This window comes from Chaetodon auriga, chromosome 9 (genome assembly GCF_051107435.1).
Source record: "Chaetodon auriga isolate fChaAug3 chromosome 9, fChaAug3.hap1, whole genome shotgun sequence".
NCBI lineage: Eukaryota > Metazoa > Chordata > Actinopteri > Chaetodontiformes > Chaetodontidae > Chaetodon > Chaetodon auriga.
The window spans coordinates 12388602-12632459 of NC_135082.1; the positions used below are offsets into that span (position 1 = coordinate 12388602).

Here is a 243858-nt window from a genome sequence, read left to right on the forward strand (position 1 = left end):
CATGCATACATGTTAGTATTCCTGTGAGTGTCCTTTGGTCCACAGGTTATCTGCAACACACATTATTAGTGGTAAAAAGTAAAGCCCATTTACTTCAGTTACTGTGCTTACGTACTGTCTCCTGATATCTCCTGATGAAGAGCACGTGATATTGAAAGAATCAGAACAGCTACTAAATGGACCCTGTGGAGAATTTTCTAAAATACATAAATGTATTTTGTCAATGAATAATCGGTACGTTTTTGAATCACTCTCTAAAGATTAGGAAACTTCCTCCATCACTGGTATCTATGTAGTCATTAGATTTGTCTGTGGGTTGATGCTGGTGCACCGTTAATCCAATTAATCTTGAATCTGTTTTTCCAGGAACAAAGGGTACACTCTTCACTTAATCATAACAATATCATTTTAACAGCAGCCGAGAGACCCGTTTAATGTCTAAACAAAAGAGTTGAAGGTGGTTTGACATTAAAAGTCCCTCAACTATAACAAACCAGCGCCTATTTATTTCTCTGTATCTTGGGCTGTGATAACTGAGACTTACTACAACCTGTGGGCATCTTAACTGCCTCTTATCTGCCTCATAAAGAATCAAATTGGGCTGCTGATGCATGCACAGCTGATCCCTCACCCTCGGGGCTCGGACCAAAGAAAATGTTGCGATCATGAGCCATGGATTTAGTCTGGGAAGTGTTTATCCACCAATCTGTTTGGATTACTGAATAGCACAAAGGATAGTGTTCACATACGGTCCCCTGTTGTGTGGAGCGGTGCACAGAATAGGATATGTCTGTCTGTATGTATGCTCAGCCTATGTGTGCCATAGAGAAGAGGACAGGAATACAGATGTAATCCACCCACACAAGAAGCTGCAAGGAGACAGTTTCATCATGGAGTCATCACTGTCTGAGGGCATGAGAGTCATCCAATGTGACGGAAATGTGTTGAAGTGGGAGGAGTGGTACGGGATGAGATTTGTGCCACCTGGCAGTTGAATTAAAATGATGTGATCTAAATTGAGCTCAAGTCAGACATTGGCATCTGACTCCAGTTTTGAGAAATAACACAAAAATAGATTTGTTTACAAGTTTTCGGGGGCTTTTTTGGATTTGGACTCAAATAAAGTTTTTTTTTTTAAACAAAACTTTAAAAGCATTTTTAGATTAGAGAAACATTTTAGAATTGTATCCAGTTAATAAGCAGTTGCTTATTGACATAATCAGACAGAAGCCCCGAATGGCAAGATAGTTTCTTTAAAAAGTGGCCATTTATAACCAATTTCAAGCAATACAGACTTATTCAATTCAATTGCCGACACCCAGTATACTGATCTCATACAAATCAAAAATGAATGTCCAGTCTCTCAGCAGTAAAGGAGAGATGAACTTCTATTTTCACTCATGCACTTTAGCAAAGTGGGACTGCAGTGATGACATGATGGACAGATGTGTTTTAAGTCATTATGTAATATGAAAATGGAGCCTTTTTGCTTTCTCTTGCTTTATTCTTACTATCATTCGCTCACTGTTGCTTGTTTTATGATATAAATACATCTTATACATTGTATTAATTAGTGTCTGATATGAGACTCAATGTTCAATGACTGGATTTTTTCACAGATTCTAGATGTTGTTCACATTCACTTCACTCCATTATCAGTGTGTCTGCGTGCGTTTGAGCTTGCTGTATAAAGGACATCCCTACACACACAGATAAAGGAACAGCTACACTGGTTGTTATGCACCCACTCTCTCTCTCTCTCTCTCCCTCTCTCTCTCTCTCACACACACACACACACACTTACACACAGGGTCATATGCAGTTTTTTCCAAATTCCAGTTACAGAATTCAAACATGTTTCAGAGTATAATACAGTGTCAAAGCCTTATGGTGCATTTCTAAAATAAAATGTAATATGCCATTCAATATATCAATATTAAATGATTGGTTTTGTTTGCTTCAACCGCACTGATCCCTAACTGAAAGCAAAGTACTGTCGCTGGTTCATGAACCACCCAGACTGGAAAATGTTGTGACACCAGAAGAGGAAGCGTCCCGATCCCACCCTTCTGTCCTGTTCCCAGAGCGCACAGCACAGCTCTCTGCACCCCCCTTCATATTTTTCCCAGAATGTGTCCAGCCCGTCTGTATGGAAGCATAAAAATGTTTTCCTGTTTTCACTTTTCCTGTCTCCGCTCTTTCCTATTTATCCACGGCGTCTGAATGTGAGACGTTACATTGGCAGGAGTTGGCAGGTGTCGCCTGGAGATAGTAACAGGTGGGATTGCTATTGATTTTCTCCATGAGCTGGCGCACGTGCATAAAAGATTTAGGACGAAAGTGAAAAAGAGAGAATGGCCAGATGTGTTCATTGCAGCTCATTGGAGCAGAAGCTCTGGTCCTGGAGTTAATCAGTTCTCTGAGGCTGCTTCTCTAACCTCCAACCCTGTCTAACTATGCAGAGGCCTTCTTTCATTTCCTCTATTTCACCAAGTCTTTTGTCTTCTTGGACTCTAGATCAGTTTTTCTCTGCAGTGGGTGCTATTTCATCTGGTGCTCTCTAATTGTTTTCTTGCCTTTTTCAACCCCACTTTTATGATTCTAGTGGACTTTAGGTCACATTTTCTTCTGTTGGTTAACACACTCCTGGAAACTTGGACATTATTGTTGGCGGCTTGTATTTGTGTGTCTGTGGATTTTGGTGGTGTGACATAGAAAATTTGAACTGAATGCCTCTGTTCTTGCTGCTAATTTATGAATTACTGGCTAAAATCCTCCTGAAGAAATGTTTCCATTAAAAAAAAGCTATGCATCAAGGTCTCTCAGCAGCCTCTCCAGAATACAGAGAGCTAGTTAGCAGCCACCATAGCAGCAACAGCAGCGTGAAGGCTGTATGTGTTTGTGAGCACAGTTTGTGTGAATTGATTCAGCAATGCTGGCAGTGCAGTGTGGTTCAGTGATGAATCACTGTAATTTGCACAGCCTGCAGTGGAGGCGATGCTACAGACTATTAAAGACGGCAGTCCTGCATTGATTACCATAGCAGGTAATTGCTCGGTGAAGATAAAATCAGTGCTAATCCTGGGGTGTTGTCAGGTTTTGAAGCAAGAAAAACTTTTGATCTTCCCAGCGGGTATGTAAAAGCCTGGCCATGCCAAAGGAGATAAGCTGAAGTGGACCAAATCAATTCCCGCAGTGGGTTAATTGCTTTTCTGTGCATGTCTAGCACATTTTCAGAGTGAAGGAGGATTGTTTTTATATTGATTCACTGCACAGGGAAGATTTTAATTCCCCCAAACCTCTCTGGCAGTGCCAACAGTCTGAGGTTAGGAAATCCAATTATCTGGGCTTGTCCCACAACTAAACTAAAACCGCAGGAGAACCATGATATTGAAATGACTGACATGATTCAATGGGCCTTCTGAAATTTTGAATGACGTGAGATAAGGATCAGCAGATCAAGGTCACATTCACTGTGATAATAAAGAGGTTCAAGAAGGCTTGTATGCTGTGTCCTCCGGAAAAGACTTGGGGAAATAATGTGAAAGCCCGACACTTTCAGACACTGAGACATTCAGTGTTGCAACAGCATTGCGTGTACCTAGCCAGAATGTAATTTTAAGCATTTTTCTGAGTTTATACTGTGTTGACACTGAAAGGACAAAATGAAGAATGCTTAAAAAAAGCCAAACATGCGTAACAAGAGAGAGAGAGCAGTCCTTGTTGGACACTATTTTCCTGCAATTCCATGTAAAACAGATATAGAAGAGCAGCTCAAAGCCTGAGAAAGTGAAACCATATTGGACACCGGTGTGATGGCTCAGGCACCAGCTCAATATCTTGTCTCTGATGCATCTGCATCAGAAATACTGGATGTGCAAGTATTTTAGCAACTGCTCAAAAAGCAATTTGAAATTTGAAATTGTAATGTTGAACAGTTTGACTGTGGTCTGCTGGGGCAAGCCTGTCAACAGCAGCTACACATTGTATTTTATGTAACTGGGACGAAGAATAAAGTAAAAGCCATAAAATAAAGAAAACTGTACATTTCTTTTCTCATTATTCCATGCTGGTTCCATTAGTGTTGAATCTATAGTTTGACACAACATACAGCAGAAATGACCTGTAATTACGGCTGGATCGAGGAGCCCCAGGGCAAAGAATTTGCAGTCATGCCCTCTGTGACATCCCTAAGGCACAGTGACCTATGCCCTCTGTGAATTGTATATGGATCCTGTTATTTCATTACAGACAACTTTATTTAGGAATGTGATCCATGTGAGCGGAAAAGAAACTAAAACACTTGAGGTCCTCAGATTGGATTTTGACACAGCGCCCCTCTACTGGACAGGGCCACACATTCAAATACTGCAGGTGATTTTAGCGGTGTAAATTCACCAGCACATTTCTTTGTGTCTGTACACAGAGATGTGTACAAAAGATGCCTGAAACCCAGATTTTATACAACAGCAACCAGCAGTCTGCTTGTGACCATAATCTGGTTTGAACCCTCAAATTGTTCTTTTGTTCATTTTTGAGTAAAGTCAGGATTTGTCTGTTTAAATGCAGGCCAAAAAAGCTAAAGGCTAAATCTCAAATGCGTTCCCATTTAGAGGTTTACAACAATACAAAAGCTCTAAATGCAGTTCTGAGAATACTATGTGGGGGGTACCAGGCAGGAATTAGCATTTTGCTCTTTCAGCCCTCCATTAATGCATTAATTCTGCCTTCCATTAATTGGTTGCATTCCGCTGGAGTGTTTCTAGTGCGACAGACTCTGATTAAATCTCAATAACTCCAGCATGTTCTGTTAGTGGTGTTTTTTAATTGAATTATGTCTCTACATTGTAATAGCCACGGCTGCAGGGAGAGCGCTTCCTCTGCTCACCTTGACGGAGACACAGCCACAAGCCATAATAGAGACTTCACAAAACTCTGGCAGAAGAATACAGCAGTGTGATGATCACTTCAAAGCCGTCAGAAGGCCTATACATAATGGATGACACAAGAGCAAACCGCTCTGAAGTGCATTGTTCATCTCTCCCAATTAATTTAGAGGTAATAATTCCTTGGGCACCTTAATAAGATGAGAGGGCACTGTGGAGAGGCTGCTGTTGCTGCTGCTGCTGCTGGAATTAGTAAAGACATTCATAAGCAAAACTGTGATCACATGCCAGTCACTGTCAATCTTGTTATTATTATTTTAGTTATTTTTGCCTACACTGTAACCATTTATTTAGCAGATGTTTTTATCCAAAGCAGCTTAAAATATGTGCATGCATGAGGATACAACCCAAATCCTACAAGATGGGTGGACAATGTGTTCAGTGTCTGCTGTGGATGGGCTTGGGTGCATGGTTTGACCATGTCTGGGATGCAGGCTGGGCCAGAGCTCATTAATATTTGGCAGACCTCTCAGAGGAAAAAATACATCTCCTGATAGGGGTGTTTCAGCAATTTAGCAGTGCACTTGCACTGAGTTGAGGGGCCTAAGAAAGACAGGTCATCATCAGGGTTATTTTCCCAGACCTTGAAAAAATCTCTCCAGAGTCACAGAAGACATAGTGCATCTGTTTTTTGCAGTACTCCCTGTGCAGCCCAGTTTCATGCCAAAGTGTGGAACAGACGCCAATCCACCAGAGGATAGCATGTCAAAATGACATTTCTTTTCTGGCCTACACGTGAAAAATACACACATGTATGAGGGTGCAGTGCCAGCATGGGGCGATAATGACCAAGAAATGAAGAACCAATGTAGTTTAAAAGACAACAAAAGTCTCATTAGAAGCAGAGGCTCGGCCAGAGTGCAACTGTGTGTCCTATTTTTATTTTTGCCTTCTGAATGAGAAGGCGTTGTTCCCATGCCTAAGCAATGCAAAACGTGACTGGCTGTTGTATTGCATACTTTAGCGTGATGCTGGGATGCCCCATGACAAATTGGTGCAGAGTCCCTTTAAAGCAGCATTAATTAATTGACTTTTTGGCTACTCATGGGCTGCAAAAAGAAGCTGTAAACACAATATTATCTTCTAAATTAATAATGATAAAGCTGTTAGCAAACACCTGTCTATTTACACATTCAGCAGACACAAAGCAATGTTAGCGTTCATTTGAAGTCTGGTCTCCACCATCTCCTAAGGGAAATATCTGGTTTGTTCGCTGCTAATGCTCCACTATGTGGTGCTGAGCAGGAAGCATATGGTGTTTTGTTTTTTTTTTTAACGGCTGCCCGCTGTGGCTGCAAACACTGCTGATGAGAGCAGTGAGACTGAACCAAAACAGTAACTGTGTGCCAGAAAACCAAAACAATGAGCTGGAAGACGCTAAAACGCTCCATAGAGCTGAGAGGAGCTGCAGAGTCGGGGGATAATTCACCAGGGGTTCATCGCTGTGAGTGACCCCCTTTTCCATACAAGAAGCCATTTGATGGTTTGTTGATATAAAAATATTAATCATGGCCACTATAGAATTTCAACAAAGCCCTCAGTGAAGTCTATTTTTGTGAGCGGGAGTGTTTGTTTTTCCATGACATGCTTTGAGGTGTGAACTCATGGTGTAGTGTAGCGAGCGAGCAGCATCGCTCGCGCACATGGCCCATTTGGATACAAAGAGAAAGGAAGCCAGCAATGATCCTGGTTTATTTGGGAACAACGGGGAACTCAAGTGAGCTCTATTGCTGCCGCAGTGTGTTTGTTTGTTGCTCAGGAGTTTGCGGGGCCTCATGAGAGAGTCACTGACAAGACACACACATACACACACACACACACAAGGAGCACACAGGGACTGATGATGATGTACAGCCTCGGTCTGTTGAGGAGCCTCCTCAGCACTACACGATGCCAGCAGAGCGCAGTGACTCAGGCTGACACAGCGGGAGTGTAGTGCCAAGGAAACTGCTATCAGCTCCCAGAGCACCACAACTCCTCCTCTGCCAGAAACAGTGCCGCTTTGCAGCTTTTGGAGCCCAGCTCCCAAGGACTCCCGGGCCTCATTGTTAATGGTAATGTTGTTTAATGTTGTCTATCTGCTTGCCGAGTCTCTGAATGTTGAACATTTGAAATTCTGGTTTTATTTTATATTCACAGTGTTCCCCTACGAGGCAATGATCTCTTCATTTTTCCTGTGCTAAATAAGTCAAAAAGTACTTTTAGCACTGCAGACCTTTGTGGCAAAATAATTATTCAATTAATAATAACAAAAAAAGAGACTGAGGACATTGAATTATCGCCTCAGGGTGCAGGAGTGAAAAAATAAAACAAAGACTTGAGGTAATGACAGCAACAACAGTCCCTGCAGTGCACGTCATAGAGCTTCAAAGTCTCTGACATTTTGATGGGAATTCTTTTAATATATTTTTAATAATGTCAGTGTTGCACTGGGGATTTTCTTTAGACAATAAGATCAGTATCCACTGTGACTACTAGCTATAGGCAATGTTCTCTAGTCCTTGCTTTTATAGTTGTTTGGCTCTGAAATATTTGGGATGAACTGTCCAAGGCCGCATAAAAGATGCATGAATTCTGCCTTGCTTTGACTTAATGCTCACTTTTACACAATAACAATTGAACAGTATTTGCATATTTTAATGTTCCTCTCTTTTATTCTTCATGATCATAAAACGCTTCACAGCGTAGGAATGAGTAATTAATGAAGAACAGAAGATTATGGATGCAGCTGCAGTGTACGTGCAGGTGACAGCACGGCGTTTGATGTTACAGATGGATCTTATTGGTGAAGATCAGAAGGAAGCGCTTCATCTGAATTCGGCTTGAAGCTGCAAATGAAAACTTCTGGTAAGAATTTCGTTTTCAAAAAGCTCATTAAAGTTTCCTTTTCTAAATCGTCCTTTTTGCTCGACATAGTTTTATATACTTTGCACGAGTAGTCTTTAAATGTACAATGAAGGCGAGTGAAACTGCATAAGGAAAATCTACTTGTTTATTGTTTATGTTGTTGCTGAATGACAGATAAGACCACAGCTAACGAGGGACTTACAGGTGACGTTTAACGCTCTTAAAACTGTCATTAAAGGTGAAGTCATGTAAAATAGGATTAAGGGATAATTGGTGTTTAAAAGGCAGCTTTCTCTCTGCTTGTCAAGAATCTTTTCCCCTGCTATCACTCTGTGCAAGAGAGGTGTTTTAAACACAATTAACAACTCTAAAGTGGTCATGTCCACGTGTCATATCGCACCATTGGACGCACTGGATGCGTTTGTGGATTAACAGTCAACATTATGTTTTCTAACAAAACACACTTTATCCAGTGCAGCTATATTGTGTGACATTTTCCACAAATGTCTTTGTGCATAATCTACATCATCAGCAGAATCCCTACTGTTCTCAGCATCAGTGCGAGGCTTGCTTCTGTCTCCTACCGTCAGATATGCTTTTTATTCTTTAATACTGATTCATATTCACATCAAGAGGAGCTCTAGTGGAAGGATGCCTTGTCTCATTTGTGCACTCACAGTGCAGCAACAGCTCAGCAGCTCATAGTTCCCACCATGATTCCACTGAATTACCATCCTGTAGTTCAAAAAACTCTGAGAAACAGGACTAGTCAGAGGATAGCACAAACCCGACGCCTCTGATGCTGTAGATTAAACTCATGTCAAGCTGCATTCTCTCCCACTCCTCTTCACGTTGACAGCAGATGGCCTGCGGTGTAACGTGTCAGCAGGGCACTCAGTGCTGTGCATAGAAATGCAACTCTCTGCGCAGTGCGATGCAGTAACGAAAGCATCATGGGACGACTGTTGAAATGACATGGCCCAATTTGAATCACTTCAAGTGATCTACTGTGAGGGCCATTGCATCTGTACTGCTGTATTAGACTCCTTATAAATACATTACTCTCCTGCAGGAGGTGCAGCCTGCTTGATGTTTGTTTCTATATTTGGTTCGTTTTAATTCCCATGCAGAGCAGCAGAGGCTGTTCCAATCACCCAGCAGTCTATGCTGCAAACAGCAACAAGGCAATGCAGCTCACATTCAGACATGTCATATTTTCCATGCAGAAAAGTAGTGAGCCAGCTACTTGGCTCACAGATCGGGCTATCAGGCCATCTGCCGCACCATCCCACAAATTCACTCTTTTATGTGATGTCTGATGATCAAGTCATCTAATGTTTCCATTTACATTGTGATACTGCTCATCTCCACATGCCTGCCTCCCTGCCATTACACGGTGCGACCCATGATGCTGCTGTATATCCGCTTACATACCATTAATCACATTCAGGGGCTGACAAGGATCACGGGGATGGCAAGAGCACGAGGAGCGAGCATCTAAAACCTCTCCATGCACACTAACCACGCCGAGGCATGTTCATGGAAAGGATATAAAAGCAAGTAAAATGACTCTACTGAAATACTGGAAGTGTGTCTGTGTGTGTTTGTGGTGGAGGGGCTCTCAAAGCTTTCATTGTGAATCTGTGGGAACCCACGTTTTTAAATCAGTGAGGGAGACAGACAGAGAGTGGAGTATGCAGAGAGAAAAGGGTGCAGAATTAGGAGATTAAAGTAGCTGCAGGATTAGGCTCCAGGTTTTAATGATGGAAATGGAAAAGCTGTGAACAGAGTCTGACACATTCTCTCTGGCCCTCTTCTCCTCTTCACTGCCTCTCTGCAGAGCATGTGTCTCCTACTGATTGCGAGGAAGACCTCCGGGGAGAGACAGCTCTGCTCTCCATTAAATAGCATATATTTGTTTAAAGAGCATTTATGTGCAAGCGCATGTTTCCTAAAGCAACGCAGCCGCTCTGGTTAACAGATAATATGTGGACTGAATATTTTGCATGTGCAAGTTACATTTTCATCGCTTTTGCCCATGCACTTACACACACACACACACACACACACACACACACACACACACACACACACACATTCCAACATTTGCATTCAAACACTGTGAATAACAGGATTAAGGCAATAGTTTGGCTGAAGCACTTACATGATTTACAGTAATCAGACGCCCAGAGTCTACATAATCAGGTTAATGTCTGGAAGGATGTGTACTCGTTTACTGGAAACATTTTATTAATGCCAAAAATAAGCAACAGAGCACCTTAACATGCTTTATGTGGTTTGCTAGCCGTACATTGAAAGCCGTTTTGTTGTCAGCCAGACATTTCCCGCCAATCCTCGCCATGCTACATTTTTTAATTTAAAGAAGTGTGTGCCTTACCTGTGAGGAACAGCCATGAAATCAAATCAGACGCACTGATAATTCAGGTGTGTGAATTAGCATAATTTTACATATTTACATTGAACCTGAATAAAGTGTTTAATAACAGCTGCAGTAACTGGAGTGTTGCAATAATTGTTTGTAATAAAATCATTTGAGTGCCTGTACATGTAGTTTTTGATCATTTGGATAATAACAAAGAATAAGCAGAACAAAGTAGCTGATTAGGGTCACACCAAACCACTAACTGTATAATGAGAAAACTGCAAGCTGCTAAATATTTACACCAGTGTGAACCTGTGAGTGTGTTGGACAGCTTGACTGCCAGCTCTGCATTTCCAATTCAGAGTAATAATTAGGCCTCAGTTCTCTTATCTACCCTAAAGCCACATTTCATTACCGTATATGTACTGCTTGTGCACAAAGTTTATCTTCAAGTGTGAAACTCTTCCTGACTGCTGAAACACTGAAATATCCCAGGACCCTCACTGCAGCACTGCAGGATCACTTTCAGCTGCGCTTTAGTTGTCAGGAGGGCCGACTGTACCGAAGATAATTCATGCCCCGAAGAAATGAGATGCTAATATATTGCTGGCCATTCGAAATAAATCTACAAGGTGCTCTTTCATGCAAATACAGGGTGCCCTGTGTGTCAGCAGAAAGTCAAAAATAGACAGATTCGAGGAAAGACCGCGGAAGACTGTGTCCAGGATGTTTGTGGCTAATTTCCTTGGACATCCTGTTCTTGCCGAAGGCTGCTAGGGTATTGCCTGAAAACAAGGGAGGAATCGCAAAGTCAGTGCAGTATACGTATTTAATCAGACAGCGTTTCAATGGATGACATTTTAAAATTCAGACACTGGAAACAATTGTCTCTTGGATCCAGCACTGTCATCACAAAACCAGACGGGAAGGGCGTAAGACAGTTTTCATCCTGTGTGCCCTGGGTGCCAATCCAGTGAAAACTTTAGGAGGTGACTTTAAAGACAGATCGCATGTTTAGCTCTACCTCTGTCCAGTGCTAACCACCACAGCTACAACTCAAAGATTTGATCTCTCTTGCTTAAATATTCTGTCAAAGAATGTTTTTCTGTCAGTCCTGTTCCCACTTGACTGCTTTACCTCTTCATTTCAAAGGATAAGTATTCCCTTTGTTGCAAGGCTGAGCCTATCAACTTCAGAGATCAAATCCTCATAGTGCATCCATAATAAGTCCAAAGGCCAGCTTCAGAGCGTTATACCAAAAAAAGACAAAGGGTGAAAGAGAATTGAGAAGTGAACAGACTCCTATGGAGAGGCCCACATGCAAATCAAGGACTTTTGGATAGGGATGTCTGTTTTGTCTAACAGGACTCCAACACAGCAGACTGTGCAGCTTCTGCCACAGTAAACAGGAATTTTAAATCTGAAAGACTTGTTTCAATCCTCTGCATGCATCCTGACTCAGGCGTGCTCTGATGACACTCCTCCAAGCCCGGGAGTCCAGCCAGCATGCTGTCGCTGTCCAAACCAATGCTGAAAGATGAGAAATACGAGAAAAGGAGCTGATGAGGCAATACTCTCTAATGAGCTGCAAAGCAAAATCTTTTCTATGGATTTTTCAGCAATCAGCAGTCAGCTGGAGACGGCCTGAGTGTTAATGTTGTTGAGAAATGTTTCAGCAAAGACTGACTGGATGGTCGAAATCGTCGCCATCATGCAGCTTGTGTGCTGTTTTGAGGCTCTTCAGGACTGAGACGAACGCTAATCTGTTGTTAATCCTCTACTGTGAGCAAGAGGATATCCCTGTCGCTCCTCAGCGGTTACCAGCGTGCCTGACGAAACTATTCTATTTGTCTGATGTTTAATGAGATAAAACTCCCCTCTCAGCCAATGCATGAGGATTAATGTCTTAACCTCAGTATTAACTTGGGACAAACACGGAGCTGAACTGCATCAGGCTGGAGGTGTGCTTTTGCCAGAAAGCTCTGGAATAAGACCACACCATCCGGACTTCTAACCAGAGATGTTGTGGACAGCCAGCGAGCTCATTATGATCAAAGGCAGAGCAGCAGGTTAGACTTTGGTTCTGTACAGGTCGAATGAGACAGATAGAGGAAATAAAATGATCAAAATGAGGCAACAAAACATCTTCAATGCTGCATTCAATAAGTGGTTGAGGGTCTGTGTAATGTTTGTTGCTGTTCAATTTCCTATGAAGTCAAAATTACTCATGAGAAAACAGATATTTGATGGTCTCTTGTAGTGGAAAAATGATGCTGCTGGAAACACAAAGGGAAAGTGATCAAAAGGGTTCACAACTTCAAAGCTACTTTGTCTGGTATTTGATTTATCTCAAAAGTTTGAAGTTCAAACCGAAAGTAAGTAAGGAAAGAGCCACTGATGCAGGTAACTTTTAAGGGCAAGGTGAATGCAGCATTTGCAGGCTGAACACCAACAAGACTTTACATGTCGCTCTTCACTCTGAAATAGTGACAGATTGTTAATGGTTGGAGATGCCATGAACAAACTAGTGAAATTAAAAATACACTTTCCAGGTGAGAGTTGCATGAGAAAATGGACAGAGGTGTCTATCTAATTAGTAGCCTGTGGCACTAGAGCCAGGAGACAAATAAATTAGCCTAACATAATGACTACAAGCAAGGGGAGAAGATAGCCTGGCTCTCTCCAAAGTTTAAAAATACACGTACTAGCACCTGTAAGACTCATTAATTAACACAAACATTATCATTTGCACAAACAGAAATATTACAACCATACAAACACAACACACTATAAGTGAGTTTTAGATGTGCTGGTAGGCAGGTGTTTGAACCAGAGCCAGGCTAACTGATTCCTCCTTGTTTACAGTTTTTAAGCTAAGCTAAGCTAAGCTAAGCTAAGCTAATTGGCGCTAACCTACCTCCTGGGTTGAGCTCTGTACTTAACACACAGATGCGAGGACGGTGGTGATCCTTGCATCTAACCTTTTGTAAGAAAACGAATGAATGCATTTCTCAAAACGTCACACTATTGCTTTGAGTGGATGAATACTACGATGTTAAGAATTAGCTCGCAAGATGACATGAAAGATAAATAACAGGTGATCTATTTTATCAGGACTTATGCCATATATCCCAGAATGAGGTGCATACACACACACATGCACACAAATATGCACAAAGCTGCTAATTCATTCGTGAATCGGGGCGAACGCTTTATGCAGAGCAGATGGAGGGACAAACCGCGCTGTGCATTGATTCATGTAGTCGTTATTGTCATTATTTTTTCTCATTCTGGCCGTGAGTAATTATCCACTTTGCTTCCCGGTACATCACATTCTCATTCTGAATTCTTTCTATTGCTGGTTTGAAGATAATGTAATCACAAAATGAACCAAACTACAGAGCTTTTGATTCACAGGCAGAGGGGAGAAAAAAGGCTTTGAAGTCATATGGTTAATATTGATGAGGTGAGATATTTTAGATGATTAGCACCAGAGATTTCACTTCTTTCTTTTATTTTGCATCAGCAAGGTCAAATGCCTAAAAATTCACACTTAACTTACATTTTCCAGTTGCTTAATCAGTGGACACAGTACAGAGAGCAGGGCAGAAATCTTTAATGAACACCACCACATATATCCTTTGAGTGACCGAAAAGAAAATGACTCAAAGTATTTTGTATCGTCTCCAGATAGCTGTGTGGAAAAAGAAGTGTCACTAACAATCTCTATGGGGATGTTTTTTCTATGATAGGAAAAGACAAATCTCCATGTTTTAGTTGTGTGATTGCTAGACAAGCTCAGCCTAAACACTACACTTAATCAAACAGTTTAGTTCTGTTGACATGCAAAAGCTACGACATTAGAGGTTCAAGCAAGCTTGCTGAAAATCTCCAAACAGTTTGAATCTGAGCAATGTGACAATAAAGCTGGAGTCCACAACATGTTCTTGCCGTTGTTATAAAATCCTTCCTTGTTTGTCATGGTGCCACAGCAAAGCACTCTACGCATTGTACTTCTTAAGCAAGTCACTTTGCCAGTGCCTCTTGCGATCCGGAAACACTCTGGGCAAGCGGATCTTTTTGAAGTCCTCAATGCATTTCTTGAGATCCTCCTCCAGCATCTTCCTCTCCTCCTCATCCTCATCCGCCCCCTGCAGGGGGCCACCGTTCTCCTTGACGGTGGGCCGTGGCAGTGTCTGTAGGTTGAGTGTCGTAGGACGCTGGGGGCTCTCAGCAGGAGGTGGAGTTTGGGGAGGACTGGAGGTAGAAAAAGGTTTGGTTGATGGTAGAGGTGGAGGTAGGACTGGAGGGGACAGAGGTGGGAGGTCAGAGTAGTCTACAGCAGGAGGAGGTGGAGGAGGAAGAGGAGGTGTCAGAGGAGGAGGAGAGTCCAGGAGCATTGGGTTTCGTATGTCCAGTGTTGTGCTGCTGCTGGTTTCTGGAAGGCTTTGGGTTCGACCAGTGCTGCTGGGCTGGTCCGTGGCTGGTTCTGTATGTGCAGTTGCAGTTTCAGAGGTCACCACTTCAGTGACAGCAGGGAGGTCAGAGGTCGTTGCCTTGGAGATGACAGATGAACCACCTGCAGCAGACAGAAAGAATTGCAAAATTGAGCATGTGGAATTTGAAACATTTTCTGCTAAGATACAATTACTTAAAGGAATAGTTTGTCATTTTGGGAAATATGTGCATTCTTTTCTTAAACGTGAGCATCAATACCACCCTCATTGTAAATATGAAGCTAGAGCCAGCAGGTGATTAGCTGAGCCTGAACTGGAAGGAGTGGGAAAACTGTGAGCCTGGGTTTGTCAAAAGTTCACGATGGATCTGTTTCTTAGTCAAAGAGTTAGTCACGGTAACTTCCTGCAGCCTTGTCGTCACTGTGAGGTTGTGAGACAACCAGTAGAGACACTGCACGTAAGCCCTGGGCAGAGGGTTAAACTGTTGTTCATCAAGAAATGTTCCAGCACATAGAGCTTTTTTGATGGTATTCAAATTAAGATATAACATGCTAATTAGTTTAAAGGTGAGTGTAAGCAGACTAGCTGTTTCCAGTCTTTCTGCTATGCTAAGCTAAACACCTCCTGGCTTCAGCTACATATTTACTGTACATTAGAGAGCTGCATGGGTAGACCTCAACAGAAGGACCTGAGCCCCATACCTGTATGGGTTTGGATCCACCTTTTATACAATCAATTGTGTTGAGAAAGGGAAATAAGGTGAAAAAAGATTTTTCTTGGAGAGCACAGATGATGGCAAATTATGCTTATGTTGCTTACGTTAACATTAGCAGCCGTGGCAACAAACGAATAATCTGCTAAAACTGAACCTTGACTTTGTTGCCAGTCTGTGTGCTAAACTAAGATAACCAGCCACTAGCAGTAGCCTATCTTTATGTTTACCAGACAAATATAAGAAATTTAAGAATTGATGTGTGAGGATAGACAGAATATTCATTTTCAGGTGTCTTGTCTGTTTGAATGATGGTCTTAATTACCAGTGGAGCATCACGCGGAAATTTGATTGCATTTTGTTCTTTTAATTTGCCTTATCAAAGTGTTTCAGTAGTGTGTGGCTGGCACAGAAACAAGCACCTCAGCTTTGAGCTTTATAGTTTTTGTCTCCAAGAGTACAAAAGTATACACATGCTGGCGCAAGAGCCTGTAGGAGCATTATGGGAACAGAAATTAGCAGAGAAAGGCGCTCAGCAGGAGAGAAACGGGAATGAGAGATAAGGAGAACAGAGGACAGTCTCATTCAATTTCAGAATTCCCTTTGACTTTTGCTTGTATGTGTATTATCCTAGAAGGAAGTCTGTGACTGAACGGGTGGAGTGAGCCCTCCTGACTGAAGCTTGACAAACCATTTTTCACGGTATGTTGATTTTTCATCTCATCTCTGTGTGAAGACAGAGGAGGCTGCTGTGCTGCGACTTCTCAGAATAGTTGGCGTGGCACGTGCACATTCTGTTCCATTTGAAAGCCCATCAACCATTTTGAATTGCCTCCTCTCTCCGGACAAACAGCCTATTTTTTAGAAACCAGTGAGCGGGTAATCAGCCTCTCTTTTTCCTTTGATTTTCACTGTCTACGTGATGGTGCACAGTCCCAGGTTGGGTAAACAAGTCACAGCAAACTTCCAGCCCACGTCCTCACTAAAGCGCATAAATTTCCGAATGCCTCTTTTTTCTTCTCTGGGGCTTCCATTTCACACTAATCTTGGTTTTTATAACCATGGGGAACACACCACACTCATATTCAAAACGGGAAAAACAGAGCCTCAGCCCTCCTGTAGCACATGATTCATTCTCAGGCTCCTTTGTCACGTGATCCATTTTTGAGAACTTTGACATACTCTGTCCTTCATGCCTGCTCTGTAAACAATAAACAACATTTCAAGATGCCTCTGGAGGAAATAGTGCAAAGCTATACGCCTGCAAATGCCCAACGGAAGAGATCAGAGCCTTTTCGTGGTATTTCAATAAGGACGCTGAACTTTCAGAAAACAATCAGAAAAATTCTCTGTGGACAGAAAAAAACTCCAATACATAAACATTTTAAATCTATCCACATGAGTTTGGACGTGGCCTTGGACTAAGTTAAATGGCAGTGACAATCCCGTGTGCATGCTGCTCATGCGCTGCACCATCCAACACACACATGCACGCTGTCATTGTGCACATGCTGCCACAGTACATGAAAATACATACACCGTACAGTGAATGTCTCTCGCAGCCTCTCATACGTCATCATGCAGAAATAAGCAGGTACAATATGTCACACACACATGGCAGCAATCACACATGACCCAAACTCACACACATGTACAGACACACAAAGACACACAAGGCCCAGCACTCTTTCCTGCAATGGGGCTCATCGTCACGGTAACCCGTCTTATATAACAGGAAAAGCTGCTTGTGTCAAACGGAGGCGGCACAGAATATTCTCCCACTGCCTTGGCTTTCTGAATACCTGAATACGAGTGTGTGTGTGTGTGTGTGAACGTGTGACAGAAAGCGCCCAAGCCTGTTTGTGAGAGCGAGTGTTGTCTTGTGTGTTGGTGCATGCATGCATGTTGTAAGCATGTGTGTGTACTGTATGTGTAGGTGTGGGTGTTTGCATGTGTGTGTGTGTGTCGTTATATTCTGGGCATGTGCTGGCATTTGAAAGAAGGACAGATAAAGACAGAGAGAAAGAAAGAGGATGTTGGGGAAGGAGGGGTTGACAGAAACATGTTCTCCACTGTTTGTGTTTGCGTGTTTGATGCATTCAATGTCTCTCATAATGAATACATGTGCTTGAGGTCCGCCTGGACGTGGGAGTATGGGGGCTTAGCAGTGTCGGAGAAATAATCCACTGGGGGATGGGCTCCATGCTTTCCTCCACCACTAAGCCTTATGGAGGAGAACAGCAAAAGAGAGCACTCAACCCTTTTCCCCGGGCCACTTCTCCAGGGATATATGCAAAAGCCAAAGCACTTTCTCACACATCCTCTCCTCTCTCACTGCTTCTCTTTCTCCCATCTGTTCAGTGTGACACATCCCTCCGTTGCCATCATTACTGCTATTAGCAACTCTAGTGTGTCAGTGTTGCCAGGTTTAGCACATCCCTGTCACAAAACATCTTCTCCACGGTGTGTAACATTGTTTTTTCACCCCACCTGAATCTTTATTTACTCCAATCATGGCACAATCTGACACACTGACCGAATAAAAAGCAGAACAAGGTATTGAAATAGACCCTAAATTATTAATTATTTGGGGAAAGTTTGGATAGTATTATCATCCAAATCTAATGTAAACATATGGTGTTCAGGAGCTGATTTCAAATTGAAGTTATAATTAATAATTTGCTTAGAAAAATTCAATGTTCAAAAGAGATCTCAGGTTACTTATGCTTTTCTGGACTGGTCAACAAATTCAACATTGAAGAATATTTGTGGGGAAAAAAAATGGTTACAACCAGTTGACTAAATGGAACTTTTATTCTTCTTCTTCTGGGACCAGAGCTATTTCAAAGGCAAAAAATAATGTCTGAATTACACTGTTTTTATTTATGTTAAAGTAACATCTAGTGGGAATCAGTGCTTCAGTGAGCTTAGTTAGCTTTTACCTTCCAAGTGGATGCTAGGTAGCCTCACTTGCTAGCTTCTGATATGCAAGCAGAATACAAGCTTTAAAAAAAAAAAAAAATAGTTTGACATTCTGGGAAATATGCTTGTTCACTTTCTTGCTGAGAGTTAAATGAGAAGATTGACACCATGCTCATGTCTGTGCGGTAAATATAAAGCTAGCTAGTGCCAGCACCAGTTTAGCTTAGCATAAAGACTGAAAAAAGGGGGAGCTAGCAAGTTACCATAGGGCAGTTTCCTGTGGTTTCCAGTCATGCTAAGCTAAGTCAGTTGACAGCTCATATTTAGCTAACCTATAGACATGAGAGTGATAGGTTATCAACCTTCTCATCTAACTGTAATGAGTGTATTTCCAAAAACTGCTTTTTCAGCCTACAGCATGATGAGTCCTCTCAAATGTTCAGTTCAGATCATGTTCAGTTGTAGAGTGACAGATGTCTCACATGGCTAAAGGTAGCTTAAAAACCAAAGCTATGTGGAGCTCGTTGAAAAAGGGGAAAACTGTCTTGCGTCAGTGTTTGTAAGCTATGCAGGATGATGCTGAGATATTTCCACAAATATGCCCAGAAATGGTTTAATCATCTTTAAAAACAAACAAACAAAAAAAGCTACAGTATCATTGTGGTTTATATTTCATGACACAAACAACATAAGGAAAACAGTGTCATTGCAGTTCAACCTGACTACCCAACAATGAACGCATGTAGGATAAAGCTGTTTAAAAATGAATGCCTGGGCTGTCTCTGAATATGACCAGGTCAATCAGCCTGTGGGTACTTTTTAAAATTCAGTATGGCTGCTGATGGCTGTTGTGACCCGGGGATGGGGAGACTGGCAAACAAGGGGACAGCATCATCTCCATGGTAACGCCACAATGATGTGCAGGAGCCAGGGCTACACAAATGCATAGTGATGCGTATGAGACTGAGAGGAGCCTTTTATCCAGAGTGTGAAGTTGTGCATATGGCTCTATGCTGTTCTAATCGGAGCTCACGCTACATAATTTTGGCAATTACAGCATGTTTTATAGCTAATTGTCTCATACTCAGTTCAGATATCCAACATCTGCTTTGTGAAATGATCGGTATGGCGCCTAATGACAGAGTGGGTCTCACCACCTACGGTCTTTTCATTCATTGTCTTTTCTCTCTGATTGCTGTCAGAGGAAATACATACGGAGGCGTAATCAGACATGGTATTACTATATTCGTCAGACTAACTTTACATACCCAGGCATAAGCACAGATGCCCAGATACAAAATCACTGGAGTGTACTCACAAGTCTCTGAGCAATTACAAATCTGTCGATCCACATAATGTAGAGGAAATGCGTGACATAAACAGCTGGAGACAGGGGAGCTGCTGCCAAGCAAGGAAGGCGAAAAAGGGAGCAGAGGTGAGAGGAAAGAAAGGGCCAAAGACAAGACTAATATATGATTTTTGTTTTTGCAGACTTGCACAAATCTGCATCCACTCCAAGTGTTCTGCTGATTCACTGCGCCACTTGCTTTATCTTCCCCTGCTTTAAACACCCTGAGCTCCTGCCTGGCTACCACAGCCCGTAACCAGCCTGCCTAAACCCCCTAAAGCCCATCCTGGCACCCCTCTTCCCAGAGCCTGCAACCCCTGTGCCACCTGCCTCTCCTGTCCTGCCTGATTTCAGCCAGGGTCCAACCCTGCCCAGGACTGCAGCACCAAGGACAAGCCTGACTGTTCAGATTACTGATAATTAGAGGGACAGATTAGAGCCCAAGTCTCCAGATGGCCGAGGTGAATCCCATCCTAACAACGGCACTGACGGACACATTTGCAACTTACTGCTTAAGATCAGCAGAGGCATAGTGACTGCTCATGCTCCTTTCACACTGTTTTCACAAAGTCAATGTATGTGATACGACATTATTATAAGTCACTATAGAATAAAATACATACAGTGGGATGCTTTTGTTGCTTGTTATAACTGCACAATGCCAAAGGTTTCAAAAAAGTGACCTATTCCCATCTGTCAGTGATTGATAACATGCAATTAAAATTCATCACATTTAAGCAATTTGCCATTGTGAGACATTCATTTACAAAGAGAAGCTGAAAATTATGGAAAATGTCAACTGATGAGCATCAGCTCATAAAGGGATTTTGAGATGATGGTCACAGAAAAGACACCAAAGCACCAAGTTCCACAACGTAGGAAGTGAAATTAAAATTACTCAAGTAAACAAAATGTGTATCTATCAGCATCGCACAAGACTCTGTATGAGCAGGATTTCTACAAGCATCAGAGGCAAAAAAAAACAACAAAAAACATCATTAGTACATCCCTACTTTAAACTGAGCTCTTTGACTTTTAATGAGGAATGCTAATAACAGTCAATTCATATAGAGGCTGTGTCTCTATAGGCCCCTTCAGTCTATTGGACTCCGAGTATCCAGAAGGCCCTTTAATCCAACCATGGCATCAGCACATCCTCTAGTTGCAATATACTGCATTTGTAATGAGACAATTTACATCTTGCAACTGAATGTGCCAGGGGAAGTTCAACTGTCTTCCAACAGCTTCCTCAGTCAGTTATTGTCACAACTTCCACCTCACTTTGCCTAATCTGGTATTTCTCTTTCCTTTCAAACTGCTCCTGCCCCACTCTTCATGCCCTTCGTCACATTTTTTCAGTCTCTATGGCACCGTATATGAGAAACTTTGCCTCTTGAATTATCCTTTTTGTTGCTCTCATTTTCGATCCAACAACTAGCATCTGACACTCAGATGCACTCTCTATAACTAATTTCACGCTCCCTCTTCCCCATCCCACTCTTCCGTTATTCTTTCTGTATCTTGGAGCTTAAAAGAGAAAAGAAAAGATTGTGAAGTCAAAGAGAATCACAAAGAGACAACATGGAGAGATGAGAAGATACAGCACTGTACATCACTGGTGACCTGATCTGCTCCTTTTCAGCTGCTAGACCTTGTCCCATGTTGCCATCCCACTCTGTCTACCCCCTTGGGTATGACTACCCCCTGTGACTTTGCATGACGGAGTCCTTGTGGTGTTTAGGGGGCCAATATGCTTTGTGATATCTGCTGTCTGTTGGAGATGTGTGTGTGAAGAGGAGGAGGAGGGGCGGCGGAGCATATGTACCCATGCTGGAGGAGCAGTGGCGGTGCACATCTGACTCAATGCCTGGCTCACTATAAATAACCCAACACACAATGAGAGAAAGGTGCCTGGAGCCAGCGCTACTGTACTCTGTGCATAGGCCCTTACACGGCAGCGCAGGCGAACCGTGTTGTCGTCAAGGACAAACACAAACACAGCAGGGCTTGAGCTCACGTACATATACATGTGCAGATGAACAAAAGCATGCAAAGCTCTGGGCTGCCGTTCACACACAACATGCACACACTCCGTTCACGCACATATGTCACATACTGATGGAGAAAGCAGCGGAAGGCCGCAAGCTGCTGCACGCTCTCTCTAGTTCTGAGGTAATTAGCAGCAATAATGCTTCTCAGTATTAGAATGGACTTCTCCTGTTATTGCTGTCAAGAGAGGGTGAGGAAGGCAAATGGCTTGTTTGTCTGCTAATGCATTTTTAACTGATCACAAAGAAGAGTGAAAAGAAGGCAACCAATTATATCTCACACCTCACAGCTCTGAGACATTGGCCCAGTACCAGTGGGTTGTTGCACATCTTCTCTGAGCAATTTCCCTCCCTCTGTGCATCTGTGTTTGTGTCAGAGATGCCAACTGCCTGCTCAGCATATTTGCGAGACAGGGAGTGCGCCTAGTTCATTGCCCCCTCGTGGACCCCATACCAACCCAGCACTGACCCACCCAACACATAGGCCCAAAGCTCTCATCCAACCTGTCCTCCAAACCTCCACGAAAACACAAACATGAGGACAAAAACAAAACTAAAATACACTTGCACCCAGATCCAGAAGCAGTCAAGGCATTGAGGATGAGGCAATGTAAACAAGCGCAGAGCCACAGATGGTTGCAGCTGAATGAACAGAAGCAGCAGCATGCAGATGACATCTGATAGTACGCTCAGTTTAAGAAAATGACTCATTGTAGTGCTCTGTGTTGTCACTCTAACGCATGTGGTTTGTCTATTCATAAAAGAGGATACAGTCTGGCAAACTGGGCTGGTTGTAGTCAATTTAAAGGCAGGACACATGATTCACAAAAAGATGAGACAGAAAACAGCAGTTTTTCTGTTGGAAAATATCACTTTACAGGCTTTCTTCTGACGTAATCATACTATGAATCAATACTAATCCCAACCATCCTGTGGATCTACTATCTGTCTGGTGTAACTGAATCTCTCTGTGAGTGTTGACAGAGCAGACGGGCCACAGAGGAGCACATTACAGCACGGCTCAGTGGGGGCTTTGTTTGTCAGGGCGATCCAGCACCTCTTCGAATAACAGGACACTCCATGCTGGAGTTGCTCAGGAAGAGAGATAAGACGGGAACACCAAATCCTTCCCGCTTAAATACTCTCCCTGTCTCACTTCCACCAGGTTATCGGTCTCACTGTCTCTCTGCTTCCTTGCCCCATTTTCCAATCCCTTTTTTCCTCTGACGTACATCCGCTCCTGTTCTCCTTCTGCTCTCTGCCTTTCTTTTTTCCAAACGGGGGAAGCGATGACCCAGCTGGCTACAAGACAAGGGGATCATTCTAGGGGAGGAAAGCAGACCGAGCCAAGGCATGTTGCCACGTAGAGCCGCCTACAGTAACAATGGCATCACAGGAACACAACATGGGTCAGATCACAGCCTCGAGGTACAGAGAGCAGCCCTTGTCCTCTCAGGACACGTCTCTTTTTGCCTCGTGATTTTGTGTTTAATAATGAATTGCACCAGCTGACTGAGAAATTGTATCAACTTCAAACCTTGTGATAGGGAGATAAGAATAAAAATTAAAATGAAATATAGGATTTAATAAAGTTGAATGTGTGCGGTGTGATGAGAAAATAATACAAGCTGCTATTTTGGATTTTTCCAAAAGACAGAGAAGCAAAAATCTCATGGTAAAACATCTTTATTGTGACGCTCTTGATAGAACAGGCAGACCACGAAGGTGACACAACTAGAACCTGCCTCTCACATGGCACACGAGCAGGCGTGCTGCACTTTACAGGCACAAGTTTGACAACGGAGCACTAAAAAAAAAAGAGGGAAAAATAAACCCAAGCAGCATTTCATCACAGCCCGGCCCGTGGACCTCGCTGCTGCTCGATGGCAGAGTGTCAACACTTCTCACACGTTTTCTGTTGAATGTCGAGGCTCAAGGCTGTGAGAGAGGACACCGATGCCTGAAATTTCACGAGGCGCGTCTCTCCATGCTTTTGCTAATGACTGACCTTGGCGCTCCCGTGATGCAGTAGCGTGCCGGAGGACAGTGACGGAGGAATGCTGTCTGTGACTGTGTTTGTTTTGGGGTGAAGAGACTCTGCAGGCAGGGCATTGTCACACTCTCTGAAGGTTCGTCATGCATTCTAGACCGCAACAAAAATCATCTGTTTTCCAGGAAGGGAGCCACATAAATTTTTCAACAGTTTTTGTGAAGCTCATCAGCTATGCTTTTATCTAGGCCAGGCTGAGATCAGGTTTAGAGGTCTTATACTAAGGTAATTAGCATGGGATAATCTCTTGGTAAAAAACTTAGATGAGTCAGAGTTTCTAAAAAGTGACTGCCTCAGTCACATAAAAATAACCCTGGTTGTAGTTTGAGTTTACATTATGCCCACTTTTCTGTCTGTGGGCGTGTGCAATAAATAAATGTTTTGTACTGACTACAGACAAAAGCCATCTCTAATCTTGTGAAGCCTATAGAACTACAGTATTCCACAGTCCTGGATTTTAGGCCCAATCAAGATTTTTATTGTATGTAGTAATTAGGTCATTTGCTGGCAACAAAATAGACTCTGCTTTAAAAGGGCCTGTTATCTATGCATGTCCTCATTTCTATCCTGGCTCTATTTTCTGGTCAACTACTTAATACTCAAAAAAAAAAAGGGGGGGGGGGGATGTAGAGAAAAGGTGGAAAAGCAGATGAGAGGATGGGGGCGGTGGTGCCTGAGGGCAAAATGTTGAACACTTCGTATGAAGTAGATTTCATGACCACGGACATTTCCTTTAACAGGAAATAGTGAGAGGAAAATTTGAATAGGTTGACGTGTGATTGGGTTGTATTGTCAGTGAAAATTAAAAATGTCAGCTGCAGTAATCTGAGGGCATGCACCACTTTCCCCATAGTTTCTACTGAATGCCATTCAGTGCTGAGAATACATTTTTTTGTGAATGGAAAAATACAACTGGAAAAGAAAGAAAACATCTTTTTATTTGACAAATCAATTTGCTTTTTGCTGAACACTTTTAATTTCAGTGTCGTCTACGCCTGCAGCGGCACACTGCAGCAGGTCTAACATATTGACTCAGATATAAACAGCACTTCATCACACTGAAACACAACATTGCGGTTTCTAGACATTTCAGAATACATTTACTGTCACTGTCAGACATTCTGCCAAAACTACAACCTGACACCTTCAAGCTCAGGAGAAATCCTGCACTATGCTGCCTAAACTCAAAACTCATTTTGCAGTCAACCTCTTAGTCATCAGTCCTACTATGTCGTCTACATTTTGGATATTTTCCAAACCGTGTCTGCATTTTCACGCCATCAGCTGGATCTTTTGTTGGATTTAAGTGCCTTCAGTTTGTGATTTAGTCTGAGGTATATGATGTGCAGACCTGTCCTGAGGCTGTATCTGGAAACGACCCTCTTTCTTACCTCACTCCTTTATAACTTAAGTTATACCTGCTCGCTATGAACCGCCCTCACAATGCCCTTGCTACAGTGCTGAGAAAACATTGGGCTTTGGCTGGCTACAGCGTAATCTTACCCTTTCTTACGGGTATTCACTTACAGTAAGTGAGAGCTGTCATCAAATATGCAACAGCTTCAACGAATACTGATCTGAGTATTAAGAATAACATTATTGTTTACAGAACACTCAAAACGTGATCCGATAAGGTGACTACCACATGTTTTTTTTTTTTCTTTTGGAGACAACATATAGACATGGAGTAAGCCTGTCCCAAGAAGCGCTTCACTGGAGAAATGCTCTCGAATATCCGATCGAGCAAAGAAATGTCCAAGAAGCACAATGAGCGGAAAACTAAGAGCAGTGGGCTGTGAGTGATGTAACACCTTCCATCTCCTCTGCCCTCCCAGCGTGGGTGATTAAAATACTGAAAGCTCCCCTGGACAATCAATACACGCACTTCATCTGGCAACCTTTTTTTCTTTCTGTCTACGAGGTCTCTTGATATTTCGGCTTTCATCGTCTCTTTTTTTTTTTATCAAAGACTTTTGCTTGTTCATTTGCCACATAAACAGTGCCTTCTTGAAAAGGAATCTCCACACACACATACAATCTACTTTTCCCTTTCAAAATAAAAACTTCAAAGCATTTTTTTTTATCCCCTGTCCATGTGGCTGTATTATTGTAATCATCATTCATTCATAACAACAGCTTAACAGATAGACTACTGTATGTTACATTCCCAACCATGTGGACACACTTAATAAAAACTGAGGAAAATTAGATTTTGAAATTACACTTCTGTCTTGTGCTGGGGCTGCTCACGTCCCTCAAAGCTGATAAGATGTCCAATTATTTGGTAATTTAGTTCAGAGGAGCAGGAGAGGGTCCGATCTGCAGTACAGCACTGTACATCACGGCCACTCTTTGAAGCCCTTTCCCTTATGCCCTTATACCCTTATGACCGGTTCAGTAGTCATAGAGATACACCAGGGCGCTTATTTAACAAAATTAGCTCTTGGATACAGTATTGTGCTTCACCAAGGCAGATGCAATATACAGAGTACAAAAGGGAAACAGTACATAGAAGGTATCAGTCTCTGCAGGAAAAGCTGTGGGGCTGCTGTGGTAGAGAACTGGGAACTACAACTAAGCGAGAGAAAAAGCTGGACCTGAGGATGATGGATGGGTGGATCTAGGGTTGAGGGGGAGGGCTGCAGATTTGACCTGCAGAGAAGGTATGAAGAGTCAAAGCAGCTGCTGGGGACTGTTCATGGGACAAAAGCTGGAGGCTGCAGAGAGAGATGGAAGGGCACAACATCTACGGTACATCTACTGGTGCAGGAGCCATCAGAGAGAGAAGGACAGGATGGCTGGAGGCTGGAGGAGAGGGACACTTGGAGACAGGGTGGGGGACCGGGGAAACAAAGCCGATAGTCTCACTCACGGTAGAACACATATTCAGTGTAGCTGGTCCAGATCTTGTCGTCCGTCTGCTCATGGGCAAAGGCGCAGGTTCCTGTGGAATTACAGGCCACCATGTGAAAGCCTGCGTCAGCCAGCTTGTCAAAAGCCTGCTCCAGAAAGGTGAACTTGAGATAGTAGCGGGATGTGTAGCGCTCAGGGGGGCGGTCAGGGTCACGGCTCTCGTTCAGCGTCTCCCCAAACACCTCTTTGGCCAGTGAGGTCTTCCCACACACCATGATCCGTGCCACCCGGCGGAATTTGGCATCGGTGTGGCTGTCACGGCCCAGGGTGTATGAGCCTCGGTAGCCAATAGTGATGAACCCGGACCGTTTGCTGTCCATGGCGCTGGGCACCAGGCTGGCGCAGGCAGCAGCGGCAGCACCCAAGGAGCCGAGGTTACGGGCAGTGTCAATCCCAGGCGAGGAGTCCTCTGGGTCGCTCTGACATCCCTCGTCGCCAAGAGAGTTCTGCTTGCTGATTTTGGGCGCCAGCAGCTTGACAAGCTCAGGCAGGTTGAAGAACTCAGCCTCCCTCTGCAGACGCCCACGCTCGGGGAAGTGGTCTGGAAGAACCAGCTGCTGGTCCCGCATGTAGTCCAGGATGTAACGGAAAAGGAAACCATCACGGTCCACAAAGAAGCGACCCTTGGTGTCCCTGGCAAGTCCTTTGGCTGACTTTCTGCTGAACATCTCCCCTAGCAGGGAGTCTGGCACACTTGTGAGGGTAGAATAGCGGGTTATGTACACCTGCCCACCAACATTGAGCTCTATAATCTCCGGGAAGGGTACCTCCTCCCCAGATATGCCACTATCTGGTAAAGCCATGGCTTACTGCTGCCTCACAGGTGCACTTGTATGCAGCTCTGAAAACTCTGTTGGTTGTACTGAAAGTTCAAATCAATTACAGGACTTCAAAAAGGGTGTCCAGTGAGACCTTTCTCGGCGATTGGTGAGGCCTATTGCCTGTCAGAGATTGCAAGTCCTGCAGCGGTGGAAACCTCCGTGGCTGTGGTAACGGAGCGGCTCAACTGCAGCGCACAAATGGTATGCGCGCAATAAAAGCTGGCCGCTACTCTCACATCAAAGCCGGCAGAAGCAAAACAGTCACACAGGCACACCCTCTATTCTAACTACAGCGTTCCCCCATAATGACTAAAACATAGCGCGGGTGATTTCAGGCAGCGTTGGATGGAACCGTGATGTCCACGTCCTTTACGCGCAAACAGATGGAGTATCCTGAGGCTGAAATGCTGCTTTTGACACCAGTTCTCTGAGCAGGAAATGCGCGACTTGCACAACTGTCCATAACGACTTCTCTTACTCTAATTTTGGTCGGTTGTCCTGGCGCAAACAGGATCAGGTGGCCCAACTTCAATTAGGCAATCCATAGTTGGTGAGATCTGTGGGCGCCCCGCAGATGAAAAGCCACGAGACGAACAGGATGTTGAAGATGTAGTGCGAGACGAGGAAGATGTACAAGAACACCTCCGTGCATTCCATCACCAGTACCTCAAAGTTGCGCGAGGCGGTCAGCTGTTCTATCCCTCCGCTCCGCTCTCGTGCCAGAATGTCACACTGCTGCAACGTAACAGCGCATACGGCGTTATTCAGTCCGGTTAGCCACGCCCACGCGCGGTGACGCGCTCTGCTGTGATCCGAGTGGCCATATCCTGCCCTGCGAGGAGCGTGGCTCTTTACAGGCTGCATGTTTCACAAATATTTTATTGAAACATTCGTCCTAAAATTAATGCAAATGCCACCGAATCAGGTCAGAAGAGCGCCATTTTCCCCCTGCATTTACGATTCATACATGTCATAAATAGGCCTTCCATCAATGGCAACAGTAACCAGACCTCTGGTCCCAGCATCCATGCTTGCATTTTTTTTTGTCAATGTGCTCATCTGACTGAACAAACAGCGACCTCAGAACACAATAACAGCAGTCCACCACCAAATTCTTCTTTTGCTGGAGTGTCATTAAAGCCCAGCCACTGAGTTAGGGCATGCATTTCATTTTGATGCATTTATTCTGGGGGGTCATTCTCAGTGATCAGTGCACTCAGTGTCTCTCTGAAGGATGGCTTAACAGTGACATCTAGTGAATACTCAAGAGGAAATGTTTTTCTCTTACAGAACATTAATAACTATTGACTCTGATACACTGCATAGAGAGGTAGTTTGGCATTGGCATTCTACATTATGTGGTATTTTAGTTAGATTAAAGCCCCCCTCAAAATGTGTCACCTTTAAGTTTAAGACGTGCACATGTTATTATCACATATTAAAGTTCACTGCTGCGGTGGCATGCAAATGTCTGGGCACCCCTGGTCCAAATTGATATTGGTGAATATTAAAGTGAGTAGAAGGTGAACTGATTTCCAAAAGGCATCAAGTTACAGATCCATGTGAAATTTTAAATTTTTTTTAATTTTAAATTTTTTTTTTTATTTTTTTTTTACAATTTTAGATGGAAAAAATAAAGGAATTTGCACCATAGAAAAGTCTGGACACCCCAAGGTCTCAGACCTCAATCAGTTTGTTAGGTGTATGGCTTGATCACAATCATTGTTCAAAGCTTTATAAACACTTCTCCTCAGATCTTGTCCCAGCAATCTGCAGCCATGGGCTCCTTTAAGCAGCTGCCTAGCAGATGCCCACAAAGCAGCAGAACACTGTAAGAGCAAAGGTTTTCAGGTAGTCACTTCCTCAATTCGTAAAGTAACCAATAAACGGCAGTTAGCAGGAATGGTAAAGTCAAGTTGACCTTACTTTAATCCTCATCCTCATTATGAGCACTATAAAAACATGTAATAAATGGTTTATAACACACTTGGTATGCAGATACAAGCAGATGTATTTGTCCACAACTACAGTGTTAGCACCACTGTACAAACAGATAATGAAAGTCACATTTGATGCTTCTCCCAGAGCTTTCAACCATGTCTTCACCCTTGGATGATTTTGGCTCGGTTGCCATAGAGATGGATCAGTAGCTGCTATGATTTCATTCACAGCACTTTTCTGCGCTCAAAAGTTAAGCATGAACGCTCATTCTCAAAATAGCAGTTTGACAACACACTCCCGGCTCAAGATCCACTTTTCAGCTCTCGGAAATATTTTTTTTCAGATTGAAGTACACAAGATGACACATCCTATGGCCAAAGTGTCAACACACCAGTGTGAAGCACGGGTGAGTCAGAGAGACCTGCATAGTCAACAGGCTGAAGGCTATTTATGTTCTATGTCTCTCTCTTTTTCTTCTCATGTGGAGTCCAGCACACGGTCCTTTTTCCGACTAATCAGCAGGCCAATTTTCCCCTTTTCCAAGCATTCTGGCACTGATTTCCCTAAAGGCCCCGCCGTCTCCAGCTGGCTTGCAGCGCAGCAGCCTGGCCGTCGACAATCTGGATCGGACGACGCTGGTTATGTGGGCCACTGCAGGATCTGGAGGTAATATGGCAGTGATGTCTGCCAGTGAGATGAGTCGATGACACAGTCCCAGCTCAATTTGCCGCTCCCGTCACTGAAATATGCAAGAGCAATATGCTGTGCAACATCACAATCCTTTGCAGTCCAGAACAAAAAATCCACAGTGATAAGCTCTGATGCAGAACCCCATGTAAATACTTGGTAATATTATCAACTATTAACCCATGCTGGTGCTTGAAAAAGACTAAGTTTGTGACATATTTGTGCATGAACCATGATCTCTTCACTCACTGCACACCAGTCCATGTGACTCTGGATTAATACCAGCAGTTTCACCACTCTAATCACATCCAGACCATAACCCATTGATCCTCAGAAATATGGGCAAAACGACTACATCAAATAAATTAGTTTGACCTTCTGCAGCCGCTGGATTATATGTGTACCTTTGTCAATTCTCATCACGGTGATGGCCTTCAGAGGCGTGTGTGTGTGTGTGTGTGTGTGTGTGTGTGTGTGTGTGTGTGTGTGTGTGTGTGTGTGTGTGTGTGTGTTTGATGCTCCACTGATTCAGAATAGGCAGAGATGAGGCTTGCACCCATGGGAGAGAGATAGTGGTTCAGCACACTCAGACAGGAAATAGGAAAATGTATTCGCTGCTACTGCTGCTCCTAAATGTGCATTCACAGAAAAACAACCAGGACGTGCTGCTGAATTCTTGGAGCACGCAGGGAGCCAGAGAAGGGTTACTTAGGGAGGATTTTATGGATATGTCTGCATATTGATCTCAGCGGTTTCTGCTGACAGCTGCACCAGTAAGTGATTTATGAGATGCTGTGTGGGATCAACAAAAATGAAGAGGCTGTTGCATCTATTTTCTCAGGTGTTTGCGGTGTCCGTGTGAACCCATCTGCACAGCCTCATTTCCCACAGTATGAAGCATCATGCATCTTTCAAGACAGGTGACATGGAAGTGAAACAAGACAAGACTGGAGCCCCCCACCCTGGGTGTAGAGGCAAAAGATGCAGTTGTTCATTTAATAATGAGACAGTCAGTCAGAGCTGAGAGCAGTCACTCTGACAGGTGTACAATACTAAAATGAATGTGGACATTTAAGGAGGAAGGCCGGCAGCCCCCACACAGTTTTTAATCAAATCAGTTTATTCCACTTCTCCTGCTGACTCCTGTCACTTTTCCTCTTTTTCTATGGTTACACCCAAATAGTTTAATCAACTCGTTTGTTCTCTCCAAGGACTTCAATCCAACCATTCTTCCCTATAAAATAAATAATGTATACGACTTTGACAAATGTGGCTCCACACTCGTCTGCTCTCGGCGCCCTCTTGAGAGATCTCTCTTGGTGCCTTTCAGAAGTTTGTCTGAAAGTGAAGTAAGTATATTAAAAATGGTTAAAAATAAAATATATTGTCCACTGCTGGTTTGAGATTATGGTGCAGTTGTGTCAGCTGGTCTTATCGACCTGGAAGCATGCGCCCTCAAGGCTGCTGTTCTAGCTTTTTGCAAAGTAAGTGAGGCTCTGATGTCTCTTTGAAACACTTGAAAGATCTCAGCATGTACAGTGTGTATTGAATGTACTTCCTGAGATGGAGATGCTCTTAATGCTGCAGGATTACATCAAAGCCACTGAAAAAAAATGCTGTTCCAGAAAAACCAGCATACCAACAACGAGTTAAACTCAAAGCGCAAAACTTCAGAAGGTTTTAATGTCTCTGGATTACCTGTCTGAGCTTTAAGATTAATGAATCATTCACTCTTTACTCTTACACTCTTTAACTACAATGTGTACTGGTAAAGCACTCGCATGATTGGACAGAACAGCTCAGCCTCCTCATGCACTAAATCCTTCATTTATGCACAGGTGTGTTCAAGGATGAGCTGGTGATCAAGGGAAATTTTGAATTCCCTTTTACTAAGCGATAAGTGGCTTGTTGCTCACTGGAGCTGCAGTTACTGAGGCTTACTGGTCTATTTCATCACGTCTCAGCGGTTAACGATAGTTGTACAATCACAGCAAATGTTGATATTGTGCTCCAAGGATTGTTGTGTGGGCTGCAACTAAAAACAGACACTCATCAGAGGTTTTACAACAGTGAACAGCCTTCCTGAATCAAGCTATGGATGAAGCATGTTTCAAGATCCCACACAGGAGCATTTTTATCTGTGCTGAACAATTCTACTGATCCAGAGAGGAGGTAAGGAGCAGTCACAGGAGAAATATGTCATAACTACACTCCTGCCCGATGGCCTCCTTGAATCAGGTTGGCCCATGAATCTACAGCATGAAATAATGATGTATGGGGTCATTAAAACTGTACTCTGTCAATTCCTCCAGTAAATTTAATTGATGATCTGCAATACAGCCAGTCCTCTTTAATTATGTACTATATGTGCATAGAGCTGCGTTACATGGTGCTAAAACTGCTGACTGTCTTAACACTGTCATGTAAAGGTGATTCATTTTTGCAGGACAGAAAGACAAAAAGCGTAAAAAGATAATTGTTTATTTTGGTTCTTCCCCACCAGTAGTTTACCCACAATCAGACTGAAAGAAAATATAGACTAAGGTACACGAAATGCAGGGATTTTTAATATATACCACAATTAATTTCATGAAGACAGCATATGTGCATACTTTAAGGACTAATGCCAATATGATGACCACTGACTTCAGTTTGGGGTTGGGTTATTTACGACTGTAGGACGAGGGTCTGGGAAACTTGTTAGTGAGCACAAACAAAACACAAAACCCAATCACTTATCCATAGAACAAAACAATAAATGGTTTCCCCCACCACTGTCACTGACAACTCAGTTTTGATGCAGTAATGGATCGTGTCCACTTGCTAGCAATAACACTCAAAACAATCTTTACCATTACCGACTCACAAAGCTCTGTAATTGTTTATTATGTAGGGTTTGTTTACATGTAATTAAAATACAAAAAAAAAGAAAAGAAAAAGTTATTAAAGTGCTTTCTACTGACTCAAACACACAATCTCTGAGAGAATGGTATTGATACAGCATGTTTGAGAGTTAAAAATCACTTATTTTCTGATTAGCTGTGTTCATCAGTGCTTCAGGGATAAAGACCAACAGAGAGATGTAAGGCATGATTGCAATCAAATGGTTAGCTGAGAGAGCACATCTGTGTCATAGAAACATCACACGTTACAGTGGCAGTCCAATACAACAACTCCAGGGGTTATCACATGTGAAGCTAACCATCGGCGCCATCATCGCAGATTTCTGTCAGAAATGTGTTGTGTACACTAAAGGGATTTTCTACTAATATACCAACTGCGCCATTTCTCCTCGTTAGACACCACTGACCAGCCCAGAAGATTTCCCACTCAACTTTTAAGACATATTTAACGGAATATAGCCTATATTATACATGATTAATGTAATGGAAATTCAAAATCCAAAATGCTGGAAGTTCAGATGTTAGATTTATGGAGAAATCTTTTAAAGGTGCGTAATGAGTGTCAACATCACTCAAAAACCATTTCTGAATTTAAGAATGGCCCTGCCCCTTAAAGACCAGATGGCATTGAAAACAAATGTCAGCGTAAAAGCTGGTTAATAAGGAAAAGAGATACTAGTTGGTACGAAGGAGGCGAGCGTCTCCTGTACTCATTCCGCATCATCTGAAGAACTGGCATGACGTTCACAAAGCACCGCTTTCTGTTTTACAGGACACAGTCATCATCTTGCAGCATTTCAGCTGAGTGGGTATAAAAATATAGACATTTGAGACCCTGAATATATGTTCATATGTGATTTTCTGCAACAAAACAAAACACAATTTACAGCTGTCCCACTCAGTGTACACACTGTCTTTTTTAGACTTCACCCCCATCAAAAAACGTGTTCTTGCATTACCCCTGGGGGAGGAGGTTTACACCCATTACAACACAGAACACAGAACGGCAATTATAATGTTGTCGTCTTCATCAACAGCCTATATCCATCATTTCTTTGTTAATACACTAAAATTACCTCTGGGTGTGTGACACAGATTTACTCGGGAAAGAGGAGTGTGTTCGCGTGTGCAATGACGTTACATCAACATGTCTTTGTGATGTCTGGCTATGTGCTGGCTCTTTTCTGAAGGCCTCCTAAAGCCCTTGGTGCAGTAGTCGCAGCGGTGGGGGTAGTCCTTCGTGTGAATGGAGATAACGTGGCGTTTGAAGCCAGAAGCGTCCGTACTGTTATACTCACAATACTGGCACTGATAAACCTTTCTACCACTGTGTGTCTTCATGTGCTTCTTCAGCTCAGCGGGCTGCCGGAAGCCTCGCCGGCAGCGCTTGCACTTAAAGGGGAGATCCTTCGTATGCAAGGACAGGATATGGCGACTCAAAGTGAAGGTGTCGGGAGCGTTGAAGTTACAATGCCGGCACTGGTGCACCTTGTTGCCTTTGTGTGTCTCCGCGTGTTTCTTCAACTCCGAGGGCCTGTGAAAGCCTTTCTCGCACACGTCACACTGGTGGGGGAAGTCCTTGGTGTGAACAGAGATAATGTGTCGTTTCAGGTCACTGGAGTTGGTACTCTTGTGCTCACAGTGTGGGCACTGATGGGTCTTGTGGCCTTGCACCATCTCTATATGACGCTGGAGTTCTCGTGCGTCAGCGTAGGCTTGAGGACAGTGGCTGCACTTGAAAGGTAAATCTGCGCCATGCTTGCTCTTGATGTGAGTCTTTAGGTTGGACTGATCTGCACAGCGGAACTCACAGTGCGGGCAGTGGTAGGGCTTCTCGCCTGTGTGGGTCCGCATGTGTTTCTTCAGCTCTGATGGGTGACGGAAGCCTTTGGCACACTCGACACACACGTGTGCAAAGTTCTTACTGTGCACGGCCAGCAGGTGACGGTTGAGCAGGCCCTGTTCAGCCGTCTCATAATCGCAGTATTTGCAGTGATGCAGTTTGGGCTCCCGGTCTTTGACGATGAGCTTGTCAGAGCCCAGGGGGCTGGACTCATGGTAGCGCCGTGTGTACTCGGTGTATTCTGGAGAGCGCTCACTGTTGTGGCTCAGCAGCTTGTGACTCTCCAAGTGGTTGTGGAAACTGATCTTCTTATTGGTGGTAAAGTCACAGTCTGTACACTGGTACTTCTTCTTAAGCAGGTGGTCTGGGTGGTTCTTCATGTGGCATTTGAGGAAGCCTCGTGAGCGAAACTTCTTTCCACATATGTGGCAGGGGTAGACAGTCAAAGGCATACCGTCTGGTCCAATGATAACAGCTGGAAGAGAGGGTTGAAAAATAAGTCTGGAATTTGAAATACTGTTAACCTTTTAAAAATGTGAAATGATTATTGTCAAATCTGTTGTTCTGATATGACAGAAGTACCAAATAACGATCTCATTCATTTAATTGTACAGAATTTGATGGTGTTCATACCAGTCTGACACTGCCGGGTCTCTCCTTTCTTCTTTTTCTTGGCTTTGGGTTTGAGGGCTCGATTGGTGCCCAGCCCCTCTCGGATTTGCAGAAATGGTGCAGACGTACCATTCTTCACCTGATCAATGGTATTATCTGCAGAGACAATGCAGAAATAAATTATCAACACGATAGAAAACATTTTTGACTGTGAGACATGCTATATTATAATAGGGATATAATATATTAATTATTTTACACTGTGGCACTGTCATGTTATATGTCCAAGGTGTGACACTTGTGCAAACTGACCAGACATAAACTCTGTCAGCTTGTTGAGATCTTACTGATCTCTTGTCAACAGTCAAACACTTGAGTTTGACACAGCCACAAAACTTGTCTGACAAAAAAGTTTAAAAGCTGTGTCAGAAAGGAACATACTGATGTCGTCATCATCATCATCATCATCGCTGTCATCCTCATCATCCTCCTCTTCTTTTGGATGGTTCTTGACTGCCATGTAAACCATCTTGTCACGACCGACTCCCAGTCTCCCTGACGATGCGGCTTCCAGGTCAGGGTGGCCGTTCTGGTAATCATCCTCTGTTATCACCTCTGTTCCACCTAGACAGGGAAAAAAATACAAATTAAAAAGTCATGATCTACATTCAGTGTAACAGGGAAGAATTTACAGGTGATTTTTTTGTACAGTTGAAATGACTGATTTGGTTGTTTTTCAAGTGACTTGCCTAAATCGTCGTCTGCTTCAGCTTTGAAAATATAGACTTTGATGACCTCTGAGCCATCCTCCTCTTTAGATTCCTTGTCTTCCATAACCTCTGTACTGATCTCAAGTGGAGTGTCTCCTATGTCCAGCTTCTCTCCCACCTCATCCACTACAGTAACAAAAACAACTTTAGTTATCAAAAATTAGCAGTAATAACACATGGCGTTGCACAAGAACAGTGACTATTAATCAAAGTTGTGCGATCATATGGGAAGCTGTCTTACAGGAAATCATGAGATAATCTTCAGAGCTGCTTCTTGCATCATCCTCCTCATCGGTCTGCAGGGGAACAGCCTCTGTTGGCAGCTGTTCGTGGATTATGGTCTCAGAGTTGGCTTCTGTCACCATCAAGCCCTCTGACACAAGCTGGTGGTCCAGAGTGTTGTCCTGGTGCTCAGACAGCAGCTCTGCCACAAACACCTGGTCTGGCATGTCATCGTGGTGGTGGTTGGAGTCCTGGATGAGGTCTGAGGTTAGGACGTGGTGATGATGGGGGTCCAGCGCTTCCTCTATCGCAACTTCTGTCCCCAGAATATTCTCAGGCATGATCACACTGTGTTCTGATGACACCATGTCTTCACCGGATATTTCATGAGCCTCCACCCCTTGTGTTTGCAGACTTTCCACATCTACCTCGAGACCCTCAACAACTTCAGCTTCTAAACCCTCCACTTCCACCTCCTCCTCAAGGCCCTCAACAACATGAGCTTCCAGGCCCTCAACATCTACCTCAGTTTCCAGGCCCTCAACCACTTGCGCCTCAAGACCTTCCACTTCCACCTCACCCTCAAGGCCCTCGACTACCTGAGCCTCCAGCTCTACCACCTGTGTCTGTAGCTCCTCGACCACTTCTGCCTCCAAGCCCTCTACATCTGCATGTAAGCTCTCCACTACTTCTGTCTCCAGTCCTTCAACCACCTCGGTCTCCAGGCCTTGAACCACCTGAGTCTCCAGGCCTTCCACCTCAAGTCCATGCTCCAGGAGGATGCCCTCGTCCGTCATCACATCAGAAAGAAGCATGCCTTCAGGCACAGACACCACAATGTGCTCCCCATCAATGTGAGCCAGACCCCCCATGCCTGCAACTGTAAACACAAGACACAGAGAAGGACTCATGACACAGAGGTTCCAACAACAAAATGACAAAACGACAACACAGGTTTTTGCACACTAGTCAGAGTTTTCCCTACATCCTTGAAGGACTTAGGTGCTGTGGTTGCAGGATGTGTGTGTGTGTGATTACAATATTTATATATGTAAAAAAGAAAAAAAAGTTAAACAAATATGCTCACTGATGAAGTACGTGCAATGTCCTTAAGTAATCCTTCCCATGTTTGTGAGTGACTGTACTCTGTGCCATGGACTGTACGGCATTAGCTAAGTTTACAAGAACCTGACCCAGAAAGTGAAGGTTTATCCTTCTTGCTGTTGAGAGGCAGTGAAAATGTCATGATTTTAAGAAATCTCAGATTTTATCTTGAGACTTCTTTGATTTTACCTTGGATTATATGTTGCATGCTGAAATTTAATTACATTTTACAATATAGTGGTTGTCACCTTGTCCTACTTGATCACGTACCAAAGTCTTGCATGATCATAGCGTGGGGCATCTTCAGCTCCTGAGTGTGTAGCTCCAACACCCCTCCTCCTTGATCCATGTCTTCACCCAGAAAAGGCTGAAAATGACAGTATAAACCATGTTAATGGTTTTCTTTCACTTTGTTAGCATGTATTACTAATAGCGGAAAATTAATGCAAAAACTGAGAATACCACAGTGGCTAATACTCCATACATACCTTCACATTTGCTGACAAAACCCTCAGAATAAAACGAATAAGATCTCTGATGTGCTTCCTTCCATCAAGGTAACCAATTCCTCTGTTAATGAAAGGACAAGCAACTTGTACTCTTAGGTATTACACTGATAATAGACAAGGAACAGAAAAGAGGTACTGAGTTAGGAAATTGCAGTCCACGTATTGTAAAGACATTTAAAGACAACATTTCAACACGGGTTCAGGTTTATAATAAGGGCACTGCATACGCCACAAATAATGGCCACTGCATAAGGAAAATACACAAGGCAGAAAACTGTCTGGAGGAGGGAATCCGTGTTGTTGACCACTGGCTCCATCCTCTGCCTTTTAACAGTACTACAGGCGGCTTCAACCTGAGGACCAGTAGCTATAATACACCTGGAGCTGGTTGAGCCTGATGGCAGCAGCCCAGCTGAGACAAAGGGCTGTTCCGCTCAGTGTGCAGGAGGGCGAGCTCCCAGACAACGGCTCTGATAGATCCAAGAAGAGGAGTCCTGCTTGTTTTGTGGGAGGAAATGCCCTGTCGTCACATGACGGTTCAAAATAAGCCAAATATGCCATGTCTGCAATGGTCTGTAGTGACGTTATGGGTCCCTGATTTCCACGGAAATATCACAATGGGAAAATACTAACACTGTGCTGTCACAGTTATCGTTTTGAAAAAGTATAGTATTCTGGACTCGTTGCACAAAACTACACATGCTCAGAGTTTAAGGGCGCCAATGAAAGTACCGCAGACGTTATGCAATGCATAGCCTTCTAGGGCGGCTACCGCCCTCCACCCACCAAAGCTAACTAGCAAGCAAGCTAGGGCTGTTCCTTCGAGCGCCATTTTGTCTTAGCATAATGGCTAATTCAAGGAATGAAACAACCGATCTTATTTGACCAATTAAGTATCACCTTCTCACAACGCTACGCTATCAACAAAGTTATAAGCATAAGCAACAAACCAATGTGACACCTGAGAATATTTTTTGCACGTCGTCATAATGTGCGCGACGACGGTCGTCCCTTCGGCTAGCTAGCTTGCTAAGCTAGGTGAAGCAGCTTGTGCCGCATTATCTTCCATGTTGTTTTTCGAAAGGGTTGAAAGAGGCCCGCTACGGCCGACTGGGCCCTTGCGTCTTATTCCACATGCCTTTCTAACCGATTCAAAATAATTTTACCTGATAACGTCGTCTTCAGACTCTATCGGTGTTTCTCCCCCTTCTCAGTTTTGTCTGTTATTGTTTTGGTTTATTTTTGACGGTAAGCTAAGTGCGGCCTGCAGTTTTGGATCCCCGGGCACCCTTTGCTAGGCCTCGGCCAATCAGCTTGCTTCCTGACAAGCAGAGGGAGGGCGGGGGGCAGACAATGCGTGGCCTCGTTTACCGCTGATCCCTTACTATTTGCGTCATGCATAAGAGAGCAGAGTTACATTAACACGGACATTCTGTTAATGGGAAGACATTTACGCCAGGCTTTGAGACACAAAATTCAAACCTTATCACACCATGAATAAAAATTTTTATGTGATTGCAGACTGTGCTCTAACACTTTGTATGCGCAGATGAGGCCTGTAGGCCATTTTGTCACAAGGGGTGGGCAGCGTCGAGCACTCATTTGTGAAGCGTTTTGGTCATGCACTCAGGAAATATCCGGGAGATGATGACGGCCCTGCTGCTTCCCTTGCATTGCACTGTGTGACTTCATAAGCCTGTGATGCAAACACTGACTTGGCCTGACACGGATGGATTAAAATAACAAGAAATGCTACAATTAGTTTCAGGGTAGATTTTATTATTCATTTTCATTACAGCTCCTAATTTTCAGAGGCACTCTGCATGAGGGTGCATAGCTGTCTAAGGCACGCGGCCTTCGTGCATAAACATCTTCTTTATTACAGTGGTATCCAAAAGCAAACACTCAAAACCACCTCTGGATATGCAGTAAAAATGCCTGGAAAACACAGCACCGGAACAGTACCTTTAACGAATCAAGATTACTTTTAGTTTTAGAAAGTGTTGCAGCTGAAATGCACCTTGGCACAAACAATTTTGTTCCTTTTTTGTATTATTTATAAGGGCAGTGTGGTTTACAGGAGTTGCATTGCTGTGTACTCAAAGAGCTGAACACAAATACAACACAAATCTAATGATAATTTCACAATGAACCAATCATTCAGAAATTCACACAGATCATTGTGGGACACATGGAAGATTTGTCATATTGCAGTTACATAATGATAAAAAGGCTGTAGGGATAAGTAAAAACAAAACCAAGCATGCAACACTCGGCACCTTCATCTAGTAGGAAGTCACGCAGAAAATGAACAAACCAGCAATATCTTCATTTAAATCATCTTCATATCAATTACAACAGGAAAACAGCAATATAACCCTTAAGATTCCAGCAGTTTCTCACAATTACCATAGAAAAATAAGTAGAATTGACACAAACAAGTCTTCTGGAAGCTCTGAGTTGGTCCATATCACAAGTGGAGTGTGCACGTGTGCCTTCTTGTCTGCCTACACATCCTCTCTGTGTGGGTTGACAACGTTTCATGCGAGGGAAAGAGATGAGTCTTAACTATAAATCCAGTGCAGCCCAGAGCTCCGGCCTGAAATGGGGGACCGAGAGGTTGTACGACACAGTTGTGGACACAGTGGCCGTGTTGTTTGTACAATGAGAGGTTTTTGAGGGAAGGTCAGGTGAGGGTTGCAGCAGTGAACATCCTTCATCATTGGCCAGACTCAGTAACAGCCGTCCTTCCACGATTCATCTGAGATTTTAGTCATGCCAAAAGACCTGTCAATAAAATGGGAAGTGAGTCTTCATTCATAAAAGAGAAACTTTAATGATCTGAATGGCATAAAACACATTAACCATTATAAAAAAGGACACATTCCACTCACCTCCTGGGGGGCTGTGAAAATTTACTCCTGGTGGATGCCGTTGGCACAGCCTGTCCTCTGCCCACGGCGGGCCTCCCCGCCCCGGTGGACGCCCTCCCAGGTATGTAGGCTCCGCCATTGGCAGAACCTGGGGACTGGACCCTGCGGCCCGCTCCTGCAGCCGGTGCTTGGACAACAGGCAGACCTCTGGAAGGCTGACGACCAGGCACCATGGAGCCCACAGGAGTGACAGCTTTAACCGGAGCCCGCAGGGAGAGAGGTGACTGACCGTTGCTACGCAGCCGACTACAAGCCATACCTTGAGTAGAGGAAAGGCACAGAAGCATAACAGAATCTCAACCAGCTACTTCTTTCATACAAGTCTGGAAATTAAATAAATATTGTTAGTATATACAACTATATATATATTTGAAAACCAATCTCCACTTGTGGCACGTAGAGGTTTGAAGGCAAGCCTGGGATGATAATCATGAGCAGGTGAATCAAAGGAGGGTGACAAAGGAGGGAGTGGTCAGGGTAGAGGAAGGGCTTTAAGTACCTGTGACTCATGTATTATGAGGCACTGACGGCCTCCTTGGCAGAGTTCTGAGAGTATTTTCTCATTAAGAATCTAGTTACCATTATGGGTTTTTCTCATTTGTTAGCAGTCTGTACACACTGATATAAGTTCATAAAAATAACCTTCGATTTTCTAAGAAAGTGAAAATATTAAACAATAAGTCTCACAGTGTCTGCTTTGGACAAATGTAGTGGAGAACCCCTGTCACACCTTGTCTTAAGAATAGCCTGTAATATGAAATACATTGTTAGATATATTACAGTTTATTTGTTGGCAGTAGCCTTCGGGACACTTTACAATTTTTGGAAAACTTGTTTGAAAACCATGTTTGTTTACTAGCTGTCGTCTTCTCCTCTGTGCTTATTGGTGCATTGCTGCCATCAGTAGATCAGTGGAACAGAGTAAAACCATTGCTGAGACTGTGCATCTTGTCACACACATGCACATGCATGTGTGTTCTGGTGCAAGTGCACGATCTAAACAAAATGAGGACCAGTAGTTCCACTAGGACCAGTATTTGACCACGAGTAGTGATCAAATATTCTACAGGGCTCCTTTAAGAAGAATCTTCCTGAGTGGGGATCAAACCTTACCTGTGGTCACACAGAGGTTAGGAGGAGGTAGAGTGGGAGGATAAATGTGACACTACAAAGGGCTACAAAGGCAAATGCAGGTGTGACAGGAGTGGTGCGGACCAGGTGAGGAGGGTTGGGTTACCTGTGGAGGGGGAGTGAGTCAGGTGGGACATGCGGTTGCCAGAGCTCTGGAGGTTAGCCTCCATGCTGCGGCTGTTTCTGACTGCCTCCAGGGAACGTAGGCTGGTGCGGGGGGCCAGATTAGGCATGCTGTGCCTCAACTCCTCTGGAACCACACACACAGAACACGTTTATCTACAACACGAGATGTATCAAGACAGCTTTGGTAGAATCTTTGTGATGGTCACTCTGATCTTCTTGCTGAATTGTTACTGCCTACCCTCACTCTTGGCAAACTTAAGCAGCTCTGCACTGGGGCCCTGGAGAGACCGTCTGGGTGTTCTTGTGCGTGGGGCCCCGAGTCGGCTGCTGTATTCCTGACCGTGGTTGGAGGTGGAGGGAGACAGGCACCGGGGTGAGCCTAAGGGCGAGGGGGTGAAGCGATGTCGTCGCTGGGGCATGGAGCAGAACTCATCCTCCTCATCCTCCAGGCTGTAACTGTCAAATTCCTGATCGCTGTAGGTGCCACCCCGGCGCAGGGACTGCAGAGAGGCTGTGGAGCTGCGGCGTGATGCAGACGCCGAGCTGGAAGCATAATCCTGCCTCAGACCTGACACCAAAAAATAGAGTTAAAAAGGAGACCTCACACACAGGGAGCCATAAAAATACACTCGCATGCACACACAGATTCATGCACATATGAAAATCACAGAAAACCACTCAGAGCCTCAAAAGAGTTAAAATATCTAGAAAATGTTAGCACAGCTGTGCTGGAAGTCTTTCAGCAGCTTTCATAAACAGTAGCCGACTATTTAGAGCAATAACATGTGACTTCCAGCACACATGATGTGCGCGACCCCTCCACTCACTCTCTTCCTGTAGGCGAGCCATGATCTGGACATCAGTGAGATCCTGCAGCTTATAGCCCATAGAGATGGAGTCATCTGATGTGCTGAGCTCACTGTCTATGGAGGACTGTGAGCTCAGGGCTGACTGCATGCTCGAGACACCTGCAAATACAGCGGGATACCCGTTACAACAAGGCACATCTCATACATCAACAACAATATTAACCACAGTTTCTGCATACTGGGGAGAATTACCTTACATTCTCAAATAAAAGCCAGGACTGAAATAGTGGCCCTGTGGTCTGTCACATTTTTGACTGGTTGCACACACTGGTCTATAGGTAAATCTGCATCTTCACACACAGTGTGACGCACGCCCGTCCGAGGCCATCACCCAGCTGGTGTGCAGTATGATTGAGACCCATATGCTGCCCATCAGTGTGGTGGAGAATGAGGGATTCAAAGAGCTTGTCTGGTACCTTGAGCCAGAGTATGTTATACCATCGAGAGCCGCTGTGACTAAACGCATTGAAAAACTCTATGAGGAGAAGAAGGGTGAGGTAAAAGTCAAGCTAGGCAGGACCAGCGACTGCTTGACAGCTCTCACAAGTGAAAGCTACACAAAGCTATCTGTCACCTCATCAGTGCTGACTGGGAGCAGGGTTTCACTTATCTGGCAGTTACTGCTTTTCTCTAGGAAAATCTGTTGAAGTCAGACATATTAGAGTCTCTCTGGTCATAACGTCCACTGAAAATAATTCAAGAGTTAGCTGTGAAAATATTCTGGCTCTACACGCTGGTTCCCTGGCTGCCCCTCTGATGTCCGCCCTCTCTCTCGCTCCTCTCGAAATTCATTGAATTAGAGTTTATTTCAACCAGACCAGATTGGTTGTAACTGTTTAAAGTTTAATCTCCAACAGGTGGATGTGGATTTTATGTAAATTATCAGACTGATTCAGGCAGTATTTCTGAGTTTAAGGTTTGAATGCAGACGAATCTTGTTTGACAATCACATTTGTCACGTTTATATTAACACATCTCTCTCCAGACCGACTTCACTTCAGCCATGCCCAGCAGCATTAGTCTACAAAGGACTGTCTGCTGCTGATGCTCAGGAAAGCAGTATGCAAAGTTCCCCCGCCAGACGTGTCTGTCTGACAGAGGCCTAACTCGCAGACTGAGACAAATGGGAAATGACAACGTCATCCAGGGGCATTTGGTTATGTAAAGGTCTGGGATTAGATAAGGTCACCACCCACAAGCCAAGCATTTACAAGTTCATGCAAAGATTTGTTATTTAAAGGGTTTTCACAACATCGGCACCTTTGGTCTCAGCACAGTGAAGTGCCAGGTGAGGAATAACAAAAGTGCAGCTGTTACAGTCACCACAAAGTCCTGATCACCAGCATTATACACTTCACACAGGTTAGCAATGCCTAACACCTTCAGCATACCTTTGTATGAAGTATAAACTCATACACTGACCACCTTCCAGAATATACTCGTGTTACAGATGTGTTTTTTCCATCTGCCAGGCACACACAGTTCTCCACTCATTTCAATACAACATGAAGATCACAATCAATCATGGAGAATATTATGTGTGTTTATATTTGACAACCCCGATTCCAAACAACCTCATAAACTTCACTGATTTTTGGAAATATCTGATTATTCTCACGGCTTGTTTGCAAACTGCATTTTGTTTTTATCCACACAGCGTCCCTTTTTTTGGAATTGGCGTTGCAGAGTAATCTATGTGACTGTTGTGCAGTGATGTAATTGAAAGCTTGCAGCGACTGGAATGATCTGTGTGTGTGATGAGTTCCTGTGTTACGCTGAAATTTCAACATCTGCCACGCGAGCTGCAACCTCTGTCATGCAAGAAGCTACCAAATCCACACTCGTGACGTCTGTGTTCACTTCCTTGATCTTCTCTTAAACGCTAGGCCTAAATTTGTTCGACAGACAGCAGTTGAGCGGAGGAGATCAGACTTTTCCACAAAATGAAACCTTACATAATGTTGACTGTGATGGATTATTTCAATTCTTTGCTGATTTTAAACACATTGAATGGTGAACACGGTCTGCCTGGCAGAAGCAGAAAATGACTCCAGGAAACTGAAAAATGGTTAATAGCAATGTGCAGCGTACGTGACGCACAGTAAACTGGGTAAAACATGCAACGATGCCAGAACAGCATTTAAAAATGACCATTCAGATCCCAGAGAGGACACATCGTTGATGCCTTAATGCACACACGTATCAGCTGACCTACATTTTTACAATAACTGACGTCAATCCCACTGTTGTGTTGAGCGGAAACGGAGGAGCGGTGTGTTAATGTCATGCCATACCTGAAGTGCCACAGGTTAGTAGGGATTTGTTAGTTGATTTGTGGTACCCAGGAGAGATCAGGCCTGAGCCTGCCGAGCCTGCCTCCGCCGACGGACTGCTGTACATGTTCCTCCATCGAGACGCTGCAGGGGAGAGGAGAGATTAGACACTCTCAGAGAAGAATACACACTTTAACAGGGATGGCGCAAAGAAAGAGACGAGAGGAACAGCCACGTGTGGTTGGGGTCAATGTAAATGATGTTAAGGGCCCCATTTTAATGCATTCATGGAACCGCAACGACTGGTGTGAGCATTAGGTCTTGGACTGTGTGGGCGTCTCCAAACGCACCTGCTGCTTTGGTCCGTGGAGGTGAATCTAGGTAAGCATTTGCTTCCTGATTCATTTCAGTAATAAAATTTGAGAGGCTGAGTTTCTTGTTAAAAAGTCTGAAAGGAGGCTGCGGAGCACGGGATTAACGAGCTGCACTAATCCTCCGGCTCTCGCGTAAACGGGCACAGTTCCAAGTTGTAACAGACGAGTCCGAAGTGTGCGCCTCTCGTTCCACCTGTGCACTCTACGCCAGACACGTGAGAAGAAAACCAACACAATATTTGCATTCACAATGTAGCAAACAGAAAAAAAAAGGGTTCAATTAGACCGTACGCTTTTCTGTAAACCCCACGGTTTCTGCTGTTTGGCTGAAACACGCTGCATGGCACCAGGCAGTTTCATGGCCCGATGCTGCCGTTTAAAGGGAGAGATGACCCAGGGGTGTAACCCAACCCCGCCCGTGACTTCACGTCCTCATTCAGCCCATTGGTGTGAAAGGCTTTGTTGTTCAGGTTCTGCAGTGTGCGGGAAGTAGGTGCTCCGAGCAGGATAAATAATACATGGGGTCTGTTGGATCAGGCACAAACCTCTGTCCACACGCAGAGACATACACAGCATGTACACACCACTCGGGCTTTGTCATACAGACACAGACCTGTGCACATGCACAGCGGGGGCGAGCAGTAAATAAGACTGCAGCGCATTCACAGGAGGAGGTAAGACGGTCTCCCTCAGCTGAATTAGGTGCTTGATTTAGGCCAAGCAGCTCCAGGGCAGCGACATGTGACTCAAAGGGCATCAGATAAAAACATTTGTCTCTCATATAGTGCGACAGCTGCTGCTAAGACTGAATGAATAAAAACACAGATTAATACTTTGGTTCAGACTTTTCAAAGAGTTTGTTAAATGCTCACTCTGGTCCAAGCGGCTGATCAGGGTCCGACACGCCATTTCTGTCTCTGGGCTGCGGTGGTCAAGAGCCTGCCGACACCACTTCAATGGAGACTCGGTGCCTGGATCGGCAGCTTGCTTTTTTGGAGACACATACAACCTGTGGACAAGAGATAGACGAGGAGAAAAGTAATTATTAACAGGGAGATGAGAGCAATACCGAGGAGTGAAAGGGAGTGGAGGAGTAGCACGGAGATGGAAATGCTGAGGTAGGGAAAGGCAGTTCAGGGCTGAAAGACTAAGCCTAATCTGCCTCATATTAAACAGGCTTGTCAGAAATGGCAGTAACTGCAGAGCAGACGATTTGAATAAAAACAAGCTGCATATTAGTGTGAACTGCTGGCCTGTGAGGAATGCACTTAATCACGTTGAGCATGTACAGAAAGGAGGTTTTTCACACTGTGCATCACAGGCAGAATGAAAGGAGAGAAATCCAGTTATATTTGGAAAGTGTTGTACATTAACTTCCACTGGCAGGAATCCACAAACACATCTCTGAACAGCCGGCTGCCGTGGTTTTTATGCAGCCGCACAATGCCGCCATCTGAAATCAGCACTTGACTTGGTGTTTCCGGCGCCTCCTCTGAGATGCGTCCGGTGTTGCCCCACTGAAGGCAAACAGCCATTAGTTCGCCACAAGCTTTGAACTGGCAGTCACATGGGCCGATCCTTTCAGTCGGATACACAAAAGGCCCGGTCTGACTGGTTTTTGTACCAATCCGCTGCAAATCATCTTCCCATTGGGCAAACACAAAAGGACCCATTTCCCACTGGAATGAGCAACAATGCAGAGAGCAATATTCAGGACACACATCCTGCCTGTGTGGGGGGAGCGGAGCGTCGTTCATACATACATGAACACCGTGTTTGATGAGGAACAATGACCCGTGGTCTGCTGGTGTTTGATCTGTTCACCCCTGAGTTTTGGTCACAGGTTAACACCTGGCTGTTGAAACTCACGCAAGGCACAGGTCTGCAACTGTGGCTGACTAAGTTACCGTGAGCATGACATGCAAATATACCGGACCTCGTAGAAATCTATGTGACAGAGGAGGTTTCTGGGTTTGTTAACAGTTGTAAGTACAATGTTTACACTGATGATGGACAAACTGCTGCAATATATTTCTAGAATAATTAAAAATGCGACTATTAATCGATTCAATGTAATGCTCCTTAAATGTGAGGATTTGCTGCTTTTCTTTGTAATTCATGATGGAAAATGAAGAGTTTTGGACTGTTGGTTGGACGAAAGAACAATCTGACATTGTCCCTTTGGGCTCTGGGAAATTGGGATGAAGTTAGGAGGCCTGTGTGTGGAATCTAACAGGCCATCAGTTTGCTAAGCTTAAGAGTTTATGAAGTAAATCCTGGAGGAAAATGACCACAACTTGAGAACAAGACAGACATTCACAGGGCGATCCTTAGCTGACCTGGTAGCGCTGAAACGTGGCCTGTATCATCGAATTAGGGGAGGGAGCTACACTTTAGTTTGCCTGACTAATTTGTCTCGAGTACAGATTTTATCCTTTGAATCAGAGCCACACATGATGAGATCCCGCAGTCGCTCTCAGCTCCAGCGTTTCTGTCCTGGCTGCAGTCTGGTCACACGGGGGGGCCTCGGATCACATGCTGCGCAATCCCACCCAAAGCAGTTTAGCCATGTGGCAGCATCCAGCCCAGAGCAGATCAGATTATCTCGCTGTTAGGATTACTGGATGTTTTGGCTATGATAACCGCCCAAAGCACATATGGTATGGCTAATGATGTGAAACTGAAAATAAGTCATGAATGGTCTGGCTGTTAAGCTGCGGCTCAGCTGCTAAAGTAGCCATCAGAAGCACAATATGCTACCTGTTTTTGGGCAACGCAACATGCACAGCATAAACATCTCTAGCCTGATATCTAGCATAAAACAAACACAGAGTATTAGTAATTAAGCCTCTGTTACTGTTCTCTTTGGCTAATTATATTCCAGCAATTGAATTGGAGGAAATGAGCAAAGTTCATGTTGTTTTTTATGATCTGCATTCAGGAACGAACTCGTACAGATGAAGCTTTGTTGATCTTTAGCACGTTGTGTAACGCGGCTAATGGTATGCAGACGTATGCCGGGTCAAGTCACCAATAACAATAATCATTATAATAATAATTTCCTGAAACAGCCTTTGTCCTTGAAACACCTTCACAGAACACTTGATGCTGACAGCGTTTGCTTTGCTTTGTGTTGATGAGACCGAGTGGAAAAAATACTTTGCGCTCATCAAAACCTGCCAAACAGGTGGCAGACAGGTCGTGCCAGATGTTTAGCGAGCTCAGACTCAAGTTTAAGAGACAACCAACAGCTTCTCCCTTATGTATTCACGTGTCAGCTGCTTCTCAAATCATTCTGGCTGGCTGCCCTTCTTTTTTTTTTTGCTCCTGCTTCTTCGTCACTCCGCTGTCTCCCATCTCTCTCTCCTCTACATCACTGACATCCTAACATGTCCTCCTAATAACTGTGAATCTACAATTAGTGAACAAAACGTTTGCCACAGTTAAACAAAGCTTTGAGAAAAGCAACGCAGCTTGTGTCTCGGCCGCTCTCACTTTAAATTCCAGTAACCTACAGTACAGTCCTTTGTCACTGGCCCGCGGGGGAGTAATACACTTTAAAATCAGAGGTTAAAATGAAAAGGCAGAAGTGAGTCATCTGGCAGAAGGAGCTCCTCTACCTACAGGCGAACATAACATTTGGACTTAAAATGCGGCATCCTTGTAGTCTATATTGCCAGAATTCGACTTCTGCTGAAGGTGACTCACATGCCCTGCTGCACATTATGGATCCTGCAAATGTTTGCGATGTCATAAAACAGCCCAGACAAGTGGGACAATGCGAGGTGACCAAAGAGCAGAGATAAGCAGTGCAGATGAAACATACCAGCTGTCCTCATCCTCTACTTCTGCACACTCATCCTCCAAATCGAGGACATCCACTTCATCCAGTGCAGTTTGGTCCACCCCTGAGTCGCTCTCCGCAAGTGTCTCTGATTCATAACTTTCCTGCGAGGGGCTCTCTGGCGTCTGGCTTTGCCCCTCGGACTGTCCCCCTCCGTTGCTGTAGGTCAAGGTGAGAAAGTCCTCTTCCTCCAGCCTGCTGGCCATGGGCAGAGGGGACATCTCTTCGCCACTGCTGCTGCTGCTGTCCTGAGGGGGTGACAGCTCAAAGTCTGTGCTCCCCAGCTTGCCACTGTGCTCCAACCTGAGGCGGGAGTTGGTCACCCCTTCACAATCCAGCCTTTCATTGATATTGACCGCGGCTGTGAGGTTGCTGTTGCCGCCGGCTCCTCTGTGGACGACGGCCTTCTTGCTCCCCCTGTTGCGCAGACTCTCATTCTGTACCTCCAACCTGTGAACGAGCTCCTGCAGCTTTCGGACCTCCTCCAGCTCCACCCCTGCCAGGTCTTGACCCCCCTCCACTTCCTCCTCGCACCCGGGCTCGGAGCTCTCCGTGAGGCCAGTGGGACTGCCATTGCCAGGCTGGGGGACCACGCTGGCACTGTCCGGGACCACCATGCTCCTGCTCTGTCGGGAGGAAGAGGAACATTTACTTGATGACAGTACAAAGCAGAGCTATGTATCAACGCATGGATGCAACCTCGCGTTATTATGCTGGATACTCCATTAATCAACGAGCACCATCTTGTCACTTTTAACTACAGTAAAACATATGTTAGCAGTAAAATTTACTTGTAGCTAAAGTTACTTCAAACACATGCAAAGCTTTTGGTCGTAGTCACGTTATGCAGCACGAACATCAACGTGGCCTCTGGTGCATGAACTGGCTGACTTCACCTCTGTTTACATGTCGCCGATCACTTTTTTTCTCGTTGCAACGTTGCTAACTCCGCTACTGCAATCAACGCTGCAAGAAGCTAGCTACAAGCCGAGGCTGCACACCATCAAATCCACCTCTAAGCTGTGGACCCGCAGCAGATACACGGCGCAGTCCTACAAGCACATTTGAGCACTCTAGTTATTGTTAGCTCCGCTAGCATGCTACCAGCAAAACAATCGTACCGGTGAGTGAGCCGTGTTGTCCCACTTGTCCCAGCGAGCTGAAGACTGAGCTTGCCCGCCACTCGGAGCTCAAACCCCCCTCCGCATCAGCGACCGCATGAATGAAGCAGCTAATCACAACCACCTGAGACGGTCCTCGGCCTGATGGTGATTGTCAAGGCGCCGGGATAGATCTCAGTCAGCTAGTCCATGTCCCCTCGTCGCTGGAGCATCATCGTTGGCGTTCACCACATCGCTCACTGCTAACTAGCTTGTTGATGGACTTTATTCAACCCAGTGAGCAAACCTGCTGCGGCGCTCGCCCCTCCCCCTCCGGCTTTTCCCGGTTGTTTGGCGCCTCTCATGGGTTAGACGTGGTACTGCAGCAACATACGTCTGTAATTTCTATTTTTGCCACTTGATGTCGCTGTTTACACGATGAAGCAGCACACCACTGTATTAAAAGTGAGGAACCCAATAAATGTTTTATCTGCAGTGACTAATGGCAGTGAAGAATCGTGGTCATTTGTTAATAAATGGACAGATAGAAAGTTGCTGTTGCTGTCTGCGGTCGCATGCTTTGAGCTTCACTCTATTGTACTGGAGTAAAGACAGAAGTATCAGCAGCATATCTCAATCCCTTGGTAAATAAAACTGAAAACTAGATCCGAGATACAACTTTAACCAAGTGATAAAACCCTTTTATGTTGGAGTGAGTGAAAAGGAAAGGAAATGACAAAATGTACAATCTGTGTTATAACAACATAAAAAGATGCCTATTGTGCATACAAAAATGCAGCATAGTGAGTGTTCCTGGTGTTGAAACTTGGCTAATTCTGTTAGGTTATTACACACTGTAGTGTATGTCATGGGTGCTTTGTAAAGTGCTGTGCTCAAATTTGTTTTCACCTTTTTTTTTTTTTTTTTTTTTTTGGGACAAGGTGATCTCAAGGAAGTAATGGTGCTGCTAAAAGTACCTGCATTACTCGTTTAGCGAGAGGTAAGAATCACCTGCACTTGTGACACACAATGTTGACACAGGGATAACTCATGATCTGAACACAGCAGGCAATAAAAACACAGGTAGAACAGTCAATAAGCATCTGTGATATTGCAATCCTGCAGCATAAATCGCATGTATAAGTTTCAGGTTTTCAGTATGTGTCTCAAGAATGATTTCAAGGACCCAGAGTAAAACCATGACCTCCCATCATTTAGCTGTGTCTTCATGTGTTCTTTCTCTGTTAGTATTACATTCTCACTTCTGCTGTCACAGTGCATGGACAAACCTGATCCTGAAAGATCATTTGAAAAGAAAACAACATGTGCACCATCACTGGCTGTAGGTTCATGAAAGCTCTCACCCCCACGAAAAGTATTTAATTTTCACATGATCTCTGACAGGCTTCAACACAACACAAGGGAAATTCTAAATCAAAAAAAACTCTTCATGATTTTGGTAACTAAATTACAACCAAAGCCAATTAGATGCTATGAAGTACGTCTTTGCTCTCACTGACTTGCATGCTGCTGTGTGAGCATGTTCCAACAGGCTTGTTGTGGAAAAACACAGCCTGCATGATCTGAAGCAATCCACACAATGTCTGTGGGAAAAATCTAAGTCACTGATCCATGTGATACATTTCCTCAACATGTGCTTCCCAAAGCCTGTTCATACTGCAAGAGTACTCACAAGTAATGTGAATATTTCATACGTTATATGTATTTTAAAAACGCGCCTGTGAATAGAAACTAAATGAAAAACTAATTTTTTAATATTAACTATATTTCATTTTGGCAGCGTGGAATATGCGGCACCTGCAGCTGATCCACTCCTCTTTCTCCAGCAGGCTTAGACCTGTTGTAACTCTGGATGGAGGACGTTTTCACTGGGCGAGAAGAACTCAGTCAGCAGTTCAAAACTGAGGTCCAATATATGCAGCTCATGGGCAGCCAAGGCAAACTGAACATGCATGCTCACAAACATGGATCACAGTTTTGATTTTGACAAATGAAACTTGGACATGAAAGTAGGTATTAAGACCTTTTTCTTTGTTTTTGTACCTGCACTTAAGCAGGACAATTAGTGCACAACATATATGAATAGAATGACAATAAATTCTGCCTTCAATCTTGTGTCTTCTAGTATGGAAACGCTACTTCACAAATTATTTAATCTGTCTTTTTGCACGTTTTTCAGTTTTATGTTGCTGTGCAGTTTCCTAATTCCAGCATAAGGCTAAAATGATATATTAATGTGATTGTAGAGCTGCAAAAAACTGATCTAACTTTCCTGTCTATCCACTTTAGCAGCAATGTTACACCTGGCTTGAGGTCTTGGGAAGAAAAGCGAGGAAACATGCTGCAATAACTGAACTTGAAAGTGTACATGAGCTGTAAATGTAAGTATATTCATTCATTCATTGCCACTTGTGATTGACAATCACTTCCTCCAGCTTACATCAGAAACAATCTTGTTCAAACACACTTTAAATAAGAAGGTTTAGCTGCAAGACAGTTTGACAAAATACACACAAATGCAACTCAAGCAAATCATTTTTGATACATCCATTTTTATTAAAGCAAAAATATCATCTTATGATTTCTTTTTCCAGACATGACCTGAATGGCACCATTTGCAGGCATACATATGGTATCCTTAACAATGTGATATCATTGATGGACTTCCATTAATACATGTATTTCTGAGCTTCCTCCTTTTTGTATTTCAAAACCTTGACCCAGTCAAATTATTATCTTCAGCCCTTTCTAAACTAGAGAGCACACTAAAATGCATCCATTGCATGAAATTACAGACAGATCTTTCCCCGTAGCATCAGCCCAGACACCATTTCTTATCAAATGTGGTGGAACGGAAAACAGAGGCAGGGGTGGAGGTGATGGACAGGATTCCTAATTAGAGGAGGAGCAGGTAACAGGGCAGGACTGAAGGAGAGGAATCATGACAGGTGCATTTCAGTTAATTCCCTCTTTAATGGCTTTCTTCTCCTCTTCAATTTCTGTGGGAGAGCAGGAGAAACAGACAGACGGAGAGGTGAGCAAATGATATCAAACATCATCAATTTGAAGATGACACAGAGGACATTATATTGTTTTCACAGGCAGGGCCCCTTTAATGTGATGTCTAACTACGATGAAAACAAAAAAAGAATTACAATTTACTACAAAGATCATTCAGTTAAAATGAGCTTATGAAACCTTTGCTAAAAGTCAGTTAAACAGCAACATCTGTCCATCTGTACATATCAGCCACCATAAGCTGCTGGTCATACCAGACCAAGTACTGAACTGATCAAAGGTGTGTGTTTAAGTTACACAGTCTCACTTTAATGCTTGGAATTCAGCAAAAAAATGGACATTAAAAGCCACATTGTGCTAAACTCCCACGGTGACAAAGCCCGGCCCTCCTGAGAAAATTCAGGCTCATAAAAAGTCGACATGCAGCAGCAGCTCCGCCTGCTTCTGGTGCCTCCCCGCTGACATGCCAGTCAGAGCACACTGCAGCTTAAACTCTCCCCTTCCTGCTGCTGCATGTCACACCCCATCTGAGGAGAGTTCCCCCCCCACAGTGCCCGATAGCATGATGCTCCATTTGCTCCACACCACCTCCTCATACATCTTAGAGACAGAGATCTTATGATTAACAGATGGGGGTGGACAGGTTGGCATTAAGCTGAACGAGAAGGCGCTCTCAGGCAGTTGAGTGTGTGCCTGCAGTAATCAGGGGTGCAGTGTTTGCAGCTATCTTTCATACTGATACGCAGGGAGGAGTCGAAGAAGTCAGGAGCTGAAAAAAAGGTTAAACCTGGATCAGGATTTGTTGAAAGCACACTTCTCTTGAACACATACCCTCCTTTGTTGGAACATGGTTCTTCTCTGCTGTTTCAGTCTTCCTTAGTTTGCCCTTGTTAAACTGCTGCACCTCCTGGTTGACTGGGTTATCACTCATTTTGGCAGCTTTCTAATGGAGGAAAGAGGGAGAGGGAGAGAGAGAGAGATAGCAGGAAATGGTGTTTCAAAAAGCAGACAACCAACAGGGATGAGAAAATGTCAAAAGCATTCATGAGAAAGAAGGCGCACATTAACCTCTCATCACTCAAGATGTTGTCTGCAGGACATGCCCATACAGGTATACAAATGAAGCCCCGCCTCAATTATGTAAGCCAGTCACAAGAATCAACATGTAGCTGTTTTACCACCTACCAGCTCACAATGAACAAACGGCTCGAACCTGGAGTCATGTTACACTGTGCTGTTATTAACAGCACTGCTATTAGGAGGAAACATGCTGTATTTGTACACTGATTTTCATTTATGTGTGGTCATAAAGAGATTAGGAAAATATGAGATGCACACCAGGGTTAAAGTAGAGACCAGCAGGGAAGTGAGAGCAGAACATGAAGCGCTTCAGTTTTGCTTCTGTGAGGGGGAGAAAAAGTTTGACGAAGACGTAACAGTTTAGGAGAAGACAGAAGACTAAAGCAAGAGAGACACGTTTTCTGCACAGTTTCTGCTTGAAACAGTGAAGTGATAGAGACATTCAAGGTGGAGCTTGGTGGGCTGTAACATTATCAGGCCGCGCACGCCTGCAGACTGGACGTTTCAGTGAAGATGTGACAGGTGAACATACAAGTTCACCGTCAAATTCTGATGAAGCTACACTGAAACAGCGTGTGTGCAGAGGAATGCAGCGCTGCAGGGTACCTGCGCACCACGCACTGTGACGGAAAGGCTGCGTGGCCTACAGCGGAAATTTTTGTCTTTAAGGCTGTGATACATAGAAATTATTTCTTAACATTAATTCTGTTCGCATTACACTGCAACTATTAAATGTCTTTTTCAAGATCCACGAGCTAAATAAAGAGGCAAATCAGAATCGTTTTACCTGGAGCAGGGGCGCGCAGTGTCACTGTCCTTCACAGGTAAGATGTGTCTGCGTAATCTGTGCAAAGCCAATGGTTTAAATAGAGTCCACACGCCCTTCTGCACGCAAACATGGACACCGAGGCTCCGGCTCTCATTGGCTGCCGGAGCTCAGAGGAAGACTTTTAATTGGACGTGCTTGATGCCTGACTTCCCTGAATTATTACGGGCTACATTTTGAAACGTCTTTTGAAACATTGCTGTCCGTTCATGTTGAGATCATCTGAATCATTTTCCCCTCCCCGTACCTGCGAGGATGAACGTAGCCTGCAGCCGCTGTGCAGCTCATCAGCGCACCGACATCCCATTATAGTTGGCGCGGATGAGTCCCTTTTTTACTTTTGACAACAGCGCCATCTGGTGGACTGGTGAGTAAAACACAGGAATCACCGAAATGCACGAAAGATATGATTCATTTATTAATGCACTTTGAGGAAAAGTGTCTTTTACGATATAGTTTTATAATACCATTAAAATGTTATTATGAGTTAATTTCACAGTATATGTGAGGTTACAGACATTTCTCCTTCACAGTCAAACAGATACAGTTTATTTAATTGGCTACATTGTGAATAACTTATTTATTCCATCCATTGGCTCACTGTGATCGCAGGTAGGCTGGAGCCTGTCACACACACGGTGAGAGGCAAGCTTCACCATGGATGGGTTTACAGTGTATTACAGTGCTACATAACAAATTCGTTTCTGATTACCGTAACCTGCATGTCTTTGGATATCTGTGCAGACATGGAGAGAACATGCAATCTCCATGCAGATTCTCGCTCAGGACCTTCATTTGTTCCAGTCCAGATATTCATATGTAATATCTCCATTATACACAAAATGAATTAATATACTGGCCAAAATCGAGGTAGCAGAGGCTGAGATATTCCGACCTTTGGTGCCCTCATATGGGTCAAGCCCTGAAAAGCATGCCTGAAACAGTTTTGCTAGACCCTGCCTGCCTAGTAAATAATCATCTCCATGCCCCAATTTGTAACACAGGCTTTATGTTATAAGCTCTAGTGTCCAGTCTGAGAAAACCCTGACTGGATCATCCGTTTAGAAAGTTGTTGACCATGTTACACAACTTCCCTTGTTCAAGTCCAGCAGGATGTTTTTTTTTTCCCCATTTGCTCCCCATTATTTCCTGTGATTTCTACTTTCTACTGCTAATGAAGGCAAAAATTAATCAATTACCTGAAAAAAGCAAAGACCCCTCCGAACATCATAAACCTATTTTCACAGGCTGAGTAAATGGAGTAAAATTGGTGAAGTTCCCTTTAAGACAATCAAAATACAAGGCACCTATGACACACGAGCACCATATTTATGTTTCTAGTGCACAAACTTTGGTACATAATATGAACCAGGGGATGGATTATGATCTTGTGGCTGCACTAGTGACTCCCATTAAGAGACTGTTGACACTTACGATGTTTTGACATGTCACAGCTGGAAAGGCACAGGTGTAAATAATGAAAAGAACAATGGCTGAAATCCATTTAGTTACATCAGTTTCAGTGTCCTAATATTGTGCATGCTGGATCACTGTCACACTGTCATGGTTAATCAGGGCGCTTCAATAGAATGGCGCCATCGTTACTGCTCTTTGTAACACCTGTGCTTTTCCTACAATGACAATTTGTCTGCTGCGAAAAAGGCTTAACGGTGAGGGCGTCCGCATGAAGCCGGAGGTGGGATTTGATGAAAGTGTACAAAAAGAGCAACATGGCTGTTTGGTCCCCAGGAAAACGTTGAGTGTTAGCAGTGGAAAGGAACACAATAAAATACAAAAAAATAAAATAAAAAAATTAAATCTATAGAAAATAATAAAACCAGCTATTTTTAACCATGTGTCCTCAGCCTGAAGATTTCTGCTGCCTGTCATAGATGGCAGTGGTGATGCCCCAAGTAATGCATGATCTCAAAATAACCAGAGAACCTCCTCGGTACAGCAGAGCCACGCTCCGCTGACGGGACTTCCACAGCATCCTCCAGCAAGTCATGACCCCTTTCACCTCCCCTCCCACCTGTGCCTGCATGTTTGCCACTAGTACTGACAGAGGGTACAGGGCTAGGCTAATTGCCATGGAGGTCAGCGTGCCTGAGATGAAGGAGGAGACCAGTGGAGAGAGCCCCTGTCCTGCCACGACAGCACACATGGGCCCCTTCAGGCCAAAGTACAGGGAGCTGCCAAGAGCGTTGCGGGCAGCAATGGGCAGGAAGGCTCTGTAGTAGCCTAAGGCCCAGCGCTGTGCCTTCAGCCTGATGAGAACACTCTTCAGGGTGGGCAGACGGCTGTCATTTTGCCCATTTTGCAACACGTTCTGGACACGCTCAAAGGGGGTCAGAACCACAGCTTCCACCATGCCTGCACCAAACCCAGCCAGAGCGGGCAGGGCAGTGGGGGAGATGACACTTTGGGATGACAGGGAGAGCTGGTGGAGGAGGGTGTCCTGGAGCCCAAAGAGCAGCGTGCCATTCAGTGTCCTCATCAATAATGGTGGGGCCACACCCCTGTACAGCTTCACAGGGCCCTCTCTGTAGAGCTGTCCCACTGCCTGATGAACCGCACTGTTGTGGATTTGTTGACGGAAAACAGTTTTGTAGACAGGGAAGACGATGAGAGTGGGGAGGGTGGACAGCAAGCTGGAGGTCCCGCCATGGAAATAGCTGTGAAAACGAACCATTGGGTCCTCAGGGGCCTCTTTATCGTGTTTATGGTCAGGGCTTCCTGCCATCCTTGAGCTGAGTAAAAACTGAATAAAAAATTATTTCAGTGTCAGGACTGTCAATATTGAGAATGAAACAGAAATATCACAGACATCAGAGGAGAGAAACCCACAAGAAATGACACTGTGATCAGGAACATTTAAGACAAATCAGACATGAAATGTACTTACTCAGCCAGCTGTCACCGAGCAGCAAAAACGGATAATGTAAAGCGCAAAATATACATTAAATTCCGCGCATTGTTGGAATTGAAGGCAGCACAAGGTTCTGTTTGCTTTCCAACGCTGCACGTGGAGAGGGCTAATTTCTGGTTATTCGTCGAGTTACGAAGGCGACACGCTTTCTACCCGAATACAAGACAAATAAACTGTCACACGCCGGCAGAAGATGTACAACAGCGCCTACATAACAGACGCACTGACATTAATCTACCGGTGCTCGTGATTGGCTCACCACTTCTATTGGTCAAGACGGTCTACGTCATGTGGTCGGTGATTGGTTATTTCGCCTATCAATCAAAGTCTTGTCTCCGGAGGAAGGGCGTGTTCGGTGCCTGAACGTGTTATGACGTTTTAAACAGGCCTAATACATCCATGGCTCAATGTGAAAATGTACTTGTTATTTTAGGAATACACCGATGTTATAGAGGTCTCAACACAGCTAGGGATTACATTCAGGTGTAGAAATACTGTTTTTATTTTTTAATGACCAAAACAGTGTGTAAAAATACTGGAACAAGCCTTCAAAATATAGACTAGATAAAAAATATTAGCAACATAGGAAATGGATGGATGGGCCTTATCAGGGACTGCAGATGGTAATTAACTTCTGGCTATATCTGGAGCAATAAATGGATTATCTCTGTCAAATACACACTAAAACAATAAAAACAAGCATTTTCTCCAAACTGCTCCTGCTTGGTGCAACTTTAAGGCTTCTAAAGCCCGCAGATATAGTGCATTCATGACAGAAACAACAAAAACAAGTGGAAGGTTTTGCACATTTTTAATTTTATTAGGAATGCATCCTCATAAGTGGTGCATTCACCCTACTGAAAAAGTAAAACACAAAGGTTTGGATTATGAACATTTATGATAGATCCTTCCTCCAGACATACAAAAAGACAAAAAAAAAACGAAAAACAAACAAAAATAGCAGGTGAACATTTCTGACGGAAGCTCCAGCCTGCAGAGACCCCAAACTCAAAACCCGACAGCTTCTCTATAGAAAGACCTTCAATGCAGAAACTCAAAGGTAACACCTGGACACTGGGCAAACCCCACTCAATGAGGGCGCCTCAAGAGTTGAAAGAAACATCCCAAAACATCTTCTACAGCCTGATTAGACAGGAGTAACTTCTTCATCCAGCTGGAAAATAAACACAGCTAAACAGGGGTGGGGTGGGGTGGGGTGGGGTGGGGTGGGGTGGGGTGGAGTGGGGAGGGGCTAGAGGAAAAAAAGTAATTTCATTTCAGACTGTTGAGGCACTCTTGGTTGAGTGGAGCTTCAGTAGCACTGTAAACTAGTTCAATACACATTCACTTCATTTACTACCTTTCAAACAGCAGAGGATACAAGAGCAACATGAAAAACTGCACTCGTTCATTGTAACAAAAGCACTGTAACAGCTTTAAATGGCAGATGCTTCTCCTGACCACTGCAACCTGCCAGGATTAGTTATATAAGCTCTCTGATGACAGCCTGAAACGACTACTGGAGAGGCGAAATAGTCAGGAGAAGCTCTGTATCTATATGATATGAAACTGGGGACAAACTTCACAGTGGATAAACACTTATTTACCCAAGAACAATAAATATGCTGGCCTATTGATAGCTTGCGATTGCTTTGGTGCCCCTGACACGAAGGGGACACTGCTCAAGAGGGAAGGGACTCAAGGGTCCGGGGGGAAATCAGCATTAGTAACAGACATGACAGTTCATTTTTTTTCCCCATGGTTAGTTTGCAGGACATCGTTGCTAATGGTAGTGTTTGGGTTGGGGAATTCCCTCTTCTCTTATTTGGTGTAACAGCACACAGGAGATGGCAGACACTATTTGTTACAAGGGGACGTGGCTGAACAGGTACGACACAGACTCTCCATTGTGAGTTCTACGGATGGCCTCTGCGAGGATCATGGAGATGTCGATAACCTGGAGGGAGAGAAGATGGGATGTTGTGAATGTGTTTGGACTGGATGACTCGTTTACTGACAGAAAATGAATGACTGTTATTTACTTTGGGCTCTGGGAACTGGAATGATCAGTTGCAACCTTACACAAAACCAAGGTAACGGCTGGATCCTGACCTGTATTTTGGGACAATGCTTCATCTTCTCCTCCTGAGGGATTGTATTGGTGACTACCACAGCTTCAAAGCAGGCATTGTTAATGCGTGAGATAGCTGGGCCAGAGAAGATGCCATGGGTTAGGATGGCATACACCTTGGTGGCACCAGCAGAAATTAGTCTAAAGGGAGAGAAACAGGGTCATGCGTTACATATCTCAGGACCAGGAACCACAGTAGCCCACTTGTCTGCGGCTGTAAAGTTCCAAATCCATTTCCCACAAAAAGGTAAATAAAGGGGGCTTACTTGTCAGCAGCATGGCATATTGTACCACATGTGTCGGCCATGTCGTCAACTAGAATGGCAACGCGATCTGTCACATCTCCGACAAGAACCATGCGGTCCACCTCATTTGCTTTTTTCCTCTCCTTGTGGATAAGAGCAAAGTCCACATTCAATCTGTCTGCTATTGAGGTGACCCTGCAAAGCAGAACGCCCACGAGTTAGAGCCACTGTGCACGCCAAAGTGTAGAAAACTGCAAATGCACAGCTCAAATTAGAGCCTTGTCAGAGATAAGCAAAGCCAACAAAAGTTTAATCGAAAGTAAATTCCAGAGGAGATAGTGTGAGGGTAAGCTATGCTCAAGGGCAGAACACCTATGGCAAGCCGCTCTGGCATACCTCTTGGCTCCCCCTGCGTCAGGTGAGACGATGGTGCAGTTTTTCCATTCAGGAATGTTCTCTTTGATCCATTTCAGCACAGCTGGCTCTGCATACAAGTTATCAACAGGAATATCAAAGAATCCCTGGAACAAGATAACAGAGGTATATGGGCTGGGGTCACAGGAGCAGAACATGTACTACCTGCTGGAAAGACCATTAGAAAGCTCATATGTCTCTTTGTTCTTCATTGAGATCTATGTAAAACGTAAGGCTATGGGAGTCAGGTGTCAAACAAAAAGATTACACCAAGGACAGATTAATGGCAGGACAGTGAATAAGATGTACTTCTGTTTATGCCTGCTTTTGTGTTGCTCACCTGTATCTGTGAGGCATGCAAGTCCATGGTGATGATATGGTCAGCACCCGACACTGACAACATGTTGGCCACCAACTTGGCAGAGATAGGGGCGCGGCTCTGCAATGAAAACAGATCACTTCAGTCACATGGAATCAGTGAAATGGCAAGTGTGGCTTACTTCTAAAAATAACACTTGACAGAGAGCTTAGACATTTTGTAAAATTACACCGGACAAATATAACAATCTGTTAGACTAAAGATCTCAATAGTGGTAATATAAAAATATTTTCAGGTTGACAATTGATACTTTCATTATTTACTCTGTACTAAGATGGATGCTATGCAAAAATAACCAGTATGTAAATATGATGGCTAAGCACATAGACGCAGCATTCAGTTTTTTACTCAGCTGGAAGACTCAGATAATGAGTATGTTTGGCCCAACTGCAACATTGTTCAAAACATGAAAAAAAATCCAGCACTTACTGCTACATAACCAACTTATCATGACACATCCTGGACATCTACTCCTGCATCACAGTAGTCAAATGTGCAAAACAAACCATTCATGCAATATGCTCAAAATGCTGGAATGAGAATAAGCAGCAGGCAAACAGCTGCACAAGAAGGACTGAGGAGGAAACTGCATTTGACTCAGCAAAGCATACAGAATGAGGGAGAGGAAAACAAACTGAAAAAGAAAGCAAATATGCTCTGTGGAGTGTTTGTTGATGGACATGGCTGCAAGCTTCTTGTCATGATGTTGGATGGCAAATGGCATGACAGAAGTAATTAGACAGATATCCCTCACCCCCACCTTGTCCTTCTTGTCTTGCCGGGCGTACGGGAAGCAGGGGATGACAGCTGTGACCCTGGACGCAGAGGCGATCTTGCAGGCGTTGATCATGATCAACAGCTCCATCAAATTGTCATTGATCTCGCCACAGCCACTCTGCACGATGTAGACATCTTCCCCACGTACGCTCTCCCCTATCTCCACGCTGTCAAAAGAGGGAGGCGACAAGACAAACAACATTTAGTGCCACTGAGTTAACACAGCATGGCAAGGCGGGAGACAAATGAGACTGGGTAAACAATTGCTTGTGTCTACGTGCGATGTGATCGCAACAATGGTTAAAGTGGTGGATGAAAGGGCAGCACGCCGAGTCAGAAAATGATTTAGGATACGACATTATAATTTCATGTTATTGAGGCAGCTAACGTGGCTTTGCTGCGCGGGTGTTACCAGCAAGGTTGGCTAGTTAGTTAGCATGAGTTCTCAGCCATACGCGGACTACAAGTTCCTAACAACACTGCGCGGCAATCTCGCCGTGACACCACGTTTCTGGTCAAATTCATGTCGCCAGGCTACAACGTTTGCACACATAACAGCCACACGTCTTGTTATCAGCGTCTTTAAAGCAGCCACAGCAGCTAAGCACTCACCATGTTTCTTGGTTGCTAAATTTCTTCGTAACAACCTTCCCCAGCTCGAGACCCAGGCGGTCTGCTATCTTCTGAGACAGGTCCGGATGTGAGCTACCGCTGAATATTTTGATATTCGGCATTTTGTTGCGATCCAGGGTGTCGTTCAGTCCGAGCGGGCAGCGGCAGCGAGCAGCTGTCGAGTCAGAGGAAGCGAAGAGGCCAATACAACAAGTGAAGATTGATCAACAGTTGATGAGCTACTCTTACCGAGCTAAAGTGTGCTCCCTACCTATCCACCATTATGTCCCACACATCACGCGTGCGGCTCTCCCTCCCGGGGCCGCGCGCACGCTTTCACTGACGTTCTGCCGTGATTACGTCATTCCGGGCAGAGGTGCCAAGAGACAACAGAGGCACGTGAGGGAGCGAGGTGCAGCCATGTAAACTCTCCACACCTGTGGCCTCACACACAGGCTCCTCATGCAAATTAACAGCGCACATGAGCGCAAAGTAAGTTGGTATGTAGTTGTACAGATAAATCGAGGTTTTACTGCCTCTCGTCGTGGGATTTTACGTTTCATTGCGTCAATGAACAAGCTATTTAATAAATTATTTCATAAAAACCATGGATACTGGCGTTAAGGGACCTTAATGTGTGTTTTCCAAACCGCAATATTGATTGTGGATTCTTTGGAAATGTGGGCTCCTGGACTATTTACCACATTTCCTGTCTCGTGAAGGGCGCTGCAGTGCATTTGCAGGCCAACACACTGTCCATATTGGCTTTAGGAAGGTTTTTGGTGTTGGATATGGTTTATGCAAAATTATATTTAGCCTGTCCATACACTAGATTCAGAGGTAACAAAACTGCACATTCCCCTTGTGTTGTCATGAAAGCTAAATCTAATTTTCTCTTTTTCTAGAGATGTTTGGCATGTGCCTGGCACACCCCTCAGGACCCCAGAGACAACATGTCAACATGGACCGTAATGACAAATGTGCTTCACCAAAATGCAATCTGTAAAAGAGGTAAGTTTAAGCCTTTTTCACAGCAGACATTTTGACTTGTCATTGTTTGAAAAACACAGTCAATAACAACGACTCTGTCCTATTCAAGTGACCCAGTAAACTATGACCATGAGACTGAGAACCAAGCATGCACAATACAAGGACCCTGAAGCTAAATGGAATCCAGCCATCAATCATTTTGTTATTTACACATGTGCTTTTCCCGCTGTGACGTGTCAAAGTGTCAACTGTGAAAAAATAACTAAGACAACAGCATATTCCTGTATGTTTAGGTTTGACTGGTGTGTAAAATTACGTGTGTCACAGATCTCTAACAACCACAGGCAGTTGTGTTTTAACTGTATTTTTCTTGTACGTTTTGCAAATGCACATAACCTTATTGCATTGTTTTTGGCAAAGAGGCTCTGCTGGCTGGTGGTTGGCTCAGCTTTGATGTGCTCTTGAAATGCTAACTGTAATACAAATAACACAGAAAAACCCACTGTAAGGAAACTTATCTTAAATGTCAACAGCACAAAGCCATTTAGTGTTGTGTCAAGTCAGTGAGGTTTGCACTGTTGAGTCAACAGCAGAGGCAAATAAATGAAGCAACCGCAGCAGTAAGAACCTGCCGGCAGCAGCAGGAGAGACATTTCCTGATAAGTTATCATGACGTCACTCTAATGGACACCCTGTCTAGTTTACTGCATGCAATGTCATTTCCAAATTCTCTGAAAGAGTTTATACAATATACTTTATTGCTCTTAAAACATGAGATAACTTTGTACACAGACAGAAGACCACAGTGACGACAAGATCATTGACAGTAAATAAAGACAGGAATGAATAGGTGCACATAAAGAAACAATGGATTAAGCCATGGCAGGCTCATCGTGTGAATGAAACACAGACAAATCCACACAGTTTAGCAAAGCAACTGAACAATGACAACCACACAAAATGTTTATCATAATGTTAAAATGTTCAAGTGCTGATGAGAGAACATTGTCTGATATTTTTGTTTAGAAAAATAAACATGTCCCATGCTTTATACTCGTAATATACTCATTAAAATATATGTTTTGCTATTAGTCTCTATGTTACATTACTACTAGAAATAATTACCTTACAGACATGTTTTATCTTTTCCTTTTAACAAAATAGTGAAGAGTTTGGATAAATCTTAATGTTACAAGTAATGTTTTAAAAGTGTTTCTTATTCTCTCAAACATTTTATCATACTATTTACATTTACAGTTTAGAATAATACATTTCCATACTGAATATCATTTGCAAACCATTAGCATACTGCCACCATGGCCTTTCATTTTTGCCTGGTTTTCCACTTTAGAACTTGAAAATTATCTGTACAAACAGTATTATCACCTTCAATGGTCAAAGTATCTGCCCCTGAAAGTAGAATAGGTAAGGGAAAACATGCAGTACAGTGAAAGAGAAAACACTGCACATGGTTATGGAAAATGCCACAGTAACAGCAAAGGACAAACTGTTAAAAGGGAGCGTTTGCGAACACTACAAAAGTGTTCTGAAACCAAAGAAATAAGTGCAACAAATCTGATTTCCTGCTTCCTTTTTCATATTGAAGGTCAATATGACAAAGACATATAAAACATGTAAATGAAATTAGCCAAAAGAGGTATGTGGCTCAAATATACAGCAGTATTAAAACATAATGTGGCGATAAAGTATTTATTGCTTTTTTAATTGATTTATAATGTTTATCAAGTATTGAACATTTGCAAGTTTGTTTTACACTACAGCATGTCCACTGTATTACATTCAGTATCCTAACAGTTAAGTACCTTGACTCAGGGTGGAAACAGTATTTCAGTGTCAGGTTCAGTGGAATATCACGTTGTATCCCAAAGAACTGATCAACGCAAGAAACTGCAATGTCGCATTTCTTGTCTTTAGTCTTGTGGTGACCCAGTTGTTACTATTAATCTGGTTTCAAAGCACTTTCTTTTAACAGTATGTCCAGTATACATGTTAGGCCAGCACAACTATAAAGCCTCTGTGATTAATTTCCAAGAATAACAAGAGGATGAGACACAAAGAAGATTTCAGACAGGAAACAGATGTGTTAGTTTTATTAAAATACATAGAAAACTACTTTGTGTGTTTCTTATATATTTGCTAGATTGCACAATGTATAACAGCACATAGAAAGCAAATTTGTTTATACTGTATCTGAAAACCTGAATAAAAACAAAGGATCCTTTGAAACGGGTAAGCTTTAGCTTTGAGGGGATGGATTATGTAAAACTGGTGGTGTGGACTCAAGTGAGTTTTTCAGCAGCAGAGTGAATAAAAAACACTTAATCAAACATTAAAAGATACATTTCAACTTCAGAGCTAATTTCAGAGGTTGTGCAAAATTCTAGTGATAAGCGAACCCACTTGCAAGTAGATGGCTATATTTAAAACTATGATTCACGACAAGTGAGATGCAAGTGAGCCATGGATCAGTGATGGTGTAAAATACACTCTGTGCGTTATTAAGTACAGTGTGGGTATTCCTTCTCTACAGCCGAGTGAGGTAACGACACTCATTACTGTATAGTGGATAAGACGATGACTTGAGTCTCTGCTACATTGTCTGCCCTGAGCAGGTGCTTTTCATACCTGCGCTGTTATAGTGTGAGAATGGGCCTCTGCCAGTCAGTAACATTTAAAATGTCATCCCGGTCTTTCAGCGGTTTTCTTTTTCCAGCACTGTCACTTTCAATCTTGTATCAGTACGCCAGACATTGTCAACATAGCCAACAGAGATCTCCATTTTGCATCACAACAGTTAGAAGATTCAACAAACAAACACATCACCATCTAACCAACCAATGCTTTGGACGACGTGATTAACAGAAGTCGCTACTTGACGAGATCTCTGAAATATTTTTGTCCAGCTCATACATTTATTTCTGATGATTTAATATAATCTTTATAGTTCTCTTAACTCAATACACTTCAAATATATTCTTCACTTTTTTTCTTCACAAAACTTTATATTATTTGCTAAGTAGACACAACTCAAATATACATTACATATAAAATATTATATTATAATGACTTATGTATATTGTGAATAGTGATATGAGGTGATTAGCCCTGTATCACCCAGTCTGTTGAAGGGTTCTTATTCCATTGTGCATTAGTTTGGTGTATCTTTATATTTCAAAACAAGATCCACGAGGCTACCTCAGGGCCTGTAAACATGGGATGGAACAGCTGCATTGCAATTTTTACTGAAGATAATTCATTGCATGACTTGTAAAAAAATGTAAACAATAAACAAATAATGAATTTGGATAGAGTAGCCACCCACATTTTGGACTGTTTTGATTACATTCCTGCCAGATTTGTTCTTACTGGGCAGGCAGAGTTTTGATGGGTCGAGTGAGTGAGCTCATGTTATTGGTGTTGGTGGAAACTTGAGGACTCACTGTCTTTGTTGGCAAGCTGCTTGAGTGCCCCATTGATTCTTCTGCCGCGCGCAGAAGCAAAGTGTAGTTGATAGCTACTTCCTCAACTTTTCTCAACAGCTGCAGCCTTTGGGATTCTGAACGAACCCCTCTGACCAGTTTGATGAAGGTCTGAGTTAGTTCACACAACACTTGAAAGCTGGCTGTCACAACAGCGAGCATACGTGTTGGGCTTTTTTCAACACTTGCCACTCGCCGACAAGAAGCTCTGAATTCTTTGAAGCGCACCGCCAACTCCTGTTTGTACTCTGCAATCTGTGGGGGCTGGAGACGAGCCTCACCCTCAGCTTGTGGGCTGTTAGCACACTGACGCAGGATAGCTAGCAACTCGTTAGCATCCAACTGGGCATTTAGGAAACCATCAGGCAAGCTGAAACTTTTCCCCTGTAGAGCCTGTACACGTGCCAGGCTCCCCTCCAGTGTACTACAGGCTCTCAGGTCAATCTCCTGTGTCTGTGGCTCCTCTTCTTCCTCCTCCTCTTCTTCCCCACTGCAGTCCTCTGCATTAAGAACTTGGAGTGTTTTGCTTACTACAGGAAAGGTACGCGAGTCCAGCTCCATGCCTGGAAGGACCTGAAGAGGTATGGAATATGAGAGCTCATCCTTCTCACTACTTTCATCTGCTGCCTCACACTTCCTATAGCAGAAACAGAATGAGCAGCATTTATCTTTGTCATCACTGTCTTCACTGGGCAGGGTCAGGAGTACCTCGCCAGTCCCATCTTTACTTTCACGCAGTAGCTCTTCTCCCTGAATGAAAAACACACCCTTTTTCCCCTTTCCCTCTGCCTGGTGAGACTGAGTGTGGACAGGCTCAATTGGAGTGGGGAGCCTCAGTCCTGTGGCCCTCACTCTCTCCATCTCCTTCTCTAGACTTTTGGCTTTGGGCTTTACCTCAGCATACACAGGTGTGCTAGTGCTGTTATCCAGCTCTCCAATGCTGTAACGCCTCTGGAGCTTCTTATATTGTGGAGCTCCCATGCAATCTGTTTGAGAAGTACAGGTGGGCAAGCAGGAACCATGCTCTCCCCTTGGCTCTCTTGACTCAAGACTGGTAGATCGTATTCGTGTGGTTTTGATCTCTAAGGTCTGAGGTCTCCTTGTAGCACCTTGGGTGTGAGGGGCTTTGGAGACTGCTGGAGGCGTCTTCGAGATACTTCTGTCTCTGCCTCTGTGTTGTGTCTCTGTTGTGGAACCAACTGGTGTGTCAGGTAGTCTCATTCCCCTACACATTCGCTTACAGTCACAGCTGCGACGCTGCTCCCTGGAGATACCTGGTGCCTTTAGGACGGGGCTGGTGCGGAGCTGGCAGGCACAAGGAGTGCCTGAGGGCACAGGTGAGGATCCCTGGGGCAAAAATTCTCCCTGGGACGACTTGGGTTTCAGTAGCTCCTCTAAGAACTCGAGCTCATACTGGCGGACTTTCTGCAACTGAGCCCTTCGTTCGTCTGTCTCTCTTCGCATTCTTGCTGGGAACGTAGCTGAAAGAAGATTTCTAAAGCTCAAGAAAGGGGCACTTCGCTGGGACTTCCCCTTACCACTGCCTTGCTTTGTTGAATCTCTGGCTGGAAGGGTGGAGACCTTATCTACAGAGTGGCTAGGTGTTGGATCATCTAAAATAGGTAAGGATTTTATGGAGCATTTCTGTGGCTCAAGGTGGGATTTTCCCTGGGCACTCTCAGCCTTGCTTTCAGCTTCTTTTCTCTCAGCTTTTACAGGCAAACGAGGGGAATACTTGGTTTGTATTTGAGGGCTTGGTTTTGCCAAACTAGGATCTGCTCCTACTCTGACTGCATTGTCTTTGTTGTTGGCCAGTTGGAGGCCTTTGGCCCGAAGACGCTCATCATCTGTGGGGGAAGAGGACTGAAACACCACTACCTTCTGAACTTGTGGGTCTTTTAGTCTTAGTTGAGGCCCAGGCTCCTGTTGCACGGGACATGTACAGAAAAGGTCATCAACTGGCAGAAGTTCTGTAGAGCTTGAAGGCTTCATGGTCTCACTAGAGGCAGTCTTGGCATCTTGGCACATATTAGTGGGAGAAATCTTGGCAGAGGCAGTTCTTTCCACAGGCAGGAGGATAGGTAAGGCTTTGTTGCTAGGATCTGTATTAAGAGGTGCTATTGTCTTCCCCTTTATACCATCAGTGAGATTTTGGCTCAGTGTCTCCCCAGAAGAATTTGATAACTTCTGATCCTTACTGACTTGAGCTGTCATTGCAGCGTCAGACACTTTAAGTTCTTCAGGTGACTTAGAAGGGGGATCAGGGGTGTTTGCTTTGGTGGACTCAGAGTTTGCTTTCATTTCTGCTTTCTGTTCAGTCTGAGTAGTGTCTTGATTTCCCCCCTGCTCTGTCACAACACTGAGCACTGCAGAGTCTTGACTGGGACTTACTTTAAAGGGAACAGTCTTGCTGAGGATTACTTGCTTGGGTGGACAGCCGGCACGAATCTGACCCACAGAGAAGGCCCCAGTCCCTATAGTCTTTGCAGTGCAGCCAGGGATAGCCAGGGGAAAGTCTCGGCGGCAGAGGATACGTTCCTTGTTGATATGGTGAGCCAGCAGGTAGGCCTGGTTCTGGTTCTGCTTCATAGCCGACACCATCTCAGAGACATCTGTTAATTCAGAAGAGTTGGTCTCATGGCCCGAGTCCAATGATGACTCAGGTGTAATGGCAGCTAAGACAATCAGCCCTGAGGAGTAGAACACATCACACTGTTATGATAATTAAGAAACAACAAATATTAATAAGATAGACATATAAAAATGTCATATTTATGCTATGAAAGCAGGCATTTGCAGTTAATAGTTAAAAGTTTCATAGTCAGATTTAGAACCCCTTTCCAGCCTGCAAACTATTTAGCAGTGGGTTTATCTCACCCTACCTAAAAAATCTACAGCCTTTGCATGCAAAGGTGTGTGCTTGTGAAATGTGCAAATAGCAAATTTCCAACCCTGTGTTCATGAAATCTAAAATATTTTTGGCCAATTTTTCATTTAAAAAAGTTTCTTTTTAATAACAAACTTTTTTAAAAAAATGTTTTTAAACACAACATTGTGTAATAATCAGCTGTTGTTGTTGCTTCTTCATTTACGTATGTAAAACCATGGTCCATAATATTTTCAGCTTGACTTTAATATTATTGTAGTTAGGGTTATCGGTCAATTTGTTCAGCATCCTGTAGGCGTCCTGTAGTTCTGAACCCTCTATCTTAATTACTTGTTTTTGCCATCATTGTACATGCATTACTATGATAAAATTAAGAGTTTACAAGATTTTCTTGCAATTTCACAAGGAGAGTTTGGTTAGACTTTAGTAATATTAAAAAGACCAAATACTGCATATATGCTGTGTAATATTGATTGATGCAAAAGTAGCATTTAATTGAATCAGCATTATTATTAATTCTTTGTGTGAGATGTGGGCGTGACTGAGGCTGTTGACCTGCAGTCTGTGTTGGCTGTTGAGCGTGATGGGGATAGTCTTCGGAGGCTGCCAAAGCCTCTAGTGCCTGTAAGGTTGACACCAGAGCATCATCAAGCTCCTGGGCATGATCTCGGACTGTTCTTGTTGCAACATTATCAATCAGTGTGACAGGCACGTCTTCCTTGGCTTGGGCCAGCTTCCCAGAGGCAACCCCTGGGCTGGCACTGGTTCGTGCCTTCCTCCCTCTCTTTGTGTCATCCTCATCTGAACTGTTGTCCCTGAAGCCAGGCGGCGGGGCAGCGATAGCAGGTGGTGGTGGTTGCAGCTTCTCTCCTCCACCCTCTGCCTCGTCTTCTTCTTCATTCCCTGGGGGTGGTAGGGCCATTAGGTCAACAGCGCCTCCATCTCGGGAGGCACAAGCACTGGAGCAGTGTTTTCCAGAGCTCCCACTACTGTTTGCTGCTGTTGTAAGACCCTCTGCTCTGTGCCTCGCTTTGCAGGAGTCACAGAAGTATCGTGAGGTTTTCTGGGATTGACCCATTGTTTGGGCTCTGATTCTGAATCCTGTATTCTCCGCTACTGGGCTCTCTAAAACCCCAGCTATTTCCTCTGTACTTTGTTGGGTGGGGTCTGACTTGGTGCGTGGGCGCCCAGGGGGCTCCTGGGAAATAAAGTTCTCATTGATGTCGAGCTCAGCTTCAGTACGTGCTTGGAGCTCTTGAAATTGTTGTTGTTCCCGAAGGTGAACATGACAGAGGCCTAGATGCTGAGGCTCTGCTGGAACTAGGGCCCTTGCAGACCCTGACTCCCTGTGTGAGCTTTCCCTCTCGTCCCCTCGTCGCCCTCCACTTGGCAAGCCGGTTGCCCCAGAACGTGGGTGGGCATGGTGGGAGCTTCTGTAATCTGAGGATAAGAATTGTCAGAGCATTGGAGAGTTTGAGGTGTTAAGATCTAGTGGGGATAGAGATGATCCTGATGGGAAAGCAGAGGTGACAGCTGGTGGTCACATGGGGATTATTTGTTATTTCAGAGATGGATGTTGAAAGTTGAAGTTTGTTTGAGGTTGGAGGGTTAGATTCTGGTGGAATGTGATGGTATGATGATCCTTATTTTATGTGGCCTACAGGTTGAGTCAGCAGATGGCAGAGGATCTGTTCATGTTTGAACAGTAGATGTTTATGGTTACAGCAAATAGTCAAATTCGCTGTAAAACTCCACCATGTTATTTTAAGAAACATGGAATATTTCTTCAATGAGTCGAGATTGAGATGAGAGGAGAGACAGCAGAGGGCGCCATGGGATGGTAGTTCCAGGATGACCTGGTTACTACAGGTAATGATTTCAGCCAATGAAGAAGCGGCTCAATGTCCATGTAGACTGAACATACAATGAATATTGCCAAATATTGCCTGACATGCAGTGTGTTTATTATGATGCTGAAAGAAAGATTCTTTCACTTACACAACACTAAATATGTGATATGAATCTTTCATTTTAAGCTTTTAAGTAAAGAGAGCTGCTTTGTGTAATTTTTTTTACGCTTGATGTATTTTGCAGAGCTTTTGTTAAAAGTTAACCCCTACAAGTCAAGAAGACTTCTAACATACCTGCTTTGGTCAGCTGAGACTGACCAGCGGTCCGGAAATAGATGGTCCGTTTAGGGTCTACAAACAGCTTGTAGTAGCCAGAGATGAGGCATGCAAAGTTACTGGCATCAGGCCATTCCATGAGGAGGACCAGGGGCTGCAGAGGGTGGTAGGGAGGGGAATTAGGAGACTATTTAGGGCACAGGCAATAAGCATTGCCTGCTCGTTTTGTAATGACCTGATGAAATAAAATTTATGAAACTGTTGAGCAGTTTTGTACTCAATAATTTAATCAAACACAAACTTAAAATGAGAACTACCTCTCTAAAGAGATGGCATGCAAAATACTTTCTCTACTGCTAATTTGCGCCATGTTATTATCTAATGTAATTGTTTTGAGATTGTGTTGTAATACCTTGGCCTCATGGATTGTCATCTCCACACGAGCCACTCCTTGGCTCTCTCTGTAGAGCTGGATCTTTGCAACCCTACTGAACTCAGCCAGAACTGTTGTGAGGTTGTTTTTCAGGTCAATCACATGACTAATGCCATGCCGAGGACCCACCAGTAGTGTTGTAGCTGATTGTTTCTCATCCTGTAGAAGAACACAGGAGGGTTTATGATATAGGAATGTCACATTATTCCTTTCCATACCCACTGTTTCGACAATTTCTTGAAAATGTTAAATCAGTGCATTGAAAAGCAAGCTCCCTGTGCAACTATATGCACAGCTACAAAGACACATAAGGAAAATGAATGGAGCAACGAACTAAAAGAGATACACATTTATGTCTGCAGGCAAAGATTGAAAAATGTATTACCAGTCCAACAGTGTGAAACAGTATTCCACCAAAAGGTGGGAGGTCATTGAGCACACGCATGTACTGCAGCTTTCCTTGCAGAGGAGGAACCTGTTAACAGAATGATAAACGAGAAACGCTCATCTCTGAAAGAGGAATTCTCCTCTAGCACTTTATCCTCATGGGGGCACTGTTGAACCACAGATGTTGAGCCTAAAGTCTTATGCAACAGTTACATCGATAGCAATGAAGGGCTCGTCCTAAGATAAAGGACTAGTTATCAAGCAGACATAACCATAGAATACAATTAATTAAAATCTCCTCTAAAGAAGCAGCAGAGTGATGAGATTTAAATGTAAATAGTAATAAGAGCATGGCACTTTGGCAAGAGGTCTGCTTGTATTTGCAGTGCTTATGAATGTGTTTCATAGCAGTACAACCAGAGGCAGTAAAATCATCCACAAAGAATATTCTAGATAGTTCATTAATGGCAATGGTTGCAAGTGAATATTAGCATCAAAATGTTTGATATGGGGAAAACCTTGTTGCCCGATGGTGGCGGATGCTGGTAGGTCTTCAGCAACTGAGACAGGCTTTTACACACATTCTTCTCCTTGACTGTTGGGAGCAGAGTGAGGGGAAGGAAAGGCTCTAGTCCCCACTCTTTTCTGTGATCAAGAACAAAGGGAAAGATGGCAGAAGAAAACACATAAGAGAAAAACAACAGTGGAGTAGTTAATCAGAGTCTAGGGAAAGGAGTTTTCTCATCCCACGGGAAGACAAGGTGAGCCTAGCTTGTGTCCCTGACTCCTGTCTTGACATGGCCACCCTAAGTCTATTACAAGTGCAGAAGGGCTGTTCTGCTTCTGTGGTTGTGATGGCAGAAGCTAATTACTTGCTACGTTGAGGTTTTGAAGAATAAATGAGCAAATTGAGGGAGAGATGTAATTTCACAAAGCAATGGATTTCTTTGTCTCATAACAACCTAGGGAAAATGATCCTTGAGTAATTTGAGTTTTTAATACAGTTGGGATTAATTATTAATCATTTAGACATTACTGAATGAACAAACTTCCCCGTGGGACTCACTGGTAAGCTACACAGAATTGTCAATGAGGTAAAAGATGCAATACATCAATTTTGTCTGTAATTTTTCACAAGTTCATTTGAAAGCTAATTTAGTTTATAGACTCACTCGACATGCTTGAGAGAGATCTTCTGATTGGGCCGTGCAGAGGACACAGTGATGTAGATATGGAGAGCAGCCAATCGTAACGTGACGTCAGATTTCCAGTCCATGCCGAACCGCTCCTTGATGACGTCATTGCGACTCTGTTAGGAGACGATGAAATGTTTTGGGTACAGCTAGACAGCTTCCAGATTCATTGACTTAGATATCTGCAGTTAATGTAAAAGCATTTTTGGAGAGCTTGCAATAAGGTCATTGTGTCTAAAGCCTGATTCTGGCGTATGCTTCCTTCCTAACTCAAAAATCAGTCACAGAAGGTAAACATAATCTATTCAAAACAGTAAATGAAACTAGCTGCCTATAGGAACTTCTAATCGTTGGCTCCCCCTCTAAGCACCCCTGGCTCTTTGAGGAGACAGCTCTCCAACGGTGTCATGAGATTGAATGACATCCTTTTAAATCCAACTTGAATCCAGCACTTCACCTGTATATAGAGGTACTCAAATGCGGCAGGGTCCCTTCTCAGCAGGTCTGCAGGGTCCTTGGGGAAGAAGCAGATGCGGAACAGACACTTCATCCCTTGGAAATATGTTCTATGCACCACCTGAGGGAACACGACAGTATCAGCTATAACCAACTACATCTTTGGCATTATTCACACATTTCTTCCATCTTTCCTTAGGTGAACAGAGTAGTCTGCTAGTGCATTCTGGATGCAGCACCATGTGTGTTCACAGTGCTATGATGCGTGTGTATGGATTTAGTTTTGTCCAAGTGACCACAAGCCAACAACCTACAGTCCAATGTATGAATACAGAATAAGACAGTGCCAAAACTGATGAAACTGCTGTGATTTGCATCCAAAAATCAAAGTTTTAGTGGCCCGGATCATCTGACTCCTTGTGGAAACTATTTTAATTTGAACTTCAGGGAGTGGTTTTGATTGGATGCCCATAGTATCAGAGCTCTCGGCTTGCCTTCCAGTTTTACTGACAATATGACTGCCAGTTTATCTGACCAGTAACACCACACAGAATCCCTACTCCTGGAACATTTGTCAAACCAAACGCAAGCCAAACCAAAGGCAACAAATACTGAAACTGTGAGTTTGAATGTAAGTCACTTCTTTTCCATTCTCATTTCAACACTTTGTCTTACGCTGTGTTGACAATGGCTTGGGGTTGCTGTTATTGCTTTAATACTGCTAATCCTGCAAACATACCGTATCAACTGAACAACTCATTTAGCCAGTTTAGGTGTCTTACATGAGTTAGAGGCTGGTTGTCCTGCAGCAGATGCAACTTCTGATTCTGGTCCAGACCACCTGCCTCCAGCACCAATGCAAAATGCTCTATGTAGCGCAGTGAGAGGCGGTCCTGCAGGGAGGAGATCACATCCTGGAAGGGGAGCGATGGAAACAGATTAGAGATTGAAATACATTTCCACAGTAAGAACATTCTGTTGCAACAAAAATATATATCTGATCCACAGAGGCAATTTTCAACCTGAATTCACATTGTGTTTGTATAGGGTAGTTTCTCAAATTGATATCCTTGAGATCTGTTTAGGCTCTTTACTTTGATATCGTATTTGTCATTTGTGCAATGAGAGCTTCCATAGATATTCTTTATTCTGCACAGTGAGCGCATCCTATTTAAGAAAATAAAATGTCGGGGTATGCAGGGCAAGCTTCTGCTCTTGTGCAGATCAGTATCTTTGAATGATGCAGAGCTTTCCTTATCCTGTTTCTAAAAGGTACAGAGAACACTGTCTAAGGGGAAATTCACAGTTTTTACTGTGGGCTGTGCCTGAGGATAAGGTTTCAGCATCTCTTTGCCCTTAATGTATAATAGGCATGGACATTAAAAGGTATTCTCTTGTTGTGATATGTTACTGCTGTTTGCCCAAATCTGAGTTTGGAGGCTCATTAAGAGGCTGTTAAGTATATACACTAATGATCTGCCCTCCATAAATAATTTCATTGACATTTGTTGATGTAACCTTTGCAGCAGCTGTCTCTGAAAAACAGGGATAAGCAGTTTTAACAGTATTGACCTGTGCGATTTGCATTAAATGACGCCTGGGAAAGCCAAACAGTCAACTGAAGTACCCACAGAATACTATAGATTGTAGCCTAAAATACTGCAAGAGAGCTTCTTTATTTGACACACAGTCTAATGGGCATACAACCAGGCATCCTATAGTGTCATTGATTTCATCTGTGGTATTGTTTTATTGATTCAGGCCTTTTTATTATGCTGAAATTCCATTTAATTAGGCTGACAGTGGCGAGCTCCCTCCATTTCTCCTTTAAAGTGCTGCTGTGTTCCTCCTTTTCTCCCTCAGTCTCTCTCCATGAGATTTGTGAAATCTAATAGAGTCCATTTAATGAGTCTGCTCGGAGATGTCAGACTCATCTTAGAGGCTGACATAGAGACAGAAATGACCTCTGTCTGACTGAATTCATTTGTTGCTTTATGGCCTTAATCACATTACTGAGATTTTAAACTCTAAAACTGAAATCTTGAAGAAAGAAAATTAAGGCTGAGCAATTACTCCTAAGATACAAACTTGAAAGTAAGGCTTGAGCAAATCATGGTTTGAGTTCATGTGTCATGTGTGGTAGAAGATGATTTTGTGTGGGAAGATGTGGCTTGCATTGATAATTGCTCCATGTGTAGCTCCAAAACAATCATTATATTATACTATGTTAAAAATCCATCATAATTCAATGTTTTATCCTGGATATGCCAATAGACAATAGTCTGACCCCTTTTTTCATGTGTTTATGATATTGGTCTTTATGTTAAACCTATAGTAATTGATTTTTTTTTTTTTTTTTTTTTTTGCCAGCTGGGGGCAGCGCATCAGGCTGTAAACACAATTGTGACATATTATCTCTTTATTAAGTTGTGTGTTAGTGAACATGTGCTTAGTTACACACCCAGCAGACAAGGAGCAACATTATCATTCATTTGAAGTCATGTTTCTGGTCACCTGACAAAAATTCCCTCTCCTGTTAGCTCTGTTTTGGTTCTTAGCAGCTCCTGGGAAACATGTTTGGCTGTTTAGCTGCTAAATGCTCCACTGTATTCATAAGATAGTCACTAATTTTGTCTGTCTGCCAGCTGGTGCTGTGCTGGTACTGTACACTTAGTCTTTAGAGTTTTTTTTCCTGAAAACAGAGGCCGAAAAGCTGGAAAAGTCACTTGTGAGAGTCACTAAAATACTGCATAGAAGTGAGGGGAACTGCAGAGCTGGGTGGTAACTATCTGTGGGTTCATCACTACGAGCGACCATTACACATAGTCATTTGATCCAATGTTAATATGAAAATTGATTATAGCCGCTTTACGTGAAAACCACTATAATGTTCAAATTCAGTTATTTTCCTGTGTGCACAGCTGTAGTGAATACATACCCTTACAGTGGTACGGCTGTCAAATGTAAAGGACTTAATCTGTCCATTCTCCAAGAACACCTTCAGCACATTTGGTATGAGAAGCAACGAGTCGTCCTTGAGCATTGTCTGAAAGAGATTTAGAGGGAAAACAGCGTTGGTTTAGTGAAAAAAAAAAGATGTTACGTGAGAGAATGTGCCAAAGAGGTAATCAGGAATTATTTTTACAGCACAAACACAGTCAGCTGTAATGGTAGGCCCGTGCTTTGTTACTGACACCAGCAGCACCCAGGACACATCAGTGTAAAAGAGCAGAGCTGCATGAGAGACATTGAGCTGTTAGCCATTAGCATTCGGGCAGAAAATGACTTAACAAACTGGTCAGGAGAGCTGGCTCTGTCCTGGACCGCCCTCTGGACACCATCGAGCAGGTGGGAGAGAGGAGGGTGTTAGCCAAGCTGACATCAATCATGGACAACCCATCCCACCCCCTGCATGAGACAGTAGGGGGTTTAAGCAGCTCCTTCAGTAGCAGATTGCTGCACCCAGTGTTCATGCATCCATTCCTACAGCTGTCACATTGTTTAACGCCAGCATCATGTAATGTAGCACTGTGTTGATGTCCTTTCTATGCAACAGTATGCAATACTGCAATACAACATGTGACATTGGCAATTTTCTCATAAGAATATTGGCATTAGTATTTTTATGGCATTTAGAATGTTTATAATCTGTACATAATGTACATATGCATAGGTAATTTTCTATTCTATAGTCCTGTATAACTCTTTTATCTCCTGTATACTGCCACTGTTTTTTCTTTTTGTAATACTTGCTAGACATAATTTCCCTGGTGTGGGATCAATAAAGTCTTATCTTATAAAAAGTAGTGAAAAAAATGGAGGTCTTAAGGAGGAGTGTTAAAAATCAAAGATGCCTTATATGAACAATGGAGAGACACTTTAACTGAACTCTGGACAGTCAGTGAAGGAGTAAAACTCTGCCTTCGAATGCCCGACCTGTGCATTGTATCGGGATCAAAGAGGAGCTTATTCAATTCAGTATGTATGCCATGCAAAGAAAATTGGATGGTGGGATTGAAAGTATTCATCACTGAGTTTTGTGAGTGGAGGCATAAGAGGAGAGGCCTGATTCAAGGTTACTGCTTTTACTCAGAGCACTTGTTAGAAGAAAAGTTATGATATGCAGTAGTTCAGTTGATTCTTACTTGGATGTGATGTGACAGGCACCCTCCCTTACCCTTTTTTTTTTTTTTTTTTTTTTTTTTACTCAGGGCTTTTTAAGAAAATGACTCAGTTCTCATTATGTAGTTTCAAAGAACCAGAGTTGTGATCAGAGGGAAGGAAGATGTCTAATGTAATAAGATAAACTGAGGGCTTTTATTGTGACATGTGGCAAAGATGCAGAAGGAAACAGCCTTGTGGTCCAAATGAAATCTTCCATAATGGACCAAAACAAAATCAATTCTTATCAGTTTCCTGTTTCTTCCCTTTTTTTTTTTTTATCTGATGATGGGATTTGTATAAGAACAGCAAGCAGACATTACTCATGACAGTAAAGAGATGTGGATTTATTGCAACAATGTATCTCAGAAAATGCATTTAGTTGAAATGGAGAGCTGTGTCCACAGCAGATGCCCAGCAGTCTGTTTTTGGGAGAACTTAAGTATTCAGTAGGCTCAACAAGCTGTTCTTCTGTGCAGATTGGAAGCGGCTAAAGTCAGAGTTATGAGTGAACAGATCTTTCTCCATACTGCAGCATTAAAGCATGGGTGAACCAGTGAAGAGACGCCACAAACCCTTTGTAAGCCACCACCTTTGCCACCATCTCACCATCCGAGCTGCTGCGGATTTGTCACATGTAGGAGAAGTGTTATGAGGAGCAAATCACAGCTCCACGCTGGCGAGGTGGCCAACACTGATAAGCCTTCTGATGATCAATAGCAGCTTGCGGCTCCTGAAGGCAGAGATTTAGAAATGTCTTGCCTTTGGTTGAGGGGATGGTGGCTGAAACATGTGATCATTACCAATCATAGCACCCCCCTCCTATCTCTGCATCGACAGCGCCTTGTGTTCTGTTGTTGAGCTCTAATCAATTGAAGTCACAATTCTAAGAGAGAAAGGAGGAGGAAGATTAGTGGAACATTAATGGAACTGTTGGCCTTTGCTGGTTTATGGGAATATCTCTCACTACAACTAAAGTCTTAATTTAGGTCTAATAAGGCAAATCTGTGGGTTCACATGTTGTTGATGACTGGTACTACCAGGCCAGAATGGAGAGTAAAATCAGCTGTAACAAAAAGCGAGCAGTCTGCCTAACACTCTCGGTGGGTTTCATCCAAAGGTTATCAGAGACCTGGTGGTCCATGTGATGAGCAATCCTGTTCTTTGCCTTCTTCCATTAAGTTCAGGTGAATAGAAAATAGAATGATGTAATAGCCTTTCCTCCAACTTCTGATTCTTTATTGATTGTCTGTTGCTCGTCATTTTCGTGCTCCCACTTTATTCACAGTATAACCTCGTTTTCCCCTCATAGATCCTTGATTGACTGCCAGGCATTAGGGCGCGTAAGAAAGTTTTTGTGGTGGGGAGGTATATTTAATTTCATCATTATAAAGCTGCAAAATGCTCCATCCAATTTCTGAAACATAACGCTTTGTTGAAAACGAAACTGCTCAAGAAACTGTTTGACCTCTTTTTTTTTTTTTTTTAAATATAATTCCATCTCACAAATCTACAATTTGAGATAAAAAAGAAACATAAAAGTTAGACAACCCTATCTTTAGCAAAAAATACAAAAATCTCCTTTTTCTGACCTCAGTAATTAATTTGCATGCAGCCTCTCACCTCACACATATGCCACACAGCAGGTCTTAATTGCACAATGTGTAATAGCTTAACCCAAGCCACTTAAGTGTGACTTGTAGCTTGCAGATGTTGATGGATCAGGTAAGAAACTTGGGAGCCGAATAGCTCAGCCATATGCAACCAGGATATTGCAGCTGATTTCAAAATAAATGTTTGAGTGCCTGTGAACAGAGGTTCAGGTTGCCCCAGAGAGTGTTTGAATCAGTCAGGAAAGCAATTTATTCAACGTCAAACCACCGGACCAGAGGCTCACAAAACACAGTAGAGGAGCTCAGACTGAAATACAAGGACGCAGAGAGGATGATTGAAGGTTTGTGCCATTGCTGGTCAAACAAAAGAAACACGCATCGGGAGAAGGAGGGACAGGGTAACAGCTTGTCTTTGCATGCACATGACTAGTTGAACTTACTGAGTCTGGGTCGCTGATGGACACTTGCTCTGAAAAGCGCACTTTAGGCGGGTTGGTTCGCAGGCGGGCCTTTTTGGCTGCACTTATGAAGGCAGACTTAGGTGACTGAGGATGAGAAGAGAGAGAGGGAGAGAGAGAGAGAGAGAGAGAGAGAGAGAGAGAGAGAGAGAGGAACTCTTGAATCAGCTTCAAAGAAGAGACGTAAATGAGAGAAAAGCCTCTGTGACTGCCAGTGCTAAAGAAACGTGTGTTGGAGAGCTCGCTAATGCTGCTGCAATGCGACAACTGCAAACCTGCTTCCAACATGAAAGTTGCCTGTTAAAAGTTTAGTTTTAAACTGTTTTCCTTGTTGGTTTGAGCTCAATAAATAATGTCAGCTGCTTAGAGACAAGACATAGGCCAATCCCTGCAGAACTGTTGCATAACTCATGAAATAATATATACTGTAGGTCTGAGATTATGACGTGGAAAAAAAAATCTGATTTAAATTTATTTTCATCTTCTAAAAATATCCAGGATCAGTTAGACGGCTAAATAAACAGCATATCTCTATTTCCTCTATATGGGTGGATGCACACACACAGTCTAGTCAATAAGGTCTCATTTAGGTGTTTATGTGCCTACATGGAGCTGTTCTGAAAGAGGTTACCAGAAAAAGAAACTGTGTGTAATGTGTACTCATGGCCATGAATACTAATGTATGTCTGCACTGCATTAGTCTGCATGGTTGGAACAGGATACTGTATGTGTGTTTCTGTATGACTCAGAGTGACAAGAGAAGTGTTAAGACTGCTGAAGAGTGAGAGAAATCCTGAGGGAGAGGAACATGAAAGAGAGTGAGTGTCCCATTATACTACCTGATGGGGCTGCAGCACAGTGAGAACTATAGTGTCTTTGCAGCGTCTATGGAAAGACAACAGAGAGTGGAGTGGATTAGATAACGCCACGTACAGCATGGTATTTGGAGAGCTTCTCCGGGTTTATATCTGCCATTTCCTCGCTGTCCTCCAGCTGCAAAAGGACTGACTCATCCACAGGTTTGTGTTGATATAACGCATCACCAGCAGTAAGAAGCAGCTTGTTCCTTTTGATCCACCCTCTTTACCCGTGTCCTCTTTACCTCCAATCGCCCGTGTGGCTGGTCCCCTGTCCCTTACCCTCCTCCTCCCCTCCTCCCCTCCCCCTCCCGGGACAGTAAAGGATGTTACCTTACAAGGTCTATGACTCTCTCTCGGGGCGCGTCGCTCACCGTCTCCTCGTTAATGGCCAAGATCTGGTCTCCAGGGAGAAGCTTGCCAAAGGAGGGGCCGTCTGCAGATAAGATGGGACACGCAGCCAGCATACAAAGTCATATACATCCAGTAAAAAGGAAAGTTTAGTATGAGTTAGTGTAGGATGTGCTTAAAGTGCCATCACTCTCCCTGTATGCTTGCTTTCTTACATGCACACACACACTGACCAGCAGAGACGGAGCGTACAATGACAGGCCTTTGGCTGCCTGCAATGAAGCCGAAGCCTTGAATAGGGTGGCGCTGGATGGTGACCTGTCGAGCTGAGGCAGGACTTAGGGTACCACTGTCCATACCATCCTGGCTCTCCTCTAACATTTCAGAGCTGCAGAGCACACACATGAAGACTCATCAGTAAAAATAAATGTCCAAGTGCATTTTTAAAATGAGGAATGCTCTCAGCTCAGATCACGCGGAGCACCGTGTACCTGTCACATGCGTTCGTGTGTCCATCCTGGACCTTGGCCATCCCCTGAGAGGAGGGAGCAGCATGGGACAGGGTTGCACTGCAGAAGCCGTTTTCTGTTGCGCAATCATTCACCTGCACAGGAGAAGGAGACAAAGGGATGCCAGCATAGAAATAAGATACCCTCCTTTCTGCACGGCAAAAATACTCTTTTGTAGCATTTTGTTTGAAACCGCAGCTTGTCTGAGCACATCCCGAAATGCTGCTAAATATGTAGCTGAAAAAATGTAACATTCAAGATTACAGTCCCTGACATCTTGCACTGTCAACAAGCAGCATTTTGCTCCTCATAGGCTTCTGCATTGTAGTGGAAAAAAATGCTCAGGATGGAAGTAAAAATGTGGCCATTTTCTGTGCTAAAAGCAGCTGACATTTGAGGCCTGCCTTTAGAGAAACTGCAATTATCAGAGACCTACAAAAATAATGCACATAGAGTATGTAAGACATTAAGGTCTCCGAATCTGCCAGCCTCTTTCAGTGTGGACCAAGCTACTGCTGTGAACCACACATGCTCTTTTACAGATGCCTGTGTGGGAGGCAGTGAAAGCAAGATTACTGAAAGACTGCGTGCTACTTTGTGTGTGTGTTTGTGTACAGGACACGTGGGTTTCTGTGTTTGTGGCAGAAAAATGACTGAAAGAAAAATGGATGGAAATGATTGTGTGAGGGGAAAGAGAGCCAGATATTGATGCTCATATCTGTGATCTAGGACTCTGATGATTGCTGACTAAAGATGAGACACTGATTGTGATGTTAATGGCGCAGATGGGCTAAAACAGAGAGAGACAGATAAAGAGCACATCAGTACTGCTCGGGATTATTATGCAGGGATACGCTGTTGAGAGCAAATACCTTTCTGAGTGCCACAGGCAGAGAACAAACTGTCAGTAACGGGAGGCTGAGTCACATTAGTCAATAGTTCAGATTCATATTCTTGTCACTTGTTGTTTCTGATAACAGTGGCTTATGTGGGAGCACGGCTCATTTACAATTCCAGTGATGCATTACTGATCTCTACCTTGTGACATGGTATCAGATGAGGGCTGATGTATCGTAGATAGGTTTCATATTGAGCTCGGTCCATGGCTAAAAATCCATTACAATACATGCGCTTTGAATGTCAATTACACTAATCATTTAAAAAGATTACATTTGAATAAAAATTTCTGTATTCAGTATTCAGCTGACTGACAAAGGATCATCTGTCTGTATCAAAGGTGTGCAGCGGTGACAAATGATGCTGCACCAGCTGGTTCTGCTGCTAAAAAGGATTACATGTTTTTGATTGAGAATGATTATTTTCCCCTTTGATTCTCCCCGTGGATTCTGACAGTGCACTTCTCTCCCCATTTCATTCCCCTTCTTCTTCTGTCCCCCTAATGTCTTCTTCTTTCCACCATCTGTCTCCCTCTCCAGTTGCTGGGAGGACACCCATTCTGTTGGATCTGTGAGGAGGTGCCAGCCGTTCATCAGGTGTGTGTGATTGGTGTGTGTCATTACAAATGCCAGTAACTCCTCAGCACCTCTTCTTCGGTGCAGAGGAGCCAAGATTTGTGACCGCAGCAAAGAGACAATATAAATATCTTTGTTGTGAATAGCCTGCTCTTGCACATGGTCCATTATTCACAGAGCCTTTGTTGTAGTCTGATAGTCCCCAAGTCTTTTGTGCCCATCAGGATCAAAGCAGGAAACTGAAAGACACCTGAAATTGTGCAGTGCCACCAATATCATCATTGCATTGGCACATGCAACTGTTCTGTTCGTAAACAGAGGACTACATATGTGTTTTTGCAGCTTTAAATGCTTAACTTAATTCAGAGATGAGTTTTGGCATTCAAAGTAAGTGAACTGAACAGAAGGGAGAGCGATGAAGGTAGCCGGGGGACAGTGAAGCTTACGCGTCTGCAAAGATAAACAGCCATTCAGCAGAGGGGCCGACCTTTTACTGAGAGAGGACGCCAAGGAATTCTGTCAAGAAATGATCCCCAAGGGCATCGGCAGGCCTGCGTGTTGCTATGACGACAGCTCTCGGCAGCTTGTTGGAGCCGGGGTGGACGGAGGGATGGTGGGTGGATGAGAGTAGTGATGGGGCCACACGCTCTTCTATCACCCTGCAGCCACTGTGGCCAGATGCCATCATTTCCTCGGGCAGCAGAGGTCAGGGCATCACATACCTGCTCTGCTCCAGTGTCCCAGTCTGCACAGGCTCAGCAGGCCTCAGGGTCTGGGAAGAATGACCTTTCGCTTATTATCCTCCCAGACCTGCATTCTAACCGGTTTATCTGTATCTTGGTGGGACGCTGCATTTCATTCAGTAGCGTTGCTGAATAGTTGCAGTTCCAGTGTGATAAGCTGTTCAAGCCACAGGCTGAGGGATCTCTGAATCGCTCATTGAGTCTTTCAGTCAGTCAGTCGACCTTAATCAAATTTATCATGTAGTCAGAAGTGTTGATGCAACTCCTTGATCATGTTTAGTTTGTGATTATGTTGACCTGAATTGCACCATGTTGTATGGCGTTTCTGATATTTTAAAAAAACATTGAGAAATAAGTATGATAAGATTCATGAAGATTTTTGGCTCATTTATTGGTTTTCACTGGATGTACCTGAAGTGTACGCCCATTAATCTGACAATTCAGTGTATAGGATGACCGTAATTCATACAAAGAGAAAGAAGAGAAGTAAAACAAGAGGATGAATGTGCGGTATTAGTATATTTAAGACAAAACAAGACAGGAATAAAAAAAAAAGTACATGCAATTATTTTAGTTAATAATTGAATCAGATGAGATGAATATGCAGCTAAATGAACCAAACTGAAATATTTCTTTGTTTCTCTTCCCCTTTTTTTCTCTTGCATTTTGTAATTTATAAACGATAAGATTTTAAAATCAATTCCAGTAGTGGCAAAGAGAGACTAACGTGCGCTCCCTCTTGTTATTGTTAAAACACCTGTTGCTGAGTTGTACTTGACCTATGGCTGTTTCTCGGTTAGCTCAGAGACAGAATTCCAACAGAACGGGCAGGTTGTCACATTCAATGGAAAGTTAAGCCTGACATTAAATCCAGGTCTTCTATGACTAAAAAAGAGAAAATAACCAATGGCCAAATGTCCTTTGTTACACACAATTACATAAGTGCAGCCCATCCAAAAATCATTTTTAATGTTTCTGTAGGACTGAATTGCATTTTTGAGAGGAGAGTAAGAGCTCATAGTTGCTGAAGCTACTGTGGAAACTGGATGGGCTCTGCAGGAAATTTGCCGTGAAGGAAGGCAAATTAGTTTAGCAAAGATGAAGTACATCGCATTGTGAATGCTTACAGTAAAGGCTGAAAGCTGCAGTCCTGTTCAGGAAAATTAGATATACCACTGAGAACCCTTGAGCAGAGGGTAAATAAGTTGCCTCCCCTGTAGCTGTCCTATGTTTTGTGTGGTGGACTGCAGACACTTGCAGTCCTGCTGCCAGTCAAAGCGTTTGCTCAGCTGTTTTCCACTTTTAGCTTAGCTTTATTTATTATGTGCAACACGTTACAGGTCCATTGTTGTCTGAACTGCACTTCAGTCACTGTGTGGAAGTTGTCTCGTGTCTAAGAAACAAGCGTGATTCTTGGCTAAGAGGATGATGCTAAAGAGCACCTTATTTCACTCTGCATCTGTCTCAGACCATATTATAATATTAAAAATTCCAAAATTATATAAATCCTTAAATACAACACGCCTCTAGAAATCTTGCTGAGACCTTGAAGATACATGCTTAAATGTCTGGCAGTGATTAAATTGATTAAATGCGTTTGTAAGGAATGGTGTAGGAAAATATGAAGAACTGCTGATGTGGCCTATTTAATTATATGGCTAACTTGTCAATAGACATGCTCGTATGGAGGATGTTCAGCCTGACAACACTGATTTATGCATTTAGGCTAAATGAAAGCAACATTATTTATGCTCGTGCAACATTATTCAGACTTAATTAGTTTAGCCAATTCCCACATGGAGGGGCTGTGGCTTAGCCTTTTGGATGCTGTGTCTCAAATGTAGATTCTTAATTATGGTTTAATAGGAATTAAAGAGTCCATTCCAGTGACAATTAGCATGGCACTTCCACATGGCTCTCTGAATTATCTGGCTACTTACCCTGTTGATGCTTCAGGAATTTTCACTTATTTTACTGTTGCACTAATTGTTCATCTCTCTGATTAACTGCATCTGAATGCCTGAATTATAAATTATAATTTGAATCAGAGATGGAATCAACTGCAGAAACTTGGGAGTTGTGCTGCACTAATTGGAAAATGAGGAGAGTCATAAGTGACTGTATGTTATTGGATCATTGCCTTGAGAAGCCAGACAATCGGTGAGCACTATCTCAGTGATTATTTATTGACTGACAGACAGAAGAGCAGGCAGAGCTTATATCCTCTGACTGACTAAATAATTCATGAACATCAGAATGTGTCAGCATCAGCTCTGGCATTTTGTGAATTCAAATCCAGTATTTTCTATTGTAACATATTTGCACCATAGTTGTGTAATGCTCTGTTAATGATGACAGCCTACCATATTAGAAAACTGCTCTGAGTGGACTTAAAGTACTTTTCATCATCAAGTTGAACCTGTGCATGGCAGCAGTGATTAGAGGTACTCAGATGGCCTCCAGTGTTTTACCAACACAACCGACGTGGCTCTATGGATGGCATTCTGGTCAATCCACCACTGAAATCTCTCAAGAACTACTGGATGAAATTTTGTACAGGCAGTCATGGTCCCCAGTCAGCGAATCCTAATGACTTTGATGTTCCCTTGAGTTTAACTGAAGCACCATCATCTGTTCAGAAATGGACATTTTTCCAATAATTTGATTTATGACCAAATATCTACAAAATCTATAACATTCCCTTCAGCCTCAGCCTCACTTTATGTTTATCCTTATAAAGCATGCTAACACACTACATAAAGAAGGTGAACATGATAAACATACCTGCAGAACATCAGCATCGTCTTTCTGAGCATGTTAACATGCTAATGTTAGCATTTAGTTTTAAGCTCTGCTGGGCCTGTAAATACTGTCTCACAGAGCAGCTAGCATGGATAGACTTGCTGAAAAACATCTTTATTCTAGCACACTTGACAGGAGCTACTGTTTCATACTGGCTCAGTCTCTTACACACTCTTGCACACACACGCACACAAACACACACACACACACACACACACTCACGCACAGACACACACAAATAGTCAAACATTGAAACGTATAGTCTGTAGTCATAAAATAGATAACGTATAAAAAGATGTTTTTGTGCAAATTTCTTTATATCTTAAAAATATTGTGCTCAAAATCACTATTGGGTAACATATTAAGTGTAATTTGGAACTGCAATCAATCAGAGCAATACTATTTTCTTGGATGCTTGAGCAGGGTCAAGGCGACAGGGATGAATTACTTCGACTGGAACACAGCCAGACAGTAAAAGAGGACAGTATCTGTGATGACTTACACAGTCATACACACACAATGATGCACTCTCACACATGAACCCCCCCCCCCCGGAAATGTGTTTTTCAACTGTGGATGATCAAATGACTAACAAAAATGTGAAAAACGTGTTATTTTAGATGTTGGGTGGAATCACTGTTGTGTTACATCAGTGGTGACACAAGAGTGTTCAAAACAAACAATATTCATCTCTTTTAAAACTACACTAATTCGCTCACCACATGCACACTGTGTGCATTTAACTGCTGATTCAGACAAATCAAACAAATACACATAAGAAGACGAACAAGGTAATTGCAGTGTTAAATCGCTAGATGTGTATCAGTCAGTGTTTGCATGTGTCCAAGACAGATTTGCTGTCTTCTCTTGGGAACCTCTGAATAGGAGAAAACTGCAATGTGTGCAGCTTTGCTCTGCTTCGTGACAAGATACATCTTAACCAGAGCTTAAAATATTCTGGCCCACAAACACTAGAAAAGTTGATGCGGTATAAAGATGGTAGATCTTTCATTTTCAATCACTGCTGTATCTGATTTTACAGACATATGTATACAAAGTCTTGTTGCATACTCATATTTCCCATTCAATCCTCTGTCAGACTAGAGCGCAGGCTGCCAGCATTTCATATCAAATGTAACAAATCCTTGAATCTGCAAAAATCCTGTTAGGATTATGAAAGAGGCGACACAATAATCTCCGCAGTGTACTGTGAAATGAGCCTTCCTGGACAAAGATACTCTGCCTGTCACATGTCTGGCCTCTAGGAAGCTGCAAACATGAAAGTCATTCTGGCAGCATGGTCACCACTGTCTTCAATCTGTTTTCAATTGCTGGCTGTGATAAAAACCCTTGCTAAATATTTATGCTGTGTTTTTTGAAAGGATTTGTGGTGATAGACAGCCCTTTCCGCTGAGAGAGCCAATCAAATGAAGCCATCGGCACTGGGCCTAATCCTTTCTGTCACTGCAGGCTGCCCGGGCCAGTCCTGCAGAAATCCTGCAGGACAACACAACTGGGGAAATGTGGAAAGTGAAGGCTGATATATGAAAGTCAGTCCTGGACTTCCTTACTGATAAACCTTTCATTGTGTATTTTATCTACAGGATTAGATTATTTAAAACCTGAGGCAGTTTCTCGCCTGAAATTGGAAATAACTCGCGCCTTTTCCATCTATTTTTCGAATCCTTCCTCCTCTGTCGTTCAGCATTACGATGCTGCTTCATTCAGTCTCTAAATCACATGCAGTACCTCTGCATACCCATGCATACGCACAGACACATTTTTTGTTATAATTTACATTAACATTAACTTTCCTCACTGTATCTCCCATCTGATGTGTTTTCTCACTCTTGCAGGTAGATTCTCCATCAAACCCTTCTCATCACTGCTGCCAGGTAAACAATACAGACTCCATCTCTATAAGCCTCACTTGACACACTGGCTGCTTGTATGTCTGTCATATAAAATAAAGATGCGGACTCAAAGATTTGTACAGCTGCAGGACCCATCCCTCTGTCTGTCCCTGGCTGTGTTCACCTGCTGGCTTGCCTGCCAGCATGGCTGCATCCTTTCCTCTCTTCACACAATGACCTCCCTGGTACAGCCAGATGGCATCCATTTAGTGAGCGCTGCTGACTGCTTTCTCACTTGCACTTTCTGAACTTATTGCCCACATATACTGTTTCTCTGTTTTTTTCTCTGTTAATCTCTCATTCTCTGTCTATCCGTCTGTCACCAGCTAGTCTCTCTCCTCTAACAGCCAAAACTGACTGCATATTTGAAAATGGATTGTGGCCATGGGTGAAAGCAACAGCTTGAGTGGTGATTGATGCAGCAAGGAGAGACAGAGAGCACTGGCTCTTTGGTCTGCCGTTTATGTGGAAAATGTCCATTGAAGGTTTACAGACACACAGTTGACTGAGTTGTTGAGCTCTTTAACTTTCTTGTCTTGTCAAACAATTAGCTTCTGTCTTTATTTGCACTGTTCAGTGTTGGGCCTGAAGGGCTTGAGTAGTTAATTAGGTTATGACTCAGTGGAGAACGGTTGTTATGTCAGATGTTGCAAGTTGCAGTTTAGTTTAACAAAAATGTGTGTTTTCAACTAGACGGGTGTGTATGCGTGGCCATGCCTTCTTACAATGTGTGCTTATGAGTGTACAGTTGCACAGCTGTGAATATCTCTTAAGTGGTCTGCAGCAATAAAGGTTATAGAATTGTGCAGCTTATTTATTAAAATACCAGTAAAACCAATAAACAACCAGCTATGATAAGCAGTCTGGGCCTTCAACTACTCAGTCAGTTGAACACCTCATACTGGGATCAAGAGTGCATGAAAACTAGCTAGCAGGAGCACAAAAAAGGCAAAATAGCTAAAAGCATTAGATGAAATTAAATGTCAACAAGACATCAGCACAATTTGCTTGGTTGCATTCCTCTGAACTCGTATGCACCCATGAGGGCAGAAACCCCAATCAAGACCCCCTGAGTGCAAGTAGGCAAAAGATGATGCATCTTGGGAAAAGTGTTGGAAGAGAGCAAGCTTAGGGAAAGAAAATGCAATCACAAAATAGTGATATAGACTTTCTCTGCATGCGCTTTGTTTGTTATTGTCTCTGAGACGTAGATGGTAGGATGTTAAGAGGGATCTGAAAAAGTAAATGGGGTTTGGAGTGGATGTGACTTCTTCACAATAGAGTTCACAACCTTGTGAAGGAAAAGAGTCATAATTTTGTTTTCCCTCTCCAAAGTCCATTAAGCAACAAGTGCAAAGCGGGAAAATAACCCTCAAGAGTTGGCATCCAGCGGAAGCTGTAGTTTTGTTACCACACTGACTTCCTATCATTCATACGTGGACTGAACTCTCTGTACGTCTCTCTTCCTCTGAGTCATTCTGTTTTCGTCAGCACCTCGACCAAGACAAATGAAGATGAATGATAGTGGACAGGCTTTATCATTCTATCTCCTACAGTGTTATCTGAATAGTACAAACAGACGTATCTATGAATGTCACAGTGATTAATTCACATGTACCAGCTGAGTGTGCTTAAATTGTCCTCTATTCCTTTATGGTGGCAATTGCTAGAGGTCTTTGGTATTGGATGCTATGAATGAATGTCTGAGCTTCAGGTAGACCTGCAAGCACTGAATGGGCCTAAATACACGATCAGGCTATCCAGGGATTGGATGTCCTGATACGAAAACAGGATGAAAGAGAAACATCTGCTAGGCCACATGTTTGAAGACTTCCTTGGTTCCATTTGACCAGACTTGTCTGACTTGTTGGTCCTGGGCTTAGCAGCTCCTCTGACTCACATTATTAATGTGATCATGGCACCACATGACCTTCACCACAACATGGAAATTAATATCCCACCTTCCCATCTTAACCCCACAACCTCTCTGCTGAGGAGCAGCCATGTGCTGGCGCCGGTTAAGAGGTTCACAATGACAGGATCAAAGGTTATATTGTATCTCCATGTCCTGACTGCTGTCTGTGGAAGGCTGTAGACAATATGGGTGAATTTATTTTCTTATTATTCTATTGCGATTGCAAAATAATTATCAAGTGATTCTGACATGACTGAATATATTGATGTAAATTAATCAGTAATTATTTCAATAATCCTTTGATTGTTTCAGTCCTTTTTCAAGCACACAGTCAGATTTTGGCTTCTCCAATGTGAGGATTTGATGCTTTTATTTACCATATGTGATGTTAAACTCAATATCTCTTGGTTTTGGATGGTTGTTTGGCTTAAAAACTAATTACAAGATGTCATCTGGGCCCTGGAAAATTAGAATGGGCTTTTAAAAACCATTGTCTGACATTTCATGCACCAAAACGGCAAATTATTTTGAGAGAAATTAGTCAGCAATTTAATCACGAATGAAAATAATCATTAATTCCAGCTTTAATTCCTACCGATGTTTGGTGATCAGGAGGTAAAAATATGCTGCGTTCTGACTGATATATAATCATCAAGCACAGGGCAGTTGCTATTATGTCTTCTGCCAGGTAAATATTATAAATCGAGCTGTAACAGCTTGTTAGTTGATTAGTTGGTTGACAAAAATTTAATTGGCAGTAATGTAAGCAAGCAAAACACCCAAAACTCAAATGTGAATATCTGCTGGTATATTTGTATTTATACCAAACTGAATATCTTGAGATTTGGACTGTTGTTAGGACAAAATAAGACATTGAAATAGGTCAGCCTGGAAATTGTGACATTTTCACTGTTTTCTTGCCTTTTAGAGACTAAATGATTAGCAGATTAATTAATAATGACATTGCACTGCAGCCCTGTAAACTAATCTGTTGACTCCCACACTATCAGTCCCTATAGTAATACAATACTAATACAATGCCTTCTGCCTAGTTTGATCGCCACAGGCTCCTGTAACCCAGCTGCTGTTGATAGGCACACTCGCTGAGCATAGTGAAACAGCCAGTGTTGCATCAAGTGTAGTAAATTGGTTCCTTTTGGTGGCTTGGCTTTACATTCGAAACATAGAGTAATTGAGTTCTACCAAGCCATGCCATTAACACCAACAGTCGGCCCCCACAGGTCATCACAGACCTTGTCACTGTGTGCCAAAACTTTGTCTGACAGCACCTTTCTCCCTCAGCTAGAGTCAGTTAAAACATAGATTTGCTGTAAGGACCTTGGGTCTGCTTCAATGCGTTGAGATCAATAGCCTGGCCTTCTCTCTGGCATGTAGACGGACAGACAGAGGTGGGGAGGAGGGAGCGAGCTGTGATGGATCAGCATAGTAGTTAAGAGCCAGTCTGTCACGGAGGAGAGATGTGTGGAGGAGGTTAGCCAAACAGATGTTCAGCTCTGACGGTCTCTGCGGGTCACTGAGCAGGATCTTGGATGATAAAAGGCGGATGAGGTTAAGAAATGCAGCTCATCCATGTAATAGCTTGTTACGACTTTCCCTCACTTCCATGGCCATAAAGAATATATTTATAGAGGGCAAGGGGCAGATTTTAATGCTGTCCTGACACTGCGGGACGAGCGTAGAGGTCATAAATATTAAGGCAAACATGACAGTGCTGTCTGATGAAAGCCAAAACGTGTAGGCATTCTTCTCGCGCTGTTTACTACTCCAAAGTCAGGTTTTTCAGAAGCCATTTACCAATTTGACATGAAATCGAAAATGTTTTGCATACCTGCGATGCATTGCATAATGCCTGTCCAGTATGAGCTGCATGCCAGGAGCAAGAACAGGCTTTTAAACTGAGAGAGGCGGAAGCAGCAAAGTGAGCTGCATCTCCATAGCACTGGGGTTTGGAGAATACCACAGTGGCAATCCTCTTAACCTTCCATTAGGGTCCACTTTAACCACCAAAGAAACAGCACAGTCTTTTCTCTGCTGAAGGTAAAATAAATAAACAGTATATATGAGAGGCAGACCCGGAGAACCACGTACATGTTTGCTTGTTAGTCCAATGAGCATGAATTAAAATGAAATTAAAAGAAAAAAAAAAACATTAGACAAGTAATACTGAATAATTGAAAAACAACCCCAATTAAATAATATGTTTACCTGTTTTAACACAATACACTTAAATGTGTCTGCTTACTTTCAAAGTATAGTTTGATGGTGGTGAAAAAAAAGCAGCAATAGAGAGTTCTTTCAAAAACTTAATAAAGCCACACGCAGTAAAAGAGAAATATGTAAAATGAAATATGGAGGAGAGAAATAAGTGATAAGGAATATTTCCAAAGTCAAATAGCAGCACAGGAAAAAAACCCAACTGTCATCGTTCAGTAAGCTTCCTTAGATAGCGAGGAGATGCACTTTCCCTGCCTGCTTATTTTAAATCTATGTTCTCAGACTGGGGAGGTTCCACTTGACTACATTTGATTCATCAGTCAGGAGCTGAAAGGAGAAAGTCAGGCCTGCGTCGCATTATTCTCTGCACAAAGTCTACCAACCAGCCTGTGCTGAGACGGGACTCTGCACCGTGCAGACTGTGTGCCTGTTTCAGCTCTCATTCCTGATCTGTTTTGTCTTATTTACCCGACTTAACCTTTCAAGATGCATAAATATTGTAAATAAGACAAAATTTTAAGTGTTGGGAATGTGGCCAAGCTACCGCCAAAGGCTAATACACCTGACCTTTGCAAAATTAATTCCAACCCTCCTCCTTGTGGGGTTCTGTGAAAGACACCATTAACTAACAGCTGGCTTTGACTACAGCTTTCACACACGTAGTGAAAATGACATGATTAGCCGCTCAGGTCCAGCAGCCTGCGGCCAGTTGCACCAGCCAGTTGCCCACAGCTGAAAACTGAGAGGCAGAGTGGCCGTGACAGCAGCAGTGTGGCTCTGTCTCTTTGCTGTCACCCTTCAGTGAAGCACACAGCTCTCAGCAGCTCGCCTGACAGCGGAACGACACAAAGTGACACTCATTCTCTCCAAAATACAGCATAGCTGCTTCCCCCTCCTCTTGCTATTGCTGCCACCCATGAGATATCACCCGCACGGCCCTCCCAACTCCACCCTTTTGTGATTACCAATAAAGTGGTCTCCTTCCCGCAGTGTGCAGCTCATTTCCCACACCCTTCCCATTTTCTATATTTGTGCTTCTGACTAATATTCAGTTATGCAGTTCACACAGTGTAAACAAATTTTCTGACTCAGACACATTTCCTCAAACTCTCTTTGTGCAATATTAATTCATGCATTGTGCTTAACTGCACAAAAAGTGATGCACCCAGCTCTATTTTCCTCCTTTGCACATTTGCACAGAGCAACGTTAGAGGCTGTAGAATATTAATAAGCTGTGCTGTCACAACAGTTTGTGCAACAGTCCTGCCCATATCTCTCATTTACATGTAATAATGGAAATATGTGGACACACCAGTGCACACCTCATTAATCACAATATCCAGTCTGACCTCTCTGCCCTGCCCTCTTATTACATTAAGAATACATAAGGGTGCCCTACCAGTGGAGTCAACATGATGCAGTGCCATGTTATATAGGTTGACCTTCATGCTAGAAAACAGCCTCTTAATGGTTAAATAGTTTATAGTTCCCTGTGTGTTTTTATTACAGAGTAAAAAGTCCAGTAGTTATTATGAGTCTGAACCACATGCATAATATTAACCAGGGTTTGGAGCTGTTTCACCATAAATGCATCGTGACTTTCCACACTGCTGACCCACCATACTGAATGTAGCTGGGGCTCTTTTTTTTTGCCTGAGTCTACCACTGCATTCCTCACTGAAGTGCATCTTCTGTGTTTGTCATTGCTGCTTTTCCCCAGTAGATTCCTGGCCCACACAGTGCTCATGTTTATGAACATGACGAGGTGATTCCACTCATTCTCAAGGTTATATATTACTAAGTAAATTCTATGATTTGGTCCTTTGGCGTAGTGTGTTGGTTTTGTCTGCCGGAGGGCTCAGGTTCAGACCACGACAAGGGGTTGATTTGTAACCCAGCCTCCCTGCCGCCTGGGTCTGGCTGCTCTGGGAGCTTCTGTAGCAGCTCTCCCTCCCTTTCCCTCCCTCTGTCTCACTCTCTTACCACCGACTTATCTAGTGCTGGTATGTTTTAGTGGGTGTGCAGAGAATACCAAGTGGCTCCTCCATCAGGGTGTGTAATTATCTGGCCTGCTGGGCTGCCATGCTCCTGCTGGCTGCCTGCTTGGGTTCAGCCAGGCCCCGCTTGTCCCCTGCCTCAGCTTGGACCAAAGTCCCATCACTGTGCAGCAACTGTGTAGCTTTTGTTCTGTTTGAAGTTTTCTAATGTGTTGCCACAGTCCGTGTCAGTCCATTTGTCTATCCACATAACAGAAAAATGCTATTTTATCTCTATTTTATATTTATATCAGTAGCTGCATGGATGTCTTTTGGGTGTGTTATTCAGCATCCACTGTGGCTGCAGGGCTGGGAGCAGTGGTGCTGCATCATGTAGTATCATCATTCCACTTTATGTTAAGTAGATATTCTAATGCAGTTTTGGCATAAAGGATTCAAAATGTGTTGGTTGATGGTGCCAGCTGGTGAGGTCGGGGTGTGAAACCTCAGCTAAACAATGTGTGCAGCAGGTTTAACTTACTGTTTATCTGCATTGGCTTTTGTAGAAATAGTACACATTATTACACAGTGATGAATACCATATAGAAATCGATATACCTATATCTACAATATATGTCACTGTGACCCTGATTTGTTTTCCTTGTAGTATTTGCTCCTCATCAGTAAACATTGCTATGTTCTGTTTATGCATCTGGTTAATCAGTGAAAAGATTGTAGTCTTGGTTCAGTTTAAGAAAAGTCAATGTGTTTTAGGAGTCTAATGGGAGTTTCACACTAAAAGAACAAAAAGATCAACATGGCGAAGAGCAAGGCCGTTCTTTCCGATGAAGTGATCGACTGTGTTCTCTCCGGTGGCTATGCAAGAAATAGTAGCTCACATTTTGCTTATTTTTTGCCATGTTTTGATCTCAGATCTTGTCTCTGAGAAGAGTATGTTACGGTTGCAGAAATTTTACTTGATTGAGATTGAGATTGATTGAGAAGTTGATTTTGTCCAGCTGTGAGTCATATGTCCTCTCTGATCCTGCCAAGACTTGAGTCAATTATTTCAAGCATATACAGTATATTTGTATATATTTGCTTTGTCTGCTTCTTTTTATTTTGTGTTCTTCTGCACAGAAACTTTTCACTCTAACAGTAACTACACATTGGATACAGGATGCAAACCTGAATCTGTGGTATAAAAGTTAGAAGCTTTGCATGTCCAAGCATCCGTGGCAACTTTATTTTTGGTGTAAGAAATCACATATCCTGTGAGATAACATGAAGGAATATGGCAGGCAACATCAACATATCCTCCATTACATATCTGCCAATACAAATTTGTTGTATGCTAATGTATTGTTGTAGGAGATAGGGATGTACAGTGACCTCTAGTGGCAGTTAGGGAGTGGATCAAATCCTGCTCTGTCAGCATTATCTGCTCATTGCTCAAGTGATGCTCTCATACTTCTTGTCAGACTTAAAAATTAAAATATATAGCAGTGAGTAAATATAAAGATATTACGATAAGAAACAATCTAAGCATCAAGCAACTGAAGGCTAGCATCCTAACACTGCTTGTTATGTTAATAAGGCAGAGTCACATCAGTCAAGTTGCTTTAGTATCATTCTGCTCTCATGAAATGGTTATTCAGGCATTACACTAAATACTGACACAAATATCCTCAGTTTTGCAAATTTAATGTGATCAAGTGTGCAGAAAAACACTCAGCTATCACACTCAGATCCATGCGATGGACCCTGGAGAGACCTGATCTTTCTGCTTTCAACGCAGTTTCTACTTACTTTATACTTTATATCTTTTCTCTCATACGAATGTGATAGCTCCTGCTTACACTGAGCAAAAAGCAAGCAAACAGTGCAGCGTTATGGCTGCTTAATGAAGAAGATTGTATCCAGTTCAAAGATTTTAATCTTCCATCTTTTATTTGGTGAGATGGTCCGGGGTCTTTGTGACACTCCATAATATGCTGCCTGCTGCTCACACCCTCAGTGTGGAGGAAATGAATATATATGCTTGGCTGCTCTTAGTGCTTTAATCCATTTAATGCACCCTGGGCAAAGGAGAGGAGAGAGGAATATGTAGCATGCTGTGGTACACATATCCAAAAGAGCTTGACTATTGCATTGAAGCAGAACCGCTGACTGCTTACAATCCTTGTTGCAGTTGTCATTGTCATATGTAATTCGTTTGCCAGTATTAGTCAGGGTGTTCAATATTTAAAAAAAAACAAAACAACAAAACACTTCCTTGATATGATGAATTTCCCTTCGGGCTGAGCCACTGCTTTAAGCAGTAACACTGTCCCTCTGCCATCATGATATATTGACCATTTCACCAACAAATATTCTGCTGTTGTCTAGTGGGCGATGCAGAACGGCACAGGAAAATCTACACTTATTTCTAATTCTCTAGGTGTTCAGCTTGTGTGTTCAGCACAAGTAATGGAGAAAGTGGAGCATAAAGATTTTTTGAGGTTAAGATCTCACATCATTGCCTTTGTTTTTCGGCAAAAATTATATATCCCTCTCACACTTCAGCTCTGTCTGGGGAGAGTCTGGCAGTATTTCTGCTCTTTTATGCTGTAATAAACTCTCAGAAATCATTTTGGAGAAGGTACCCTGTGTTAAATGCACCTGTGGATGGATGTTTATTCCAGTTGCAAGTGTAGGTGGCCCACGGAGTGATGGCTCCACCATGAGTTGTGATGAATCAGGCAGCAACTGTGCACTTTTATCCCTGTTAATGGGCTGCGATCAATAATCTTGCTCCGTATCAGCAACCACAGAGTGATAGCTGAGTATGAGGGGGGAGGGAACCTCATGATAGTCGATGTGAATGTGGAGATAATCAACAAGATTGCAGGTAATGCTCTTGGTGGTCTGTCATATCGAACCTTTTGCAGGACCATTTGAAAGGATCAATCAGGAGAAACGTCTCTGTCAGAGTCTCTGCAGAGCACCCACAGTGCACTGGGGAACTTTTTTGTCATAAAGGTGAAAATAGAAGAAAGAAAAGTCTGTTTTATGAGTCTTTTATGAGTTTGATCCACAGATAATAAGCATAGGTCCCTTTTGTGTGAGCTTGTCTGTTTGTAGTAATTTCATCTATTGTTCTCCGACTCGGAAATCTAATCTTTCCCTTTCTTTGATGACAGACACTAAAACGTAGCCATCTTTTCATAATCAGGTGCAAAGGCTGTTATAAAATGGTGGAAAATGCTGCAAATGACTCATCTGACGTTTAATTTAAAATTTCACGTCTGGGTCACAGAGAGGAACGAGCCGAGGACTTGAAATGTCTCTAAGGTGTTTGGTGGCTTAGCGGTGCTCACTGGCTGCTCATTGCCTCTCTCCTTGAGGCCCTGTCTTAGGTAATCGTTGCCACTTGTCTCCTCTCCTCTTCAGTGTTGTGTGATAGTGTGTGCTCAGCCATGCGTGTGAAGTTTGAGAAAGCAAAGTTGATTGCAAAGTGGTGGTGTTGTGACAGCGGCAGTGTGAGGTTAGTGCAATACATGGAGAGGAAAGGAAGGAACAGCAGGGAAGTCGGGGATCGGGTGCATACATTTGATTCACTTTTTTATGGTGTGTGGGGAGAAACATAGGAAGTTATGCTTGGAATATAGTTTAAAGTTAATAAGGTAGGCAGTGTGGGTTGGTGTTAGTGGTGGCACTCGAGCATCAGGGCCAGAGACATGCAGACAGGCATGTGAGTGCACACTCAAGCCTTTTACTGTGAAGCTAGGGCAAACAAATGTCTGATTAAATGAAGATAATTAACAGCTGAGCTTTGTGATACTGTGCGCTAAATGACATTTCTAGCCTTCTCTCTGCTGCTCCACTGAGCTGCAGACACAAACCAAACCAAACAGAGCACAAACAGTGGCTAGATTTACAGATTACGTGCTTATGAACCAGTCAAGGTGATAAAGTCAGGAGCTACTGAAAAGACACAAGATAGGAAAGGAGCTGTATGTATTGGGAACACATGATCAGAGTTGGCAGGGCCATTATAGCACAGGTAGACCAAGCTGAAGGGCATATAAGTGTACTGACACAAGCTAACCTGTTAGCAAAATTACTGCAGCTTTTTGTTACATAGTGACAAATGTATTGAGGCTTATATGGTTCAGACAAAATTGTTTGCTTTTGAGGCTACGGGCTGTTTCATCTTCAAAGCCCCAACGTCACTGCTCTCATCTTTTCTCAGGATTGATCACATGTTGTAGTGAAATTTCTATTTCAAATATGTCTGATGTGGTTAAATTTTATGTCACGCAATTTTATGTCATGCATTCAATGGGGAAAAAAAGAGCCTTAAAGTCCGAACATTTTATTTCCTCGTCATAGTTTTTGGGATTTGTGCTGTGACAATGAGAGGGACTCCATATGCAATCGGCTTGTGTAGTCACACAGTAAGGAGGAAGGCAGGCAGGTGCTGAGCACCGATATGTTTCTTATCATTGAGTCGCCTCCTCTTGGCTCATCACAGTCCAGAGCACATCATGCACATGCACACACATACACACACATCACACATGGAAATATCACACATCTTTGGGTGTGATGTGGTGGCAGAGGAAGTAGAGGGAGGGGAGGAGAAGGAGAAAAGAGACTTGTTGACCTGTTTGGAAAAGAACCTCTTGTGAAAATGTTCTGTGTTTTGACAGTCAATACATTGCAGTGACTGTGTTTTTTCCCCACAGTGACAGCAAAATTACATTCTTGAGTTTATCTTTGGGATTACAAAATAATGAACGGCCCGCCGCTGTAGCTACAGAGCCCTTCACTCAGTGAATCTTATTAAGGGTACGGCCAAGTGCAGCATTACACAGACTGAGCCTCAGCATTTTGCTTAAGAGCCATAACCAAGAGGAAGGACTGGAACGGTAGCCAGAAGCTCTGAGGTGACATTTACGATTTTAAGATGAGAGTTGCGTGTACTTAATTAAGAAATAGCAGGGGACATCAGCTACTCTCTTCCTCACTGTTCCCTTGGAAAGCTTATTTCATGCTCCAGAAAGCCTTCACTTCACACACATGCACAAACGTGTGTGAGCCTGTGTGTCTGTGTGTGTGTGAAGTACACAGAATAATTGAATCCCAGATGTAAAGTCTTAAAGGAATGATGTGCACAATTTAGGGGGATTTGTGTTCAGAAATGAAATAAAATATTCAGAAGTATGTGTTCATTAGAGTATGATCACCTGAAAATAATGTTTGTTGCTGTTTTCGTTACATTAGAATGAGCCCTTTATATCTACGGAGGGAGCGGGTCCTCTTCCACTGAGCTGCCATGTTGCACTGCTGTTTCTACAGTAGCCCAGAATGGACAAACTAAACACAGGCTTTAGAGAGCGCCTTTCATGTTTTTCTCGAGTTTCACAACCACCATAGGTTTCGCTGGAAAGACGGGGGTGAATAAAGGGGTGTTTAGTTGGTTGCAATCTGCAATCTCACCACTAGAACAAATTAAATATGGAGGCTGCGGTACATCATTACATTAGTTGGAGTATGCACGGTGGCATTTTAGTGGTGGAATATTAGTGGAGTATTGCATTTCATTAGCCATTAAACATCTCAGTAGAAATTTTGTATTTTTTGAAATATGGGAAAAGAACTGAATATTATATGCGCGTCGACAAAGTCAGCGTTCTTGTAGATGCACACACACAAGCTCTGTCTGGTATCTACTTGTATTTGTAAAGCAGAGCCTTGATTCTGTATTAGCAACTAAGCATTGTTTTCAGTAAGAGTGAATCTGCAGATAGTTGTTCAAGTTCAGGAAAGATAATCCCCCTACAGCAGGGAAATTTGCAGTGTTCATGTATGATTAATGTGTGAGTGTTTGCAGTCTTTTGAATGAATTAATCGATTAAATATTTGTTTTCTAAGATGCCCAAAAATGGTGAACTCAAGGTTGCATCTTCAGATTGCTTGTTTGATGACTTGAGTACTCAAGTTAACAATGAAAACGTTTGACTCACCGCTTCTGATGGATGGAGGAGACACGCTGGTGCTTCGCAGGACTATCAGGTTTACGTGATCTGTTCCTTCATTATTTTACAAAAAATAATAGCCTCTCTTTTCTAAAGTACCTGTGGACCTGGCAGGTTGTGATTTGCATATTCTCAGGTCAGTGATCACCATAGCAACATGTGGAGCAAGGAGCAGAGTGTTGTCTCCACAGTGCAGCAGCTGTAAGCCTGAGGGCTGAGGAACGAAGAGAGGTTGTGAGTAAGACGATACACAGTACGAACCCCAGAGACTACATCTACATGAAGCTCTACATCCACATTATCCCCCCCCCCCCGTCTCTCTCTCTCTGTCTCTCTCTCTCTCTCTCTCTCTCTCTCTCTCTCTCTCTCTCTCTCTCTGTCTGTCTCTGTCTCGCTCTCTCTCTCTGTGTTCTGCTCATCCTTTATATCTTTTGCAAAGATGTTCAGTACAGAGGTACAGTGTGTCACTCTGACTGCACATACCTGGAGGCTTACATCATTCAGTTCAGTGTATGTCATTGAATTCACTGTCCAAACATAGAAATGCTAATGCCGTTTATTGTAGCGATTTCAGATGTGTGCAAAGCTCAGTATATTCATTCAGTTGCTCTCAACGCACAGAGACAAACATGCTGACGTCCACATGTATGCGCAGTGATTTAAATATGTATGATGCAGGTAGCATGTGTGTGGCTATTACTGCTCTGCTTGTCCCTACATGTCGCAGAGTATCCCTCAAATGATGTCATGATTGATTTAGAAGAAAGGAGGTATCAATGTGTGTTTGTGTGTCTAAGTCAGTTTAGCATCTGAGCATGTATGCAGCTCTTTCCCTAATCTTTAGCTTCTGCTACAAACTGTCTGTCTGGGATTCAGTTTTTGTTTGTTTCTCCTCTTGACTCTCTGTCTCTCTCTCCATCTTTGTGTTAATGTGCACGCACATTCATTTGAATGTGTTTGTGTTCTTGTGGGTGTCCCTGCCTGCTGTCAAGCTGCTTGTGTCAGAGGAGTTAAATAAAAATGTAGTCACAAATAGCATTTGGCAGGTCCGAGTGCCATGGGAACTGTGGATCAGCTCTCTAATGTAGTGTTTTATAAGGGCCGAGTCTCGCTGAATTTTGAGAGATATGAGTTCTGCTCAGAAAAGTGGGATTTACATTGAAAAAGTATGTCAATTTGCTGTGCTGGGTTAGGTTTACTAAATAACCAGTTGTATCAAGCTTGTTGAAGGTTGAACTTTGCTTCCACAAGGTCAAACTCTTCTTATTGGCCCACGGCCGCTGAACGATTAGGAGTGCCAACAGACTCTTAACAACTTTAAGTCTTCAGTTTCCAAAGATGCTGCATGCCAAATTCAGAGATTACTGGATCAACAGTCTTTGTTAAAACAGAGCTGCATTTCAGTCTGTGGCGTTCATGCATCAGCCTGTGCGTCAGAGCCTCTTCAGTTAATTTAGGTCTAAGAAACCAAAATGCAGTTGGAACAACTTAAGAAGTATCTGCACTGGGAATACAATATGTTTTTTTTTAATCTCGGAAATCCCAGACAAAAACAAACAAACAAAAAGACTCCTTTTGTTATTGCACCATAGAGATCACTTAAAGAGATTAAATATAATTGTATTTTAATTACTGGCCTTCAGTTGGGAATATGAATATTTTTCCTGTTTGTTTGGCAGAAATGTGGAACAAATTCGTTTCTAGATGTCTTTATGCATTGAGAAATGACCTGACAACACATTTTCTATAGACAGATCTATCTGAACTTGCATCTTAATCTCATTATCGTTATAGAATTTGTATTCGGTTTCTCTATAATATATCATTAAATCACATGTAATCCCTGCATTAAGGACCAGTTAAATCCAGTCCAGTCCAATCTCTAATTAAATCAGTGAATAAATGGCAGCTCCACCAATCTTACACATTCAGTTAACAGGTCTTGGGGGGTGCTGCTACATATGTGAAAGAAGTTACATAAAACCTGAGAGATGTGATGACACTTCAGTGTCGGTTGGGGCTGAAATCTACAAGTTTGTAAGTAGAGTTAGAAAGAACTGAGCTCTGTAACCTGCTCAGCATTTCTGCATGAGAGTAACAGCTTAAGGCTACATTAGCTACACAATCAACTCTCCAACCAGTGGTCACAATGCACTGTGGGTAATGTAGGCACCACATTTTGACAGAAGAATATGTGGAGCAATGCAGATATCTTTGGTTCTGCTGCATCGATTTTGATCCTTTTTAAAAAACTTACCATTGTGAGTCTGGCAATGTTACAGGAGTACAGCGCCGAATCTGTGGAGTCGGTCAAGGTCAATGTGTGAAAGGAAGACTCTCCAGCGTATGGAGGAAGTGGAGTATGAAAACTTAACAAATGCCCAGATTGAATCATATGAGGGATCATGACATAAAGTGACACCTACAGACTGGAGCCACATTATAGGATACTCTAAATCTCCACAGGTTTGTGCTTTGGAAGGCATTATGTGACTGGAGCAGAGCGCGGCCCTTTTTTTAACATTCATGGCAGACAAAGCAAAGAGAGAGCTCAGAAGTTGACATAATATACATGACCCGGAATTTATGGGAAATTCATTTTATTCTACATACATTTCTTCAAGAACTATGTACCTAAATGTGAAGTGAGTTGAAGGAGGAATGAGGTTCCTTCTCTCAAAATGTTAAGGTCTGGTACTTGTAGGCAGTACTTGCTGTCCATACAGTACATACATCCACACATACGTATACTGCAATCCTCCCATGTGTGTCTATGGGCTAACACAATATTTCAATACAACACAATCTAAGGTAGCAATTAACCCTGTAAACTTCACAAGTATTTTTATTTATGTCTTGTTGTGTTTTGTCTTGGATTTTGTTGAGGTGCCACATTTCAAGAGAATTGGGTCTACATGACAGCTTCAAGGGGTTACTGAAAATGAAATGGCTGTTGGCTGCCACTTAATCATGCTCAAAATTACCTTACAAAGGCAGTTTCTAATGTATGGCATCAACATACTACACAACAGAGTAAATCTGAGTGATGGGTGAAACCGTTTAGGAGTCAGTGGTCTAAAACTCAAAATGTTTGAGGATTCAACCTCACTATCTGACGATACCGTATGTGCAGAGTTTCAGGAGTTGCATTATTGTTACAGCTGCGACTTCTGACTGTCTGATGAGGATGTTGCATCACTAGTCTGAGAAACAAAGAAATGAGCACAAAGTACAGAGAATTTATTGTTTTAGCCTCCAGTCTGGCACAGTTTATGAGGATGTACATGTCCTCCTTTACAGCCAAACAACACTAAAACAAGCAAATGTCAGTCTCAGTCTCTGATTCTGAGCATAATAATGAGTACCTGACCTGTGGATACAGATCCTGCTCTAATTAAGGCGTACAGCAGTTTGCTTAAGGGGAAAGTAGGACTCCAGCACTTTGTTCTCGGAATCATTCAAATACACGGCAAGAAGAAAATTGTAATGATATTTAATAGGTGAGTCAAAGTTAAAAAAACTGGTAGCAAAAGAGGGGAAATTACATAAACACCTGCAGAGATGGACTAACACTTTCTATCAACCGAGAGTCCTCAGAGCTATATTTCACTTGTCAAACTCCATTTTTGCTAATCCATTACCGCTATGCCTTTAAGCCTTTAACGTGTATTTCTGTATCAGTCGTTTCTTTAGTGGGAAAAGTGGATGACAAGATGAAACTCTCAGAATACATAATGACTTCATTAGTGGTCCTTCTCTGTGATTAATTGGAGTGCCGTGTCACCCAGTGTGACAGAGCCGCTCATTGCCAGACAGTGTTGTGACAAGAGACGAGCACCATGTTGATGAGTCTGGAGATGATCGCACACACCCATGTACACTTGTAAGACACACACACACGCACGCATACACATGAGTAAATGGCGTCGTCACACACATCCCGCCTTGTCTCAGCATGATGATCCCACTGAGATCAAGAAAAGGAATGCAGAATAAGATGTGGCCTAATTTCAATCTGCTTCACGAAAGCGGACAGTCTACCTATGAACGACTGATTGCAATTTCACAGTTTTGCCGGCGGTGATTAGAAACAGCAGTCTCTGCTTCAATATTTGCTACGGTTGTTGATATCAACATGTTGGCACAAACTCAGCTGTGTTGGCACCCCAAAGAAGCTGGCATCTCTATATCTGAACGGGAGAAGAAAGACATCCGAGGGGCCTCAGAGCCTCTCAGCTCAAGGGGCCAGAGATAAGAAAATCCACTGCGTTTGATGGTTGCTGTAAGCTCGCCATCACAGAACATCTACAAGGAGCAGGAGAGAGAGAGAGAGAGAAAAAAAGTTGTATCTACTGTTTACAGAAAACTGAGGGAAAGAGAAGAAACGATGGAGTACTTGAAGTGAGTGTGAGTAAATGGTGAGTGCACGAGATGCACTGAGAGGGCAGGGATGAAGCGAGACAAGGGTCACGGTGTCAAGATAAGAGGAATCTACCGCCGGCTGAGGATCAGTCTGCTGGTGGGTTTGAGCTGGTAAATGCTCCCCACTAGGATATCCAGCCCGGCCTTTGATGGGTTTGTTCGATTGATGTCGGCTCTACGACTTTGAACAGGGTGTCTGGAGTCGGTACAACAGGGAAATGCATCGTGGTCCTGCAGCGGAGCTCAGCTTGTCAGACAGAGAGATCCCCATGTTGTAAAATCAAACTGTTATTTAATCAATTTGATCAATACAACCATTGAATCAGGCCAGCTCCTATATCAGAGTAAAAGAGACCTCTTAACAGCGGGGCATTGATGTTTGTGGCTGTGGTTCAATGTTAAACAGCAGCTTCACTTTATTAAAATGCATTTATCTCTGATGAAAAGGTTGGCTACAGCCTAAGAGCAGGTCTTTAACCTGCCTCTGGGTGCTTCAAATGCTTTGATGGCTCCATGGGGCATGATCAGCGTCCGGTAGCTTCTCACGATGCAAAATATTTTTTCCAGGTAAACCCCACATTTAGCCCAGTATCAGCCTATGAATCATTTAGGAGGCGATGAGACCCTGAAAGTGCGGAATGAGTCCAATAAATTCCAGCTTAGCTACATTTGCATATTATTAGGCGTCTGTGAAGTGTTTGCGGTGATGGAACAGTTGCTTATCTGTACCTCAGACTCAAACACTGCCTGATCTGCCACTCTGAGCGATTTCTTCCCACCAGCATGCGTTCACATGCATTCAGAGATCATTAAAGGCCCGGGCAACAGATCACATAGGAATTTTCCAGCAAAAGCATCACTATGCATACCACACACATAGAGATGCGGGTGAAAAACAAACTCCCTTCTCCCTGACTGTGATAGCAACACCTTCCATATGCTTGAGTAGCTGTTTATATTCCCCCTGGCAGATCACAGAGGATTTTTTTTTTTTTTTGTTTTGCTGCATCTGTGTTGTCTATCCCCGGCACGACAGGTCCTCTGTGGCCTTCTCCACTCAGCACAGTTTGCTCAAATCTCTGTGAAGTGTTGAAGGACGCTGCCCTCTCTCCTCCAGCAGTAATACTGACATATTTAGAGTGGCACTTTGTTTGTGGGATGCAGCAGTACGCAGCGGTGATGCGAGAAGAAAAAGTCGGTGGTGTTTGCTGCTTATTGTTTAAATGAAACTTTTTCAGGCATTGGTCAGTCATCCCACAAATTAAGCTAAGATGGCGAACGTGGGAAACATTATAGCAGCTAAACATCGGCTTGTTAGCTTTATCATATGAGCATGATGTTAGCGTTTAGCTCAAAGCAGCCTCACAGAACAGCTAGCATGGCTGTGGACTTAATTTTGCTGTGAGATAATTACAGAAGTCGCTCGGGCAGTCTGTGGGATGTATGATTAATTATACAGCATAGATAAACATTTTTACACATTAATCCCGCTAAGTTATTCTGGGAATGTGCATAGTCTGTTTCGTGACAGGTTCTGACAATAAATTTACAATCTTAGCATCTCCCGAGGATGTTGTAAATATCAGCTCAGCGTGCGAGCTGCTCTCAGCTGAGATGGGGGACACGCAGCAGGCTTTTTCATTTCACTTTTGCCTGACACTGGCCCGTATTAATTTGTTGAAAAGCAAGGTGATAAAATACATGGCAGCGTTTCAGCCTGCAGGAGGTCCTAACACGCATAAGTGGCCACCTCGCAGAGACAATAAGTGGGCCCATGAGTTGATTATCAAGCCGAAGTGCTGTGGGGATAAACAACGGGATTCTGATGTTTGTGAACATTGTGTTTCATATGCTAATTAAGGAGAGCTTCCAATTGTTTACGAGTATTTCCTTTTTGCGAAACACAGCGTTTAGTGCACTGTAGTGCGTTAATGCGATGAAGACAGAATGCTTGATGTTCGATAATTCTGAAACTGAAAAAACACTCATAATTATAATAGTATATAATACACTTCTACACAATTGCTTGTGACTGCAGCAAATTTGATTACTGTACTGACTGCAGTCATTTACTCTGCAGCATTATTTAACTCCCTCACACACATCCTGTTATGGCAGTAGCCACTGGCTGATGTACCTGGCTACAACAGAGAGCCCACTACTCCGCATCAGCTTTCTGCTCACTGGCATGGAATCAATGCAGAATTGCAGATGAGAGCAAAAGCTGCAGAGGACACAGACGCACATACGCACACACGCACACACAACCTTCACTGCAATATCATAACAACAGTAGCTTCCCACCAAGACAGAGTTCATGACCTCTAAGAGGATATAACTCGTGTTTCTCAAGAAAAATGGGGAGACTGAGAAGGGTAGAGGGTGAAGCACTGGGAATAATTATGCGTGACTCTTTCACTAGCCTATTAAAGGAGGATGATCAGTCAGCAAAAAAGAGGTTATGCATTTAAGCAAATTTAACTCTATAGCTTTTGCCTATGGCTCACATTGATAAAGGATTTAGCATTTAATCCCTGTAAGATTAAGTTTTATATCCTTTTGTCAGATCAGACTGAAACGGAAGGAGTTTGAAATCTTTCTTTAGATGATTCATGTTCTAATAGTCCTTTTAGCTTTGAATTAGGTTTAACTTTCTGACTATAGCAACGATGTCACAGTGTGATATTAACACGGGGATCTTTCAGGAACCAGGTACAGCTTTGGGCTGTTAAAAACCGAGGAGAACAGGGAAGGCAGAAAGTGTACTTACGATCTCTGAATGCTGACTGCTGGACAGGAGGCTCTTTTTTTAAGCTGGGATCTCCCACAAACACTGACACACACACGCACACACACAAGCGTCTGGTCGGTGGTGTGTGCGTTCCTGTTGCGAGACACAAAAGCACAAAAGAGTTTAATGCTTACACGCTATAGTAGATGCTGAGCCTCACGGGTCGTACATGAAACAATCCAGTGTGACAGATAAGAAAAGAAATTGAAAATGTCAAATAATACATAGCATGTGCTGTGAATGATACAGGTACAATAAGACATATTTCAATTACATTAGGAATAGTAGTGTGTGGGTGAGTGAAGTGTGCACATGGGCGTCATTGGCCTTTGATGTTGTCCACACTGTTTTCTAAGATCGGTGTTTAAATCCATCAGCTACAGAAGGATGTTTTCACTGGTTTTGTTGCTCATTTCGTGCGTGTGCTGTCGAGCTGAACATCATTTATCATCATTTCATTTCTCTCTCTGTGCAGCAGCACCGCAGAGTTCTGCTGGCAAGGTAGAAACAGTTCAAAAATAGAGCACAAATCTGTAATATTAAACATATTCAAGCTCACGTCTACCGAGCTGTTTTAAAATTCAGATTTGCAGGTCGATGTTTGTGCTGCTTCTCTTCATATTTTGGCACACTTGATAATGCAGCATCTTAAATACCATCTCATTTCACACTCTTTTAATTTGCTTGCTAATAACACCAAAACCCAGTGTTGTAGTTTCTAGTTTATTAAAACTAGAATGTAAATGGTGTTTGACTAGAAATGAAATGTTTTGCATGGAATAATAATAAACATAAATTATGTATGTGCCCAAATGCTGAATTTTCTATTTGGTGATGTAGTCTGTAATGATGGGCGGCTACTTTATTATTTTTTTAACACATAAGATTGCTTTAATCAGAAATGAGATTACAAGCACATTTTCTAATAAGGGTCCTAACCTCGCTTGGATAACTCACTTTCTGTTTATCAGGCTGCGTACTTTCATGGTTCCAAGTAATTTATTCAGGCACTCTTCTTTGTTATTACAAGACATGAAAAACCATAAACCTGCTTGACCCGTTAAAAGTTCACAAAGATTTTTACGCTCTGGGCACAGATTGGTGTCAGGACATCAATGCATAACATTAATACACAGGTGACTTTGACTCAACAGAATATACCCAGTCAACTGAATTAACAACATCAATAACCAGACTTACAAGTCCACCAATGAAAAGCAAACAATGACTGAACTTCACCAACTTCATTAACCAAGAAATGTGAGGTGCACTGGACCAACTTGATACGTGTCTGCACAAGTCAAGTCAAACATTGGGCATTCATCCCATCAATCCATCAATATATAAATGTTTTGCGTAAACACTAGATTATAATATTATCTGACCCCCAGCTTACCATAGGCTAGTATTTAATTAATTCAGGGAGTGATAATTTTTAACAAAACAAGACTATTTGACCAAATAAGGCTGTTTTTGTATCGTTTGAGTCTTGTGTTCTACTGGCAGAAGCACATCGTACACACAGAGGTGATGGAACACACTGTAAAAGGTAGCGATACACTCGGGTTCAAACAGTCACAATTACTTGGACAACTTTAAAGGTACTCCGAGGAGCTTTCTTGTAAACAAACACAGTTTCTGTTTGCATTCAGAGTTACTCGCCGACATTCCCTTTGTTGATCACTGAGGTCTAACAAACAGGTTGAATACATTTCCTTCCTCATCAAACCTTTCCAAAACCAATTTGTTTGAATATTCTGGAACTTGCATTGTTTCCATATTTATTAGCTTACAGCCTTATTCTGCCCTGCCTTAGCTGGCGCATTGCTGCATTTCTTGGCACGTTACCGCCACCTGTACAAAATTGGAACCATGTAAAACTATTGGCAGGATCAACATAGCATCAAGTGCATCCTTGTGAGCGTGGACAAGAGCAACGAAACAACAACCTACTCATGAAAACACTGCTCATGAAAACATCACCTTTAATCTTTGCTCAGTTACTAGAAGTGAGTCATTCTTTTCATATAGTATTGTTTAACTCTGCTTCAGATTCTTGCAGTTTCGGTTTGGGTATCCTTTTGTCCTGGTCTGTGCGACCCCGTTTATTCATGTTGCTGCATGTCTGCTTGTTTGCGTCGGAGGCAGCTAATAAGTTCGTCTATAGTGTGCACGGTTCTTCTTCCTGTCTCTCAGGTTGTGGCTGCAGCTGGGCCGTAACAGTGTCCTTTGAGGTTCAAGCATCTTGTTTCTTTATGCCTAAATGAAGAGCTGGTGTTCATGGCAACTGAAACATTACAGAATGTCAGCACGCTGGTGGTAATTCTTGCTATGACAGTCATGATGAACATGATGAAGGCTAGTTTATCTGAGACTCAGACGTTTCAAGTGCCCTCCTTGTTTGCATTCATTTTAATTAAACTGTCTTGTCCTTGTTTAGATTTTTGTTTACCCACTCTCAGCATTGCGGAAGCCCTCTCTATGATGCCTTTTCTAATTGGTTAATATTTTCTTTTCCTTTTTCTCATTATAGGTGTTTATGTGTTGTTTTGTGCATCTGCATAAACTCAGACTGAGCTCATTTAGAGTCGACAATTAGTTGAAACCAGCTCAAATTTAATATTTCATCACACTTTTGTACAGACAGGCAGACTGAAATACTTTGCTCTTGTCGAGCGCAGTGTTCCAGTTTTAATGGGCTCAAGTACATCCACATTCATTTCATAATTGCACAAATGATACGTTTCAGAGAAAGGCTGCCTGCAGCTTTGATCGCATCAGGCAGAAAGAGATGGAGACTCACTGGAACCTGGAGAACTCATACATAACAGTCTCCCACTGCTTCTTACAACTGACCCAGGAGGCTTTTCTGCACGTCCAATGTAGAATCCAAGATAAGAATCAAGTCTGACATAAAAGTAGTAGGATATTAATTAGCACCAACAAGGCCCAGTGGGGGTTCCTCTAAAGTAGGTAAATGTTTCATTAGATTGCACGTAGCAGGGACCGGCTGCTCATGCCATAGTTCCATATTAGGCTCTCTAACCACTCCGGACACCAAAGCCAATCTCTTTGCCCAGAGGCACTGAGGCTTTTTTTAGCTGCAAGTGTCAAAAGAGCACTTACACAATACAGAGCTGGACAAAACCGTGGAAAGGATGGTGTGTGGAAACGCTCTGCTAATCGAAGGTAACGATTCACAGATTTGTGGAAATTTGAATACGTTGTTGACCTCTCAGTGTTCACGTATTTACTCTGAGGCACATTCACTGATGCACAGATACTGACTCAAGCAGACGGTGAGACAGAGGAAAATAACATTTCAAGCTATTTTTTTTTTTTTTTTTCATCATGCCATGTATTGACATTGGAAAGAAATTCTGATCCACAAAACACTCCTGACTACTGAACTATACTTTCAGAGCTGCCAGACTGAGCTGGAATGGATGAAGCTTGATTGCATCATGTGGAAATAATGACATATTTCAGGTTTCAGCACCAATGGCATGCCCTTATATACTTTCTTTTTTAGTTTGCCAGTCCTCATTATAATATCAAGTCCATTTGCATTATGAATAGCATCACTGGTGGGGAACTGTGGAAAAAATGTCTATAAAATTATATTAGCTGGAGGATAATGTTGAATAGAGCACATGTTCACTATTGAAAAACAAACAATCAATTGTGTCTATTGATTTTTGCTCATAATTGCCCTGCAAATGTTGGAATCAGTGACCATTCTCCGCTACAATTGCATTTACATGTCTGTTGTACATACTCCATCTCTCAAGCATGCAGCCATAGGCTTTTATTGACAAGCAATTACTAAAAATCCATTTTACTGTGGGTTGTAGAATAATGTGCTAATATACACAAGATCAGCAACATTAGGCATAACAATAGGAATTGGCCAGTTTGGGTAACTTGGAGATATTTAAGTTTAAGTATCTGACTGGAGTGAAGTCAGTACATAGATGTAATATAATGTCCACTGAAAATCAAGACTAAATGATTTTGTATTCCTGCAAGAGATTCTTTATTAATAGCATGTTTGCATACTCCACGCAGATGTTCCAACTTCATTGTTTGGTCCTTTTCTTCAGCGGCCCTGACAGATCTCTTTGTGATGTGATGTTTTTGTCTTCTGAGAAGATATTTCCTTCAGTCAAGTGAACTGTAGTTTGTTTCAGGTTCAGCCAACTGATCGTTGAATGTCTTGCCAGGTTAGCTGGTGCTTTGCTCTGCTGAATTCTCAAAGAATAGTCAAGCCCTTTCACCACCTGGTGCCATGAATTAATCAATACCATAATGTTTTGAAGGCTCCTTACCTTCCTGTTTTTCATCTCATCCCTATTTCACTCCAACTTCTTTTACTCAAGTAAATGCTGCTTATTTCTTTCCTCTTTTATATACATTCATCTCCCCTCAGTTTAAATCTCATCTCTTTCTGCCCTCCATCCATCATCTGATCGCTATATTCAGCAAACAGAGGCTGACCCTTTGCACATTTCATCCAAACTATTCTTTTGCAGAACCCCCTCTGCATTCTCCAGCCTCTCAGCTTGTCCCTCTCCCTGGACACACTTTGTATTGCTTCTTATTTGTCGTGTGCAAACAGTGCCTGTGTGCACCTTCTCTTCTCTGCCTCCTTTTCCCTCCCACCACCCCACTGTGGTTATTTCTGTGACCAGGGCAAACACAGCCTGGTCTCAGTGCTCTCTTAAAACTTTGATCGTATCATACACACCTGGAGCTTTCTGTATCCACAAAAATACTCTGCTGTCCATTTTAACCTTTACACTCACACAAGGTTAACTAGGGTGTGGGTAGTGGCAGCAACAACAGCAAAAAAAAAAAAAAAGACAAGAAATGGAAAAGCCCAAAGCAAGGAGCATACCGCTATCTTTGAAAATCTGCATCTTTGTCACATATAATTAATTGGTAGCATATTGTACACAACATCCATACATCAACACTACTCCCACAAGGCTGGCACCTGCTGTGGTACTATGGTAACATCATGAGATGTCTCATGGCAGGTACAATTAGCCATCATCAGTAATTAGAGCTCACTAACCCATGAGCCTGAACCTCCATTTTTAAAAAGGAAAAAATCTTTCCGTGAATGAGTGCTGAAGTTGTTGTGAGCAGACTGCAATGCTTAGTCCTCGGAGGTCAATAGACAGACACGGTGGACACAGATGAGGCACATGATCACAGCCTCGACAAAGACTCAGCAGGACTCTGGCTTATAATTTCAGCATCCTGGAGAGGATTCAGCAGCATGAACAGCAGCTCTCTGGTGGAGCTATTTGTGCGACTTACGTGACTTGTATTTGTGGTGATTACCCAAGTGCCTGTCAAGATGCAAAAGTTTATCAGAGCTCACTGTGACACACTTGTATAATGAGGACATCCTGTCACTCATGCCAGTACAAGTACTGCGCATGTATTTGTTGTCAGTCGTGAGCTGAGAGGAGTATTGCAATTAAGAAAAGTGTTAAGTGAACTTATCTAGAGGCTTGTTGTTGTACTGTACTTGAGTAAATAAACATATTTAAGGATGGAGCATATTTCTCAAAATCCACTTAGCTCTAAATATCATTTCAGATGGGTATTAGAGGCATTATATCAGACATGGGACACACTTGCCTGCATCCTGGCTGTGTGTGAACTTGCCCTTCAAGACTGTTAGTGTGGGAATTGGGACAGACCCAAAATCTCCATGAACAGCATGATGTTTCAGTACCATGGACAGCAGCTGTCTCATGAAGATATGTCCATGGGCCTGTCTGAACCGGAGAGCTATACTGCACTTTTATCTCGAGGCTATCCCAGATGGGTGGGCACACTGCTACGGGGATAAGCCCTCTACAGGCAAGCTTAGAAACATGGGAGCGTGTCTGAATTCTTCTCTATTCCTAAAGCTGCGCTTACTTACAGAGGCAGATAGTTTGAGTGCAATTTAAAGACAAGCTGTCACCCATAAGGTTCGCTCTGAGGAGAAAAACAAGCATGCTGACTGTCCTCATTTAAAAGTGTTTCTCCATTTGAACCTTCTAGCCAAAAATTCAATATACCATTTGAGTGTTTATTTAACCAAGACATGCAGGCCATTACCTGTCACCAACCTCAGCCTGCTACTGAAACTTAACCCTCTGGAATTTGCCATGAGGTATAAAGGGGCATAAATAAATAGCCAAAGCTGTAATCTTTATTATTGATTTCCTTTCATGCAGTTCGACTGGAAAGAGAGCCCACTTTATGTCTACTAATTGTCATGTACTTGAAAGAATTTCAAACTGCCGTGCAGCCTGGTTTTCTTCAGAAGTTAGTACATTAGCTATTCTTCCCTCTGCATCCCCCAGTGTCCTTTCTTCAATTGTCATTCACTGCATCCATTCACTAATGGAAGCTTTAAAGGGACTATTAAGGAGCGAAATTATGGTTAAACATTTCAGATATATTTAACAAACCTCTTAGCCATTTCATTTTCTGCATTAGCAGTGATGATTCAATGGGGAAGGCTGAGGTAAGGTGTCAGCTAAAAGCCCATAATGAAGTGGACTGTTTGTCAGGCAGAAAGATAAGTCCTGTAATTGGCCAGGGTCCTGTGTTGTCAATATGCATCCTAATACCTTCAAAGGCTCTACGGTTATAAGGGCAGGTGCTTTGGCTTTATTCTTTTGCTAGATAACACATGACTGTGGCTGATGGAACTGTTGGATGCTGGGAACAGAAAAAAGCGAAAGCTATTTGGACGTCCGTAGCAAACCTGCTGAAGTGTCCAGACTTCGTGATATCTTAGTGGTCCAGCTGTTCCTGCATAAATGGTTCCTGTTTAGCACATGCCTGTGAGTTTGTACTGTATGTCTGCACGTGCACACTTGCACACTCATTCATACAGGATGTGTGTGCTGACACATGTACAGTACACATTGATTTGTGTGTTCTGTCTTTGATCGCCCCGCTGTTAGATGTGCTTGCTAGCTTGTAACCCGGTTAAGCTTTTAATGGAAAACTGCGGGTTGGCCTTTTCTCACTGTGCTCTCTGCTGTGGCGTGCTTCACTTTGGAAAAAGGAATACTTGCTAATTAAGATAGTTAATCCCCAGGGGTTGTTCTCTGCAGCCATTTTTTTTTGCTCACTGTGGGAGTGAGAGGTTGACAGGTCTGCAGGCACCACAAGTGTCTATGGAAATTGAAGGATGAGAGAGAGAGAGAGAGAGTGCTTCACTTGTGAATATGCATGCAGTAGAGCAGCACTCTGTGGACGAGCCAGTGGAAGCCACTGTGTCGGGAGTGTGAAACACACTGTAAAATAACAGAGGAGTGATGGAGAGAACAGAAAGCAGCTCATATCACTGAAATTCAGTTTGTCATTTTCAACATGTCATGGCCATTAGCATGGACGGATTTTGACTCAACAGGACTCTGGATACAGACAAGTAAAGGGCATCCGCCACCGCTGTATAGAAGCAAGACACAAACCATAAGACATGCAAAACTCTGGGTTTGCATCTCTTTCTTTCTGTCAGTGCTGTTTTGCATTTCTTTGGAGTCATTTTGAGTCTCTTTGCATCTCTTTTTACCCACTTTGCTTCTGTTTATGGTCACTCAAGGGGGTCCTGGGCCTGGGCTTGGTATGCCCATTCAGTCAATCATCCAGGGTCATGAGAGTCTGTACGTCGCCTCACGACTACACGATTTAAGATTTGTAAGTCCCTGTTTCACATGTTTTTGTGGTAAAGTATCAATATCAGTACAATACAATTATATTTGCTAATTACCACGAAGCACATTTTTGCAAAGGTGTTGATTGATTTATCTCATAACAAAGTCCAGGATTCAGAAGATCTAAGCCATAACACAAAGTGGTTTATAAACGGACAAATAGTAATGTTATTGTTTTTGTTATGCATTTGTTCCTTTGCTTAAGTCTATTTCACTGAAATCTGTTAAGGTAGTTTTTCGATATCCTGCTGAGTAACAGACAAGATAAGGTTGAAAACATGATGTTTCTGCCGGCCCCCCCTCTGTCACTGCTCTGCGAGGTGCTAAAGTCTCTCCTTGGGGATCACCAGCACTTTACGCAAGCTTCAAACAAAGTCAAAACAACATCAAGAATTCTAGAGGCGACGCCCCCTTTCTCTGGATGGAAATCCCAGTTACTAGTGTAAAAGAAATGTCAAAAATTCCCTCAGCTGGCATTTTTCTTTTTTCCCTCCTCCAGCACAAATCAGATGATGCCCACAGCAGCCTCTTTCATAAGCCATTCTGACAATTAAAGCCCCTACGGTATTATCTCTTCTTATCAAGAGCTCCATTAGCCTTTTAAACACCTACTGCTTAAGAATAACTTAAATCATATGAACACTAACCTACAGAAGATATACCGATTACGTTCCCCTGAGGGCCAGTTGCACAGATCTTACTCAGCTCATTATGATGGTTTAGTTTGCAGCTCGATGTTTACACCCCAGGACAATCATACATGATTACCTAATGAATGCAGCAGGAAAAATAGGCCTAAAGGAGAACAGTGAATAGGAAGGTGGGCAACTAATTAATGTAGTTTTTCTTCAGAATAATGAACCAATCTTGTGTGTGTGTGTGAGAGAGAGAGTGTGGTTGTGCTGATGGGGGGGCTGTTGGATGATTACTACTATAGTTTGTAATTCCTTGCACATCTCAGAGAAGGCAAAGTAGGCTGCCGACACCTGATGCTTGTTTGAATTTGAATTATCCGAATTGCCAAGATAATTTTTCGACTGGGACAGGTCGACAGTGCACCTAACTTCATAATGACATTATGTGATTGTTTTTTGTGAGCAAGCGTTTAATGTTTTGCTCAGTCAGGCTTGGTTTTGCAGCTGCACAGAGAATCAAATGAACACATCATTGTAATGTGGACCAAGGAGGATCCAAACAACCAATTTGACTCAGAAATGATATGATAGAAGTCTGCTTGTTGTATGTCTAATCAGCAGGATGTTCTTAGCATACATAAAGCTGAGCAGCCAGTGGCAGGTTGTTGGATTTGTGACCAAACAAAATGGAGATTTTAAGAAATACAAGTCTGGCTGAGTTGAAGTTGAATTAATTGATAATTCATTCAGTGATGTCCCCTGCAGGCCCTTGGGTTCATCTGAACACAGCAAAACAGCCCAAGGTTTAGGCGCGGGTTATTAAAAATGTGGATCTGAAAGAAAAATATCCCACATCCACTTTCATTATCCCGTCGGAAATTTTAAACTGTAAACAAAATGATCTCACGAGACAAAGAAGTGCGGTCTTAATTTCAGACTCCCTGTTTTTGAGGTCAGAACAAATAACCACTGTGCTAACATTTTCAACGTGACAGTTTTTAATGCTGCCTGAAATTTCTTCTGACCATGAAAAATCTGTATGTTTACTCCAGTGCTGTGTTCCATTAGCCATTTTACAGCTCTCAGCGTCAGCATTTCCATTTCTTTACATTCAAACTCACTTCAGTTCAGAGGGAGAAATTTAGCTTTTTACTCCACTTTATTCATCTGGCAGACCAGCTCTGTGTCTTGGCTCCATTGATGCATCTGTAGTAGTAATTCAGTGATGTGACACATAGTAATACTTTTCTGCATTTGATTGTTTTTGCGTGGTATTAGTACTTTTATTTAAGTAAAGGACCCGAATGCTTCTTCCCTTCCAGCGCTGCACACAGTACACAGTATACGTGAGATATGAGAATAATGTGGACATTTTTCTTTCTGCTTCTGTGAGTCACCTTCATTTGACAAACATCATTGAAAATCTCATTGCACGCAATGCTGAGGTGCAAGAGGGCCACAACATTAAAGAGTTCAGTTCCCACATCATGAGGAGTGGGACTCAGCCTGTAGTTGTATAATGTCTTTTGTCTCTCTGGAGGAGCTTTCCAATGTCTGAAAAATAACCCCGATGGTATCTTTAGGGTTATCTCAGCTCCGACATGAGACTCCAGTTTTTTTTTCTAACTGAGTTGCAAACTGGAGGTGTGGGGTTTTGAAGGAAGTGGGTATTTAGGAGGCAGGAAGGGTCTAATGAAAGACACTACTGAGTGGTGAATTGTAGGATCTGGGCTATTTAGAGCTTGACCCAAACTAGGGAGTAAAAATCAGGATATCTGGGCCTTTGCTGCCCCCTTAAATCTTGAGAAAGAAAGACTCTGCACGCTAAGTCCATGCATTTATTCAATGAAAAAGTCACACCTGTGGTTAAAAATGGCTTTTAACTTCTAAAATACGACACAGACTTGCACCATCCTGCTTATCACCTGATATCTGCTCGTGCTCTAGATCTCAAAATGCCTCCTGACTGTTCCAGAAAGAAAGAAGATGCCAGCAGCAGGTCTGACATCTTCTTTGAAATCATCTTCTTATCTACATTTGAGAGGTTGGCTCAGTCAAAAACAATTTCAAAACACATCTTTTCTCATCAGCCTTCAACCTCACATAGTCTGCCCAAAATACTACACTGCAGCAGCCCAACTTATACTGAGTCTATGCATGCATGGTTATGTACATGTACTTTATACTGTGCTTTTTTAATATATATCTATTGTGTGTGTGTGTGTGTGTGTGTGTACTGTGGACTCTATTGTTTCTCATTACTTGCTCACACTGAGAGAATATCAGGTAATTGCTTAGCGGACCAAACAAAGCCAACATTATAAAATATTTTTCATATATCTAATAGCACGTTATCAATCATGGTCCAGTAAGAAACGATTGTAAGGGTATTGCTTTTATTGATTTTGTTAGAAACAAGAAACTCTGGCTTTGCTTTGCTCTTAAAAGCAGTTTTTTTTTTTTTTCCCGTTGGCAGAGTTCTGTTAATTTCGTTTGTGAAGGTGTTTTACACCGAGCAGACTCTTCAGTAGTTATATGTAGAGGAGACAGACGGATCATTCTCCATGTTTATGGACACTGCTGAGAAGTCCGGAGGCTCTTTCTATGAAACGCTTTCTCTAAACATAACTGTTAATGTGTTCTCCCTTTTTTATTTCAATCCACTATTATCTAAGTGCATACATCATAGTATCTTTAACTGCCCACTCAGCTCTGGAATCTGTCCTTTATTACATGAACGCACCCCGTGACCTGCATAAGGAGTTTATGTCAGCAGCCAGAACACCTGTGACTAATCATGTCTTTCACTGCGCTCTCCCCTTTTCTCTTATAATGTCAAACAGTGACCAAAATACACCCCCGCACCACCACCACCGCTTAGATACTCTGTGCTGAGAAAACGACTATTATTCATGCTGTACTTTGCTGTGGTGTCGACAAAGCACCGCGGTGTGGAAGCCAGAAACTTCTGGCTGCTGGTGATTTGCAATTATGATTTAGAGTGATCAAACAACACTTTTGATTACAGATAATCGGCTGACTTTCAAAATACAGTCACTCGCTCATATGCTTACATTGAGTGTTGCCAACAGTAAAGTTTAGCTGAGTGTGACTGATATTGAGCAGCAGCCTGTTCACACAGTCTATCTCAAGCCACTTCAAAAGAGCTGCTGAAGAATTATTTTGTGCAATCGTACATGCAAATTCGCACACTGTTGCTTTCGTCTATATGGGTTCATGTTCATGAAAGATATTTAAGAAGGATAACGATGACGACCACAGTTTGTTTCCAATCCACAGTCAGTGTTGTTTTGCTTTTTCGTGGCCAGGAAAGTTTCCTAACCTGAACAAAGTGTTTGTTTGTTTGTTTGGTTTTTTTTATAACTATGGTGATGAATCTCCTCTGACCTTATCCAGATAGTAATTTTAACCCAAACCACAAAGTTTCCTTAACTTTAATTGCTAATTTTAACCCAAACGATGATCTGTCCACAAACCTAACCAAACCTTAACCACAGAGCTGTCACGCCATATAACACAAGTATTTTTCAATTGTAAGTGATATGCAGCAGATTAGGAAGGCACAGACAAACGTGATGTCATTCTGCTGATCAGATCAGAAAAATATGTATTGTTTGGACAAATGATGTATTTTGGCATTTAATTTTGAGGGACTTGATGCTCACAGGGTTTTGTGTCCACAACAGGGTAGCTGTTAGCTGTTAGAAAGAAGTACATATGCTAGCAGAGAGTGCAAACAGCCATGTGTGGAGAAAGAAGCAAAGATGTTTTCATGATTTGATGCCACACAGGTGCCAATAAGTCTGTGACAACGTTCAGTGAACACAAACATTGGAGCACCAGCAGAAGCTGAGCAGGATGAGATACACTTCACAACACTGTGTGTATGTGGGAGGGAGAGCTTACTCTTTTTTTTTTTTTTTTTTTACATCTGATTCCTGCCTGTCATGGAGCCTGTTCATTGTCCCCCTGAGTTAATGATTGATGGTTATTCAACCCATGCACGTCTCGCCATCTACTGTACCTGAACGCACCCCCGTATGTTTATAAATCATGCATTTGAAATCTAGAAACCTTTATGTGACCCACGGCACAGCGGGAACATGAGTCCGCTGACATACTGTACAGCACTGGAGTGTAATCTTGAGTAGCCAATTATGACTCTGTAACATAAACTAGGACTGAATACTTTATACTTCAAAGGCCACTGCTTTGAACTCTTTAAAAGTCAAGTCTCAAGGGAAAGTGGTAAAAGCATTGCATCATAACAGCTTTGGCCCACTGAAGAGCTTGAGGCCATCTCGTCTAGCAGTCATCCAGAGAAAGCTATTACACAGAGAGGGTCACAGAAACAGTCTGAGGACCTTTTCAAATATGGAGCAGTGAAATCTACAGATAGGAAGGAATTCTGGTTGACAGCATTTTGTGTTTTCTGTCAGAGAACATTGTTGTTCCGACTTGTAGAACCTGCCCTGAAGTCTGCGTTTGACCACCATGACTGTGAGCTTTTCTCAACCACGTCGTTGTGTTTGCCTCATCCCAACCTCAGCTTCAGAGAAGACGAAGCACGAAACATTTACTGATGCGTTGTGTGATAGTGTGCTTTTTTTTCACGCCCCCAGTCGTAAGGGACTGTACGAAAATGATTTGAGGGTCAGAAACAAATTTTTCTTTGTGCTAAATGTCTGTTAGTTAGTTAGTCTAGTTTTTTAAAAAGCGAAATATAAGATTCAGCAACTGTTTCCACCCCAGTTACTTTAGTACAGTCTCTAATGGCCCCACAGTCAGCTCATCTGATTGTCCAACTCAAGTAAAGACAAAAGTAAAATGACAAACTCTCTTCATTCTCATTTTAACCAAAGGTAATACAATAGAATACATCTGCATTTCTGAAAAATTGATTTCGTCTGAATGATGAAAATAAAGGCAACTTTTTTTCTTTCCATATGCTGATAATATCCAACGAAACAGAGTCAGAATAAGAAAAAATCTAATACATACCCAGACATAGCAGAGTTCCTATCTCTCTCCTGTCTTGACCGAATCCTGCACATGTTTATTTTTGTGGAAAAATAAGACGGAGTAGATGTAGAGCGATTTCTGTAAATTGGGTATGTTACAAGAACTGTCACAACAGTGTAATGAGAATGAGAAGCCTTTGCTTTCCATTTCAGGAAATTCAGTTCAACAAGATGATGTATCCTCGCTGATAACTCTGAAGAGATCTTCATATGCTGACGCACTGAGAGGACTTAATGGCTCAAAGAGTGCTGCTCTCCATTTAAAATGAAATGCTTTGCACTGAGAGAGCCTAACCATTAGGATAAGTGAAGAAAGAAGGCCGTCTTTAAAGCTACAGGAGAGGATAACTTGTAATCCCCACTTTGCTGTGGCTGTCTTTGTGTGCGGCGGTGGCGTAGGTTAAGAATGGATTAATTAAACACTGGGCTCTGTTTGTTTGTTTGTAATGAATGGCTGTTTCCGCACACACATTTCTCCTCATCAGACACAGTGTCTCTATGTAACGACGACAGAACATATTTTATTGGAAAGCCACGTTTGAGTGAAAGCAGCAGATGAGGCTAATGCTAAAGTGGAACACTATCATACTGGTGCAGTATGGTCAAAATGAGATTTTTCTTAGATTGTGTAATAACAAGGAACCCAAAATTGAACCCCTGAAACTCCAGATTATTAATTCATAGCAGGTTTATCTTGAAAACAGTCCTAGCTCTGCAATAATTTGGATAGAGAAAGAATTAGCTCTGTCTTCTTTTATTTTACCTGTATAGTTCATCCAGTTACAAACCATTGAGCAAATCTGTGATCTATAGCACTGTCCCTGGGGACTGATGGGTAATATGCAAAACAGCCCAGCTTGCATTCAGCAGAAGCCATAAATTTGCAGTGAAGAGCTGGGAGGAGCTCATGAGGGTTGTGAGGAGGGGAGGAGGTATTGCAGGGGTAAAGCTGTGCACCACATCCTTTCGCCTCCTCAGCATTCTTGTCACGCATCTTTAACGTCATGCTTTTCGTAGCACCATAAAACTACGACCATTAAAGGCACCTGCATCGGACCACTAAAGCTCACCTCTCGTTTGAATAGAAGAAAGCACAATCACAAATTTTAGCCTTCTTGACATCCAGAGAGTGGAGAGAGAGCGGAAAAGCAGTCAGATCACATTGGCACACGACGGATTCCTCCCTGCAGGAAACGCTGAAGGTTGAGGTGAACATTGATTTGTGACAGCGGAGCAGGTCATGCCCCCCCTCTTCATCAGTACGTCAAAGCTGGCCTTTTCCTCTGTACAGTCCCAGTTGTGACTGCAAATCTGCAGCTGTCAAATCTGTGCGTTTTCTGGGTTGAAGCACTTGACTTTAAGATGGACGACCAGTGGTTGAATGTCGTGAAGTCTCCTGAAGTACATTCCTTTCACTTATGGGAAAACCATTGATATCACATCATCACGTGTGAAGTATTAGTGTATACCAGAGGTTCTTAAACGTATTACTCAAAGGTCTGCATCTGTCTTTCACGGTCAGATGCCCGGAACGATTGGTGATAACAAAATAACATTTAATTAATTCATTAACGTCACCTCCCTTGTGATTGGCCAGCATGAAACCGAGGCAGATGAGGCTCAGACAGTTGGTCCATATTTATTTCTGCCTCAGACATATTCTCACAACTGCATTTACACTAGTTTGTAGAAATTGTGTACTCGAGAAAAGGAGACAAAATCTCTGGTGTAACGTTGATGTGTGAACTCGGCAGCAAAAACATTCTCGCCAGCTGTTAGCGTCGCCATGACAACAATGGGGAAGTAAGACAGATTAAAACCACATTCATTTGGGGATGGGATCGCTGTGAACAATCTCCATCTACACTGAATGTTCGACGTCGCAAGTTACTGATCAATAGAAAATGTATGGAAAAAAGAAAATATTTAACGTATTGTAGCTTTCACTTCCTTACAAAATGAATGTTAACGATCCCTGATGGGCTGGCTCTGCATTGACTTCATGTTGATTTCCCATTGGTCTGGATGCAGCCCGAGATCCTGAATTTGAGAAGCCGTGGAATAGACAGTACTCCCAACTAGACTACAAAAATCACACATGAAACAACGCTAACATAACTTCAAACAGCTTCAAATGAGTTGCTATTATAGGGTCTGAATAGATGACAATTACGAAACAGAAGCAGTGGTGAAGAAAGTGTGCATATAATTTTCTAAAAGTAGAAATACCACAATGTAAAAATACTCCATTAAGAGAAAAAATGGGAGCATCCCTCTGCCCCCACGCCACCAACCAACACACTCATGTGTACACCAGCCCACAGGACAGCTTACACCCAACATGAAGAGGAAAAAATCCATCTGTAGTCATGTCTCCCCTAAAATAGTTTGTTACAGAGGAGGTTTGGTCTGGAGGTGTATTTCCAGCACGGACACGACTGAATAATCACATAAATATAGAAATATAGTAGGAATACTACAGACGGCAGTATGTCTCTATTATCCTCTTGCTGCTCCGCAACTTCATGTTGCTTCCTGCTGCTCTGACCATGAAGGTGCACCTCTCTATAGAGTATAAAGGCTGTAATATAGTATAGAGCTGAATGTTTATAGTATGTAGTTTAGAGAACATTATAGATCCAAGATGAACCTGATAGAAGGATGGGACTGATAGAAAGATGTGCAATTAAAAGTCTGTCTGCTGCTTCAGCACCACGGACAGCTCCATGGATTTCTCAATACACAAAACCCTTGTTGGGCAAGATCTTATTTTGGATTGAGAGGTTTAAAGTTGAGATAAATGCAGCATGGATGACCTATTCTGAATTTTAAACACTGCCAAAAAGTTCAGATGTATCCTCAAATTAACATCAAGATTTACTGTAACGTAATGGACACGGACGGGGCTGGAGGTCCAACTCTCCCTGAACTAAATGAATTTCCATTAAAACAACATTATCTCACATGATGGATGACTTCCATCTTAGCATTAGAGATGAATAAATATGGGTGTTAGCTTGTAAACGAATCTCCATTTTCAATTTGCCTTCAGATATTAACTGTGTTACAATTTTAACACTACCTTGGTCAGCATTACTGCATGACACCAAGCACTGCTTGTATTTTGAAAGAACATTGTACAGCGTATTGTCGCTGAGAGAATGGCGTAGTTGTCGGGTACGCAGTACATTCTCAGATAAATAGATTTTCTCTCCGCAATGAGATTTTCTGTTCTCACTGCATTTCGATCACAGCTCCGCCTTGCAGCCTCCCCGAAGAGCCAAAATGTCAGGCACTTGGTCATGTTAAGGCTGCCTCCTCCATGCATCAGCGTGTACATGGCAGCCGGCTCATCAGCCTGAAGAGAAGTTAAAGCCCTCACCTTTTCCCCCTCGACTTATCAGAACAGGAGCTCTCAGTCGCAGACGCCCTGAAGCTGTCAGTCAGTGAACGATTGTTTGTGTGTGTGAGCGTGTTTACTCTTTTGAAACTGCTATCACTTCATTTAGATTTTGGGATAACTGGGCCTTGTCTCTTTTGTGTTTTGCCCCTGCCTTTGGTAATCACCTGCTCAGGTCCTCCTCTCCCAGCTGCTGGGGATGAATTAGGTACGAAGGTGGAGATTAAACGTGGCTCTGAAGTTACTCCTTTTCAAAAACAACCTCCACTCTGCCAGCTGCCATATCCCCCTCTCTCTTATCTCAGTGGGCTTTGAAAGTCACAGCAAAAACAAGGCAAATAAGTTGGTTAGTCTGCTCTTTTTTTTTTTTCCATCATCTTCAAACAGCCACTGTGGTAGATATAAAAATAGAAACTGTCATAAATACATTAATCATTTAACTCTGTGTGACTCCAATCAGCTGGGTCTCGACTGTACCGTGCACAAAGTATTCCCCAGGTTCGGGCTGTAGAGAGAGCATAATCACAGGAGGCAGCTTTGTTCTCGCAGCCATGTTCTACGCTGAGATCGCTATCTGAGGAGGAACATCTGTCTGTCTGAAGTCGTAAGCTTTTGTCATACCAGGCTCCCGCATCCGGCTCAGAAAGCAATCCACTTAGCACACACACACACGCACACACACACAAGCATGGGCACAAACTGATAACAAATACACCGGCAGAAACACAAGGAATGTGTGTCAGTTTCTCCCCGATGCTCTGACAAAAGACCAGAGGAGCTGCATTCAAAGTAATCACGCAGCCTTTTCAGAAAGGCTGAAAGTGTTCCCTGTTGGATGGAAGGTATGTGTGTTGCCTGTTCCTGCATCATAAATGATCAAAACGACGTTTTGGACTTTTTGCGATGTGCTGTGGGAAAAAAAAAAAAAAAAAACAATTTTAAAGAATATACCCAACTGTCTTCATCCACATACTTACACTCACAAAGCAAGCAAATCTCCGACAGAAGGGCAAGCCTGCAGGAAGGTTATTAGGTATAAAGTGCTGTCTGTGACGTGCAGCTCAGCTCCAGGGCTCCTGCAGGGGCACGGGCTGATTTACTGTCTGCCAGACTGATGAGCCTGAGAGGCAGGCTGTTATTGGCCTCGGCCACACCAGGCAGGTGTGAGAGAGATTACAGCCTTTAGCTGGGAGCAGCACCTTTGCCCAATGAGACATTTGGCAAAACAGAGACTGTTGGAGCCACAAACTGCCAGAAAGATATATGAAGTTATCAAATGCTCGGAGAATCTTTCTGAATAAAGAAGCACGTTTCTACATCTGAGTATTCTCAAAGCATAATGTGAATACATGCAGTGAATAATGGAAATTCAGCACATTACATGACATTTGGTAGTTTGCATACAGAAACTGCCAACACTATGCAATTAATAAGAAATGCCAGTTCCACATTTTGGAAGTAATGGATTCTTTCATGCTCTCTCATCTGCGTCTTTCACATGTTCACTTGATTCACGACTGCCTCTGAACTGAGACACGAAATGTACCCGTTTAAATCCCAGCCATTTTAAATAACTATTGCAAATATCACAACACCAGATGGGCAGTCAGAGCTATATTTGGGCAGTGGCCATTAATAGAGCCACCCACCCACCATTACAGCAAGAGAGTAGACAGGGTGAAATTATCTTTCCAGTTCCCAATCTCCCCGAACACCACTGGCCAACTAGTGTATCATCTTCAACTTCGTATTTTATTGTCCCCGAGGGGACGTTTGTCAAGCAGCCAAAATAAATAAAGAATATACTCTACACGGATTTGAACATAAAATATAATAACATACATAACAATATGGAAAACATACACTAAAACCCACCACACAGAGCTTGTGTGGTGGGTTTGTGCACCGGATGAGTGTTTAACAGTTTGATGGGATGACAGACATGAGGGAACAGTGATAGAAAAACACAGCGACTGCACAGAAGAAGGGACGCAGCAGAGGTGACTTGGTGTGGATGTCAACAACCAATGGTGCTTTTTTCCCTCCAAACAACAAGACTGCAGCTTCCATCAATGATATTTCATGGCCAGTTGACAAAACAATCTCAACACAAGCTGTACAATGGCTGCTGTGGAGCTTTCGACCGCTCTGCCTCACATGACCTTCATTGGCAGAATATTACCAGTTGTCATGGAACCGTCGCAACTGAACTGAGATGAGTAGAAAGCTCCAGAACAGCGGCTGAAAGGACCCTGTGGTGAGATCACTGCTGTTTTCAAGACACAAAAATGGAAACCTGAACACACCATTTCATGACAACTGGGCAAACTCCATCTGCTGATGAAGACCGTGTGATATGACTGAAAGCTCCAGAGCGACTGCTCGATGGAGCTTGTGGTGGGATTGAGCGGGACGGTAAAAGATCGGATTGTTTCATCCTGACGTCTGTGCAGTTTAGTATACACTGAGTTTAGATTGTGGTTTTGAAGGCGAGCATCTGATCAAATGAAATTTTCCTGTCCAAGAAATTTGAGTCCAAGTTTTTAGCAGCTCCTGCCAACAGAGAAACTGGGGTGAAGTTAACATATTTTCAAGTTCGCTGGCAGAGGCAATAAACAATATAATCAGATGCTGACTGAAGACTGTGACTAAGATGATAAACTAAAGCTGATGCAACACATAAGTCAGAAAGTCTTACTATATGTATCAGACTGCAGCATGTTCGGTGTGGAGGAGCTTACAGCTACAGACATTAGGGCAAAGACATTTTTCACCTTCAGCTGCATGTTCGTCTGGATTCAAGGCGTCAGTGATTTTCATTTGTAATCCTTTAAAAAAAAAAAAAAGACTTTACAGCAACACAATATGTTACTGACACTCACAGACTCTTTTTGGCTTCATTCCCTGGCAAAATTCATAATTAATCTCATTGTGTTTCCGGGAAACAAGACAAAAACCTGCAGATCAGCAGCTGTAATTGTGCCCCACTGCTGGATGAAACTCCTTTGGCCAAAATTAGATGGAGCATCCTTCTGTGTGTTGCTGCAGCAAACTCTAAAAACAGTTTTCTCATTCAGATCGAGGCTTGATGTGCACATATCCCAACAGGCTTTTGCATGAATATTGTTTTATTTTGACTTTTCTCTTTCATTAGTAAATGCATTATTCATGTTCTATATTTGTTGTGCTGTGTTGTCAGCATATTTGTCAGGAAGACATGTACTCTGAAATATAATTTACAGAGTCAATGTTTACTGTATTCCCAAGAGGAATGACAGGCTATTAGCAAAGGATTTGTCTGAATCCAGACTTTTCACCTTGGAGACGGTCGCTGGTTGAAAATGCGCTGGTCAAAGCACAATTTATCACTGTTGTGCAGAAAGATACTCCATCATCAGCACTGAGATTATATGCAAACATGTCTTTCGCTGTATTCCTCCGGTTTCCTCTGCTTGACTGCAGATGCAGACCTGTGGCATCACAGCAGCGCGTTTCAGTAACACGTCTGTGATGAGGAAACTCTTGGTGACTTTTAATCATGGCTGTGGTCTCGTGGCAGGTGGTCTAAGTGCCCTTCATTACAGGCCGATTCTTCTCCAGAGAATGTACTCCACTGGTGCTGGAGGCCGGGTCGCCCACATTACCTGCAGACCATTAATTAAGTAGACAAGAGCGTCGTCTCAGCAGTGGCCTCAGCTGCAAAAACCACTACCAGTTAGAGCCTGTGAAATTTCTGGAAGAGATCTATGGCGATTCTGTTTTTATATATCAACCCTAAAAGACATCCAGCTAGGCTGCTAATGTCAAGAGGGGGAAGACATGAAAAGAAAACGACCCTAATTTCTGCATGATTCACTCTTTGTCTCAGTGTGTGTGCATGTGTGTGTGTTGCAGGTCCATTTACTTTGCAGTAAGTGAGGCCAAATGTTCTCACAATTGTAAGATAATGAAAAAAATAAAAGGGAGGACAGTTTTGTTGAATGTCATCACTTTGACCATCTGTGGGTCATTTCTGGTTCTGTGGTTAGCCTTCGGATCACAGACGAGGTTAAAACAAAGGTATTTGAGCATGAGTAGTGCCATGGAGCAGTGCACCAGGAAAGGCAGGTAGGAGGACTGCTAAGGGATGCAAACAGATTTAAAGGACAGGTTCACAATTTTCTGTCGTTTTTCTCGCTGTCATCATTCCTCCTGTTGACACTGACCGTTAAGATATTCCTTCTTCATGCACATGTAAGTAAGGTTGCCAAAAGTATTGATGCTTGGATACTTTATCATCACCACGTGGTTAAAATCATATGATCTCCAAAGCTGAAGCAAACACTGAAAGGGTCTTCAAACTGTGGCTGTTCCAGCATTCTGTGCAGCATCCAAGCCACCACGTGACTGGAGGGGAGGCAGAGGCACAAGCAGGCAGCACTACGTGAGTGGATGTCAGAGCAGCCAGCGAACGACCCGTGGCTGTTATTCACTGCACTGCTTACAGGTGAAGCAACAATAGAGAAAAAAATGAAAAATACTAAAAGCAATAATAATGGCATAAAGAATGTGTAGGCCCCCAAGGTAGGAAAAACATTTAAGAATAGTAAAACTAATGTTAATTTCTGTTAATACGTTATGTTGGTGTGTGTTCAGTGAGGTTTCCGTACCAGCACTGTGTGCAGGTTGCTAATTTCAAAAAATCTTATTTTGTGTGCCTAAATCTTTTCTTCCCTTTTTACCAGGGTGTCAAAAGTTCAAAATTCTGGTATCGTGACATCTTTATTCCGAAGTTTATCTAAAGTTAAAGGGCATCTTAATGTCCTGTTTGCTTCTGGAAACACATTAAGAAGGGATCACTTCATGGTTAGTATGAACAGGAGGAATGAACAAGCAAAAACTGTTTCAGTGTACAATGTACACGAACACCTGACCGCTGTCGTAGAACTTGAAAAACATCTCAAACTGTGTCAAAACGTTCAAAAAAATTCTATTATCTACATTCTGTCCATCCATTATCTGCAACTGCTTATCCTTTGGAGGATGGTGGAGGGATGGCAAAATATTCCAAAAATTGTCTTTGCAAAGGTTTTGTGAGAAAGGAAACACATACACACAATGCATTTTTTGGTGAGGAACACTGAATAAAGATATAACAACATTTTCCAGGATTGAAAGAAATTAAATTATACAATTATAGGCTGGTGCTCTCTCTCTCTCTCTCTCTCTCTCTCTCTCTCTCTCTCTCTCTCTCTCTCTCTCTCTCTCTCTCTCTCTCTGTGTGTGTGTGTGTGTGTGTGCGCGCGCACATGTGCATGCATGTAAAGGCTGCTATAAGTTTTAGTAAAACATTTAACACTGTTAATTAATGTGTTCGGTAACACAGTAAGTCCCTGTGACTCTGCATAGATAACACTTTTGACATGAAGCTTCTCTTGCCCGGTCATCCCTCTGCAGGGTCCTTGCATTGCGCACAAGAAAATGCTTGTTACGCTCCGTTATAGTGGTCATGATTCATATCGATTTTTCTACAGCTTTCCACTCTGCAACTTAATAATCGCCATAATCAAACTAATAAGTGAGCAGCACTTAATCTGTTTATAGGAATCTAACTGTATCAGGTTGTTCTTCTGTGAAGTAGCTGAGGGAACTGACTGAGATCAATACTGTATCCCCTTACAGTAAACAGCGGTTTCATTTAGAATTTCCAGAGAATCCTTCGATGATAATCAAATGTTCATGTCTCCTCTGCACACATCAAATGATTATTATTATTAGATGCAGTAGATAGATACACTTAGGTTACTGTATATCCGTGCATTACCTAAGACATCCTGCATGACTGTGGTGCTGTATGTAATACTCTGCTCAAAGTTCGAGAGAAGAAATAAAGGGAACACTGGGGTTTCAGACTAAATTGGTCGTTCATGCGTGGCAGAGTGCTATTTACGTGAGGACATGTTCTGCATAATACCACATTTAGTGTGTCCAATTACATTAAATGTTCATATTGGCTGCATCCTTCCCTCAGGGTTAAATAAATTTAGAGGTGGGAGGGGTGGAGTGTTACAAGCGTTCGGTAAAGCCACTTCTCTATTTTCCTCAAAGAGTCTGAACCCATTAAAAATTTAAATTAGGCTTCTCTGAAGAGAATGAATGTACCCCCACACAATCACGGTGTCAGTGCTGCAGTCCACGGGTGTATGTGCGTGTGCATGAGAGGGGTTGGAAAGAATCTCTCTTACAGTAATAACTCCTCGTGAGCTGCTATAGCTGTGTGTACTCATGCATGAGTGCACACACACACACACACACACACACACACACACACACACACACACACACACACACACACACACACACACACACACACACACAGCATGCTAACAGACCTGTGGGCTGAAAGCTGCAACCCCAGAAACAGTCTACGGATGAATATAAACCCCGTCAGTGTGGTTTTCAAAACAATTCTGTTACACAAGCAATCACTGTGATTCAAACAGAATTTGATGTAGTTGCGTTGAGATGCTAATCTGAGCTTTTTGTCGACATCGTAGCTCATGTTTGTACATAGATGTGTTGTGTTGACAGCAGAATCTAGCAGGGCTTTATGCATCATCTGCAGGGGAATTACACGGTCTGTCTTGACTAAATTAGCAGAATATTGACTCCACTTTCTCATCTGTTCTGCACATGAATGTACTATACATACTGTATATGAATGTACAGTGGATACATGTGGCAAAGTGCTCAGGTCATATATGGAAGCTTATCATATTTTGTGTCTATTCAACAGCCGGAGGGCAATCAAAGAGAGTCAAACACGGGACTTTGCAATGATATGATGTAAGTCTAAGACTGCAGGGCTCACACGATACACTATAATCTGTTAAACTGCTGCACATGCTGGACATTACCTGCCAGTTACGCTTATGTATTCACTGTGAAATAGCAAGATTAAGCCCATTACACACAAACACAGTTCTGAATACGCATCAACTGCATGGAGTGTCTCAGTTTGTTTCCAGGTCTGCTTCTTTTCCTTTACAGAGATTAAACAACATAAGCATGAAACACACTTTATATTTTCAGTTAATGTAAAACACAACACACAAAATATCCGTACTGTAGATGTGTGTGCGTGTATGACACATGGTTAGGATTCATGCCACATCTCATGCGTGCACGTCTCCATCTTTTCTCATAAATATATGAGCCTGTGTCTGTGATTGTTCCCAATTACTCTCATGGCCAACCATCAAACCATCAGACCTTACACATCTGTGTGTAACTAACATTTTCAAATAATTGTGTTTAGGCAAAGTCAATTTTTTGGGCACACACACACACACACACACACACACACACACACACACACACACACACACACACACAGGCCTATGAACACTGACAATGTGTCAAAGTGTTGCATTCTTCTTACACCTTTGAAGTGAGGCCCTGTATTATAAGGAAAGGTTTTATCTTTGCTTTGCACTGCTTCAGGGAGGAAGCAGCACACACATCAAAGAGCACCCTCCCCCCCGCCGCCGCCCCAAAATCTCCACAGAAAGACAATAAGATTGAGATGAATCCTCAGACTTATTTACTCCAACAAATCACACGTACCAGGAGAGAGCTCCTCTCATTAGCTGCTTTCATTTGAGACAACAATGTTCTCTGTCAGTAGTAGAGTAGTGCTCTATTTACAGTGGTTTTATATTTTATTTATTCAAGATTGGAGTTGATATTTGGCCAATAATGCACTGAAAATGCTGCAGGCAAACATTTGAATGATTCTAGCAATTGTATGGCACTTTCATAAAGAGTGTAATTGTTTTGTCAGTTAGTAAAACTATAGACAGAACGCAGTGGTGTTGAATGAATCCTATTTCAATTATTTCATTCTGAAAGTAATAACAGCTAGTAGCGTAAATCTAATTACTGTAAATGCTGTTGCAATTATTTTGATGACATTTTATGAAAGTCAGGGTCACAGTGGGGACAGTTCAGTGAAACATTGCACGATGAAATCTGATTCACTATGATGTGTGTTGTTCTTCTGCGTCACCCACCTCTGGTTCAGTCCACCTTACTGTGTGTTGAATGTATTAACGCAGCCTGTAATGCTGTTCATCACTTCATGTCTGTACACAGAACAGGCTGAGAAATCCAGTCTGGTTTCTGTTAATTATTAGAGCACACGGGTGTTTAAACATACCAAGTGATTTTCATTAGTCAGTATGAAACAATTACTGTTAAAACACACACACACACACACACACACACACGATTCATCTTAAAGCATGAAATGTTTAAATCTGGCTGCAGTGTCAGTGAATAATACTCATACTTACAACTGTTACACAGTTTGCTTAAGCTCCCATTAATCAAGTGCAGTTTTGCAATATAATGCAAAATCATATGCTAACTTCCCTTAAGCTATTTAGAAAATTGATTTTGTTCCTTTCATATATATATATATTTTTTTTTCATTTTGTCCAGTGGGCAGCTCACCTGAATACTGAATACATGAATGGTATGTTTCTTTTTCTTTTTCTGTTTCTGTTTCTTTCCCTTTCCCTATCTAACCGTAAGCAGTGTTGGTCCTTTGCAAGCCGGCGTAGTTACTGCACCCTCCATTTTGTGACACCACAGTCATATTTCGTTTGTTGTTGGTGTAGAGGGGTGTGGAGGAAGGAGGCTTACAATGCTGATATGTTGCTCAATTGTTCTACACTAAAATCAATGAAAGGCTATCACAGGATGTAAAATTGGGTGAAAAATGTTGTCAATAAGCAGTGAGTTGTATTGTTAAAGGGAGATTTTGCCGATTTTCAAGCAGATTTGCATCATTACAATGTGGCCAGTATGGATCGAGTACTTTATTGATACCCTATGGGAAATTGCAGTTTTACAGCAGCACTTCACATATCAGAAAACACACATAACTTACACTAACCTGAGCTGACGCAGGGAGGAAAAGCACTGTTTTAAAAATATATACACATGTGCATAGAAAGTACTGCACTGAATTAAAAAAAAAAAGACAGAATGAAAAATAGATTAGAAACTGAATTCGCAAATGAACAATGTTTAACTTCCCTCCGTGCTGCTTGCACTCAGAGCTTCTGCTCTAGGGCAGTTGTTCAAACTACAGATTGTACTTCCACATTTTGTGTACGCCTGCCTGCACAGACCATGGATGTGTGAAAAGAGAGAGAGAGCCACAGACAGCGGGATCAAGAGAGGGGCGGCGCACCAAACTCAGATCAAACTGTCAAGCGATGCTTTGCTGATCACATATGAATCAGTGTTACTGCACTGCATTTTTGTTGTTGTCATGAATTTATTTTAGTGCTGCATTTAGCTTTAATATCAGAAAGTTCGTGACAAGGCGGCTGGCATTACTTCCTGCTTGAGAACGGACAACCCAAAACCAAGCACCGCCCAGCTCATGGTACACGATGCAGTGCATTCTGGTTGTTGTAGGTACCCTTTTTTCTTTCTCGTTCTCTGGACATAAAGCACCACTTTAAAAAATATTAACATCTCTCTTCTACACAGTTTTATGAAAAGATCGTCTTTCCAGCGGTGAAATACTCCTTAAATTCAGAACATTATCTGCTGTGCAGCTCCCCTGCTCATCTTCCTGCTTGTTGCTGTTTATATAACAGACGCTCTATCTGTTTGATCGTCTCAACATAGATCTCTATCTTATGAACAGCTCAAAGACGCGCAGTCTTGAGTTACAAAACCAGACAAAAAAATGACATATTTTTTCCAGACTTCGACAAATTTGTTAAAAGTGGGCCTTATGAGTCAAGCAGCAGGGCCACTGACTGCTGTGATTCAGAGAAATGTGAAAGAGCTGCACTCTGCTGCCGTGTGTGGTTTAAGACTGAAACAAGTCAGTTTGTTAGCAAAAGTCCCACATTCACTGCTGATCATTATTACCGGTGAGACAATTAAAATGTTATCAGCGGCTTCTTAAATCTCATGAGCCATGCCCGAAGTCAGGCAGCATTGTTGTTGTTGTGTGTGTGTGTGTGTGTGTGTGTGTGTGTGTGTGTGTGTGTGTGTGTGTGTGTGTGTGTGTGTGTATTCCATGACAGTGAAAAGCTATTCATGCGGTCATACTATTTTTCAAACCTCATCTCCAAATACTTGAAATGCACTGTCAAAATCTGCTATCTGACACTTCCAGCAGATTGTTTTCTCCTCTGCACGGGGAAAAAAGTAAAAATCATCAATCATCTTCAGCTCTACATCTTTATGTGCATCTCTTTTCTTGTCTCAGTCTGTTTCTCTTACTTGCATCAGACTCGAGGAATATATTGCTTCTTTTTTATCTTGATCAGACTCTTTTTCATTTTCTGCACATTATCTGAAGACAGATGGTTCGCATCTCTATCCAACTTATTCTGGATTTGTAATGGACATTGGGAAGATATGAGTCAAAGACAGACATGGGGAACGATTACAGTTTTTGCAGTCAATCTTAAGGCCCGATAAGATCTTGGCTGTGCCGTTGCTTTTGGGTGGAAACATTGCATCTCCAAAATGTAAACTGTACATGAACTGAGGAGAATTTATAAATAGATTCAGTTGATTTTATGAGTTGAAGAGCTTGGACATGATTCTCAATTAAAACAAAATTTACATTTCTAATATGACAATAGTGACATAAGCTAAAAAAAAGAAGCTGCTAAGAATAATATTGTTGTGCAGTGTCTGAATTATTTCAGCATTGTATGCACATATATGTCATGTAAACCAAAATTCAAGAAGAACAGGAAGGAACAACACAACAGGACCAGACAAGGAGAGAGGTGGAGGATCGGGGTGATGGAGAGTGAACGAGAGAGCGGGAGTAAGAGAAGTCCATTAAATTCTTTTGAAATATTAAGTAAATATATCTATCTGTTTTCAAATACTTTGCCCATTCCTTTGGTGAAAGACCTACTGTACTGAAAGATTTAGTTCATTCTGGATTTCCACATGTGGGCAAGGAGTGTGGAGTACGAGAGAGAGAGCGTCCTGATGGCTCTCCACTTTAGTCTACCTCACTGATCTCCTCATTTCTCCTGCAGTAGCACCATCTCTGCCCACCGCTCCTCCCTCCGTGTACAGCATCCCCCCTCTGGCTATTTTTCTAAAACTGTCCTCACCTGCAAAATGGAGTTTTTGTTACAGCACACAAATCTATAGCACATTTTAAAATCCATGTGTTTTTGCTGTTGACAAATGAAAAGTGTGATTTTGGGATGCAGGCTGAACCTGCAGAAAACACTGCAGTCATCTGTTTTCTATGTGGCTGCAGAAAGACTTGCGCGCGTACGCACACACACACACACGCACACAAACACACACACACACACACACACTCAGGTGGACTAGATGGGAGTTTTGTAATGCCCAACCATCAAATACTGTGTATATTTTGAAGCAGCCTTTGGAGTGCCACCGTGACAGAGAAGGGAACATGAAACCACAGTTAATTGTGTAATTAGCTCTATGGCCCTTGGCTGTGTTTGTACCCTGTGAAACAAACAAACAAACAAAAAAAAGTCATCAACACAATCCTTGCAGTAATGATGGTGCTTTTACTTTGTGGTTGTGTGTAAAGTATACATATTCATGTGCAAATCAGCAGGATTAGAATAGTGTTCAAGCGACTGAGAATGCAAATATTCTCCCCTCAGACTCCACATGTCTCGCAAATGATGCATGACCCCGAGCATTTTCAGCTATGGCTGTTGCTCGACTATGGACATGAAGCCTCCATTTTTGGCCTGAGATTTCATTCCTCGGGTGTTTATGTTAATTCATTCAACCATTGTGCTCTCCCTGTGTTCACCCTCAATGTGAAATCCTGCAGCATGTGTGTCTATCAGGGAAAGGTACATCATGTTCATCATGTTTTTTGTCTCATCAGTACCTGAAGCAACGTGTCTCCATCAACACAGCTCCTTGTAGTGTTCTGATACAGAGCTGTTTTCTATCTGAATGTGAACTCCAGTCCACAGCCATGCTGGCCTAGGCACAGTGTTGCTGGAAGCTGAATGCTAATGTTAGCATGCTCACAGCGACAATGCTTACAATGCTTTAGTAGGTATAATGTTCACCATGTGCACCATCTTAGTGTTGCATGCTAGCAATGCTAGCAATAGCTAATTTGCACCAAACACAGAGTACATTATAATTAGCAGAAATTTAACCTGATGGTGGAGGTAGATGAAAATCCACCAGACAAAGTTATTAAAATTCATCCTTAAGAGATGAGACATGATAAAGTGTTGAGCAAATTTTCACGGCAGCCTTTCCATTGCTTGTTGGACGACATTGCCATCCCAGTGGCACAGCTAAAAGGTGTACACTCATATCTGAAAAAGACTGGCTGCAGCCTGCCTCTGTCATTGAGGCTGAAAGCTGGTCCTAGCATGCACATGTCTAACCAAAGTGTGGTTTTGTTTTTGCATTTGCTGCGTTTTTGTCTTCTTTTTCCCAGTTGATAGTTTGGGATCTGGGCCAAGTTAAGAAATGACTTCACACTGCACCGCTCTGCTGCGGAGCACTAGCGTGATTCTCAGAAATGTGCTGGCACAAAAGACCAATTAATATGCATGTTGTTACTCAGATATTTATCGCCCCAGTAACACTGCCAGTTTATTACTGTGGTTGTTGTTTTTTTTTTTTTCTCTCTCTCTCTCTCTCTCTCTCTCTCTCTCATGTGTGAATCGGGCCTGGCCTACTGCTCGGCCAGATTGCCACTCAGATACAGCAGCAGAAACAGCTGTTTGTCAGGGGTGACCACAAGAGTGAGCGAACAAGCACGTGAGAGACAAAGAGAGATTTATTCGACAGTTTTTGGAGTAGTTACTCGTATTGCTCGTGGTGTGAGTGGTCCTGCTAAATGATCTATCTATCTATCTATCTATCTATCTATCTATCTATCTATCTATCTATCTATCTATCTATCTGTCTGTCTAATGATTCCTTTTTCTGTCTGTTCTTTAGAAATACAAAAGGTTTCCATGGGAACCAAACAGTATTGTTGGATGGGCCTTTGGTTGTGAGTGTTGATAAAAAAGGGATCCTCTCTGTAACATCGCACTTCAGCAACATGGTGCCTGTTGAAAAGGTAGTTTTGCCTGTCACGTAGACGTGTTGGATCCTTCAGATCACACTTAGTTGTATCTAAATGAAGATATTTACACTACCAAGGAGAAAAAGGGTTTTGCTAGACTAAACCAGACATATTAAAGTTCTTCTCTTCCACACATGAAACCCTTTGAAACTCATCTCTGTCCATCAAAATTTCATATCCAGATGTTTTTTCATGAGAAAAAAAAGGATCTCCTCATGCCTTAAAATGGCTTAGATGTAACTCTACACCTGTGCCTTCATTTAATATGTGTGGATCTGTGAACATACCAATAGGCCTCGCCTCTGTCTCCACCCACCCCTCCACCACTCACCTGAGTGCTTGAGTACACCTGATCAAACACAAACCTCTGCTTGTTTTCTGTTTTGCTCTGTGCTGTATGTTACACAAAGGCAAGTGGTAATATAGGAGTAATTCAGCCATACGTGTTCCAACCAGAAACCGATCCAGAAAAAGTTAATAGTAATAGATAACATGAGCCTCCAGCTTGACTCAGGATTGGTTCCTTATGTGACTTGTGAAACCCTGGCTGTTTGAATCCATGTTTCTGAGACTTTGGTCCACTGCAGTTCCAACGCAGAAATGCTCAGCCATGACATTCATTGCTTATTTTGCTCCTGAAACATCTTGTAGCATATGCAAAACACCATATGGACATGTTAACAAGGTTAAAAACATTTAAAAACAGCGCAATAAACACTATACATAATGACAGATTTACATGGTAGATTGTAGATATTGCTATATTGCCCATCCCCACTGTAGTTTTATAAAGAGACTTTATAAAAAAAAATGTCTTTTCAATATCATCAAAGACCAAAGCCAAATATAAATCTACTAAAAAGTAAATTCTACTAACAAGTATTATTGACTGTGTAGCAACAGCCTGTGGCTGCATGCCACTGTGCTCCATCAAAAACAAATGAAAGATACTATTGCATTGCATTGATTGACACATTTCTTCATTATGATAAACATAGCCAGAGCAGTTTATCCTGGCATGACTCCACGGCTGTATTTTTTTAATCTCTGGAGCACAGCTCTCTACTGGACAGACGTGGTTTAGCATGCACAAAGATGTACTTCCACTTCCACTGCTGCAAAGCATAAACTCTACTTCATGTCCTCACTGTAATCACAGTAAGCATGTGTCAATGGAGTTCAATTGTAAAGAGGCATTAGCCAGATAAGACTGTGGTTGCACAGATGGTACTCATTAGCGAGATCAATTCCTTGGTGGTTTTGGTCTTTTCATGAGATTTGTTGATAACAATAAAAATATTACACATTTAAGACGGTCTCATACTTAAACTCCACTCTGCATTCTGTGTTTTAGATCCTGCAGAGTTTTAAAAGCTGGACAGAAATCATTTAGCCTAACAAGACAGAAGATGGAGATCATTACTTCGATTTAAAATCAACTCCAGCGGGGGAAAACAGTAGGAGTGAATGTGTGAATTCATGCGTGCCTCTGAGAGTGTTCACGTGTCTTGCAACAGAGTTTTCCACTCGTGCTTAACAACCAGCGTAAAGTGTTTGTGAGACTGAAATAATGTGAGTTGTTTCCCCTCATTTAAATGCCCTCCACTGTAATTGGTGTAATCTGTAGGTTTTATCGAGTGCCAAGTCTGTTTTTATAATGTGCTTTTATGTGCCTCTGCAGAGCTGCCAGCCTGTGCCAACTGCCTCCCCTTACATGTGCATCAGACCTTGCTGCTTTGATGGCGATTGGATTTTGAAAGCATGTCCAGACTTGGTATTCCTCTGATAGTCGGGACGTCTCAGAGAGCCACGCTGTGAGAGTTTGTTATCTGTTTGTGCACTTGCGCAAAGACTGCACCACAAGTTCTATTAATTTGTTCGAGCCCACAACCTTGGAGCTATTCTGCTCTCTCTAATGACTAAGCAGAAGTTGACAGAGAAGATAAAATAGCAGCTGTGTGTGAGAGTACAATGTACAGCACGATCACAGAAACAATTTCAGAGCTGTAATGTGCTTTTGATCATATTTCACGTTTGGAAAAAAGAATATCAATAATTAAATGTCATTGCAGAAGAAAAAGTTTTTGCTAGCTGTTCTTGTAGTCCACTGATGCCTGTGTATATATTTACTGCCACAAAAATGCCCACAATCAACCTACACATGCATTTTACTGCAATCAACCTCAGACGCCCACTCCATCTCAAGCCAGCCTAACCAGTCGGGCTGAGTGACATCCCTGGCTTTTAAAATCAACCTCTAAATCAGCCACCATCCACTCTGAAACACGCTGTATAATGGAAAATATTGATATTTTTTGGCATATGCTGAATGTACCGCCTCTAGAATTACTCATGGCATTGTAGAGAGTGCCCTCTCCTTGTCTGACTGTCAGCCTGCCTCGGCGCTCCACCTGTCTCATTCCCTCCTTTTGCTCCTGCCTGGTGTCTCTATAACTTGCACAGCCACATGATCAGATCAGAGAATCCTGGTCATCTAAGTAATGGCTTTCCTTCTGTTGATTCCTCTTGGGTCCACATCCCTGTGCTCTGTGATGTATGCTCCATGCAACGGTACTGGACAGCTCATCTCTCTCAGCCACAGGCACCTCTGAATAAGCACATCCTCCCTGGGCCAATCTCTGAAATGCACTTTGGGGCTGCTGCTGCCCCTGTCATTGACATCCACAGAAGAAAAAAAGCACTCTAACCATTTTAGAGTCATATAATGAGGCTTAGTGGAGGGTTGAGTTGGGGAGAAATCCTTTATTGGCAGAGGTTGTAAACTGACCTTTTCCCTTGTATGCAGGTGCAGCCACAGAAAAGTCTCAAGGTATCAAGAGCAACATCACATCTTAAATAAAATGACTGTCAGGGCTCATTTTCACTCACGTCCTCTGTATGAGCCTCTCATAGCTCCAACATGTTTTCTCTCAGTGCGCAACTGTTCAGTCTAATTATGCAGGAAATCACAGTTTCCATCGTTGTCCCCGGGCTTCTCCCCCAACTTCCACCCTGCTTGGTTTGGTGTAACACCACACTCCACCCGTGGGCTCTCTTCTTGCTCTCCAGCTACGGTAAGCACCCTTTCTTCAAACTCCTCTATGGCATTTCAGCTGCTGTGAAATACAGCCTGTAGACTTTAATTGAAAAACTGGCCAAATGTGGTGTGTGGGATGAATATATGAATGACAAATGAAGCAGTGAGGAAAAGCAAAGCCAAATGGTCACCCCCTAAAAACAGCAGAAGCCCACAGGATATGGCACTCACATAAATTATATGAAATGCCATGGACTCTCAGTCTCTCTGTCCGGCTCTCTCTCTTTTTTTTCCTCTCTCTTGCTACCTCCCTGTTGTACCTTCTTCATTCCCACTGACATTCCCCAGACGTCTGATGGATATCGGACCATGTCCTCCAGGAGACATATTCCATTATCATGCTGCCACAGTGCTCATCCACAGACCCATCTTCTTTCTAATCAATGACCATGCAGCACAGCAGCACAGCGGGCAAGCACAAACAAGACACACACAGCAAAACCTTTAGTAAATAATCAAACCAACAGATGAATAATCAAAGGAGTAAGTAATCTTTATCTCAGACGACACATAGCTGATTCCTTCATATATGCGCAGATCAATACAGATGGAAATCCAACAGAGCAGCCCCAGCTGTGGTGCCTCTTACCTGCGTATCTCTGAGGTGGTCCTCCTTTCTGTGACCGGGCTGGATGAAGACCCTTGGTCTACACAGCCATGCCCTCCTATATGGGCATGCATGTGTGGGGCAGATCAGAGGTCTGCCTTGTATCTGTCAGCCTGGAGAAGAGGAGGGATCAAGGATCAGAGAGTCCTCCCGGCAAACAGCCCCGTCTAGCGCATCTCCTTGTGTCTCCCGCTCTCCCGGGTCATTCCAGCCAACCCCTCAGCAACCGCAGAGCCAGGGAGCGAGCGTTCAGCGGGGGATGGGAGGTGCTTAGAGGACTGAAGCGGACATGGAACGGCGAGCAGAGCACCTCCTCCTCCTACATGTCTGACTGCAGCCAGTGGACATGCTACAGCTGGAGCCTCCGTCCACCTCCCGTTTTCTCCCTGTGCTTGTGTGTGAATGAGTATGTGCACGTTTTTGTGTGTTTGTGCGTCAGTGCTGGCTCCACTCAGTGCTCTGTGTGAAAACAGAGTCTCTTCCCTCACTGTTAATGCTGCCGGTGGCTCCAAGATGCTGAGGCAGAGTGAGAGAGGAAGAGAGAGAGAGGGAGAGAGGGGTGTGTGTGTGAGCGGGGGAGGGAGGATGGCAAAGGAGAGTATAGGAAAGGTTGTTTTCCCTCCTGCTCCATCTATCGGTATCAATTTAATCAGAGATGCATGGCAATGGCGGAGTCGAATCATCCATACATACATACATCCATACCAATGTCTGTGTGTGTGTGACACACGAGAAGAGAGAAACAAAGATGTACACATGCAGAGCATGTTGCCTATTTGTGTTTTGCACATGTTGCATGTTAAATGTGCGCTAATGCAGTTTTCCGTTGTAAGCTAATGAACATGTTTTAAATTGTCATCTGAGAACTTTGTAGCCCACTGCTGCATGTTCACACATACACACACAACTTAAATGTACACACAGCCAGAAATACACAGAAGAGAGCAACACCTAAATAGCAGCAGAAAATCTCCTCCGGCTATCAGTATATCAACAGCTCAGATAACCTACAGCCTTAACAGGCTACCTGCTTCCCTGAATGCCTAGGGGAATGATATACAGCTATCACACCTCAACACTACAGAGGATCCTGAGGAGAGGAGAGGAGAGGAGAGGAGAGGAGAGGAGAGGAGGGGAGAGGAGAGGAGAGGAGAGGAGAGATGAATAAATATGAAAGCCCCTGCAGTGAGACACCCCTCCAACAAGAACCCCAAAGGCAGGTTGGACCATTTGATTAGACAGAGAAAGAAGAAGGGAAAAGAAAGAAAATGACAAAGACAAGAAGTGAAATGCTGTGGCTCAGTTTCACTGACTGTGCGCTCTGTTTTATTCTCTGAGCATGTTGTCTGCTCTGCTTTGACTGGCTGAAGAATTAAAGGGAAAGGCGAAAAGGGATAAAATGGAGAAGAATGACGATCTGGAGATAAGAAGAAAGGTTTTTGAAATTGACAGAGAAAGAAATGGAGCGAGGGAAAGAGAGGGAGAGAGAAATGCAGGCACTAAGAACGTTTTTGCATCTGATAAAAAAAGCAGGGACATTTACAGAGCACAAGAGGAGCATACCAAACAACCTGTTCATCTTTCCTTGCTGCTTCCTTCCTTTCTTAGATATATCTTTCCTTATCTTTGCATACTCTTTACCTCTGACTTTGTCTTCAGCTGAATTCTTTCTTTCCTCTCTCTCTGGCTTTGAATTAAGTGAGCTGTCTGTTCATCTTGAATGCAGGATTCATGTGGAAACAGCAGAGAAAAACAGCGGTTACCTCTGTCAACCTGACAGAAAAGGCTATCGAGAATCTCCCTGCATGTCTGTAAACTGAATGTCTCGTCAGACAGGCGTACTCGTTGTAAGCAGAGGAAACACTCTCTTCTTGCAGGGTTCGGGCCTGCAGACAGTCATGCATACAGCATTATGTGACAGGACAGTCAAAGCAGATTATAACTCTGTTCCACACTAACTTTCTGTCTATTTTTAATCATCAGCAGCCTTAAGTGTTACAGAAACACTGATTCTCCCAGATATGACTGCATGACCAATCACATCCAAAGAGTGACTTTTGTACCTGCTATAGCAGATTCAAATTATGGAAATGACTTAAAACATGAAGAGGATCATGCACGTGAAGGAACTGACATTCACAGTGTGCCCATTGTAATTCATCTCACAGCAGAGCTTAGTGTAGCCTTACTGAATCCAGACCTGATCCTTCAGGGGAAACAGTTCGGCACTGACCTGGGGTCTGCTTTTGAAAGCAATTCCTGATGCTCGACTGTGTTAATCCAACTCTGTAATCTGCTGCTAAATCAGGCTTTAGGAGTGAGCTGAGGCAACGATTGAGGCAGTCTCATGAAGAAGAATCAGCCTCACGGAGTGTGTGTGGGTAATTATGCATGAGGAAGACGGTTAGTACTGCGTTGGATGTTGGCAGAGGACTAACAGATGGTAATTCCCTCTCGCTTCTGCACTTCTGGCAGACCTCTGGATTACAAATGCACTGGTACCTACATTCACGCTTACACATCACTGAGCCTCCCACGTGCAGATGTGCTATAGCAGTCACAGAAGTGCAGTGTTAACGTGCGTTTTGCTCTCACGCTACACTACTGTTTCAACTGGAAGTGGAAGTGGAGAATCCTGCAACATAAGCAGGATGCTGCCACATAGAGGCTCTGAGAAGTTCTCAAAATGCCTAAAGAAACTTTATTAATGCTTCATAAACCATTTACTAATGCCTTAAAGATGAGTAATTAGCTATTAACAACCACTGTTGTGAAAAATCCCCATGGGTTTCTAATAAGCTGTCAAGTTTGCAGAAATGTCAGTAAGTCAATTATCAAATGTTAATTAGTCCAACTTTCGTATAAGACATTAATTCCACTGTTAAAAGCGCGAATAAAGTCATTAAAGGTGGGGTGAGTCAGTCTGGAGAAAGATTCTTAATCTTGACATCTCCCCTTCTTCACAATGCACATTAGCATACCACATTACCTTCCCTCCCACTGCCCCATCTCCTCTCCCCTTCCCTTTGTCCTGCGTAAGAGTGTGAACCCCGCCTTTGCTGATTGGCTGGAATAGTGATCTGTGGCTCTGTCTGAGCCACTTTGTTTGTTTCCCATTTACAGAGCCAGAACTGCGTGCAAAAAAATGCTAGTGGAGGGGATATGAGGAGATATTCGCTGCACTTATATCAGGAAATATCAACAATCTGATGACTCACTCCACCACCTCCACCTTTGAGCTTTTATTAAAATAAAGGCTCAAAGCTTTCTCACCTTCCAGTCTTGAGCAAAGTTTGGGAAGTCAGTAATCAAGGGTTCTTTAGATTGAAAAAAATATTGAGTTTATGTGCTTCAATTATTAATGTGATATAAATAGAATTTTAACTGGGAGAATGTGACTCCTGAAACTGTTGTGACAAGATCTGCTAGAGAGAAGACGTATCACTCTGTTGGAGTTGTTTGACCCAAGAAAACATTCAGTCCGCTCACGATTGTACAGCAGTGTTACAGAGTGGAGGTTTTCCCTCACAAATGATCTTTGGCCGAGTACAGAACACTTTAACCTAACAACAGACAAGTTTGATTTAATTACTTGCAGAATTAACATAAATTAGTGAAAGGTGATTTGACCTGTCACTGGTAATCTAACATGGAAAAAAAACAAAGGAGGAGGCGCAGCTGACACAAAGCAGGTGATCCTCATGCGGCTCTAGGCATCATTTTGGTCATAGGTAAATGGACAAGCTTTAGATGACAAACATCCTTGCCATGATACAGTTTTGGCCTCTTGTGAACCCCAGCAGAGTTGAGGCTGGCAGCGCTAAAGGCTCAGCAGATGGATGTCACAAATCAGCCAAGGATCCAGATCTCTGAGCTTCCAAAATATAGGAAGGCACAAAGGCATCAGCTTGTCAGCAGCCCTCTGACCCAGACCGGACGGTCAGATGATTGCCTCCATACATACTCACACATTCTCTTAGCAAAGCCTCCCTGCTGTTCTCGCACCCCTGTGAGATAGTCAAAGCCTGCTCCAAACCAGTGGCAAGACCAGGGCCAGGCAAGCCAGGAAGCACCAGAACTTCTAATCCCTCTCTGCAACATCCCTGAAGACCAGGAGCACCTCTTTGACCGACCGGCTCATGTCAGGAGCAAACACTTCCAAGCATGCACACCCAGAAAAACTGGCCCTGAGGTGGTCCATGAACTGCCCTTATCCAAACAGCACAAGTCTCTCTTTAACAGCAGCACAGTCTGTCGCTTTGATGACAACCTCCAACTGCCAAAAAAACGTCTGGCTCCTGTCTCCAGTGAGGAGGGCATCAACCTTGACATCCATGCAGGGCGAGCGTCTGTCAGACTTCCAGACTGCCAGGTTTGAAAAGGTCCTCGTCTCCACAACACATGCCTGGAACCGAGCTGTGTCTCATTTGACGTTCCCCAACTAGCTTTAATGGGAGCGCTAAGCTACAAATCAACAGCATGTTAACAATGACACAACGTGGTAAAAAGACAAGATGTTAGCAACATAAAAACAACACAGCTGTCACCAAGGTAACTGAGCAGGTTGTGCGGGCAGATTCAATAAAAATCAAAAAACGTGACAGAGCTTTAGTAGCATGACAGCCAGCAAAGGTTTCTTATTTTTCCTTGCACATGTCAAAGTGCCAGTCAAGAACAGGCCTTTTATAAACTCAAAGGAGGCTCACAACAGAGAAGTTTCACACGATGGTATGATCCGTTCAAAGAAATTATTAGCTAACGTATTAGTATGACAGTTAGAGATTAAATAGATCACTAGCAATCTTTAAAAGGCAGAACTGAGCAAATTTTCTCTCAAGAGAGCACAGACCTGGCACAAATCTTTGTGTCACCCGAGGCCAAAATAACTTAAAAATATGACTCAGTGTTTCAAATCCACACATGGAGCCTAGACCCAAGATGTATGGGAGATAGTAAGGATATTTAAATGTTTGGTCATTGATGGAAAACCAGGAATACTTCATTTGAAATCTGTGCTCTGTATGAATATATGTGTATGTGTAAGCATGGAAGTTTTGTAGCTCTGGACCCCATTAACCCACATTTCCCTCTGAGCAATGACTGATAAACACTGGAATGAAACACACCGCTGTGTTTTATCCAAAGCTTTGGCATTAAGCTGAGCAGGTCTGACAAAGCTCCACCCCTCACCTGACTCACCTGAGACAAACCAGGAAAGTTATTCTTCCTCACTAAAGAGGGACAAAAAATGATTGCTGCTCAGAGTACTGTTACTTCAACCCTGCTGACAGACAACACACCGAATGTGAGTTAAAAAGAAAAATTAAAGTGAAGCTGAAAATACATTTCAGTGAAATTACAAGAGGAGGGAGCGGAGCCATGACTGACTGTACTCTTTGTCTGCTGTGTTTTCAGCTTCAGTCAGAGAGAAAATGGCTTCTCTGTCAGAGAAGAATCTCTGCTGCCCTGCTAGATGTGAAATCTTTGAGAATCCAGAAGCAAACACGTGACTGTCCACTTTGTAAGAGACGATTTTCAAAGGAGGAACTGACTTTAAACTTTGCATTGAAGAATTTGTTTGAGGCCTTCTTACAGAGCAGAGATTCAGAGGCTCTGTGCTGTCCTCAGTCTGAAAAACTCAAACCCTTCTGTCTGGACCACGAACAGCCAGTGTGTCGCATATACAGAGATTCAAAAATACACATCGAGCACAGATTCAGCCCCATAGACGAGGCTGCACAGGATCACAGGAACGAGCTCCAGAGATCTCTGAAGCTCTTACAGGACAAACTGGGGCTTGTTAAGAAAATTAAATTGATGCTTGATCAAACAGCAGAACACATAAAGTTCCAGGCCCGACACACCCAGAGGAGACACACAGAGAAGAGACGCAATTTAAGAAGCTCCACCAGTTTCTAGAAGAGGAAGAGGAGTCCAAGATGGCTGCCATGAGGGAGGAAGAGGTGCACAATGGTTGGATGATGAAAGGGATGGAGGCTGTAAGCAGAGAGATAGAAGCTCTTTCAGACACAGTCAGAGCCACAGAGGAGAAAGGCTGCATTGGAAAGAGCTCAGCAGCGCTCCCTGCAGGACGATCCACAGACGCTCTCAGGAGCGTGTGTTTTGAGGCTCGAAGGTCTTTCATTCAGGGGCTCACAGCTGGGATGTCGAGGTTGGAGACAGTACAGGCTGGGCGCTGGGTGTGTTAGCAGAGTCTGTCCACAGTCGAGATTATGGAGAATATGGTTCTATAAAGGTGAACACTCTGCATGGTCACTACCAGCTCCACCCACTGTTCTCCCAGGGAAAGACCAACTCAGGAAAGTATGAGTGAATCTGGACTGGAACAAAGGAAAGCAGTCATTCTCTGATCCTGATATGAACACACACATACACACCTTCACACCTTCACACACACTTTCACTCACAGGCTGTTTCCATTCATTAACACTGGGGATGACCTCCTGCTAAAGATACTGCCAGTGAAGGTTTCTGTGGCAGTGGAATAGAGCAGATAGATGTCATTAGTTAGGGTTCTCAACCTTTCAGGCGGTTCAGACCAGCAACAACTGCGGGTTGGTTGGGGGTGTCAGCCACTCATTCTAGGCAAGCCTATGTTTTCAGCAATTACTGTCAGAAACTGCCTATATTATCTATGGAGTTACGACAAACTGTTTAAGTAAAACAACATGAGACAGATGATGTCCATTCTTGTCAGTGATCGTGTTTGCAGCCTAGTAACCATCACTGCATGGACTGGTCTAAGGTTGCGCCACAGGAAATGAAATGAAGGCTATTTTGTTAGAAACTGTGGTGTAATTTCAGTCATGCACGCTCAGCTCAAAGATGGTCTAAGACTCTACAAAATACATTTGGTAAATTCAATGGGAGCTTCTTCCAAGAACGTGGAGTCTCTTTGGTATCAGTTTGGTTTGATCGCCTCTTTAGTCATTTTCTCGTACTCTTTTTTAACCTCCTGTCACAGCTGTCCTTTATCTCTGTCGTAGCACAGCTGTTGACAGCTGTAGTAATATTTTCTAATCTTCTCACCACTGCCACTGCGATTTCTTCTGTTTCCATGCGCTCATTTCCAACAGCAGGATCAGGTCCTCACCGTCAAGCTCTTCTTTTCGCTCTTGAGTTTTCTTCATTTTTGTAAATGAATCTTGTTCGCTAAAGGAGCACAACAGGCAGTCTGATGTAGCAATTTGGAGACCTTGATTCTGCTAACAGCCAAATCTCACAAATGCACACCTGCACGTGTTGAGGTGGTATTCATCAAGATGATACAAGTTTGTGCAGCTTGCTGAATCAGAACACAGCACAAGAGATGCTTCCTGGGACAAATATGCAGGTCCAGTGGATGACAACAATATGTCAAGAATAGAAGAACGACAAATAAATTACACGGTAGGCTTTTTAATAATCACAGGGTACTGTATTGATTAATTTTTCTGAAGTATTTAGACAGAAAATAGACAAAACAGGTTAACACTGTCAATACTGCAATGTAATCACTTATGATATAAATTTCTTTATTATGATGATAGACCTACAAAATATAATTATGGAAAATTACAGAGTAAAAAGTTTTTAATTATGTAGTAATATTAAGAGTTGATATAGTGTAGATTGTTATTGTTCCTGGGGAGCAAAGCATTAAAATAAACCCTGGAGAAACGTGCACCTTTATAGCTATATTGTCACCAGATCAAAAGCAATTAAAGAGGTGGATACATACTTTCACTCACAAACATATTCATCACTAACACATGGTGTCTTGAGTTTATTTATCTATTAATCTTTTTTTGGAAAGCATGATTAATTGCAGCTGAGGTAATGGATGTAATCTTTTTAGTGACAGTGCACAAATGGAGTGTGGGATAAAGCTCCTTTTAAAACAAACTGCTCCCTTGTTTACCCGTTTTTCAATGAAATTACAAAAGAAACACGAGGAATTCTCACGTATCGCATTACTCATTCCATTACAATTAGACAGTATACTCTATCTCCTCAATAAATGCATTAATGCAGAAGACAGCATAGGTCCATATCAACTTCAAAACAGATGTCAAAGTGTAAACGGTAAATAGCAGATCTGTTCACTCGAAGGTCGGAAGCTTCTGGATAAAGCTTCATAACTCTCCCTGACGTGCAGTATAATGGTATTTTGGCTGACATTGGAATCATTGAAGAACAATGGAATATTTCTGTAAACAATATAGTTTTCCTCCTTTCCGATGTGTGTACAATGAAAGTCAATGTATCATATTTTGCCTTGGAATAATATCAGTGTTTTTTTTATTGCCAGTCTTAGATTGGCTCCTTGTTATAACTACAGTGAAAGGACATACAGAAATCCTAACAAGTTCTATCAGCTGTGACCTTGCCGAGAGGATCTAGGCGTGCATGGAGAAGGTGCTGATTGTGATCATAAGACTTGAAAGTCTTTGATCTCTGCAGCATGGAGGCTTAACAGTCAATTAACCCTTTGATCCCTTCTATTCCCTGCGGTCAATAATGCTCTATAGCCCATACATACAGCACATACTGCACACACATGCACACACATGCACACACAGACATCTCAGTGCAAGATAGTGGCGCCATCTCCTTCAGCATTCAAATTTGTGCTGCAGATTTATTGTCGCTCTTCCTCATCCTCCACATCATTTTCAAGGGTCGGGTGTTACACGGCCTGGCGGCAGTTCTGTGCATCTATTGGATTTCATGAGTGACTGAGCAATGAAAACAGAATGAGATCTGAGACAGATAATGTCCACATTAACCCTACACTGAACTGACATGGCCTCCAGCAGCACTGTACATAATGACATAGTGACTGACTTGACAATGAGACGTGAAAACATACAAACTCCAAAAGAACAAGAGAAAACCGGTCATCTATTTGTTGAAGTGGAAATGTAAAGATGGGCATCTGTGAAAGAGACACTGAGCTGAGGGACTTGCTGATTTTCAGCTCTTTTCATGTAATGCAATTATGCACTTCAAAAAGCCCATTTATTTTCCCCTCGTCTCCAAAGGACATTTTACACCAACATTATTTAATGGCAAACTGAAGCTCTCATACTCCAGGTCTTAATGCTGCTAAATGTGTGAGGGGAACTGCCATCGGAAGTTGTTTGTGCCTGTAGTTACTGACCAGTTCATTATTAATTATTCTGAAGTTGACATTTTGACTGCAAAAGGTCCAAAAGTGGCATATTAAATTTGAATTTGATGAATTGATTCATTTAGTTCTCTTTTACATGAATAGAAGTTTGTTTAATGTCCTGAATGCTAAAAAGGTGCCAACTTCATAATCAGGTGGTCATGATGAGAAAATATCACTTATTAAACGCTGGATAACGATGTCTGACTGACATGTACGCACATTATTTCTATCTAGATTTTCCCCCACACATCGATCATGATTTCGTCTTTCTTGTCGATTTTCTGACAATAGTGCTGCCTGGTTTGTTGTCATCTTTTCTAGTGCAGCTGTGTGTCAAATCAATTCAGAATTTAATCAAGTCAATTAAATTCTGTTCAAATTACTTCTGTTCAGTGAAATGCAAATGAGCTCATTATCCTATTTAGTGAGTGAAATGTGGTTCGCACATAGAATTAACAATCACAACAAAACACATTAAAAGCATAACAAAACATGTAACACTTGACCACTACGGACGTGTTATTTGCTCACTTTAATTTAACAACCAGAGGGCACAATGTGGGAAGCTGTGAATGTGGCTGACCTTCCTCTTGGTGGGTGATTGGATGAATCATGTGTCTATCGCTGTCTATCAGAATGAAAATATAAGCCTATGTGTGTTTTGTAAGGAGTAGCTGCCCCATAATGTAGGTTAAGTAGTAAATGTAATGTGGTTCATTCTCAGAGTTAGACAAGGGGTAGGATTAGGCATCTCAACAGCATTTATTTGGCAGAAAACCCAAAGTATATTATATAAGTGCAACAGTCAGTGCACCACAGGGCATGTCTATCAAGTACATTTACATACGCAGTAACAGACACACACACACACATACTGACGCAGCAGAGGGAGCTATCCTGTAACAACAACACCAGCTGAGCTTGTGTTGCAGTATGTGGAGATAACGTTAGGTCTGGTTATGTAAGGTTATACAAAAATGAACTTGAAAAACCATTTTGAAGCTTATAGGTGCGCAGCCTTCTATCCTCTAGCCTTCATGTTATTGCAGCCATTTGTCACTGTAATGACGGTATCAAAATCCATGTCATGGCAGAACGAGACACCGGCGTTGGCGACCAAAGTGGTATATTGCCCACCCCGATGCAGACCAGGGTACACTTTAATATTAATAATACCAATTTCCTCCATCCAGATTTTAGGTTGTTTCCAAAGTTTGTTGTGATCTTTCTTGTTCTTTGGTTTTAATACTGATTGAATTTTTGTCCGGTCAGCGCTTTCCCAGCTGGGTAACATGCAATGTCAAAGAGGACACCCCGTGCTACCCGGCTGGGTGGCAACTGGAGCGGTGCTGTGCAGTTTGAGTTGGGTTTTGAATGTAATGACTCTCCACACACCTTCTCAGTTATCCACCAAATCCCAGAAAGTCAGAAAGAAACAATCATGCAGTTTGTGTGTGTGCGTGTGTGTGTGTGTGCGTGTGTGTGTGTGTGTGTGTGTGTGTGTGTGTGTGTGTGTGTGCTCCTATTGTAGGTTAAATCAATTGTGCGTCACTAAAGCGATAAAAGCATATGGCTCAGGGCACTGTCCTTTGAAAACAAGAGACAATCCATGCTGTCCACATTAACAGACAATACAAGATGTCTTGTCGTATAGGCCTTTGCCCAGGCATATCAAGGACTCGGCTGTCATGGGAATAAGTCTGAAAATAGCCTTTGGGACTCCAACCAGTCAAAGAGAAGCACATTAGACAGACAGACACAAAGCAGACATGTTAGTACAGAACCTTGGACTCCAGAGATCCTGGGTCCCAGATCAATTTGAGGGTCTTTTTGAACCTACACTAAACAATGTTGCCCCCCCCCCCCACCCCCCACCCCCCTTTGTGGGAACAGCAGGAGGTCTGGTTATTACTGATTGCAACTGGCACTCTTACAGAGCTGAATTCACACTCTGCATACTGTAGACTGACAAACGCTGGCTAAACTTCCTTTCAGAAGATGAATCAGCTTTAGGAGCCAATTAACAGCCCATTTTGAGGGACTACATGTGGTGTGACCCCCTCTTAAATGACTGAACCAATCAGATAACGTGGCCAGAAAGACAGGTTGAAGACGTGCATTACCTTCCCGTAAAAGAAGATGTTTTTGATATTTTGATATTTTATTCTTTATGTGTTCGCTCGTCATTTTTTGACTCGACCGTCGCTGCATCAAAATTTGATCTTCTCATTCACGTTATGTCGTTAAAACTTTACATGGCTTAAATTAGGCAAATGATCTTTGGTGAGATTACAGATGATCAGTGAACATGAAAAGCTAGCCATTTAAGAAGCAGTGAGACGGCGAAGTCTCGTCAAAGCCAAGCATGTGTGACCTCAGCAGTCCTGTGCACGGCCATTGTTCCCATGCTTTGTAACTCCTCTAATCTTAAGATCCTGACTTAATTATCTTGTTATCTCAAGATAAAAAATTAATGGCTTTTCAAGGTCACAACTTCAGCCTAATTGCTGTTACCTTCATGAAAGGCGATTGCAGTAGAGCTGATAGTGGAGTTACACTGTAGACAGATTAAAGTGGAAATGACAGAGAGATCACAATTGACCATCGCATTCAATTTTACGTTAATCAACATTTGACACTGAGATTGCAGCCACAATTAGTCCCCAGTTAAGTCACGATCTCAAGAAAAACTATTTGTTATATTAAGGTAACAAGATGATTAAATTGTTATTTCAAGAACACAAAGTTTAATTATCTAAAACTAATTAAGGTTCATGTGGGGTTTTGGACGACTTATAGTACTGAAGAGCAGTGTTTGGATGTCTTTGGTGTGACGTGATAGTGGATTAACACTTTTAGTGGCAGTTATTTGCCTTTAACGAGGAGAATAAGAAACCCACAAGCCGAGGAAGCCAGTATTTTGAAACATTGAAAATAAAGCCTGAGGTAGGAAATAAATTCAACACCTTTGTTTGGCCTCGAGGATGCACACAACGTAGTGTGGAGTTTTGGGTTGTTTCTGACAATGTTAACTCCACAGGGTGCCTTTAAGTTGTGATGTCAAGATAACAGGAGTAAAACAGATACAAACAAAGACAGCACTTGGTGTCCTTAGTTCCCACTTTGCTGTCTAACATATTATTATAAGAGGTGCACCAGAGACTCCGAGCCAAGCTCAGAGTTTAATGGTTTGTTTAATCATTGTTTTGTTCGGGAGTGCACAGCCTCCTTTATCTCAAAAGGCAGCGTTTTTTTTTAAACTAACATTAGTTAGCTGCATGCTATTGTAACTAATGATCTGATCAGTGTTCATCTGTTCCGTAAATAGAGATTATTTGAAGGGCCAAGGGCAAACTCCCAGATAATCAGCACGCAGCGCAGAGAGTGCAAGTGGTAGTGGGAGAGACGTTGGTTTGTCAGTAAAAACAATCTGATTCCTTTTGAAAACTTGTAGAGTTTGAAAACACTTTCTTTTAATGTCACGTATGCCTCCCTGAGAGATTTTGCCTGCGTCATCATTTTATCTAACATCTCTGACAGTGTAATCTCATTGTTGCTGCTGCAGACTGTGACCTGTTTGAACTAATGACTAAATCCCATTTGTTAACGTTCGTCAGTGGTATTTAACTTAGAATAATGACCTAAATGATTTTGGTACTACACCAACAGGCAGACTCACTGCCCTATCGCAATCCGTCCGCCTCCAACAGCCTCGGTCCATCTACAGTAAACCGCTCTGACTTAAGCCATCTGTCTGGGCCAGCTACTGGGACCATCACTGTTTACCTCAGGGCTCTGCTCTTTGTTTCTCTCACAGCGAGACAGTGATGTCACATGACCTTTCTTACTCCATTTCTACCCTTGAATTAGTTAATACTCTTGTGGAATTTCCCCTCAGGCTGATGCTGCTGTGACTATGACAACATAAATTCGAGGTCATTGAACTGTCCTGAGGTACCAATCTAGTCATCTATGAATAAATGACTGTGACAAGACAGCCTGTCACAGCAATATTCAGAAATGAGTCAGTGTTTAAGTAGCATGTAAGTGCTGTGAAATGACTGGAGAGTGTGGGGATTTGCTATAACTAAGATGAATGTTTCTTGTATGTGAAGCACTTCAGAATTGTACTTTTCAAGAGGAAGGTGTTATTTTTTGAGAGCAGCTTTTTGCATTCTAGGATTCACCCCCTCTGCAGACAACACCATCAATGAGCATCACCAGCATGGTGCAGCTACAGCCATGTCTGGGAACTGCCATCCATCCTAACCAAAGTGGCACTCAGTAGATGTCAAATGCAAAGAAGCTGAAGTTATTCATATTATTTACAGAGAAGACAACTTTGTGTGCTCAGAACTTGTACCACCCACTGGCAAGTTAGGGAAACAGTCAGAAAAGATAGAAAGATATTCCAAATGAGTAGCGTTTATGTGGGGTTTTCTGTTGATTCATAGCAGGTCTAGTCTGTGCTCACTCACAGAGACCCAATAATTCCCACAATGAGCAAGCACATGGCAACAGTGACAAAGAAAAACTTCTTTTTTACAGACAGAAACCTCCAGCAGACACCATCTGCCTCGACCGGCTGGGTTCAAAGAGACAGAGAGAGGGAGAGCAGGAGGAGAGAGTACATACAGAAGCACAATGCACATGTCCACATGTAAAATAATGATAGAAGTGCAGAGAGACAGAACTACAGAAGAGAGAAGACATCGAGTTAGTAATATGCATTGACAGGATAAGGATGCACACCGATGTGGAGGGAGAGGAAGAGAGAAGAGCTCAGTGCATCATGGGATGGTTCAGGGCTCACCTGAGCCAGCCCTGACTATAAGCTGTATCAAAGAGGAACGTTTTCAGCCTTTTCTTAAATGTAGAGAGGCTGTCTGCCTCCTGAACCCAAACTGGAGTTCCACAGGAGAGGAGCTTGATACCTGAAGGCTCTGGCTCCCATTCTGCTTTTGGAGACTTTCTGAACCACAACTAAGCCTGCATTCAGCGAGCACAGTGTGCTAGTGGGCTAGTAGGGAGCTCTTTAAGATATGATATTGCCTGATCATTGATGGCTTTGCAGGTGAGGGGAAGGATTTTGAAATGTACTCTGGAACTCAGAGTGCAGAGAGGCTAATCTGGGAGAAATATGATCTTTTATTCTAGTTCTCGTCAGTACATGTGCCCCAGCGTTCTGGATCAACGGAGGAGTGTTTAGAGACTTATTTGGGCAGCCTAATAATAAGCAACTGCAGTAATCCAGTTTGGAAGGCTGCAATATGAAAAATATATATAGAAGGTATAAAGTAGAGTCAGTTTTTTAATGAGAAGATTTTAGTTTTTGGCAAGATAAAAACCACAGCTGTGTGTTCAACAAGTGTCTTCTATCCTCACAACACGATGTTTGTGTCATGTAAATTGCATTTAATTTGTTTTTATCTGTGCTTCATGAATTGTTACAATAGAGTTTGCTGTTGTCTGGAGTCTCGTCAGGGCACCATGTGGTGTAAGATAAAATGATTAGTGGAAAAAAATTCATTTGTTTTTTTGACTGTTTAATACATGTTTGTAGTTCTGTTTCTGCTGGGCACAGTTTGAGGAAATACTTGACCTTACTGTTGGCTACCTTACCTTGGTTTCGCCCTGGGCACAGATGTTCTCACACAGTAAACACCTGTGCTATAGTGAAGAATACCTTGGAAGATACAAACCACTGCTGGGTAACAGATAAAATCATAATGTTTGTATTGCATTTCCCCATAAAGTTTGCACTGAGAAGCCCGAGTGATGGTGAGTGCTGAAGCCACATATGGAGCTGACATTAGCCCTGCTCATTACAGGCAGCCCCCAATGAAGGAATCAACTGAACTGTGAAACCAGCTAGCTCACCCCTGTGAGCCTCATTTTCCAAGTTGTGATGTGTGGTCTAAAAAATGAATTCATTTCATACCAAGACAAGCCAGGTTGTTTCTTATGGCGTTGTTATGACAGATCTGCCAGCGCGCTGGAGTTAGTGGTGGTGGAGACTTCTGCACAGAGGAGGGCAAAGACCAAACAGATGGTTTAAAGTGTTGCCTGCTCTGTTACCTTGTTGAAATTTACTGCTCATTAAAAGAACAATGCAATGACAGACCTCAAGTGTTCGGCAGCAGGTTTCTAATTTTTCCATGTTGTTTTTGTTTGCAGCTAATACAGTTGCATAAAACACTCATTGATTTACAGTACTTCCCACCATAGCCTAATACACTGTGATGTTAACATGCTCGCTGTAAACGGTATGACAAACTCAGAGCGTCACATGTTTCATCATACGGCCCTCTATAACCACACATGGATTACAATCTTGTATAAAGTTGCATTTGTATTGGAACCTGAAAAACAGACACCAAATAAAGTTACAGTTAATTTGTAAAGGATCACCAGCAATACAGGAAAAGTTTGTTGGGGAAGAGCACAAATGGCAAATGACCGCTGCTGTAACTCAGTAGAAAATGTTGGTTTTCCACCGAGAGAGCAGCTTAAAGGGATTGTTGAGACCGTAGAGGTCCTAGCTTATGAAGCAATGTCATTTGCAATGGATCACTTTGCCCTTGAATGTGTGGGTGGGTGTCAGTGCATGTTGGGGGGGGGGTGTGTTTGTTTGTGTGCCTGCATGTGTGCTTATCTGTGAGTGTCCTTGGTTTTTCAACAGTCTCATTCTCCCATCATCATCAGCAGTGGCTCTCAGCAGAATAATGTAAGTCAGTCTCCGGGGAGGGTGAGACAAATGTGTGGCGGCTCACAGAGTCATGTAATCTGCTGTGCCATCGCGTAGTGATATTTTTTTGGGGGGAGGTGGCAGGAAGTGTGTTCTCATCTGTTCCAACCCAACAGCCGTTATCCTCCTTTTACTTTACCTGCATTTTGTTTCTCAAAGTATTTTCCCTCCACTCACACAATTATCTGCCTGCCTTCTTGCATCATGTTCCCTCTTCTCCTCTCATTAGTTGAGGAGATAGCCTTAGTTTAGGGTAACAAGTTGACTGTTTTGTGTGTACATGTGTGCATATGTGTGTTTGTGTGTGTGTGTGTGTGCCTGTTTACATGTGTGTGTTATTCCCTGGAGCCTCAGCCTGTTGGCCGGTTGCAGGGTTGTGTCTTTAAAAGCAGCTCATTAGTGTGTCCACTTGGACTCCAGACAGCTCTTTCTTCTTGTACAGCTGGTTCTGGCCACATTAGGCCAATGATGCTCTCTCCCTCTAATGGAGCAGAACGAGAGGACCAGCACTGAGCTGCTACTGTTTGCTCTCCTATTAATTATCCTTCCCCAACCAACTTAAACTGCTACACTCCCTTCTGCATGCGGAAGCTTTGTAAGGCTTTCTTTAACATTCACATCAGTGGCAACGCACCCTTCTAATCATCAGAATATGCTGACTGCTGGACTTTTTTTATGATGTGCTCTTTTTAACTTGTGCTCTGTGTTGGCAAAATGTGGTGCTTTCTTCCTCAGTTCGCTTTGTGAGGGCCCGCGAGGTGTATAAAGTGATTGTTGACTGTTGAACGTGGCAGTTTTGGGAATCATGCTGCAGTTTGATCTCAATCTAATTCTAAATTGCAGGATCAGTCTAAATGTCGTGTGCTCTGCAGAGCTTTTGGATGGGAGAGGAACTGTGGTAAACATTGCAGACGTGAAGACTTTAATACGAGCATTTGCATTGTTGAAACATGAGGTTAACGCTCCCTTTTTTTCACCTCATAACGGTCTTGAATCCTCAGTTTATACAAAATACTGCTGACAACATCTTCTTACCGCTCACCTCCCATTTTGGCTCCCGGTTACTGCCAGATGTGACCTGAAGGTGCTTCTCCCTAATGAAACATTACATGAACCCGTATCCTCCTGGTGGAGCTGTACACAACACAAACCAGGAGGAAAGCAGCATCAATAATGCAGATCCGTTCACACCCTCTGCTTAATGAATCTGAGACATCTTTAAGCAGTCTTTCATCCCGTCCTCCATCATCTTACTAAAAAAATGACTCTTTATTAGATACTAGTGACTGCTGTTGTTTTTATGATCTCTATTTAAAAAGTGTTTTCATAGTTATTGCTTAAGCACATTTACCCAAATTGTTTATCATTACAGGGTTATTTATTTATTTGTTGTTTTCATCTCATGTATTCGAATCTATGGCAATAGTAGAGGAAGCTCCTCAGTGTCACACCATGTGCTTTGTTTTGAAGCCAAAGATGAATTTCCATATGAGTGTACAACAAAGATAGATTATTATCATTATTATTATTATTATTACTTATTTATTTATATTCATTTCCTCTTATTGCAGGAGACATAGCCTGGCAATTAAAGATGAAACAGCTGGAAGCAGAAGTTTTTCCTCTCACACTCATTTCCTCTAGAGTTGACTCCCTGTTGTGATTAGAGGCAGAAACATTTTTTTCTTTTTTCTTTTTTTTGAGACGGGAATGTAGTTTGTGTCGAGTTCTCCCACTTTATGTATTTTTCATAATTGTGCTTGTCTGTTTGTTTTGAGTGAGAGCAAATGCTCTGCATTTAAAATTCAATACTCCACTCGTACATACTGTACATATACCAGTACTAAGCACTTGCACATACATACATTGACATTTTATGTTTTTGAGTAAGAATATATATATATATATATATATATAGTTTTATGTATATGTGTGTGTGTGTATGCTCTTCTGGCATATACGTAACTGTCTGAGACCAATCTACAGGTTTATCTGCCACTACACAGTAAAACGAGCTCAACACTTCAGCAGAGAGCTGCTTATTTTGCCGGGAAAAAGCAAAGCAAGAACGAATATTTTCTCCAGCTGATCCAATAGAGCTGATACACACACAGCAAACTGCAACTGTTAGTGAACAATTGAGCCAATTTTTCTCTTGGCTGTCTCCTTGTTCTTATTGATGGATCGTTTAGTGTGCGACTGTGATTAAGCCCTGAAAAACATGACAAACCTGAGAGTGCTTTTCCCCTGGTAACTGTAATGTGCCTGCTTTGATTTTATAACAAACATGACATTATAAACAATGCCTGCTCGTGTAGCATGAAGCAGGAGCATATTAAGTCTAGAGAAGTCTTAGTTGCTTGTGTGAACATTGCACAGGCTCAGTGACTATATGGTTCACTTTTGCCTCATTACCGTACATACTTATCAATTAAACACATTTAAGGGTAGTTGAAAACTAATTTTAATGGCCCGCTCTCACTTTGAAAGAGAAAATAAAGCTTCTTGAAAGCTGGATGTAATGTGTGTGTTCTTCAATCACACTTGCACTCGGCGTTATTCTTGGCGAAGGAGAAAGACACAGAGATTCATTTTTCATGCAGCTATTTGATTTGCACATTTGGCTTTCAAGGATCCTCAGTGGCATGTGAAAACCCAGAGTGTATTTCAGCGACTGAAAGCTCAGCATGAATAAGTCAGCAGTGTCAAAGTGTTTATTTATTCATTTATGACTCTCTCCTCATTGATGCTCCTTAGCATCGTGCATTGGTGGCAGTGCAACACATGCTTTTGTCTAAGTGTATGCAAACGATAACGCAGGTGTGCATTGTTTCATAAATGTGTGTTTGATTCCATATTATGTAGCCATTCTTATATTTATTTGTCGTCTTCCAAGCGTGCATCCCTCTCAGATGGCTCGACATTCGCAAGAAAAAGCATCACTCTTATATAATTACTCACTGCTATGGCATAAAATGGCTGACGTTGTTTTTTGTGTAACTTCCTTAATTTTTCACCAGCTGTTGTTAATTCAGTTCTTCTTTTAGTGTGATTCATATTCTCACCGCCACCTGAGCAGTTTGGCTTTCTGGAAGAAAAAAATGCTTATAATAGGAAATAACTGTGTGTTGAATGGGCTGTAAGGGGTACAAGATTATGCCAGGCATGTGTGGAGGCAATATACTATAGTTTGCAAAGTCAGCACTGCTGCAAAGCAATATACTTGATCCAGACAAGGACTTATAATCCAGCAAATACCTTTGTCATATATATTCATCCCTGGCAGCCTGTAGAGGTGCCATCTGACGGCTCATTTATGTGAATGGGGCGGAGGAAAAACAAAATGACAGTAAAGTCAGCGGCTCGTCTGTTAAAACAGTCATCTGCCTGTCCTTTTTTATACGGCTTCTGTCAAGTTACAGAAATGTTTTCTGGCTGCCAAGAAGCATTTTTGTGCCAGCAATGCCAATGGGGCCGATTTGAGAGTTCATCAGTTTTTAAAGTAACAAGCAAACTCTCATCTACCTTTCAGTGTCAGTTTCCTTCAGCTGTCAGAGATAATTTTGGTGCCATTTGTCCAAAGAGCCTGTCTAATGGCTGTGGGTGCTTTTAGACACCCTGGACACCTTAGTTTGAAACACATGTATCAGTATGGGTTAGTACATTATTGACAGTAATGATAATACAGAGAGATTGAAGAAAATGGGGGAGATGTTTGAGAGTCTCGGCCGACCCTCGAGCTGTGGGAGAAATGGTGTTCAGACGGCTTGTGCATTTAAAAAGAGGCACAATACAGCCATTTTAATATGGAATCCATTTGTCTAATTACAAACATTTCTCTTTCAAAATATGCATTCACTTTATGAAACACTGAAAGGATATTTGGAAACAATAGAGCTGCAACAGCTAGTAATTTAATCGATTTACTGATGGAAAGAAAATGACTCTATGAAAATATATGATCATAAACTGAGAGCATATATATTGTAGGTTGTCACATTGCTTGGATTAAACAAACAGGCTGACTACATCACCTTGGGCTGTGGAGAATTCTAATGGGAATGTCTGACTCTTCTCTGACATTGTGTGTTATAAACAATTAATTGATAAATGAAGATACTGCATTAATCGCCAGATTTTCCATAATGAAAACACACTTTAGTTACGGCCCAAAAAACAAAGCTTGCGTCCATGTGGAAGGACGTGTTGATGACAGTGTTGGCACACTTCCAAGCAAACTTTGCTCAGTGTGAACGTAATCTGATTGGCTCCGACTTAAACCTGAGTGTGACATTTTTTAATTATTAGTATTTAATTAAACACTGTTAGTGATGAGTGAGGGCTGCGAGGGGATTTTGTGTTGCTTTGACAGGTCACGTGACAGTCACTCCTGCTCTCACAGACCTCGCAATACAAAACTGGCAGCTCTTTCCGGCTTGCACAATTATTATGAAGAAAGTGGCAGGTAGCTGCTATAGGCGCCCATTACAGCACATTTTCTCCTCTTCTGCTGAACGTAGATGCAGATTCATGTTCATGAACACTCATTTATAAGTCAGAGAATAGCACAGATGCCATGATGCCTCAATTCTTTGTTGTTTTGTTGTTACGGCGCCATTTCATTGTTTTTCTCAGATGATCCTTTACTGTATTAGAAAACAATAAAACCAAATTCTGACAACTTAATTACACACGACCAACGCGCACAAAATGAATGTTGTTGACAGATGCTGCGTTGAGCTCAGACAGTGAACCACGGGGCAGGTTCAACACTGTAGCGATAGAGTATAGCTGCTAATTTGGAATAAAACAAACAGCAGGTGTAAAATCTCCCAGTGTGTGTGCGTGTGGTATAGACAGAGAGAGGCTTTGTGAGTGCTGTTTTCTTCCTGCCAACATAGCTGTTTATGTTGCTGCGCCGGTAATTGGATCAAGCTTTGCTTATTAGCAGTGTATTGAAAATGGGTGACATATTTCCAACAAAATTCAGCCACACATATATCAGTACAAGCCTATGTTTTGTTTACCATTACAAGCAGCAGCAGCTGGGATCCAAAAAGCTGCCATCTCTTAATGAGGTGTAAATACTGAGACATAGAATTGCCTAAAAATAAATAAATAAGTAGATAAATAATTGAAGAGCTTGAACACCACAGAGACCAAGACCTATCACATTATCTTTGTTCGGTTCCCCCTGCAGGCAGTACCCAAACGCTTTGCTTTCAGCGTCTTGGCAGCTCAATCAAAGACAGAAAGTCCACAGTGAGTTGAGAAATGTGCAGGCGTGAGCAGACGTTGCAGACGCTCCTTACCTGTTGTCTCTGACTTGACTGAACAAAAGTAAACCACAATTTTGTGACTCGAAGCAAAAAACATCTATTTCAATATTTACTCAACCATAAAAGCTTTCATTGTCAGAAAAAAACAACAACAGCACAGGCCATTTTTTAGAGCCAGTGTTTACCTGACAATGATTTCATGTGGCTGTTGTCTGCAAAGCTAACCCTTAGCATGATATGACGGGGTAAGTGAGTGTTTGGATCAGCAGAGCTTCACGCAGGAGATCGTTGTTCATATGCTGTCTCGAGGTCGGTCTGACCATCCTGCTCGTCCGGCTGGTTAATAAGTGCTTTAAACTGACTTTCAAATAACTTCAACTCAGTGCCAAACGTGTGTCCAGCAGATGATTATCAGGTCAGCCTGGTGTCTGATCTGCATTACAGCAGTAAGAGTTCAGCACCAGAGATACTAAAGAAAAGTGTTTGAATTTATTGACTCACGAGAACAAGCAATAATACTGACTGTGACGTTTGTACTTGTGGACTTTAGCCGCATGTCATTCTCATCTTTTTTCTAGTGTCATTACAGCCAATGCTGAAGAACCTGATAGAAGAGTGTCTGCTGTGGGTCATCATAGAAGAGTGGACTGTTGGCTTCGGCGGAGGTCTGCACTCTCTGAGTGCCCTTCTAGTTAAATGCTTGGCCTTTGCTGTGTGATGTAGCACTGCTGCTTGTTTTCATAAAAATGTAATGATTTAGGTGCACTTTATTTCATGCAAGGCAGGATGCCTCCGAATTGCTGCAGGAAACCCGAGTTGGTGAACAAGTCATTTGAGTTGCTCAGATCAGAAAGTTGTACTATATTCTAAATGCAACTTTATCTATCTATCTATCTATCTATCTATCTATCTATCTATCTATCTTCAGTTTGGTCTTTTTGGTCTTGTTTTTATGCATGCAGTATCAGGACTAAAAGTCTATTGCATTCCTTTCACTGTTACATTCTTTATTTGTATTTACCACTTACAGTGTTTACGTGTTATAGAATAGATGGGAGGATGCAGGGTTGTACTCATTAGAAGTTGAGTCCTTACTCTGACTGGAGCCAGATGCTTCCATTGCAATGATTTCAGGTGTTCGTCTCAATCAAGCCACAGCTCCGCTTTAGGAAACATGGGAATTCTGCACACCATTCAAATTAAATCTAATGTGCTTGGTAATTACAATTTATTTTCCATTCTTCCACACTCACATTCAGCTTAATCACTGGATTCTCTTTTACTCTCCACTTGGGACACAGCATTTCTGGGAAATTCAATTACCTAAGTGGGAGATACCATTCTTTAACTACACATGTGCCTGGCCCTGATGCAATTTATTTCTCCTCCTCTCAGCACTGAGGCATCTCTCTATTTCCCCACTCCCCTCTCTGTCTTCAGCAGTTAAATCCTGATATCATAGTATATAAATAAGCTTTTACTATTTCATAATGTATTATATTTCTTATAGTGTTTGTCTTGTAAATGGGAGTTAAAAAGAGGTGGTCTTTTGGGATGGAGCAGAATCCCGAGTTCGGCTGCTTGAAAGAGGCTTTTGTCCAGGCTCATGTTGGACGAGGGAGAGAGGAAGCTCTAGAGAAAACCATAGAAGCCAAACAGACAGAGACAGAGATTAAAAGAGTCTTTACTGCCACGGGCCTTTAATCATGAATCTCATAAAGAGCAGGAAACAGCAGTCCCATAGTTCTCCACCATTCTGTTAGGATCCAAAGCACACAAGCCCCCCAACCCCACCCACACACACCCACATATACACAAATACAGACAGATGTTGAAGGCTTAAAACACCTTGCACACGCACACACACACACACACACACACACACACACACACACACACACAAAGGCGTCTGAAGCCTGGAAACTGAACCTGACATCGCCTGTCACAGAGAATCTCCGCGGTTTTTCTCTTTTTCATTACAAGACCGTGTTTGTCTTTGCTGAGGTTGGGGATGTTAAAAAAGGTAAAATCACTTGGGAAATGGTCTACAGAGAAAGAAGAAGAGTTCATACCCTGATATGAGTAAACCTCACCGGTTCATGCATTCAGAGCTGGGCAACCTGGTTGAATCTGGTAATCAAATACTGTTAACAAACTAGTATATTTATCTATCAGTCTCTTATATTACTCACTTATGTTCTTATATTGTGTTTTTATTCCATTGTTTACTTTCTTTTCTTTAGTAAAGGATCACAATCACATGTGGAATTTGACTGAAATTGATTCAAATTTCCTGCTTTGCCTTTGTGGTTTTCTCTTCCAAAGAGGTTTAGCTAAGGCCTGTTCAGGCCGCATAGAGAAATTGGCCTTAGTATGAGTGGAAAAAAAGCCTGTCTGATCATGTGACTTCTTATGTTTCTTGTTTATAGTGATGTGGAGGAGTTTCCAAACCTCAGCAATTAACTGGATAAATACAGCATCATTATTACCCACAGGAACAATTGACAGGCTATGGAAAGTCGTACTAAACTGCAATAACTTTTACATTTTGTCAGCTTTTTAGTACAGTGAAATGCAATATGATCATACTCTCACAATATGATACACAGTAATATTGAATAATTGCTCAGCCGTACCGAATTTCAGGAACACACAAAGGGCACCGACGTAGGGCTGTAAACAATGATTGCTTTCAGCAACAATTAATCAGCTGTTTTTTTCTCACTACTATGTCAGAAAAAAGTGAAAAATGGCCGCCACAATATCTCTGAGCTCATGGTAACGACACAGCGTCCAAGCATATTTCATTTACCTTCATATAAGGCAAAGCAAAGCAGCAAAGCTACACAACTGAAAAGCTGGAATTAGAGAATGTTTGGTATTTTTTTCTGGGAAATGACTACAACTAATAATTGCTTATTAAAAGAGCTTCCTCACAGAAACTTTTAGAAATTAGCTGGAGTACAGTATATGAGATACTTGGCATGCAAGACACACCTTCAGGTCTTAAGCCATCGTTCTTCCCCCCTGAGTGAGATACGTTCTTGTGTCACAGCGCGAGCTTCATCACTGGCAAATAAAACCTGCCAAGCAGCATAATGACATAATAAAGTTTCCTCCCAACACATCCAGTAGCAGCTTTGACCTTTGATGTTTTTGACCTTCCTCATAACTCCGATGATGGCTTTTGATGGAATCGCTCTGGGAGGTCTGTGGGGAGTTGTTTGTGTGTGCGTGCATTGGGGAGTGGGATGTGAAAAGTAAGTTACAGAGTTTGACACCCACTCCATCAGTTCTGTGAATTGTGGAAATGCATCGATTGTTGCGACAGCGTCTTTGTGTCTCGCTGGGCCCAGCTGGGGAGGAAGATAACAGAGATAACATAGCTCGTTTCTCATGAGAGCATGCTTCTGTCTGTTTCCCTGCCTCTGCCTTAGGCTGTGCATCTGAACAGCTGTGTGTGTATGGACAAGCTCTGTTTATGTTGGTTGGATGTACGGTTAATAGGCAGTGTCTCAGAGGCAATGCTGAAGATAACACAGTTGCAGCTGGTGTGTGCATAAGAGATTTCCTCTGTTGAAGATGTTTTCCGCTGCAAACAGACTGATAGCAGAGTGAAGCATCACAGTCAGGTATAAAGGGTTTGAAACTGGAGGTAACCACACCTGGACGCACACACCACCCTGTATTATGTGCCTTTTATTGTACTGCAGTGTGAGGTGGCAATGGTGCAATATGTTAACCGAAGACAGCTCCAAGGTTAAACGTTTGCATTCCTGTCTACTCTGCCTCATCACAGATATGCTGATGAGAGGGGAAGATTTCCAACACTATTAGCTTTCTTTCTGTGGACTCTTTGGGATGATGATGAAGTAGCGCTGAACATGTGCAAGCTGCAGGGGAGTAAGAGATTAGGGGAGGTCTTATGTGAACTAATAAGACTGTGGAGCACCTGAAGGTGACGTTTGGAGCCGACAATACGCTTTGGGCACTATGGAGCGGTGGCACTATAGAGGCTCTGTAAACCAACTAGCTGAAGTGAGTGCAGAAATGGTGGGGGTTGTATCAGCTGTGCTGGAGCTGTCAGAGAGTGAGTTCGTTCTATAGATTACATGCTTCAGGGGCTGTTTTTGAAGACCCCCAGCATCAGTTTAACATCAAAACTAGACATATCTGTAAATACTCTGTCACTTTTTCTCGTAATATGCATCAGTGTTACATTTCTGGAGTATACCCACTGCTGTCAGTGATGGGTGGGCGGCACCCCTCATGTATCATGATGCTTTAAATGTAATCTCTCTGATGTTATGGATTGCTGTTGTGGAAAAGACTCTCACTAGTAGTTACTTCTATTTTCAATAAATCTTTGATTCAGAAACCTAACCTCTGTCTCGGTGTAGGCTAAGAGGAAAAGCTCCAGTGGTACAGGGGATGCTAGATGTGTTTTGTGTTGCTTCTTGTGTTATTCTCAGGATGAAAGAATTAGAGGAAAGTGATGTGCTGCCTTTTTCTGCAGTGGAAGACTGTAGTAATAATAGATAATACATAAACTGCTGTGAGGTGACTTTTTTTTTTTTTTTTTCATCTTATTTGTCTCTTCCAGGCTTTAGGGGTGGGTTTAGGGTCTTATGCAGGTACATATTTTTTCTATTATTATTTTTAAATTTTCTCTTCAGAGTAAGCTAGAACCTCCTAGTTGTACCTGGTTCTCTCTATCTATGCGATGTTCTCACCTTTTTTTTACCCCTACCCTGCTTGCATCCCTCTGAGCAGCTTCACACAGAAAAAAGTAGATAATGAATGAGCACAGACACATATTTATTCCCTTGCATGACTAAAAACCGCCCCCGCCTCCTCCTCTGTCTCCCCTTATTCATCTTTTTTGCTTCTGAATTTTATTTAGAATTTTTCAACCTTCTGCTTGTTTCTATTTTCCTTCCACTTCCTTTCAAACTCCAAACCCCTCATGTCTCAGTTCTTCCTTTTTGTTCTCCCTTGTGCTGTGCCACACTCCTCTTTCTTCTTTAGTCCGATGTGTTTCTCTGCCCGCGCTTCTTGTCTCCCCCACCACTCTTCATCTTCACCCTTCACTCCTGAGCCCAGAATGAGTCTCATTTCAGTGCCGGCTCATTGTCAAAGAGAAAAATGAGAACACGAGACACCGAGGGACACAAAGCAGGCTTTTGACAGTAATGGGATTATGAGGTAGGGATTGAATATTAAAATAATGGAGGGGAAATGTGAAATGTCAAATGGACATCTGAACAGAGGGCTAGCAACACTTTATCACTGCATTGCACTGACTGATAGTAGATGCATGAGAGCTGACAGGGAAAACAATAAAGGCTCTCACAGTATGTTAAGTATTCCATTATGTGCCATCTTGTGCTGCCTGAATGAGGAGGGAAAGAAAAGGAAGGTGGTTAGGCAGAACACTGGAGAAAGACATCCCATGGAGGCCGTGGCTCTCTCGATCATCCAAGGACAGCTCACTAATAGAGCTGTTTACATGCAAGCAGTGACTCCCTCCTTTCTTTCTTTGTCTCTCATGCTCGCAGGTCTAGAGCATACATGCATACAATTTGCATCGTTCTTTGCCTTCACTTTGATGCAAATTGTCACCAATACAAGCTCTCCACACGCTGGAATTCATCACAATCATGCTTTCTGCATTATCATGTACGTAAACAGTATGCTATACTGCCGTGTCACTGTGTCAGCCATTTGTGCCTGTGTTTGTGTGTGCGTTGGTGTGTTAAGTCAGCAAGGCTTGATCTGGGACAAGCAGGACTGTTAGTTTAACCTTGTGCCCTGCATGCACGCCCAGCGGATAATGGGCACTGTTGGCAGGAGCCAGTTAGTATCCTCTGACTTCGCATCTGCCATGTGGTCTGGCAAAGCGAGATGCCAATTTCTGGAGAGGCTGATGCATCTTCAGACTGATTAATTCACACTTCTACATCTCCATTTAACACATTGCAAGTCGACATGCGACTGTTCGTCGTTGTCTGGATTTCGGTTACTCTACCCTTGTTGCAGAATGTACAGGATTACGATGTCCCTTTAAAAGCAGCAGCAGCAGCAGCAGCAGGGTGGCAGCAGGAGCAGCAGTGAGAGCCTGTTGTTAAATCAAAGGGTCCAGGCTCAAGCTGCTGTCGGGTTCTTGAGTGAGACACTGAATCCCTAATCCCTGAGGGGGATGTTTCTGGCTGACTTTTAGGTTTCTCTGGTTCACTGGTTTGAAAATGAGATCCCTGGTGTCACTGTCGACAAAATCTGCCTTCAAAATGACAATTTCTGTCCTTGTTGTGTGCGGTGGGTTACTTAAAGGGCACGAACATCTGTCTTGAGAGAGAAAGGTCTTGTGCAATAAGGGCTGGTAGAGGAGGGCACAGCGGAAGCATGGCAGGATTTATAGAAGATAAGATAATAAGGCCAGTCAATAGTGTGAGGATTCATCAGCTTTTAGTGGTATCAGTATTGAAGTAGGCAGAGGTAATTTGGGCACACCTTGCTGTGGAAAAAAATTCTCATTGTTAAGTGAGTCAGGGTTGGAGAACTGCACATCATCAGTACGAAAGGCGAACAATTATGTCTGCAAATGTGGTTCTTTAACAAAAAGTATGAGCTTCTGTCCATGAAACTTTCAACTCCCACTGTGCATTTCAGCAAGACACATCCAATTACCTAGCGGAAAATTCTCCAACATTCACCACTAACAGCGAATGAAAGCTGAGAATTAAAGTGGTGCAAAAACCAACAACACAATCCTCAAATTCAATCAGTTTACTTTTGGATTCTGGGTCAGTTCTGGATTAATTCATCAACCATGGCGCTGTGTTTTCCTCACGAATTTAATGACTTCTTCTCCACAGCGATGGCAGCCAGTGCTCATGGGTATTGCCAAAGTGACGAAAAAGTCTCAGAAACAATGTACAGATAAAACTGATGGTTGTAATATAAATCTATATGATCATTAACCTGAGAATCCAGTGTTTCTATGCGAAATAACACAGAGGATAACAATTCATGAGGAATTTGAAATGGGAATAACACAAGAACTCTATTTTCACAGTTTAAACTAAGAAATTGAGTTATTGAATGCAACAGTGGAACAAGTTCATTGAATTGAATATTGATTTTATGATTTTATGTGAAATTTTGTCTACCTTTGCCGAAGTGTGAGGGTGACAAATTAGTTAATTAGATAATACAAAGTGTGACGTTTGCCGCCGTGAGCATCCGTGTCAGCTTCAGTGCGCCTTGACATAGATTTCTGGATCACCAATTTTTCCCCACATGTACTCTCTCATTTGGTGTTGTGGCGATGGTGGTGCAGAGCCCTGTCTAAACATACTACAGGCGGTCAGCTGGCCCCTTTCATTTGCCACTTGTCCATACTGCATATTGATATTCAAGAAATATTCTTCCTGATATTGTGATATATTGATTTCAATCAAGTTGGAGATCCGTACAATGCGATACCTCCATGGATTCAGAAAGCTATCAGCTTTCAGGTCGATGTTTGCTGCAAAGTGTTGGCCTGAGTGTGTTGTGTGTGGCTGGGTGAAACAGAGGTGGCACAAACGACAAATGGATTTATCTACAAAGTTTTTGTCCACTTAGTAAGAGCCAAAGTTATAGTCCACAGCAAGCTTGAACCAGTGCTCAACATACAAGGCTGATATGAAATCATTCTTATATAGTATTGATCTCTAATACAAAACTCTGTTCAGACTGAAATGTGGCTTCAGTTGCACAAATATAAATGTGCATTTGCTGTGACAATGTCTTTAATACAACTGACGGGGCTCATGACATGATTTTGTATTAAGGCTCATAAACATACACATAAACGCACACAAACACACACTCTATTTAGCCTGTGCTGGAGGCCGACTACAGCACTCTATGGTGCAAAATAATAAAAAGACATTTTCAGTGATTAATACCCTTCTCTTCCAGCCTGTGGAAAACTGACGCCTACACTCAATCATGTCCTGAATCTATTAGAAATTATTGATTTTGCAGAAAAGACAGAGAGAGAAAAAAAACAGTGAGAGAGAGAAAGAGAGGTAGAGAGATATAAAGATGGAGAGAGGGAGAGAGAAAGAGACAGATGGAGACAAACAGGAAGAGAGGAGGGGGAAGAGAAACAGACAGCACCAATAAAGTTGTCGTCTCTCATTGGTAATTGGAAAATGTGATGCGGACAAACGCGCCCAACTTTTTTCACAACTCTTCTTAAATGCACTGACAAGTCTGGCAGAACTTTGAGGAATGCAGTGAAGTTCATGCAGTGCGTCTGGCCTCGGGAGCGCAACGTCTCTGATGTGACCCTTTATCTTTGATGTCAACCGTGTCCTGTCTGCTGTGGCAGTGATGGATGTGGAAAGACAAGAGCGGAGTGGGGAGATTCGCTTTCAAGGCAAAGCCACTCAGTGAACTCCACAACAGAAGAATGGGTCAGAATTCAGAGTGCTCAAAGACTGACAGGTCTCCTCTTGAATCATAGAAATCAAAGTCAGACATTGTCTGGAATCCCCTTCGCTGGACAGAAGAGCTTAACCTAAAATAGGTATATATATTGCATGGGCAGCAGGTAAGTGTGTGTGTGTGTGTATGTGTATGTGCATGTGCATGTGTGTGTGTGTGTATGTGTGTGTGTTGTGTGTGTGTGGACATGTATTACTCATGCAGCAGGCTTATAAATCTGTTTGCACTGTCACATTGCCTTCCTCACAGGGACGAAACACAGGTCCCCATAACATAAATCACCACGTCTCAGGGTTAAGGTTACACACATAGTAGTTATGGTTATGATTATAATACGTCTCCAGAACATGAATATGAGTCTATGTAATGTCCCCAAAAGTAATGGAAACATTCCTGTGTGTGTGTGTGTGTGTGTGTGTGTGTGTGTGTGTGTGTGTGTATACGTTTGGCTGGTGGGTCATCTTTTGATTTTAATTCACATAGACAACTATGGCATTTCATGGTGAGCTGATGCTGTCTCAGCCTGATGGAGTTATCCAATGACTGCTTTGCTCTGATGTGCCCTGCCTTCTCTCTTTGCCTCTGACTGTTCTTACCTCACCAGATACCAGATGTCTGCAGAGACATTTGTCAGTACCCTGTAATATGTGCGACTGAGCCATTAAAAAGGCTCAATGGACGTCGGGCCTTCCATGCCAGAGATTGTTGTTTGCTACTCGTGGTGAAGGGCAAGAGATGGCCAACATAAGGTTGCTTACCGAGGCAAAGGCACAGCAAACATGGCACAGGCACCATACCAGTTGGTATTCCGATCATTCATAACATTCCTGCTGTTCCTTCCTGTGCCACTAACTGTCCTCTCACCCCGCATCCTGCCTCCCTCACCTGATCCCCATCCCCTCATTACCCTTGGTGTATGTATACCAGCCCACTTCCACTCATTCCTCCCCAGATATACTGGGCTTCCCTGCCTTAGCATCCCATCCTTCTACGCTATCTGCCCTGCTCGTCTGTTTTCCAGACCCCTGCCTGCTCCAGTGGACCCTTTCCCTGTTTCCTGGCCCCTGCTTTTTTTTTTTTTTATTTTGTTTGCCTGCTTGCTATTGACCCCAGGCTTCCACTCTGACTCTGCCTTTGCCTCTCCTCCGCTAACCTGGTATTTTGTTCGTATTTCATTCCGCTGTCAGTAAACTTTCCTGATTCAACACCAATCTGTCTTTCAAGTCATGCGCCTGTTTACTAAGCCTGACAATCTGTCAAAATACAGATCGCACTTCCATCGTTGTTCTATTGTTGAGTTTAGGTCCGCAATCATAAATCAGTGCAACAGCTCTCACTGAATGAAGTTTTATGTCAATAGTAAAATAACAAGCTGTAAATTACCTTAAATATATGATCGATGTCAGGTATGCCTTAATGGAATGTGAATGGGGGTGGCTCCACCTGGTTTGTTGTGCTTGGTATGTTGTCATGAGGCATAAAATGATTTAAGATACACTTTACACAGAAGTAGAGATGCATTTCCCTTCCTAAACAGCAAACAAGGAAATAATGGAGCTATATATTCTTAACACCATTTTCCAATCCTGTTCAAAAAGTCCATCATATTAAAAAAAGTACAGGTAGTGACAAAATGCTTGCTGCTGTTGTTCTTTATTAAGTCAGTGCATGCACATGCCTAGCCTTGATTCACATGTCCTAGAATTATTTGTCCATGAAAGGTGTGTAAGTATTCATATCTGTGATGACTGTCTGCAGTTGAACATGTACAGGAGCATTTAGTTAGCCATGCTGCTGTGGATATTTTGGTGCAGCATGAATGTAACTGGGGCTGTACTATTTGAACAACACACAGATCCTCTGGTCTCAGGGAGCTGTTCAGAGGACGGATTTCTTTCAGAGTTTTTTGGAATTGATCTTTGTGTCACAGTAGGTCCATCAAGCCACGGTGGAAACAAAAGCGGGCAAACTGGAAGCAATGTGCCTCGAGCAGCCCTGTGACTGATGACGTGACATTGTAAACAAATTGCATGTGACAGTGCAGCGGTGAATGAAATTGTGATTTACTTTAGTTGTAACACTGCAGCTCTTTCTTTTGGTTATCATTTACCTATATTATCTGCAAGAACAAGCACATAATGATCCTAACACACTTACACCATTTCACTGTGCTGCTAGTTCCAAGAAATTTGATGATTTTCTTTTTTACAATCCTGTTAAATGCATCTCAGAAATGCCTGTGTTCATTACCTTTAAAGGCTAGTTTATGGCCTAAATTATTACTATAGCTGCAGCGATTTGCCCCACAATTTCATTTGAAAATTGCTTTTCCATTTCTCGACAATTCAAATTGTTTGAGCAGGTATTTTGATGGAAGTTGACTAAATTCTGTTGAAAATGTGTCATTTGTGATCCACTTGGTGGATTTCATTGCTGTAACAGTTGGTTGAAACTTCATGATGTATCAGAACAAGCTGATTGTTCTTTAGTCATCAGGTTGTAAAAAAATTGAATTCTGCCACAGAGGTTATGTTTTCACCTCTATTAAATTATAAAAGGATTTCTATGAAATATTGTAGACAAGTAGGCCTCAGGCCAAGGAACAATTGATTCATTTTTGGTGGTGAATGGAACTCAAATTTCCTTGAGTACATAACATATTGATTTTAAGCCATACCAATGAAATGTACAGATATAGATATTTTATTCCATATCCTAGGGTTAGAATTGCAAGGCAAAGAAATTACTTTAACTTCCAATTAATATGACAGAAGTGACAGCATGAAGACTGAAGTCTGACTGTAAGCTGCCATGTCCAACACACGCTTGTGCAGTTCGGGCAATATTTACAGCTTGTGTGACCTGACGTCACTTACATCAGTATCAATCAGACCTTAATACAGACGTGTTCAAAATGTGACGGGGGATTCAGATGTGCAGGTTGAGCGTTCAGGTGCATCTACATGTCAGTGTTCTAAACACAACAGGTAGTTGTTTTGTATAGCAGCAGTTGGAGCTGCAGCAGTTGCTATGACACGCCGCTCAAGGAGGCAAATAATTGCTGCAATTTGTGTTGAAAAATAGCGGTCCTTTGAGTCACAACTCAGGCCTTGACCACACATATATCCACAATGTGCAATACGAACATTTTCCTCTCTTTCACACACAAATGGCATTTTTAGCTCATTAAAAACTAAATTCCTCATATGTGCAAACATACTTGGACAATAAAGCCGGCTCTGTATATTGAACATGCAACAATGACGGATTGGTGGTCAGTTTACATTTGGTTAGCGCTGATGGCCTTGTGCTAAATGCAGACTTTATCGCCACCTTACAGAGCAGACTCTATTTCCTCAGGATGCTCCGATCATTCAACGTGTGCAAGATGTTGGAGATCTTCTACCAGTCTGTTGTTGCCAGTGCACTCCTCTTTGCTGCAGTGTGCTGGGGGAGCAGCATCGGAGCCGGCGACACCAACAGACTGAACAATCTGATCAGGAAGGCAGACTCCATTGTTGGCTGCAAACTAGACACTTTTGAGGTGGTGGAGAGGAGGACACTGGACAGACTGTTATCCATCATGGATAACCCTGAACATCCTCTTCACCACCTCGTGGACAGACAGCGGAGCTCCTTCTCCAACAGACTGCTCCAGCTCCACTGTCACAAGGACCACTTCAGGAAATCATTCCTGTAGTAACTTAAACAGTTAATCTCTACCAACCTCACAAACCGCAATAGTTCAATGTCACATATTATTTGCACTACTGCAGTATTGCACATACTGTCTGTTTACATTTATTTATCATCTGCAACTTCACAATTTTTTGTCTGGCATATAGTTTATAGCTCTGGCTGTGCGTTCCCGTGTGTATGGAGATATTTTGTAAAACAGTCCTAAGAACAGAGGGGGAAAATAGCTGCTTTAATTGTTAATTCAGCCTTCTTTTAATGACACCAAATGGTGCGTTACAGTGGAGCGTGTTGGGTGGAGCACGATTGTCTCGATTTTGTCTGAGGGGAGCCCAGAGTGTCACACCTTGAAAATCCCTGTCTTTGTACAACGTAGTTGAATACTAATTCTATTATTTATCAATCTGTCAAGGACAGTCACTGCAGATGGTTTGAGACTTCCCAACGTGTTTATTCAGAGTTCTCCTGATTAATAATTAAAATAAAACTAAGCAACAGAATAACACAGAACAACATGGATGTCTTAAAGATGGATTATTAATTCTCAGCTGTTCAGCCTGTTTAGCACGAAAGCAACGGATGGAGATATACTGGTGTGTACTCGATTCCCTTTTTTTCCTTTATTGGATTCATTTTACCCTCAGTGTGGCTATTATGAGTCTGTGACCAAGGCAACGACACCTTTGAACTTTGATTAAGAGAAGATAGTCATCAACACAGCTGCCATACTCCATCTCCTCTATTGTTGGGAGAATGTCACCACCTTTAATTAGCTCCCAGGTTGGGAATCAGCCATCTATTTTCCCTCTAACCTGCTGTCCAGGAGGGAGGCCAGATGTTTCTCACAGTATGATGAATCTTGACTGGTTTGTGAGGCAGATGGAGTGCCCTCTAAGTTTTCATTGTTATATAATCTTTTACCAAGATGCCAGAGCTGGCTGTGTGTACCGTTGCTACGATAGTTTCTGGTTTGTTGTCCTATAACTGCACAGAGGCACGTAAAAACACCTTTTTTTTTAGTCAGGTACTTAAGTGAGTTCCAGGAGATGTTGTTTGGCACTCACACCACAAGCCTTTGATTAGCTGTCTCCATCTGCAAGTCAGCAGCTGGCTTTGGGTCACATATCTCTGTGGTCCAATTTGACAGGTGAATGTGCATCAGGGCTTAGAGGCAGATATGTGATGGATGAGATCTTTATTTGACTTTTAAAACCCTGATTGCAGAAAAGTTGGGACACTGTCTGAAACCTAACTGAAACAGAATGCAATCATTTGCTGTTTGCTGGCCACATTTTTACAAAGTGTTACTGAGTCCATGTAGTAATATCCTTCATATAATCATTTGTTCACAAAGTGGTGAACCTCACTCCAAACAGGTGTTTTTGGAGCATTCCACACCTTTCCCAGTCTTTAGTTGCTGCATCAAATTCAGAAAAAACATATATTCACAAAAATAAATAAAAAGAAATAACTGCACACCCTCCACATGAGTCCACAGTCAAGTTAGCAGAAGAAAGAGTGATGAGGAGTAATTTGATTATAATAACAGTGTCATTGGTCATCATCCAGTCACAATGGTTGACCGCTGATCAGCTAATCACACTGATTACTGATTTTAATGCCCACTGAGGCTGCAGGCTGTCATTCTAGATACAGAGGATCTCACAGTCTTGATTGTCCTGAATCTGTTGAGTATCTCATCACCATTACTTCACTTGGCTTAAACCTCTAACTTTAGGTACCCTGTGGAATTTTTCACCACTAGTGGCACTATGGAGCAATGTTTTTCTGTGAAGGTGTAGTTTGTATTGTGCAGATCTAGGATGCAGCGAGACAAGAAATGGCTGGAAAGTTTTAGTGAGAGCTCAAAACAATCTGGCAGCGAGATGGAGCCGCCACGCTGCTTAAATGCAGGAGGAAATCAGTGGGTGACCATCAGGTGCACCGTCTGCCCTCTGCACAGCCAGGCCACACCAGGCCGCTGTGGGAAACAGAGGGACAGAAATACAACAACCCCTAACAGTAACACACACAAAACACAGCGTCAAGCACAGTTTGAGAGGTTTAAACAGTTTAAATGGTACTTGGAGTTGACAGGTTGAATATAACTGTTTGATTATTTAAAGCCACACATTACAATGTTTTACTGAACCATTCTCTCCCACAGTATACACGTTTATTCTCTCAAGGATAAAGCACATGCAGTCTAAAGAATATAATGTGTCCTGTGAATACTGTATATGCATGTGTTGTGTGTTGTGCAAATCTAAACATATGCCTGTATTACCCTGAAACTTTCATCTGGGCACAGCCCAGCCACACAAACTTAGACAGGCTCACACACACTCACGCAGACTGATATTTGGTCATTGACATTTAAATAAATTTGCCCTCAGGGTCTCAGGGAATGTTTGGATCCATAAAGAAAACCCCAAATGGCAACTGTCATTCACTTACAAAAGTAAAATTGTCAAACAGCTCTGCCGATATACAGGAGAGCTGTATAGCTTATATTTTGCCCTGGTCTGCAAAGTATAATAAGCCACAACAGATGTCCAGTAATTGACAGGCCATCTGCATCAATGGAAATCTTATTTATAGTGAGATGTACTTGACAGTGAAGTGACAACTTTATGAGTGCTGCAGGAGCTCTGCGGCTCATGTTAGTGCCCTGTTTAGAGCAGACAGCAAGAATTTCCAGGCCTTTACATTTTCCCTGCGCCCTGTTAGTGGGATTTCACAAGTGTCCGAGCCAGATGGTATGTGTGTGTGTGTGTGTGTGTACATGTATTACTTACATTGTGGGGACATAAATCTGTTTAGACAGTCACATCGTGGAGACTTGCCTTAATTGTGGGGACAAAATGCAGGTCCCCATAGTGTAAATCATTACATTTAAGGGTGAAGACTTGGATTAAGGTGAGGTTTGGGTTTAGTAGCTGTTAATGGTGATGGTTAAGTCTATGTAATGTCCCCAAAAGTAATGAAAACATAACATGTGTGCAGAATAGCACAGGTGTGCCTCTCCATAACCTCTGCACTATTCAGTAATAACAAACCAACATTCATCATGAAACCACATCTACAGGCAGAATGGTACTCTGAAATGCTCTTGTTACCTAGTCCCCTAGTCCCCGCCTCTTTGTTAACAGCTCTCCTGGTGTGTAAATACCAGCCTAGTGATTAATGGTAGGATGTAAGTCTTGTTGTGTCTCTGTCACATCATCCATCATACAGTCCAGGATGACCAATAGCAAAGACAAGATGAATGGGGCTGATAAACCAGGGCTGCTGGCCTGTTACTGTTACAGCCAGACCTGTTCACCTTTTTGTTAATAGTTACGCCTCTCCATCTGGACACTGATTACTGCACGACTCCAGCTAGAAATCAACATGTGACTTCAAAAAACCAGAACAATGGGTTCTGTCACATTAACCCTGACTCTTGTTCTTGATACTTTAGCCGAAAAATACTTTTGTAATCTCCACTATTTCTTATCTTAGATGAAATAGATGAGCAGAGGTTAACTGCTATCCCTGAATCCCTGTTCAGATTGGGTTTTCACTCCTTTGCTTGGATGAAGCGCCACATTTTCATGCAGCCAGGTGGCTATTTGTTCTGTGCCCAAGTTCGAAGGCATTGTTCTCACCTGTCAGAATAAACTAAACGAGAGAAATAAATGCTCCACAGTGTGATTGATCTGCCGCAGACATGGCTGTGTGTGAGCGTGCCCTCAGGGCACTACAAGGAAGCACAGTGTAATCAGAGAGCCAACACATTACATCTGGAGCTGAATCCACATACCTCAAGGGCATGCCCTGCCCTTTCTGAAAGGCTGTGCTTTGCTTTTTGCCACAACGGGGACGCTTGGCGCTCAAGTTCACAGACACAGGCTGGTCATCACCCAGACTCTTCTCCCTCCCGGTCTCCAGTGGTGAGCCGACCTTCTCACCAGTCAAAAGAGCAGAGTCACAGCGTTTCTTTGATTGCAGGCTGAAAAGTCAGAGGCAGTACAGCTTTGCTAGCTAACTGATCTCCTGTCACATAGTTAGAATAGTTTCTTTTGTGTCCTTATGCTGTATCAAGGTGTAAGTACAGTACTTTTTACACTCGGATCACCTCATTTTTCTCACTGTAAGTCTTTTTTCATTTCATTATATACCCTTATGGTCCCTTATATTGGTTACTTATAATATTGTTGATTTACAAATTGAAGTAAACTCTACTATTGGACTCACTGCAAGGCACTCAGAATGAGAATATCATCTAGAAGGTCATTCTCCCAGCACCATGCAGCCATAGAGAGGATAAGATTCATGAGCAATGTAGCATGTATTCCATAAACCTCACCTTTATGTCTCACGCACTGGTAATCTGTATAGAAGAGGCTTTTATTTTATATAATATATGGAAAATTTTACTGTTTGGAGGAGTATTGAACTTCATCCCACTGCTAAGAGAAATGCCTTAGTAGCCAATTTTCACTGGATTAGTATTACCTGGAGTCCCTGCATGATTTGCAATAATTGGTCATATTAACCCTCGTGTGAACCTGCTGAGTCTATAAACTGTAAAGCAAAATAACCCACCCAATATATTTGACCAAATGCAGAGGTCATCAAAATGTGATGGTTGCTGTGAAAATTATTAATAGGAGCTTTGAGAGAATTCCAGGTTCAAATTCAGGCTTCACATGCGGTCCCCTGGCTAATTCTGGTCCAGTGTGATCAAGGCCATCGTCCAGTGATTCAGAGCGCCTCTCCTCTCCTTGGGGTTCCCAGGGGTCATCTGTACAGAGCTGGCTGAGCTGGCGGATCCTGGCCGCTATGCTAGACCTCCCAGCAGTCTGAAGTAATTGGCAGTCGGAAATCTCACCTCTCATCTACAATAGGATGGGTATGTGCTCAGCATAAAAATAACATCTCCTCCATTTACACTTGAGAACACCAGCTTGTGGCGTCATTGAGCTTTTTCCAGGGGAGAAAAAGAGAAGGGTACAGTAGAGGTGAGTTCACCGTCTTGCATTTTTCTCTACTTTTGAAGATCACCTGCAGATAATCATAACAATAAATCACCTCTGGAGAATCATGTGTATGTGTCTAGTGTGAACAGTTTTGAGGGGTGTGAGACTTTTATAGTGACGTGTAGCTACAAAAGCTTGAACGTTCATTTCACTATCATTTTTCATATCATATAAATCTTAAGAAAAGTAATAATAAGATGACAATATCAGTCCTGCTTTTTCCACCACTTGTGTTAGCATGTTAGCATACAGTGTTACTGTTAATGTTAATATGCAGCTTGTCATTAGTTTTAGAGGCATCCTGACATGAACCTAAGTGTTTGAAGTAAAACATTTGACATTCTGATGGACTTGATTTAGTGGCATCTGACGGTGAGGTTGCAGATTACAACCAACTGCACTCCCCTCACCTCACCTTCCCCTACAGTAGCTGCTAAAAACACAAATGGTGCTCTTTTAGAGCCAGTGTTTGGTTGGTCCGTTCTGGGCTACCATAGAAACATGGCGGTGCAACATGGCAGACTCCATGGAAGAAGACATACTCCCTCTCTAGCTCATTCTGTGGAACCAAAAACAATAATGCATATTTTTTGGTGATTAAACACCAATGAAAACATGCTTCTAAATATTATAATCCATTTCTGTCAAGAGAGGACAAACCAAACACTGGCTATAGAGAGTGCCTCCTGCTTTTTCACTATTTAGTAGCCACCATAGGTTCTGCTGCAAGTGTGGAGGGGGAGGGGTGAGACAAGGGGTATTCAGTTAGGTGCAGTCTGCAAGCTCACAGTTAGAAGCCATTAAATCCAACACACTGGTCCTTCAATATGTAGATTGAAACATTTATGGCTTCTATAGGATCCTAACGCTGCTTTGGGCAGTACACATACCTATAGTGCATGTTATAATATGCAGCCTGTCTAAACACACCTTAATATATGACTGAACAGCTCTCTCTGCTGTTTATTTATTCAGTTAACCTTTGTCTCGCTCAGAGAGCGACCTTGTCATTTTTTACATCTGTCTCATTTATGATGATCTCTGCCATCATACCTTTCACATTTGCACAGAGGATCACTCAACTATTCACTATGCACCTTCTCTCCAACCCCCAACACACGCATGCACACACATACACACACACACATGCTCTCACACACTGATAGAGAGAGAGAGTGGAACCCTTTTTCCTTTGACACATCATAGCTTGCAGTATGCATGACCAACGTTGCCATTATCTCAACACAGAAATAATTTGAGTGTCAGATGTTTGGTCAGGTGCAGAAATTATTCACCCTGCATAAGACCTTGGGGTTAGACAGGTGTTGCGGTTTGAGTGTTAAATTTAGTCCATGTATGAAAATTACAATGGTGATGGGGGAGATCTGACCAGGAAAATGGGGCTTGTGACTTATGGTTGTACAGATCAGCTTTTTAAAATGTGATGTGTTATCCCAGTTTCAAGATCGTTACAGCAAAGTCCTATTATCTCTGCTAATGACCTCATCATTCAAAGTGAACAAGCTTTATTCATCCCCCTCCAGATTCACAGAACAAAAGGCCAGACTGGTGGGGGGAAAGCTGAGAGTTTTTTTTTACAAGGAGCCCACAGGAAATCATCGACCACTCACTGCTACTTCTCGAGTGCTATTGAGTGGGAAGTTGAAGAAGTTCACCACACAGTTATACAATCTGTTTCCTTTCAGCTTGCCTCAGCTGGAATAATGTAGTAGAAAATATGATTCGTCAATTGAAACTTAAGAAAATGGCCACTTTGGGTCAGAGTTACACTCCCTCCAGACAAAAATGTCTTCACAAGAAACATCAAACTGGGAAGTCAGGATTTATAAATGGCAACTATTGTGCAAACCTCCATTTCTTGTGCTCCAATGATGTCATCATGACTGAATACAGACAATTCCCTGGGTAGTTTGCCAGATGGGCAGCACTTTCGTAGGGAATTGGTGTCCTTGAACCAATGTTTTTGAACCAATGTTTCAACTGATTACAGGAAATAGTGAATTCTGACCTTCCTTTTGGTACCCCGGGAACCGCACAGTGCAGGGAAATATGAAAAATATCCTTCGAGACACAGGTTAAAGGCTGCTGAAATTCAACAGAATAAACTAGACAGCTTGACTTTCACTTGTGCACACCTACAGGTTTTGTGATTGACGTGTGCATTAAACCCTCAGCAATCAAACAACAGGCTCCATCAGCTGTTGGCTCAGCGTGGTGGAGAACAAAAAGGCTGCAGTATCTGATTAGATGGACTGACACAGCAACACAGGTTAGCCGGCACAAAGGGGATAGCCTGTTTACAAAGCTGCGGTCGTGATGCTGTAACCTGAGTATAGCAACATTACAGCGAGCCAAAACAATGGTCTGAGACATCTCTGAAGGCATCAATATTTAACCAAGCAGGCTGGCAGACACAAAGCGCTTGTCCTGGTTTATCTGTCACAAGGGAGCTCAGGCGCTCCAGCAGACTAACTGCATTATATTACTATGCAGGGGTGTAATTTACACCTTATTCCTTTGATAGCACTCAAGAGTGCATGGGCCCAGACGTGCCTTTTGAGCCATCAGGAGCAACAAAATGAACTCTCTACTTGGCTCAGGTCAAACTACCCCCGCCGACCCCCCTAAAAAAAAAACAAAAAAAAACGAACTCTCATATTGTTGTAGCACTGTGGATTAATACTGTATGAATTCACAGCGGGTGATAGCTGGAACTGTTATACTGTTTTACAAAATGTTCTGCAGAATGTTAAAAGACCTTGAAATCAGGACACAGACATGCTGTAATATGCACGAATTGCATCTGTAATATTTTATGATCAATAGCCTCAGGGTGCCTTGTCTAAATGAGATGTTTACTTTTCAAATAGAATTTGAAATGCAAAGTCATTCATTATGCAAACATGCTGACTCTTGGAGTTTCGTACGCATAGATAAACTCCGTAAAACTGGATATCTTGTAAATGTCAGTGAAGAAGCTCTGCAGAATACGAGCGCTGTTACAGTAAGTGTTTTCCATTTGCAGCACAGAGGAGCTCAGATCTCAGTGTGCTGAATATGTGACAGCTGTATGTTTTTTGCACATATATTGTACCTTTTTTTTTTTTTTTTTTTTTTGGATAATCAATTGGATTTCCGCTCATGCCTAATGGAACAATTATGTATGTGTGTGCATGTGAGGCACATTCAGTGTTCAGAAGCACCCTGGCATATTCAAGTGTGCTGATGGATTTAAAGTCCTGGTTAATTAGATGGAGAGAATTGATGGTCTCCTCTCTCAGTCGGTGAGTGGGTAGTGCTAAACAACCTGTGCTGCTCTCTCTCTCTGTCTCTCTCTCTCTCCCTCTCTGACATTTTAACGTAAGTCATTTTAATTCAAAATGTTGTACATTTCTTCCAAAAGAGCTGTTTTTAATTGCGCACTTCAACCTGCCCCCTGTCTTTAAGAGCCAGGAAGAAAATGCCACAGATCACTCGCTGCATGTCAGGTTACCATGAAAAAAAGCACCGTGGGTGGATTAACATTTTGTATATTTAGTTCTCCTGCAAGAAATGGCAGCGCCTTTGTCTAAAAGAAGGCAGTTTCTCTATCCATCATGAATGTTTGCTTTGTTCTCCAGTTAAGTTTTTGTATGTAAGACTGAAGTCCACGAAGAGTTGTAGGCCTATTAAATCGAGCTTATTCAAACAGTTTCCTCCAGCCATTCAGAACGTGGAGGAAATTGAGCAGACCGACACTGATGTGCCGAGCACCAGTACTGACACTGAAGAAACAGAAAATCACATGACATGCGATCTTTCATTACTGTTGGCAGAGAATGAGGCAGAGGTTCAGAAAGACAGAAGGGAGGGAGTTAGACAGATGACACAGATGCCCGGAAAAAGACGCGATTGATCAATGTGACATACTGTGGCCAAAAACATAAATAAGCATGCTCTCTCATTCTGAATGCAGACATGGATTCAAGAGTGTCTGGCTGGATCTGTAAATATATGCAGAAGCTGTATGCATGTAATGGCAGGGAGGAAACAGATCCAGAATGTGCAGAACCAATTTCAGGTAGATGCAAAGTGGGAGGAGATGTACCTGCTTGAGCTGATTGAGTCAGGAACTCTGTGAGGCACGTGGGCCTCACACATAACCAGGCTCCTAACAGTCTGGCCATGCCGTATGTAATGGAGAATCATGATTGATGTCCCTGCAGCCATGACATCAGAGCCACAGTATTAATTAAATACCAGCTGAATATACGATGTCCACAGACGAACGGGGCCCCAGAGGAATTAGCCTTATTATTGGTCATGAAGGACGGAAGAAGGCAAAAATGGCTAATAGACTTGATTGATAGAGGAAAGAAGAAAGTAGATTCCTTCCAGGTCAGCGCTACACTACAGATTGGTGAATGCAGTATTCACTGTGGGTTCCAGGGATGATTCCAGGGTCATGATTTTTTATGATCAAATCAATAATTGATTTCCAATGCTGAGGACAGGCAGGTCAGGACATCAAGACACACAGGAGCATGAAAACATGAAGTGCACCATACTGACAATAATAATAATACAAATACTCCAAAGTCTTAGCTGGCTGTGACTTCAGTTCGTCCTCCTTTGGGCTGTGCTCAGACTGAAAGCAGCGTTGTGTTAAAAACATGCAAGGGGCCTGCGTTGGTGTTGGGGCGTTGCTTCATGTACCGGCAAGAAGATGAAATATAATGAAGGAGGTCCAGTTTAAATAACACATCCATGAGTTTACAGGCTTGTCAGATGTTAAAACACTACACATCAATTTATCTTGTGAGATTTTATATATATATAGGTCATTTAATTACCTGATAATCAGACTGAATTGCTGTCTTTTCATGTCATTCAGCCCAGGGTCAGGCCACTTCATGAAATAGTCACAAGATTTAAAGTGAAAAAATGGAAATCAAGCTTTTAACTTTGTTAACATGTCCATATGATGGTTTTCAATATGCTAATATGCTCATGGCTGAACATGGCTACCTATGAACTGCAGTGTGCCAATGACAGAAACATGGATTCAGACCACAGGGTTTCATACCTCACATACCTCAAGAACCAATCCCATCAATTTACAGAGAAACGAAGGGTATCAGAGGAGAAGCCAGGTGTAGCTACGTATCAGTATTTTGTGAACTAAGTTTCACTATTTTCAAAGTGATGGCAGAGACGTGCTCTGTTTTCAGTTGTAGAGTTGCAAATGAGAAATGGTGAGCCTTCATGTGTTAACAAAGGTTCAGAAAGTCCAAGAACCAAACTAGAACCTGCAGTGGACATTTTTTAGAGCTCTGTTTTGCTACCAAAATTACATTGAAGTCTGACGCTGTTCCATCGATTTTTTCTGGGGACACAGCAGGTGCAAGCCAGCAGGTTGGCAAGATTAATTTTCTCTTGTTTTAGCCAATGTTAGTCTGCCACGTTACATGATGATTCATGTCAAATGCTGACAGGACATTTTATATGGCTTGATGAAGAGAGTTACGGCAAACATTACTCAAAACAGTTTGTCAGATGGCGAAGCTGCTGATGAGGTTTGTTTGCTTGATGAGCAGAGTCAAAACTGCAGGCGGGTGGTGCATGGGTGGGTGGAGACAGAGGCGGTGACCCCTTAGATCTGTGCGTACTGCATGAAGACAAAGATGTGAAGTTACGTCATAGCCAGTGTAAGGCATGAAGGTATTTTGCTGTTCATCCCATCCTGTGCCAATGTAGTCATTCATTGAAATGAATGAGGCATACCGTCTGAGAATCCACACAGAAGAGCTGCACTTCTGCCTGCACTTCTGTCACACTTTCGTCAGGTGTCTTTAGTCATGCAAAGTTTTTTCAGACAGCTCCAACACAGGGACCAAGACCCCCACATGGAGACTGACTCAGTGACAGAAAAAAAGACATTCAAACTCTTGTTTCAACATTGGAGGCACCCAGAGAGTCTGTCTTCACACCTGCATTCTCAGCACCTGTCATCCTTTTTCCTAGAGCCTTGAATGTGTAATGTATTCACAGACACACACACACACACACACACACACACACACACACACACACATTATGTTTTCATCACTTGTGGGGACATTACATTAACTTACATTCATTTCCTGGAGACTGGAGACGAGACCCTAGCCTAAATCATAACCACTACTTCCCAAACCCTAACCTCATCCTAACCTTAACACAAGTTTTCACTCTAAAATTTTAGAATTCACATTACATTTTGTCCACGGACTGTATAAAATATGGACGTAGTCTCTGTAACGTCACCCACAGGTGTCTGGAGATTTCATTGTGAAGCTCAGTGACAGCAGATCCTGCCGTAGCCATCCGGACAGTGCCTGGCTCCGCCTCACTTCCAGCAAAAAGGGGCAAAGAGGTGGAGTGTGGATTGGAGCTGAGATGGGCTGAACAAAGCCTGGTTGCTGAAACTTTGCAGCTATCTGTCACTCAAAGCGGCCATGTCAATAATTATACCTAACTTAAAGCCTTGCTATAATTTATTTAAGTGAGTTTTATAAAAATTCACCCAACAACAAAGGTCATTTTTTTATTTGTACATGCTATAATGTAGATATTCAACCTTGCTCCCATATTGTTCTGTTGTTTCTCCAGTATCAGAGCAGCTTAGTGGCTGTTCAGTATCAAAGTTATGACAGCTTGTGCAATTATAAAGCGATGAGCATTTTTGCAACTGTAAAATTGTCAGTATGATGAAAAGTCCTCACATTCTTGTTCATCATTGTGCTCAGACACAAGCGTTGACACAATAGCAGGAAAACCAGTGCAATACAACAACAATAAGAGCAGCTACAGCCTCCAGAATGATTATGTTGTTAATATTGTGTATTGTTAACACAGTCTGACAAAGTCTGAAATTAAAACCAAAATGAAATACTGTACGCTTTATGAAGGTACAGCTTTTTTTTGCTTTGTTTTTTTGTCAGAGCCACTGGGTTTCAGTGGACTAGATTGCATTATATAGTACAAATAATCCTTTCATGCAGCCTTCCACACAGGACTAGCTTGCCTCTTGTAATGATAGTCGAGGTCATATATTTGACAAACAAAGCCCTTTGCATCGCTTTGTCACAAAACAGCAGCATGAGGAGTGGGAGGAAGAGAGTTCTAGTTCAGCCAACATCCTCAAAAACACCTGCCCCTGCACTATTTTCCCCTTAGCTGCTAATTTAGCTATAATACGTGCTGCCAACGCCGCTTTTCCATCACTGTGGAGGACATGACGTGCAGTGTTTGTACAGCAGTTTAAGAGAAAGGTCACAAAGAAGAGGGACTTTCCATCACTTGTTGAAACACTTGACACTTGCCCCAATTCGATAGTTCCCAAGATGAATGGTCACCTAAGGCCCTCATCACCCCACCTGACTCTTCTCACCCGTCACTCACAAACAAACTGGCATCGGGGCATCAGCACAGAGATGCAGAGGCTGAACACTCTCCTTACCGAGTTGAAAGAAAACTAATTCATTGCACTTTAAAGAAATAATGTCAGTGTTCTATAATAATGGCCCTGTACTGTCTATTATTGTTTACTGGGGATTTTTTTTTAATGGAGACTTAATGAGTGCAGTCGTAGTTTTATGATGCTATTTCTGCAACCCTGGAAGGATTAGAAGGTCTAAAAAGGGAAGGATAAATGCTTCTGAGAGGTGTGTGTATATGGTTATTTTGCTGGTGTGCCAGGCTGTGATGTTTGGTAGGATCATTGATTTAGCTTGTACTGCTTGTCTTTTAGTTCTTGTGTATCTTTAGATATGATTTAATGCTGCTGCTGCTGCTGCTGCTGCTGCTGCTGCTGCTGCTGCTGCTGCTGCTGCGTGTGTGTGTGGGTCTTAGGGTAGGCTAGGATAATGCTGCCATGTCCAGAGAAAATACAGCAAGTTGAATATTTTACAATTAGGGTAAACGCAATCTTCTCTCTGGTGGGCAAACTGTGTAACTGAGACAAACTGTGTAATTGAGACACTCTTTTTACAGTACATCAAATATATCTTCTGTATTGCAATTTCCTCTAATGACTGGCCAACATATTATACCAATATATCTGTCACAAGCTAAATGGTAGTGAAGCTTTAATAACAATGACTTAGTGTAGTCTAAGGTACCATTCAGAAGCTAATCTGTTTATTAATCTGTTGTTTATTTTTCCTACTAGTGGTCCACTGCTTGTATAAAATGTGCAATTTAACATGTAAAATGTGAAAATGAAAAAAAAAAAAAAAACTTCAAAGGATTTCAGTTATCTTGTCCAACCGACAGCACAACACCAATACTATTCAGTTTACAACTACATAAAACAAAGAGAAAGAGAGAATCCTTAAATTTCAGAATGCATTTTTCCTTATAAGGCCATTTGACCACAAGTCTGTGGTTCAGTTCTGGTTGAGGTTTGTTACATGTGATCAAATAAAGGTGAAATACAAAAAAAAAAAAAAACTTTCAACAAACAACAGCTTTTCAGACTCCTTTTCTGTGAATCCAGAAAACATATGACTTTTGGCTGCACTAATGACACCCCCACAACAACATGGTGTTTGATGACAAGTTGTTGTGATAATTAACTTACAGGCCCGAGGCACGAGTGGGCGCAAAACTCTGTGATCGTCTTGATTTGTGTAATTTCATTCTCCATTTATCTGATTCAGATGTAGCAGAACGTATGCTTAAAGCCAGCAGCATATATCATTATTCAGAACATTACTTTCTGATGGCAGCCTAAAAAGTCGCTTTTGCCTCTAACTGCTACCATAAATCAGCGAAAAGCTTTTACGTTTCATTATGGAAGGAGGCATTATTCATCTTTTCACTGAGTCCTGGTTTGTTGTCTGGTCTCTGTGCACTTAAAAAAAGGAATATTTAGATGGTTCGATGGTGTTTCATCAAAGCTAAAAATGTTTAAAGTTCTCCTTCTCGTCAGAAGTGTTAAGTGAGGCTAATGAAAATACTGAACCTCTAAATCATTCCTTTAGCATTGGTCAGTACATGCTCTCTAGTTAAAACATTTCTTGCATATTTGTATGTGAGTCATTTAAATTCACCCTGCCTGGCCACCAAGCTGTTACAGTCACTTAGAAAGAACAGGGGACCAATAATTCCCTCTCTGTGCGTGGTAACAGACCACTGTGCTTGTGCCTCACACCAGAGTAAAAAACACGTTCTGCTGTGGTCAGATGTCATCTACATCAGGTCTTTAGGGTTTATCTTCACTCACTAATTGCTTCCCTTAACCCAAATATAAAATCAAGCCTGTAAAACAGTCCAAAATAAATGTTGAGTTCGTTAAAAGAGCTTCAACTTCGGAGGTTTTAATGCTTTTCATTTTGCTTTGATCTTTATCTCCTCAGGTACAAAACGTTGTGCTCAGAATGCAGCTCCTCCATGCAGACTTTCCTGTAAAGTGCCTCTTTTCTAAGCTATCTAAGGCAGCACAACATGCCATCAATCACTTGTTTAAACCCTTAATCATCCAAGCCCACAAGTCTATTAAGGCTAAAGTTGCTTCACTAATATTGTAGCTCTAACAGTCCCTTACAGCATGCTTTAGTGCTGCGATATAGTTTGGTCAAATGAAGCAAACAATGTCTAGTGGGCTTGAATGTTACACCAACAGTATCAGATTTTGAAGCTATTATGAATCTTATTTACCACTTTTGGGGCTAAAGCTTTTGTTTTTCTTTTTTCCATTTTATAATTAGCTCTCTGAACACAAATTAAACTATTCTTGTGGAAAGCTTCAGTAAATTAGCTCCAATTACAAGAGTGAAAACAATGACCTTTAATCATTACACAATGTGCTGTAGCCATTTAATAGTCCTGAGGTTATGTTTGTAACACGGATAGAAAGTCTGTTTTGGTGTATAAGGTTGCTGCTTTTATTGAGAAGATTTGGTGTAATTAATTATTTCTCATAAAGACTAAATTTGAGCATTAACAGTCAAAACATCTTCTGCATGTGCACCAGTGCAGCTTCAGCGTGAAGATGAAAACAGTCATTTTCCATGATTTTTAAAAATGGCTACGAATGTCGTTCAGTGTTCCTGTTGTGTTCTGATAACACACCTTCCCATAAATAAACCAGTGACATTTACAAACGGAGCTTGAAGAAGGTATTGGGGAAAAAAATGCATAATTGATTTATTTACCTCAAATTCATCATCAACCTGTTAATCACAGTTTAATGTTTTGCAATATTTGGACCATACGTGGCCTTTAATTGCCTGCTGTCCGCTCACACAGAGTGACAAATAAGTATCACAAGCTGTACTGTTCCCTGCTCCTCCAGCCCACATGAATGAGTAATAATGCTCCTTTAAATGGAGGTGAAAGAGTCAGACACTGAGCACCATTATCAGAGACACCAGTTTCTTTCAGAGGCCAACTAAAACGCACACAAAAGAGTGACGGGGTGCTGAGAGAAGATAAGGTGCATTCTCGCCATCTCTCCAATTTACAGGCCTTGAGAATCAAAGGGAGGCTGCGGCTCTTATATTAAAGGTTTAAAAATGGAGTGGCATTTTTATTTCTTTCCCTCGGACCTCGTTTTATCTGCTCTGATCCCGATGGTGCAATTGGTTTCAAGTGCAAAAGTGTCCCTGCTCTCACTCCGCTGCCTTGCTTTGTCCCTCACACTTTGGTGTATGTGTGTGCATACTAAGAGCATATGTATGCCTTAGTAAGATGTTTGTGTGCTGTTTATCACACAGAATAGCCTTTCCTTTGATTTGATAGGACAGTCATTACTGTAAGAATCCAGGGTCAGCTGGGAGACTTTCCTCCGCGAAGGCACTGAAGTGTAAAGAGGAGAAGGCGGATGAGAACACTGCTTTGAAACTGCTGAGACTTTCAAAGAAAGAAAGTTAGAGAGCGTGAGAGAGAGTGCATGTGATAAACACGCCTGATCTTTGAGCTGAAGACATGTCTTTGGGGTTAAAATGAGACACCATGCTCCTGGTGATAGGTGACATTTTATTCATCTGCAGCCAAGCTGGAGCTAAACAGGACACGAGTGAGCTAGCGTTATGTGATTTGGATACTTCAACCATGCCAATGATGGATTTTTTTCCCACTGGGTCTTCATCGCCTCTGTGTATCCGTCTTTATAGCTCCCTCACATGTCTCAAAATGTTAAAAAAAAAAAAAGTTCCAGGAGACAAGAGTGAGCCGGGGGACCTTTGTGCACTCCAATAGAGGCCTTGGACACTCTTTCCCTCCTGTGCCGAAGGGTCAGCCGTGTGTTTTTTCATTCAGCACATGCCCGTCTTGTCTCAGAGGAACACACAGGTTCACACAAACACAGATGCACACAGAAAGAAAAACAGAGAAAGGCGTCCTCTTCTCCCTTCGAGGCAGGGACCTTGAGACAGCTGCTGTGAATGGCAGAAAAACAATGAAGCACTTCTCGTCCTCCAGTGAAGAGGCGTTGCCAGGCAGCAGGAGCATGACGTTGTTATCCACCAGTAGTAGCCGGGAGGGGCAGGATGGAGGGAGAAGGTGTGTGTGTTTGTGGGTCTATGACAGAAACTGTACAGTAGGTCTTTGATGATGGCGTGAAGGGGAGCTTCTCTATGTCATAGGACCTCGAAACACATGTGCATAAGCCGTTATGTCTCTGGACTGTATGCATGTGAGCGTGTGAAGTTAATTTTAAATGTCGATGGAGGATCTCTCTGCCAATCTGTCCCAGAGTCTGGCATCATTGCTTTCAATGAGCGCTTCAATCCCCCATGCATTCCATTTCTAGAGATGGATATTGATTTTAGGGTGGAGTGGCAAAGTGAGAGAGTAGTGGAGACACAGCACGTAATATGCTGCTCTTATTTAAGGACATGCTGAATGCAAGTTTGACATTATTCTTAAATACAGGGCAAGGTATGGAACCATAATGCTTTCTTCATATTAACTGAGATAAGCCCGCAGCAAGGGAAGTAGCCATTATCGAGGACACTGAAGTCATCTCATTTGTATTTTTTCTGGAATTTGAGACTTTTAGAAATGCATGGTAATGTTACTTTACTACTACTATTCTTTCTCAGCCTAAGGACAAAATATGCATTTCAATAATCAAATGAAAATCACAAAGGTGCAATGACTAGTTGAATAATGGCTTCAACTAACAACTATTAATCTCTATGACCAGTCTGCATATAAATGCAGAAACTATGGGGAAGGGACAAGATTTTTGGTATTGGAAGTTTCATAGTTGCCATTTGTATTCCATGTGGAGTCTGAGTGGTTTTGACCAATCACATGCGAGCAGCCTTTCGTTGCATGTAGATAAAAAAGACATTTTTTCATTAGGGTGGCTGGGTGGGGCTACTGAAAAGCTTGGGGTCGCACACAAGTAAGGGGCCAGCAAGTGCAGCAACTGTCTTAGCTTAACATGCTAACATTTGTTAATTAGCCCTAAACACTAAGCATGGTAGAGGGTGATGGGAATGTTATTACTTTGCAGGTTATGTTGTCAAACGCTAAACTATCAGAGAGACCTGATGATGGTACAAGAGGAAAATGGATCAGCAGTGTTACTGCAGTTCATCCACAGTGGGACATGAATGTCTGTACCAAACTTCATTTAAATACATCCAATTGTTGTAAACACATTTCACTCAAAACCACAGATGTAAACCTCCATCAGTAATCCAGTCTTGTTTTCAGTTATTCAACGTTTATCAGTGCAGTTTATACCCGTACTGGGACTGTCAGTTATTCGATAAGTGGCTGAGTCACCTCAGAGCAGAACAACAGCCTTAGTCACTGTTCTATAATCCTCTAACTCCTCATTGGCTTCTTCACTCTTTAATACATTTTGTGTGTGTATATACACACACACACACACACACACACACATATATATATATATATATATATATATATATATATATTACATACTGTTTTTTTATCTCTTAAATCACTAATGCCATATAGCTGTTATCAGCGCGTGCAGCAAAACCAATTCAGTGGATTTGGAGTTGTTGCCTCTCAGCTATGGTTCACTGTGGAAGCAAAGACTCGCAATGACACTGGATTAATACGGAGACTAAATAAGAAACGAGAGTGAGAGACTGAGACAGACAGACATCATGAAAATTTGAAGAAAGGAAAGGATTATGATAATATGTGCTAATTTTGTGTTAATTCTGGAGACAGTGTCACAGCGTCAGCTCAGAGCCGGTTTGTGCTGCAGCATCTCCACGTTTGGTCACATTATCTCCTCACCACTCTTCCACCTCGTCTGACTTCTTTAAAAAACCTTCTCCCCTCTATCATCTGTGTCTCTGCTTTCCTCTCTTTCACTTGCTCTGGTAATGCAGAGCCTCGTGTTAGTGAAAATTTAGCAGGGTAGAGGGAAGCTGATGTCACTGAGTTTTATTAGGTTGATGGACCTTCAGCCTCAGAGTCTATATGTTTTTCTGAAATGTGGTTATGATGCAATTAAGGTAAAACTGAAGTCAAGCTGCGTAAACACTGCAGTCTGATGATATCAGTGTGATTATACTTTCAATCATCGGCAGCCACACATGTTGAATGCTAATTTTATTGGCATGAAGGCAACATATATTTTCCTGCTTTTTATCACCAAAGGTTATTCAGTTTCATTAGAAGCTCGTCGGTTTCCACGAGCATATCTATGAAGGAACACCATAAACACATATTAATATTCATGATCCACAATTGGCTATTACATACAATGTGATTAGTTGGCAGTGTTGCCAGCCCTGCACGCCATCCCTTGACAGCAACAATTGCTGCTCTGCTGGAGACAAAACTGCATCTGGCAGTATACAAATGAATTATACACTGAATATAATTTGTTTCCGGTGGGATGTTGCATTCAAGGGCAGCTCTGAAATGTTAAAATGCTGCATTTTTTTCCACCACATGAACACACTGGTATCATCTCTCCACAGAATGATTAAAATACCAAATACCAGGCTAATGGTTTAAGACAAGCATATCTCACATTAAATGCGTAATTTTTATTGGATATTATGTTGATGTAGTTGCCAACAACAGTGATGGTTTAAAATATTCAGTACCTCAAGAGGAAACTTCCTTTTCAGCTGGGTGTATACAATTACTGAGATGCATATAGTTAAAGTAACCTGCTGTGTTATTAAGCCCCCAAACTGGCTTAATAAGCAGCGGAAAACACTACATGTTTAATTAGAAGTACAACAGCGTGTCAGGCTTCATGATTAGCCTGATGCAAAGTGTTTGTCGGGCTGTTTAGAGTTTCAGAGTGTAATTCGGTGATGGCTGTTAGCTCGTCGTAAGTCACGTTTGACAGAAAGATGGTTTTGGATGGAAAATACATCACTTTCTTATGATTGTTTTAGAGAATATGATCGCCAGCAGACATAAGGTAGTTTTTTTGTGTTCCCCTGCAGCTGACTTAGAATTTAACATTTTGAATGCTGATTTGTTGCATTGCATTTATTACATTTGATGTGATACCACACATGACTGCTGTCATATCTGGTATTTTCTTGAAAAATGGAAGGAATTTTATATGTACTTCTGGTATCTGGGACAATATCAGAAAATATGCAGATGAATGCTTGCTTTAAAAAAATATTTCTTATGGTTTTCTAGCAGATTGCACTATTTCTAAAAGTTGATTTTAAGGACGTAAAAAGGCCATTATGACAATTAGCTTAAGACTTTTCTACCCTGCAGTTTGTTTGAAACTAGAATCTCATCATCAGTTGACTCCAGATCAATGAGCTGTTGAATGAAATGTTGACTCTCAGTGAGTTTAATAACCATTTCATATTACAGGGTTTCATTTGTGTCAACAGTAAAAATATTGAACAAATGTGACATTGACCCCCACCCTCATACCCCCAAATTTTCATGAATGCCTGTTCTCCCAGACCGTTCTCATTACCTTGTGTGTCTGTGTGAGACGCGGAGGGGCGTCAACAAACAGTCAGTATTAGACGACCTGGCAATGAGAAAAAGGCGGTTCAGCCTTTTATCTTGAGCTGAAGTCAAGTTACAAAGATCCAAGTTCATCGTGTTGAACGTGGCAACTGAAGGGAGGTCATTAAGCATGTTTGTACAGTGGAAAGACGGTTCAGATATTATGCACAAGGCAGAGTGGTATTCAGTATGTCAGTATATGTATGTTAATTTCTCCTTGATCCCACAGAAATGTACAGACCTTTTATAATCAAAAGCTCTTTATTCAGAAGATTAAACATAGCTCTCTGGTTTTTGGATGGATCAGTACAGTATGTGATCGAATCGGACCATGGGATGATTCCACCTTTTAATCTGTTTTCAAAGACAGAAATGAATCAAAACCAAGGGCAGAATTTACTCAGAAATGGTTTTTTTTTTTTTTTTTTAAAGAGAAGCTCTAAAGCATTTGACAATCCCTTTAGAGACTACTAGAACAGAAGTAGGAGTCAAATCTGATATTATTTTAAAAAAACGTTTATTCAGTCAGATGAAAGAAATAGACTACAGCTGCACTGATGCCTTCAGAAATCTATTACAAACTGTTTATGATTGAAGCGTAGTTATGTGTAAAGAGCTGTGCCTAAGCATTTCCCTTCCAAAGTAGCAAAATGCACACAGTGTCTGTCTTCTCCTCCAGTGGTGTACAGTGAGGGAGCTGTTTTTTGAATAGTACCGTATTACCTCTCCTCATACACCTTTAGACTTTTGAAACGTTTCCAGAATACACTGTGATTACAAGCAGGGGTCGTTGAGGTGTGACAAACTGAGCTGAGTTTCACAGCGTGATTGGATTTCTGGGAGAAATTTCAGGTTAGAAGAACACACTCACACACTCCCAACTACGCTGTCCCCAAAAAACATTCACACAGCACAGTAATGGCATCTCATAAAAAGTGTAATTGGCTCACCAGCAGGACAAGGTGTCACTCAAAGTGTGATAAGTACCGTTTGTTCAGACCGCGGCTGCCAGTTTCTGTTAAAGACACAGCTTTTATTTGTTTAATTTCAAGGAGATGGAGGAGTTCGACATGCTGACTATCTGTGGAAAAGGGGGGAGAGAGAGGATGCAGCAAAGGGCCACAGGTTGGAATCAAGCCCGGGCTGCTGCAGTAAGGACACAGCCTGGGGGGCACGCTCTGTCAGTTGAGCTATCTGGATACCCCAAACAGTAGCTTTTTTTTTTGTTTTTTGCCCAATATGATAGTGCTGACTATCTGTTTTCAGCTGAATTAATTTCAGTTAAAAGTCAAACTATCTCAGTTTCTGCTTAAGTCGCGTGGGAAAATAAGGCCAAATTCAGCTTCCCACATCGGGTTTGGAAGATGACTCATCATTTAATACTGAGATGTTGAGAATTAAAGGTGTTGAGGGGCCTTGAAGGATCCTCCCTAACCAGACAGTCCCATGTATAAATCATCCATTGCTGGATGATAGTGAAGTTATCAAATAAAAGAAACTTCTTGAGCATTAGTTTCTGAGATTTCTGGTGCAGAGGACCATCCGTTTACGTCCAGCCCTGCAGAGACTCTGAAAACATGCTACATAGCGTTGTCCTCTGACTCTCATGTGTGCTGCTGACTGACACGATATATTTGAAGTATTAGGCAGGCTCTCCATAAGGTTGAGGGAATTTGCTCAAAAGGCTTTGTATTTTACTTCGCCTGGGTGAGTGGTGGGCTTATCCTCCGCTCATGATTAGAGGCAAACTCATCTCAGACCTCCTCGGGAAGGTTTTAAGAAACCAAAGATTTCTTCAATATAGCTGCATTTCTGTCTCTGGGATTCTAAATCATTTTCAGGTCACAAGGTCCTGGAAACAAAACCTCTTTCGTTTTGCTAAAGCCACCTTGCAAAAGCAAGCCCTGGCCAAAGATGAAAATGCTGGCAATGAATCCACTGAATTCCTTCGAGACAGGTTAAGTTAGCAGTGAGACCTACAGAAAACAAATTGCTGGGATGACAAGGCAAAATACTTTTTTGAGACACTCTGGATTATAAGTCCTCTTTGCTTTAGGTGTCTTAGGGTTGGAGAACTACTGTGTATTGTGGCCACTGCTGGGGAGACCATTGATCATGGTAAACACGGTATGTGATTAAAAGTTGTCTGGCCCTTAAGAAAAGCTCTGTGATGCTTGTCTGAGGTCATTTTTGCTGATCTTAGAATTCAACGCTCTGCTTTGCAATTTTCAAAGATTTCAAATTTTTAAGAAAGTCTCACTGCTCCACCGATGAAAAAATGAGGGAAAGGAGAAAAATCTGCCGTGACACATTAACAACATGAAAGAGCAACAATCTGTCTGTGTGCCACATGGTAAATAGCAACTGACAGGATGCTGATATCAGCGAAATTAGTCTGTTTCGTGCTGTAAACTGGACTTCTGTAATGTAGGAATATCCAAAGCCTTTCCCGATCAGCCTGTATGAAACGTAAACTTAATATAAATGTAATGTTGCATCATTTGGTATTTCGTATCACCACCAGTCACACAAGTCCTGGCAGTATACCGGTGTAGTCGCTCCATAGAAAGGAACGAAATTTTATCTAAAATCAGTTTCAAGTGCCGGAAGATTTACCACTCGACTGTAGTGGTGTGATAGTCGTGCACGACCAAAAAAAGGTCTCAGCCTCTCTTTGAATCAGAAAACCCTTTTAGAAAGCCTGGTGTTGTGTTCCTCCCCCCGTGACTGTGAGAAACCTTGACTCAAAGCTGTTCTTCTCTGCCGCACATCACCAACTCCCCCTGGACGCTCCCACCACTCTACTGTCACCACATGCTCTATTTCCCCTCTAAATGTGAATGCTCTCAATACCTCTGTCTTCTGTGGCGCTTGGTGACAAGTGCTTGTGTGTCTATGTGTGACTGTATATACAGTATGTGTATTTGTGTGTGTGTGTGTGTATTCAGCTCCTGTTGACATGAATGAATGGATGTGTGTGTAATGTGTCCTCTGCAATTCCATTGGCTCCCACAGAATGCCATTAGTATCCATTTCAGTGAGAGTTTTACTTTTTGGGGGATGTTGGGGGGTGGACAGTAACCATTCACCTGCAAAGATCTTCTAGAGTTTCACTGTTTCTGCCGTCTTTCCAAGTACTTGTTGATGCGTATGTGTGTGTGTGTGTGTGTGTGTGTGTGTGTGTGTGTGTGTGTGTGTGTGCGTGGGTGGACATGTTGTGAGTGAGGCTCTCTCCAGGGTAGCATGGGGAACAGTAGGACTGAATGTCGGACATTTTGGATAGCTTCCAATCCGATACAGTGCAATCCTTTGCTTCTTCCCCCTCAGGCTTGGTTGACATTTAATTTCTCTATCGTGGTGACCAATGCATAAAAGAAAAGGTCCTTCTGCAATTACAGCCAAGGTCAGTGCAGTGAAGTGTAGTGTAGTGTAGTGTGCTGTACTGTTAAGATGTTGAATGGAAGCTTTCACGGCATCAATATTCTTTCATGCATACACACACACACGCACACACACGCACACACACACACACACACACACACACACACACACACACACACCATACACACATACACATACACAGTAGTATGCACACATGGGCAAAAGGGAAAGGCAATCTTCCTTTTGTTCAAATAAAGACATTATTTTTATCCAGCAGAAATACATTGCAAGGCCAAGACCTTGTGTGAAATTGCAAATGTAATGCAGCATTTCTTCTACGTCAGTCAGGAGGTTTGCATACTTAATTTAATCCATTTATAGCTATTTCAGTCAACTGGCATGAAACCATGCATGTCATGAATTCAGCCTCCTGCTAATGGTTTTAACATAATGGTTTGGCTTTTCTCTGCCAGCTTGATAAATATGTGGGATTCCATGTTCATTAATGACCTGTCAGTCAAAGGGAAGCGGCACCAAGGCAACCACGGCCCTGTTCACTCCGGCAAACAAACATGAGCTAAACACACACATACAAAGACATGCAAGTGCCTACATGGACATACTCATGCAGTACATGCAGGTACAAAGGCAAACAAGGGCATATGTGCAGTCATTTGTCCATCCATCTCTGCATGGCCATTAGCATGGTGTCTCTCGGTGTGCACTCTCTGATCCTGCCAAAGCATTACATACCGTCCTAGCTTAACCAAGCCAACTGAAGCAACAGAGCAACACCTTATTAGAACTTTCTCACCCCCCACCCCAGTTACTGCAACTCCGTATCCTGCCAACTTTGTGTCTTTCTCTTTCCATTTCTCTCTCTCTCTTCTTCCAGATCTTCTTATCCTCTGCTTCTCTCCTCTCTCATTTTGCTCCCTACTGGGTGCTCATTAAGAGCTTATCCTGGACTCATGCCTGGCCAGAGAGGCTGCCAGTCAAACTGAAAGTAATCATACCTGAGATGTAGTGGTGCTGAGCTACCACTGGGGGTCGGTAGTGTGCCACAAATTATTTGTCTTTCCAATGAAGCGCTGTTCCCGGGCTCAAAATGCCCACAGAATAACTTGAACTCTTGTGTTTCGGCAGCAGATGGACTGACTGAATTAATAAGTGAGGATCACCTTTTCTGGAAAACATTTTCCTGCACTTTCTTGCAAATCCTGACAGTCAAATTCCTGTACCAAGCCACGCTAACATGGTGACAGATCAAGTGAGGCAGCAATGGGAGAAGGGTGAAATCAAACTGTATATGAGGGGAAATGGGAGTGAGGAACTTAGAGGGATGGAGCAGATGGTAGACAGATGGAGGCGGGAGGGCAGAGAAGAGACGTAGAAAGAGAGGAGAAAGGGCAGGATCCAGGGTGAATCCATCAGCGTCTTCCTGTGAGGCGTGGCAGAGCGCCAGACAGCTGGATGAATGCCTGTAGGTGTGCTCAGTGAGGGGCACAGCGGCTGGTTGTTCACTCCTCCATCTTTTGTTGGATTCACCTGGATGCCTCATTGACACATAAGCTGACATGGCACCGGTATCCCACACACACACACACATACACACACACACACACACACACACACACACACACACACATACATGCATCCACCCACGGCTAGTCACAAACACACTTAAAATTCACAGTAAGTCCTCCAGAGGGGCAGACAACCACTGCATTGTTTACAATAAGATTAATATCAAGGCAGTGGCAATTTCAGGGCTTCACTCGATCAGCTATCTTCAATGGAAGTTTGCACAACTGTAGCTTTTAGAGAACAGCAATCAGTCTGGAGCCCAGCCCAATGGGTGAAACCTGGGTGAATACACAATGCTAATAATGCCCTGGTCGCTCAGCGGACTGGGTGCAGAGACTGAAAAAGACAGAGGGAGATAAGTTGGTGAAGAAGTTGAATGCTGAGCAGGTCCTGCCTGAGGGCAGTGAGCCAATATCCGTCACCGTGGCATTAATTATATTCTCTATTCATTAGAGCACACCCTGGGGACGGCAGTTATTAGACACAGCCCAATTAGGCCCGTGGTGAGCTAACGATGCCGGGCTGGGGCGAGGGGCAGTGGGACGAATAAGGAAACCTAGAGGCTTGCAGCGGTGCTTCCATCCACCCCTTTTCTGGGAGTGCTCTCCAAGCAGATGGAAAAGGATGATGTAAGAGAAAATGTAATCTTACAAGCCATATCCTCAAAGAAATCTATTTTTTGTTATTTTCGCTGCCTATACACAAGAAAAAATGAGCAGGATTTATCTTCCATGTAATATTCAAGGCATGAAGGCGAGCGTCAGAGGATGAGGAGAAAGAATACATTAAAGAAAACCCATCTCCCACATTGCCATTGAAAATTGCACCAGAAATAAACCTCTTCAGAGACAATAGCTCAGTGACATATTGTGAAAGCATGACGTTGATATGATGGACATGTGAATACGTGTCTTAGTACAGATTGTTTCATCTCATCCTGTAAACCCTTGTGCATTCCCCTACTTCAGAGAATTCAATACTTTAAGTGCTTAAAGAAAGCTGCTTGGGAAAAGTTACTGTCCCATGAAAGACAATGACATCTTCTATTGCTCATTTTTAAGGTCCCTCGAGGATACAGTGGAAGCGAGACAGAGCCCTTGCATTGAGGAGATAATATCTCATCTTTATGATTTGGAGGAGCTTCCAAATCTAGCAGCATTAGCAGATGAGAGGATCCTTACAGTCAGCATTGCAGCCTGGCTTTGAAACTTTTTAACCTCACATTTTATATTGATGTGTATTTCACGGACAGTTTCAGGACAAAATTGGTCTTTGAAATTAGGAGCCTGGACTGTACAGGAGGTCCAGATCAATTCCATCCTGTTCTGATGTTAGAACATAGCAGTGTTTCAACACCATATTGATCTTACAGCAGCAACATCTTTTCCTGCTTAATATATTCTCTTTCAGGTTATCTCTCCGTCATGACAACAGCATGTGTACATGTGGCTGCCCTGGATCAGGCAAAGTAGATAGGCTGTTATGGCTGGAGGTGAGGTGAATCAATGTATCAGCACTTCTTTGATGCAGAGCCTGTTTCCCTATAGCATGTCTTTGGTTGATTAAACACATCGACTGGCCTGTCAGCGGGCTGGAGGGATGGCCCACTGCAGCACTCCGTGGCACCACTTCTCTACCATCTCTGAGCCTTGGCTGGAGGCTAAAGGGTAACACTGGATGAAAGGGGATGTCAGCGCAATAAATTTGACAACACAGGAAAGCATGTCTTCATCCTCTATGTTTTCCCTCTCCTAGCCTTCTTTCTACTGACAGGAAGGCTTCATTTCTTTTCCTCCCCTTCACATCCTGCAGCCTTCTCCAAGCTCTAAGACTAAACAACCTCACTGTCCATGGCAAAAGCAGTCCCATTTGAATGCTAAACAGATGGTCATATTCTGTAATTGCTTTGGCCTGCTCTCTGTCTATTACTGAATTAATAGTTGTAGACCTCTCTCTTCCTCTCTCTTATTACCCCGGCTCTAACTGTCTCTCCCTCTGTCTCTCTAACTATGCCTGTCTATCTGAGGGTGAACTGACATGAGGATATCGATGACTCCCAGACTACAGTGCATCCATGGGCTGATTATACACTTTTCCCTCCAATCTAATCCAGCTAATGATCCAGGGATTTCATATTTATTAGGCATCACACTATCATTTATCATTTCCCAGGCCCACACATAAATAGTCATATTGGCTTTGAGTAAATGAGAAGCGGGCAAAGGCAGAAACTAACTATCTGGAACCTGGGAGGGATAATGCCCTTATATACTACAACAGGCCCAGAGCAGGTATTTGTCTCACAGAATCATTATCTGATTCTCTGCAAAAAACAAAAACAAAAACTGCTTTTCACCCAAAACTGTCGGCATAATAAGACCCACAGTGAATATACACTAAATGGCTATTTTCACATTTCCTTGCACGCATGGCTGGCTGGAAGATGTTGTCGCATGAACACATCTGGTCCCTCTGGATAGGTTAAGCGCAGGCAGACCATAAGGTTTCATTAAAACGGGCACGCTCATTTTACAGAGTCAAAGTTAATTTATTCCTGACAGGGAGCACTGCTCAGCCTGTGAAAATGGTTGTATAATGTCTTCTGGAGGAGCTTTGTCATGTCTGAGAAAATAACTCTGCATGATTTCATCTGGGTTTTTTACAGATTGGTTTTGGGGACTACATTTTCATACCAAAGGTATGAACTGGGCTTTAAAAATTGAGGGCCTTTGCCAGTCAGGGAGGTCCTAATGACAGGAAGTATAACATTCAGTCTTTATTTATACTATACCATTCATACTTATGCATTGAGGTGTTGTGGTGTAGGAGCATACACACAGAAGTGTAAGCGCGTCAGGGTTACTTCAGCTATGTAGACGCCATGTGGAGAAGACAAAGGCTGTGATTACTAAGGTTTAGCTGCTTGTGTTTTCTCCAACACGTTTCTGATGATAGTTGATAGTGAAGACAAAATCATTCAAGTGGAAGGAGGGTTCAGTAATCTTCTCCTTTTCAGTAACACACATTTAGCAAAGATATTTCCACTACAAACCTTCTTCTCGGTGTGATGACCTCTATCAATATAAATGACAGAACGTAAACTAAGCAATTGCACTACATGTTTAATCTCCTATTTAGAAACAAGACAAGGCAACCTTTTCCCTCATTGCTCTATACCATATAATGAATAAAAAAGCTCCTGTGGGGATTATAATTAAAGCTGAAAATGGCGTGAACATGTACAATATATCCATTGTGGTGATGCCACAAACCCAGCTTCAAAATCAGGATATTTCTGTCTTTGCACCCTAGATTTTGAACTCTAAATTTAATTATCTTAACTTTTCAAGAATTTGACATTCTTTCTTTTTCTTTATCACATTTCATCTGCTCAGACCGGGCATCTACTTTTCACTGCATTCCAGGTGCTGATCTGAAGTATGCACATGGGCCTGTGCAAACATACACACCCACACACTGGAGAAACACATAGTGGATTACAGATGGATTTGATATAGTGTTTGCTTTCACTCGGCCCCTATGTTAATTGATCCCATTGATCCTGTCAGGCTGATCCAGAGCCTGCAGGCTTGAAGCCACCCCGCCCCACATCCCCTGAGACCTCTCTCTATATTCCTTTAGCAAACACACAAGCACAGCTTTTCATACAAATACATATTTCACAGGTCATGGAACTTCTATTTACTTTGCTCATGCCCCATAATGGCCACACACTGTTCTGTAATGGGAATTTCTGTTGTCTCATCAAGTATGTGCTGCTCTATGCGTTCATTCATATGCCTGAGCAATTGTAATGCAATAAGGGGCTGGCCAGGAAATATGGCATGTCACATATACTAATGTCAGACCACTGGAGAGACTAGCTCTGCAGAAGCAGCAGAATAGAGTTATGAGAGTGCTTCTTGTCATGGTTAGTGTGAAGTCTGCTGGATCAGTAGTACATCAGGTTGCATCGCCATCAGAGTGATCAGCACATGAATGACTCTCACTGAGTGACTGGTTCAAACTGTCAGTGTCAGATGGCAGCTCCGCTCCTCATGCCCAGGACGAACTTCTCAGAGGAAGTAAACACAAAAGGCCAAAACAACAGAGCATGGAGTCACATACGAATGGCTACGACTTTCTGTGGGGAAGTCAGATTTTGTTCGAATGCTACAAATATGATCATTGATATATATTTTGTTAAGCCATTCTAATAATATTCTGTAATGAATGAAGACTTAAAGGGGTCAAATGTGCCCTGTGGTGCTGAAATTCTACATTGCACGGAGACTATTTTGGTTTCATTCTTTGATCTGACGTCTTTTCAGGTACCCGGATGCTATGCATGTTGCATACGACCCTTCTCTCTCTCCCACTTTCAATTCGACGCTCCAGCTCTAAGCCGGCACACAGATTAGAGTGCAGGGAGATGTGGAAAATGAAATCTTTTGGATGCATCCTGCTGTGATATTGCAAACTCCTGCTGCTCTCACACCTAGACTCAGCCTTTTACCTGTACGATATGTATTATACACACACACACAAAAGAAACAGATTTGTGTGTTGATGGATGTTCCATACTCCCCAGCTGAACGCCACCAGAGATATATTGTTCGTACGCACACTGCAAGCTACTATTAAGCTAATTAAGCTAGCTGCCGGCACCTAGCTGTCCAACAGCCAGCAGGTGAAAGCAAACCCCAGATTCACTCTCACTTTGAAATGAGCTTTGTCTGTTTGGCATTTCGCTACATCTGTGTTTTTCCGATGATGGGTCCACCATTTTTTTTTTCCTCTTTGATTCATGCTGCTTGCTTGCCATCTGGCACCTGGTCACTACCTTTTTATAAAGTGCCAACCTCACCTTAGTGCTGTCATTAGCAGGGGCCTACACCCGCACTGCCCAAAGGTTGCAGCCCAGCATTGCCCTGAAGACAGAAAAACAAGACAAATATTGAAAAAGTATCCATAGCATACCTTCAAGTGAAGAAGATCTAGGCAGCATTTCAATGGAGTTCTCCCATTTCACCGTGATTGTGATTAACAGCGTAAGCAGCAGAAGAACACAGTGCTGCTCTATCTTTTTGTCACCTGTTATAAAGTTTACCACTGATAAATAGGGGTCATAACTACTCGACAGAGGTCCAGGCCAGATATGCAAAGTGTTTGGCTCACATCCCTCTATCCTGCTGGAATAAATAGAGGAGGAAAGAAAGAAGGAAGGACAGAGGGAGGGACGAAAGGAGACAAGGAAAGAAGACATGAAGGACATATATGTCTCTTGCAATGGCGATCTAGATTACACAAGGAGATAATGATGGACCTGACTAAAGGGGACTAGGTTAGATTTTCTGCCCAACAATATAACCTAGACAGTGAACCAGGGTCTTGATGTATTCAGTCATGGCCGGACAGAGGAGAGCCATTCACAGCTTGTCTCTAATGAGCTCACCCATGTTGAAGTGCAAAGTAGGGTGACGTTAATTTTTAATGGGAGCATTAAAAGCTTAGTTAATGGAGAACAGTGAGCATTTGTGATTAACCGGCCAAATTAATAGTGCCACATTAAAACTTTGCTGAACTCAATCTGCCTTCCTGTCTGCAACACAGGGCTTCCCAGATGCAATTAGAAGGGACTCTTGAATGTAGGGTTAAAAATTCTTTCATAAAAAACAAACACACCACTCAAAGGTCTTACAGGATAAACCCGATGTTATTCAAATTTTTTTTATTATGGTCAAGAAATTACAAGAAAAATCCAAAAGCAACAATTCATTACTCCACTTCTCAATATTTTTCAACTTCCCCACCCTGTCATGACTCTCTTCCCCTCGTCCACTGGTTCCTACTGGAAAGTGACACAAAGGAGAGGGTCAAGTCATTTTCTGAAACATTAGTGCACAGTAGTTTCCAGCACATTACTCAAACAAGAGCAAATTTTGCATTTGTTTGGGACCATTTTTAGCTGAGGATTAATACACATTGTATGCTCCAGTGATTATTTTAAGCAGCAGGATGGTGTATGTGCGATTGGCTCAAAATAAGCTAGTTGGTGGTTTTAGTCTTTTCATGGGATTTGTTCACTGTAGGAAAAATATTAAATATTCACCAGCCTTATCTGTTAAAAGAGAATCGGTTTAGCACTGCACTCAGTCAGATTCACGATGGACAGTTGAAAACAAAAAAAAGATCAAAACTGAAAATAACATTTTTATATATATATATATATATATATATATAATTGTGTGTATTCTTTCTGTCAAAACTTGACACCTACATTACCCACAATGCAACCCAACTGCCTACAGTTCAGTTGGAAATGTGGTTATGCTAATAGAAGCTAATGTAGCCTTGAGCTACTAGCCTCAAGCTGAGGATGAGGAGCGGGCTGCAGAGGTCAGGTAAACTCACTTCTTTCTAACTCTTGTAGTCCTTGGTTTCAGCTGAAGCTGACTCATATGACATCACTTGAGGCAATATATCAGATTTTGCATAGCTCACTCCGAAGCCATAAAAGGCTTCATTCAATGTTTTTCACATATGCAGCAGTATTTCCCAAGAGCTTCAAACAGACTTTGATGTGTGAGTTCCCCTTTAAAGCTCTTGCACTCTTAATGTGTCTGGTGTTTTTTGTTCTAAAACTAGAGGGGGTTGATCAGTTAAAGGGTTCTGAAGTTAGCAGATTTATAAATTCAACCTTCATTGTTCTGAATAGTACACGGCACAATAGCTGATCGTTCTCTGTCAGCCGTTGCGCCGGCCTGCCTGCCTGTCGACACTTCCAGCTTTATCTCTAACTACAAGACATTTCACAGTTTCTTTTGTCTCTGACTTTGCAGCAATCTTTTTTCATGTCTGTAAATCAGCAAAAGTCTGGAATTTTGTGGGTTAGTGCCTTTAGAAATGTTACACAGATGAGTGGTGCATCATTACAGGTGATCAATATCAATTTAGAAGCGGTGTTTTCTTTATCTGTACAAACCTATTTTCCAAAAACATTGTCCACTTAATAGATTCCCTGTTTGTTTCCCTCCTGTTTATGCCACCCAGTGCAGAACATTTCTGATGAAATGCTGCATGCAGCTGAGATACCCTGACCTTACTCAAGAGAATTTCAAAGCTGGAAACAGCACGGCTTTGCTTTGTGCCTTTAAACAGCTTCTTTTCATGCTAATATTACGAACCGAAGGGAAGGTTGAGTATGCCATCAGATGCTTAATTAAAGAGTCCTTTGTATTATTGACAGCCTTTGCATTTAAAATGGCCTTCAGTTGCTTCGGTCTGCATGCTAACACATTCTTTTTCAGAGGGGGACACGAATGTTTTATGCCTCATCTCTTTATTTTTCTCACTGCTTCCTGCATTCTTATGTGATGCACGCAAACAAGAGCATGCTTTATATGTTGTAAGTATAATCAGTGTGACAGTCCACCGTGCTCAGGAAATATTTTTCATACAGAATTTCTCTTTGTGGATCTACAAGGAATTCACTCTCAGTATTTTCTTGATTTGCTAGTCAGTGCAATTAAAGATCAGCAATCCTACTTCACTGCTCCAATAAGAGCAGTCGTGCGTACATTAAGCACTAGTAAGTACTTGGAGATTATGCTTGTGTGTATGCAAGAGGTTGTGAGTGAATGCAAACTTGCATGCATGCTTCCCTGTGAGTCACTTCCATTTGCGGTAAAGCAGGAGATGACAAGTTAATGCATTGTTGAGTTTTGACAGAAATTCTCCAGAGCCTACGCTTGCACTCACACACTCACCAACAGTCAAGCAACTGAGACACACACACAAACACACACACACACACACTTGTCAGATCTTAGTTGAGACATACAGAGAAGATGCACTCAGACATTGAACCTGGAACAGTTCAATTGACTCTGGTAGACTTGGTCAAACTAGTGCAGCTGGAGACTGAACAGGTAGGAACTGTCAGAGCTCATCTGCAGAGACCAAGCGCTTCAGAGCCTAATTTGGTCATAATCCATTTCAAAAACCCAGACTTTTTTTGTTTAGCTGCCAATGAAGAATTCAGATCAGGCGCATACAGGAGCGACAGTAACCCGGGAGAACTACCCACCTCCTAGTCGTCCTCACTCCATGGGACACTCTCTATTCCTCTCCACGATCTCCTCTCAGACTAAAAATCAATTCCCTCGTGGAGCAGCAGCCCATTTGTCCTTGGCTTTGACAGAGGCTTGGGTCAATAAAGGCACTGCATCACTACTCCCTCGTTGGGCCTCCCAGCAAAGCCTCTGCTTGGCACAGCAATACTCTGACTGGCGTCCATGATAGATGGCATAGGCATGTGAATGGAATCACTGGACCTAGTCCGACCTATTGGGCAGCACTGACACATTTTGTTGCCTCTCCTGCTTTTATCTCATGCTGGTGCATCAGATGGTAAAATGACAGACTTCAACTCAGCCCTCTGGATACCACAGCAGATAAAAACACTCTAAATCTTTTCCACTAGTGTAAAAGCTGTTTGCAGTAGTTTACTGTTGTTGTCTAAACTGAGGAACCAGGGGCAGCAATTTAATAGAAGCTATTAATTTGTTTCCATTAAAAGTTAAAAGGCACAAAGTACAACCTCAGTTGTACTTCTCTTAAGAGCTGTTTAGCATTAGTACACTAACATGCTAAAATGAGGTGGCAAATGTGGTAAACAGTATGTTAGCATTGTCACTCGGAGCATGTTTACATGATGATGATGCATTTAGCTCAAAGCACCGCTGTGCTTAAGTGCAGCTTTATAGAGCTGCTAGCATGGCTGCCGACTAAAGCTTTGTCATGACAAACCTTCAGCCATCAAACTCGGGATTACATGATACTATACACACATACACATCAAAAATACAACAATGCATCTTCTAGTAATGTAGATAGTAATGTAGATGTATGTATATAATACAAATTAAAAACATTATTCATTATATCATTACAGTGTATGTAGTTCTATATGCTTTAAAGTAACAGTTAAACTTGCAAAAATTCACTGAATAAATATAAAAAAAGAAGCCTGAAATTTGTCCTGTATGTAAATGGCTGAGTCCATTTTTGTGTACCAAACACCTTTTAAAAATCTCTATCTGTTCTTATCTTATTAAATATGTATGCTGTACAGATTGTAAAGCCCCCTGAGGCAGACTGATCTGTGGTATCAGGCTATGTAAATAAAACTGACTTGACAGAATACTGCCTGCAGGTTCCCAGTGAAAAGGACATACTGCAGTGATGCTGACAAGTTTCACTGATAAAGGTGTGGGAGATTTGTTTCTATTTACCCTTGAACTCTGAACATACACCATGAGAGAGAGCAGGATATTTACATCTGAGCCACTGAACTGCAGCTCATCTTTTTGCCATTGGACTCAGTCGGGGGAGGAGAGCGTGTAGCAAACGAGGTCAGCAAATTAATTTTCTTAGCGTTAATAAAAGACAGCTTAGCCTGACTAAGAGAGCATAATTAACAAAAATCCTTTAATTTACTTGATTGTTCCTTGGATGAACATGTGATTTCCCAATTAACCTGCTGCAGCCCACTTCCCTCAATCCCAGTAATGAGCAGACTGGTGAATGCAATCGGCCTGACCCTATCATTATTTGTCATGAATAAATGTATGCGTAACCATTATTATCAATTACATGTCCTGCAATATATAATCATGAAAAAATTATGCATATCTATTCAGCTCTCCCGCTCCTTCATGAATTGCTCATTTAAAAGCGTAAGATAACAGCTCAGCCAACAGGTAACACACGCGCGCGCACACACACACACACACACACACACACACACACACACACACACAATCGTGTTTCTATTAATTTTGGGACATTACACAGACTTACATTCATTTCTTTGAAACTTACCATCATCACAATTTGCCTAACCGTTAACAAATACCCTAACCTTAACATGTGTTTTGTCCCCATAAGGAAGGCGAATCCCCACAACATGAGTAATACATGGCCCCACACACACACACACACACACACACACACACACACACACACACACACTGAGTGGGGTTTCCTAGATTTTCCAAATGATGTCAAATCAGAACAACGTGTCAACTCAGTAAACATTCTGAGTACAGTACAGTCAGACTGTGTAAGGTACAAGACATTTCAGCCTCTCACCACAATGGGACTGACCCTCTTCAACATAAAGCTGAAACAGTTGTCAGTGTCACTTCCTATTCTCATAACTTAGCATCATGTGCCTCTCGGCTACTTCCTCTTTTGCGACGTATCAATACTGACGACACTATTTACTCTCCACCACATGCTTGGCGCAGACTTTAGGAAGAGAAACTTCGCCCTGCGTGCTTCGCAGTGTTTTAATTTCTTTTCACACTTTATGAAGTTTTGATCTGTCATGGATGGAGATGTGCTGTCTTTGTCATCTTGTTCATCATTATCATCAGCAGCAGGAACGCAGAAAGATACTTCACCAAAGAATGAAAGCAGCCTCCCTGAGAACCAACAGGAACACAAATCAGCTCAAGAGTTATGGTATGTATGTTCCACATTTCCACAGACAGGGCTGGACACAAAAACAGGAACACATGATAGTAATCTTTCAAGACACAATGTGTAAGTCCACCAGTGATACCATGAAGAGTGTCAACACATATTAAGTAATAAGGAAATATTTCTTGTCTTGGATGTTGTATTATATTGTGATCCAGTGATTCTTTTAACTGTCTGCCACATGTTTTACCAAGCTTCCTTCCAAGCTTTCTTCTCATAAAGTTTGAGACTAATCCGGCCTACATGATAGAATGGAAGGTTTCATTTTTACTTTCGTCTGATTAATCTATTAAATTCTAGTTGACACCCAGAGTATAATATAAATTCTATTTCTTAATTTCATAACGTTCATGTCAGAGATGCTGAGACAGTTAAATGAAGAACTTCATTTCAATGATCAGAGAGACTGCGGAGTTTCCCATGAGGTCATAAAGATGTAGGCTTCAGTTCATTGTTTCACAACACTGAGATTTTATCATGTTGTTAGAAAATGCTTATAGATGGAAATGAAATAGGTTTTGTTTGTATATATTCTCTTCTTTTGTATCCAAGTGACGAGCAGTCATGGTCTTGGTCTTTACCTACAGATATGATTCGTCTGCCTTAACAGTAACCATGTTGAAAGTCCATACCTCTATCCTCTCTAAGGGGATCTGACTGTGGCCATAGCCCAGTGGCACACAGAGACAAATCTAGAGTGATATTTGTCAGGGTTGCCACCAGCAAGAAGGAAAGATATTATCTCCCTCTTTATCATATGCCATGGAAGTGAATTACCATATTGCTGCGGGAAGCAGTGGCATTTTGGTGTCCTTCCAAGACGGATTGAAAACTTTGTGAAAGTGGGTCACACAGTGTGTATCGGCTGTCAGAGAAACTGAAAGAGAAAAGGCTCTGGATCGGGGGGAGACGTGGAGCATGGTGTGGTCCCAACAGGACGGCTGAATACACAGTGCTGACTTGCCAAGACTGGGTATTGGACATGGGTATGGTAGCATTTTGTGCTCATACTGGCCACTAAAATTAGACTCAGTTTCATCTGTTTCAGCTTCTGCCTTCATCCTACACTTCCCGAACTGCCGAACTGTTGGTTCTGTGTGGATGATTCACTCATTAGTGGCCACAAACTGGCTTCACTAAAGCTCTTTCCTGCCTTGTTGAACCCAGAGGAATGACAGATGGTACAGTACGTTGATTTAGACAAATATTTTGACTCTGTCCTTTCATGTAATAGTCCTTTTTGATTATCTGATGAGGCCATGTGAGTTTGCAATGTATCTTTTGAAAATAGCAATGTATTTTGTGGGTAATATAATATTGATTTAGTTCAATATCCTTTCTAAAAATGTTACCTTTTCAGGAAATAAGTGAAATGACCTTGATTTGAGCTTGATAACAACAGTTATTTAGAGCCTTTGAGAAGTGTTCTTAAAGAAATAGTTCAGGTTTTTAGCAAATGTGTTAATTCCCCTTCTTGCCTCAGGTTAGATAATAAGATTGATTGTGGTCTCATGCCTGTACGTAAAAGATATGAAGCTACAGCCAGCAGCCAGCCTGCTCAGCATTAAGAGGGAAACAGCTAGCCTGGATATACCTATCAGGATATCACCACTGAATAACTGACCTTTTGTATACTAATTGTTAAAACTCCAAAAATCAAAGTGTATTTTGTGATTTTACGGGGGGCTGTCACTGTAAGGTTGCCAGGCATTCAGCAAAAACTCCCATGACACACTGCTGCCAACCAAAAAATAGTCCCACACATAATCCCCTGTAAAACCACAACTTGTTTGGGGGGTTTCGTTTGTTTGTTGGTTGGTTGTTGTCTGAGCCAGTTTAGCTTTTCCCCCCATTTCCTGCTTTATGCTAAACTAAGTCAACCTGCTGCTGGCTGTAGACTTACATTGAACACACAGGCAAGAGAGTGGTATAAATCTTCTCATTTAACTCTCTTATTTAAATATGCAAATCATCATATTTCCTTAAAAACTTTTCCTTTAAGCTTGAGAGAACAAAGTCTCATATTCCATATTTTCATATTTCCATGATCACCCAAGGGACTATATGTTGTGAACAAATAAAGCTGACTGCAAAAAAGATTTCATAGAGCATCAGTAGCTTGTCAGGAATATATAACAAAAAACGGACATTTCGTAAATCATTTTAGCATTAAAATAAACCTGCATCTTCCTATTTGTACTGCCTTGACCTGGCAATACAGCACTCTAAAATGGTGTAATACTGGTTTTCACATAGCAGGACACCGTGCGTAAGTGGATGAAAGCATGTGTTTGTGGGGGAGTGTAGCCTTCAGGGGGTTGAGAGGTGATCGCAGATTGTGATTCTTTATAGTACAGAGCTCTCTCAGGGTACAGTGATTCTACAGTATGTTTGTGTGAATAAGCCCTGGGGGCTACATGCAGAGTTGTGTGTTCTTCCCTGAGCAGATTCCCCCTGGCCTTGAGATCTCTGCTGCCTGCCTATCAGCCATTCATTTTAGACCTCACAGCAGAACTGGTGCAAAGAAAGCTAGTCTGGCTAATTAATCTTTGCAAATATTTTTCTCCAAGTGGCTCAGTAGAAATCAACATTTTCCAGGGATCATCACCCACATTGTCTCCAGAGGCTATCGATATGCAAACACATTTGATAGTAAACAGATATTTTGATTGGCTTGGAATGTGGATGCAGAGATACAGTGTGCACCACTGTGTGAGTGTCTTGAGTACATAATGTGACTGTGCATGCATGTGTGTGCGTAGGTGTGCATAATAGCCCCGATTCAGTTCTCTGTAAGTGCACTCTATGTGAGTGGGTGTTCAAAAGTACTCTGACGTTCTTTTGTGTGCACATGTGTTTGCTTATTAATGGAAATCCTCTGCTAATGTTCTTCATGATGACTTTATTTATGGCACATATTCTCTGTCTATCTGTGCATGCGTATACTGTATTGTGTGTTGGTGTGTGTGCAGGACAGAGGATGTGAGTCCTGTGGGCGACAGGCTGCTGTCCACAGAGGAGCAGGTCACTCTAATCACTGAAAGTATGACCGTCACCTCCACTGACCAGGAGAAACTGCTGCTGCTCAACAAGAACACCGAGCTCCGCAGAGTCAACAAAGAGGTACAACTGGTGCAGATTCTCTGCAGGGCCACATTTGTATTGCTGATGTTGGCAATTACATTTAGTTCTCTCTGAAAACCAGAGGAGGACTGTGGGCGTTGTGTGAAAACTGCTGCTAAGCTGTGAGGAATCATCATTAAAGTTACATTTTTCACAATTATACAACCTTCGCTTCTTGATTTTAATTAGATGCTGCTCAATAAAAAGACAAAGAGACATGGGAAAAAGATTCCCTCAACTGCTGTAAGCTGCCATGTATTTAGACAGTGCACAAGTACAGAGTGAAGAGTGAGGAGTCTTACCTCAATGACCTAAAATCACTTCCGGATGCTCATGTTGTTGTGGGGACAGACAGACGAAGATAGCAGCAGCGATGACATGCAGGATGTTGTTGATGGCCACAGTAGAGGCCATAGCACTGATGATTATGTGACAAGATGGTGTGTTACAGCTGATGAAGCTGAATGAGGACTGGGACCAGGTGTACCGCAGTGCCACGCTGAGTCTACAGCACAGAATGGAGGCTTTGGAGCTGGAGAACACTGCCATCAAACAGCTCAATGGCAGACTGCTGCTGAAAGTCGAGCACCAACAGGTAAACACATGATAAAACTTCAGCCTCACATGTGGAAAGTGGAAATGTTCGCACACAACTGAGCATAAAGCCACACACATAAAGTTCATCGCACTGTTATGAATGGTGATATGTGGGCGTAGATACAGTATATGGGGGGATTCCTAAACTGTGGGCTGTGGTGTGGCAGGTAGATGGTGGTGGGTAGTAGATGTGGTTTACATGTGTGAGGTTTACTGTTATTTTTGGGGTTGCAGAGTGCAAAGGAGTACTATGAACAGGCGCTGATGCAGGAGCTGAAGAAGAACCAGGAGCTGCAAGAATACATCCGACTGCTGGAGAGCAGGATGCACCACCCAGACAAAGACTGCACACCTGCCAAACAGGTATAAAGCCTGTCACCTGTCTGTGCAACTGATTAGTTACCCAGCCTGTTTGACATATACTCAACTGAAAACAGCACAAAGACAATATGTTTAATGTTTGACCTCATTAACTTACTGATTTTTGTAAATATATGTTTGTTCTGAAATTGATGCAGCAACACGTTTCAAACAAGTTTGGACGGGAGCAGCTAAAGACTGGGAAAGTTGTGCAATGTTCCAAAAACACCTGTTTCACTGGTATCAGGTGATAGGATCATGATTGGGTATTTAAGGGGCATCCTGGAAAGGCTCAGTCGCTCACAAGCAAGGATGGAGCGAGGTTCACCACTTTGTGAACACATGAATGTATAAAGGAGATGAATACATGAGCTCAGGAACACTTTGTAAAACTGTTGTCAGTAAACAGTTTGTTTGCAAATGATTGCTTTCTTTTTCATTTATGTATTACAGAGAATCCCAACAACTCAGGCTTGTGTTCTTGCATCTCTGTCAGTATTCTCTGATTGTCAGTATCTCCTATCAATTTGTCTTATTTCTTTACTAAAGGGCAGCTTCAGTGCCGTGACACACAGTCCTGTGTCATGCCCCACCACTAATCATCCTGGAGGTCCCAACCTACCACCCAGTCACATCTCTGGGTACAACCCCTCATCCTCCTCTTTCCCAGCTCCTTCCTGCCCAGAGGCAGGGCAGCAGAGAAAAAGCCAGAGCAGCAGTACCCCACCGGGAGCGCTGGGAGACTCCCGGCAAGAAGTACAGGATCTAAAGGAGCAGCTGGAGGCACTGAGATGTCAGGTGGGCTGCTCTCTTCAGCACAGCATCAAAAAATGTTCCCATTTCAGCTGTGATGAGAGCAGCACTGATGTCAACTCACTGTTGCCAGGGGAAGATTTGCGTAATGCTTAAATTTGAATTAGATGGTGAACTGCACCACCAAGTGGTGGCTCTGTGCTGTTCTCAAATGTGTTCGCTATGCAATAAGAGGTATCTGCATATCACAAGATATGGCTTTGATATTGGCTCACCACCACATTGATTTCTTATGTGAGCAGACCCAGATTTATGAAGCAGAATATGAGACAGAGCATAACGACCACAAGCACACACTGCAGGAGAACCGCAGGCTGAGGAAGAAGAGGGAGGAGATGCGCCAACAGGTGGCACTACTGCAAGAGCAGGTAGTGTTTTATTTGTCTGTGCCACACAAAATCACACATTCACACATAGATTAAAAAAAAAGATGATGTGCTTAGGCAACTGAGAATTCATGCTGTGCTGTGATTATTTTGTCAATTGTGTCAAACTAGATACTTCAGTGTCTTGTTGGATTGGGGGAAAGTAAAAGATAAATATGAACTACGTCTGTAGAGCAGCAGCAGTTTAAACATACTGTAGTAGCGATCTAAAATGAAGATAAAACAAAGGTCTCAATGAGACATTTTCACATCTCTCCCTACGATATAAAATAACCCTTTCTGACAAAATGTGTGGATGGCTCCACTTGGAGCTGCTCTCTGAATGTCTTAACAATGTGTTTGTCACTGAAAACGCTTTTCCCCTGATTTTACTGTCTGTGGTTCTGACGTCGCTGCAGCTCAAGGTTTATGAGGATGATTTCCGACGGGAGCGGTCTGACAAACAGATGCTGCAGAGGCTGTTGTTGAAGAAAACGCCTCCGAACAAGGACCCTGTGCTTATCCACCGCTGCAATAATGAGCAGCAGCCAGCAGGAGGAGACAAGAGGACACAAAGTGGAGAGAAAAGAAGTCAGCACCACCCCCTCTGCCCCAAGCACCCGAGCAGGGACAAAGAGTCAGACTGAGGGAAGCAAGGAAGAAAGAAAGAAAGAAAGAAAGAAAGAAAGAAAGAAAGAAAACAGGATCACACGCAATAACATTAGGTTTTAAATGTGACATTAAAATGAAACTCGTACATCTGGAGAAGCAACAAAGCATCATTACAGATGCTGTGTCGAATTTACAAGTAAAATCGGACTCCACGTGCAATTTTAGCACTCACACTCACTAACAGCACTTTTATCTGATTAATGTTGACAAAAATAGCTGAAATACCTAAGAGCAAATCTGGAGTCAAATGCACCATTTGCTCTCTCAGCGTTCTGCTTGTTACCCTTCTTCATAAAGAAAGGTTACACATGAAATGTAGATTATACGTCTGCATTGTTTTTTCTGTGTATTACTTTACAGAAGCATTTATCAAATTTTGTATCTATACATATTTAATATATATAATATAGCTCTTTCAGTCAAAGTAATAAGATAAATAAAGTGTGCAAGCTAAGCATGCTTGTGGTTTTCCACCTGCTTCAACGTCTTTGTGAAGCAGAGGTTAACCACAGCCGTCAGCTTGTCAATGATGATTGTTTTATTATTTCTCCTCTATGTGCGGCATTACTTTGAAGCCTGTAACGTAATTGCTTGAGGCTGTTGAGGCTCGTTAAAAGTGTCGACTGCATGATGAATCTCAACAAAATGTGTTTGCAATCACATCAGGAATTCATACAAGGAAGTTGCATTCGAGTGGGTGTCCCGAACAGCTGTTAAGGATCGGGCAACTGTCTCTGGAGAGTGCTGCTGAGTTAATGTTTCCCCATCCTTCCCGGTCACTGGACCATATCTGAGCTTAAACCACTGACACAGATTGTCACACAGTAAAAGGTGGCCACCAGGTTATCTGGAGTTTCTTCTGTGAATTATTTTCCAAGCAACCTTGGCAATCTAACACACAGACACACACCCACATATATTCACACAGTGTAAAATGAGAATGACATCAAGCGCAGCAGGGTGATTAATCAACAAATGAGCACAGGAGGCTGCAGGGCCACATGTTTCCAGTCACCAACCACTTCTGTGGTTTCCTCAAACTTGACTCCCACAGTTTTCTAAGAAGGAAGCTGATAACTTGTGTGTACGCTTTGAAGTGTCATCCTTTCGCACTTATAAATCTAAATAAAAACACCTGGTCAATAAGTAGACAGAGATAATAAGTGACTGTATGAAAGTGATTAGCGGGAAGGGAATCACAAGGTTGTGTATTTTTCATTCTAGCTCAAGAGAGCGAGTGAAGGTCTTAATAGGTTTTTGTCACTTCGAGATTTTTTTTTTTTTTTTCATTCATTCTAGGACAAAATTATTGTGGTGCTCAAGCATATATATAAAAAACAGTGGCTGTATTTTCATTATTTTGTTCAGTCAGTGAGAGAATCCAATGGAAATACTGGAAGGCCTTGATTTTTTTACTGAATAAAATGTAAAATTCAGTGCTCCTTCTGACCCTGTTTATTGTGACTAACCGTTTATTTACTTTTTATACTATTCACGCAGAAAGACACACACATTTGTCTGTACAATGAGGGTTCGCAGAAAGTATGGTAAGTTTGAAAATTCGGTTTCAAAGTTTGGGAATATGCTTGATTTTGAATATGCTCTATGAAAAATGCTTCATTTTCAAGTCACTCACATTAACCAAAAATCTTTGAATATTTGAAATAAAAATGTCCCGTCGTTATATTAACTTGATGTTACCTGGTGTTGAAATTAGTACACATCGAATAATCATGATCAAAACATATGATCAGAGTTAATGTGAACAGCTCATAAAATAAACAATGACAATACATATTGATTGCTGAGGGTATAAAGGAATTCTGTAAACTTTATTTTTCACAATTACATTCAACAGTTTAAACGATAAAGGCTTTGAGAGTTTGGAAAAGCACTTGAAAAGTGGTCGAATTTTGGTCTTACAAGCTGTAGAAACCCTGATATATAATGGCTTTTTTAATATACCTATGAATGTATATACATATATACAAAAGCATAAACTGATTTGAAATAATAGTCATAGTGATTTTATAATGTACAGAACAATAATTGTGATAACAATTAAACAAGAGGAAGACGGCCAGAATGTCATGTGAAATGATTTTCTCTTCTGTTATCCATCCCTGACTCAGCCGTGTTCACACACTCACGCATCAATCATCATTCCTTCGCTAGTTCCTGAGTGGGATCAGGAAAGTTGAATATGAGGTTGTGATGACAGGGAACTCTGACTTCTAATGAGTTCCTGTGAACTAAAAATGTTCCTGTCACATCAGTGTGGAGCAATTTTCAAGATGAAGTGACAGCACCAAAAATAGCCCTCAGGTCAAGAAATCATTGAGTGTCTGTTTCCTGGTAGCAAAACATGATATTAGTCGTGTCAGTGGAGATAAGACAAGCCCAGCATGTAGTTCCTGAGAAGGTGTCACTTTACTTTAGAAAAATAAATTCCCTGCCACACCTGTATTCCACAACAATGCATGACAGCATGCATCGCTGAGTCTTGGGTTTTCCCTGTAATATAGTTTCCTTTAGATTGTGAAATCAGGTGACATGATTTTAGGATACTGTAAGATGCCGACAAACGAGGTGGAGTTTCCAGGAGGTGCTCTGAGCACTATATAATCTCTGCCACAGAAGGACTTGACAGTATCCAGAGCCCAGACTCACTGAGAGAGGACAAGGCTGAACAGCAGACAGGTATGAAGACAATATGATGCTGCAATTATTACAGAGTTCACTTTACAGAGTTTAAACTGCCAACAGTACTATTCATTAAGGAATTAGATGCAACATGACCTGGACTAGATACATGGTATTTCATTCATCATCCATTTTACTGTGTTTTGTATATTTCTTTTAATTGAATAGATTATGAATGCAGTGGTTTAATAGATTTTTCACTGAGGTTTTGATGAGTGAACTGCTCTTTTCTTGACCTGTTTTAGTCAACAGATCTCATATCTTAACAAAGAGACCCTGACATGGACAGTAGAGTGGTTCAGACAGGCACTGAGGTGTAGTCAGCAGAGTTATATTGGTCTTATAGGGCAGGTGGAACAAGGTGGGGCTCAGTGTGACCCACCTACATGTGGTTAGATATTTTCCCCATCAGGTGAGGTGGGCAGGGCATGCCTTCTTTTTATGCCTGCATAAACAACCAAAATTCAACTAGATGGAAAACACAGTCTTAGAATATATTTTAATGACACCTGCTCTCTCTCTGTCTCCCCCCTAACCTCCACCACAAACAGTTCGTACTTTATACAGTTTGGAAGCAGAAGGCCTAAGACGTCAGCAGCGAAGCAGTCTAATAGAGATGATTACAGCCACGGATAAAGTGCGAGAGACCTACAACCAGCAGGGCTTCCTCTCAGCGCTGCCTGTGTTGAATGAGACGGAGCTGAGGGAGGCCAGGCATGCCTTTTCTGAGCTGGAGAGGGAATTTGGTAAGTGCCACTGGAAAATGAAGGAGGATGATGAGGGAAAGGATGAAAAGGGACAGGAGTTAGTCAGGAAAAAGAGAGAGCATGCAGAAGTAATTGAAAATCATAACTAATTAGATCCAATTTGGTTATCAGGAAAGTGGTTGTGTGTGTGTATATTGTAGTAATCCTCAAAATTAATGTTCACTTACCATTTTTTTTGCCCATCTTTCTATTAGTTCCACTTAAAACCTAATGAGACAGGATCATTTGTCAGTGAATGGGTCTATATTATGTGTTTGCATGTTTCCAGGTGAAGCGTACACCCAGTACAGCCTCCACAATGTTCACCTTCAGTACCAGTGGGTAAGGAACCTGACCAGACACCCTCAAATCTTACAAGTGGTCGAGGCCATCCTGGGCCCTGACGTCATCCTGCTGGACTCCCGCTTCATCTGTAAATACCCGGCACTCCAGGAGAATGAAGGAGAAATAAAGGCTGATGGCAATGGTGGAGAAAACGGACTTCCATACGTGGCCTGGCATCAGGATATGAGGTAGATTCACACACAACGAAAAGCTGCTGGAAGCTTTTGTTTTGCTTTGTTATGGTTTTGTCTCACTTTAATTTTTTGTTTGCAGGTATTGGGGCATTGCTGGGGGCCCTGTACTCTCCGTGTGGCTCGCTTTTGATGACTCACTGGAAGAGAACGGCGCCCTTCGGGTGATCCCAGGTACCTCAGCGACTCGTTTTTTCTTTTCCTGCAAGTTTATGCCTTTAGCCACTGTCCTGGTTGGAACTCACCTGAATAAAAGTAGATCTATCTCCATGAAAAAATTTCTTGACTCATTACATATTGGACTTTTTTTTGTCCTGTAGGTAGCCACTGCGATGGCATGTTGCCCCATCACCAAGCCATCCGCCCTGGAAACATGCTGTCAGTCAATCAGGAGATCCCAGAGGAGAAGGTGCAGGCTGACAAATCTATGCTTTGCCCTTTGTTGGCCGGCCAGATGTCTGTGAGTTTGTTTTTTGTTAATCATGACAGGTGTTATGAATACGTTTGAGTGCAATGCAGGGGGAGTTAATTAGGATTTTGCTCTTGTGTTAATAGATTCATGATGGACTCCTCGTCCATGCCAGTGATCCCAACACATCCCAGAAGAGGCGCTGTGGATTCGTGATCCGCTATGTTCCCACCTGTGCATACCCCATACAGGTAAGACAAACTTGAATGTGATCATTTATTTTATGCAGGTTATAATTTCATAGTGCCAGACTTGCTCCATATTGATCCTGATTCTCTCTGCAGGATCCTGATCGTCCCAGGAAATTCCATGCGACAGAGTTGGCCTGTGGAGCTGATGACTTCAATCATTTCTCCAGCAAAACCACATGAATACTTCCTTCACTCTTCAAAGTTGCTTCCAACCTTTCCCAGGAATATTTCTTATTTAGGTCAAATATGTACTCTATGTTATGAATAATACAATTTTATCAGAAATAGGTGTAAATTTCTGTGGTATCATTTATCCTATACTGTATTGAAATGTCTCAACTGTGAATAAATGATTAATAAAATGTTCTTTTTATGTTAAAAGTCTGTGGACATTGTATTGTGCCACATATAAATGTAACTGGACTGTCTCAAACTGCTTTAAAATAAACTGTCAAAATAATCTGACACTGGTGAGTCTCAGTGTTTCTGTTTACCCAGTTTGCTTAAATTAAAATTATCCAGGACTTGTACAACTTTACGAATGGTAGCTACATGAAAAATTGAAATATGATATGAACACTTCAGTCACTGAAACACAAACAGCTGGTTCTGATGTGAAATCTGTAAAATATCTGTATATAAAAGAGTTCATTAAGTTAGGAGTTAATTACTTTACAGACAGCAATTTGCAGAGTAACCTTTGTTGAAAATTAAAAGAGCCAGTTGAAATACGACATCAAATGAAGGAACAAGTGTTATAACTTGATATAAACACCGTCCCTGTATAAAATCACAATTATTATAATGTTTTTTCGTAATTACTTTACTGCATTACATCCATGATTCACTCAGCTGTCATAAATTCAGAGCAGACTCAATAAAAGTGTTCTAACACAAAGCACTGTTCAATTTCAAGTTTGCCTTTTTGTATATTTAATGCACAAAAGTTGTCCAAATGTAGCACAATGTACTGTTTGATATTCACATGTTAAAAGTTACCTTTAACAATTTAAAAGACTAAGTTTTTCTGATCTGAGCTACAGTCATTTACTGATTCTTTTGGGGAAATCTTGTTTTGTTCAGAATATTTCAGAAATGTGGCGGAAACATTTTAACAGTACCAGAAGCTACAACTGAACCTGAACTACCGTTTCAAAGACTGTGGGTTTTTGAAAATAAACTAGCAAACAAGTGAACAGACGAGTGGTGCTGTTTCAAATTTAGATTTGGAAATCATCTAAACATGAAGTCATGTATGAGTCCTGTGGTTAAAATGGCAATTGCGCCGTCACATGTATCTCCTCACTGGGTCTCAGTTTGTTAACATACAGGTGCCTGGAAAGGTGTTGAAACTTGGCCGAATGAGACGTTTCAGTGATCTTAAAACTCATCTGCTCTGCATCATGACCACTGTCTCCTCCATGTTAGGTAAAAAAAAAAAAAAAAAAAACACCATATACAGCATATATGAGAATATGGCAATATTAGAACTGCATTCATGTTGTGGATTTTCTGTGATTTTAATTGGATTTTGATTTTTTTTATTTATTTATTTATTTTTTAAAAAGGAAACAGCAAAATTGTAATTTGTTATGTTTTTTTTATTGAAAATCTTCAAACAGCACAGCCAGGATATAACATCAGATGAATGCTGAAAGCTTAGTGTTCTAACTTCATATAAATGCCACACTTCTACAGAAATCACAACTTGTTTTAAAGTAAATAAATACTCAGTGTGCGATCAGAGAATGCTTAAGCTAGTTTCAGTGTCTCCGTAACCATGACTCCTATTCCATCAAAAACTTGATGAATGGGCGCATTGCACATGAACGCGCAAGTGGTGACCAGCTTATTTTTGACATCAACGTGTGCTTTCTGCACATCCGTGTTGATGTGTTTGCAGCCCATCTCCTTCACAGCGCCTGCTGTCTGAGCATACGGCCACCTGAAGACCAACAGAGAGGGAAGGTTAGCGCTGCATATTGAGATTTGCTTGCAACCACAGACATCTGATGATGGCAAACTATTTCACACACATTTCACACTCTTTGTCCTGGCCCACAGTGAGCTCACAGCCGGGCAGGATTTTGGCAGCGAGGATGGGAGAGATGCAGCACATGCCCATCGGCTTTCCGGCTTTGTGGAAAGCCTTGATGAGCTTCTCTACATGTGGCTGGATGGTGCAGTCCTTATTCTTCACTGCCCAGTCGCTCAGGTTCTTAGCCACACCGAAGCCCCCTGGATGAAAACATATGGAAAGTGGAGGTGAGAAAAAAAAAAAAAAAAAAAAAAACAGAAAGAGATGTGAAACATTTTACTCTATTTCTCCCCGTTCATTCATTTATTCATGGCAAGCCTAACCTGGGATGATGACGGCATCAAATGCTGAAACATCTAGCTTGGCCAGGTCAGTCACGTCTCCCCTGGCGATGCGAGCGCTTTCCTGCAGCACGTTTCTTTTCTCCTCTGTAGGTTTCCCCTCACAGTGATTTACAACATGCATCTGATCTGCATTCAGAGCAAACATCTGCACCTGAAATGAAACATATAAAGCTTTCTTTATCAAACTGGCCTCTGTGTTGTTTTATGACAATGCTCTTGTACTGCTAAATAAATGCACAGAAACACAGATGTGAAAGTCCCTCTAAATGAGACTGGACACAGAAGTTTGATCACAAATAAATACGCTGTGATGCTTTTACTTCTCTTACTTTTGCTTCAGCCCGACTCAGATGAACGAGGACAGCGGAGGCCTCATGGATCTCTGTGCCATCATAGACTCCACAGCCAGACAGAATAACTGCAACACGCTTCACCATGGTGTCTGTGAAGCACACATAAAGCACATACGTTTGTAAAGGCTGTAGAGATATCTAGACTACCCAACTTTCCTTTAATTTGAAGTCATATCACATTTATCCTCGATGACATATGCAGAGCGTTTTTCCTGAGCCACCTGTTGCCCGTGTTTACCTAAAAGATTCACGGAGCCAGGTGACATACGAGTACCAGGAGAGCTGCTGCTGCCAGGTAACACATCTGACGTCAGTACCCACCAGTTGCAGGAAATGTTTGTCTGCAGTGCTACTTTGCATTTAATAAAACATTATGGTCTATAATCAACATGTGCTTGTTCCTAGAATATCAGGAGGAATCATTAGTTCAGTTTGGATAAAAGGAGAGAAGACAGTGTGGGTGGATCTCACCTTGTCTATAAGTCGCTGGCCGGTCTTTACTGCGCGTGATCGAGCTGTTCAGCAGCGGTGTGCGGGTTGTGAGCTGAGGCGCACTGTTTATAGTCCTGCCCTCCTCCCTGTCTCCTCCTTCTCCCACAACCTCCTGCCCAAAACGGTGACATCACCTTAAAGTTAACCAGGAACTCGGCGGTGATGAAATACTAAATCATTACAAGAGATAATTTAGTTATCGGTTAACATTAAAAGTGATGTAGTGACGGAAGTTTTCAATTACACTACTATTCCGTTTGTTTGTTTGTTGCTTTACGAACATTTCCAGGTACATGCTCTACTTTTTGAATTTTTGGTAGATAAAGACAGGTATATGAATTCATTTATGACCAGAGTGATTAAGTAACATGTGCTTTAGGTGCAATATGAATGTCAGTTCTTGTCCTTGTTTGAGCAGGGAAAAGATTCGTATGTCACATAATACATAAACTCCATAAATAAACACAATTATAAATGAGATTATGATCGTATTTGCGCAATACAAAAACAATTTCAAAACATGACTGGAGGCTACAGGTGTATCAGGTGTGTGTATCATAATATGAAAGTTTCCAGTCAGCTCACTGCTTAAACACACTGCTTGAGGGATAATTTTTTGCAATAGTCTATTTTTCCTCCTATTTTTCCCGTGACGGACTTTGTATTTTCCCCAGCAAGTTGCAGCCTTTCCTCTCAGGTTTCTCCTGCGTAGTGACGTCACACGCGACTATATAAAGCGCTGCCCCGCGGCTTCAGACATCCAGGTATGGCTCAGCTCCGCTCTCTGCACGTGTCCGTCGGCATACTCGGCATCTCCGGAGGTGAGCTTTTTATTTTCAAGCGTTTGCAGCAGCTGTACCGAGCACTCACAAGTTTCTGTCTGCTGTTATTTTATGTTATTATGTTTATTTCTTTATTCTACAAATAAATTTCCTCTATTTTGGTTTCAAAATGTGAAAACTTACGTACTTACTGTGCGTTTTGAAACCTAATGCGTAAAAAACTGAAACGCGTGGCCATCCATTGTAGTCAGTTCTTGTGCTTATTGATGATTAAATGTCATGATCTGCTAGTTAAAATCAAAAACTTAAAAAACAAAGAAAAAAGAAAAAAGTCAGCTTATATCAGAAAACGATTCTTAAAATAATTACTCATTACTAATCATTACTGCAGGTTATTTTAATTATTCATAATTAGTTACATAAAACATGTAATGATGTGAGGAAGTTAACAACAGGAAACCTTTTCAGTTACTCATCTTTTTACGCAGCTGCTCTTTCCATTAGAGCAGGCAATATCCTTTTAATCAATTTTAATGTCTTCATGATAAAATGAAAGTGCTGTAACATGATAATTTTCAGTTTGTTTTCAGTTTGTTGGCTCTAGATAATGGAGATTTGTTCTGGCTTATAGGTTCTCTCCTGCTTTTGGTGAACAACTATGCCAGCTCACCTGAAAAAGACTTCATCCCCCACACTGCACTGGGGATTCTGCTCCTCATCATTGCAGCCCTCTTAGCTTATGCAGGTTGGTTTTCGTGAACGTATATCAATCCACTCCTTTCTCATATTGACTGATTTGTACTTGTGTGTAAAACTCATAATCCCCCCTCTCTTTCCTCTTTTCTTCTCAGGTATCTGTCGCAGTCTGTCCCACGCCCAGCTCTTTTCCTCTCTGTGTCTGACTGTCTCTGCCCTGTGGTGTGGTTCAGGTCTAGTGTACATCCTGGTGGGGCAGGGGGTGCTGCAGCCCACAGAGCTGAGATCCTCTCTGGTCCCGGGCCTGGCAGCATTCACCTTAGCCCTGCTAATCATAGGCAGTGTAGCAGTCATAGTGAAGAAAACAGTTCTGTTTCTCTTAGCTGTTGGCATTAGCTTAGCATGTGCCCATCAAATTGCCGGTTTGTCAGCTGCAGGTTTTGGTCAGTCTGCCACAGCTGCTAACTACCTTCTCGTCTGTCTGGTGGGTGTTTACTTTGGGTTTGGACGCCTGCTGTCCACCATCACTCACGGTAAAGTGGAGCCTCCGGGAACAGGCATGAAGAGCAAAACTGAGCTGAAAACAGAGCAGAATCAGGGCTGCAGTGATGCATTGTCAGTAGGTCTGGTGATGAACTTGCTGTCCGCATCTGTGCTAGCCTGTCCCCTCTTAGGTGTGGTCCCCCAGCTCTCAATTGGTCACGTCCCCTGGCTGTGGACAGCTGGAGTCTTCCAGCTCGCCATGTGTGTCCTCTTCTACCGAGCCTTGGACACACTGGCTGCCACTTTCTACGGTTTCACTGCTCTGCTGAAATTTGCTGAGGGCTACAGTGCTTTCCTATCATTGTACTCAATTCAGCCCTACTCCCCTGTCCCCTTCCCTGTTGTCTTCTCTGTGCTTTTCTCCGTCCTGGCTCTGTTCAGTTGCCAGAAGAGCTTACTGGAGGGACTCTACCAGTTATTCTTTGTAGCTTATTGTATCGCCATCGCAGCCCAGCCACAAGGCTTTTTCCAAGGAGGCACACAGGGGGTGCAGGGAGCTATATTTGTAATCTCTGCCGGCATGCTTTTAATTACCACATTTAATATGGTCTCAACTACAATGATTCCCACAGGGCAGGGCTACTTCAAAGCTTTAGTAACCCGGATGCAACCTCTCACTCTCAGAGCCCATGATAAAGAGCTCCATGCACCTCACCTGGGCTACTCCAAGTACGCAGATGCAGAGGTGTTAGGTCACGCCTGCAATGTGCTGGCTGCTTTTGCCATCACAGCCACAGTTGGTGACAGAAACCCTCTGTCTGTGCTGGTTCTGCCCTGGGTGGTGGTGGCTGGAGGGGCACTCCAGCTGCTCTGCGGTTCAGTAGCTTTTGCCCGAGGTAAAACCTTTGAGAGCACAGTTTTTATTCTCTACGGGGTGATGTGGACAGTGTGGGGGCTCTCACGATATGGCGGCCTGTACGGTGAAACCAGAGGCTTTCATCTGGCTGTTGGCATCATTAGCTTCATGCTATTTAATGTTTTAGTGACAGCTGCAGCGCTGTTTCTAAATGTGGCCTGGTTTGCTTACGCCCTCACCTTCCAGCTCATACTTATTAGCTTCCTGCTGCAAGCAGTAAGTGCGCTGCCTTATGGTTATGACATAGGAGTCACCATCATCTTTGGTCTCGTCAGTTTTTATTGTTTCCTGGCACACATTTTCAACAGTACTTTCCAGTCCCCCCAGATCCCCTTAGGAAAACCTTTAATTAAGCTGAGTGGGGTCGGAGGAGGCACACATATCTGTCCACATGTACCAGCCCGCAAGGCCACATCTGTCCAGCAGATTGCAGGTGAGAATCTGTTAAAGAAATCAGTGTTGATTTAAAAAAAAAAAAAAAAAAGATACAGAGGTGTTTACATACTTGATGTGCTAATTTTCTTCATCTTCCATCTGCAGAGATCATGAAAAATGGTGGCATATGTGGGATGCCTACTGACACCGTCTATGTGCTGGTGGCAGCTTGCAACAGGCCCGAAGCAGTTATCAGAGCTTACAAGTGAGTTTCCATTTTCATGAGTGTGTGCACTTATCTGCATTAATGTATTGAGTCAGTCTCATTACTCTCTAATTGCTGTGTTTGACTTTAGGGTGAAGAAGCAGGCGCAGGACAGACCCATGTCCCTGTGGATCTCCTCCATCAAGCAGCTGCAGCCGGTGCGACACTTGCTGAGTCCTCTGCTCCTAGACTTCATGGAGGCTGCGTGGCCGTCCTCCATTAGCATGGTTATACCCAGAGGTGGGTGTGCACTTGTGAGTGCATATTTGCATGTGTAACATTGCATATTTGTGTGTGTTTGAGCATCACATTGGTCTCTTGTCTCACACAGGCCCATGGATGGACACCTTTGGTTTAGGAGATGCTGCCAAACACATAGGGACTCCACAAAGCATTGCCATCAGAAACCCAGACTGTGCTGTGGCCACACACCTCATTAATCTGGTACGGGCTGCGGAAAACAATCAGGACAAGTCTTAAATTGAGTGAAACTAGTCAGCAAGTAAATTAAACAACCTTTTTCTTGCAGGTGGGGCCCATCGCTGTAACATCAGCCAACCCTACAGGCGAGGCAGACACAACTCACCACAACCAAGTTTATGCCAAGTTGGGCAACAAGGTGAGGACAATATGTCAGTTTTGTTAAACACAAGAGGCACTGATGTTTAGATTTTTTGCAGTAAACTACATGTGCATTTTGTTTGGTTAGGTGGATGGAGTGTTATGTGATGGAGCCTCCCCAGAGAACATTGCGTCTACTGTGGTCGACTGCACTAAGATTGAAACAGGCCATATTGGTTTCTTCAGAGTGGGTCTCATTCCTAAATCTAAGGTAATGTATCTCTTCTGCTTGTATTCACTTAAAATTAAGAGTTTGAGTTCAGTGAATGTTTAGACTTATAGCTGCTGCTTTTTTTGGGGTGCACTGAAGGTTCTACAAATCTTTGAGGAGGTTCAGAAGCGACACAGACACGGGCAGACGAATCCTGCTTTTGAGTATGATCTGCATCTGCCAGACGCACAGAGCGACACAAGTTCAGGGATCGCAGTCTCGACGCCATCCACAGTTACACCTGAACAAAGTCCAGTCCTCAGAGATCGGTTGTAGCATGAGTACACTGCCTGAAAATGCTGTCACATGTGACCTTAATTCACATGAGATGTACACAAAAGCCTGTTATTAAAAGAAAAATCCATGTACGGATGGACATTTAGAAGTTGCCGCACTGTTGTTTGTACCACCACATGCAGGAACAACTACACAAGCTGTTCATATGTTGGTGTTTTATTGTGGCCAAACTGATGTTTTTTCATGTGTGTCTGTTTACCTGAATGTTTTTTTGCAAGAGCAAACTTTGTATTGATATAAAAAGTTCATGAGGCATTATATGCACATTGACTGTAATGCACGCTAATCAGTTGTAATATGATTAACTGAATAATATTATTGTATGGTTTCTGCTGTATGTAATATATTTTCTTATTTTTTGCATTGCCTTTCCTGTTGTCTGGAAATTGTATTATTTTTAAATACATGAATGTGCTGTATATACTTTTCATGATAAAATACACATTAAAATATTTCAAAAAGCAGCTGCAATTATTTATACAATGTTGTTTTAATATATCATTGATCATGTGATTTAATGATTGTATCACTGCCTAATATGTAACGGCAATAACCCACTTTGTTTTGCGCTACTGTTGTCTATGCTAATAAATGCTCACATTATCCACTTCATCTGGTGCAGTTTCCAAGTGGTATATTTCTCTCAACTCTCAACTGTGCAATAACACTATTATCCATATTGGCAACAGTGCTTTTATAAACTGTATACATTGTGCATAAACATAGACTTAGTATTTCTCAAGTGCAATACAACATATGACATCAGTAGTTTCTCATAAGAATATTGGCAATAGTACTTTTTTATGGCAGTGGGATTTTTATGCCATTTACTATTTTTATAATCTGTAGAAATGTGCATATACATAGTTGTTTTTTCTATTGTGTATGCTGTACACTTTATTATTTTTGATCTCTTCATGCCAATATGCTTGCTGTTATGTAATACTCATTGGCTGTAATGACTGAATTCCCCCAGTAGGGGATCAATAAAGTCTTATCTTATTTAAAAGCTCAATGAAAAGAGCAGATGCATGACCAAATAAATTATATTCAGTTAAAGTATCAAGTTCAATGTGTTATATGGAAAAATATAGAAAAACTGGATTTTGTAATAATAATTGGAATTTATGAAACACCTTTCTCAACAAAGTAAAACAGTTTAGAACGATCTATGAACAGCAGCATAGACTGTGCAGTTCATGCATTTAAGGAAACAAACTTTATATTTTTAATTCCATGCCAACACACCCAAACTGCACCCACACACGGCCTCGCTCTTGTTCCATGAACAGACCACAAGACGGTGAATGTGTGCAGAACATTTTAGGGCAGGGCAGTTACACTGCTACTATTACTACCAGTTCATCGGTTGATTTCACGTGCTCAGGTTCAATGAGCGCGTGAGAACGCTTGTGTGGGTGTGCAGAGCTTTAAATCTTGAAATCACACACATCTAATTTCATGAAATCACAAAAGTATTCCTCTACTTACAAACATGATATTTAAATATATTTATTAATAGAAATGTGACCATTTTAAAGGTAAAATGTCATACATCCATAAACATCCATAAAATACATACAGCCACAATGTTCTTTAGGTAACATTGTAAACCTGTTATGTGGATAAACACTCACTGTCAAAATATTATGTTTTGTTTGGCCTGTTGATACTGATACTGAGTTGATACTGATTACATAATCAGTGATGACCAGGACATCCAAAATCCCAGAGTAACCAGCTTTTATTTCAGTATACTGGTACAGGCCTTTCTTTTCCAGTGGAACCTTGTGAGGATGCTTAGTTCAGTTTCAATCCAAAAGATTATTTGAACACAATAATGTCATCTGCAGATATTAAATGAAAATCTATATGTATCATGTAAATTAGGAAGGAGGAGCTCTCTTAAAGGCCTCTATGAACAGGAGGAATGTTTCCAGCAAGCAAGCAAACCTGTTCCGACGTTCATATGGACACCTGACGGTTATTTTAAGACAGACTTGAAGAACGTGGTTGATCCCATGACACTGCCAGCCTGTTCTGGAGTTCCCGAACAGCGCCCTGATCCTCCACTGACTTTATCACTAGCATTAGTATTAGCGTACATTTTTTTATTTAAATTCAACCATTTTTTATTTATCTCCCTTAGTTTTCCTTCCATCCATCCACCCTATAGACTCTCTCACACACACACACACACACACACACACACACACTCATGCATGCATGCACCAACATCTCACCGACAAAACACCCGACACCTGACATCACCCTGTTCTATTATGTAATGTTCAGAAACTTCCTTTAAGGTGGTGAGACAGATGTTGATAAGTTGTGGAGCAAAGTGATGAAGTATGAGGAGTAAAAACGTTCTCAGAAGAAAAGTTCAGTGAGAAACTAAAACTTTCCTTTATCTAACTAATTTTCATACCTAAACCAAACCAACCTGTGACCTTCTCACAACATTAACAATGTGTTAGAAAGGTATTCTGGCAGGATGGCTTTATGCATTGTTTGTAGAGAATGTACTTAATTGCAACTGCTCAGGAAGCCTAATGTGGATTTACTGTCAGTGATGCTCTGAGAATGACAACAGGTTGTACATTTCCATGTACAGCCTCATATGTCACAGAGCGCTTCCTTGTCCTCAAAGACAAGCAATTATCCTTTAATTAACACACTTGCCTTTTGTGTCAGGGATTTCTGCACCTGCCTCTTATCAGCTGTAAAAGTCGAAGGTCGAATCCTGCGGCTTTGCTTTCCGATAACTTTTCACACATGCTGGGAACAATTAACACAATAACCAGAATACCGTCACAGTAGTACTATCACACTGCGTACTTAGACATAATACAATATAACACAAGACAGCACACGTAATCCCATTTCTGGTCATTGTAGGTGACATGTAGTGATGTGTCATTTGTGATATGACAGCTGACAATCAATACTAATCTGACTCATAGTCAAGTGCTGCTGGAGGACACAAAATCTCACACTCCTTTTTTCCTTCGCAGAAACCTTTGGTGAACGTTGTTTCCTCATTCCATGTCCACTAAATGCTTTCTGAATCTTACTGCATTTCCTGCATTGTTGGCGGTGCAGGTTTTTTTCTTTCAAAAGTCAATAATTCTTCCCTGAAAGACTGGTTGTTCAAAGGCTGTCTGAACAGAAGCCTGCAGTGTGTCTTTTGTTAACCCCTTGACAACCTGTGGAGCAGCGTGGAAGACATCAGCACCCAGAGCCTCACACTACAACCTCTCACAGCAGTGATTTTGTCAGGCAACGTTTAGGTATTTACTGCATGCAGATATGTGTCAGCTCGTAAAACGTACAAATATTTGCACATATGCTGACTGTCCAACCAGCTCTAACATTTTCAGACCGTATTTTGGTGTGTTTCACTGCCACCAAAACATCAGCAAACATCCTAACCACAGCATGACTTCCGCCCAGGCTTCACTCTCATGCCTGAGCTCTCCCCTCTTCAGGAAGTGCATGGAAAAAACACTTTCTAAGTCATTTATCTATCATTTAAAGCCTTATGAATGAATGAAAAGGGTTAATAAGTCACCATACACACCTTAAACTGCTCTAAAATAACAGCTTTTTTAAACCGTTTTCCACGTGATTAATTGCTTCCTGGTGATGAGTTAGTCAGTAAGAGCAGTGGTGTCCGTTTCATCATGAGCCTATAATGATAATGATATGTTTATCAGTGCGGGTTTGAGAAGAAAAACAACAACAAGGAAAATTCACATCTATTTTCTTATTGATACGGAAGTCTGGTGTCAGGAAAATGATTAGCGTCAATAAAAGGTTTCTGTGTTCTGATTAGATTCAAAAGGGGAAACCTTCCAGGAAACAGTATGGCCTTATCATCACATACGGTACATCCCCACTTTTCAAGTAGTCTTGGAGTGATGTATCAGGAAAATAACATTTCTTCCTGTAAAAATAGGTTCTTGGTGAAGTTTAGAAATGAAAGGATTTTTGTTGTTAAAACAATTACATAATGCAATTCATATTATGATGAGAACACAGAAAGTAATCAGACATTTTGCTCCCTCATTAAGTTTGAAATAACACTATTTGCCAACATATTGAGCTGTAGTTCACACTGTTCAAAGATTTTTAGAGCAGATATTTCACAATGGAATAAGTTAATTGCTATCTGCTTGAAAACATCAAAAGCTTTTTCAGTATGGGAGTGTAGTTGGTCCAGTCTTTCTAGACCTCAAAAAAGCATGTATCTTCTCAATCTAAAACATGGTTTAATTGTTACTTATGAAGGAGGAGTCAGCAGGTCACTATTCTAAATCTGAATGCCGTGAAAGTAAAATGGGCATACCACAAGGATCAGGTCTTGGACCTTTGTTCTCTTTTCGCTTGTATATGAATGACATCTCCGAAAGATGCATCAGAGTTGTACTTTATATGTATGCTGACAATACTGTTTCATTTGTAGCAGTGAAAACATCAACTATTGCTGCAGCCAAACTAACAAGAGAAGCACTCTTGGACAAGGTGGCACTTTGGCTTGACACTTCCTTCCAACACAGAATGTTAGAAAACTGTCTGTTTCTCAGTCAGAAAGCTCTCAACCACAAACACTTTCAACATGAGCAGAGAAGGCAGTGAACTTGGGAAAGTATGCGACTTTAAGCATCTTGGAGTTGCTTTGTTGTTTTTAACAAACACATGAAAAAGGATAGATAGGATTGTTAAGGCCAATCTTCAAACTCATTGTCAAATCAGACACTGTTTACCATTTAATACAGCTCTGACATTCATATATTCATATAAACAGATATTTCTGTTTTTGTTTTTTCAATTGAGATCTCATAATTAGTAGTTTTGTGACACATGTTCTAAGGAAATTCCTGTGAAGTTACTCATCAAACCAATCAGAGCAGAGCAGAACAGGTGCATAATTGAATCTGCCACACCGTAATGCCAGAAACGACCGGATGTCCCAGAAGAAGCCTGAAAATTGACTTCCGTTTCCAAAGAAAATCTTTTTATAGAAGTTCCTCACAACTTACTCACTCACACCTTTAAAATTTACAATGACCCTAACCTGTCTTTCAGGATTAAGTACTTTAATGACACCACACATAAATGAAAATATGTTGACATTACGTCAGCTCTCATCAGAGTGTTAATGTACTTATGAACTTTGTTAAATCAGCACAAAGTGTCAAGTTCAATGTGTTTGACACAGACACTCACACTTTCTTGTTGGCTGCTCACTTAAAATGTAAGCACATTATGTGTTAGCATCGTGTGACGTTTGCATCACATACTCAGAGGTAATCCAAAGACAAAATAAACGTGATAGAATTGGCGATAAACATGAAAAAGGATCAGTATTGAATAAAAGAATGACATATGTTTATCAAATAATGTCTGATGATGCCTAATGTAAGTGGAAAAATATGGAAAAACTGGATTTTGTATTGATAATTGGAAATTATGAAACACCTTTCTCAACAAAGTAAAACAGCTTAGAACGATCTATGAACAGCAGCATAGACTGTGCAGTTCATGCATTTAAGAAAACAAACTTTATATTTTTAATTCCATGCCAACACACCCAAACTGCACCCACACACGACCTCGCTCTTGTTGTGTGAACAGAGCTTAAGACGGTGAATTTGTGCAGAACATTTTAGGGCAGGGCAGTTACACTGCTACTATCACTATCAGTTTATCAGTTGACTTCACGTACTCAGGTTGAATGAACACTCAGAGCCTCACACGACAATCTCTCACAGCAGTGATTTTGTAAGACAAAGTTTGGCTGTTTACTGCATGCAGATATGTATCAGCTCGTAAAACGTACAAATATTTGCACATATGCTGACTGTCCAACCAGCTCTAACATTTTCAGACCGTATTTTGGTGTGTTTCACTGCCACCAAAACATCAGCAAACATCCTAACCACAGCATGACTTCCGCCCAGGCTTCACTCTCATGCCTGAGCTCTCCCTTCTTCAGGAAGTGCATGGAAAAAACACTTTCTAAGTCATTTATCTATCATTTAAAGCCTTATGAATGAATGGAAAGGGTTAATAAGTCACCATACACACCTTAAACTGCTCTAAAATAACAGTTTTTTTAAACCGTATTCCACATGATTAATTGCTTCCTGGTGACGAGTTAGTCAGTAAGAGCAGTGGTGTCCGTTTCATCATGAGCCTATATTTATTAATTAAACAGGTAAAATCCCAATGATATGTTTATCAGTGCAGGTTTGAGAAGAAAAACAACAACAAGGAAAATTCACATCTATTTTCTTATTGATACGGAAGTCTGGTGTCAGGAAAATGATTAGCGTCAATAAAAGGTTTCTGTGTTCTGATTAGATTCAAAAGGGGAAACCTTCAAGGAAACAGTATGGCCTTATCATCACATACGGTACATCCCCACTTTTCAAGTAGTCTTGGAGTGATGTATCAGGAAAATAACATTTCTTCCTGTAAAAATAAGTTCTTGGTGAAGTTAAGAAATGAAAGGATTTTCGTTGTTAAAACAATTACATCATGCAATTCATATTATGATGAGAACACGGAAAGTAATCAGACATTTTGCTCCTTCATTAAGTTTGAAATAACACTATTTGCCAACATATTGAGCTGTAGTTCACACTGTTCAAAGATTTTTAGAGCAGATATTTCACAATGGAATAAGTTAATTGCTATCTGCTTGAAAACATCAAAAGCTTTTTCAGTATGGGAGTGTAGTTGGTCCAGTCTTTCTAGACCTCAAAAAAGCATGTATCTTCTCAATCTAAAACATGGTTTAATTGTTACTTATGAAGGAGGAGTCAGCAGGTCACTATTCTAAATCTGAATGCCGTGAAAGTAAAATGGGCATACCACAAGGATCAGGTCTTGGACCTTTGTTCTCTTTTCGCTTGTATATGAATGACATCTCCGAAAGATGCATCAGAGTTGTACTTTATATGTATGCTGACAATACTGTTTCATTTGTAGCAGTGAAAACATCAACTATTGCTGCAGCCAAACTAACAAGAGAAGCACTCTTGGACAAGGTGGCACTTTGGCTTGACACTTCCTTCCAACACAGAATGTTAGAAAACTGTCTGTTTCTCAGTCAGAAAGCTCTCAACCACAAACACTTTCAACATGAGCAGAGAAGGCAGTGAACTTGGGAAAGTATGCGACTTTAAGCATCTTGGAGTTGCTTTGTTGTTTTTAACAAACACATGAAAAAGGATAGATAGGATTGTTAAGGCCAATCTTCAAACTCATTGTCAAATCAGACACTGTTTACCATTTAATACAGCTCTGACATTCATATATTCATATAAACAGATATTTCTGTTTTTGTTTTTTCAATTGAGATCTCATAATTAGTAGTTTTGTGACACATGTTCTAAGGAAATTCCTGTGAAGTTACTCATCAAACCAATCAGAGCAGAGCAGAACAGGTGCATAATTGAATCTGCCACACCGTAATGCCAGAAACGACCGGATGTCCCAGAAGAAGCCTGAAAATTGACTTCCGTTTCCAAAGAAAATCTTTTTATAGAAGTTCCTCACAACTTACTCACTCACACCTTTAAAATTTACAATGACCCTAACCTGTCTTTCAGGATTAAGTACTTTAATGACACCACACATAAATGAAAATATGTTGACATTACGTCAGCTCTCATCAGAGTGTTAATGTACTTATGAACTTTGTTAAATCAGCACAAAGTGTCAAGTTCAATGTGTTTGACACAGACACTCACACTTTCTTGTTGGCTGCTCACTTAAAATGTAAGCACATTATGTGTTAGCATCGTGTGACGTTTGCATCACATACTCAGAGGTAATCCAAAGACAAAATAAACGTGATAGAATTGGCGATAAACATGAAAAAGGATCAGTATTGAATAAAAGAATGACATATGTTTATCAAATAATGTCTGATGATGCCTAATGTAAGTGGAAAAATATGGAAAAACTGGATTTTGTATTGATAATTGGAAATTATGAAACACCTTTCTCAACAAAGTAAAACAGCTTAGAACGATCTATGAACAGCAGCATAGACTGTGCAGTTCATGCATTTAAGAAAACAAACTTTATATTTTTAATTCCATGCCAACACACCCAAACTGCACCCACACACGACCTCGCTCTTGTTGTGTGAACAGAGCTTAAGACGGTGAATTTGTGCAGAACGTTTTAGGGCAGGGCAGTTACACTGCTACTATCACTATCAGTTTATCAGTTGACTTCACGTACTCAGGTTGAATGAACACTCAGAGCCTCACACGACAATCTCTCACAGCAGTGATTTTGTAAGACAAAGTTTGGCTGTTTACTGCATGCAGATATGTGTCAGCTCGTAAAACGTACAAATATTTGCACATATGCTGACTGTCCAACCAGCTCTAACATTTTCAGACCGTATTTTGGTGTGTTTCACTGCCACCAAAACATCAGCAAACATCCTAACCACAGCATGACTTCCGCCCAGGCTTCACTCTCATGCCTGAGCTCTCCCCTCTTCAGGAAGTGCATGGAAAAAACACTTTCTAAGTAATTTATCTATCATTTAAAGCCTTATGAATGAATGAAAAGGGTTAATAGGTCACCATACACACCTTAAACTGCTCTAAAATAACAGTTTTTTTAAACCGTATTCCACGTGATTAATTGCTTCCTGGTGACGAGTTAGTCAGTAAGAGCAGTGGTGTCCGTTTCATCATGAGCCTATATTTATTAATTAAACAGGTAAAATCCCAATGATATGTTTATCAGTGCAGGTTTGAGAAGAAAAACAACAACAAGGAAAATTTACATATATTTTCTTATTGATACGGAAGTCTGGTGTCAGGAAAATGATTAGCGTCAATAAAAGGTTTCTGTGTTCTGATTAGATTCAAAAGGGGAAACCTTCCAGGAAACAGTATGGCTGTTTCTCAGTCAGAAAGCTCTCAACCACAAACACTTTCAACATGAGCAGAGAAGGCAGTGAACTTGGGAAAGTATGTGACTTTAAGCATCTTGGAGTTGCTTTGTTGTTTTTAACAAACACATGAAAAAGGATAGATAGGATTGTTAAGGCCAATCTTCAAACTCATTGTCAAATCAGACACTGTTTACCATTTAATACAGCTCTGACATTCATATATTCATATAAACAGATATTTCTGTTTTTGTTTTTTCAATTGAGATCTCATAATTAGTAGTTTCGTGACACATGTTTTAAGGAAATTCCTGTGAAGTTACTCAGCAAACCAATCAGAGCAGAGCAGAACAGGTGCATAATTGAATCTGCCACACCGTAATGCCAGAAACGACCGGATGTCCCAGAAGAAGCCTGAAAATTGACTTCCGTTTCCAAAGAAAATCTTTTTATAGAAGTTCCTCACAACTTACTCACTCACACCTTTAAAATTCACAATGACCCTAACCTGTCTTTCAGGATTAAGAAAATATGTTGACATTCATGTCAGCTCTAATGAGAGTGTTGATATACTTCACTTCACTTGTGTGGCTCGAGGGATGGAAATATGAGTCTGTCAGTCACTCCATCACTGTCGTTTAAGATGCTTCCATCAGCTTTAGCTGTGCCTCGTCTGTCAATTAACAAATGTTAGCATGATAACATGCAAAACTAAGATGGTGAACATGCTAGACATTATACCTGCTAAACCTCACCAAGTTAGCATTGTCATTGTGAGCATGTTAGCATGTTGATGTCAACATTTAACTCAAAACACCAATGTGTCTGCACGTATAAGCACAGCTTTGCAGAGCTGCTAGCGTGGCTGTCTGTTGTCATTTCAAATGACAGTATGAGTTAGGTCACGTATGTGACAGTATGCCTGGTGTATTGTCACACGTAAGTCTTTCTTGGTATGTTAAATAAAGGTCTTGTCCCATCTTTCGTGTAGTGCTTCATGTGTAGCCTTTCCATTTCTTGGCACTGTTTGCTATGTGGCAGTTGCACCATGTCTTCAGGTTTCTATTGTCCTGCTGTGTTTAATCTAATCTAATCTCAATCATTATTGCACTAGCGGAAAAAAAATGCAGCCGGTAGTGTGAATCCAACCAGTAACAATGGGGACTGTTGTCTGGACTGTAAATTAAAAGCAAGCATGCTGGTAGCCTTGTGATTCATACTGTGCACTGACCATTACATACTCGGTTCAGCTGGGGATCACTGTTGCATCTCATTTTCCCTTTCACTTCTTCCCTTGCCTCCTGTCACCTCTGAATTGTCAAGCATTGAATATCGGCAGAAAAGCTCTAAATTATGTTTTAAAATTAATCTATTAAAACTTATAGCTTCTATTACAGGTGACATTATTTTGCCTGTAAGACACACAAGTTTTACAACATCAGTCAAACTCATTATTTATTTGCACTTATTTCATTTATTTAACACAACAATGCACGGAAAGCTTAAGTAGATACAGTAACAGGAGATAAGTTTTCTGTTTCATTCTCAAATTAGCATCAAATTAGCAAGTGCGAAATTCATGTACATGAGTACAACTTAAATGCTTCAATGCATGCTTATAGAATGATTAAATATTTTTAAATAATAGTCATTTAATAAAGATATTGTGATATTATTTTAACTTATATAAATCAAAGTTCTTACAGTTTCATTTTTGCCAGAAACAAACAGCTGAGAAACAAATGGTTATTTTATCGTAACATTTGCCAAAACATCCACAGTTAAGTAAATATACAACCAGCAACACTCTGTCTTTCACTCAATGTGTCTCATGTTGTTCATAACATGATCCTGGGTTTGTTGGATGGAAACAGGTGAGCTGAAGAAGCTGTTCTAATGGGGATCCAGGCATAAGGAGGCTCTCTGAAGCAGAGAAATGAGATAGTTGATCGTCACACCATGTTGCTTTTCACTCTGTCAAAGATCTGTCGGATTTTTACTGCAGGGACGCAGCCTTCCCTCACAATGGTGATGATTCCTGTGAAAAGAGTATGACAGACTCGGGTTAGAAATTGCCTGCTAAAACACACACACAAAAGAGAAAATGTTGTGGGAATATTTTTGCGTTTTACCTTCGTCAATCTTCAGGCAGTTGACTACAGTGGAACCAACAACTTCATTTGAGTCCCCATCACACAGAACACCTTGGATCTTGTGTCCCAGTCGACTGTGGCAAGAAAGACAAGAGGAGAGGTTGTGTGAGTGAATGTGCATGTATTTGCCACCCACTAGGACACATTCATCACTCTGCTGCACACTGAGATTAATCTGCTGCAAACAGACACTAAAGATGATGCATGAAGCTTGAGGTAGGAGGTCAGTGGAATGACAGAAACTCACATGGGGACTTGAGTACAGCAGAGTTCCGGTAGGGGACACTTACTTGATGATCATGCTGTGGTGGGTGCTGTCTGCCTCCCCACTGGGATTGGCTGAGGTGATAGCAAGGGGTCCAGTGATGTCACACAGATGGCCGGTGACCGTGTGGTCAGGGACGCGGATCATGATGCTGTCCCTGGTACCAACACGGTCATAAGCTGGTCCCACTCCTTCAGAAGAGTAATTGAAAGGTGAGGTGAATACTGACCATCAATATTGATTTAAGATAAACTGAAGCAGTTAAACTTCTATGAAGAGTTTACCTAGTTTGAACAGCCAGTCTCCTTTGCTGACAATGCAGCTGATGCCTCCTGGATACACATTTTTCATAAACTCCCACAGGAGAGGACTGAAGGGAGGCCTGGCTGCCACCAGCTGCTCCACATTGGAGATGCAAATGCAGATGGGCTTCTCTGCTGGTCGGTCCTGGATGAGGTCACAGATAACAGGTTGATGAGGTTGATGTCAAAGACTGAATTGAAATGTAATGATCTGGCTCATATTATATTTCCATCTTATTTCTCATTCTCACTTTAATATTGTAGATTTTCTCTATAGCTTGAGGATTCTTGCAGGAGGCAGCCAGCGCATACACAGTGTCTGTGGGAATGCCACATACTCCTCCTTCCTCCAGAATGTGAGCTATCTTCAGGAGACTACTGGTGAGCCGTGAATTAACCACAGGACAGGGTTGCAATGGAGCGGACTCTTGCTTCATCTCCTCCTGAGACAGGCCACAGAGAAAGCAACATTTTTCATGAAATGAACCCCATAGAATATGGTGGACCACAACAGAAGAGGAATGCAAAATTAGTCTCTTAATTGATTACCTTAACTAAAGGAGGGCCCATAGGCAGCAATCTCTGTAAGAAGATGCAGTTCACCAGTGACGCCAGAGCTCCATATACGCAAATCGTTGAAAAAAGTGCAAGCATGGCTACTGTAAAGACAACATGAAAAATGTTTCAAGTGGATGGAGTTTTCAAAAGATTATTTGAATTTATGTCTCTTTTAAGATTAAAAACCTTAAAAATTGTGTTCACAATGAGGCTTTGTCTTCTCTTACTTTCCAGTTCATATGGCAGTCGCTGCAGAGTGGAAAGCAGGAAACAGACCAGAACAACCTCCATGATGGCTGTCAGAAACAGTAAAACCAGGTTCCTACGGGCAGCTGACAGAAACAATAGATGAATGAAAACAAGCTCAAAAATAAACAAATTGATGAATTTTTCTACGAAACGATAATCTCGTTAACCTTACCAATCAGCATAAGGAAAGCATTAATGACCAGCAGAGCAATGGCTCCTGCTGTGAAACCATAGGCTGCCTCTGTGGAAAGCTGAAGCAGTTTACCTGGAAAAGAAAATCTTGGGATCAGACTTTTGTGTAATTCACTCAGAACAAGTCTCCATTTAAACACGTTTGCACTGACATACCTGCAAACCTAAACCAGGTCCAGGTGGCCCACACTACTGCATAGATGGATGAGATGACTGACCCAAAACGGCCACCTCCTGTGACTTGCAGCCGGCTGACATAGACTTGGATGATGGCTCCAGAGATAAGGACCCAAGGGACAGTCAGATGAAGGAATGCAGGATCCATACTGGATGAACTTGCATGAAGAGCTGAGAGAGCTGCAACCCCATTGGAAAGGTAGAACATGGGGTCTGAAGCCTGATCAGTATGGACTGGTGCCTCTTGGACTCCGTGCTTGGCCCTGCCGCAGTTCATAGCCTTCTTCAACTGGTCTGTGGAGATGGGCTGTGGTCCTACAGGGATTAGAGACTTCTCTGCTATGGTGTTGATAAGACGTGAGAAGGTGCCATACAGGGAGGCTGCTGTGAACAAGGAGCAAGCTACACCAAAGAAGATGTAGTATCCCTGGGGAGGGATCTGGGGGATTGTTGAGACTGTGATCACAACGAACAGCATGTTGTGGATCAGTTCCAGAACATCTGTGTTCAGGCTTGCCACACAGAGTACCAAGCCTGCTATCACAAAGAACCAATTTCCCACCATTGATTCCCTCACTGAGGCCACTTTACTGTCGTCCACAAACAGCGCAGATACGACAAATTCATCCCAAGCCTTGATCAGCCAATATGTGGCATGAAGACCAAACTTAGTGGTGTGGTAGCAATCTTGGCGAAGAT

The 243858-nt window shown here is 42.2% G+C and overlaps 12 protein-coding genes across 21 annotated transcripts; 3 read left to right on the forward strand and 9 right to left on the reverse strand.

The window, feature by feature from the left end:
* Positions 1-13673: 13673 nt before the first annotated feature.
* Positions 13674-28172, reverse strand: kctd12b (potassium channel tetramerisation domain containing 12b). Its single transcript, XM_076738834.1, has 2 exons — positions 26586-28172; positions 13674-14755 (listed from the first exon to the last, which is right to left on the reverse strand). Exons 1-2 carry the CDS (start codon positions 27427-27429, stop codon positions 14178-14180), a joined length of 1422 nt encoding a protein of 473 aa, XP_076594949.1. The 5' UTR covers positions 27430-28172; the 3' UTR covers positions 13674-14177.
* Positions 28173-32540: 4368 nt separating this feature from the next.
* Positions 32541-39390, reverse strand: znf711 (zinc finger protein 711). The gene is made up of 8 exons (XM_076739150.1): positions 39205-39390; positions 38018-38099; positions 37800-37896; positions 36445-37305; positions 36183-36329; positions 35875-36057; positions 35455-35589; positions 32541-35296 (listed from the first exon to the last, which is right to left on the reverse strand). Exons 3-8 carry the CDS (start codon positions 37876-37878, stop codon positions 34116-34118), a joined length of 2586 nt encoding a protein of 861 aa, XP_076595265.1. The 5' UTR covers positions 37879-37896; positions 38018-38099; positions 39205-39390; the 3' UTR covers positions 32541-34115.
* A 406-nt stretch (positions 39391-39796) lies between these two features.
* Positions 39797-50991, reverse strand: LOC143325811 (SLAIN motif-containing protein-like). Of its 2 annotated transcripts, none has more exons than XR_013077574.1 (9): positions 50710-50991; positions 49571-50214; positions 46617-46753; positions 45392-45514; positions 43056-43196; positions 42467-42796; positions 41773-42352; positions 40933-41706; positions 39797-40825 (listed from the first exon to the last, which is right to left on the reverse strand). XR_013077574.1 is itself a non-coding variant. In XM_076739146.1 (9 exons), exons 2-9 carry the CDS (start codon positions 50203-50205, stop codon positions 40771-40773), a joined length of 1863 nt encoding a protein of 620 aa, XP_076595261.1. In that variant the 5' UTR covers positions 50206-50214; positions 50710-50991; the 3' UTR covers positions 39797-40770. The 2 variants fall into 2 exon arrangements, 1 of the variants encoding a protein (XP_076595261.1); XM_076739146.1 differs by having other exon boundaries at positions 40933-41230; positions 42209-42352.
* A 2250-nt stretch (positions 50992-53241) lies between these two features.
* Positions 53242-55742, reverse strand: tmsb1 (thymosin beta 1). Its single transcript, XM_076739832.1, has 3 exons — positions 55595-55742; positions 54559-54670; positions 53242-53708 (listed from the first exon to the last, which is right to left on the reverse strand). The coding sequence occupies exons 2-3, from the start codon at positions 54656-54658 to the stop codon at positions 53665-53667; spliced, it is 144 nt and encodes a 47-aa protein (XP_076595947.1). The 5' UTR covers positions 54659-54670; positions 55595-55742; the 3' UTR covers positions 53242-53664.
* Positions 55743-56028: 286 nt separating this feature from the next.
* On the reverse strand, positions 56029-58798 carry LOC143325970 (solute carrier family 25 member 53-like). The gene is made up of 2 exons (XM_076739395.1): positions 58539-58798; positions 56029-58394 (listed from the first exon to the last, which is right to left on the reverse strand). The coding sequence occupies exon 2, from the start codon at positions 58374-58376 to the stop codon at positions 57495-57497; it is 882 nt and encodes a 293-aa protein (XP_076595510.1). The 5' UTR covers positions 58377-58394; positions 58539-58798; the 3' UTR covers positions 56029-57494.
* A 559-nt stretch (positions 58799-59357) lies between these two features.
* Positions 59358-63452, reverse strand: prps1b (phosphoribosyl pyrophosphate synthetase 1B). Of its 2 annotated transcripts, none has more exons than XM_076739564.1 (7): positions 63121-63452; positions 62492-62675; positions 61693-61791; positions 61335-61459; positions 60960-61133; positions 60675-60834; positions 59358-60519 (listed from the first exon to the last, which is right to left on the reverse strand). In XM_076739564.1, the coding sequence occupies exons 1-7, from the start codon at positions 63240-63242 to the stop codon at positions 60427-60429; spliced, it is 957 nt and encodes a 318-aa protein (XP_076595679.1). In that variant the 5' UTR covers positions 63243-63452; the 3' UTR covers positions 59358-60426. The 2 variants fall into 2 exon arrangements, with proteins under 2 accessions (XP_076595679.1, XP_076595678.1); XM_076739563.1 differs by having other exon boundaries at positions 62486-62675; positions 63121-63432.
* Positions 63453-63483: 31 nt separating this feature from the next.
* LOC143325735 (uncharacterized) lies at positions 63484-219258 on the forward strand. Of its 2 annotated transcripts, XM_076739028.1 has the most exons (11): positions 63484-63612; positions 64026-64131; positions 84478-84534; positions 89915-89953; positions 211781-211868; positions 214859-215009; positions 215461-215604; positions 215841-215969; positions 216516-216764; positions 217022-217147; positions 217564-219258. In XM_076739028.1, exons 6-11 carry the CDS (start codon positions 214932-214934, stop codon positions 217789-217791), a joined length of 954 nt encoding a protein of 317 aa, XP_076595143.1. In that variant the 5' UTR covers positions 63484-63612; positions 64026-64131; positions 84478-84534; positions 89915-89953; positions 211781-211868; positions 214859-214931; the 3' UTR covers positions 217792-219258. The 2 variants fall into 2 exon arrangements, with proteins under 2 accessions (XP_076595143.1, XP_076595142.1); XM_076739027.1 differs by lacking the exons at positions 63484-63612; positions 64026-64131; positions 84478-84534; positions 89915-89953 and having other exon boundaries at positions 211591-211868.
* On the reverse strand, positions 64848-143491 carry frmpd3 (FERM and PDZ domain containing 3). 7 transcript variants are annotated; one of them, XM_076739023.1, is made up of 17 exons: positions 142956-143440; positions 109313-109426; positions 83024-83136; positions 82766-82920; positions 82515-82617; positions 82164-82209; positions 81307-81411; positions 78031-78138; positions 75875-76006; positions 75094-75150; positions 74616-74752; positions 73962-74088; positions 73442-73531; positions 73036-73215; positions 72642-72810; positions 71053-71937; positions 64848-70300 (listed from the first exon to the last, which is right to left on the reverse strand). In XM_076739023.1, the coding sequence occupies exons 3-17, from the start codon at positions 83062-83064 to the stop codon at positions 67494-67496; spliced, it is 5142 nt and encodes a 1713-aa protein (XP_076595138.1). In that variant the 5' UTR covers positions 83065-83136; positions 109313-109426; positions 142956-143440; the 3' UTR covers positions 64848-67493. The 7 variants fall into 7 exon arrangements, with proteins under 7 accessions (XP_076595138.1, XP_076595137.1, XP_076595135.1 ...); XM_076739022.1 differs by having other exon boundaries at positions 72642-72777; positions 75094-75213; XM_076739020.1 differs by having other exon boundaries at positions 75094-75213.
* A 1223-nt stretch (positions 219259-220481) lies between the features above and the next one.
* On the forward strand, positions 220482-222753 carry LOC143326143 (L-threonyl-[L-threonyl-carrier protein] 4-chlorinase). Its single transcript, XM_076739663.1, has 7 exons — positions 220482-220516; positions 221071-221265; positions 221555-221798; positions 221884-221975; positions 222122-222261; positions 222357-222461; positions 222555-222753. The coding sequence occupies exons 2-7, from the start codon at positions 221136-221138 to the stop codon at positions 222639-222641; spliced, it is 798 nt and encodes a 265-aa protein (XP_076595778.1). The 5' UTR covers positions 220482-220516; positions 221071-221135; the 3' UTR covers positions 222642-222753.
* A 1314-nt stretch (positions 222754-224067) lies between these two features.
* On the reverse strand, positions 224068-225722 carry LOC143326021 (glutamine amidotransferase-like class 1 domain-containing protein 3, mitochondrial). Its single transcript, XM_076739480.1, has 5 exons — positions 225668-225722; positions 225173-225285; positions 224823-224994; positions 224498-224699; positions 224068-224406 (listed from the first exon to the last, which is right to left on the reverse strand). Exons 2-5 carry the CDS (start codon positions 225278-225280, stop codon positions 224214-224216), a joined length of 675 nt encoding a protein of 224 aa, XP_076595595.1. The 5' UTR covers positions 225281-225285; positions 225668-225722; the 3' UTR covers positions 224068-224213.
* A 732-nt stretch (positions 225723-226454) lies between these two features.
* LOC143326068 (uncharacterized) lies at positions 226455-230482 on the forward strand. The gene is made up of 9 exons (XM_076739539.1): positions 226455-226509; positions 227102-227215; positions 227322-228998; positions 229106-229205; positions 229297-229445; positions 229537-229649; positions 229735-229824; positions 229915-230037; positions 230137-230482. The coding sequence occupies exons 1-9, from the start codon at positions 226455-226457 to the stop codon at positions 230311-230313; spliced, it is 2598 nt and encodes an 865-aa protein (XP_076595654.1). The 3' UTR covers positions 230314-230482.
* A 10638-nt stretch (positions 230483-241120) lies between these two features.
* LOC143326192 (putative threonylcarbamoyl-AMP synthase) lies at positions 241121-242032 on the reverse strand. The gene is made up of 4 exons (XM_076739728.1): positions 241966-242032; positions 241707-241872; positions 241396-241490; positions 241121-241301 (listed from the first exon to the last, which is right to left on the reverse strand). The coding sequence occupies exons 1-4, from the start codon at positions 242030-242032 to the stop codon at positions 241216-241218; spliced, it is 414 nt and encodes a 137-aa protein (XP_076595843.1). The 3' UTR covers positions 241121-241215.
* Between the last annotated feature and the right edge of the window lie 1826 nt (positions 242033-243858).

Coding starts and splice junctions, on each gene's coding strand:
- kctd12b (XM_076738834.1), bottom strand. CDS start 27,429: ATGGCTTTACCAGATAGTGGCATATCTGGGGAGGAGGTACCCTTCCCG. Junction 14,756..26,585: donor CACTGAATATGTGTTCTACC/GTGAGTGAGACT, acceptor TGTCTGCTGCAG/GTGGTTCATCTGTCATCTCC.
- znf711 (XM_076739150.1), bottom strand. CDS start 37,878: ATGGATCAAGGAGGAGGGGTGTTGGAGCTACACACTCAGGAGCTGAAG. Junction 36,330..36,444: donor AGATTATCTCATGATTTCCT/GTAAGACAGCTT, acceptor TTGTTACTGTAG/TGGATGAGGTGGGAGAGAAG. Junction 35,297..35,454: donor GACCCGGCAGTGTCAGACTG/GTATGAACACCA, acceptor CCTCTCTTCCAG/CTGTTATCATTGGACCAGAC.
- LOC143325811 (XM_076739146.1), bottom strand. CDS start 50,205: ATGGTGGTCCCGGACAGTGCCAGCGTGGTCCCCCAGCCTGGCAATGGC. Junction 46,754..49,570: donor GTAGAGGATGAGGACAGCTG/GTATGTTTCATC, acceptor TCTTGTCCACAG/GTTGTATGTGTCTCCAAAAA. Junction 43,197..45,391: donor ACTAACCTGTGGCACTTCAG/GTATGGCATGAC, acceptor CTGTATTTGCAG/GTGTCTCGAGCATGCAGTCA.
- tmsb1 (XM_076739832.1), bottom strand. CDS start 54,658: ATGAGTGATAACCCAGTCAACCAGGAGGTGCAGCAGTTTAACAAGGGC. Junction 53,709..54,558: donor CCATGTTCCAACAAAGGAGG/GTATGTGTTCAA, acceptor GCTCTCCCACAG/AAATTGAAGAGGAGAAGAAA.
- LOC143325970 (XM_076739395.1), bottom strand. CDS start 58,376: ATGGCAGGAAGCCCTGACCATAAACACGATAAAGAGGCCCCTGAGGAC.
- prps1b (XM_076739563.1), bottom strand. CDS start 63,242: ATGCCGAATATCAAAATATTCAGCGGTAGCTCACATCCGGACCTGTCT. Junction 61,460..61,692: donor TGCATGCCTCACAGATACAG/GTGAGCAACACA, acceptor ATCTTGTTCCAG/GGATTCTTTGATATTCCTGT. Junction 60,520..60,674: donor AGCATTGTCCCAAAATACAG/GTCAGGATCCAG, acceptor CTCTCCCTCCAG/GTTATCGACATCTCCATGAT.
- frmpd3 (XM_076739021.1), bottom strand. CDS start 83,064: ATGGCCAAGGTCCAGGATGGACACACGAACGCATGTGACAG. Junction 74,753..75,093: donor TTGAGTACCTCTATATACAG/GTGAAGTGCTGG, acceptor GTCTCCTAACAG/AGTCGCAATGACGTCATCAA. Junction 73,216..73,441: donor TGTTTCACACTGTTGGACTG/GTAATACATTTT, acceptor GTTCTTCTACAG/GATGAGAAACAATCAGCTAC.
- LOC143325735 (XM_076739027.1), top strand. CDS start 211,732: ATGGATGGAGATGTGCTGTCTTTGTCATCTTGTTCATCATTATCATCA. Junction 215,605..215,840: donor TGAAAGTCGAGCACCAACAG/GTAAACACATGA, acceptor TTGGGGTTGCAG/AGTGCAAAGGAGTACTATGA. Junction 216,765..217,021: donor TGGAGGCACTGAGATGTCAG/GTGGGCTGCTCT, acceptor TTATGTGAGCAG/ACCCAGATTTATGAAGCAGA.
- LOC143326143 (XM_076739663.1), top strand. CDS start 221,136: ATGATTACAGCCACGGATAAAGTGCGAGAGACCTACAACCAGCAGGGC. Junction 221,266..221,554: donor TGAGCTGGAGAGGGAATTTG/GTAAGTGCCACT, acceptor GCATGTTTCCAG/GTGAAGCGTACACCCAGTAC. Junction 221,799..221,883: donor GCCTGGCATCAGGATATGAG/GTAGATTCACAC, acceptor TTTTGTTTGCAG/GTATTGGGGCATTGCTGGGG.
- LOC143326021 (XM_076739480.1), bottom strand. CDS start 225,280: ATGGTGAAGCGTGTTGCAGTTATTCTGTCTGGCTGTGGAGTCTATGAT. Junction 224,995..225,172: donor TGAGTCGGGCTGAAGCAAAA/GTAAGAGAAGTA, acceptor GTTTCATTTCAG/GTGCAGATGTTTGCTCTGAA. Junction 224,407..224,497: donor CAGGACAAAGAGTGTGAAAT/GTGTGTGAAATA, acceptor GTTGGTCTTCAG/GTGGCCGTATGCTCAGACAG.
- LOC143326068 (XM_076739539.1), top strand. CDS start 226,455: ATGGCTCAGCTCCGCTCTCTGCACGTGTCCGTCGGCATACTCGGCATC. Junction 229,650..229,734: donor CCACACACCTCATTAATCTG/GTACGGGCTGCG, acceptor TTTTTCTTGCAG/GTGGGGCCCATCGCTGTAAC. Junction 230,038..230,136: donor GTCTCATTCCTAAATCTAAG/GTAATGTATCTC, acceptor GGTGCACTGAAG/GTTCTACAAATCTTTGAGGA.
- LOC143326192 (XM_076739728.1), bottom strand. CDS start 242,032: ATGAAAAATGTGTATCCAGGAGGCATCAGCTGCATTGTCAGCAAAGGA. Junction 241,873..241,965: donor AGACTGGCTGTTCAAACTAG/GTAAACTCTTCA, acceptor ACTCTTCTGAAG/GAGTGGGACCAGCTTATGAC. Junction 241,302..241,395: donor CTGCCTGAAGATTGACGAAG/GTAAAACGCAAA, acceptor CTCTTTTCACAG/GAATCATCACCATTGTGAGG.